Genomic DNA, 282397 nt, shown 5'->3' with positions numbered 1-282397 from the left:
ATACTTTGAAAGCCACATGTACGCATCATTAAAAAGAATCTGTAAAGCTGGATGACAGTGGCTTATGCCTGTAGTCTGGCTACTCAGGAGGCTGAGACCTGAGGATGGCAGTTCAAAGCCAGCCCAGGCAGAAATGCCTATGAGACTCTTATCTCCAATGAAGTACTCAGAAAAAGCTGGAAGTGGTATGGTGGCTCAAGTGATAGACGCTCAGGGACAGGAAAAGAAGAAGGAGAGGGAGGAGGAGGAGGAGGGGGAGAAGAAGAAGAAGAAGAAGAAGAAGAAGAAGAAGAAGAAGAAGAAGAAGAAGAAGAAGCAGCAGCAGCAGCAGCAGCAGCAGCAGCAGCAGCAGCAGCAGCAGCCGACAACAACAACAATGATGATGACAAATCAGTAGTTTTCCCGAGCTACCATCTCACGGGGATGCAAGGGCTCGGGATGACAGGCACCCAGCAAGCTCAGAAACCCAGGGCATCACCCGGCTTCCCCATGTGATGGACAGCGATGGAGCTTCCAGAGCAAGCAGCGCTGCGCTGTCATAAACTCAGCGAATGAGGCAGGAGGGAGGAGGAATTCTAGAGCCTTCCCAGCAGCAACTGGTGGTGTGGAGGAGAGAGGGGTTCCTGGAAGCCTGCCTTCCCCGCCTGCCTGGAGAAGCCCGCCAGTGGCTGGGCAGGAAGGAGGACAGGTGTCCAGACCACATACTTAAAATACCAGCCGTCACTCAGCGTGCCTCGGCGAAACCCCTCACTGCGTTTCTGGATTCTGACAGCAGCGTCGCCCACAGCTTTCCCATGAGCTGAAGGGGTTGGCGAAGCCTAGCACAGACCCACCTCTCCACACCTCCTGGAGACACGGGGTCTCACACATGGCTGGCCCTGGGACACCTCTGTCCACCACGATGGGGACCCAGCTTGTGGCTGAAGCTGCCACTATCCATGGTTCAGGAAGGAACAACCAAGGGTCAGAGAGGTGGAGTGAGTGGCTGAAGACCACACAGCAGAATGGGACTCGAACCCAGCTCCTGGGCCACTGTGCCGCCTACCAAGCTGTGTGGCGATGTTGCCAAAGGAAGGGAAGACCTGGGCAGGTGTCTGGAAGAATCTGCTGTCAATCACACCTGTGTTGATCATGTTCTGGCCAGAAAAAAGTGACTGTGTGGGCGGGGCAGGGGTGAGAAGTCACTTCCTTTCCACGTCCTCCCATCTGGGCCTCATCTCCACCCCTGCCCCCCACACTGCTGGGTTCTTCATGCATCCCTGACCCAAACTCATCAACCTAGCAGAACTCCCCAGACACTCCCAGATAGTAACTCAAAGGCGGGCATGCTGAACCCCAATGCACCCCAAACCCTTCCCCGACTCAAGCTCCCCCAGAGCCAGGAACCAGGTTCAGGCTCAGCTCTGTAGCCCTGGCTTCCAGCCTCAAGGGAAGCAGTAGTCCTGAGTGGACCAGTGGTATATGGTATGTCCCTCTCCATCACCCTGCCTCCGACCCCACGGCCCAGCAATGCCTCCAGACCCATGTGGGGGCCTAATTTGGTTCTACTTAAACCCCTGCCCCCTAGGCTCACAGCAGGTAAAGTGACACCTTTTCTTAGTGTATACCAGTTGTGGGGTTCAATCTCAGGGCCTGGGTGCTGTCCCTTGGCTTTCTCACGCAAGACTAGCACGCTACCTCTTCTGGCTTTCTGGTTGTTAGTTGGAGATAGGCAGTTCCGTTTCCTATCCAGGCTAGCTTTGAGCTGTGATCCTTAGATCTCAGCCTCATAAGTAACAGGAGAGGGCGAGGGGGGTGGAACCTTGGGATGGGGGTCCTCAGAGTGGGGGATGGGCTCTAAGAGGGTTCGCTCTGGGCTCCTATTAACCCTTTAGTCACAGGCACAGGACCCTCGAGGAAGCCCACCTATGTGAGAGGCCGTGAGTAGAAGGGTTATAGTCTGAAGCCAGCCCCAGGTAAAAAGCAAGAGACCCTCTAGATGATACAACGATGAAGGTTTGGGGGGTCATGATTCAGGTAGCATAGCACCTGGCCTTGCAATTACAAAGCCCTGAGTTCAAACCCCAGTACTGTCTAAATAAATGAATAAGCCACACCAGGGCCTCTGCTGTCCTAGAATCTGTTCCTCCCGGGCTGCCTGGTAGCCTGACACCACAGACCTGTGGCCTTGCCAGGATCCTGGCCTACACTGGGCCTGGGAGAAGGGCATAGCTCCCTCCCTCTCAGCCCCCTTTTGCAGGGCGGCATGGGACAGGAGTTCCAACTGTCAGCCCTGGATGGCTCTGCCTTGGGCCCCGCAGCTCCAGCCTGGGTCACCAGGCCACCTGAGGCTGGGAAGGAGGTCTCCCTGGACCTCCTTCAAGGGTTTACAGCAAAGGCGAGCCCCACAGGCCTTGGAGGAGTCCACCCCCACCAGGAAGCAGTCTGGAAGGCAACACGTCCATTTGTGCCATCTGCATCACAGCTCCCCACACAGGGAGCAAAGATGCTGCTTCCCTGCTATCCCTCTGCCTCAGTCCTTCTGAGAGACCTCCTGCCCTGCCCTGCCCTGCCCTGCCCTGCCCTGAAAGGCCCAAACCTCCCAAGACCTCAGGGTGGAGTCAGGCCTATCAACTGGAGAAGCAGCTTGGCTCAGAGCCAGGGTGTGGCCTGGGGTGACAGGGCTGTGCCTCCTGGAGAAGAGAAGACGCCTAATCCTCAGGATTTGCAGTGAAAGCCTGGACAGGACCATCACTCATCAGCCGGCAGGAATGGCTGCCCTGTTGTTTCTAGGTGGAATTTCTGAATGTCATTTGTGCTGTGCACTGATCCCAGGCCAACACTGTCAAATCAGGCTGCAGGGCAGAGTCAGCCTTCCATGTTTAACCCCTTGAGAGGGAATGAGACGGGTGTGGTAGCTCAGGCTTGGAATCTCAGCATCCTGATCGGGAGGTTTGAGAGTTGAGGCCAGCTTGAGGTGAAAGGTGAGTGAGACCTCAGCTCAGCAGATAAGCCAGGTGTCACGGCACAAACTTAGAATCCTAGGTCTGTGGGAAGTATGGGTAGGATGTTGTGATCCTACGCTAACCTGGACACAAATGTGAGACTATTTCCAAAATAAATAACAAAAGCAAAAAAAAAAAAAAAAAGGATGGGGGGGCATGGCTCAGGTGGCAGTGCAGCTGGCTAACAAGCCCCCGTCTCAGCCAAAAGCAGACAGAAAGGTGACAGTTTAGAGAGGTGATCTGGATCCCGGCCAGTGGGGCATGATGGTGCTGTGAAGGCAGCCGGCCAGGCAAGCGAGGCGGCGGCCCGAGGGAGGTGGAGGGAGAGCTGCAGGAGGCTGGCACCTTCTCTCACTCGCTCTAATGCGGGACTGCTGGGTACAATGACGGCCAGGTTGACACCGCCACCCCTGAGGGCTGTGCAGGACATGACACCGTGGACAGCACACAGCAGTCCCGTCCTGCGTGGCCATCTCCCTCAGTGACATCAGCAGGGGCCATGACACTCTGAAAAGCCAGCAGCCCCTCGGCAGTGCTCCTCCGATGCAGGAGAGCTGAGGTCACCACCAGCAGATGTGCTGCAGCCCCTGGGGCTCTGAACCCCCACCCACCCCTCCCTGCCCCCACTCTCACCCCCCGCCAGCCTCCAGCCCCAGCCACTTCTCCACTACTGCCCAAGGTCACCCCAGAGAACCATAATGGAGCCTGGGACAGCTGACCACACTGACCCAGCTGAGTCAACAGCACTTTTCCTTAACAAGAACCAGCCAGCCCTCAAAGGGGCAATGGTCCACTGCATGAAACCCTCCCCGATGGCCAGGCAGCTGCCCGCTGACCACACCCTGCAGACCACAGACATGCATGCCCCAGGCACTATGCCTGAGTAGTTCCATGGACTTCTTGTCTGCTCCTGCTAAGCCCAATGCCAACTGCCTGCAGGAAATCTGCACAGTACCACCCCGTCTTGGTGGGTGTGTGACCCCCAGGCAGTCAGCCCTTACCACCGGCTCTGGAGTGGAAAATGGCTTCTGGTTTTTTCTGTGCCATCCCCGATCACATACCTGCAGCTACCTGACTCACTTGGCCACACACCTCGCCCTCCTGCCTTACCTTGACCTGGCTCTTCACTGCTCAGGGCTGCTCTTCACAGTTGCTAAGACAGAGGCTATCACAGGCAACAGAGGATTTGTATTTGACACCCATCCCATTGGTATTTCCTGCCAGCAAACCCACTGTACGCCAGGTACCACGGCCTGCACTTTTCTGGTCTGTCAGGAGGGCATCTTTCCCCTAAATCAAATGCAGTGACCTATCTCTCAGGCTCACCTTTCTGCCCTTTTCTGTGACATGGTCGTCAGCCAGCTCAGCCCATGTCTAGCGCTGAAGACAGTCCTGGTGCCTCCCAGGAGCCTCTGGGGCAGCTGTGTCCAGAGCTGCCCTGGACACGGAGGGCTGGAGATGGCCAAAACCCGACCTCAAGCTGTGCCTGACTGCAGCGCTGCCCGCCTGCCCGCTAGCCGGGGCCTCTGGGCAGGATCCTCCACATTTCTCTCTGAATCCCGGGGACCTCCTCCAGGAGCAGGGGGTCTGCCTGGGGCGGAAGAGCTCCCCGAGTCACAGCCAGCCCTGGGCCTGTGGGCAGACAGGAGAAGGCAGCCCTGGGAGACAGGGCCGACCCAAGCGACACTCACACCACGCGTGCCTCCTCTCCAGCCTGGTGACGTTGGGCCCTCAGTTCTCAGCCGCATTCATGCCACGGCACACAGGGTCCTGCCTGTGAATCCCACCTGGCTGGGCCCTCGGAGGCTCCAGCTGGTGGAGACGCCGTTTGGTGTAGACCAGAGAAACTGACTTCTCAGGGCAGTAAGGCGTGAGTCTATTGTGATCTCTGCACACCTGGTCCTGTGTCACCGCCTCTGAGAAGCCTGCCTGGCTACTTCATCATTGTGTCTGTGACGGCCTTGCTGGCTCCACAATGTGGAGGCTCACAGCTGAGAGGGGGAGAATCACGACTCAGGCAAAACATTAGTAGGATCCCAACTCAAGAAGTAAAAGCTGCACACGACGGAGTGTGATCAGAGGAGGGTCTCTCAAAAATAACTAAAGCAAAACCAGCTGTTTGGAGTCCAAGTTGTAGAGTAGCTACCTATCAAATTCAAATTCAAAGCCATGAGTTCAAACCCCAGTCCCGAAGAAAGAGCAAAAAGCGCTATCTGGGTTATCAGCGCTCTGGCAGGGTGTGGGGGGGTAATATCAAGTAGGCCACATGTAAACTTCACGGGTATGCCAAAAAGTAACTTCAACCCCGGGCACCGTGGTTCGCTTGGCTTTGGCAAGGTTTTAACAGAAAGTTTGCCAGAACTGGTTCTCATTCGAAACCAACTCTCCCCTCCCTGGAGAAGCAGAGTTGGGAAGAAATATGACCTGTGTGGGCAAAGGGAGGGGAGGGGCGGGGAGGGAGGGAGGGGAGGGAAGGGGAGGGAGGGAGGCTGAGACCTGGAGCCCAGTGGGAGCAGGCCTAGGGAAGAGGGCCCGGGCTTGCCTTTGTCCCATCACCACTGACAACAGGCCGCCAGTGTGTGTCACGGCAGGCCCCCCCCGCTCGTCACCACCAGGGGCTATTACCTGAGAGGGCCCTTCTCTGCGCACCCCAATTATGGCCTGGGCCCTGCAGCGCTGAGGGGAACCTGAGTCAGGGGGAGAAAGGCTTTGTAGTGGCCTGTGCACACCTCGGGCACTAACTGCCTGTGTCTGCCCAGGCTGGAAGTGCATTCCTCATTTGTCAGACAGCTGGGCTGAAAGGAATTCGAGGGGGCCCTGGGCAGACTCTCCTTGATCCCCTAAAGCCCAGCTTGAAACACCACATTAGAGGACGGCTTGCCCCCATGTCACCAGCTGACTTTCCCTGCCAAGTGCTAGGGGCAGGGTGGGTGTTCTAGCCTCTAGGTCCCAAGCAGAGGGGACCACAAAATGCTAGGCCCAGTGTATCCCAGGCTCCTCCGAGTGTGGGGAGATACAGGGCTTGCCTCTTCCAGCAGGTCCTCCAGGCTACACGTCAGCGCCTGCACAGGGCCCGATCTGGGGTAAGGGGCTGGTATTCAGTGAGCACAGTGGCAGGCAGGTGCCCCTTGCTGTGGACCTGGGGTGGCAGCAGAGGGAGGCATCCCACAAGTGCTCGTTCCTGCTCTGCTGACCACGGGGTTGCCACATAATCCGGCCTGAACACCCTGAGAACAAGTGTGAGGCCTTCCGAGCCCTGAACTCCATCCCACAGCGCTGCAGTCATGTCTCCTCTTCCCCGATGGCCAAGAGAGGCTCCCAGCCTGTCCCCAAGGGGTTTGTGAGGGCTGGTCAGAGACGAAGGGGTGATGCTGGAGCTGGGGGCTCACACCTGTAAACCTAGATACTCTGGGGCAAAGGGCCGAGAACTGTGTTTCAAAGTCAATGTGCACAGGGAAGCCATTAGACTCCTAGCTCCAACTAACCTCCAACAGGCCCAGAGTGGAGGTGTGGTGTAAGTGGAAGAGCACTAGACTTGAGTGCCCAGGCCATGAGTTCAAGCCTGAGGACTGGCATACGTGTGCACACGGACCCCAGAGAGGCTGTGAACACACACGAGAGAACCATCCACACACACCCCAGAGGACGTATCCACACACACCCTGGAGGGCCACTCTGCAAATGCATCAAGGAATCCAAGGGGCAAGGCCGCCTGTGTCCACGTGCCTAGGGCCCTGCCCTCCACTGCCAGGACACCATGGTCACCTCGTCATCCCTAGGGCTGCTCGATGCCCGAATGCCCGAGTCACAGAAGACCACTGAGACCTCTCACCCTTCTGGGCCTCCGTTTCCCCTCCCATGGAAGGCAGGCTTAGGGGAGATGGTCTCCAGAAACCTCCTGCTCTGACACTAGGATTTTCTGCCACCACCGAGGGGCAACTCAGAAATGAAAAGCACATGGCGAGGCATGGGCCCCAGTCAGACGGTGTCACCCCAGGAAGGATTTGGCTGGCAGTGGAAGACACCAGAGGCCTGGGGTACCCCAAGCACTTGTGTGTAAGGCCAGCCAGGGGGCAGTGGAGATGGGGCTTAGAGATGGAGAATAATGGGTGCGTGAACTGGAAGCTTCTAGATTCCAAGGGAGGAAATCATGTAGTCGAGGGCCTGCCACACAGGCGGGACAGGCAGAGGGCAGGCAGTCCCTCGGTGGGCTTCGGTGTGCCAGGACTGCCCCTCGCCTGCCCTGCAGCCTGCCCTGCATCCTTCCCCGCCTCACGCACCCTCACCCTCAGAGGACAAGCCCATGGGGACGCCCATCTTACAATGGGGACACCACGGCTCTGAGTGCAGGGCAGGCAGAAAGTTTTATGGCTTGCTGGCAACTTAACTCTATGCCCTCCCGTTGGGATCCCAGCAAGGGCTAATGCACCATTAATTGTAATTAACTAATTATCACCACTGCCAGCTAGCGGAGGAGGAGGCGGCGGACGGGGGGGGGGGGGAGCCCCCAGATGACTCAGTCATGTTTACAACATGCAGCCCCATTTAAGAGCTTGTAAAGTTGCTGTAAACGGCTCTTTGGCAACTGGGGAATAACGACTCTCTTTCCCCACTGCCAGTTTAACAACGGTCAGCTTTGGAGGGCCGGGGCGATGGAGGTTCTAAGGGCCGACAGCGCCACCTGGTGCTCGTGTGGCAACATGCCCGCTCTGGTCAAGCTCTGCCAGCCAGGGTCCCCTGCCTCATCGTGGGAAACTGAGACCCAGGACAGGGCAGCGACGGCCCCTGGCTGCCCAGCTAAATCTAAGTCCAAAGTGATCCTGCCCGTCACGGTACCCCACACCAGCTCCCCCAGCCCGGGGACCCTGCCCAGCACGGCCCACCAGCTTTACTCCCAGCGGTGTCTGACACTCACAGCTGTGAAATGCAGCTGGATGGAATCCACTCATTTTGTAGGTGGAGTGGCAGAGGCCACAGGAGCTCACGTACAGAACCAGTGGCACAGGCAAGACCGGAAGGATGGGTGCCACTGAATTTGGGAAGGGGACTCTGATGAGAAGGGGTGGATCAGCCTTTTCCAATCCTTTGGGTGTAGCCAAGGTGTCACTCACCCACTGGTGGGCGTGGCCGAAGCCGCTCAAGGGGTGGGCGTGGCCAGGGGTTTGCTCACCCACAGTCATGTTGCTCTCGTAGCGCTTGATGATATCAAAGGAGTCCCTCAGGTTCCCTTCTGTGATGTCGAAGATGATGTCAGCCTGGTTGGCAGGGTACAGCGGCGTGACAGCTCTTAAGAAGACGATCTCTGTGGAGAGAGGGTGGCGTGGGAAAGATCACAGGGTCACCCAGCCCACCCCATCCCAGAGACTTGTCCCAGATGATGAGACATGCGGAATGTGGTCACTGCAGTCAACCACCACATGTGAGAGGGGGTTCTGGGGGTCCTATTTAGCCTGCTGCAGTTGTCGTGTATATGTGTGTGTGTGTGTCCTGGATTTGAACTCAGGGTCTGGGTGCTGCTAGACCTTAGCTTTTGTGCTCAAGCCTTGTATTCTACCACTTGAAACATAGCACCGTTTTCAGCTTTTTGGTGCTTAATTGAAGGTAAAAGTCTCAAACTTGCATGACCAGGCTGGCTTCAAACTGATCCTCAGAAGCTGGATGCCAGTGGCTAGCTACTCAGGAGGCTGAGATCTGAGGATCAGAGTTTAAAGAGCCCAGGCAGGGAAGTCTGTAAGACTCTTACTTCCAGTTAACCACCAGAAAACCAGAAGTGGTACTGTGGCTCAAACTGGTAGAGCACTAGCCTTGAATGGAAATGCTGGGGGACTGACAAAACAACAAGCACCTGCTCCTCAGATCTTAGCCTCCGGAGTCCTGAGTGGCTGAGGCCTGGAGACCGTGTCTCTTCAGGGCGTGGAAGCGATGAGTGATTTCCTTGCCAGCACTGGTGAGATCTGAATGAAAGGCGCCGATACCACTCTGGTCTGGTCTCGTCTCTGGGACGGGGGGGTCCCTCTCTCTGGGCCTCAGTCCCCTCGGTTGTAGAGTAAGGGTGGTGGCTGGCCGAAGCCCACTAAAGAGACCCATAGGTGCCTCTGGCCACAGGCAGTTCCTTGTGGATAACCAACCCCAAGTCTGTGCAGCCAGTCTGAGAGGCCACCAAAATGGCCGCTGGGGATTTGAGGATTTGTGTGTGGTTTGGTGAAACCCATCATTTTGCACAAGGCAAATGCCAGTTTGTGCTTTCCTCCAACCCGCCTGGGCCCCTGTGTAGAGCCTCTGTCCCTAGAGGGTGACCAGAGAGAGGAGCCATGGGGGCTGGAGCTGGCCGCCACGCTGCTCTCTTCCTCACTGCAGTCTGTGACCACGCCTGACCCTGCCTCAGGGCCTGCTCAGTGTGTGTCTTTCTTCATCGGAAGAACTTCGTGTGAGTGCATGCACGCACGCACGCATGTGCAGTAGTACTGGAGTTTGAACTCAAGGTCTCCACACTGTCCCTTAGCTTCTCACTTAGGACTGGCACTTGAGCCACAGCATTTCCAGCTTTCTCACACACTTTTCTGTCCGGGCTGGCTTTGAGGTGCCGTCCTCAGATCTCAGCCTCCGGAGTTGCTGAGATTACAGGTGTGAGCGCTGGCACCCAGCTACTGGAATGTGTTTCTCATCACCTCCCCAGAGCTTGACCTGGGCCTCAGTGACTGTCCCCTGAGGGACTGGTGACAGCAACCCCTCTGGAGGCCAGAGGAGACAGTGGTGGGAGGGGGTTGGGGCCACAGCAGCCCTCGCACAGACGTGAGGGCGGAGCCAGTGCTGTCCAGAGCCTCTGCGGCCACCGGGGCGTGCAGTGCTGGACCTGGGCCGACACCCGGCCACACCACACCAGGAGCTCCCGGGAGCCGCCATATACTGCACTGCCTGCCTCCATCTGCCTACCCTCTAAGACCACGTCTAAGGGCCACATCACGTCAGTTGTAATGTTAGCCTCACCCCAAAACTTCGAGGGGGAAGCCCAACTGCAAGCCAAGGCTCTTCTGGATTGTTCCAGCTCATCTCTTGCCAAGTTGCTCACCCTCCAGCCAAAGCAATGAGGCTGGGTCCTCAGATGCCCACCCAAGCCCAAGAGCCTGCAGAGTTTGTTGACTGTCTCCTTTCCCCCTCCTCCACCTGCCTTCTGCTGTGAAAGGCCCAGTATGGAAGCTGCTTCCTCCAGGAAGCCCTCCCTGGCTTCCCAGTGCCTGGCAGAGAATTGACCCCACATGCCATTTGCCTCCGTGCACAGAGGACGTCCCACCCCTCCCCGCCGCCTGCTCACTCACCTTCGGGGCGGGTGAACTCTCGGAAGGTGGGCAGTGAGATGACAGTGTGGGAGATAGTGTGCACGGGGTCATGCACACAGGCCCGGTCGCTGGGGTGGCAGGATTTGATGCAGCGGACTGTGTCTGTCTTCTCTTGACGGAGCCTGCGGGGAGCAGAGCCTGGCTGACCTCAGCCCTCTTGGGGAAGATGGCAGAGACCAGGGGACTGGCGGAAGATGGCGGGGACTGGGGCTGTGACAGGACCCACCCACGGGCGCCTCTGGCTCCCGTCCACCCTGGCTGTGCTAGGCACCCCACTGGGCATCAGACTCCATACTTGGCAGGAGTGCCCAGACCACAAGGCCGTCTACCCACTCTGCGTGCGGAAGAGGCGTCCACCATTTTTGAGGTTTCACGCTTGGTGGCTTAAGGCGTGCTCCCACTGGGCCACACCTCCAGCCTTGTTTTGCAGTGGCTGTTTTCCACTCAGGGGCCTCACTTCCTGACTGGTGCATACTAGGGCTGCATTTTACCTGTTCCAGGGTTCTTGTGAAAGCCGGGATGACAGGCTCGCATCCCACACGTAGCTTCCACCTGTTCACACGGGGTCTCAGGCAAGTCCCCTCCCTCATCTGAAACTCACTTTCCTCATTCACACGATGGGGACAATTTATTTTCATAGTACTGGGGTTTGAACCCAGGGCTGGTGTTCTACTTCTGGGTGACTCTTCCAGCCCTGTGTGTGTGTGTGTGTGTGTGTGTGTGTGTGTGTGTGTGTGTGTGCGTGTGTGTGTGTGTGTGCTAGTTACTAAGATAGGCTCTTGCTTCCTAGCTATGCCTAGACCATGATCTGCCTGTTTTAGGCTTTCTGTCATAGCTGCCTTGACAGGTCTATGCCCCTACACTCGCTGCTTTCTGATGAGATGGAGTCTCAAAGACTTCTTCCAGGGCTGGTCTGGACTGTCCTCCCACCTCAGCCTCCCACGAGGGACAGGTGAGTGCCACTGGGCCCAGCTGTGGGTTGAGAAAGAGTTCTGTAAACTTTTCTGCCCAGGCTGGCCTCAAATCATAATCCACCCATTCTCAGCCTCCCCAAATTACCAGGCCCATTTTTTACAGATATCCGACATCTGCATTCCCTGAGCCTTCTCAAAGGCTCTGCTCAGGCCAGGCGCTCACCCTCACATCCGTCTGTCCTGGATCCATAGTCCCTGTAGGATCACGGCTCTTTGCCTACCCATCTGCAATAACTTGGGCTCCTTGTATGTGAAAGCCAATTTTGCTGGGTATAAAATCCTTGTCTTATACATTTGTGAGTATTCTAGGTATATATTTGTTCCCTTGCACCCACCCCTCGGTGTAAGTGTTACTGTCAAATGTCTGATGATTATTATATGAGTTGAGCTTTATTTGCTATAAAATTGCTGAATTCAACAAAAAGTGGGGCTGGAGACATGGCTCAAGTGGCAAAGCAAGTAAGTTGAACAAGTGTGAGACCCTGAGTTCAAATCTAATACAGCTAAAAGCAAATTTCCTCACGAACTCCACCCTATCCCCACACACACTAGGTTGGCTTTGGAACTAGAATCTCCCCATATTCCCCCCCCGCAAGCCCCATTGCTAATATTATAGAATCAAGCCTGGCTCAACTCATGCTTCTTAAGTATGTATTAACTTTTATTCACTTTCTAGTTCAGTACTCTTGAAATTACTTTAAAATTTTAAAAACTTTATCCCAAATCCTAATTACCTCATTCCTACATTTTCCTAATCTGCATGTACCTTTTATCCCATGTTCTGATCATTTTCTTTGTTTTTTTTTTTTACGAGTTTTGACCTGTGTCTTTCAGATGTGCTTTCCTTACCCAGAGGGACACATCCTTGTGTTTATTGCTTTTTTTTTTTTTTTAGTAAATTACTAGAAATCATTTAGAGTAATAATTTGCTAGCGCTAACAGAAGGGACTAAGACCGATTGGGTTCAAAGAGCAGACAGTGCTGCCTCACCTTCTGGGGTAGAGGCTGAAGATGGTGGTGTTGGTGGGTTGATTTCTCCTGAAGCCACTGTCCTTGGCTACAGAGGTGTGTCTTCTCCCTGGGTCCTCCCTCACGAGGCCTGCCCCTCCCCCGCCCTCCTCACACAAACCTCCGGGCACCGTGGACTAAGTTGCTAGCTTGGAGAACCTCAGTTGAACATCTCAAAGGCCTCATTTCTAAGTACAGCTATATTCAGAGACCCTACGGGTTTGGACTTGTAGGGTATGCATAGGAAAGCAATTCATCCAATAAGACCCATCTTAAAGTGCTCTAGCTAGCACCGTGTCCCTCAAGAAAAAAAAAAGGTGTCAAAGCTGAAGCCACAAATGGCTCAGACAGTGACATTCTGTGGAAGGGAGGCCATGGGACACACAATTAGTCCCAGTGAGGTCACCAGAGTGGCAGGACTGACGTCCTCAGGAGAAGAGGGCTGTGTGAAGACTGATGTACAAGAATGATAACATGACCAAGGCCAAAACTGGCATGAGCTAACTGCAAGGTGAGACCTCCACAGGTGGCTACTGAGCCACCAGAGGCTGTGAGACGGCACCCCTAAGCAGGGTAGTTTTCTAAGAGCCACTGGATATTTATAACACCATTCACCAACTCCACCTACTCTCCCATCCCACCACCCATCCATCTACCCATCCATCCATCCATGTAACCTTCCATCCATTCATCCATCCATCTGCCCAACATCCATCTACTTACCCATCCAACCACCATTCTCTCACCTATCCATCCATCTGTCTTTCTAGTCATCTATCCATCTATTCATCCATCTATCTATGTATCATCTACCTACTCATCCATCCAGCCACCCACTCATCTACTCATTCCTTCTCTCACTCACGCGCCTATCTGTTCTTCCATCTATCCAATCATTCATCTATTCCTCAATCCTTCCACTCTCGCTCATCCCAGTTCATCCTCCATCCACCTGTCTATTCGCCCACACACCTTTCCATCTGCCTAGCCACATGTCCATTCAGATATGCATTGAGCTCTTTCCTCAGGCCAACTGTCCCAAATGTAAAAGGATGTAGGAACTAAGCAGGCAGGTCCCCGAGTTGACCATACCCACAGTACAGTGGGAGGCACATGGGGGAAGGGCCTGCAACCCTGCAGGCCAGGCATAAGATGGTGGGGCAAGCTGGAGGTAGGCAGGAAGAGTGTAGGTGGGCACAGGCCTGACCAGGCAGGCCCCAGAAGGCCACCAGTTTTAGGTGGTTAGACTTCATGGGCTGCAGAAAGAAACCAGAGACGGGTCCTGGAAGATCTGCCTGGTCAGAGTAGGCCAGTGGTTCAGAGTCCTCTGCCACAGCCTGCAGCACGGGTGGCTGGCAGTGAACCCACACAGACATATCTGGGAGAGGCCAGGGACGGGGACTCACCACCCACCACCATCCCTGCTGTGCAGCAGGCGGGGGATCCCCACTGCATGTGGCTGTGGGCACCACTTTGAGTCCCTGCAGCAGCTCCTTTCTGCACCCCAGCCTGATGTCGCCTCTTCAAGTTCTCCCTGGAGCCATAGAAACATGGAAGACACACACCAGTGTGGGCAGAAAGTCACTGTCCCCTTATCAGACATGAACAGAATCGCTGCTGGGGGCTGGCTCCTTACCGGAAGGCAGGTGGGTGCTAAGACAGAGTGGAAAGAACTCATCCTGGCCTTCAAGGCCCCTCTAGACAGAGAGAAGTGGAACTTGCCACACACCAGGAACCAGAAATGGCAGCCTGGTTGGGGTGGTAGGGTGGGAGCCTTGAGCTGAAGAGCTCAGGGACAACACCCAGGCCCAGAGTTCAAGCCCCAAGACACACACACACACACACACACACACACACACACACACACACACACGCATACATAAATATAATAAAAAAAATAAAAATTAACCTAAAGCAAAAGAGAGCTAAGAAGGCCGAATATTTGCCTCACAAGTGCAAGGCCCTGAGCTCGAACCCCAGAACCACTGAGAGGGGGGTGGGGGCAGGAACAGGGAAACTTGGTCCAGCTGAGACATTAGAAGAGGCTTTGGAGAAGTGATCAGAATGAGATATGGACAGCAGGCACAGTGCCGTGTCGGAGGCTTTGTAGGAAGAGGATGGGCAATCCAGTCATCTGTAATCCTAGCTACTCAGGAGGCTGAGATCTAAGAATCATGGTTTGAAGTTAGTCCAGACAGGAAAGTCCCTGAGAATAAACTACCAAAAAAAAAAAAAAAAAAAGCCAGAAGTGGAGCTGTGACTCCAGTGGTAGAATACTAGCCTTGAGCACAAAAGCTCAGGGGCAGACCCTGATTTAAAAAACAAACAAACAAAAAACCAAGACAGCAAAAGAGACGCCAAATCACGAGCGTGCCCTGTCTCTTTCCATGCACGGCTCTCTGCCCCCTGGAACTTGCCAGCGAGGCCACCACCAGAGCAGTCCCTGACCTGGGGCCTCCAGAATCGTAAACCAAGAGAATCTCCTTTTCATTGTAAAGTTACCCAACTTTCAAGCGTTTTGTTATCATAAAAACAGGCTAACCCTGTCTTTCTGAGGAAGGCTTACGTCGGCGAGATCTGAGCAACTTCAAGATGTGGATAGACAGCATGCTCGCAAAGGGTCTGAGGCAGCTTGGCAGTGCGGCTTGAGAAGAGAGAACAGCCCAGGAGGGAGATTTCATACAAGGACTAAGCCGCCTGGCCTTGAAACATGCAGCAAGGAGAGTGGAAGGATTGAGGAACAGAGGAATGAGTGGAGAGATGGAAGAACAGATGGGTGGGCGAGGGAGAGAAGGAATGAGTAGATGAGAGTTGGAGGCAGAGGCTGCAAAGGTCATTCCAGGTGCTGAGCCCTCGGGAATGCTGAACAGATACTGGGGACCAGATGAAGATGGTGGCCTGGAATCACGGCACGGGGATGGGGGTGGGTAAGGCCTGGGGTGGAAGGGGTGGAAGGTATTGTGCCTGAGTGAAACAGGCAGCTGCAGAGTGGGGGGAGGGCCCGGTTCAGATCCCAGCTGAGTGACCGCAGGTCCGTCACATACCCTCTCTGGGTATCCATGAGGAAACTACATCCTCCTGACAGGATAGGAGACTGTTTTCATTATCACCTGAACACAGAGCTGCTCATGTGACCCTGGCCTCCTCCTGGCACAGCTGAAGGATCTTCAGCAGAGGCCCTGAACTCACTTAGGCAGGAACTTCATTCCTTCAAGACCCGGCAAACCAACCTGGAACACAAGGTCTGGGTCCTAGCCTAGAACATTCTGTCTCCGTTAAACAGCCAGGGTGATACGATCAGAAAGGAACAGAGCCCAGAAGACCCGGCTGCTCAGACTGGCTGGGCCGCCACAGGCCACCCAGCAGCCACGCCCCTCCTCTTCTCAGCAACCCCACTGCCACAACTGGAAGCTGCAAGGCGGGGACCCCTCAGCCGTCACCTCGATTCTTTGGGGACAACAGAAAACAAAAAAGACCAGTCCCAGCCTAGTCTCCCCTAGCCTGGCTCTCTGGTGTTCGGTACACCCAGCAAGCCCTGCTCCGGCCTCCACGGGGGGCCCCCTTCAGAAAAACACCCTTCAATCAGCCCTGGGGCCCCCAAGGGGGGTCCTAGTGGGGGCTCAGCCCTCCCCGGGGAGGGGAAGCCCAGTTCTGATCTTGCCGAATGAACGTACGGCACGCACGCAGCACGCTGTGTGGGACGGCTGATGAGACTTTATTAGAATCCCGGGGGCAGGTGCCAAAGGGACAGGGAGGGAGGCGTCGTGGGCAGGTGGCGGGAAGGACTGCTCAGAGCTCGGGGGACACAAAGATAAAAAGCTTGGCCACAAAGGAGCTGGCGGTGCCGTGCCGATAGAGATCCATCTTGACCGTCAAGAGCAAGTCCCTGGGTTCTGGGATGGGCCGGGTCAGGGCCACGACCCCACTGTGGTGGTTCACCTTCCGGGTGGTGAAAAAGCCCTCCTCATTGCCACCGGTGATGGCCAGCTGCATGCTGTCCCCGGGGACGGCATTGGAGGGGCCCATGCGGAAAACCACGGCGGGCACGTGGATGTTGGTGGGGAAAGAGAGATGGTAGTAGGTTATTCTCAGAGGCAGCTGGGGGCACTCCGGGTTCTCATGGCAAGGCAAGCGCTCACAGCGGCTGCAAGACAAGTGCACAGAGAGACAAGACGAGGGTTAGGGCCGACTCAGCAAGCGGAGGCAAGCAAGGGCTCACAGGCGGGGCCTCCCAGTGCCCCTCCAGCCCAAGCAGGCCATGCAAAGGGCACCCCTCGCCCACCCAGAGTGGGCACTGTGGGCCAGGATCAGCCTCATCCATCACCCTCAGGGGGCTCTGGTGTCTGGGGTCAAGGGTCGTGCTCAGGACAAGGGGTGCCCCCTTCTTGTGCTGGAGTCCCCCCCACTCCAGGTGTACCCAGAGGACACACCCGGCCTCTAAGAGGCATCTCAGCTCCAGGCTCCTCAAGAAGACAGCAGCCAGGGCTCCTGGAGAGGCCAGGCCACAGCCACGCTTCCTCGGGCTGTCATCACAAGTGCTCGCGATCGAGCCATTAAGAAACAAGTTCAGAGGAAATGCTTTCATGACGTCACAGACAAAGGCAAAGAGGGAGGGAGGGAAGAAAGGAGGGAGGAGAGGAGGTTGGCTACTCAGCTTTGGGTTCCAGGCCCAAGTCCCTGTCTCTGTCCACAACTCAGAGCTCCAAATGGAGATAACAGGTTCTAACTTCTGGTGGCAGGATGGAGGAGGTTAAGAGATAGGTTCTAATGTCCTATGACAGAATGGAGTCCCGTTCTAACTTCCTGTGACAGGCTGGAGACAGGTCCTGATTCCTTGTGATAGGATAGAGATGGCTATGACCTCCTGTGACAGTACAGAGACAGGCTCTCACCTCCTGTGACAGGATGAAGGTAAGTTTCAATGGCCTATGACAGAAGGGAGGCAGATTCAAACTTCCTGTGAGAGGATGAAGACAGAGGCTATCTTCCTGTGACAGTTTGTCACCAACCTGATCTCCAAGCTATTCACACCCTAAAGACAGAGGGACAGCAACATCGGTAGCCGTTAAGCTCTGGAGCCCCACAGGATGGATTCAAGCAGGAAGTTCTAACCCTGTGGCTGAGTCTGGGTTCTCTGGGCTTCCACCACATCCTCCTTTTGTCTTCTGAGTATCCTCGTCTAGTGCTGAGCTCATTGGATTCACTTTGTATTTGGTATTTACTTTAAGTTTATTGGGCTGAGAGTAAGCCTTTGGCCATTTACCACTCTGGCTCTGAGAAAGCGCAGCCCTGAGAATGAGCTGGCTGCGTGGCAGGAAGCCTAGAGCCGGCACTGCTGGCCTGAAAGATCTGAGACGGGGCCTCAGAGGGGCTGGGAGGGGGGCGGGGGCATGGCTGGGATCTGTGAACTCTGCTGCTCTGGGGTGCCAGGCGCCAGCTATACCCCGTTCACATCACTCTCGCCAGTGTTCTCCTCCGTCAACCATGGGAAGACAGAAATGGAGAAAACGTGAGTCTTGTCCATGACTCCGTGGGCAGTGGTAAGAAAAGGACTGAGTTTCAACCTTTCTGCCTTCAAAGGCTTTTACACGATGAATACACCCTCTCTCCTCTCCCCCTGTCCTCCCCCCCTCCCCTTCTCCGCCCCTCCCCCTCCATCCTCATCACTATGGCTCAGGAATGGCCCGGCCGTTTCTGGCCAGCAGGTGGTGCTAGAGCCGCCTTACTCAGAGTATGTGGAAATTAAGGGCAGGAACGTGCACACCATGTCCTGATCCAGCTCAGGTGGCCATCACACACTAGACAGAGATCTAGACACGCCTCCCTCCCCAAGACCTTTATGCGCAATCCCTGAGTGCTGTCTCACGACATGCGCTTGGCAGGCTCCTAGACTGCCCACTTAAGACCCAGGGCGGGGCTGGCATCTTTGGAAATGGCCTTGGTTTTCCTGCTCAGAGATCCTGTCCTGCTCTGCCCCAAACCTGTAGAAACATCCAGAAACCATAGCCACTATACCAGGCAGGCTGCCTGATGGATTCAGGATGGAATTTGGATCTTTATTAGCCGGTTGCCCAGCGTGGGGCCAGGCTGTCAACACTGAATCCACTGCAATATAGGGCGCAAGTGACCTGGCCCTGCACACTGGTTAGCAGTGGGGAAGTAGGATTGTGGATTCCAGGGGCTGGTTCCCCCAACACACAACACTGAAAGACAGAGCCCCAAGTTTCCGCCTTAACACATAGCCCTCCACAGCCCCGTCCTGTGAGAGTCACTGACAACAATCTCAGAAGGCCGGCAGCTGATGCACAACCGATGTGTGTTTGTGCCGCCAAGGTTGCCATGCCTCCAACGTCCATGCTTGTCATTTTGCAGAGAAATACCAGACCCCGCCAGGACAGAGACCATCGAGGACTCTGTTTGTCCAGAATAGTCCAGAGCTGTTCATTCATTCATGGCCTTTCCCAGGGGAGGCCATAGCCTTGGGCCACACCCACACAGCAGTGTGGAGGGTAAAGGATGTGCCAGCCCCTCAGAAGGCATCTTTGCTGGGGTAGCAGGGTGAGGAGTGGTCAGGACTTGGAAGTCTGACCAGGCCCATGAGGCCTGAGGTCCTGTGGCTGGCGGGCCAGGTCTACGGCATTGCCAGCAGAGGGAAGCCTCGTGGGGGTGGAGGCGGAGGAGGAACAAAGCCAGGAGAGGAAGGCAGAAGGGTGGAGAAACACATGAATCTTACATCTTGCCCATCAGGCACCAAAGTGAGACATGTCCACAGTGCCAAGCACAGGAAGCAGCCCTCTCTCAAGCATTCCTTCCAGACTAGAAGCCCACGTTCTAGGCTGGGCGTGGGGCTTAGTGGTAGAGTGCTTGCCTAGCATGCATGAAGCCCTGGGTTCGATTCCTTAGTACCACATACACAGAAAAAATGGGAAGTGGCACTGTGGCTCAAGTGGTAGAGCACTAGCCTGGAGCACAGAGAGGTTCAGGGGTAGAGCCCAGGCCCTGAATTCAAGGTCCAGGACTGGCCAAAAACAAACACACACACACACACACACACACAAATTAAAAAAATGAACAAACAAAAACACACTTTCTAAAGGGCATCTAATAAGTCATTTAAAGAGGCTTGGGATTTTTTTTGGGGGGTGGGAGGAGATGATGTGGAGATCTGAACTGAGGGGCTTATGCTTTCTAGGCAGGCACACTGTCATTTGAACCATGCTCCCAGCCCTTACACTGCTTTAATTATTTTTCGAGTAAGGTTTCAGGTTTAAGCCTGGACCACACCCTTCGGTCTTTAGTTCTATCTACAAGCCCCTCATGGCTGCATTCCAGCCAGCCATGCCACCCGCCAGCTCCTTGGTGACACAGTTCAACAGGGTGGATCGAGCTGAGACACAGAGAATGAGCAGTCCCCCACAGCTCTCACAGCCACTGTACCCCTAGAGACTCAGAAGACAACATTTGCACCCCATGTGTAACTTCACCACAGGCTCCAGAAGCTCAGACGTGTGAAACTCAGCGAACCTGACTCTGAACCCCTCCTTCAAATGCCGCTGGTGCAGCCCAGGGGCTGGTGTGGATCACTGAGTGCCCAGGTACCAGCCCAGCGGCACCAGCAGTGGAGCTGGGCTCTGCCCACCTCAGCCACACTCCACTGCCAGGCCCAGCCGTGGCGGGGGATGGGTGGCCATTGCCATGAACTTGGTGGTAGAAGTCACCCTTATAACTGCCACTGGGCTTCTGGAATCCTCATCCTGGGGCCTGACAAAGGCCCGGGGGAGAGGCTCTGCCCCAGCCTGCCAGGTCGCCACACAACCCACAATTCTCTACAATATGATACACAAGCAAGCCTACCTCTGCCAGACTGTTCCCCAACCCAGGGAGCAGAAAGGATGCCACACATTAATGTTATTTCTTTTCTGAGATAGGGTCTTGCTTGTAGCCCAGCTTAGGCTGAAACATGCAATCTTCCTGTCTTCGCCTCCTGATTGCTGAGATTACACACACTCCACCCCGCCCAACCAAGTTTTTAAGGGACAAAGGCACATGGCATGCATGACCAAGCTGAAGACACAAGAGTGAAACTCTGTACACGAACCGTTTGAGCAATTACTGGTTCAACAACACAAATACCAGGAAGTTAAAGCCTAATTTGAATGGGAGGGTGAGTGGAAAAGGGACCCATGGACAAATACACTCATCATACTTACTTTACACATAGGAAATGATGTGGCTAGTGTCAGAAGGGACAGGCAGAAAGGAGGGAGACTGACAGAAGGGGACTCTGCTCAATACACTGTGCAGGCGACACCCGCATTCGATGTGCATACGTGAACCCAGAGTCAGGTCATGTGAGGGGATGGGCGGGGCTTGGAGATGGGGAGAAGCATGGAAGAGGTGACCTGATCAAGACACAGTGTACTCATAAACTGATTTGTTAAGCTGAAATTCTTCTGTACAAGCACTTAGAGGTAAGTTACTTTTCAACTTTAAAAAAGATGGCCAGGGACAGTGGTTCAGGCCTGTAATCCTAGCTACTCAGGAGGCTAAGATCTGAGGATCACAGTTCAAAGCCAGCTCTGGCACTAAAGAACATGAAAGTCTTATCTCCAATTAATCACTAGATAATGGTAAGGCAGTAGCCTTGAGCTAAAAGAGCTCAAGGACAATGCCTAGGCTCAGGTGTAGGGTGGTAGCCTTGAGCTGAAGAGCTCAAGGACAGAGCCCAGGCCCAGAGTTCAAGCCCCATGACCCAAATTAAAAAAAAAAAGATGCACCATGTACATAGATAGACATGTTAAACTGTAACCCCTTGAACCACCAATTGCAGATTTAAAAATAATAAATTATTAAAGAAAACATGTTGAGGGAAACAGCAAATCAGAGGGCGTCATCAGGCTAGCAAGCAAGCCAGAGGCCAGAAGAATGGAAGGAAACTGGAACCAGAGCTGTGGCATAGGCTGGAGGCTGGCAGAACCTGGGAGGGGACAGCTGCCCAAGAGCCTAAGACAGGCGCAAGGTCAAGAGGGTACAGCTGAAAAACCCAGGCCTGCCAGTCTGCTGAGCTCTGTCTCCCCAGTAGAAGGCTTTTCTGTAGTCAGTCAAGACAGAATTTGTTCACTGGCTTTTAGGGTACTTAGGATCCAAGCCAGGATGGGACACATGCCAGGCAAGTGTTCTACCACTGAGCTGCAGCTCCAGACCAGCGACACTAAAGGACACTGAGTAGAATTAGAACTGCAGGAAAATTGTGTCTGGGGGTCCTCACGACTCTGAAGAATGACTTCCTGTCACAGCCCCAGGGACACAATCTGTGCCGTTGCCATGGTAGACAGAATCTGGCTGTCAGGAAGCATCTAGTGATAAGGCCCAGCAAGTCAAGCTGACTACTGGTTTTCGGCCAACAGATGGCGATAATGGCTTATCTGAACCAGAGCGTGTTTTGCCATCTGCAGGTCATGAACTAGGAAACTAAGGCCTGGAGAGCTTACCCCAGGGCTGTGTGCTCAGCCTGGCTCAACCTGACCCGGAGTCTACTGGCTCCAGATTCTTTTGCAGTCACATCTGTAGCCTCCTGAAACCAGGCTCACCTTTAGAGCCTGAGACCTGGGGAACTGTGGGCTCTGCCTCAGGCCTGGAGGAAAGCAGACAGTCAACAGTGGCCTGCAGGACTTACGTGTCTGCGGAGCGGCGGTAATTCTCGGGACATTCAAAGGACAGGCAGCGGAAGCCTCCCTGGATATTGAAGCATGTCTCGTTGACGGAGCAGTTGTGGATGCCTGTCACACATTCGTCGATGTCTGCGGGAGACCCAGAGGCAGTGCAGTGAGCACAGAGGTCACCGAGGCCGTCTCTACTTCCCCAGGCTTCCTGCTGAGGCGCTGGGGTGGGGATCGGGCCATCCTTGCTCTCCACTGGCGGAGCAGCACCTGTGCCAGGTCTTTTGAATTCATATCATTGGGGTTTGTAAAGTAATCACAGATTCATAATGCTCGGCATGAGGAGGTAAATCCTGTTAGGTGTGTCATTTAAGGACAGCTCACAAGGCTTAGGGACACATGTTCTGTGTCACGGCCAAGCTTGGAGCGAGGCAGGCCTAGACAGGCAAGAAGGTACCAGAGCCCACATGCTAACTGCCCAGAGACCCACACATGCAGAGATTCACTAACATTCAGGAAGTAAGGGCCAAGCCTCCAGCCCCATGTCGCAGACAGGAAATCGGGCCTTCCAGGTTATCCATCTTGCCCTGGCTGTGGTGTGGTAACAGCTGGGGCTGGAGGAGAGCCATGCAGGGACTCCTGCTATGGGGCGTGGGGCACCATATGACGGACACTGGGAGGTGAGGCCTCCCCCTACACCCCAGAACAGCCAAATGATGGGGCTTCCGAGGCGTCGATGCCCCAGAGGCATCTGTTAGTCATACCAAAGTCTGCAGTGGCAAAAACAACACTCCTTCCTCAAAGGCCACCGCTGGGGAATGTGCTTTTGCTGCATCCGGGCAGGCCCCCAGGCTGCGGCAGGGGAGCCCAACCAGGAGAAGGCCCCATCCAACACAGAAGGCGCTGAGCGGGCCCTCCCAGTGGTCCCTCCCAGAGGCCACCATAACCTGCCTGGTAAGCCATCTCTTCATGACCAGAAACAGCACAAGCAGGGCCTAGGGGCTGGTGGAGCCCCTGGTTCAGCAGCCTCATGGGAGGAAAAGAGGCTTCGGTACAAAGGGCTGAATAGCCAGCCATAGCCTGGTGATTCTTTTCCTGGCATGGATTCCCATGCACCCACCAAGGTCATTCACTCCTAGATATGTGATTAGTGAGTGCCCTCAGTCATCAGCTGACAATCACAGTGCGGGGACCCCAGAGTATTCTAGAAATGGGGGCTGTGAATACAGAATGGACTCCTCTGACCCCCCCACCCCCCGGCACTGGGCCTGAACCGGAGCCAACCCTCCTAACAACCGCAGATAAGGAAACCCCAGGGTCCTCACACACTAGGCCACTCTGAGCCCCGGCATCACTCGGGCACTGTTCCGACCCAGGGCCCGGCCCACCACTTCCAGCGTTTGTTCCATGCCTAGAGGGGGCTGTTCCAGCAGAGGCAGTGCAGGCACGGCTGTTCCTAAGCTGTCAGTCCCGGGCTCATGTCTGCTGCGGCAGAGTGGGTGGGCTCAGGTGTCCTGCTGAGTAGGCCTCATACAAGAGACCTGGCTGTGCAAGACCACTCCATGCCACTCCAGGCAAGGCTCCCAGCTCTGAAAGCACCTCTCTGAAAGCCCCCCGGAAGTCAGGGGTGGTGTGGGGTTCTGCCACGCTAAGCTCACCTTGGCAGTTGCGGCCGTTGGGGGCCAAGCGGTAGCCAGAGGAGGGGCAGCTGCACTGGAAGCTCCCAGGGACGTTGATGCAGCGGTAGGAGCAGATGTGGCCCCCCGTGGGCAGGGCGCACTCATCGATGTCTGCAAGAGCAGGGCCCAGCCATCAGAATCCAGGCACTGCCCATAGCTGGGCTCCCTGGCCCGGGGTCGACAGGCTGGGCCAGGAGGCAGCAGCTCAGGGCAGCTGACAAAAGCCTCAGCTGATGACTTCAGACACTGTCATGTCAGAAGGGGAAGCGGAGGCCAGGGACGAGACCAGCCTGTCATCTGGCAAATTCACGTGTATGGTAGGAAGGAGACGGAGAACAACTTGAAAACAATAATAATAAATGGCGCACATGCTTGGCACCAGAAGTATTTCAGCTGGTTTTAAATTCTGGAATATCTCAGTCTACAGTATGATATATCTTTGGGGATATGAGCAAATCTCACCACAAAATTCCTGTTATATGCATTGCTTATACGCCACACTGAAGGTGACCCTAATAATATTTTTAGGGGCCCCGTGATGGTGGCTCATCTCATAAGACAAGGTACAGCTGGCTAGGCACCAGTGGCTCACGCCTGTTATCCCAGCTACTCGGGAGGCTGGGATCTGAGGATCACAGTTCGCAGCCAGCCCACCAGGAAAGTCCATGAGGCTCACATTTCCAAAGAACCACCAAAAAGCCAGCAGTGGAGCTGCAGCTCAAGTGGTAAAGCACCAGCCTTGAGTAAAATAAAGCTCAGGGACAGTGCTCAGGCCCTGAATTCAAGCTTCAGGATCCTCCATATTAACAAAAACAACAAAGAGATGAGGTGTTTTCTACTGTGCAAGTGTTCAGTAAGTTCCAGGAGTTGGCAGCATTCTAGATTTAGGGGTTGGGAATGGCCCTGCAGTTAGCTTCTGTTGCCACTTGGCTTATTTTTTCCAACAGCCTCCTGTGGCTGGGGGATACGAGGGAAAGGCTTAAAATAGACCAGAGGCAGGGCCTGGCCTTGGGGATACCGTGGCCTCTGAAGCCCTCCTCATCTCAGCCACGTGCTTCTGCCAAGCCAGGACGTGGGCCTCGAAGACTACCTCACTATTTGTGTTGTCACAGCAGATTAAGCTGGGCCTGGTGTTGCAAGAGAGTAATTCCAGCTTCATGGTAGGTGGAGGCAGGCAGAGCAAGAGATGAGGGTCAGCCTAGGTAAAGTTAGTAAGACTCTAGTTTGCAAAGACTAACTCGACACTGTTGGTTCACTCTCACAGTCCTGGCTACTCAGGAAGTTGAAATCTGAGAATCACAGTTCAAAGCCCGCCTAGGCAGACAAATCTGTGACTCATGTCCAATAGTAAAAGGCCAGACATAGGGCTGTGCAGAACTAGTGGCAGAGCACTAACCTTGAGCAAAAAGCCAAGCAAGAAGAGTTTGAGACCCTGAGTTCAAGCCCTGCTACTAGCACCAAAAAGAGGGGGGAAGCCGGGTATGGCTGAAGTGGTAGCCCACATGTGGTTATCCACATGTGTGAGAGCTTGGTTCAATCCTCAATATTAGAAAAATAAAAGAACAATGTGGGGAGTTGGATGTTTCCCTTCCTAACCTCACCCTCCAGCCAGGCAAAGCTTTGAATGTGGAAATCTCTGTTGTGGATTTTAAAGTGCAGCCCTGGGCTGTGGCAGGCCAGACGCTCCCCGCCCAGCACATGGGCACCCTCACCTTCACAGGTGACCCCGTCCACGTCGCTGAGCTGGTAGCCTCGCCGGCAGTAGCACTGGTAGGAGCCATAGACATTGGCACACTCTTGGCTGCAGGGGCTGCTGAGGCACTCGTTCACATCTGAGAGAGAGGATCCAGTCACCACCCTGAGCCAGGCCACAGAGGACCCCAGGGTCACCTGCATCAGCAGGCCACATGTCCCTGCCTCCCCAGGGGCCCTCACCCAAGCTGTGGAGACAGCGAACAGCACACCGATCTCACTGCCCCAGGAGAATACACTGCAGAGGAGGCTTGGCTGTATACTAGATGGAAGACTCCACCAGGACCACAGCCCGCCTCCGGCCACGCCCCTCCAGCAGGACCACAGCCCGCCTCCGGCCACGCCCCTCCAGCAGGACCACAGCCCGCCTCCGGCCACGCCCCTCCAGCAGGACCACAGCCTCCAGGCTTCTATGCTGCCCTCACCAGGAGCCAGGGTCCTGCTGGTTCTCCCCTCACTTCTCCTTCCAGATGATGTCCTGTGTGCCAACAGCACAGGGCCCAGCCCATACAACAGACCCTCCTGAACTAAAACTGAGGTCCATGCCCCTCAGCATTCCTGGTATGGGAATGGGGTGTGTGTGTGTGTGTGTGTGTGCTGGTCCTGGAACTATGTGTATGTGTGTATGTGTGTGTGTGTGTGTGTGTGTGTGCTGGTCCTGGAACTGTGTGTGTGTGTGTGTGTGTGTGTGTGTGTATGTGTGCTGGTCCTGGAACTGTGTGTGTGTGTGTGTGTGCTGGTCCTGGAACTGTGTGTGTGTGTGTGTGTGTGTGTGTGTGTATGCTGGTCCTGGAACTGTGTGTGTGTGTGTGTGTGTGTGTGTGTGTGTGTGTGCTGGTCCTGGAACTGTGTGTGTGTGTGTGTGTGTGTGTGTGTGTGCTGGTCCTGGAATTGAACTCATGGGGTGTGTGTGTGTGTGTGTGTGTGTGTGCGTGTGCTGGTCCTGGAATTGAACTCAGGGTGTGTGTGTGTGTGTGTGTGTGTGTGTGTGTGTGTGTGTGTGTGTGTGTGTGCTGGTCCTGGAACTTGAACTCAGGGCCTGTTTTAAAGGCACTGTCCCTTAGTTTTTTCCACTCAAGGCTTATGCTCTACCACCTGAACCACAGCTCCACATCTGGGCTTTGGGTGGGTAATTGTAGATGAGAGTTTCACAGACTTTCCTGCCCTGGCTGACTTTGAGCCTTGATGCTCAGATCTCAGCCGGCTGAGTAGCTAGGATTACAAGCGTGCATAACTGGCCCTTGGGCTGCAGTCTCTGCAGAGGAAGAGGCAGGCGGGCACAGGGCCTCTGGCAGCGCTCACCCCTGCCTTCTGTCTCTGTGAACCTGACTAGGATGCTTGCCACTGTCTCGCCCCCACAGAGACACATCAGCAGTGGCCTCTCACCTGGCCCTCCCTGGCACTCAGTGCAGCCCACATGGCCCCGGATGGGTGGGTGGCCCTCCTTGTCGCCATCTTCCCAGACGCTGCCTCCCCCCGCTAATGTGCCAGCCAGTTCATGTGCACACGACATCCCAAATGCATCTGGGCGGGGAGCTGGGAGAAGGCTGCGGACCTCGGGCCCCACCCACACGCCCCCCTCACCTTCACAGGACCGGCCATCCAGGGAGAGCCGGAAGCCTGCCGAACAGCTGCAGTGGTATGAGCCTGGTGTGTTCTCGCACTTGTGGCCACACAGGCGCCCAGGGTAGCGCTGGCACTCATTGATGTCTGAAACACAGGAGCATCTCAGGTGGACCACACCCCACCCTCCTGCCACAGGAGGCAGGTCACCGTCTCCCCACTCCTCCGGCTTCATTTCCCAGGAGAGGGACAAGGGGACTCGTCCCCAGCACCCGGTGAGGGGCTCTGCCCACTCCCAGTGTGCCCAAGACACGCCCTCTCCTTGCCCTTGGCAGTGCCCTTCTTCCCCTGCCCACAAGGAGGGTCCCCTCGGACCTGGCAACCAGAGCCTAAGCGCTGGGGACCCTGGTGCTGTCCGAATGTAGTCTGACCCCCTCTCCTTATCTTTGGCTCCCTGGGTAATGGCACAGCTCAGCCCCTGATCCCCGCCAACTTTGAGAAAAACCACTAACAGTTGCTATGTGTGAAGCCAGACTCGCGTCTCGGGGACGCTGGGTCTGAGGTCAAGCAGACACCTGCTATAAGAGGGGGTGATGGGGGGCCGGCGGCCGCTACAGCTAGCAGGGGGTCCTGACTTGGGGGTCTTTGTTCTTGGATGTCCTGAGCTCACGACTGAGCTGACATCTTTCCAGGTACCACAGGCCATGGTCTCCCCAATATTGCCTGCCGGGCCCCCCACGTACCCACACATGTCCTGCTGATGCCGTCAAAATAGAAGCCGGCTTTGCACTCGCAGCGGAAGCTGCCAGGGGTGTTCACGCAGCGGTGCCCAGCCCCGCAGGGCTCCGCTGGGGCTGCACACTCGTCCACATCTGGCCAAGGAGAAAGAAGGGCCCGTGAGAAAGCACTCTGGGGGAGGGAGACCCCAACACCCTCCACCCCAGGGAAGACCTGCTCCCATCAGAAGCGAACCCCAGGAAGGCAAGAAGGGCCCAGTTGAAGAACACAGTGGCAGGCAAGCGGGGTTCCCTATGTTTTGGGGGGAGTGGCAGGATCTTTTCTTCTAGATTATAAGGCTTACAAAGCAGGGGGCAGCTCAGGAGAGCCGAGAGCAGGCAGGTGTGAGAGCGCATTGGGTTTGGAGTGAGCGAGATGAATGAAGTCAGGCCAGAGGCAGTGCGAGGGCTCGAGGGCTGCTGGGCTACTGCAATGAACCCAGAAAGACAAGAAAGGCCCGTGTCTATGGAAGGGCAAGGAGATGCATGAACAGGCAAAAATGGCTTCCTTTGGGAAAGCAGCGCTAGAGAAGGCAGGGGGTGCTGAGGCAGACAGAAAAGTCAAGTTCGGACTTGTTTATTTAAAAATACCAACCAATGCAGCGCGTGCCCTCGTCGTTAAGATGGTAGCCACGGCCACAGTTGGGCACGTTCTTCTGGCATGTGTATGAGCCCTCTGTATTGATACATGTCTGCCCCACAGGGCACGGGGCACTGATACTTAGACACTCATTTATATCTGCGGAGGGAGGGAGGAAACAGAGATGATGTTTAGCTGTGGTGGGCAGCCCAGAACCCAGCACCTCCCGGGATCCCCTTCTCTCTGCACAACCCCAGAGACACAGGCCGAAACTTCACACAGCCTCCACTACCCATCCTTCTTCCTTCTTCCTACTTAAAAACCTCCAATACTTGCAACTTTCACCAAAGCAAAGCCAACCCAACGCTGCTACTCCAAGTGTGGTCTACTCTACACATGTGTGGGTCACTCAGGTGAATAGAGCACTTCCTGTCCCCTTGCTGTCCACGCTCTGGACCCAGCGAGGCTCCAGCATCCTCTGGTGATTGCCAAATCCTGCCTGGCCCAGCCTCACCTAAGTCCTGAGTAGGAATGACATACCTACAGCTTCCAGACCAGCACTGGTTAGGTCTAGATGTCTGCTGGCTTGAGAACTGTACACACCACATCCGTCAGTCAATGAATGAACGAATGAACGGAATAGATAAATGGATAGATGGATAAGTGAATGAATAAGTAAATGAATGAGAAAATGAATGAGTGGATGGATAAGTAGGTGGATAATGAGTGAATGAAATGAGCAGATGAATGAGTGAGTAAATAAAGGAACAAATGAATGAGTAGATGGATGAATAAATTCTGAGATGAAAAAGTGAATGAATAAGCAAATTAATGAATGAGTGAATGAGTAGAAAAATGAATGGATGAGTAAATAAATGAACAAATGACTGGATACAAATGAATGAGTGGATGATGAAAGTGGGTGAGTAAATGAGTAAGTGGATGAATGAGTAAATGCTCAGTGAGTAGAGGAATAAGTGAATGAGTGAGCAAATTAATGAATGGATGAATAAGTAAAGGAGGTGAAAAATGAATGGATGAGTGAGCACATGAGTGAATGAATTTGTGAGTGAGTGGTCTGGAGACTGGATAGATAAAGGATAACTCAATGTGTAAGTTCTCCTCTCACAGACCTGGCCGCCCACATGTCCAGGACCCTGTCCACCTGGTTTGGCTAGGTGCTCTGACACTCCATGAAACCCCACAGTGTACCAGGACCCCAGGACTATGAACACCCCACAACCAGAATGCCCCACAACCATGAACACCCCAAGACCATGCCAGTAATCTTGTGGAAAGCCCTGCTCTGCCTATCCCTTTGCTTCCTCATGTGACCAATGCCCAAGATCTGGAAAATTCTCCATTCCCTCAGAGGAAGGGGACCCCCGCCCCTTTTAGGGATAGTCTGGTGGGCAGGGCTGCCAGAGGGCGCACAGTGGGTGAGAGGCTCCTTGGGCTCCCTGTGGCAGGCCCTGGCCCCCTACCACAGCTCTGATCAGCTCTACCTGATCTGGGGACACAGAGCACAGACAGGGCCTGGGAAGAGGCTGGGGGAATCTGGGCTGGGGAAAGAGCCACCCTGGCCTCACCCAGGCCTGGGACTTCCTTCTCCTTTGCTATGCTCTCTCCTTGGACACCTGCCAGAGGAAGAGAAGAGCTGAGGGAAAATGATTTCTAACCAGCTCTGCTTCCAAGAAGTAAGAGACCCAGCCTGTCCTACATCCCTAACAAACTAAAATAAGGACCCAGAAAGGCTCTACATCCTGGGCTCTGTGGGGCTTTTTCCCTACCACCCTGCCTCCCTCAGTCTAGGAGGGACAGGGAGAGATGGCCTACAGTTCCTACACCTCTGCCTAGCTGCCCAGCACTGCACATACATGTAGACAAAACCAGGGGGGCTGCAGCGTGCACCCTTTGTCTCGTGGTAGAAATGGGGTTGATTTCACTGAGTCTGCGTTTCCACATAGCCTACTCCATGGAGAGGCCTGAACAGGCCTCAAGTGTGAGCTCTGCTGTCTGGGCACAGGGTGAGGGGAGGATGGGGGGCTAGACAAGCCTGTCCTCAAGGCCTCCTTCTCACTAACAGGCCACTTGGGCACCACACTGCACTCTCTGAGACATCATTAGCACAAGTTTATCTAAGAAAAGACAAGGCTAGAGTTCAGAGGGCAGGTAGGGCCTCTGACAGGGAGGGGACAGGCCTCCATGTGTGACCCCCGCAGCTCAGAGGTGGGACCTGGAAGCTTCTGCCTGCTGCCCAGATCTGGATTCAAATGCTAACAGCAAGCAAGTTGGAGGTGGAGAGGCAGATGCTGAGCACCTGCCCTTCCTGAAGGGCAACAGCGGCCTGTGCCCACCGCTCCCGCAGCCTGCGCCACCCCGCCCAGACCGCAGGCCGCCATGAGTTCATCAGGGTTTCTCTCCTCTCACGTGGCCTTGCTCTGATATCACACCCTAGTGTTTTGCATTATGGTGAACTATGTACGTAACAAAATGGTAGCATGAAGCACATTCTTATTGTTGTGCAATCCTCGCCACTTATCTATCCAAAGGGGAAATCTCTTCCCTCACATTCCCACACCATCATGCTGTCTCTATGCATCCCACCTTTGTTTGCTTTTGTGCCAGTGCTGGGACTTGAATTCAGGGCCTTGTATTTTAGCTCAGCATTTTTGCTCAAGGCTAGTGCTCTACCACTTGAGCCGCAGCTCCACTTCTAGCTCTTTGGTGGTTAGTTAGAGATAAGAGACATGGACTGTCCTTGACTGGGCTGACTCTGAACTGGAATCCTCAGATCTCAGCCCCCTGAGTAACTGGGATTTCAGGTGTGAGCCAGAGCACCTGAATCAATTCCAAATATTTTTATAAAACAATTCTGAACAGACGATGCAGTTGTGACAGGGAGCCAATATTTGCCGAGTGTCTCCGGTGTGCCTGTCCCTTCCCATGCCCTGGTGAGGTCCCCGCCTCTAGCACCTAGGCAGATGTCATGGTAACTTATAGTAAGGAAACAAACACGAAGGAGGTAGGCTTTCTTAGGCCACATGGTTTCAAAACCAGGTTATCCCTGACTCCAAAAGCCCAAGAGACCAGAAAGCAATGAGCTACGGCTCTTGGGCCAAACCTAGCTTGTCACTGGTATTTATAAAGTTTTATTGAAACACAGTCTCATTCATTTGTTTACACAGAGGCTGTGGCTTCTGAGCTGAAACACAGAACATATGGCCCAGAGTGACCTTTACAGAGTTTGCAACTTCTGACACAAACACCGCACAGCACCTCAGAGCCCCCTCGCTAGCCACCAGGACCAACACCGCACACTGACCCCAGCCTTACCGATGCAGCTGCCTAGAGCGTCCTGAATAAAACCGCCCTTGCACTGCAGCTTGGGTCTGCAACGGAAGGATCCCAGAGTATTCTGACAGATAAAATCGGGGGGGCAGTTATGAATACCACTCTCACACTCGTCAATATCTGGTGCATCATAAAAAAAGGAGATGGTTAGCAAGGGTCCCGGCAGGAACATCTTACAACACTTTACATCACAAGACAGTCTGTTTACAAATGGATTACTACTTAGACAACAACACAAAATATTCCAACAGCAAAGTCACATTCAAATAGGGCTTCACTGAACTGTGCAACTCACTGAAGACTTAAACCACTCTCCCTGAACCCACCGCCACAAGACTTGCACAAAGCAATCGTTCTGCATGAAGCAGGCATCTGGCTGGCTTCTAGCTTTCATGATTCATTTGGATAAAGTATAGACACTAAGGTAATTATCTATACAACTGGGTGTCGGTGAAGTTCTAGCTACTCCATGGGATGAGGTCTGAAGATGGAAGTTTGAAGCCAGATTGAGAAGAAAAATCTATGAGATTCTCAACTCTAGTTAACCAGTAAAAAGCCAAATGGAGAGTTGTGGCTCAAGAGGTTAAACATCAGCTTTGAGTGGAAAAAGCGAAGTGATAGCACCCAGGGTCTGAGTTCAAGCCTCAGAACCAGTGCACACCCACATGCTAAAGAAAAATTTAGGGGCCAGTAGTTTGGCCTAGTGGTAGAGTGCTTGCCTAGCATGCACGAAGACCCGGGTTCGATTCCTCGGTATCCCACATACATAGCAAAAAAAAGCTGGAAGTGGTGCTGAGGCTCAAGTGGCAGAGTGCTAGCCTTGAGAAAGTCCAAGGACAGTGCTCAAGCCCTGAGCTCAAGCCCAGGACTGGCCAAAAAAAAAAAAAAAAAAAAAGAAAAGAAAAATTTAAAAAATAAAAACAAATCAAATAGAAACAAAACGGTCTTTCTAATGTTTCCACTCTGAAATTTTCCTGACAGTTCAAAGGCTGTCTAACAATGATCTCTCAGGACCAGATGTGACAGGCTACCCAGCCTTGAAGTTCACAGCCATCCAAGATTCAAGTGTGTATACTCAGCTGGCCTGGCCCTGGGGCTCTGGAGTCCAAAGGCACTGCCAGAGAACAGGGTGGGGTGGTGAGGACTCCTTCTCTCTGAGGAGGGTGTGCCTGGCCTTGGGCCCCCCCGAAATAATTCAGTGATTAATATTTTTATGCGACTGGTTCTGTCCTTTTGAAAGGCTCAAAGCTCTGTGCAGAAAATCATGTTCTAAAAGCTCCTCATCAGAGCCTTATCTGTCAGATAACGTTTATGGCTTGATGAGGATAGGCTGGAAGCCAGAAATCTTTGCTTTTGTGAAGTGGAAGGGGCATGGCTTTGAACTTCAAGGAAGCCTGAAATTAGATGCACAACAGCTGTTGCGCAAAATAGTTGTGTGGAAATTTTCGTTTCTTTCTTTCTTTCTTTCTTTCTTTCTTTCTTTCTTTCTTTTTGGTTGGGCTTTGGGGAAATACCTAAAATTTATCCTTGATCCTTTTTTTTTTTTCATGTACTAGGTTTGAACTCGGGGTCTTATGCTTACTTAGCTCAGCTGGCACCGTACTATGGGAGTCATGCCTCCAGTCCAGCAGTTGGCTGGTCACTTTGGAGATATGATCTCGTGGGCTTTTTGCTGTGGTTGGTTTCAAACCAAGACCCTCCAGATCTCAGCCTCTCCGGAATAGCTAGGATTATAGATATGAGTCACCAGTACCTGTCCTAGTCTTATATTTTTTTAAGGATAAGGCGCTAAAGCCAAATGTACCAGCATCCTTAGCCTGGCACCATGAGAAAGTGAATCTTCTCATCGGAGATTAGAATCTAGAGATCTGTTCCCTTGCTTGCCTGGGGAACAGACTACAGGTACACCACTGCCTCCTACAGGCAAGGCAGTACCACAGGCAGCCACATGGGGGAAGCACTGTGGAGCCCAGCCCCACCCCACCCACCCCACCCCACCACAGCTGGGAGGAGCCTGTGCTGCACCTTTGCAGTCGTTGTCATCAGTGAGCTCATAGCCAGTCCCACAGCTGCTCTCCCTCTGGCAGCGGAAAGAGCCCACCGTATTGATGCAGGTCTCTCCCAGCCGGCAGTTGTGGCTGCCTGTGATGCATTCGTTGACATCTAGGGACGAAGATGACATGGGCAAGAACAACAGCTCCTTAGCTTTGTCAGCAGGAACCTTCTAGAAGGTAGGTGGAGATTCCCACATCCATCAAGTTGTCAGCTCAGGCAGAGGCTCTGGAGATGGTGAAGCAGGACCCCACCACCAAATCAAGCCCCAAATTTCAATCCATTGCTTCTGGAATACAGACTCTGCAGTCATGTGATCTTCAAGAATCCCACAGAGGAGGCAGCATTTTCCTTCTCCCCCATCTCCTAGACTAAGGGAGGGATGGACCTGCTGGACCCCCAAACTGGCCCCTAGTTAAGAGCTCTGTCCACTGCAAACTACAGGGGGCGCTGGTGAGCAGTCAGGCCTGGGCTCCATCCTCACTGGACCAGCCTCTGGGTGATGCTGAGCTCAGCCTCCAGCCCACAGTTACCTTCACAGGAGACACCATCAGCCAGCAGCTGGTAACCCACAAAGCAGGAGCAGACCACCTCAACTCCCGTGTCCCGGCACTGCTGCTTACAGGGCCCACCACCTAGAACCCAAGCACAAGGGGTGGGCAGCGATCAGGGCCAGCCCCCCACTGGGGCACCTCTACTCTCAGGAGACCTCAGGCTCTGGCTCATTAGCCACTCAGGGCTGTGCCCACAGCCTCCTTCAGCCTGGTTTGCCCTGGGACCTCTGTACCCACCACCCCAGCGGCCACTACGTATAGGGCTTTTACTAGATAAGACACTCGGAATGCAGGTAACTGGGCAGGCCTTCGCCAGGAGTCCACAAGTCCCCTGCAGCTTCTCCAGCCTCTTCTGGTGCCTCCAGCTCCCCCAGCCCCGCCTCCCCCTGCTTTATCATCCTGATTCCTTGGTGCCAGCACTCATCCTCCACTAATCACATCATTCTGAGACAAAACTGGCTGCCTAATTAATACCCTGGCTACAGGGCAAGCCACAGGGCAAACTTTCAAAGGAGATCTCCCCACCTAGATGCCTGGAAATGGCCATAGAGAGAAATGAAGTTTTACTGCAGGACAGAGAGAACTGCCAAAGTCTCTCTGTGAGAGGAACTGGATCTCACTGGAACCAAGATGTGTGGACCCGGAGAGAGGGAAAGACCCACTCTGGGCATGGGGTGCTGGTGGCTGCCACCCACAGAGCCCCCCAGGCCTGGGAGACCAGTGGAGGGAGGCTCTGCCCCCCAAGTTTGAGCCCTGCCTTGCCCTTGGACTTCAGTAGCCACCCGGGGGCTTCCCAGAGGGTCTCACCTCGGCAGCGGTCATTCAGATAGGGGTCTTCTTGTTCTTCGTCGGTTTCAGAAGGCTTAGCTAAGGGGGAGGCAGAGAACCAGAGAGGATGATTCAAACGTGTCTTCTCACAGCTTAAAAGAAACTCCTGAGTGATGCTGATCAACACATCTCATTATACTCATAGGCTGACTTGGACTGAAACCCTTCTGTGCAACTGAATTTATTATATATACACATACATATCATATGTGGTGTTACATACATACATACATATGTGGATGGATGGATAGATAGACGTAAGAGAGAGAAACTCCCTGCATTTTTTTGCCTTATCAGGATCAGGCAGGAATGTCTAAATGTAAATTTGAAAAGCAGCTCCACATTCTTTAGTGTGTGTGTCCTGGGACTTGAACTCAGGGCCTCTAGCACTCTCACTTAGCCTTTGCGCTCAAAGCTGGCATTGGCTAAGTGCAGATTACACCCAGGCTGGCCTTGAACCTCAACCCTCTGATCTCAGCCTCCTGAGTAAGCTAGGATTACAGGTGTGAGTAGGCATCCAACTCCTTGTGCAAATTTGACCTTCTTTTTAAAAGGGGGGAGGGTGGTGAGCAAAATCTCTAAAGGATCTACTGTGACAGGGTGCAGACGCAATGCCTGGCCTGGATCAACTCCAGGCCAACTGCTGTGCCACAGTCGCAATCACTGCAGCAGGTCAGAGAATGCTCTGGAAGTCCCACCTGCCCAGACTACGGTGGTGCACACAACAGGGGCCTATGACGAATTGGTGTACACCCCACAGGCTCTAAGAAAGCCTCACTTCCCTCCCTTGGGGCTTCCTCTCAACTTCCATACTTTTTGTGCCAGGCATCCTGGTCCAGGTATGACCTATGAACCCTAGGCAATGCCCAGTAGGCCCACCATAGGAGGAGGAAGGCCTCACAGAGGCAGCTGCACTGCAGCAGTCTAAGGCAGAAATCAAGGCAGATCAAAGATAGAGGAGATAGAATATCTGGAGAAAAGCCTGGAGGTCGTTATGCCAAGAGACAGAAATTGCCAAAAATCTCCCCTGGACAGAGATGAATGGCTTGGGTCTGTTGACTGTGTAAATGTCATCACTGATTTCAAGAGCCAAGCAGGGGGCTGGGGTGCGGCTTGGCAGTAGAGCACTGGCTTCTCATGTGCAAGGCCCAGGGTCAGCCTCCCCCCTCCCCCTAACAGCACGGGAGAAGAATGCAAAATCTCTCAGGAGGAAATGGGATGTGGGCCCGATCCCCATTCAGACCCACATCTGAAATTAGAGCAGCCCTGGGCACTAAAAATTAAAATCGTCAGGAGGTACTGCTCATACCTACAATCCCAGAGAATCAAGAAGCTGAGATCTGGGGATCGTGGGTCAAGCGAGGTCTATGAGACTCTTATCTCCAATTAACCACGAGAGTGCCGGAATTGCAAGTGTAGCTCAAGTGGTAGAATGCCAGCCTTGAGCAAAAATGCCAAGTTAGGGTGAGAGGCCCTGAGTCCAAGCCCCTAAGTAGAGCACCAAAAAAAAAATGGTTTGTTTTTTTCATATCAAAACATAGAAGTCAGATCAAGCCCCACAACTGACACCCCCCCCAAAAAAAAACCATGGAAGTGAGATTCATGTGACCCAGGTCCCCAAAGCCAGGGGTCACACGGCCACAAGATGGGTAGCCTCACTTAGATTCCTTCTCCCTTGGAAAAGGGGAGACAAAACTCGGAGGAGAAGAAAGAGGCCAAGGCTCCTACGTCTTCCCAGAGTGTTCTATTAGGACACAGGAACCCATTTGGTAGGTGACCGAAACCATGAGGAAAGATCCTGAGCCAAGCCCAAGACCTTGGGTCTTTCTGACTGTGGACAACACAGGGTTTACACACACACACACACACACACACACACACACACACACACACACACACACACACTGAGAACCGTGACCGCTCAAGGGCGGGGACGAGGGGGCTCACCGCTGTCTCTGAGGGCCCCGGAATCCCCAGGGGTGAAGTCGGTATTCTCCTGGCCCTTCACGCAGCAGGCTCGCAGCACCAGTCCACACTGGTACCCGAGCATAAGGCTGGGCTCGCAGCTCTGGCCCCGCATCTGGGCTACTCTTCCCAGCAGGCAGCAGTGGCAGCACTTCTGAAAACCATAGGGAGTCAGGTGAGAGCTGGCAGGGGCCTCAGGGACCCCTCTCGGACGACTCATTCATATCCACTTCCCTCGGGACAGTGGGACACATGGCAGATGAAGGGTGCAGACCTTCCGTGTGGGCTCAGGTTTTGGGGTGGAACTAGAGGATCGGGGTCAGGGACAGCAAGCAAAAGGCCCTAGGACCTATGTTCTGAGCAGGGCAGCCCAGTCTCTGAGGTCCCCTCACACCCGGGTCCTGGGATCTGACACATGACAAGTCTCAGTCCAGTTACCCTAAGACATTTAGGACATCCTAACTGCTCATCCCAAGAAAGGCACAGACCTTTCTAGAAAGCCTGTGGCAGGAGCCAAGGGCGGCTTGGCTTTGCCTGGCATGTGTGGAGGTGAGGGGTCCCCCGGTGCTGTAGGGGTGTTGCACCCACCTGGGAGTGGCGCACACTCCCTCATGGCCCGGCTGCTCAGTTCCCAATCCCTCCAGAATGTTCCATGCTGTTCCACAGTCCCTTCCCTCAGCAGAGCCCCTGCCCTGTCACTGGACACCAGAGGTCCTGGAGGCCAGACGCTCTTCTGGCCCCACACAGCTTCCACTCTAGATCCACCTCCCGTGAAGGCCCCATGCCTGGCTGTGGGGGCAGCGGCTCTGAACCCCCCACGCCGCTCCCCAAGCCTGACAGCAATGAGTCCTCACTCCTAGAGATTCACCCTGTATGACATGGCACCTAGCAGACACCCAGTGACATCAGCTTGTGCTCTTGGTGGATGGCAGAGAAAGACTGGTACCTCGGACCAGGAAAGGCCCTTGGGTGCCTGTCCCAGGCACAGTAATACATGCTTTACACAGCCATGGCTGCTCTCTGCCCACTTCCTGTGCCCAGGGAGTCTGTCACTAACTTGGTTTGTATTCAGGGCAGGAACCTCTCTGGACCCTAGCAGGGGCTGAAAGGCTATGAGGGCACGTGGGCCTCCCTGGTCATCACTGTCCTCTTCTACCGTTGCTATGGAGGTCACACAGTACTGGAGCCTTAGCGAAGGTCACCCAGAGGGGAGATCAGTTTGCCATGGGCCAGGGAGTTTGAGGGCCTCTAGGCAGGATGGGATGCTAACCTGGTCTGGAAGTTTCTAAGGGGCCCAGGGACCAGGGCCCTGATGTCTGCCTTCTGGGGCAAATGGGGTTCAGGTCCTCCCTGCTTCCCCAGGGCATGGGGGGCCTTCACCTCAAATTTTTTGGCCAGGTGGAAGTTGATCTGCAGGAGGAGCACTCCTCCCCCTCCCAGGCCTGGATCTAGCTTGGCTACACGTGGGGGTGGGGGTGGGGGTGCAGCAGGCCAGGCCCTGGGTCCTTACTCACCTTGATGAAGATGGCCTCCAGGCTGGTGTTGTCCCCCTGTGGCTGGGGACAGCTGTCCTGCTCATTGGCCAGGTTGATGCCTGTGGCACAGTGCAGCTCCTCCAGCTGGCCCTGGCAGCACTGTTCTTGGGCTATCCTGCAGGTGTGGGGGGTGAGCCAGGATGAGTGGGGGTGGGGGGTGATCTGGAGCAAGCCAGGGCGAGCAAGGGTGGGAATGAGCCGGGGTGAGCCGAGGCAAGCCCGGACTCTGGGCTCGGGGCACTGCACTGGTGCTCACTAGACCGAGCCAGCCACAGCAGGACAAGTCCTGGGGTTCCACTAATGGGAGGCCCCACGAGGGATCAGACTCAGTGGGACTGAGGGGCGGGTTGGTGTAGGACAAGGGTTCTGGCAATGGAGATGAGGATTACGTGACAATGTGAATGTAATTAATGCCACCAAAGCACCATGTGGATTCTACCACGTTATTTTACTTTTATTTTCTTTGCTGGCACCAAGACATGAACTCAGGGCTTTGCTCTCACGTTATTGTTCTAAGCCAGCACTCCACCACTCCAGCCACCCACAAGTTCATATTCCATGTACATCCAATGTATGCCATAGTGGATATATATTATGTAAAAGGTGGGCTATGTCCCTTGAGTGTAGGGAGGGGATGGGGAAAGATTAGAGAGAATGATGGAGGGGGGACATTGGCTAAGATGCATTGTACACATAATCAGACTTGTGGGATTGTAACCCCTCTGTGCAATAACTTCAAATAAAAAACAAATGTGAGCCAAGCATGGTGGCTCACGCCTGTAATCCTAGCTTCTCAGGAGGCTGAGATCTGAGGCTCGTGGTTCAAAACCAGCCTGGGTACTAAAGTATGTGAGACTCTTCAATTAACTACTAGAAAACTGGAAGTGGCTCTAGGCTAGCTCTGCTCCTTTAATGGCAGCCTGGCACCCTGCCTCCACCGGCCTCTTCTGCCACCCGCAGGCTCCTGCGGCTCAGACCACCCACAGCTCCCCTTGGTTTCTCAAACAACCAATTACTCTCTCCCTCCACATACACATCTGCACAAAACCTCCCAGCAGCTTCCCAGCCTGCTTCAAATCAGCCTGAAGAAGAGCCACATGGCCAGGACAATTGGCCCCATAGAACCCTCTGACCTCACACCCTCCCCCCAGCCCATCCTAACCCTGGCCCACCTCCCCATCCCCAAATTGCTCCCGGCCAACCCACACAGCCTCTTAGCTTCCACAGACTGCTCTTTCCCCTACCCAGCATCCGCAGCACCAAGTAACCGCATGCATTGTTGGACACTGGACGGCTCCCTGGCTGGCAAGAGAGGATTCAAATCCTGACATGCTTGCTGTGTATGGGAGAAAAGCCCAGCTTCCTCATCTGTAAAACAGGATCCAATACGAGGTGAAATGTGATCGTGTGTGTTCACTGCAGAGTGAGAGTAGGTGCCTCATAAAGGACCATTCAGCGTGCACACGTGTGCGTGTGTGCGTGTGTGTGTGTGCGTGCTGGTCCTGGAGCTTGAGCTCAGCAGCAAGGCCTGGGAGCTGTCCCTAGGCCTTTTTACTCAGCACTAGCAATCTACCACTTGAGGCACAGAGCCGCTTCTCTCCTCTGCTGGTTAAGTGGAGATCAAGTCTCCTGCGCTTTCCTGCCCAGGCTCGCTTCTAACCATGATCCTCTGACCTCAGCCTCCTGAATAGCTAGCATTACGAGCATGACCACCAGCTCCCAGTCAGCCTGCTTTTCTTAGAAGGGAGCTGACTTGCCCACAGCAGCCCAGCTGGGACAGACTGGGTTCCGGCCCATCGAAGGAGACGGATGTACTGACAAGCACGGGGCAGCCAGGACAGAGTCAAGCCTGAGAGGATCTTGGGAGTACAGAGGACAGAGCAGCAGACAGAGGGAGTGGGTCCACCTGGGCCTGGCAGTGTGCCCGTGGCCAACGTACCTGCACTCCTTAGAATCTGAGGAGTATGGCAGCGAGCAGTCCCTGTATTGGGTGGCCATTCGCTGTCCATCTGCACAGCAGGTCTCCAAGGGGACATCACCAGCACCCACTGCAAACAGAAGAAAACCAGCTGACGAAGAATAACTCTCAAGCCGGACACAGTGACTCAGGCCTGTCATCCTAGCTACGCAGGAGGCTGAGACCCGAGGACCGCTGTTAAAGCCAGCCCGGGCACTAAAGTCCATGAGACTCTCATCTCCAATTAACCACTAGAAAACTGGAAGTGGTGCTGTGGTTCAAGTAGTAGAGTGCTAGCCTTGAGCTGAAGAGCTCACCCAGGCCCAGAGTTCAAGCCCCACAACTGCCAAAAGAAAAAAGAAAGAAAAATGACTCTCATCCTGCAAGCCCTGCTCCCAGCCATCATGCCAGAAGACACAAACAGCCCTTCGTCATTCTGCAAACTAGCACTGTGACTCCCTTGTGCTCCCAGGTGGGAACGCCCTCTACTCCTCCCACAAAGGCCTGAGCTCAGCTCTAACAGGGCCAGCTCAGTACTGCACAAGTGCATGCCTTGCTCTGGACACATGCTGAAGCAAGCTGAAGATCCAGAGAACAAGACCAAGTGTGATCAGACCCTCTCCAAGCCCAGGGCCAGGGAGTGAGCAGGGCCATCCCCACCCTCACTCCTCCCCACTGGAGTGGCTAGAAAAGACACTACCAAAGTCAGTAAGCCAGGAGGCAGGAGATGCCTCATTGAAATTTCCAACTTCCCTGAGAAACCTGGAGAAAATGTAGTCTGGAGCCTCCAGCTGGTGACTGCTTCTGCCTCAAGCACCAGGGGCCTCTCTTCTGCAGACAAGCCCTTCCCCGGTTTCCATTTATCTTTTGAGAAACTGCTCACAAAACACTTGTCTGTGTCTGCTCCAGACAGGAGATCTGTGGTTCAATTCCCAGATGATGGTGGTATGGTCTGACACTTTAGCTGCTCTTTCCACGCAGACTTCCACACTCCAGCCCCTCTGGCCCAGTCTGCAGCTTCAGAATCCCTCAGAATCTTTCAGATCCCTCCACGGTGCTATGAGGAACATGAACTATGCAACTCGTGAACTAGGACATTGGCTAAAATAGAAATGGTGACCCTTCTGTACAACACCTTAATAATAGTAACATTATACTGTAAAAAGAAGGAGAAAAAAAAACTCCCTCTCCAGTCCTATCTCCTTCCCCAGCCTGCATGGTCCATTCCATGCCTGCCTGGCTCTGCCCCTCCACCTGCCTGACCCCGCCCCTGCTGGCCTGGTTCCTCCTCCAGCCTGCCTGCCTGTATTCATACTGCACCCAGGTCTCATCTCACCATTTTCTAACATTCTGTTTCTGACTTACTCCTCTAACCAAAGTAGTGCAAAGAGTGAAGTCAGTCTTCTGTCCTCTTCCACTTCAGCCCAAAAGCTGATCCATGACACTTAGGAGAATTTGCATTTAAGGCCAGCCTAGACTATTCTATAGCAAGATCTTACCTCCAGAAATAAACAAAAATCCCCAGCTAGGCAGGGTGGCTCATGTTTGTAATCTCAGTTACTCAGGAGAAGATTGAGAGAGGATCATGGTTTGAGATCAACCTACACACACACACACAAAAGTTAGCAACCAACAAGCCATGTGTGGTGGTATGTGCCCAGGATTCCGCACGGGAAGCATGGGTAACAGAACAGTGGCCTGTGGCTGGCTCTGGACAAACCTGGGGAAAAAAAAAAAAGGAAAACTGCTGGTGTATGGGTATGGAGCATGTGTGAGTGTGTGTGTGTGTGTGTGTGTGTGTGTGTGTGTAATGCCAACCTAGCAAGCAAAAAGCCAAGTTCAAAACCCAGTATTGCTAACAAAACCCCCAAATATACCCCCCAAAAAGCCAATACAAGCTTCCATAAAGCCAAACAGATTTGGCATCCCAGCAGAATCCAGGCCAGCTCCAGAGCCCTCCGTCTGTGACCTGGCCAGGCTCCCTTGTCCCCCACTTTCTCTGTGACCAGGTAGGGCCCACAAGACCTGGGCAGAAGTGCTGAGAAGGTGAATAAAGCTCAAGAAAAGTCCAACATAGTGGAGAGTGGCTTGAATACATGTTTGTGAACTGGGGGACTGACCGTGGGGCCCCTGGGAGGAGTCCAGACCCCCCTGGAGAAACCCCAGCCTCCTGCAGACTGCAAGCACAGCAGGGCCCATGGCTTGGTGCCCAGAGCTGCAGAACACTGGGAAAGGATTCCTGCTGGGGTCAGGGGACAATCAGATGTTAAGGCCAAAACTTGGAATGACCCTGGAACGTGGCTCAACTGTTCTGAGCAGTGAGATCCAAGTCTCTGCGAGTCTCAGAGTTTGGGGGGCTGCATCCGCCTTCCTGGGGCTCCTCGGTGGTTCTTGCACTTTACTCAGAAACCAGGAAGGGGCTGGCAAGGGGCCAAGGCCAGACTGGATGGTGATGAGACAGAGGGAGATGAGATGAGGGAGGGAAGAGGACCCAGGGAAGAACCCTAATGGAATTGCTTCAGCCAGAGCCTCAGAAGGAGAGGCATGAGATCAGGGGCAGGAAGACCAGTGTCCCCAGTAGAACAGCTGTGGGCCACAACACTCCTAAGAAGGCATAAAACGAGGCAACCTGCACACGACGCGCAGCCCGCACAGTGTCAGGAGTGACGTGGAGTCCTGAGGCCACCGTGGCTGCTTCTGCCCCCCACTCAGCAACCCTACGAGCAGCACCAAGTCCCATGCATTCATTTAGGTAAATCCCCCTCTGGATGCCCACGTGAGGCCACTTCACACTCTCTGCCCGTCACGGCCCTCGTGGAGTCTTCTCTCACTCTCTTCCCTTCTTGGCTGATAAGAAAAGCCAGTGCCCTCTGCTGGCTCCCACCTGTAATCCTAGCTACTCAGGAGGCTGGGATGTGCGGATCCCAGTTCAAAGGCAGCTCAGGCGAGAAAGCTCATGAGACTCCAGCCTCCAATTAACCACCAGAAAAAAGCCAGAAGTGGAGCTGTGGCTCAAGTGGTAGCGCACCAGCCTTGAGCAAAAAAAGCTCAGGGACAGCACCTAGGCCCTGAGTTCAAGGTCCACGACCCATACAAACAAAACAAACCCCTCCCACTCACCATGACATTCCCTTTGGTTCTTGTCAAACAACGGGTAATCTGAGAGACATAAAATTTGGTCTCGGCTCCTGTAAAATGTGGTGAGCAAATGCTGCAGTACACCTGGGAGACCCACCTTGGTGGGCAGCAGCTAACCCTGAGCCATCGGGAAGTCAAAGGGAACTGAAGATGGCGGGCGGGATCCTGAGATCTTTGAGAGAAAAATCAGTCATTAAGACTTCCTTAGCTTAGGTGGGCTGAGCCTCGGGGTAGCAATTTTCCCAGGCAATCTCAATTAGTCCTCAAACACTAATGTTGCTTTTCACTGCAGAGACAGCCCAAGGAAACTGTTTTGACTACACAAATGAACCCACAGCGGGAGAAAGCCGGATATCTGCCTCCCTGGTCTGATTGTCTTTGCTATAAGCCATTCTTTCTGGGTCACTATGCCATCACCCTGGGTTTCAAGAAAGTCAGGGCTGAAAGATAACATCTTTATGGGGAGACTGAAACTCCTAAGAAAAAGCAGAGCCTGGCAGGAAAGGCTGTCCCAAATGAGGATAATTAACTGTAATGACCAGCCAGAGAAACCCTGAAATCCTCTCATGGGAACCAGCTCCCCCCATTCAAGAGATAACAGCATGAACAACTCCTCCGGAGATAAAGGCCAGCTTACCACACCTACAAACAGGCCTCAACCCAGGCCTTCCTTCATCCCCTACCCCTGCCCTGTCCTCTAAACAAACCTAACTCTCATCAGGATCTGGAAAGCAGCTAGAGACAAACACAAGTACCATCTTCATGTGGCACTGGGTACGCCTCTATATTTTCCTAATCTACTTTCCAATCACAATGTTGGCAACTGGCCCCGATTCTTGTTTTCACCAGCCATGAGAACTCTTAGCTGTGCTGGCCCAGGACTTGGAGACCTGAGAAAACCTAATCTAGTGAGATTCCAATCTCAAAACAAAAGCGCTCCAACACTAGCCAGGCTTGAACCAATGTCACCCACACCAATCCCTCCCAGCAGGGTGGGAGACGGTCTCAACCACGAAAAGAACACAAGGTATTCTCAGAGGAACTACAGGAACCCCCAGTGCCCAGGCTGGACAGATGGCCCACCCCCAGAGGCACCCCATGCACATACGCACCTCTCTTCTGGAAAGGGACATACCAGCCTGGAGCTCTGGTGTGCACCCCAATAGACAGCTTAGCTCCAGGGCCTCCAACACCATTTGCAACCTGAGGCAGCAACTAAGACTCCATTTGTTCCAGGCGAACTCAACCTTTGCAGAGATGCAGGGCTGAGCTGACCATGGGCTGGAGTGTGGTCACTATGGTGGCTGCCCACCTCTGCTCTGGGACTCAGCACCAGGACGCCCACTGAGAGGAAGTGGGGCCGTGCCCTGGATGTAAAGGGAGAACATGGCCACTGGACTTCTTTCCTTTTTTGTGTGCCAGTCTCAGAGCCTGAGCTCAGGGCCTTGAACTCTTGCTTGGTCCTTCTGCATACGTTGGCACTCTACCACTCAAGCTATGGCTAGGCAAATGGAGGAGAGAGGAAGGATTGGGCAGGACTCTCCATCTCAAAAGGTGAGGACTATTTAACTGAGGCACAGCAAGGAGCAACAAGCCTTCCCAGGAGGTACTGGAGGTTATGAGGGAGGTGGGGCTGGAGTTGGTCTTTTGTGGGGTCTGAGCGAGGAGACAGAGGGTATCAAAATGGCTCCCAGGGCTGAGGTGGGGGACTTTCCGTTAGGCCAGGCTGAAGTGGATTGTCCCAGATGCAGTCAGTCAAGTACCCAGGCACACCGGGGATAACAGGGCAGGGGGCAGGGGGCAGTCCTTCAGCTAGCCTTTCCCTTCCAGCTTTTTTTTTTTTTTTTTGCTGGCTAATTAGAGATAAGAGGCTCTGCCTTTTCTGCTCAGGCTGGCTTTGAACCACAATCCTCAGATCTCAGTCTCTTAGGTAGCTAGGGCTACAGCTGTGAGCCACTGGCCCCCGGGTAGCCTGTGATTTCTTCAGTGCTGGTTAGGATGCAATGGCAGAGCCTGGAATCCTAGCATTGTGCACCTGGGCCATGCTATCTGGGCCTCTGCATCCTCTGGTATACTGGGGATGTGCCAGGTCTCCTCTTAAGCAGACGTGTGTGTGCAGCAGGGTGTCACAGATCAAGCAGCGCCACCCCCCGCTCCTCCCCGCCCCAGGCAGGGGGAAAGGCATTAGTCTGGGAGCTGTGAAGACAGACCCTGGCTGAACAGGCATCTGGTTCTACCCTCAGTCTAACCACAGGCAACACTGCTGGCAGCTGGCCAAATTGTGGGCCCCAAATGGGTCCCAAGAGAGTTGTCAAGCCCAAACGAGAAGCAGGTGACAGGATGCAGACAAAAAGGGGATTCAGGAAAAATTCTGGGTCCCCCGCTCCCAGGGTTAGGTACTAGTTATAAAACTACTACGATATGAACTACATCTGCTCTAGTAACACCCAGAGCAGTGCCTTGTCCAAACTTCTTCCAGTGCAGGTCCCCCTTAGTACCCAGCCCCCACCACACACACACACACACACACACACACACACACTGCAGCAACAGGCACTCAGCCCCCTCCCGTCAGCCTTGGCCAGGACCAGCCCTGCTCCTGCCAGTCTAGAGCAGGCCACAGGCAGATATGCTGGTCCCATGCAGCCCTCCCTCAGCCACCCTCCAGCCCAAAGGGGCTCTGATTTCAGGAAGTTGGCCCAATGGCCTCCCCTCCCCCCATCGCTGTTTTGTTCTGTGGCCACAGCTGAGGTCATTATGGAGACTGGAATCACCAGGGCCTGCCAGAGTATTTATTAATCAAATTGTTACTGGATTATTTTGCAAAAGGAAAACAGCAATCTTTTGTGGCATAAAACGCACTGGCAGAATTGTTCTATGCCCCATTACGACTATTTTCCTGAAAGTCACCTGCAAAGTTGCCTTGCCCAGCAAGACCCTGATCCTCAGGGGGTGACAGCTGCGGGGAGGGGGCCTGCCCTGCATGAGGACAGGGCCTGATGCCAGCAAGTTCCCTAAAATGTTCTGCTTTTCTTCTGCCACCCTGGCCTTTCCTCTGGTCCTTCCCTCTGCCAGGAACACCTCCACCCACCGTGTTCAGCCGAGCCCACAGACAGCCACGGTGGCCTCTTCTGCAAGCTCCATCTGCAAGCTGCCTCCTCCATGAGGCTTTCCTCACTGCCACCACGATGAGGAGGATTTGGGTTTGTTTTTCTGGAGCCCCTAAAGAATGACTCTCCGTCCCTGCCAGGAGCAGCGTCTGGCCCTGTGCGGTGTCAGTGAAAGCCTGTGCTGACCTTCACCGGAGGGCTGGCCCTGGGCACACACTGCCTCCTCCTCAGACATCAGCAGAACTTTCAGAGCCACCTGGGGGACAAAGATTCTGCCCTGCTCAGGAAAAAGAATGGCATGGAAAATGGCTCACAGTCATAGCAGCTCCCACACTGCTTTGGCCATCCTCAAGACCACCTAACCAGCAGGATTCACATCCCCATTTTACAAATAGGAAAACCACCAAACCCCATCCCCTGCATGGGCTTTCTCTGAGGCAAACTGGTTTCCAGTGCCACCAGCACGTGGGCACTTAAAGGGGATTGCCAGCGAGCAGGCTCATACTAGGAACGCTAGCTAACCAGTAGGCTGAGAGGTGAAGATCCAGGTTCTGCTCTAGGTCAAGGAGACAGGTCCATGAGACTCATCTCCACTTAACTACCAAAACACCAGAAGTGGAAGTGTGGGTCAAGTGGCAGGACACCAGCTGTGGGCATAGAAGTCAAGTGAGAATGAGAGGCCTTGAGTTCAAGCCCTAGTGCTGGGACCAAAAAAAAAAAAAAAAAAAACCTGACAGGGGACACATGCAGCCTCAAGTTGGGAGGCCTTGGAGAGGCCTAGCAGGACAGGCCCCCACAGGCTCATCTCCATTCACAGGCCGCACCTCCTCCTGACGGAACCTTCCAGGCAGGCCACATGTTTCTGAGCCAAGTCCGGGCTCTTCCTTTGTTCTCCCTCCCAACATGACTTTCTTTTTTTTTCTTAAATAATCAGTTGGAAACTGTCTGGAGCCAGAGGAGAGGCCAAGGAAGCCTTGGAGAAAACATAACTGCCTTTCCCAGCACTCCTTTCCCTGCCCCAGGGCTCAGTAAAGCCCAACAGAGCAGACAGAGACAGGACACAGACAGACAAGCAAGGGGATTCGCCCTGCTCCCGGGCTGCAGCAGCCAAGGCCCCTCTGCACATCAGCAGCCAAAAGCATTTCAGTGGATTGGCAGCAGCACTCACTGTCTATCACAATTTCCTTAGGGATCCCCCAGGTCTCTTGGGGACATGGGCAGGGACACACACATATACCCCTGAAGCAAGGAGCCAACCTCCTGCCAGCCCCTTCTCCTCCCATGCCCCACTAAACTAAACTCCTGAGATTCAAGAATCAAAAAGGATCCAGCTGCTGCTGCAAAAGCTTAGGAGTTCTAAGGACAGCTGGGGGGGGGGGGGGCTCACCCTGAGACTGTGATGAGGAGCTCCTGGGGTCCAGAAAGTTAGAGTTGATTTCTGGACTTGTTTCCTCAGGGACGCTCATGGGGTCTCTAAGGTCCCTTGTGTTTCCAACAGGAGATTCCCCCCCCTCCAAGGTCTGCCTGGAGGTGACATTAATGCCCCTTGCCTCAAGGGCCTCACAGGCTCCTGCCAGACCCCACAAGAGCTCCAGGGGTTGGCAGGATTCTAGGTGCCAATATTGTGTCCTTTGCCTCCCTGCACTGTCTCCAGGCCTGAGAAGTGGCACCCCCACTCAGAACTATCACCCCAAACAGAACTATCAGTAACTTCAGTTTGGTGCCCTGGGGGAGGGGGACACCTTGGAGCAGAGGCTCCTCCCAAGCCTCTCCTGGAATCCCTAAGGACGGCATCTGGAACATGTGACCTTTGACCAAGGAAGAGATAGAGGATCTTCAGAGAATGCAGAAAGAAGCTCCAGGAAGGGGACAAAGCGCCTGAGATTTGGAGAGTGGTCAGGACCTGGCTGAAACAAAAGACTGCAGGGGAGCGGGTGTGCCAGGGGTCCCCAGTCTGGTACAAGCTCCAGGCTCTTCTGCCCAGCTGACAGTGGCTGCCCCACTGGGGATTAGGGAGAGGGAAGGGTGCGGGCTCGAGGACAGCACCTGGACCCTGTCCGGGTCGGGAGGGTCCCCTGTCCCACCCCGACGTGGATCTGCGGGGACGCTGGCTTGGGCCCTCTGTGTCTCAGCGGAGCAAGCGGGGGAGGGGACAAGTTCCGCTCCCGCTCCCGGCCCCTGACCCCGACCACCTCCAGGCTGCTCCTTCACTGTCCCTGGCTGGACCCGTGGCAAACCCTCCCCGACCCTCCAGTGCACCCACCCGCCAGTGGGGTGCCACGGTCCCAGCGCAACGCCCTTCCCACCCAGGCCGGGCCGCGGAGCCACGGGGCAGGGAGGGCCCGCAGAGAGGGGCTTGGCAAGTTAGAGCGGGGATTAGGACCCAGTTGGAGGCCGCGCAGCTAAGGGGGCCCCCCGGGGGGCAGCTAAGGGGAGACCGGGGCGGGGCTGTGGGGGGCCCGGGGGCGCAGGGGCCCGTGGGGGCCGGCTGTGGGGGGCCGGGGTGCAGCTGTGGGGGCCCCGGGGGCGGGGCTGTGGGGAGTCCGGGGGCGCTGCTGTGGGGGACCGGGGTGCAGCTGTGGGGGCCCCGGGGGCGCTGCTGTGGGGCCCCGGGGGCGCTGCTGTGGGGCCCCGGGGGCGGGGCTGTGGGGAGTCCGGGGACGCAGGGGCCCGGGGCGCGGCTGTGGGGGGCCGGGGGCGCAGGGACCCGTAGGGGGCGGCTGTGGGGAGCCCGGGGGCGGGGCTGTGGGGGGCCGGGGTGCAGCTGTGGGGGCCCCGGGGGCGCAGGGGCCCGTGGGGGGCGGCTGTGGGGGGCCGGGGCGCAGCTGTGGGGGCCCCGGGGGCGGGGCTGTGGGGAGTCCGGGGACGCAGGGGCCCGGGGCGCGGCTGTGGGGAGCCCGGGGGCGCTGCTGTGGGGAGCCCGGGGGCGCAGGGGCCCGGAGCGCGGCTGTGGGGGGTCCGGGGGCGCAGGGACCCGTGGGGGGCGGCTGTGGGGGGCCCGGGGGCGCAGGGACCCGTGGGGGGCGGCTGTGGGGGGCCCGGGGGCGCAGGGACCCGTGGGGGGCGGCTGTGGGGAGCCCGGGGGCGCAGGGACCCGTGGGGGGCGGCTGTGGGGGGTCCGGGGGCGCAGGGACCCGTGGGGGGCGGCTGTGGGGAGCCCGGGGGCGCAGGGGCCCGGAGCGCGGCTCTGGGAGGCCCGGGAGCGGGCGCGGGCCGCAGCGCTCGGGACCCGGTGGCGAGAACTTGTAGGGGGCGGGCGCGGGCGCGGACACGGAGCGGGGGTCCCGGGGCGCCCCTACCTCGGGCCGCCAGCAGCGAGAGGCCGCCGAGCAGCAGCAGCGGCAGCGGCAGCGGCGGGACGGGGCTGCGGGACGCGGCGCGCTCCATGGGGGCGGCGGGCGGCGGACAAAGGCGCGGCGGGCGGCGGGCGGCGGGCGGCGGGCGCTCCTCGCTCGGGCCGGGGCAGCCTGCGCGGGCCGCGCCGTGCGGTTCAATTATCCCGCCGCGGGCCGGGGCGGGGCCGGGGCGGGGCCGGGGCCTCCCACCCGCGGCGCCGGGGGTCCGCGCGCCGGTCCGGCCCAGGGCCCCCGCGGCCACGCCGGGGTGGGAGGGAGCCCAGACCCTCCCGCAGGACGTGACGACCCCTGCCTCCACCCCGCGCCCGCCGGGGACACCATCCCTCCCCACACTGCTGGGTGAGACGAGAGTCTGACCCCCAGGAAGGCCTGCGTCCTGAGGGGCGGCCAGGCCCTGGCCTTCCTGCTGCGGACCTGGCCTGCAGGTCCTGGACCGGGACAGGGCCCCGGAGCAGGACGGATTTCCAGCGGGAAGCCTGGGCCCCGGGGAGCAGCGATCCCACCCCGGGATCCCACCCCGCAGGAGGAAGGCCCGGCCACCCTCGCGCACGCACACCGAGGTGTGCCCTGCGGGAACGTGCACAGCTGCCACCGCCACCGGGGCCCCCCTGGAGTCCCACACACCCCACACTGACCACGGAAAGGCTGAGGCGCAGCCAGGCAGCGGCCATTCAGCCTGGGATCCCGGCCATCAGGAGGCCGAGATCTGCAGGATCTCAAAGACCCGGGTAGAAAAGCTAGAAAGGGGCTGGGAGCCTGGCTTTCAGGCAGAGTGCGTGGCTAGCACTGCGTTCAACTCCTCAGCACCGCATAAAGAGAAGAAGCCCAAAGTGGCAGTATGGCTCAAGCAGCAGAGCACTACCCGCTGAGATCTGAGGATCACTGCTCGGCTCAAAGCCAGCCCAGCACAGAAGTTCTGGAGACTCTCATCTGCAGTTAACCACCAGAAAACTAGAAGTGGGCTGTGGCTCTCGTGGCAGAGCAGTAGCCTTGACCTGAAGAGCTCAGGGACAGTGCCCAGGCCCAGAGTTCAAGTCCCGCAACCAACACAACAAAAAGAAAAGAAAAAGAAGAATCAGAAAGATTCCATCTCCAACTAGCTAGCAAAAAAGCCTTGGCAACATGGCTCAAGTGGTAGAGCACCAGCTCTAAACAAGCAAGAGAGTGAGGATGGGGGGGTGGAGAATTAAACCTCACATAATAAGTGCATCTCAGGATGATAATGGCAGGTCAGGGTGGGGTGCACTGCAGAGCATGAAAACAGCTGGGGAGCATGTTTAATATGGGTGTTGGTTATAAGGTTGGATTTAGTCTGAAAATAAATTTATCAGGTTCACTTGTGAAATCCTAGCTACTCAGAAGGCTGAGATCTGAGTGTCGTAATTCAAAGTGAATTTACCAGCAGAATATCAGGAGAGCCATAGCTGAAATGGTAGGACTCCATGCCTTGAGCAGAAAAGCTAAAGGACAGAGCCCAGGATTCTGAGCTTTTGTTTTGTTTTGTTTTTAAGAAAATGAATGTTGTGGGTCGGGGGTGGGGAAGGGACAAAAACATGAGAAGGGGTATCAATGTGTGAGAAGTAATGCAGCTACTACCTGATGAATGTAACTGTAACCCCTCTCTATATATTACCCAGACAATAAAAATTAAAAACAACAAATGTTGTGTTTGACAAGTGAAATTTTTATGTTTATTTTTTTTAATATGCAACTTAACTTGTTTAGAGAACAAATGGGGATTGGAAGAATTGTGCCAGAAACCTAGAGTGATATAATTACCACATGGAAACTTGATTCTTAGTTTCTTGGCAAGAAAAGGCAAAAATCCAATAGTGATCATTCCTCTGGCTTCCCCCTTTCTGACACTTCCCCTCCCCCCAACATACACACAAATCAGGCCATGTTATCAGGAGAGATTTCTTTCCAACTCCTTACGTAAAGAGTGCAGATACTTGATAAGCCACACATTTTCTTGTCATTTGTAGAGAGGAGTGACAAAGAGGGAGAGGGAGAGATACTGAAAGGCGTTCAATGGGGGAAGCTGGGGCCAGAGCATCCATCCTCAGACCCCAGGCCCTGGGCAAGGAGACACAAGCCTGGAATCTGCCCCAAGCAGGAAGTTATTCATAATGTCCCTCTGTGACCGGCCAGACCTTGCCCATCTCCAGGACCAGGTAGACAGACAGCTCGCTCTCCCTGACAGCACAGTCCTTCCTGGATTGGTGCTCTACCACTTACTTGAGCCACATCTCCCAGTGTCCAGCTATAAAGGACAACTACACTGGGGATGGAGGCAGAGCCTGACAGGCTGCTGGAAAGACACTACCACTGAGTCACAGGCTGAAGTTCATCTTTTTTTTTTTTTTTTGGCCAGTCCTGGTGTTTGAATCCAGGGCCTGGGTCAGGTCCTTAAGCTCACGGCTTAAGGCCGCTCGCTCTCCATTTTAGCCACAGCTCCACTTCCTATTTGTTTGCTTGTGTTGGTGGTTAACTAGAAAAAAAAGAGTCTCATGGACTTTGCTGCCCCTGCTGGTTTCAAGCCTGGACCCTTAGCTCTCAGCCTCTTGAGTAGCCAGGGTTACAGACATGCACCACCACGGGCTCACTGGTCCATCCCCACAGCATAGATGCTGGGTGCGTCCGGTTTCTTTGCCGTGGTAAGCAACTACAAAGACCACTGCAGGGTTTCCAGGCCCTTTTTTTTTTTTTTTCTTCTGCCAGTCATGGGCTTGAGTTCAGGGCCTGAGCACTGTCCTTGGATTTTCTCAAGGCTAGCACTCTACCACTTGAGCCTCAGTACCACTTCAGGCTTTTTTCTATGTATGTGGTACCGAGAAATTGAACCCGGGTATTTGTGCATGCTAGGCAAGCACTCTACCACTAGGCCAAACTCCCGGCCCCTCAAGGCCTTTTTGTATGTGAGATTTTTTTCTTTAGGCTGATTCCTAGAAGTCAGAGGAATTCTCACAGGTCACAAACCGCTCTAAAGAGCAGCTTCTTCCAAGATGACCGGCCTCCTGTCCCTCCCTGGAAGTCCAATGGCTCCAGGAAAGCAGGAGTTTCTGCATGGCTTCTAGCTCGCAGCGGCGCAGTCTCTGAGATAAATGGGTGGGCCAGGGTGTCTCCTTCATATTATTTCCAAAGGAACTCAGCAATCTTGTATTGGCGCCTGTTTTTGGAAAATCTACTATCACAGGCTCTAAACACACCTCCTTGGCTGAATAGAAGCCAATCTCATCCTCCCCAGATATGCTGGACATGAAGTCTGGGTGTATGGGTGTGCCTGCCTGTGTGTGTGTGCGCACGCGCTGCTCCTAGGCTTGAACTTAGGGCCTGCACACTGTCCCTAAGCTTTATTGCTCAAGACTGCCACTCTAATACTTGAGCCACAGCTATACTTCGGGCTTTTTTGTGGTTAATTCGGGATTAGGGTCGCACAGGTTTCCTGCCTGGCCTGGCTTTGAACCTTCATCCTCAGATCTCTGAGTCCTCTGAGTAGCTAGGCTTACAGATGTGAGCTACTGGTGCCTGGCTTATGATCACTTTCAAAAGCTGCCTGAGTTGTTGCAACTCCTTCAAGTATGGGTGGATGTGGGGAGGAGCAAGGAGAACGACAGGATAGCCCCAAGGTGTGCCCTGCCCCAATCCCACACTCGTGAGCACAAACAAGTTCAGGGACCCAAGAGGCAGCCTGACCCAGGGGTGGATCCCACCCCAGATCCAGCTCCTACCTTGTCTCCAGCTTTGCTTCCCTCCAGAGCAGGAGCAGCTCAGCCCGTGCCTCAGGTCCACAATGGACAAGGCTGACTTCATTCACGACCACATGGATCCAGGCTGTCAAATGCTCTTCCCAGGCCCCCGGGGAGCGGGGCCGGGGATATGATCAGCATCCGAAGGCACCCGTGGGCGCAGGCTGGGTGGCCTGTGGGGCATGTGGGTGCCCACTTCCTCTCCTCCTTGCCCTCTGTGGCTCCCCTGGGTCTGCCCACTGCCCTCAGGGTTCCAGGCACATCACAGCCAAGCTGGCATTGTGGATGTGCCATCTCTGTCCACAAAGTGGGACTGCCCTTGGTTCATGCAGCACCCACCCATATTTAGTGAGTGTGAGAGGGCTGACCACAAATGTGCCTGACCAGACCAGTCCTTCTCTGGGCGCGTGGCCCTCCTTTCATGGGCCTGTACAGCCACAGAGGGCAACTGGAAGCTGCCATTTAGCCGCACACCAAGGCTCAAGCGTAGACTGGGCCATATCTGGCTGAGACACAGGCAACATGGCCCTCGAGGTGGGTAGACCTTGTCCATTTTACAGATGGACAAACTGGTGCTCAGCAAGGCCCCAGCTTTCCCAGTTTCCCTGGGCCAGTGAGAGGCCAAACGTCACAAGCCCCTCTGCCCACTCCGGCTCCAACTCAGAGCTCAAGCCACAGAAACACGAGAGAATGGACAGGAGTGGGTCAACACCATTTGTGCTCTGTCCTCTTCACCTAGTTCAGAGTCCATGTGAGGAGGGGATGGGGCTGGGGTCTTCCAGGCAGCAAGGCCTCCCTCAGTGTGACTTAGCCCCCAGAGAGCAGCAGGGCCAGTGGCAGGAACCTGGGGCACCATTTTGCCAGGAGACCTCAAGTGGGGCCCCAAGAAGCAAGCCTGGGTTTCTAAAATATTTTGGAAAATTCTAGAAACCGCATGTAAATTCTATTAAAATACAGAGAAAAATAGACCCACAGTTCCACCAGCCCAACCCACCAGGCTTATTTTTTCCATGTTCTTCTGTAGTTCTCATTTCACTTCATTAAGAAATCATGGGGTAGATACAATTACACATTTGGTGTTTTTACTTAGGCATGATTGTATTTTAAAAGCAAATATGTGAATAAACTATTTTTTTGAAAAAGTGAGTAGCAGCAGATTGCCACAGGCCAATGTTTCCACTGCAACAATTAGAAAAGGCTGGGCAAATTATACAAATCAGACTTTTTTTTTTAAATAACCAATCCTGAGAGTTAAACTGTGGGCCTGGGTACTGTCCCATTATGTTGAAGTCAGCTAAGAGTCAGCCAGGAGAACTGGCTCTGACATTCCTCAGTGACACTAGGGGAGGTCTTGACAGGACCGGATTCTGTTCTCACAGGAGGCTGATGTTGGAGTGGATGCTGGGGCTTCTCCGAGGCGTTGCATGGGAGATGATTTTCTTCTGCAACAACACCATTTATCTAATAGGGATACCTTTGCTTCTAGCTTTTTCCACTCCAGCACGGATGTTTCCAGGAGGTGAGGAGCCATCGCCGGAGACAGCAACATCACCTGAAGCCTCTTTGCTCTCCATACACGATATCCAGCAACCCATGAAAATCACTGGACAGGAAAAGAGTTAACAAAATACGACAAGCAGTGAAGACAGACAAAAGATGCAGAACCAGAGTTGATTAAGGATGCTGAAGTTAGAGGACAAGAAATTTTTTAACTTTATTTTGTTTTATTTATTTATTTTGTATTTTCTTTTTTGATATTGGGGATCAGAACCCAGGACGTTACACTTGCCAGGTAAGTGCTTTGCCACTGAGCTACATCCCAGCCTAACAAGAAATTTTAAATAATAATGGTTAAGATGTCAAAAGAATTGACCCCCATACAAAGTAATAAACGTTTTTAAAATTAGGAAGTTGAGATCTTTAAAAATAACAATCTAGAGCCTAGTGGTAGAGTGCTTGCCTAGCATGAATGAAGACCCGGGTTCGATTTCTCGGTACCACATACATAGAAAAAGCTGGAAGTGGTCCTGAGACTCAAGTGGTAGAGCCTTGAGAAAGTCCAAGGACAGTGCTCAGGCCCTGAGTTCAAGCCCCAGGACTAGCAAAATATAACTAAACAAATAAAGTAACAATCTAGAACTCAAAAGTTTATAATGTAATACAAGGACTTAACCACAGGTTTGACATAGCAGAACACAAAAGAAAGTGACTCAGAAGAAGCCAATAGGAAACATTTATACTGGCCAGGCATGGTGGCTCATGCTTATAATCCCAGTGACAAAGGAAGCAGACACCAGTAGAATCAAAGTTAAAGGCAAGCCTAGGCAAAAAGGTAACAAGATCCCCTTCGACAGACAATTCAGGGGTGGTAGCTCACGCTGGTAATCTTAACTACGCAGGAGACGCAGATAGGAGGCTTGCTGTCCAAGGGGAGTCCCAGACAAAAAGCAGGAGACTCCTTCCTATAGGGGAGCGGGAGAATGGAGGGCTGGGAAGGTGGCCTGGAAATAGTGTTACACACACACACACACACACACACACAACTTCTAAAGCAGCCGAGGGTGGGTGGAGGTGAGTGAGGAATAAACATGACCTTCGGAAGAACAATGACAAATTGGGGCAGGACAGAGAGGGGAGCCCAGGGCACTCTTTGTGACTCCCAGACACAGAGAGGTAGCCGCCAGGGTCCCCTCCCCAAGGAGCTCATAAGCTGTGAAGCAAACAGGGCCAAAGACCCGGTGAGTAGTTGATGACAGGAGCACAGGGACCCCGAGGAGAGGAAATGGAAGCTTGAACTGAGGTCAGGGCAGTGTCCCAAGAGAACACATCTGCCTGGCATCCTGAAGCACCAGTGGGAGTTGGTCAGGATTCCCCAGGGAGAGACAAGGTGGAAGCCCAGAAGGTCTTGTCTGCATGACCCCCACCCACAGCCAGCCCCTCATTGGGGGGGGAGAGGGAGGGTGTTCTGGGATTGAGTGGAGGACTCGCAGAGGCTCCAGCCAGGATCCCAGCATCAAAGCTCTCTTCCTCTCTTCTCAGAAGTCTTCCTCTAGGCCAGGAAGCTTTTTGGATTTGAAAGCAATATCTTGGCTCAGAATTTCCAAGGTTCACTTTGAAAATAAAAGCCAGAGCAGCATTCTGAGGCGCAGCTCTTTCCTCTGGGAACACAGCCCTGTAACACATGTTGTTGGGGAAACTACGTTCAAGTAATCCATTTCACAGCACACTGCCGGGCCCAGAGTTGGCAACAGGAATTAAGGAGGAAGCGAATCCTAGGTCTGCTCTAGGACGAAGGGATCTTAATGGGAAACACATGAAGACCACTGAGAAAATGGCTTGTGAACCAATAATCTGCAATGCTCTTCCTTCCTTCCTTCCTTCCTTCCTTCCTTCCTTCCTTCCTTCCTTTCCTGTCTTCCTTCTTTTTCTCTCCTTCCTTCCTTCCTTCTTTATCCCTTTCTTCCTTCCTTCCTCCTTCCCTCTTTCCTCCTCTTTTCCTCTAATGAATTAGATTTAATTATGTGTATCACAGCACATTTAAAAACCACGTTGCATCTTGACACATGTTCACTATTGGCCTCAAAGAACATTGGAATCCAAATGTGGTGAAAGAATTTACAAGTATATATCATCTCCTAATTTGATTCCTAATCTCAAATGCCAGTTTTCCAGGTTCAGATTTTGGCAAGTGAAGGAATCCCAACTGGGATTTAGGCCAAACAAACAAAACATGAACCCAAATCAAAAAGGAAAAGCAAAGTATCTATATTCAAGGCAGTCACCATTCTGCCAAGACCAGTCGTTCCCCAGAGAGCACACGAGTGTTTATGACAAGCTCCATTCCAGCCTAATCTCACTGCACATGAGACGCACTCTAATAAAACTCCCCCTACGCTCATGTTCTATAAAGAGACCATCTGTTGACGATTCGAAGGTCTCATGACTTCATTCTAATGCCATGGAAAACTCAAAATATACTTTTCAAAGCTTACTGGAAAATAAAACAGACTATAAAGACGGGAGATCTACTTTAGAGAAACAAGAAGGAATTGCTTCAGAGTTATTCAGAATTCATAATGCTTTAGAAGCAACTCAGCTAGAAACCACTGATATCTTGGCTAAGATTTGTGATGAGAGCTTTGTGGACCACGGCAGGCTTCTTCAAAGGACAATCGAGCACTCATTGCTAACTCAGCACAACCATGATTTGCTGCCAGCTCCTCGGTACAAAATACTGGCATTTCGTCTACTATAGTTTCTGAGAAAGAGCTGCACGATGCTGCAACTCTTGCCATCTTTTTGTGGTTGTTGTTTTGTTTTTGGTGCCAGTCTTGGGGTTTGAAATCAGGGCCCCAGCCTGTCCTTGAGCTTTTCCAAAATTTTTATTTATTTATTTATTTGTTTGTTTGTTTGTTTGTTTATTTTGTGGAACATGCAGCTTGAACTCGGCCCGAGTGCTGTTCCTGAGTTCTTCAGCTCAAGGCTACTGCCCTACCTTTGGGCCTGGGTACTCTCTGATCTCTAGAGCCAAGCCCCACTTCCCATTTTCTAGAGGTTAATTAGAGATCCTTTTGTGGCCGGGCTGGCTTTGAACCTTGATCCTCAGATCTCAGAGTCCAGAGTAGCTAGGATTACAGGCGTGAGCCACCGCACCCAACTCCCTGAGCTTTTTAACTCAATCCTAGTGCTCTACCACTGGAGCCACAGCTCCATTTCTATTTCTCATTAAGTAGAGCTAAGAACCTCATGGATTTCCTGCCCAGGCTGGCTTTGAACCACAGTCCTCAGATCTCAGCCTCCTGAGTAGCTAGGATTGCAGACGAATGCCATGAGTATCTGGCTGCATTGTTAAGTTGTTGCAAGGATATATTTTAGTATGACAGGGCTAAAGTAGGGGGGAAAATTGCAGAAGGTAAATATTTCTTCTTTCCTCTTAGGAAATGGGAGTGAAAGACTCTAAATGGAAGCCGCCTTTATTCTTTCAGAGCTGGGGTAATACATGTACGTGGTCGTGATGTCTAGCACCCCCAACCACCGGACAATGGCTTTGTGTGGCCAAGATGAGTGTTGCTTCTTCTGAAATGTGGACACATCTTTGAGCCCACCTGGATAATGGGCGAGCTTTAGGACATCCTTGTCCTGTCTGGCTGCTTCTATCTATTTTTATCATTTCAGAGAAAAAAAGTAGATTTCGGTGGCCCCTGGGAGGTCTCTGCAGCTCAGCACTTAAATACAGAGAAGATTAGCTAGTTATTTATTTCTCTATTCTAGTTTTAACTTCTGATCCTCTGATGCTTGTTCACAATAATGTAATTGTCCTGCTCCTTGCCTATTCTGTCTCATTTCCCCCTTCTGGTCTTCCACGGGACACAGAATGTCAGTGGTTGTCTCCTGTAGCTGCTTCTTGCTGTATGGCCTATTGGCCATAATCGGGGGGTGAGGAGAAAGGGAACCAGAGAGTCCTGAAATGATAAGTGTTACAAAAGAGAAAGAAGCCACCTATGGAGACAGGAGGACCCCAGGGCATTCCAGGCTGCAGCCTGGGCAGAGGAGCTTAGAGGGTAGGCAGGACTGACCGTCTGTGCACGCAGTCAACTGCCAGCCACCGAGGATGTCCTGTCCCACACATCAGAGGGGGATCTCAACCTCCAGAATGGATGGGTCTTCGGGGGACAGTGACTGGGGATCAAAGCCAGAGCTTTGCTTGTGCTAGGCAAGCGTTCTACCACTGAGCTAAGCCCTCAGCCCCTGAAAGACAATATCTATAGCTATCTCTCTATCTCTCTGTAATCTGTCTATGTAACAGGGGTCTTGTTATGCTACTCAGGCTGATCTTAAAACCTGAGGGCTCAAGTGATTCTCCTACCTCAGGCTCTCTAACATTAAAAAAAAAAAAGTTAGCTCTGCTAACTTCTGGTTTTCAAAGCTCTTCTCTTTCTCTTGTTAATCTAGATCAATTTCTCTTGTCTTCTAGTACACTGTTTCCTTTTATTTTTCTTTTATTTTTTTTAAAGAAAACTTGGCGGAGATTTATTAAGTAAGCAAGCAGACAAACTGACAAGCAGCAGACAGACAGAGGGATGGGGCACACTCTAACAGAATGTGGGTCCTCTCACAAGAAGAGGAAAAGAAGAAGAAAAAGAGAGAAAGACCCACTGTTTCCTTTTGATACCTGGTGGCTATTTATTGTTTTGTATGTTTCTCATTTGTTTTGAGAGTTATTTCTAGCTTGCTTGTTTTTTTTTTTTTTTTTTGCCAGTCCTGGGCTTGAGCTCAGGGCCTGAGCACTGTCCTTGGACTTTCTCAAGGCTAGAGCTCTACCATTTGAGCCACAGTACCACTTCCGGGCTTTTGTTTTTTTCTATGTATGTGGTACCAAGAAATCGAACCCGGGTCTTTGTGCATGCTAGGCAGACACTTTAACCACTAGGCCAAACTCCCGGCCCTTGCTTGTTTTTTTTAAAATCTTGGTTGTTTCAAGGTCTTTGTCAGATAATCTAATATCCCTCTCATCTTGGGGTTTTATGCCTTCGTTAGTTCAGTTTGAGATCAATGGTGGGCAATGATGAATAATTTTCAGAGGTTTATTTTTGTTTGTTTTAATTTTTTCTTGTAGTGCTGGGGATTGAACCCAGGGCCTTCCTTACACATGCTAGGCAAGTGCTCTACCACTGAGCTACGTTCTATCGCCGGTGTGTGTGTGTGTGTGTGTGTGTGTGTGTGTGTAATTGCAACCCAGATGTTCTCCTAGTGTGTCTGAGGTTCTGGAATCTCTGTCTTATCTGGCGTATTTCTGGCACAGCTCTGGCAGGGGAGGGGGCCTCTGCCTCAGAACTGCCAGATGGAGTAGAGGCCCAAGTTTCCCCCCAACCTTTCATCGCACTGCTCAAGGGGGGCGGGGACTGCCCGAGTGGGAGGACTGCCCCTCCCCCCTTCTTGATCCCAGGGATTCCATTTGCCTTCCCGGATGCCATGAGTGTGGAGGAGGAAGGAAGCCGACATTGAAGGTGGAGTGCAAGTCCAGACACCCCATGCATCTTCACCAGCAGGAATGACCACCCTGGTTCTACCGTGATCACCTTTCTCTGCCCTTTGAGAGCCTTCTTCTGCTGGGAGTGTGGCCTAGTGGTGGATTGCTTGCCTAGCGTGCATGAAGACCTGGGTTTGATTCCTCGGAACCACATACACAGAAAAAACTGGGAGTGGTGCTGTGGCTCAAGTGGTAGAGCAATAGTCTCGCGAAAGCCCAAGGACAGTGCTCAGGCCTTGAGTTCAGTCCCCGGGACTGGCAAAAAAAAAAAAAAATCAGGTAATGAGAGAGGCTTCTCCTGTAGCATTCTCAGTTGCACTCAGTGGTGGTATGGGAAAAGTATTATGTACTCCGTCTGCCAGACACAGAAGTTTCTCTGTGGTACTTCTTCACAACTTTCTTGTAATGGGGTTGAATTTATTTCATTTATTTATTTATTTATTTATTTGCCAGTCGTGGGCTTGAGCTCAGGGCCTGAACAATGTCCTTGGGCTTTCGCGAGACTATTGCTCTTGGACTTTCTCAAGGCGAGAGCTCTACCACTTAAGTCTCAGCACCACTTCCGGCTTTTTTCTGTGTATGTGGTACCAAGGAATCGAACCCGGGTCTTCATGCATTCTAGGCAAGCACTTTAACCACTAGGCCAAACTCCCGGCCCTGGTGGGGTTGAATTTAAAGCCCCACACTTTCACCAGGCTTTTTCCCTTGCAGCTGGTGTTTTACCATGGGAGCCACATCTCCAGGCCAGCTTTTTTTTTCTTCTTTCTTGCTGGTTAGTTGCAGATAGAGTAGACTTTCTGGCTTTGATCCTTGATCCTCAGAGCTCAGTCTAGCCTGCTTCTCAGACCACAGGCATGAGCCTGGCTTGCGACATTCTGTGACTCTATTGTTATTTAAAAATTGAAAAGTTACACCCCAAGGCCAGGAGTCTGGACTACTAGTAGAATGCTTGCCCAGCATGCACGAAGACCCACATACATAGAAAAACCCAGAAGTGGTGCTGAGGCTCAAGTGGTAGCACTCTGGCCTTGAGAAAGTCCAAGGACAGTGCTCAGGCCCTGAGCTCAAGCCCAGGACTGGCAAAAAAAAAAAAAAAAAGTTGTACCCCAATTCTCCTATTAGTATCAGAATATAAGACAGGCAAGTTATTCTAAGAAGGAGCAGTGCAGTGGTCGATAGTGTATGACAGATGTGCAGAAATGTCAGGGCAGCAGGGCAGAGGCCAAGAAAGCCTGGGGCTCCGGTCGCTAGGACCAGGTCCTTGTGGACACCGCAGTATGAGGAGGTGGAGAGGACAATCTAAACCTCGGGGTCCTGGAGCATCTGAATTTCCTTCTGAGGCCCACGCCAGCCCAGGAGGGCTCCTGCGGTGGAATGTTCTAGTGGCACAGTCCATGAGACGCCTGATGAGCCCTCACCCTTCAGAAGCACAGCCACACCACAGCCGGAGTGTCAACGGAGCTGGGCAGGGGTGAGGGGAAGCGGCCTGGCTGTGGGCGGCCAGACGGAGTGGAGGCCTGTGGCGGGGGCCCAGAGGCCAGCCAGCCAGACTCCAGGCTGGAGGAGATGAAAGCATCTGGAAAACATCGATGTATTCACGATGAAAGGCCAAAGGTGCAGTGAGCACCAGCTGAGTTGAGGGTTGGTTGTTTTTGTTTTGTTTTGTTTTTTAACTTTGAAGTAGAACAATCTATCTAGATGTTTCCTTTTATCTCCGAGTCGGTTGTGGGGAGGGTGTGACCCTCTCACCATCAAAGGACGTTTGTGCCCATCTTGTGCTTCCAGAAAGTAGACTGAGCTCAAGAAACAGAAAAGCACACTTAAGGAAGGCTAGAAATCAGTATTTCCATATTTCTTCAGGGATGAACCCCAGCTCCTGCCTCAATTGTCTGTCATAATGAGGAAGGGAGGAGAAAGTGGAGCTGTGGCTCAAAGTGGCAAATGCTAGTCTTCAGTAAAAAGCTGAGAGCAAGAGGCCTGAGCTCAAGCCCCAGTACCAGCAAAAATAGAAAGGGAAAGGGAGGGAGAAAGAAAGGAAGAATGAAAGAAAGAAAGAAGAAAGGAGGGAGGGAGGAAAGGAGGAAAGAGAAAGGAAGGAAGGAAGGAAGGAAGGAAGGAAGGAAGGAAGGAAGGAAGGAAGGAAGAAAAAGAAAAAGAAAAACAAATAGCCAGGCACTAGTCTCACGGTTATAATCCTAGCTACTCAGCAGGTGGAGATCTGCGGATTACGGTTCAAAGCCAGGTGAGCAGAAAAATCTGTGACATTCTTATTTCCAATAAGCAATCAAAAAGCTAGGAGTGGAGGTATGATTCAAGTGGTAGAGTACCACCCTTCAGTGAAAAAGCTAAGAGACAGCACCCAGGCCTTGAGTTCAAGCCCAGTACCAGAATACACACACACACACACACACACACACACACACACACACACACACCACCACCACCACCACCACCATCAACAACAACAACATAAAAATTATGCATGTGGAGCTGGTGTGGCTCAAGTGGTAAAACGCCTGCCTAAAAAGCAAAAGACCCTGAGTTCAAATCCTACCAGTGCCAAATCTGCATGTGTGCTGCAATGGACTGTATACATCAGGTCTCCTCTGGATTCACGGGTGGATGTCTTCATCGTGAGGTCATCAGAATGCGATGTTAGATAAAGATGGAGTCACTAGCATAAGATAAGGTCTTGGTGGGTCCTGATCCATTCTGAATCTTCCCTGTGTTTACAAGAGGAGGAGATGAGGACACACTGACGCACAGGGACATGCTGGCCAAGGAGAGAAGCTCAGAGGAAACCAGTTCTTGATCTCAGGCATCTGGCCTCCAGGACTGTGAGAAAAGAAGCTTCTGTTGTTTGGGCTGCTCTGTCTGGGTTCTCTTACGGCAGCCCTTGTAAAATAACACACATGCTCTCGCCCCCAAATCTGGCTTCATCTGTGTTTCCTACCTCTTTGAATGATGCCTGGCCACTGCCCAAGCCAGCACGACTCTTGGGATTGTGCCCTTCTGGTATGCATTCCTAGCCACCACTGCTGCGCCCACACCATCAGCCCTCAGCAACAGCTCTTCAGTCCATTCTGTTCATCGCCTTCTCAACCCCAAAGGCTGGCTGAGCACACAGCAGTCAGAGTCACTCAGGGCAACGTTCCCCAGGCCTGGCTTTCCTGTGGTGACCAAGGGGCAGGGCCTGGATGCTGCCCAGTACATAGCCTAGGGACCCTGCCCCAAGATGGGGCAGTGCTATGGCACTGAGAAATTGTCCCCAGGAACCTGGGCTCACAAAGGGACTTGTGTTGGGGCACTCTGAGGCAGCATTGCTCCAGCCTCAGAGTGAGATGTCCAGAGGCCACAGGTCTGTGCCCAGGCTCCTCTTGGCTCAGACACCTCAGCCAGAGCTAATAGAACCCAAAGTGTCACCCCTGAGGAATCTGGGAGACTGAGACCTTCTCGACCCCTCCTACTCTGAGCCCAGGTTTCCAGAGGTGCTTCATCTTCTCTGGACTGCTCATTGTTCTGCAGTACTCGGGGTGGAATTCAGGCCTCGGGGTGCTAGGCAGACACTCTACTACTTGAGCCACGTCTCCATCCAGGACCGCCACAGCCACAAGATTTGTGTATGCTTTCATGCTTGAACTCACTGCCTTAGGCTCTTGCTTGGTTCGTACTCTACCATTTGAGCTACAGCTCTACTGCCAGCTTTTGGAGCTAGGCATCTATAGGAGTTATCTTCCCAGGTTGGCTTTGAACTATAATCCTCAGATCTCAGCCTCCAAATAGTATAGGGATGAGCTATTGGCTTTGCTCAGCTTTGTTTTTATACCACTGGTGTTTGAACTCATGACTCTCATGCTTGCCAGGCTGCTACTCTACCTCTTGAGCCACACCCCCAGCCCTGTTTTATGTTTGTTATTTTTGAGAGTCTCCCCTGATAGGTCTTGACCCACATGAGTTACAGGCATTCAGCTTAGCCTTTTGTTGCTGGAAGAAAATTCCTGGAATCAACAACTTAAAAGAGGGAAAGATTTATTGTGCTCATGTTTCACAGATCTCAGTCCACAGACAGCTGCATCTGTTATTTGAGTCTGAAGCATGGCAAAGCATGATCTTGATTTTGGGGTGCTAGAGACTCCTGTCCCCCAATACAGTCCCTCCTTCTCCAGACCCATTCCAAGAAATCTGCCCTCACTCAACATGGAGATGCCATTGAAGTCCCCTTCACTGCCCCAGGGGTCCCAGAAGCCTGACAGAGAGGTCAGGAGCAACCAGTTATATGTTCATGGAATTCTAGGAGAAAATTATATCCACAGGCTTGCAATAAGCAAAAGCTCCAAGTCCTCTCTCCCCTAGCTCTCCCTGGAGACCACACCCAGCAGGGCTGTTTTGTGTAGGATCTGACACAGAACAGAGTTGAACATCCCTAGGCCCAGCTTTTGCCCAAGTGCCTGGTGTCCAGAGCCAGCGGCTGGGCTTTCACTTGCATTTCCTCACCTCTGACTTGCTGTGATGGTGACACAAGGTGACTTATGGTTCCCACAGCTCGAGGTGGCCAGGAGCCTGCAATGAGCAAATGTGTGCAGACCACTGCCCAGTGCAGGGCCTGGCACAGCACTGGAGCCCCATAGACGCCATCGTGCACCGTGGAGGTGGAGGACACGCCGCTACTTTCCACTGACGCCTGCATTCCATGGGGAGATTGTCATTTGGCCAGAGGTTTGTTTTAATTAGCAAGCAGTGAGGAGAGTGGAGGCGCGGCCTTGCTAACGAGTTCTCCAGGTGGTAGGGGAAAAGAAATATCAGATGACAAAAACCAAGTGGGACGTGTTCTTGAGGGGGCACGCGGGGGAGCTGGGAGGAACACAGTCGAAACATAGCTACAGGGATTTTTGTAGATGGTAAAAGTGGTGCCCAAGGCCTGGAAGGAAACATGGCTTCTTCCCAACTCTCTGTCCAGACCTTTTGTAATACAAGGTGGCAACAACATGTGGAAGCATCCAGCAGGGAGTGCCCCTCCACAAACCTGGTCCTGGCACTGCCTGGCATGCAGGGACAAGGCATGCCACAGTTGTGTGTGTGTGTGTGTGTGTGTGTGTGTGTGTGTGTGTGTGTGTGCACGCGCACGCACGCTGGGATTTGTCCACAGAGCCTGGATGCTGTCCCTCAGCGTTTCCAATCAAGGCTGGAGCTCTACCACTTGAGCCTCACAATTCCACTACAGCTTTCTGATGATGATTGGAGATAAGAACCCCATAGCCTTCCTTGCTAAGTCTGGCTTTGAATTGTGATCCTCAGATCTCAGCCCCCTGAGTAGCTAGGATTACCGGTGTGAGCCACCGGTACCTGGCAAGAATAGTCTAACCCTGCTGGAGACACGCTGACCCTGCTGCCAGATCTTTCTCTGCCACATTCCCAAGGGCTTTTCAACATCTGTCTGAAAAGGAAACTTGACTCTGAGGAGTCAGAATTCCATCAAAGAGCTCTGCAAACCAACTTGAGGCCCTGGGCCCTACAACCCCATAATTGGGACCAGGTTAGTGGTCCCGCCCCCCACCACAGGAAGGTCCTGACCAGGGCCTTCCCCTACCAACTTCATCCTGATTTTTTTCCCAATACAAACATAACCAACAGCATGCAGAGCTAATTACATGGTGCAGCTCGGAGGAGGCCGTGCTGTGGCTGGCAGCGAGTGGCCCTTTAGGACGGCTTCTCTGTGTGGACCACCATACCGTTCTGGGACCTGCCTGAGCCCCGTGCCAGGCCTGCTTTTCTGTGAACTTGGACAGAGGCTGAGATGTGTCGTGTATTCCTCACGTGCTGTCACCCACCAATCCCCCTTGGGCTACCCAAGGCCCTGCAGTACAGGCGGCCACTGACACCCGGGAAGTCAGGAACCAGCCACTCTTCCCACCCACAGTGACTGCCTGCCAACTTGGCTTCAGACTCCATTTAACACGGTTCCCTGAGGACCTGCGCCCCAGTGGCTCACAAGCTCCAAGGCAGTGTTTTGTCAGGGAGAGAGGACGTGGGAGAGGAAAGTGCTGATGAGAGCCGGGAGCCTCAACCATGCCACCGAATGCCACAGTGTGCTATGCGAATCCTGGGCTTCCCGCTTGGCTCCCAGGAACTTTGGGGAAGTGACCTTGACGGGAGTGGGACACATCCCTATGTGCAAAAGAAAGTCACCAGAGGCTGCTGCTTGCAATGGTTGTGGGCAGAAAGTGACATAACAGACACAAAATGCTCAGGAGCCGGCACCGCGGCTCACACCTGTAATCCTACCTGCACGGGAGGCTGAGATCTGAGGATCGCGGTTCAAAGCCAATCTGGGCATTAAAATCTGTGAGACTCTTATTTCTAATTAACCACCAGAAAACTGGAAGCCTGCTGTGGCTCAAGGGATAAGGTGGTAGCTTTGGGCTGAAGAGTTCAGGGACAAAAAAAAAAAATACTCAGAAGATGAGCCCCTTTTGCTCCAGTACTGGAGATGCCAGCAAGCAGAAAGACCTCTGGGCAGTTTCTGGAAGCTTTGCCCTTCTGGTGTCTGTGGCTGATGGGCGTGGGGCTATGCCAAAGAAACAGGAGCCATTTGCCCAGCACGTGTTTGTTTCCTGACTGCTTTTAAAAGCAAGGCAAGGTGAAGAAAACACTTAATCAGTAGTCCTGGGGCTGTGGCAGCGGCAGCAGTGGGAGGCCTCCCAGCTCCATGGAGACACTGGAAACACACCTAAGTCCAGGAGACGAGAGGTGGCACCCAAGCGTAAAGCCAAGCGAAGGTGCTCGCATCTGGAAAGGGAGTGGGCAGCTTGGCCTGTCTCTGTCACTACACAGTCTGACACTAACCCTGCACTACCACATTGCCAGCCCCTAGCCACCATCACCAGCCAAAGCGCTGTCTTCAAGATCTGGATCAGCTAGCTTCCTCCGTCCCTCCCTCCTTTTCGTTCTTTCATGTCTTCTCTTTTCCTTCCATTCTTTCCTTTCCTTCATTCCTTCCTGATTTCTTCCTTTCTCTCTTTCATTCTTTTGTGCCAGTACTAGGGCTTAAACTCATGGCTTGGGCACTGTCGTTTAGCTTTTCCACTCGAGGCTGGCACTCTACCACTTGAGCCACAGCTCCACCTCCTGGATTTTGGTGGTTCACTGGAAATAGAGTCTCACAGCCTTTCCTGCCCAAACTGGCCCCAAATTGCAATCCTCAGACCTCAGCCTCCTCGAAGCTAAGACTGCAGGCATGAGCAATGGGTTGCTCAGCTGCCATCCCTCCTTTCAGCCAGTCTCTTCTGTCCATCCTGGAGCCCCTCACAGCAGGGACTATGACCAGCTCCTGACAATAGTTCTGTTGTCCTGGATGTGGTGAGTGGGAGGTGGGGAGGCCAAGTGTCCAGGTGTCCAGGCTAAGGGTAGCTCTTGCGTGCTTCCCCTTAGAAAATCCTAGATAGTTGACATTTGTCTCCAAAGGTGGAGTTCAAGTGGAGGAAACTGAGTTAGTCTCTAGGTAATTTTATCATTGCCAAGTAAGAGTTAAGTTTTTCCAAAGATCTCTCTGGTTGGCAGTGGGATCAGGGAAGAGGACAGTGTGTGAGAGGAGCTGGCCAGAGAAGGCTGCTGTCACAGTTCACCGTCTGCAGGAGCCCAGGATGAGGAGAAGGGGATGCCATGGGAGAGTGGGGCCTGACGGAGGGTGGCAGCAGCCAGGCTTCTCTCCAGGACCATGGGTGTCTTTCATCAATCTGGAGTCCATGGGTAGAAGGCAGGGGGAGAGGCAGGTGTGGTGGCTCACACGTGTAATACCAGTTACCTGGGAGGCAGAGATGGGAAGACCTACATTTGAGGTCAACCTGGGAACAAAGTAGGCAACAATCTATCTCCAAAACCAAACAAAAACACCAGGCATGGTGGTTGGTACACACCTGTAATCTCAGCCACAGGATCACAGTCTAGGGTTGGCCCTGGGTAAAAAGCGTGAGACCCTAAATACAAAAAAGCTAGTTCCAGTAATAGAGCATCTGCCAAGCAAATGCAAGGTCCTAAATTCAAACCCTGGTGCCACAAAATACAGAAGAGGAGATGGAAAAGAAAGAGAAGGAAGAGAAGGAAGTTGTTTGGGGGAAATTATGGTTCTAACATGCTTTCAGGACATCCTGCTGGAAGTTTCTAAAAGCAACCAGGGAAGGAATTTAGAAGAGAGGTGGGGGCTGGAGATCTAACTGGAGCTGGATTTATGGGGGCTGCGAGAAGCCTTCACCCAGGCGGCAGCATCCCAGCCTCTGGGTGCCTGGAAAGGAAGCAGTGGCCCAAGGCCAGGGTTGCGACACCGCGAGGTGATTTATGGGAAAATGTCTGCTATGTTTCTCTGTGCTGTCTTCCAAGAGGGAATCTAAAACCCCACATTCTGATCCGAAGTGTAATTTCCAGTCATCTCCACCGACAACATTTGGTTTTTATTATCAAAAGATACTCACACAGATGTAGCATGAAAATCTTTTTGGCTTCCACGGATAAAGAAAACAAGATAATCTAAAATATTGCAGCAATCCTCAGACGTTTACAATTCCAAGAAATGTGTTTTGGGTAAGTCCTCTAGAATATCAGCTTCCAATGTGTTTCTGGCTGGAAGCCAGGACCGGTCGATTGCAGGCTGTCATCTGAACTTTCGGCCAGGAGGGCCCCAGGTATGGGTCCTAAGGCCAGCGGGCTGGCATCTCAGCTCCCCAGCTCCACACATGGGTGCACAGACAGGGTTAATGAGGGTGTTTCTTGAGAAAAGAAACAAGACAAAGGCCACATGTCTGCCTAAGTGTTCTCATTTGCTGTTCCTTACCAGACGTTCCAGGGGTGGGGAGGGGAAGAACTTTCCTAAGACAAATGAAAAATGTTGACATGGAACTCTTGTTTTGAACCTTAATACAGAACCTTGCCCTTCCCCCGGTCAAATTCCCTATTAATGATTTTGGCTTTCTTACATATGGCATTCTCCACATAGCATAAAGCCTGGATAACTCAGTACTGTGTTGTGTGCTTGTGTGTTTGTTCAAGCAGTGGGGTTTGAACTCAGGGCCTCAAAATCCTGCTAGGCCTTTTTCACTCAAGGCTGGCTGGCTGCCACTTAAGCCACACCTCCACTTTCAGTTCTTTACAGGTTATTTGAAGATGAGTCTCTTGAATTTATTTGACCAGGCTAGCTTTGAACTGGATCCTCAGATCTCAGCGTCCTGCATAGCTAGGATCACAAGCGTGAACCACTTGCTGTTTCAAAAATATATGAACTTACCAAGTTCATCCTAATCCCCAAAACGTCAATAAATTACATTTAATACAGCATAATGCTGGGATGATAATGTATTTACTCTCCCCACTTTACACATGTGGATGCTTGACCTTGGGAAATGAAGGTCATTTCCTCTGTGAGACTCAGCTTCCCTGTGGGCCAAGGTGCCCAGGGCTGGGCAGGGTGCTTTCCATGCCCTCTTCTCCTCCCTGTAATTCCTACCCATCAGCCAGAGAAAGCAAGACTCACAGAGGTAAAACCACTTGTCTGAAGCCACATGAACCTGACTGAAGGTGGTTCCAAGGAGGCTGGACTCCACTCCTCTCTCTGCAGCCTGGTGGCCGACAGAGAGATAGAGAGCTCCTCCTTGTACCCCAGGCCCTTCTACGTTTCAGTGCAGTCAGGGCTGCTCCATGCAAACCTCAGGGAGCCCTGGAGACAAAAGCGGTTAGACCACACCATGCTGCCCGATGAAAGCCACATCCAGAAACCAACCCCTGCTCGAAGCCAGGCTTCCTGTGCTCAGTGAGTGCTCTTCCCCTTGAGACACGCTCCTTTTTCATATCGTGTGCTCATAGCCACATGAACGCTTGGGACCCTGAGTGGCCTCTTCCCCTTCGCTGGGCGTGGCTGGCAGGTTGGAGTGAAGGTTGCAGACATCTCCCCCTTGGCCTTTTCCTGGAGCCCCAGTGACCAGTCAGCTTCCCGTCCCACCCAACCTGGTCCAGCGCGCACCTCACCAGCTTCAGTGAGGGAAGTTACCACCCTGACCATGAGTCTCCCCGGCCGTCCAGGCCGTCGCCCTTCCTCAAGGACATCCTGGAGATGTGGGTTTCCCCTCCATCCTTCTGCCCCGCACGCAGGACAGCGGCCATGGGGACTGGAGAAGACCTGTTGCAGAGCCCATCCCAGTCCCTCGCAAACCGAAGCCTTTCTTCACCGTCGTGGTTGCTGGCGATGCAGCCTTGCTGTTCTGGGGCTCGTGGTGCTTCTGTCTCGGCTCTAGAGAGCAGGGACAGCAGATGCACACCACGCCCAGCTCATGCTGAGCAAGTCCACTTCGCTGCGTTTTGTGTGTTGGTACCAGTGCTAGTGCTGGAATGCGGGGCCTGGGTCCTGTCCCTTAGCCTTTTCACTCAAGGCTAGCGCTCTGCCAGGGAATCAAACCCGGGTCTTCGTGCATGCTAGACAAGCACTCTACCACTGGGCCAAACTCCGGCCCTCTACTCTGGCTTTTTGATGGACAAGGGTTTCACAGACTTCCCCACTCAAGGTGGCTTCAAGCCACGATCCTCAGACCTCAGCCTCCTGTGTAGCTAGGATTCCAGGTGGCGCCCAGCTCGAGGGCAGCGCCCGTCAGGCAGGTGCTCCGTCCCCAAACCCTTGACCATCCCGCCACATTGTGAGGGCTCCACCTGCAGCGCTGTCTGCCCAAGCTCCCATCTCACCAGCACTGCTGCTTCGTCTGGGCCAGGTCACGCTTTCCTCAGGGATAATGGCTGTAGCTGCACCTTTCAGGTCTGTTTTACCTTCACCTCTGCATACAAGCCACAGGGTCATTTCAACATGCAAGACAAACTGTCCCTTGGTCAAAGCTTTCCAGAGGTGACTCCAGTGAAAGCTCAAGTCCTTAAGATGCCCACTCAGACTCCCCACCTCCCTCCCTCCCTGGACCCAGCACCTGCACGAATCTCCATCCTACCCCTGACACCAGCTCCAGCCAAGTGAGTCTCCTCCCCATACCAGGCACCAGCTGTCTCAGGGCCTTTGCACTAGCTGCTCCCTCTGCCTGGAAAGGAGTTTGCTGTCACATGATCAGTTTCTCCACTGGAATGCCTCCTTCCTGCTTTGTGTCAGATACTGGATGAATGACCCAGACCTCTCTGCAGGAGAAAGGCCTGTCCTCGTTGATGGCTGCCAGGAAGAGGTCATCAGCCTGCAGGCTCACCTCGGCTGGATGGAAGCTGCCTGCCCAGGGCCACCCCTCTCCTTCGGGGCAACTTCAGCCAGTGCCTGACCAACAAGGATGGGAAGTCCCGGCCCTGGCTCTGGGAGCTAATCCTCCTGCAGGGCCTCGTGGGGTTGGTTAAGGCCTTCAAGGAGCCTCCACTGCATGCCAGCATCTCCCTCTGCCAAGTCCTCCTTCCCTCTCCTCCACTAACACCGTGACACCAACAGCACTGCCCAGAAGAACCCCAAATAGCTGCTGCTCCCCAAGGAGCTCAAACAGGGGCCCCCACATCCCTGCACATGGCAGCACTCCAGTCCACACGCTGTCCCCTTCCTGCTCTGCCCTGTGGCACCAATTACTATAACTTGCATAAGTGGAGTTTTTTTCTTGTCTTCTGCTAAAATGAAGTTTGAACTAAACTTCTCTCCCAGTTTGGGCGAAACAATTCAATGCAAATATTGCATGTGGGTCATATTTTGACTTGTGAACATATTGTAAACTAAGAGTTTGCTCCTGTCACTAAGACTCTGTCTCATATTAGTTGTACTTCAGCCAACCACAACCCAGTAACTGTTGGCAGCAACCAATCAGGTTGTTCTCACATGCCAGGCTTTTCCTTTGGCTACAAGTAGAACCTGTGCATTTGTAGAATGAAGTATCCTGAACCAACTCTAGTCCACAATGCTGCCCAATTGGGAACCTTTTCCTTGTTCAGATAAACCTACCTAAATTGCAGTCATCTTGGGTTTGTCTTTAGCACTTTCTGAAACACTGGGGCTCTGCTGAGCACCTAATGGAAGCAGGCAGCACTTACAAATCAGAACTGGACTCAAGCCTGGCTCCACCTTCAACTGGCAACCTAAATAGTTGGTTGGTCTTTCCAATCCCCAGTTCCTCTTCCCACACATGAGACCAGTGGCAATGCCTGACAAGCTATGCTTCACTGGACTCCCCCATCAACAGCTACCAACTCCAGTGGCATGCTTGCAAGACGTGTTGGTAATTACTCCAGGGCTGTACCCTTTTCCCCTATGACTACATCCTGAGCTAAGGGATGGGTGCTAGACCTCTGCATTGACCAATGAAACAGATAACCCTCTTTACTAAGATTGTAACCACTGTTTTTTCTTTAATAGTACTGAGTACTGAACTGGGCGGGGCCTTGAGTTTATTAGTCAAGTTCTATGAGATGAGCCATGCCTCCAGTCCCGTGGTCATACACTTAGACAGACAATGAGGGGTCTGGGTCAGCTGCTGGCGGATTTGGAGTTAAAGGCCGCTCTAGACCACTTACAAGATGAGCTCACCAAGCACACAGAATGACCTTGAACAAGCAGCTCAGCTGTGGCCATCTGGCTTGTGTTTTCATTCCCAGCAGCCCCAAATGGCTGAGAGCAAGTTGTCTTCAGGCTCTGCCAAGTCCTACTGGACCTCAGGGTTAGTAAAGCCATATCATGAGCATGAGAGCACCACAGAGAACCTTGAAGGTGGCGAATTCAAGTCCAGCCTAGTGTGAAGGAAATGGCCCTAGCTTAGATGTTCTTTTTTCAACAGCTTGGGTATTTCTGTCCTTAAAACCCATGGACAACAGAGTTGGGTTTCCTTTTAGTACTACAGAACAAGTGTTTTTGAAACGCTTTCTAAAATGTCCAATTGGAACTGGGCGCGGTGGCTCACACCTGTGATCCTAACTACTGAGGAGGCTGAGATCTGAGGATTGCGGTTCAAAGCCAGCCTGGCACTACAAAGCTGTGAAACTCTTATCTCTAATTAATCACCAGAAAACCAGAAGTCGCACTGTGGCTCAAGGGATAGGGTGGTAGCCTTGAGCTGAAGAGCTCAGGGACAGCGCCCAGGCCCAGAGTTCAAGCCCAGGACCCACAAAAATAAATAAATAAATAAATAGTCTGATTGGTGGGGCCTCACCAATCCCAGGCAATCTACTGGCCAACATCTCCACCAATCCTGGTGCGTGCTCTGCAGTCATGCTGGGGCAGCTCTAAAAACACTGAGATTCTCCCTTCGCGAATGAGGGAGGAGAAAAGAAGGGAGTTCTACAGACATGTGCAGGGCAAAACTGATTTTGCTAGGCTGGACCGAGGGTTCCACCATGGGCTAGCGCTCTCCTGTGGGAGGGGGAGCGAAAGAATAAGGCCTAGGCTTTTGTTTGGCGAGGCCACACCCTGAAGCTGCCTCTCCACCTGCCCCTCACCTTTCTCTAGTTTGTTTCCATCATTGCCTTGACATCATGTAGACGACTGCACATGTTCCACAAGGAGCCTCCTGCAGGAAACAGACTCCGAGGCCCCCACCCATGCTCCTTGCCTGTGTCCAGGCTCAGGACTACCACTGTCTCAGTGCAACAACATTCCAAAGTGGCTGTTGTACAGGTTGTCATAAGAGGCACAACAACAGCCTCCTTCCTCTCTCTGCAGAGAAAGAGCAGAAGCATGTGGGGAAACAAGATGGCCAAATGCTCCACCTCGGTGGAGGCTGAGAGCAAGTAAGCCATAAACACCACCTGCTGGCCAACAGAGTAATCGACAGCAGGCAGAGTAATCGACAGCCAGTCAGCAGGTTTGTCATGTCCCACCCTTTGCAGTCCTGGTGAGGCAAGTGCAAGTATATTTCCATCACCCCAACAAGTACCTTCACACCCCTTTACAGCCCCCACCTCACCCCCTCATCACTCATCCATATAAGAGTTTTGCTGACTTCAGAGTCTTGTACCGAGTTGTATATTGTATACCTATATATGGCCCAGGTTGCACTATTATGACAAGCATGTCTGTGCACATTTCTGTTGGCATATATTTTCATTACTTTGCACATAGCTGAGTCATAAAGCGTATACTTTGTTTTATCTTGGCCCACATTTGGTATGGACAATCTTTTTCATTTTGGCACGTTTAGTCCCTATGTAGTGATATCTCATGCGCTTTTAAAATAAAACAAAAATTTTCTGGGCACTGGGAGTTCATCCCTGTGATCCTAGCTACTCATGAGACCAAGATCTGAGGATCATAATTCAAAGCTAGTCTGGACATGAAACTCCCTGGGACTTGTATTTCCAATTAACCACCAAAATGGCCAGACATAAAGCTATGGTTCAAATGGTAGAAGGCTAGCTAGCCTTGAGCCAAAAAGCTCAGGGAAGGTACCCAAGCCCTGAGTTTAAGCTCTAGTTTCAACACACACACACACACACACACACACACACACACTTAGGAATTCATGCATGCACTGTTTGTGTTGGTCATGGAGGCTTGACCTCAGAGCTTGGGTACTGTTCCTGAGCTCTTTTGCTCAAGGCTAGCTCCCTACTACATTGAGCCACAGCTCCACTTCTGGTTTTCTGGCAGTTAATTGGAGATAAGAGTCTTATGGTCTTTCCTGCCTGGGCTGGCTTAGAACCTGGCTCATCAGCCTCCTGATAAGCTAGGATTGCAGGTATGAGCCACCCGTCTCCTGCTAAATCCATGGTTTAAAGTGTATGTTTCTAAGGTTTTTGGTATTCACAGAGTTGTACAGCTTTCACTGCCTATTTCAGAATGTGTATCGCCCTCAGAGAAACCTGTGCACTTTAGCTGTTATCCTCAAACCCCTGGTACCCCACAGCACCAGTCTGCTCCCTACCTCTGCAGATTTGCCTGTTATGGACATTTCAGTCAATGGTGTCCTATCGTGCAGTGAACTTTCAGGTTTCACTCGTGCTGTGGCTTGTGTAAGAACCTCATTCTCTCAGGTCTCTGCAGGTTATTTCACTCTGTAGGTAGACCACACTTTGCTTCACACTCATCAGCTGATAGACACTTGGGCTGTCGTCTTCTTGTGGTGTGTATGGGTGACCTTCTCTGAACCTTCTGTAAGTGTCTGTGGACATGTGTTTTCAGTTCTCTTGGGTATTTACACAGGAGAATTGCTGGTTCAATTACTCTGCCCCCACAGATCATGTGATGAGGCCAGTTACTCTGTGTGCCCTCCCTCCCCACTGTTAAGTATGGTACCTCTACGACACTGTCTCAGGACCTGGTATGAGATGAGATCACATCCTGTGCTGTTCTTCAGTATCTTACCCAGGGTGGCTTGCTTCCCGGCAGGTCTAGTATGTGTATGAGCCTGCCTAGGGTTGGTTTGATCTGGAGAACTCTGAGAAGCCTAGGCTGAGCCCCATCTTTTCCAGAGACGATTTACGTTGGCCTCCACCACACACCCTCATGACCATCGTAGTCGGTCCCTTGATGCTTTGACAAAATGATCTGAGAGCAATTAAATTCATCCTTTGTCCTGCTGGGGACTTTCTTGGTGTTTCTGAATAAATTTCAACAATAGAAAGTGGACATTTGGATATGCCCATCACGACCATCATCACTATATTGTCATCTCTAGGGTCACTATTATCACCCTTATCACCACCACCGTCATCATCACCGAAACCATTATCACCACCATGATCACCACCATCGCCATCATCACTGACATCACCATCAATACCCACCATCACCACTGCCACCACCATCATCACCACCATCACCACCACCACCACCATCACCACCACCACCACCACCACCATCATCATCACCATTATCACTACCACCACCATCGCCATTGCCACCACCACCACCACCACCGCCACCGCCGCCGCCGCCGCCGCCGCCATCACCACATGCCTAGAGCCAGGGCCTCATAGTCTCAGAGTGTGGCAAGGGTCTATATCTTCAGCTGGCCCCTCACCAGGAGCGGGTGGACTGATCACTAGAGTGGGAGTCAGAATGACCTCAGTCTGAATCCTTGCTCAGTCTCCTATAGTACATGACTCCAAGTCATGCCTTCAAACTTTAGTCTTCCTAAAAGACGTTAATAAATAACTGCCTGCTTACCTCACAGGATTATTGCCCTGTCCGTGAGAGGTCTCCGTAACAATGCAGCAGGGATAATAAACACCAGGCCGTATGAAGGGTAGAAGTTAGTGGAGAGAGGATGGAGACAAGGACATTCAGCTCTAGGATTCTGCTGAATAGACCTAATTCTGCAGGTGTATTTATTATGTATTCAGAAGTTAATCCACCATGAGTTAGAAATGTTACCCAACTTGACAGCGGGAAGACCAGGAGGGACATGGAGACTACAGGACACTCCCCTGGATGTGTTAGTACAGGGGCATTTGATATGGATCCAACTTTGGAGCCCTGAAAGACAGCAAATAGAGAAAGGACCTGTGCCAGGAGTTGCCAGGGCATCCTGGGGAGCCACTTGCACACAGTGTGCAGAAGTTGTCTGTCTAGGTATCAGAGCTGCATGATTCCTTGGGTGACCTCAAGCTGAGGGACCCAAGGCAGTCTCCAGAACTCAGCTGCCTGCTTCCAGAATGATTAGCAGTGCAAGAATACTCCCTGTAGAGAAATGGATGATGTGTTTTGTGGGTGAGATATATTTGTTTCAAGAGAAATTGAAAAAACAGGAATTGAGGATTAAAGCATAAGAATTAGATTTTTTTTTGCTAGTCCTGGGCTTGAGCTCAGGGCCTGAGCACTGTCCTTGGACTTTCTCAAGGCTAGAGCTCTACCACTTGAGCCACAGCCCCACTTCTGGCTTTTTTCTATGTATATGGTACCGAGGAATTGAACCCGGGTCTTCGTGCATGCTAGGCAAGCACTCTACCACTAGGCCAAACTCCCAGCCCAAGAATTAGATTTTTAAAAGTCAAAGAGATTAAAAATCACTTAAGATACAAATGAAACATAGGCCTCTTGGATTCTGTAAAAAGATTCAACTTATGAGTCAGGCATGGATGAGGGAGAAAAATATAAACTAAATTATCAAAAGCCTCTCCAATAAAATAGTAGAAAGTGGGCTGGGAGTTTGGCCTAGTGGTAGAGTGTTTGCCTAGCATGCACAAAGACCCGGGTTCAATTCCTTGGTACCACATACATAGAAAAAAAAAAAGCTGGAAGTGGTGCTGAGGCTCAAGTGGTAGAGCTCTAACCTTGAGAAAAGTCCAAGGACATTGCTCAGGCCCTGAGCTCAAGTGCAGGACTGGCAAAAAAAAAAATAGTAGAAAGTTTCTCCAAACCTTAGGAGAGAGTTATTAGTGGGGCAGAGGCTTACAGAACTCCAAGAAGGCAATATCAGAGATGAAACATCCTTAGACACATAACTATATAGTGAAAGCCCTAAATATATACAATAAAGAGATATCAAAAACTGCACAAGTGGACAGCAGAAATTTACAACGGTAAGCCCATTAGAATAACTGCAGATTTCTCAACACAAACTCTAAAACCAAGGAGGGTGTGGAAGGACATAATTGAATCCCCGAGAGAAAATAACTTTCCAGCATAAACAACTACAACCTGCAAAGGTATCTTTCATAAGATAATTTATGAGGGAGAAATAAAAAATTTTCCATGACTAACTACTAAGCTAATGCTGAAAAAGATAATTAAGGGAATGCTATGACAAAAGAAAAATATCAAACCCAGGAAAATTCGAGAAAATAATTCCATTCACATTAGCCTCAAAAATAATAGCCAGGCATTAACCAAGGAAGTCAAATACCTCTAAAATTAATAAAACAATGCTTATCTCTTCATTCCTACCTAATTCTCCCCTTGTCCATATCCTCGAAACAGCTGAAAATGTACAGAAGGGCTGTCTCCCCACAGCTGTCATGTAATCAATCTTTTTCTGCCCTTCATCAGGTGAGATTTGGATAGACAGAAGAAAACGTACGGCATGGTGGGAATCGTGTTTATGCGTTACTCAGCATTCTCTGTCGATACTCACACTAAAACAGCACCCCACAGCATACAGGCACGCTTTTCCCAGGTTCACCTTCTGGCCACTAACAGCACACTGTCCAATAGTGATGCCTGGTTTCCTGTCCCACCAGAAAAAAGTGACTTCTGGAAAAAGGTGGCTCACAGCTCCCTATGGTAGTACTTGTTGTTTTCAAGGCTATGCTGAATCATAAATATCCCCTGGGACCAGTGTGAAGGCCCAAAGCCCTGGAAGTTTTGGTGAGAAAGCCTGACTAGTACATATCCCCTCAGTAACAGAGGGGTTAGTGGGAGATGCAACATGCAGACTCCTGGGGATTAGGCCTAAGGTCTAAAATCCTGCTTTCCACCTCACAATCACCATGGACTCCAGGGAAGAGAGGCTTGTTGGATAGCATTTTTATGACAAGTGGCTGAAACCATGGGATAACAAAGCCTTGCAGGACAGATCACTCTCAGATGAAGACAACTACTCTAAGATCAGGCTGTACCCAGGAGCAGGAAAAATCTTCTCATGGCAACCAAACAGATCCCTTCAACTGGTAACAGCATTAGCAGCTTCTCTGAGACAATGGCTGGCCAGCTCATACCAATACACAAGACTGAAACTACGCACACCTTCACGCCCTACTCCTCACTGCTCCTGACCAAAACCCCAGAAGACGGCTGAAGTTGGCCAAAGTTGTCATCTTCCTATAGCACTCTGCCTGTCATCGCCTCTGCCATATTTTTTTAAAGCTTTCCAGCCACTTCCATTATATTTACATCTTGCCCCAAAATTCTTTTCTTGCTAACCACAAGGACTAAGGTGGATTAGCTATGCTGATTTTCCGGTCACTGTGACCTCAGTGTTCAGAACAGTCTGGCCTTCTCTGTCTCCTAGTCAATGGACCAGAGGTCCATCAGCTGGTAGCAAGAGGTTGTTGAGGCAGGATGAGAAGTCCGGGAATGAATACCAGGAAGTCAACTGAAGAAGACAGAAAAGCTTCCCTTCCACCATACTTTCTTCTTAATGTGAGGTTGTAAGACCAAAAGACTTAGAAAGAACTAGCTACATCTGCCTTATCCCTTTGGAATTACCCACCCATCTTACCCACTCCAATAGCTGTCTAAAATAGAGGAGCTGAGCCAGGTACCAGTGGCTCACACCTGTAATCCTAGCTATTCATGAGCCTGAGATCTCAGGATCTATTTGAGACCAGCCTAGGAATTAAACTCTATAGACTCTTATCTCCTACTAACCAGCAAAAAAAACCAGACATGGAGCTGTGGTTCAAGTGTTAAGAGTGCCATGAATGAAAAAGTCAACTGGAAGGCTCTGAGTTCAAATCCCAGTACCAGCACAAAAAGAAAATAAAGAAAAATTAAAAACAACTACATAGGATTTTTAGCAACGGGAGGATTTCCGATGCATATTAATACAGAGCATTCTTTTACAAGTAAAACCAAAAAACCAAAATGCCAGCCAACAGCTACGGTGAGAATACACTAACCTCCTACCTTACCTCCCGGTCAGGTGTGGAAAGCCACTGGACAGCAGCAGCCAGCAGCACCCGATCACTGCCACCACCCCACGGCTCAAGCACTGTCTTTCCAGGACTGCTCCCCATGTCTATGGCAGCTCTAGCCTTAGCGGGGACCTTGGGGGGTGCAGCCGGGCAGAACATGAGGGGCACGCTTGTCCATCACAGGCCGAGCACTGAGGGGAATCTGGACCTACTTTAAATGAATGAGACTCCATGGAGGCTTCATTTTATTTATAAACGAGGGGATGAGGGTGCCCCCCATTATCGACTTCTTGTATTAAACTGTGCAAAATAGTCTCCTGTGGGTTGATTTGTATTGGCTTCTTCCTCATATTTCCTCCTAAGGACAAAGGGAAGAGGAAGAGGTTAGTACTGGCTGGGAGTGTGGCGGAGTGGTAGAGTGCTGGCCAGCATGCATGGAGCCCTGGCTTCAATTCCTTAGTACCACAAGAGAAAGCACAAGTGGTGCTGTGGTTCAAGTGGTAGTCAATCTTGAGCAAAATGAAGCTCAGGAACAGTGCCCAAGCTCTGAGTTCAAGCCCCTGGACTGGTTAAGGAGGAAAAATAAAGGTCATACATTCTTCCTAGTTTTTTAAGGGAAAAAAATTACAGTACAAGTACAGGAGTACTCATGATCACTGTGTTATTTATGATACCAAATAATTTCCACCTAGCCTGCTCAAAACAAGAACCCCCCATCCCTGACCCCAGGCCACTTCTCAGTGTTACACAGGGAAGTAAATAAAACCACTGCAGTTATGAATTCACCAGGTGACCTGCACCTGATTCTGCAGAGATTGAGTAGCTAAGTCTCTGAACTGCTGAATCTGCTGAATAGGTGTCTGTACCCAAGACAATTCCTGGAGCATTCAGGACAACCTGGAAGTCCTCTTCCTCCCGCTCCCTCCACTTGAAAAGCCCTCTGCAGTGAAAGCCACCACTCCCTTCCTAGAGCTCTACAATGGGCCTCCTTTAGGAAGCCCTCCTGACTCCCAGATTAACGCAGGGTCCCTGGGCTTCAGGCACCCAGCATGGGCAGCGGTAACCTGTGGGTCTGCCCACCTGTCTGAGCCTAACAGGATCCCAGTGAGCAGGAGAGGACTGCCCAGGGAGGGCCAAGACCCCAGCCCAGCCCCTCTGTCTGTTCCCAGTACTCACTGCAGATACTGTTCCTTGGCCAGGCTGAGGTTGCTGCTGTCCAGGGCCCTGCGCAGGTCCCGCTGCAGACGCTGCTGCTGCCGCTCGTGCAGCAGGTTAGCGCGGGCCTTCTGAATCCTCCGCTGGTCCCAGTCCATGTTGCGCTGGTATTCCTCCTCCTGGAGCCTCTGGAGGGGATTGGAGGATCACCACCACCATCCCCCACAGCGCAGGAGCTTGGTCAAGGGGCCACCTAGGGGCTTGACCTCTCACCTTACAGACAGGGAAACTGAGGCTCAAGAGAAGGGGCAGCCCACCTTGTGCTTCCTCTTGTACAGCCAAAAGGCCTTGGCACCCAATTCCCAAAGGGACAACAGGGAGAAGCTGGGATTTCAGGACCACACAGCCCTGCCAGTGAGCAGGTGGACAGTGTGCGAGGCCCCACAAGCCTGGCCCCGCCTGCACACCGGTGTCCACCGCTGTGAACCTGAGGCCTCTGCTGTAAAGGGCGTTCACAGGTGCCTGGGGCCACCTCACAAACAGAGGGATGTACACACCCAGGGCTCAGAATGAGGCACAAAGGCCCAACTGCTCTCAGCACCAGTTCAAGGGTCGGATGGGAGGACGGCGCTGTGAGGACAGGGCCCTGAGGGGCTTGGCAGCTCTCCCCAGCGTGGCTGCTCCAGCCTGTAGACTCCCAGTGTCATGGCAGTGCCCGTTGTTCTCTAAATCTCCCCTGCAGCAGTCCAGACTCACCCTAGCATTCCACCCTCCAATTCCTTTCAAGAGATCCAGTTCAATCCTAAATTCAGCCCTCAGCACCCCACCGTGGCTCCAGCTGGGATGGATGGCAGGACCCAGGAAGACTGTTGCAGGATCATAGATTGTGACCCAGGCCACTCTGCCCCTCCATTTTGGGATCCTTGTGTCTCATCTCTGCATTACATACAATACCCCTTTCCCTGGTGTCACCAAGGGCCATCACCTCACCTGCCTCTTCTCTAGGACCCTGACCTAGCCCAGTGGTTCCCCTGGGACCTCTTACCTACTGACTACTTTTTTTCAATCTACTCCCCCTTTTCTACAGTCTTCTCTCCCCCCCCACATTCCCTTCCTCCCTCCTTCTCCTTCCCTTTGTGCCCTCCCTAACTCATTCAGCAGGCTGCAGCCCAGGCTTACTGGCTCACACCTGCCAGACTGAACCCCTCTCTCCCACTGTAGAGAGGCAGGAAATACCCCTGATGGTGCTCTCTGGGTTTACTTCAAGCTCCTCACCACAACCCCCTTTCTAGCTGCTGGGGCTGCAGGTCCCGGGCCCCAGGCCTTGGGTGTCTATTAACACCACTCTGTGTGATCAGAGCCAGCATGGACACTGCTGGGGATGACGCCCTCATTTACGCCTCTAGCCCAGACCCTCACCTGAACCCCAGATGACACACCCTGCCGCCCAGCAAGCTGTTCTCCCTCCCTAGTGTTACTTGGAGGCTGTGGACAGAATGCTCCTTGTCCTCAACTGCTTCTTCCTTAATAATCACCAGCACACCACTGCCTAGAACAAGCACTCCAGGTCCAAGGTCCTTTGCAGCTAGAAGCGATCTTATGACTATGCGCTGTCTAATTAATCTCCTCAGAATTTTTTTTAATCCCTTCTCTTCCACAGTCCAAAAACTCATTAGAGAGGGCTGGTACTCAAGCAGTCAGTTTGCACCAGGAGGGAGGGCCAGACTGTTAGGGCCCACAGGACTGCCACACAAGCCCTGCTTTCTCTAAGGTGTTTGGCCTAATGTTCTAGTTTGTTAAAAGCTGCTACTCATGGCTTTTTCTTTTTCTCCTTTGCCACATTCAGGCAAATCCAATCCTAAGAGATACCTACTGCATATCTACCTGCCTTCTCTGGGCTACAGTCATTTCTTGCGCTCAAAACTGCTTGTGATTTCTACCAGCCCCACCAGCCTGTTCCTCTGCCCACTTTGCCACCAGCTTCCCAGAGGCTCAGACCAAAAGGCCTGCAGCCCCCTGCACTCCTTCCTTTCACATGCTGTAGCCACATCACATGACTCCATTCCAGAATGGAAGTTCCTTGTGGCAGCTAGGATAGCTGGCTGAGATGAACCAAAGGAGCTATGCACAGAAAGGGGGCGAGGGCAGAGGGCGGGCAGGGCTGAGCTGGGCTGGGCCTGGAGTGGCCAGGCACCTGCTTCTCCTGGACTTGCTGTTTCTGAATGAGGCGGATCTCCCGCAGCTGCTCCTGGCTCATGCCCTTCCAGCAGCTCGGGATGATCCGGTGAGATCCAAAAGAGCTGGCTGACTGATCCTGGCTCTCCGACAGCAGGTCCCCGCACAGCAGGTTGGAGATCTCAGCCCGGTTGTCTTCTTGCTCTTGCTTCTTCTCCTGTCTTTTCCTATCCGCCGACTCCACGGCCTAAGCAGGAGACATCAGAGAAGACTTTTGCTCTGAGGAATCCCAGCGTGTCTGGGGTCCAAGTCTGCAATCCCACCAGGGCCCTGGATGGAGAAGGGGCCGAGAAGGCAGTGAGGGGTCCAGATCTGCCAAGCATGGCTGTGTGGAAGGCCAGAGCCCTAGCCACCTCAGTGCTCGCTCCCTGCAGCTGTGTGCATAGAGCCAATTTACCAAAGCAGAGCTGCCCTCTACCCACTCAGTCTCATCCCTTGACCATGTGGACCTCATAGGTCCGCAAAGAACACAGTGTTCTCCATGGCTCACAGAAGTGGTGGCTTTTAAAAGGTGTAAGATGTGCTGCCACCTAGTGGTCCTGATGGCTTCAGCACCACCCCCCAAACATGAACTCTCAAACTGCTATTTAAATCCCTGTAGAGGGGGGGGGAGGGTGTGTGTGTGTGTGTGTGTGTGTGTGTGTGTGTGTGTGTGTGCGTGTACATGCATGCTACATGATCTACAGTTAGTCACCTGCCCTCTCTGGGCTGCAGGCGTTTCTTAGTAAAGTCAAGAGATGGATGAACACTAATCAGTTTTCCTAGTGATGTTGATTTGACTGATGGATGAATGGGTGGATGAGTAGCTAGATGGAATAGAGGATCCACTGTCCAAAGTCCCATTCAGCTAAAATGAGCCAGTGACTCACACCTGTAATCCTGGCTACTCAGGAGACTGAGATCTGAGAATCCCTGTTCGTCCATGACACTCTCATTTCCAATTAACAACCAAAAAGCCACAAGTGGAACTGAGGCTCAAGTGGTAGAGTGCCAGTCTTGAGTGCAAAAGCTAAGGGAGCCAGATGTGGGTGGCTCACACCTGTAATCCTACTTACTCAGCAGGCTGAGATCTGAGGGTCATGGTTTCAAGCCAGCCTGGGCTGGAAAGTCTGTAAGACCCTTATTTCCAACTAATCAGTAGAAAACTGGAGTGGAGCTATGGTTCAAAGTGGCAGAGCACTAGCCTTGAGTGAAAAAGCTCAGAGACATTGCCCAGGCCCTTAGTTCAAGCCCCATGACCAAAAATAAAACTAAAGGACAGTGCTTATGCTCTGAGTTCAAGCCTCAGGCCCAGAAAAATAAGATAACAAAACCAAAACAACAACAACAACATATTTTGCCATCAATTTACTGTGGGACCTGACTCCTCCATCAGGGTGCTCTCTGAAAATGCAGGGGCAAGGGCACTTTTGTTGGCCGGCCTGGGCCTCTGGGCTACTTCTTTTGCCCTGGCTGCTTGCACAGCTATAGCAGTTTGCACTCTTCCTTCTCCCTACTAGGGAAATACAGCATGCTCTGGGGATTTTTTTTTTTGCCAGTCCTGGGCTTAAGCTCAGGGCCTGAGCACTGTCCTTGGACTTTCTCAAGGCTAGAGCTCTACCACTTGAGCCTCAGCACCATTTTCGGCTTTTTTTCTACGTATGTGGTACCGAGGAATCGAACCCGGGTCTTCGTGCATGCTAGGCAAGCACGCTACCACTAGGCCAAACTCCCGGCCTCTGGGGATTTTTTTGACTGTCCACTTCACTGTGAGGCTTCGTTGAACTTGTTCTCCAGTAGACTTGGCTCACAATGCAGCATTAGTGTGACATAAACAGCTACACAAAATACACATGCACATGAGAGTTCAAAATACATGTGAAGCAAAGGTCTTTGGTGACCACAGGTATAGTCAAAGAGCTTATCTGGAGAACTAATCCAGACATTCTTCACCCAGGCAATCGACCCTGTTTGAGAAGAAAGCCTGGAAGAAGTCTAACTGCCAATGAGATTAATGCATTCAAAGCACCTTCAACCTGGAGCTAGAGAGGAGGAGTTTATAAGGAGGGGAGTTAATACCAGGAGAGCATCAAAGTCTGCACTAATCAGGCCCGTCATGAACACGCTGATCCCCCTGTTCTTGTTAGGAAGTGAACACTGGGCAGCAGATCAGGGCTGCTTATAAGGTGCATTGTGCAGGCCTCTGCTCCCAGATTCTGACTTGGGGAACAGCTCTTACAAGTCACAGTTACTTACGAAACAGGACATTGCTTTTCCAGGCCTCATCAGGGGCCCCAGAGAGATGGGGAAGCCCAGGAAGCTGCCTTGTGCTCACCCTTCCCTCCAGACATGAGCCCAAGGTTCATATACCTGGTTCTTGTTGAATTCTTTCACCGCTGCATTGACCGCCTTCTGAGTGGCAAGCTGCAGCCTCTGCAGGTGCATGGCCACCTCATCAGCCTGTAGCCTTGCCTGCATGTGCAAGTCCTCTGTGAGGAGGCAAGATGCAATCAGACTGTGCATGCCCACCAGGAGCACCTTCTCAGGAGCGCCTTCTCAGGTGTGCACGGCACCCCTGGAATGGTCAGTCACCTCCCACGTCTTCATCCACAAGGGCAGGGAGAGGGGAAATAACAACAGGACCTGCCTCCGAAGGCTCTGCGTGCTAAGAATTATTGCTATGTAGATAGGTAATGTCTACTATGGATGTCTGCAAACTACAAGTGTGCATCTAGCTATCCTTAGTCTATATTAGGGTGTGGAAGTCAGAATGTGGAGAGGAAAGTCTCGGGTGAAGGCATGTTTGAGAGCAAGAGCAAGGGGGAGGGGAGGACGTGGCTGGCTCTGGAGAGCCCTCATTTGTGGGTATGAGGCCTCTGGAGGGGCCCCAGAGCATTCCTACTTCCCCACAGCACCTTGGGAGACCTGACAGGCTCCCCCATACTCCCATTCATCTCCCAGCCAGACTGAGACCACCCATGAGGCCAGTAACCAATTCTGAGTTAACTAAGACCCATCAGCCAACTTGGGCCTTGATTCAGGGTCATGCTTGGAGGATATCACCTGAGCTACTGACCTAGGCCTGACCCCAGGACTTCAAAAATCCTCCCATATGGTTGGAGGCATGGCTGTAGAGGCAGAGCACCTGCCTAGCAAAGTACAAGGTCTTGAGCGCAAAACCTCAGTACCCCACAAAACCTGGGTGATTTGCTGAAGATACTCTTGAGGCTAGCCTACCCCCTTGCCTTTCCTTACCTGCCATTTTGTGGTCAGTGCGGGCTCTCTCCCATTCCTGCTGCTGTAAGGACCACTCTCTGTTCTGTTCCTGTTGGAACTTCTTCCTCTCTAGGAAGTTTAAATCCTCTCCCATGAACTTATGCATTCCCATGACTGAATTCTGGCTATCTTCTAGAATTCCAGCTGGAAGTGCTTTCTTAAGGGCTAGGGGGTCAGACAGGTCAAATTCCCGGCGAGTTTCCGGCCTTTGAAAGGACTGTTGGAAGTCATTGATAAATCTGCAGAGATTTTTCCTGTCTCTCCTTTCCCGGCCTTCTATTATGCACAGGACTTTGTCATTGTGCTTAGTTTCAGCAGCTAGGAAAAACACATTATACACACAAGCTTAGTAAGAGGGGGGGGAAAAAAAAACCCATGTCAAGAAGCAACATTTAGGGGCCTGGAATGAGGCCTAGTGGTAGAGTGCTTGCCTAGCACGCACAAAGCCCTAGGTTTGATTCCTCGGTAGGTACCACATACACAGAAAATGTCAGAACTGGTGCTGTGACTCAAGTGGTAGAGTGCTAGTCGTTAGAATGGTCAAGGACAGTAACCCAGGCCTAAGTTCAAGCCCCAGGGCTGGCAAAAAAAAAAAAAAAGGCAGAGCTAGTAACTGATGGCTCATGCTTGTAATCCTAGCTACTAGGGGGCTAAGATGTGAAGATCCAGGGTTCAAAGCCAGCCCGGGCACAAAAGTCCATGAGCCTCTTACCTCAGTTAATCACTTGAAAACTGGAAGTAGTGCTGTGGTCAAAGTGGTAGATCATTAACCTAGAGCTAAAGAGCTATTCCCTCCAACATTTGTCTTGCTACTAACATTTTCTATCTTTGTACGTAGAATACTTCACAAACTCTTTTTTTTCTATTTTAAAAAGTATCAGAAAGTATAAGATACTTTAAAATGCTGAAGTATCAGTAATTGTTCTATATAACGGAATAAACTCTCAACTGAAATTTTATCAAGGCTCAGATTCTATTTTATGTGAATCCAATCTCAAGAAGTGAGCTCTGTGCATGGGTGTTATTAGTGGAAACAGCATCACCTATAGATTAAGATCTTAAGCCACACGGTGGTAATCCTGTGGTAATAGTCTGTAATCCTAGCTATTCAGGAGGCTGAGATCTGAGGATCAAGGTTCAAAGCCAGCCGAGGCACAAAAGGACCTCCAATTAACCTCTAGAAAATGGGAAGTGGGGCTTGGATCTAGGGTAGGGTGGTAGCCTGGAGCTGAAGAGCTCAGGGACAGTGCCCAGGCCAAGTTCAAGCACCATGACCCACAAAAAAGAAAAGAAAACAAAACAAAAAGATCTTGGATGTTTTTGGGGGTGAGAATGTATTGTGTATTTAAGGCTTTCCAGTTTTTTGGCTTTCGGTTTGCCAGTCCCAGGGCTTGAACTCAGGGCCTGAGCACTATCCTTGGGCTTTCTCAAGACCTAGTGCTCTAACACATCCTGCTTTTTTTTTTTTCTATGTATGCGGTACCAGGAATCAAACTGGGTACTCATGCATGCTAGGCAAGCACTCTTACCTCTAGGCTAAGTTCCTGGCGTTTTTCTAGGGTTTGAGGGGTTTTTTTTTTTTGTTTGTTTTTTTAAAAGACATTCATCTTTAAAATTTACTTCTGGGCCAGGAATTTGGCTTAGTAGTAGAGTGCTTGCCTAGCTTACAGGAAGACCTGGGTTCGATTCCTCAGTACCACATACACAGAAAAAGCCAGAAATGGTGTTGTGGCTCAAGTGGCAAAGTGCTAGCCTTGAGAAAAAAGCCCAAGGACAGTGCTCAGATCCTGAGTTAAAGCCCCAAGACTGGCAAAAAAAAATTTTTTTTTTACTTCCTCTGATCTATGTGAGAACTAAATAGTTTCTATTTATTTGGTGCTGGTACTGGGGCTTGAACTCAGGGCCAGGATGCACCATTTGAGCTCCGCTCAGTTTCAATGTTTTGCTGGTGAACTCAAGTGCCGTCTGGCTTCTTTCCTGCTGGAGCTGCCTTGAATCACCATCCTGTCTGAGCCTTCTGAGTGGGCCACACTCGGGGCCTGACACTAGGCGGGCCCTTTTCCTCTTGCCCTACCTCGACAAGGGCAGCTGTGAGGTGGTGACACCACTGTGTGCGCGTGCCTGGGGGCCACGCTGGGCACGGGGATTTGCACACGCCACGCGGGTGATCTACCCCTGAACAACCCCTCAGCCCAACAACTCTCTATGAAGGCCGGGCCCTGAATGAACGGCCATTTGAGGCAATGCTCACCCAAAGTTTCCTGTCTGGCTTTCTCGGTGGCTTCTCGTATCTTCTGTTCTTGCACCTGAGTATGCCAGGCCTCCGTGTCTCCCTGGACGTGGGAACAAGGGAAGGGCCATCAAGGCCCGGGAACCGGGTCCGCTCCGTGGCTGGGCTCCAGGGCGAGCTGCTGCCACGCAGGCGCCTGCAGCCCTTTCCACCCTGGGAGGCCTGGACCTGGGACCCAGCCTGCGCCCTCAGCTGCCCTCACAGCCTCCCGTCTCACCTCCCTTCTCACCCGCCACTCCGGGGGTGCGCGCGGCCAGTTCCGCTCTGCCCGCCCTCATACGCTCCAGCCCAGAAGGCCAGGCCTGCCTTTCCCGCCCCCCTGCTCAGGCTGGCCCCGATGGCTACTCCGCGGGCCCTCGTCCGGGGAGCAGGGAAAGGGAGCCTGGGCGCAGGCGCGTCCTCCCCGCCCCTCCCCCTCACCCCGAGGGTCCTGTCGCGGGCGTTGAGGACGCGCTTCAGCCGGCCCTGCTCGGCGTGCCTCCTCCTGGCCAGGCCGGCCTCCCGCTGCAGGTCCTTGGGCAGGGTTAGGCTCATGGCGCCGAGGCGGCTCCGGGCGGCTCCAGGCGGCTCCGAGGCGGCCCTGGGCGGCCCTGGGCGGCTCGGCGTCCCCGACCACCGCGCTCCGCTCACCGCGGTGCTCCGCGCTCCGCGCCGGTTGCCAGGGAACCGCCGCGCGCCGCGCGCCCGGCCTCGTCTCGTCTCGCGAGACTGGGCGCCGCGCTTCCCGCGCTTTCCTCGACGGCGCCTCGCCGGACGCCGGACGAGCAGCTCCGGGAGTGGAGGGCGGCGGTGCGGGGCGGTGCGGGGCGGGCGCCGCGATGGGACACCTGCGGCTGCTGCTCCTGGAGAACTTCAAGTCCTGGCGGGGCCGCCACGTCATCGGCCCCTTCAAGAGGTTCTCCTGCATCATCGGCCCCAACGGCTCCGGTAACCGGCACGCCGGCCGCCGGGCGAGGCCGGGGAGGCCGGGCGAGGGGAGGCCGGGCGAGGCGAGGCAGGCGAGGGGAGGCGAGGCAGGCGAGGCCGGGCGAGGCGAGGCCAGGCGAGGCCGGGCGAGGCGAGGCCAGGCGAGGCCGGGCGAGGGGAGGCGAGGCCGGGGAGGCCAGGCGAGGCGAGGCCGGGCAAGGGGAGGCGAGGCCGGGCGAGGCCGGGGGAGGCCGGGCGAGGGACGCCGGCCGCCGCGTGGGGGGGGGTGGAGTGCGGGCCTCACGACGAGTCAGGGCCCACCCCGCCCGGACCCCCGCCCGGGTCCCCTCCACAGGGCTCCCACGCCCCCGCCCTCCCGACCCTCGGGGCGACCCCCGCCCCCTCCCTCCTCCTCCTCCTCCTCCTCGGCCCCCCTCCCTCCTCGGCTCCCCTCCCTCCTCCTCCTTCCCCTCCCTCCTCGGCCCCCCTCCCTCCTCCTCCTCGGCCCCCCCCTATTCAATGTAGAGAACTGAGAAAACCTTAACCTCCCCTCTCCCCACCAAAAAAATCACTAGGGGGCCTGAAGCGTTGCCTAGTGGTAGAGTGCTTGCCTCCTACGCCCCAAGCCCTGGTTTCTTTTCCTCGGGACCATACGCACAGAAAAAGCCGCAAGTGGGGCTGTAGCTCAAGCTGGTAGGGCCCCAGCCTGGAGAAAGCTCAAGGACAATGCCCAGGCTCTTGAGTGCAAGCCCTAGGACTGGGGGGAAAAAATCACTGGAAATCACTATTCCAGTTGGTGGTGAATGCTGATTCTCTCAAATGTCCATATCTATAAAAGAAAAAGTCATCTTTCTTATAGTAACAAATAGAGGTTCTGGTAGTAGTGTGAAAAAGGTTTAAAATTAAGATGAGAAATAGGGAACTTGGCTGAAAGGTTACTGCATGATCCCTAGGAAGAAACAGTGTAAAATCTAGTGCTAGCAGTGGAAGAGAGAGAAGAGGATAGGGTTGTTAGGAAGGTTCAGTTAGCATGAGTGCTGTGATGGGGGAATCAAGGCGGTGTTCATGAAGTCTTGGGGAAAAAAAAGTCCTGGGATCAAAATGGATAAAATGGAAAAAATTCAGTCTGTGTAAGGAAAGCCCTACTTTCCATCCCACTACTCCCACTTCCCCCCAAATCCTGGCCCAAGCCTAGTGAATCCTGGGGAAGAGAACAATAGTACTTTCATTGTCTTCACCGTTACCTTCATTTTATTCATAGCGGAGATTCATAATCTGACCATTTACATACTTGTTTGCTAATTTTTTCTTTCTGCAACAGACAGTTGTTAAGCTAACACTAGCCAGCAGGCCAACATTTAACATTTCCTTGCCATCCTATGTGAAGTTTGAAGTTGCCTCCCCTGATTTCCTTCTGTCCATCACCCAGTTATCTCTCTATTTTAGATAGTCTGTACTAATGCTAAATTCTAAACTCTTTCATTCTAATAAAAACAGTACATGTCTATTGTAAAAATTGGAAAATAAAAAAGTAAAAACATTGCCACAATTCAGTGTTTCCTTGGGGCATATCTATACCATCTTTTTTGTATGCAGACTTTTAAAAAATGAAAATTAGACCTGATACATGCACTGTTTTCAATCTTACTTGTATTCAGAAAATTGTCTTACTTTTTCAGTAAATGTTCATTTCTTCTGATACAGAGCTCACATTTCCTGCAGTGATTCTAAAGTGTTCCTTGCTCAGAACCACACATTACATCTGATTGTTCCATCTTAAATTTCTTTTTATCACAGAGCTTTCATTTATAATATTGCCATATTTCAGAGCTGAGAAAAGTTTTCCTATAGAAAGTTTAGATTTGGGCCGGGAGTTTGGCCTAGTGGTAGAGTGCTTGCCTAGCATGCACGAAGACCCGGGTTCAATTCCTGGGTACCACATACATAGAAAAAAGCCAGAAATGGTGCTGAGGCTCAAGTGGTAGAGCTCTAACCTTGAGAAAGTCCAAGGACAGTGCTCAGGCTCTGAGCTCAACCCCATGACTGGCAAAAAAAGAAAGTTTAGATTTATCCAGATGCTTCCTTATGATGTCTCTCCCTTTTATTTCTGTAAACTGGAAAATATATCCAGTTTTTGTAATATTAGATTGTGGCAATAAGTTGCACAGCTGTGTACATTTATATTTAAAGTGAAGTTGGCTTTTGTTTCTTTGCTGTCCTGAGGCTTAAACTTAGGCTCTGGATGCTGTCCCTGATGGGTTTCTTTGTTTGTTTGCTCAAGTCTAGCATTGTACCACTTGAGCCACAACTCCATTTCCTACTTTATTGGTGGTTAATTGGATATAGAGTCTCCCAGACTTCTTGGAGTGGCATTTGAACCATAGTCTCACATTTCAGCCTCTTGAGTAGCTAGGATTATAGGTGTGAGCCATAGGCACCTGGCTTCTAGTTGGCATTTGTTTATGAATCTAAACTTAAGCAGTGCCCTTCATTTTACATGATAAAGTTAATGTTTGTAAGAGAAGAACAAGGGGAAACAATGAAAACAAAATGGGTTGAGCAACATCAGGTTATTTCTTGTAAGGGTTGTAAAAGAGGACTTATACCAGGTGAATGTAGACTGGGCTTTTTCTGATTACTTACTGTGAGCCTCCTGTTGTGAAGAAGAGATGGTCTGTATGTAGAGATTTACTTGGTTACTTAAAGGTTCAGTGTGATTATGTAGTACTTAGCATGAATATCTGTATTTGAGTTTGGTCTCACTTATGATGCCTAGAGTATAGGAAACTAGTCCAGAGTAAAATCTATATTTGTTTTCTAACCCCAGTGCCTCATAAATTGGTGTTCAGAAATGTTCATAGGATATATAAAGATGTTCCAGAATTCAGAAAAATAGGTTCTTAGAGTATGAAGAATTTGAACTACTAGAACAGGATTGAGGAACCTTTTTGTTATGCCAGGGGCTGTTTGGCTATATGTAGACCGTACAGAATTATTCACTTAAAATTAGTCCTCTATACTTGCCCCAACATTTAATTAACCTCTAATGTGATGGCTTTTCTTTAGTAAGGTGTATACTGTTAGCTGGTGTCAATGATGATACTTAACTGCTTTTCTAGGTTTGTGTTGGTCAATTTGAACACAGTCAAATCTTTGCAATGCTAAGTTGTGGAAACTTTGGAATAGTAAAGTGTTCCAAACACAGATGCAAGTTCTTTTTCTTTTTGTGCCAGTCCTGGGCTTGAGCTCAGGGCCTGAGCACTGTCCTTAGACTTTCTCAAGGCTAGAGCTCTATCACTTGAGCCTCAGCACCACTTCTGGCTTTTTTCTATGTATATGGTACCGAGGAATAGAATCCAGGTCTTCGTGCATGCTAGGCAAGCACTCTACCACTAGGCCAAACTCCTGGCCCCAGATGTAAGTTCTAATATATACTTCCTCAAAGTGGGAAATGCATCATTGCTTTGTGACATTATAAGAACTCCAACTGCGTGATGGGGATTGGTGCACCTGGCATTCAGCTCATCATTTGGCGGCTGAGTGATTTCGTGTTATGGGTTACCAGGCACATCAACTGGTTCCACAGCTTAGGGTGTAGTAGTTAGGTTTGATAGCATTTGCTTACTTTTCAAGGCCATATCAGTCTCACACATTCACCAGCATACTCAAATGTGGAGAAATTTACTGTGTTATTTTCAAGTTGCCCTTTCCAAGTTTTAATGTAGCTTCAAATGATTTCATGTTTGAAAGCAGGGAGCTGTAAAGCTGGTTGGGACCCTGCCACCTGACATTATGGTCCACTGTGAATGCAAGATCACACAGCCACTTGTTACCATTGAGTTCCTCGACAGGTTTTTCCTTCATCCTCATGAACTGCTGATTTCATCCTGGAATTTGTGGAACCTCATGAACATGTCACCCAGCCATAATGTTTCAGAATGATGAGGATCACCAAATGCAGAGTCAAGATCAGTAGCTCTGTATCCTGACAGCGTTAAACTCTGCTTTTGATAATGCTTGTGCATGATACTACTGTTGATACCATGTTATTGAGCAGCAGGGACTGTGCATGGGGACCTTGGAGTATGGTATATCACTAAATCTCTTGGATCAAGACTGAACAATTCAACTTGTCTCTTCACAGATTCAATTTACCTCCTTTTTTTGGTGGAAAAAAAAACAAGCCTTTACACTCTCATTTTTTTTGTTTTATTTTTTTTCCCTCATAGCTGGCATGCTACCATTTGATTCACATCTTCTCTTCCAGCTTTTTCCTGGTAAAGTGGAGATAAGAATCTTCTGGATTTGTCTATGTACACTGGCTTTAAACCACAATCCTCACATCTCAGCTTCCTGAGAATCTAGGATTACAGGTGTGAGCCACTAGTGCCCAGCCAGCAATTAACCCTTTTTATGAGCCAGACATGGTTGGAGCTCCATCTGTAGTAACACCACTTAATTTTTCAGACATCAGCTCAAGTTTTTTTCGCTGATGAAACAAGTCTCTCCAAGTCCTCACCTTGTAATGTCAAGCATGGTTTCCAGCACGTCAAACTCTGCAGCTATCCCATCAATGAAAATGGCCAGTTGGATGGTATTTGTTGTATCTGCTCTCTCATCACAAGTCAGAAAACTTGGAGCTCTGCATACTTCTTCAGTATTTCAGTCTCATGAACTAGGTCAGTAATCTGCTCTGAGTTGGTTCTCTAACTGAAACTGTTTTCCTTTGGTGTTAATCATTCTGCAGCAGCCAGCAAACACTGTTTTACAAACTCAGTTTTACTTGAGGCCAGCATTTTCGTGATTAGCTCATTCACTACATAACTCGTCTGAATAATACTATTTTGTCACGAGGTCTAGTGAACTCATCCTATGATTCCAAACTTCATAGAACACTGATTTTACCCAAATGCATGTGACCTTCCAGTGCATCAAGTTTAGCCTGTTTAGAGCTAAACTTGAGATTGGCTTTTTTGCTGTTGTTGCTGCAAATACTGCCACAAATGAGGCACACAGGTTTGCGTTTAACTTCCTCAATAAAAAACAAAAAAAAAAAAATCTGCCCATTTCTCTTGGAAAGATCAAGACTCTCTGCATCAAATTTTCTTTGTGTCATTTGTAGGATGTCACACCACTTAGGTTTTATCATCTATCCAGTGTGTGTGTGTTACCAGCATCACAATTATTTTGCTTTGCTTATGGTTCACATCTTGTATCTTGGATTTAGATCACAGCCACTGTTCCTCTCATCAACTTCTGAAATCTTTTCCTTGACCTTCATCTGAGATTCATTTTTTGAAGGACTGTCAGTCATGACCTGTGGATAAAGATTGAATTGGAATTCTCTATCTCAACAAAGAAGTTTACAACACTGTGGTCAGTCATTGGAAGCAAAGTCATCACATTGTGAGGAGTCCTGTTGCATCTCATCTTATGGTTGGATCACTGTAGTTTGTCCACAATGTGTTTACACGTTCCCAGCCTGTCTGTCTGGCATTTACTGTCTTCTGAGTTAGTATAGCCCATAAGAAGCACATACGTCTGTTGTCCTATACACTCGTATGTGTGCTCTTTGTGCCTTAAGGGTATTCATTGCTTGTTCCTCAAATTTTATATTATTACTATGATTCGCTTAAAATGTTAAGTTTGTTACTACAAAAAAATGCTCCAAGTTCTTTTAAATTTTTAGTCTTTCCTGTGATTGCCTTGGCCTGGCCAGACCAAATTATTTCAAAGGGCTGTGCATTCTCCACCCCTGTAATAGAGGAAGGAGGTAGAATTTATGGAGAGGGGAATCAAAGGAAACTTCAAAAATGAGCATAATTTTCATAATTTTTATATTACTTTTTTTTGCAGTACTGGAGTTTGAACTCAAGGCATCAGGTATTCTGTTACTTGAGCCACACCCAGTTTTTATATCTTTTGACTACTTGGTCCATCTTTATCAAGTGATGGTGGCCTAAAATACAACTTGCCAGGTACTGGTGGCTCATGCCTGTAATCTTGGCTACTGGAGAGTTTGAGATCTGAGGATAATGATTCATAGCCAGCCCGGATGGGAAAATTTTAGACAACTCTTACCTCCGATTAACCACCAAAGAAATGAAAGTGGAGGTGCAACTCAAGTACAGCTCTAGCCTTGAGCAGAAAAGCTCAGGGACAGCATCTAGTCCCTGAGTTCAAGCCCCAGGACTGGCACACACATACACACAGACAAAAGATAACTCGAATCATTTTCCTGATGTTTTTCTTTCTTTTTTTTGCCAGTCGTGGGGTTTGAACTCAGGGTTTGAACATTGTCCTTGGGCTTTCTCAAGGGTAGAGCTCTATCATTTGAGCCACAGCATCACTTCTGGCTTTTTCTATATATGTGGTACCAAGGAATGGAACCCAGGTCTTCATGCATGCTAGGCAACCACTCTACCACTAGGCCATGCTCCCAGCCTTGATGTTTCTTCTTAATTACAGCTGAGGTCTCCAGTCTATTATAAAACTTGGTTTGTTTTACTCATTTTTTTCAACAGCTAACACTAGTTGGCAGATCAGCACTTAATGTTCCCTATTCCTATCTGAAGTGCTTCCCCAAATTACCCTCCATTTTATCACCCACTTTATCTCTTCTTGACATTTGTTACCATAAACACTTTTTTTTTTGGCTTATTGTCTGTCTTAATAAAACACAAGTCATTAGTCAAGAACAAGATTAATTGGATGAGTTTGTTGGGGAAATAATGATTTTTCAATAGATTTTAAATAAAGGTTGACCAAAAAAGTTTGTTGCTTTATTACTGTCAAATGTAATGCTTTAATTCCATGAATGCGCAATTTATCCTCTGTGTACTTAGCCTAATTCTCAATGTACAGACTACCATTTAACACCCCAGAACATATTTCCAGTATCTATCAATTAACTGCAGCTCACTCAAAGAAATTAGCACCATTTTAAACAATTTTAGTTCTTTATAAAATGATCCTAGGCCACGTTTCTAGTGACTGATAGCCTTCCCTTCTCTTTGTTCCCATTGTTTCTCACAGATGCTCAGAATTCAAATTTGCTTGTAGAGTTGTGTTGTCATAGAACAAATAACAGGCTCATGATTGGACAACAAATCTGCCATGGGAATTGAGAATCCCTGAGGCTACTCTTTGGTTTAGAAATTGGCTGGGAGGACTTGTAGGACTCAGCACATAGTTGTAAATGGGATAATTAACAATGACAAGGTACAAAGGGAAATGGTACATGGGGCCAAGTCTGAGGAAACCAGGCACAATTCTGAGTCCTTACCCATTGGAACAATATAGTTATTAATTCCTTCAAATATTTCCATGCCCCGCTGTTGTCTATACTAAAGAACTTTCACACACACACATCCTTCACTAAATACTCAGTACCTGGGATTTTTATTGGGAGATGATCACACTCACTGTCTAGTCTATGCCAAGATTCCACATTCCTGGAATGAAAGTAGATGTTCAACCTAAGTCATTGTTTGGATCCTTATGACTAGGAGACTAGACACTCAGCCCCAAATCTAAAAACCCAGAGCCAGCCAGCCTCCCACATATTATCAGATCTGCTGATGAGATTGATTCCTAGCACCATCCCACCCCTGCTATGAAGATCCTGGCAATCTTAATATAGTCCTGTATTTTTGAGTATGTGAAAGTCTGGTGCTACATTAACTCTATGTAATACTTATAAATTCTGTACTTGGCAATGAGAATCACTGAAATGCAGAGAAATGATTTACTCTGGTATAATATGCAATATCGGGAAAGAGCTTGAATTTAGATCTATGTACCTAATTCTTAAATTTAAATCTCTTTATTGCATTGAACCCAGAGCTTTAGAGAAGAAACAAGTGATCCAGAACTTTTTTAGTCATGCATTTTGAACACTGACCAGTAGGATTATTAAATGACTGGCTGTGTTTCATTCTGTTGGTAGCCTGCTTTTAGCTCCAGGCATGGCTTTTTAGAATGTTTTTCTCCTTCCTTTCCCAGGAAAATCAAATGTAATGGATGCACTTAGTTTTGTAATGGGAGAGAAAATAGTTAATTTAAGAGTGAAAAGTATTCAGGAACTTATTCATGGAGCACATATTGGAAAACCTATTTCTTCCTTTGCAAGTGTACAAATTGTATATGTGGAGGAAGATGGAAAAGAGAAGAAATTCTCGAGGATTATTCAAGGTAATTGCTATCATGAGTCGTTTGATTGCCTGCTTTTTTCTTGTGGGTTGGGGAAAATAGAATTTAATATTTTTATCTCCATAGTGAATGGATATGTTTATTCTCAGAAGCAAATACCAGCCTATTCACTACAATTCTTTTTTTTTTTTTTGCCAGTACTGGGCTTGAGCTCAGGGCCTGAGCACTGTTCTTGGGTTTTTCTCAAGGCTAGCACCCTCCCATTTGAGCCACAGCATCACTTCTGGCTTGTATATGTGGTACCCAGGAATTGAACACAGGTCTTTGTGTATGCTAGGCAAGCACTCTACCACTAGGCCAAACTCCCAGCCCCTTTACTACAACTTCTTTAAACACTTGTTTGTTGAGAATGGTTTTTTGGTTGGTTGGTGTGTGTGTGTGTGTGTGTGTGTGTGTGTGTGTGTGTGTGTGTACATGCGTACATGCATGCCATTTTTGGTACTTGGAGCCAGAGCCGTCCCTGAGCTTTCTTGCTCAAGTTTAGCACTTTGAGCCACAGTGCCACTTTCAGTTTTCTGGTTGTTAATTGAAGATGACTCTCACACACTCAACTGCTCAGCCTGGCTTTGAACTTAAGGCCTGAGTGACTAGGATTATAGGTGTGAGGTACTAGTGCTTGGCTTTTTTTTTCCTGGCTAATTTGAGAGAAGGAATCTCCTGGACTTTCTGCCCAGCTCTCTTTGAAGAAGATTCTCTGATCCTAGCCGCCCGAGTAGCTAAGATTACACGCATGAACTACAAGCACCGAACTCAGCATTTTTATACCTGGTTATTCAGTTAGGATGAAAGAGGAAATCTACCAATAAGAGAAGTCATGAGAGCGTGGCCTGGTGGTAGTATGTATGAAACCCTGGGTGCGTTTCCTCCATACCATATATACAGAAAAAGCCAGAAGTGATGCTGTGGCTCAGTGGAAGAGCACCAGCCTTGAGAAAGCCCAAGGACAATGTTGAAGCCCTGCATTCAAGCCCCAGGACTGGTCAAAGAAAAAAAGAACACTAGGGGGCCACTGGTCCCGAGTGCTTATAATCCTATTCAGGAAGATGAGAACTTGAGAACTATGGCTGGTTTGAGAAAACACCATCTTCAAAATAGTAAGCAAGAGCCAGGCAGGAGACATGGGTCAAATAGTAGAGTTCCAGCTAAGCAAACATGAGACCCTAAGTTCAAGTCCCAGTACTGCCAAAAGAAAGAAAAGAAAAATCCTTATTATATACTTACTTGAATCATAATCTTTAAGTACCTTGCCATGTTATCATCCATACTGGGTAATTTTCTAACGTGGGGGACGTTTTTGTATTGAGAAGAGATCCCTTGTGTTGCTCGGGCCCACCCCACAATCCCTGGGCTGAAGTGACCCACTTTGTCTTAACTTCACAAGGAGTTGGAAGTACACTTTGTACTACAACACCCAGCCTTTGGATTTTTGACCCACGAGTATTCATATCAGTAAGAATTCTCTTGTGCACCTATTTAAAATCATCATCCCTCCTCATGTGGAAACTCATTCTCCTTTCCAGCTCGGGTGTGTGTGTGTGTGTTGCATACACATCAGTACAGAGGCTTAAACTCAACACTGGTGCTCTACCCCATAACCCATACTTTTACCTCTGGCTTTTTGCTAGTTAACTGGAAATAAGAGTCTCATGGACTTTCTTCTTTGGAATGGCTTTGAACCTCAGTCCTCAAATCTCAGCCTGCTGAATAGCTAAACTATTGTTAAACTATCACAAAATAGTCTTCGGCATGCAATATGAACTTGATACTTGTTGGTTGATCAAACACATTTATTAATAAGCTGGCTATTTTAATGAGAAAATATTCTGTAACCATTTTTATTTTTTTAATTTCAGGAGGATGCTCAGAATTTTATTTTGATGATAATCTTGTGAGTCGCTCTGCTTACATTGCTGAGCTGGAAAAGATAGGTATAATTGTCAAAGCACAGAACTGTTTAGTTTTTCAGGTAAGTCAGTGTATCGGTTTAATTCATGGTCTTGAGCAACATCACTGTATTTTAATGTTGTGCTTTACTATTTTGAATAGGGAACTGTAGAGTTGATTTCCATGAAAAAACCCAAAGAAAGAACTCAGTTTTTTGAGGAAATCAGCACTTCAGGAGAACTTATAGGAGAATATGAGGAAAAGAAAAAGAAGTTACAAAAAGCTGAAGAAGATGCACAGTTTAATTTTAATAAGAAAAAAAGTGTGGCTGCAGAGCGCAAGCAGGCAAAATTAGAGAAAGATGAGGTAAAGTATCCCAAAGATACAGCCAGTAATTTCTTAAAATTGCTAGATATTTCCTTCAAGCTACAAACATTCACTTAAGATAAATGAAACCTGATATTCCTGAGAGGTAATCTTTTATTTGGGTGAGGAGTTAATTGGGTGTCAGACTGCTCTGCCCAGCCTGCTGCCTTGGGCCATAATCCTCCAGATCTCAGTCTCCTGTAACTAGGATTGCAGCTGGGGCCACCAGCATCTGACAAAAACAGACCTGTTGGTTTATCTCCCACTATTTTTTCTTCCCAAATAAGCAGAATAGCATTACATGGCAGAGACACACAAACTTTTGGATATTGAATGTACTTAAAAATCAAAGTTTCAGGGCTAGGAGTTTGGTCTAGTGGTAGAGTGCTTGCCTAGCATGCATGAAGACCTGGGTTTGATTCCTCGATACCACATACATAGAAAAAAAGCTGGAAGTGGTGTTGAGGCTCAAGTGGTAGAGCTCTAGTCTTGAGAAAATCCAGGGATCCAAGGACAGTGCTCAGGCCCTGAGCTCAAGCCCAGGACTGGCAAGAAAAAAAAAATCAAGGTTGCATCCGGGTGTGGTGGCTCATGCCTGTAATTCTAGCTACTCAGGAGGTTGAGATCTGAGGATGGAGGTTTAAAGCCAGCCCAGGGAACTAAAAAGTCTGTGAGACTTTTATCTCCAGTTAATCACCAGAAAACTGTAAGTGGTGCTGTGGCTCAAGGAGTAGGGCAGTAGCCTTGAGCTGAAGAGATCAGGGACAGTGCCCGGGCACAGAGTTCAAGTCCCAGGGCCAACAAAAAAAAATAAAGATTGTAGATGCTGGTGTGGCTCACAGCTTGAACCCTAGCTCCTCAGACACTGAGATCTGAAGTTTGAAGCCAACCTGGGTAGAAAAGTCTGTAAAATTCTTATCTCTAGGTCTGGGAGTTTGGCCAAGTGGTAGAGTTCTTGCCTGGCATGCATGAAGACCTAGGTTCGATTCCTTGGTCCCACATACATAGGAAAAAAAAAGCTGGAAATGGTGCTGAGGCTCAAGTGCTAGAGCACTAGCATTGAGAAAGTCCAAGGACAGGGCTCAGGCCCTGAGCTCAAGCCCATAACTGGCAAAAAAAAAATCTTATCTCTAATTAAACCAGCAAAAAAAAAATAATAATGAAGATGTAGTTCAAATGGTAGAGTGCAATCCTTGAGTAGGTGTCAGGGGAAGCTAAGTGGGAATACAAATCCCAGAACTGGCATACACACAAATTATCAGTTACCCCAAAGGTTTTATTCGTGTGGATTATATTTAACTAATATTTGTTGAGGTGGAGTTAAAAGTGCATATTTTAAAAGTATGTTTTAACTGGATTCTGATGGCTCATTCCTATAATTCTAGTTACTCAGAAGAATGAGATCATGAAAATCATGATTCAAAGCCAGTCTGGGTAGCAGAAAGCCAGAAGTGGAGGTTTGGCTCAAGTACTAGAGTGCTATACTTCAGAAACCAAGGGAGCGTGTGAGACCCTGAATTCAAGCCCCAGTACCAGCACCAAATAATTGTATTTATATTAATTTTGTTTTATTATATTTAAGTGGTTGTACAAAGGAGTTATCTTCAACAGGCAGTTTGTGAATACAATACCTCTTGATCAGTATCGCCCCTTTCATCACTATCCCTATTCCATTGCAACCCCTCTCCTAGATAGATGGTTTAATGGCGCATGTGAAAATAGCAACTATTGCATATGAAGATACTAATTTTTTCTGCCAGTCCTGGGCTTGAGCTCAGGGCCTGGGCACTGTCCTTGGACTTTCTGAAGGCTAGAGCTCTACCACTTGAGCCTCAGGACCACTTCTGGCTTTTATCTATGTATGTGGTACTGAGGAATTGAATCCGGGTGTTCATGCATGCTAGGCAAGCACTCTACCACTAGGCCGAACTCCCGGCCCATAATTTATTTTTATTTTTAAAAACTACATTTTTCAGAAGGCGCATGTTATCCTTAATACGTGGCTATTAGATCCAAACAGTACAAGAGCGAGGACTCAATATTTGTATACCCAATATTATGAACATGGTATTTGAGATAAACACGACTACATAGACATAAAAACCTATGACTCTATAGACATAATGTTTGATTACATAGTTTAATATGTATCTATGATATACAAACCCTTACCCTAATTTTGATTATGTTCTAAAAACTAAGTGCCAGAGATTATATATAGAGATTCCCTTCTTGAATACTTGTTTGTTAAACATGTCATTTGAAATATGATGTAAAAATCAATGTTAATAAATTCTTTTAAAAAAAACTACATTTTTCTTTTAAAAATTAATTAGGAGAGTATTCGTATATATATTTAGAATTACAGGTGTGAGCCACCAGCATCATGTTTCGCTTTACATTTTTATAATCTTTTTAAGATCTGGAGTAGAGACGATTGCTAAATTGTCATAAATATTTCTAGTTTCACACTCAGTAAATATTTGGAGAAAGATAGATGAATGTGTTCTTATTAGTAATATTTGTTTCTTTTTACCTTTGAGTATGTTTGTATGTATGTTCCTGTTTTTGTTATTGGAAGTGTGAAACAGAAATATCAGACTATAGTAGTAATATTTCCAGTATACTGGACAGCATATGTAGAACTTTAAACTTACAATGAGTGTAGTCCAGCATCCTCAGGCCTGGGCAGATGCTGACAGGTTACCTGAAACACCTCTTCCTGAGGGGGCCCGTACTGCTCCTTCTGTCTTTTCTTTTTCTGTCCTAGTCTCAGGGCTTGAACTCAGGGCCTGGTCGCTGTCCCTAAGCTGCTTTCACTCAAGGCTAGCACTCTACCACTTGAACCATAGCTCTCTACTTCTAGCTTTTTTGGTGACTAACTGGAGATGAGGGTCTCATCGCTTTCCCTTCTTCCCAGGCTAGCTTCAAACCTCAAACCTCATGACCTCAGCCTTCCAAGTAGCTAGAATTATAGGCATGAGCCACTGGTACCTGGCGTGTTATTTCTTTATTCACAACCCAAATAAACTGGTTAGCTATAGCCAGTATTTTATCTGTAATCACTGAATTTGAAGTTGCTAGGGGTCTTATAAAAGAATCTTTCTTCAATTTACAAATGATGAAGCATAATGTCAATGGATTGCCAAATTCACTGATGGAGACAAAAATGGATGAAGCCCCAAGTAAGCAGATGCCACCTTTTAACCACTATGTCACTGAGTAAGTGAATGCAAAGTCATTTACTAGTTAAACGTATATTTTGGTATATCTAGAACCTCCAAATAATGCTGTTTGGGGGAAAGTACCATTTTTAATAACAAAGTCTCATTAATGATCACTGTGCAGTAATTGAAAGGTCAGCTTTAATGGGTGCCCTGTTAACTTGTGTTGAATTGTACTATTTCATAGGCAGAACGTTACCAAAGTCTCCTTGAAGAACTGAAAACACACAAGATAGAGCTGCAGCTTTTCCGACTATATTACAATGGGAAAAAAATTGATTTTCTGAGCACTGAGTTAGAACGTGTGAACAGAGATTTGAGTGTTATAAAAGAGACTTTTTGTCATCATGAAAACATAATAAAAGCCAAGAAAAAGGAGCATGGAGTACTGGCTAGACAACTACAACAAACAGAAAAAGAACTGAAGTGAGTTGTTCAAAATTGGTATTAACAGTTGGATCTTATCTAAATTGATAAAAATACAAGGAACTATGAGAGCTCAGGGTCTGAGCACTGTCCTTGTACTTTCTCAAGGCCAGAGCTGTACCACTTGAGCCTGAGCATCACTTCCACCTTTTTTTCTATGTATGTGATACCCAGAAATCGAACCTGGGTCTTCATGCATGCTAGGCATGCACTCTACCACTAGGCCAAACTCCCAGCCCTTGAATGCTTTTTTGATATACAGATGAATTGTAAAACTAGTACACTGTTTTGAAATTTCTCAAGCCTTATCTCCTGCCATATTTCTGAGAATTAATACACTGAGTATTGATTTCTTCTTATGTGTCTGTGCTGGTCCTGGGGCTTAAACTCAGGGCCTGTCTCTAAGCTTCTTTTGCTCAAGGCTAGCACTCTACAACTTGAGCCACAGCTCTACTTTTGGCTTTTTTGGTGTTTAATTGTAGATAAGACTTTATTGCCCATACTAGCTTCAAATCATGATCCTCAGATCTCACCTTCTAAGTAGCTAGGTAGCATGAACTACCAGTGCCCAGTGATACATTTATAATCAGAACCCACACTATTTCATATTTCCTTCCCTCCCTCCCTCCCTTTCTTTCTTCCTTCCTTTCTTTCTTCCTTCCTTCCTTCCTTCTTTCCTTCTTTCCTTCCCTCCTTCCTTCCTGTCTTTTGTCAGTCATGGGACTTGAACTCAGGGCTTGGACTGTGTCCCTGGGCTCTTCAGCTCAAGTTGAGCACTCTACCACTTTGCCACAGTGCTACTTCCAGTCTTCTGGTAGTTAATTGGAGATAAGAATCTCACAGGCTTTCATACCTGCAGTGGCTTTGAACTATGAACCTCAGATCTCAGCCTCCTGAGTAGCTAGTATTACAGGTGTAAGCCACTAATATTTGCTTAATGTCCTTTTTTGACCCAGAAGGTTACATGACATTTGTCTGTCTGTGTGGACCCCTTCTGGACTATGACAGTTTATCAGACTTGTTTTCATAGGCATGGCATTTTTTTGGAACTATTCGTCCAGGATTTTTGTAGAACATTTCTCATTTGGGTTTTGTCTAATAGTTTATTCATCATCAGGTTTTGGGGAAAGAGACCACAGAAGTAACATTCTCACGTTGTATCAACAATGATAACATTCTCATTATGTTGTATCAAAAATGTGGTCATTTACCTTTATCACTTGATCATGGTAATGTTGGTCAGATTTTCTGCCAATTTTCAGTATATAACCTTTAGAAGGAAGTCACTGCACTAAAGCCCACTCTTAAGGGGTGGGCATTAAGACAGAATATCTACATAATGTGTGTATAAGTCTAGATAGGGGATTTGTCTCTAGTGTTTTGTATTTATTCAATCAACGGTCTATATCAGAGATATTTGGGTTATACTTTAATATACACTTTTAATTTTTATTGCTTAGGTGGGTCCATTAAGGGACCAGAGATTTTTGCTTCATAAATTCCATTGTCACTTCACCATTACTGTGAGAGTGTTTTTCCTTTTTTCCTGTTCTTAATTTCTGACACTATAAAGATGCTCTTATAAGGACATGTTTTAACATTACCCTGTCTAGTTTGCATGAACCTGCCCAAGGCCTAGGGTCTATTGTTTTTTCAAGGAATATTGGCTCCTTTTTAAGCTGGGAATGTGGCTTAATGGTAGAGTGCTTGCCTAGCATCCACGAAGCCCTAAGTTCTATTTCTCAGAAAAAGCCAGAAGTGGTGCTACAGCTCAAGTGGTTGAATGCTAGCCTTGAGTGAAAGAAGCTCAGGGACAGTGCCCCAGTGCCCGTGCCCTGAGTTTAAGCCTCAGGACTGGCAAAAAAAATGGTTCCTTTTATTGGAGAACATTAGGAACCAACATCTGTATGCTAGGTGTACTTACTGATCCAGGGTTGTCTGCCTCTAGGCTGTCTCAGCTGACAGAATTAGAAAACATTTGTTAGATACTTATACTGTATACATCCATATATATATATCCATCTGTAACTGTATTTAGATTATCATGACTTTATACAGAAATCTCACTGTTATCTCTCCCACATGGAGTAATCCATCCTTTTCTTGTTTATCTACTTGTTTCTTTCCAGCAGTGAGAACCTGTTCAATTCCAGAAACCACGTGGGTAATGAAGCCCTATCCCTCCAGGGAGCAGTTTTATAACCAGAGTACATTGCTTAGATATAATTGTTGTTTTAAAAGTCATGGGTTTCAAAATTACTTAGCCAGCACTTTTTCCTTTCACTCCTTCAGTGAAGTTGTTTCCCATGTTGTTATTAGTCTCTCGGCATATTTTATGTTCTGTCTACTGTCCCCCACCCTCCATTGTGAATTTTTTTTTTTTGCCAGTCCTGGGCTTGAGCTCAGGGCCTGAGCACTGTCCTTGGACTTTCTCAAGGCTAGAGCTCTACCACTTGAGCCTCAGCACCACTTCTGGCTTTTTTCTATGTATGTGGTACCGAGGAATCGAACCCGGGTCTTCATGCATGCTAGGCAAGCACTTTAACCACTCGGCCAAACTCCTGGCCCCATTGTGAATTTTTAAAAATAGACTTACATTCATTTTTGTTGCTTTCTACAGTCACCCATTTTGAGCCGGCCATGGTGGCTCATGCCGGTAATCCTAGCTACTGAGGAAGCTGAGATCTGAGGATTAAGGTTCAAAGCCAGCCTGGGCACAAAAGGACCTGAGACTCTTATCTCCAATTAACCTCTAGAAAACGGGAAGTGGGGCTTGGCTCATGGGTAGGGCGGTAGCCTTGAGCTGAAGAGGTCAAGGACAATGCCCAGGCCCAGGGGTAGAGCTACAAAAATGTTTTATTACATAGATTAATATGTATCTATGACATACAAACCCTCAGCCTAATTTTAATTATGTTGTAAAATCCAAGTGCCAGTGATTGTATATAGAAACTCCCTTCTTGAATACTGGTTTGTTAAATACATCATTTGAAATATGATGTAAAAATCAATGTTAATAAATTCTTTAATAAAAAAAAGAGTCACCCATTTTGACAAATTTGTATGTTGAGTTGTGGGGAAAAAATGTTCCTAAGCTTCAGCTATTTAATTCTTGCCTCACTTTGCCATTCAATCTTTGCCTAACAGTCTCTGAAAGCTAGTTTTTAGAAATTAGTTTGGGATGTGATTTGTTTAAAAGATTTTGCCTTATAAATAAATTAATTTTCTTTAATGCAAGCTTTATTTCCTTTCTAGAACTATTGATGCACTTTTAAATGTGAAGAGGCCTCAGTATATTAAAGCTAAAGAAAATACTTCTCACCACCTCAAGAAATTGGAAGAGTCTAAGAAAACAATACAGGATGGTGACAAACAATGTTCAAAACAGGAAAATGATATAAAAGTCCTGGAGAAAGAACTGATTGATTTAGATAACACATGGAAACTTTTTGAAAAGCAGGTTGAAGAAAAAATCTTACATAAAGGAGAAGACATTGAGCTGGAAGCTAATCAGGTGAAAATGTCAAAGATAAGGAATATTTTCTATTTTTTGCATCTTTTACTTTGAAAAAATTTTAAGGATTTACTTTTAAGAGATTATCCTCAGAATGTATATTATAGGTATTAGATTGTTTTGGTCTGCACATAGAATCTAACTTTAATGTTTAAATCATTTTTTAAAAGTTCTTGAAAGCATTTTACTTCAGATTGAAAACTGAACAGTGTCCACACTGTTTGTTGCAAAGATACACAGTATTCATGAATATAAACTAAATCATTTTTATATAATTAGATGACATTATAAGAGTTATGAGTTCAAGTTGTAAAAATAAATATTACCTAATATAACATTATAATAAAAGTTAGACAAATAATTTTTTTTTTTTTGCCAGTCCTGGGCTTGAGCTCAGGGCCTGAGCACTGTCCTTAGATTTTCTCAAGGCTAGAGCTCTACCACTTGAGCCTCAGCACCACTTCTGGCTTTTTTTTTTTCTATGTATGTGGTACCGAGGAATTGAACCCGGGTCTTCATGCATGCTAGGCAAACACTCTACCACTAGGCCAAACTCCAGGCCCTAGACAAATAATTTTTAAAGTAAAATTTTTCTCATGATATTATAAAAACTTAAAAGTCAGATATATATGGCTTTAAAGATGTCTAATTGATACAGAAACGGATTATTTAAAGCGATTTAAAATTTAGTCCAGTGCCGGAAGCAAGGAAAATGGCTTAGTGGTAGAGTGCTTGCCTAGCATGCATGAAGACCCGGGTTCAGTTCCTCAGTACCACATAAACAGAAAAATCTGGAAATGACACTGTGGCACAAGTGGTAAAATGCTAGCCTTGAGTGAAAGAAGTTCAGGGACAATGCCCTGGCTCTTGAGTTCAAGCCCCAGGACTGGCAAAAAAATAAAAAATAGGGGCCAGGAGTATGGCCTAATGGTAAAGTGCCTGCTTAGCATGCATGAAGCCCTGGGTTCAATTCCCCAGTACCACATAAATAGAAAGAGCTGGAGGTGGTTCTGTGACTCAAATGGTAGAGCACTTGAGAAAGCTCAAGGACAGTGCCCAGCTCCTGAGTTCAAGCCCCATGACAGACAAGAAAATAAATAAATAAATAAATAAATGTTAAGTGACGGGGTTTGAGCATAATAATGAGCATCTACAATGTAAGTGACTTAGTAGGGAAAGAGCAAGAAGATCACAGTTCCAGTCCAGTGGGGCAAAAAGTTTAACAAACAGAATGTGGTGATTCACATTTGTAATCCCAGTTGGGTGGGAGGCACAGGTCAAAGCCTCAGAAGACTGTCCTGAGCAAATTAATGAGACCTTCTCTGCAAAAGAGCTCAAAGCATAAAGAAGGAAAGGTCTTGATGAAAGTGCTGAAGTACTTCCTGGCAAGTCTGAGGCCCTGAGTTCAAATGCAGTACTGAAGAAACAAGAATTAAGATTCAGCTTAGAGCTGGGTGCCATGGTTCATGCCTGTAATCCTAACTACACAGCAGATGGAGATCTGAGAATCGCTGTTCAAAGCCAGCCTACGCACTAAAGTCCCCTGAAGGCCATGAGACTCTTATCTCCAATTAACCACTAGAAAACTCGAAGTGGGGCTGTTGCTCAAGGGGTAGAGCTAAAGAGCTCAGAGACAATGCCCAGGCCAAGCGGTAGGGTGGTAGCCTTGAGCTGAGGAGCTCAAGGGCAGTGCCCAGGCACAGGGTTCAAACCCCAGGACTTACCAAAAAAAAAAAAAATACAGCTTAGTACGTATGCAATTTCAATTTTACTCAATGATAAATAACCAGAAATAGATAAATGACAGTTTTCAAATATTTTGGGTTTTTCTTTTAGATGAAGTCTGACTGAACTCATTGTAATCCAAATTGGCCTCAGACCTGGCATCCTCTTGCTCCAAGTGCTAGGATTTACTGGTGTGGGCTACCACTTGGCACTTCCCCTTTCCCTCTTAAGATTTTCTAATATAGTCCAGTGCTTAGGCCCTGAGTTCATGGCCCAGCACTGTCACAAAAATAAAATATGAAGACTTTCATATTATGGTATTGTATTTCACCTGGAGAAGATGGCACTTATGTATGTAAAATAAGATTTTGATAAGTATCTGTTAATACAGGATATCATATAAAGAAAATTTTGTCCTGCTTAAGTTAGTAATGTTTCAATGCTGTTTATATAGATGGATCGTTACAAAGAGTTAAAGGAGCAAGTAAGAAAGAAAGTAGCTATCATGACACAACAGTTGGAAAAACTACAGTGGGAACAGAAGGCAGAAAAAGAAAGACTGGCATTTGAAAAGAGGCGACATGGAGAAATTCAGGTAATATGGGCTGTACGGTAATGATTTAGAATTATCTCAATGAAATCTTATTTCCTTTTATTTTTTCAATATAAAGTGGATTTATATTGAACATAAGTAAATTTTCAAAATCTGGGGTTTGGGAGCATAGCTCAGTGATGGAGTTTTAAGGCCCTGGGTTTGATCCTCAGCACTACAAAAAAAATCAGGCTCTCTCTTATGCTGTTCAGTGCCATCACTCAGCTGCTTCTGCATAGTTGGAGAAAAAAAAGGAAGAAGATTACAAAGCACTTTAGCCATGCCTCCAGCCCTAGTTTTTAAAACTATGATTTTAGGGCCGGGAGTTTGGCCTAGTGGTTAAAGTGCTTGCCTAGCATGCGCGAAGACCCGGGTTCAATTCCTCGGCACCACGTACATAGAAAAAAAGCCAGAAGTGGTGCTGAGGCTCAAGTGGTAGAGCTCTAGCCTTGAGAAAGTCCAAGGACAGTGCTCAGGTCCTGAGCTCAAGCCCAGGACTGGCAAAAAAAAAATTATACCGTAGTCCTCTGAGAAGAAAAGGGGCATTTTGTAAAAAGGGAAAATAAAGGTGTGATGTGACATCAGAGATTAAAATAATTTGAGTAATTTGTACCACATTATAAAAACATATATGGATTCTGAGAATACATTAGATGTTTTTGCCTTTGTGAATGATAATTTCCTTTTTAAATTGCTCATTTACCTTTACACATTAAGTTCTATGGTTTCTACACCATTAAGCCTTCCCTGACCCTCCCTTTCTCCCCACCCCACCACCAGGAAACAGTAAATTTCTTCATTCTACAATTGTTCCTTGTTCTTAATCTACATCTGTCCAAGGGCTCTTATCAAATTGCACAAAACTGCCATAAATTGATACTGCTCTACCAGGCAGAAATCATAATTGCTTCTATTAGAAGTCAAAAGTGTTGTTGAGTTGCTGTTGCCTTTTGAATATGACAAGCAGTAACAAGACAGAGCAAAGAGAGATGAAGACAATCATGTTCCACTCAGTCTAATGATTGTCTCATAGGAAACTGAGTCTCTTACTTTCCACAGGTCCCGCGACCTCTGGTGCAGGGGCACAGTTTGGCTTCTGAAGTGTAATTGGCCAGGATCTCAAATCCAAAATGACTGCCTGGTACCAGAGAAGTCTGATTATCCCAGTTAATATATCCAGAAAAGCACCCAGGCATAGGGACTAGCATCTCTTTGTTACATCTCTAGTTCCTACCATATGCTAGCTGCTGAATGAATATTGATTAAGTAAATTAACTTGGAAGACAGATAAGAACTTTGTAGATATTTGGAAATAGTCTACTTGAAGGTTGAATTTACCAGAGATCCATATTCACACCCTGATGGCACATGTTTAACAAATGATAATCAAAATTTGAGCCAGTTTTTATCCAATTTGCTCTCAAAAATATGTATTTCAAACTTGTAAAAGCTTTATGATATAGGAAGTTCCAAGCAAGTAATTTTATGGTTTAGAATTGATGTGGCTGACTTTAGGTTTTATTATTTATTTTAGGGAAATCTAAAGCAAATAAAAGAACAAATAGAAGATCATAACAAACGAATAGAGAAGTTGGAGGAGTATACAAAGTCGTGCATGTAGGTAGAAAAAGAATCCTGAACTTTTTTTATATGTCTTCTGTACAGTAGATGCATGCTCCCACTGCTGTAATAATTTTACTGTTGTTTATTACTTCCTTTTACATTGTTAAACATTATACTTATCCACATAATAAAATAAGCCTTGAGCACATAAGGTGGTTACAGTGGAATGTAAGTTTCCTTTGTGTATTGGTATTTTTGAATCAACAAAGAATGATCAGAGCTTTTTTTCTATGTTTAGTGTTGGGTTATATCTGTTTTTAATTCTTTAAAATCATTTGAGCACTATTCCATGCTCCTACAAGACTAGACACACAGTATACTGTATCTGGAAATTTCTTCATCATCATCATCATTATTATTATTATTAGGGAGTTCTTAGAAGAGAAAAAACAGCAAGAGGACATCCTGATGGATGAAATTAAAAAAACAAAATCAAGAATGTCTGAAGTTAATGAGGAATTGAACCATATTAGAAATGACTTGGAGAATGCTGGAATTGATAACCATGAGGGGAGGCGTCAACAGAAAAGAGCAGAAATTCTAGATCACCTCAAAAGGCTTTACCCAGATTCTGTGGTAACTACGATATTGGTGAAAAAAAAGTCTTATTTGGAATTAGAAGTATTATTATTATTAGGATACAGATTTGTGTCAGAAATCTTTTCTATTTAACTATATTAAGTATTACAGTATTGTGTAAATAGCTCCCATTTTGTCTGTTGATAAGTAATTATTAGGGAAAAGCATTGATATGATATAGTTTCATCAGTGTGTACAAAAGATCCATGAGTCTGGATCTCCAAGAAACCATCAAGCATTTGATGGTTTCAGTTTATCTGACTACTTTTGGCATTGTACATATATTTATTTCCTTGTGGCCTCCCTGCTGCTTGGGAGGGTCTGCTGCACAGCAGTATTTTCTCACATCATGTGCCCTGAGTATTCCCTGTCAGAAAGTCTGTCTTCAGTATTGTGAAGTTCTTCATCACTGCCTTGTTTCAAAGCACCTGCCTTTGGCCTCTGCAGTATCACACTCTCATGAACACCTATCTTCAGCTTTTCCTCAGTTCACTTTTTACTTCTGATACTTCGGGTGGTTTTGTTTTGGTGGTTTGGTTTGGTTTTGTTGCCTGTGAGGTGGCTTTAACTGAGAGCCTTGGCTTGCTTGCCTTACTTACCTAGTCACTTTTTCTAACTGTAGAGTCTTAGATTTAAAAAACTAATGAACCAGGAAATGTAAATTTATAATGTTCTCTGATGGAAAAATTCCAGGAGGCCTCACATATTGAAAGGCCATTTTGATCTTTTCCAAAAGAGAAGAACATTGGTATAAAATACTAGTTAAAAACTGAGGCAAGGGGCCGGGAGTTTGGCCCAGTGGTAGAGTGCTTGCCTAGCATGCAGGAAGACCCAGTTTGATTCCTCGGTACCACATACATAGAAAAAAGCCAAAAATGGTGCTGAGGCTCAAGTGGTAGAGCTCTAACCTTGAGAAAATCCAAGGACAGTGCTCAGACCCTGAGCTCAAGCCCAGGACTGGCCAAAAACAAAAAAACAAAAACAAACAAACAAAAAAAACTGAGGCAAGGAGCAGGGCACAGTGGCTCACGCCTGTAATCCTAGCTACTCAGGAGGCTGAGATCTGAGGATCATGGTTCAAAGCCAGCCCGGGCAATACAAAGCCAAAGCTGCCAAAGCTGTGAGACTCTTATTTCCAATTAATCACTAGAAAATGGGAAATGAGGCTATGGCTCAAGGGTAGGGCAGTAGCATTGAGCTGAAGAACTCAGGGACAGCACCCAGGCCAGAGTTCAAACCCCACGACAAACAAAAACAAAAACAAAAAAAACCTCAGGAGAGGGGGCCAGGAGCATGGCATGGTCTATGGCCTAGTGGTAGAGTGCTTACAATCAGCATGCATGAAGCCCTAGGTTGGATTCCTCAGTACCACATACTCAGAAAAAGGAGAAAGTGGTGCTGTGGCTCAAGTGGTAGAGCGCTAGCCTTGAGAAAGCTCAAGGACAGTGCCCAGACTCTTGAGTTCAAGCCCCAAGACTGACAAAATAAAAACAACTCTGGAGAAATCAAACCTAGGTATTTAAGCAAAGTATATTTTTGCAAGGCATCATCTAGCCCTCCCATACCCTTGGCTTCAAAGCACTGAAGTGATAGGACAGTAGGTAAAACAGGAGATGCAAATCCTATCACCTCACTGGGTAGGGGAGGATGTTGTGAGAAGGGAGTTCAGACTAGTCTGTCGCAGTGAGTGAAGGGAGCTGACTCTGAACGGAAGCAGAGGGAGAGAACCACCGTGGCAGCTGTCATACAACAATAATAAAGAGCAAGGGAGGATCTCAAAAGTCAAAGAACATAATCTAGTTGCCATCCCAGGCTTTCTTAGCCTCTTATTTCTATTTAAGCACCAAAAAAGTGATGTGGAGTTGTGGCTCAAGTGTTAGAGTGCTAGCCTGGACCAAAAACAGCCCAAGGACAGCACCCAAGGCCCTGAGTTCAAATCCCCAGAACCTGTCTCACACACAAAATTAATATGTAGTTAAAAATAGCAAGTAAATTAACAATATCAAGGAGCTTAAGATAATTAAACAATTAGAGAGCAAAGAGAATAGACATTAAAGACAATGAAAATGTGTTATGAAACGTGTATGCCTGAAGTAAAGCCAACAAATGGAAGAAAGACCCCAAGGATAGGAAATTACATGGTTACAAATTCTAGGAGTCATCTATGCAGGTATCTTCTCAAAAAGACCTTGAACATTCTTGTCTTTAGTGATTTCTTGACCACTCTTAGAGCTCAGTACAAGTGGTGCTTGTGGAGAGCCATTCCTGGTAAACCGGGCCCTTCCTTGTCCCTTAGAGCACTCTGCACGTTGCCAGTGTCCAGCTATGCTTTGTATATTCACAAGAGTAATGAGTATCTGCATCCCTTTTCCTGAGAGTCCATGAGGCTAGTTCAGCACTATCTAACTCAACATACAACAGGGGCTTCGTAGATGATTGTCAAAGAGAAATAATGAGTTGCCTTAGCTTTGTAAAATAGTTTAGTACTTTACTAAAATTCATTTAATACTGTTTTCCTGTTTAGGTTTTTTTTTCCTTTCTGAGATTTGAACTAAGGTCCTAGCAACATGCTTGGGTATGCATTCTGCCACCTGTACCATTCCTCCACCATTAGTACTGTTGTTTATAATGAGTGTAACATACCAGAATGGGCATTTAATGATGAAATTTAAGTAGATTTGAGTGAAGCTGTATTAAATGATAGGTGTGATTTTATAAACTTAGTTTTGTCCATGATTCTTGGTTACATTAGAAAGCAATGTATTGTTTGTTCCTTACTAATATATTGACTTTCCTCTCTTTTTGAAAAACCTGCAAAGTTTGGAAGACTGCTTGACCTGTGTCACCCTATTCATAAGAAATACCAGCTGGCTGTGACTAAGCTTTTTGGCCGGTACATGGTTGCCATAGTTGTCACCTCTGAAAAGGTTGCAAAGGATTGTATTCGATTTCTGAAGGAAGAAAGAGCGGAACCTGAGACATTCCTCGCTCTAGATTACCTTGATGTAAGGAATTTGGTTTTGAGTAGTGATGAAAACTTGTCTGTTGAAGTACATCTCTGTTGCTTAGACTGTGGTAGTGATGGAAGGTTGGGGAATGGAGCTTGGATGACAGCCAAGGTGCAACTAAGGCTACTGTTAATGTATTAGCACTTGGAGAGTACTATCAAGTGACTGCTCATTCCTAAAGCAGGTCTTTTCTTGCTAATCTAGTTTTGCCATAATCCTACCTGATGTTCTTTAGTTCATTTGATGTCAATAGATTTGTTTTATAGCTAAGAATAGGAATCAGATATGACATTCAGTCTACAACTCAATTTCAGTTGTAAATATTTGATCTAGTATGGAACAGGCTAGATTTTAAGCCTTGAGATCTGTCTTGAGATCCCTTAGTATCTTCAGATCCTAAATTTTTCATTGTAAGTTAAGGGAATAAGTTCTCCCCTTATTGCATTGTTTGAAAGAATCATTACTTAGCACAGCACCTACATGGAAGAGAGGCTGGGCAAATACTAGGTGGGTCACTCACTGCCAGACTGTGGACACTTTTTGCTCAAGGCTAGTGCTCTGCCACTTGAGCCATAGTGTCACTTCTGGCTTTTTCTGTGTATGTGGTATGGAGGAATCAAACCCAGGGCCTCAATCATGCTAGGCAAGCACCCTACCACTAGGCCACATTCCTCGCCCCTGAAATCTTTTACTTATTCCTCACATGAGATTTTTCAGAGCAAAGTTGCTTAAAAAATATTTTGTATGCTGGGTGAGGTGGCTCACGCCTGTAATCCTAGCTACCCAGAAGGCTGAGAACTGAGAATCGAGGTTCAAAGCCAGCCTGGGCATCAGATTTTCTAGTTAACCACTAGAAATTAACCACTGGGGCTGTGGCTCAAGGATAGGGAGGCAGTAGCCTTGAGCTGAAGAGCTCAGGGACAGTGCCCAGGCCCAGAGTTCAAGTCCTAGGAACAACAACAACAACAACAACAAAAATTGTGTGTATATTCCGGTCTTATGACTTGAACTCAGGGTGCTGTCTCTGAGCTTTTATGCTCAAGACTAGTGCTGTACCACTTGAGCTGCAGATCCACTTACGGCTTTGTTGGTGCCTGACCAGGCTGGCTTTGAACTTCAGTCCTTAGATCTCAATCTCCTTAGTAGCTAGAATTATAGGTGTGAGCACCAGCACCCCATCTTCAAAGTTATTTCTGAATCTTACACAGAAATATGTTTATAAAAGGAATACTTGTACCCCTTGTCAATGTCCAGTTCCTTTTGTTTTGCCAGTCCTGGGGCTTAAACTCAGGGCCTGAGTGTTGTCCTTGGGCTTTCTTAAGGCTAGAGCTCTACCACTTTGAGCCACAGCACCATTTTCAGATTTTTCTTGTATGTGGTACCAAGGAATTGAGCCCAGGTCTTCGTGCATGCTAGGCAAGCACTCTACCACGAGGCCACACTCCCAGCTTCTCAATGTCCAGTTCTTTTTTTTTTTTTTTTTGCCAGTCCTGGGCTTGAGCTCAGGGCCTGAGCACTGTCCTTGGACTTTCTCAAGGCTAGAGCTCTACCACTTGAGCCTCAGCACCACTTCCGGCTTTTTTCTATATGTGGTACCGAGGAATTGAACCCGGGTCTTCATGCATGCTAGGCCAGCACTTTAACCACTAGGACAAACTCCCGGCCCCAATGTCCAGTTCTTTAATAATAACTACTTCCGATTGCTTTTCTATACACTTAGTTGATGTACATACATGTGTTTACATTTTCTGGGATTTTTAATTTGTTTGATTTAACAAATAGTAAATCATGTTTGCTGGGTTTTGTTGTAGGTAATTTTTTATAGTTCTGGGTTTTGAATTAAGAGCCTTGTACTTGTTAGGCAGGTATTTGATCATTTGAGCCACTCTACCAGTCCCTTTTTGCATTGGTTATTTTCAAGATAGAATCTTGCTTTATAGCCAGGCTAGCCTGGACTGCAGTCATCCTATTTGTGTTTCTCATTATCCCTGGGACAACAAATACATAGCACTGGTTGAGGTAGTCATGTGAACTACTATGCCCGGGTTAGAAGTGCCTAGGATTGGGCTGGGAGTGTGGCCTAGTGGTAGAGTGCTTGCCTAGCATGCACGAAGACCTGGGTTTGATTCCTCGGTACCACATACATAGAAAAAAAAAGCCAGAAGTGGTGCTGAGGCTCAAGTGGTAGAGCTCTAGTCTTGAGAAAGTCCAAGGATAGTGCTCAGGCCCTGAGCTCAAGCCCAGGAGTGGGGGAAAAAAAAGAAAGAAAGAAAATACCTAGGATTACAGGCTAGGCTCACAGTTTTGGGGTTTTTTTTCTTTTTTTTCTTTATAGACCAAGTCTGAAAGTCATATCCTGAAGGTCTTGAGGACTTTCCTGGTGATGTGAGCCTTTAGTAGTTTTCAGGCTCCATAGTGCTATACTGTTCCTCATATACACATCTGGGCGGGTATTGTCTTCTGCTACAAGGTATGATCAGAAGACACAGGAGCATTTATGCTTCATCCTCTCCCATGTGCTTGGAACAACATTGAATCTAGAGGTTGTATCCTCTGGCATTACATGAGGTTTTGGGATTTAAAAACTTCTCTGTGTAAGATAGAATTTATCATGTTCTTGTCAAACTTGTTAGATATAGGTGCTTGATGTTAATCTTTAGCTGTAATGTCTATGCTCTATGAGAAAAATATGTAATGATTATTTGGAGTATTTTTTGTCACTTGTGGAGCTTGAACTTAGGGCCTGGGCACTGTCCTTGGGCTTTTGTGCTCTACCACATTGAGTCACAGCTCCATTTCTAGTTTTCTGGTGAGTAATTGGAGATAACTGTCTGATGGACTTAACTATTCTGCTGATTTTGCATCCCAATCCTCAGATCTCATCTTTGTGAGTAATTAGGATTACAGGCTTGAGCCCTAGTGCCTGGCAGCAGTTGGTTTTTATCATAACTAATATACCAAATATTTCTAAACCTTTTAGATCAAGCCAATTAACGAAAGACTAAGGGAACTTAAAGGCTGCAAAATGATGATTGATGTTGTAAAGACTCACATTCCTCAGCTGAAGAAAGTGATTCAGTTTGTATGTGGAAATGGCCTAGTCTGTGAAACTGTGGAGGAAGCAAGACATATTGCATTCAGCGGACCTGAGAGACAGAAAGTAAGAAAGAATTTAGATGGCTCTTTAGAGAAGTTCGAGCAGTATTTATAAGGTGTTCCATGTGGCTCTCCTTCCCTTCTACCCTTCCCTCCCCAGCACCATGAAGACGTCAAAAACCTATAAAAATAGCCTGGGCATGGTGGCTCACGCCTGTAATCGTAGCTACTCAGGAGGCTTTGTGGTTCAAAGCCAGCCCCTGACACTAAAGACTGTGAGACTTTTATCTCCAAGTAATCATTAGAAAATGGGAAGTGCGCTGTGGCTCAAGGGGTAGGGTGTAGACTTGAGCTGAAGAGCTCAGGGACAATGCCCAGGCCCAAGGGAAAGGTGATATCCTGGAGCTGAAGAGCTCAAGGACAGCACCTAGGCCCAGAGTTCAAACCCCATGACCCACAAAAAACAAAGAAAAAATATAAAAACAAATTTCAAACTGGAGAAAATATTTGTAACACACAGTAAAGAGCAAGAGTTCCTGCAGACCAAAAGGTAAAATGATAATACAGTGAGAAAATGGATAAATTTGAGCAAACTTGTTCTTATCCAAAGAAATATAATAGCTCTTAAATGTGAAAAATCAACCTTAATCATAATACAGGAAGTGCTTATCAACAGTATTCTTAGGTATTACTTTCTCTTGCAGACTGAAAACTATCAAAAGTCTGATGACATTGTATGTTCTGGAAGTTGAAATTCACTGGCTTTGTGAAGGCATTTATCAGTTATACTCGATGGGGAATTAACATATAAGTAAACTTAATCATATAAAATATGTGTGTAAGACCTAGAGATTGAACTGTTGTGTGTAATGGAATGAACCTAGGCATTTGTGTAAGCCTAGCAAAATAAAAATAAAAAGCACATACAGTGGTAAATTATACAAGTTTAAGAAGAACAATACTCTTTTGTAAAATCTATGTCAATTCCCAAGATAATTTCCTGCTTCCAGATTTCTCAAAGTAAGACCAAGTTCATCTATTACTGGCCGAGCATTCCTGTATGCTGGCACTATGCTTCACTGACCCCAGTTCCTAGAGCAGAATGTCTTAGTGCACAGCAGTCACGTAGAGAATGTTTTCAAAGAAGAAATGTGAAAGACTTGCTGGCTGTGGTAGCTCAATCCTGGCTACTAGAGAGGTAGGGATCAGAGGCTTGAGGATAGAGGGCAGCCTTGGCCACTCTGGAGTCAAGCATAGTGGCTTATACTTGTCATCCTTGAAAGACAGGAGCACAGTAGGATCCCAGCCCCTTTATGTTTCCTGAGTATGAAAGGAGACACCCCATCTTAAAGAGAATCAACACAGAGTAAGTAGCTCAAGTGGCACAGAGCCTGCTTAGCAATTGTGGGAGCCTGAATTCAAACCCCATTATTGAAAAATTTAAAAAGGAAGGAAAGGGAAACAGGAACAAGGAAGGAGACTATTAGATTTATTTTTGTCAGCCCACTGATAGGATTTTAGTCTGTCCCAGGTGATCCCCTACTTTAATTGATTAACTAGAAACATTTGTAAAATGTTGAGAATAGATTCCATTTATTGCATAAAACATAGGCATACTTAAAAGACTTTAAACTCCAGGCTATGTTATACTTTGACTCCATTTAATGTTTTTCTTGATCTCACTAGTGTTTATTTGGAGAATGTGATATTTTGGGTATCCTAAAGTTAATATCCCATTGACAGCTATATCAGATTTTTCATAATGAGATTATATAATGCCAGCTATTTGATGTGAAATGCATCATTGATTTTTAATTCTGAATATTCAGTTTGTTTGGAACTGTTATATATATAACTTGTTGGAAGTCTTTGTTATTGGTGTTAATTTGTTGCCTAGTTTTGCTTTGGGTGTTAAATGGGATTTATATCTGTAGTTTGTTCATTTATGTTTTTTCATAAGCTAGATCTTTTATTAGTAAAACTCTGCAAGTGGCTCTCTCATCTACAAATTCTCAGCTGTAGAAATTGTCATGTTAGGTTCTTATTTTTGTATGCCTATATACATTTCTCCATGGCAAAACATTTTTAATTTTACAGACAGTAGCCCTTGATGGAACTCTGTTCTTAAAATCTGGGGTGATCTCTGGAGGATCAAGTGACTTAAGACAGAAGGCTAGGTGCTGGGATGAAAAAGAGGTGAAGAATCTCAAAGACAAAAGGAATCAGCTGGTCCAGGAGCTCAAGGTATATTTGTGTCATAAAATCTGCAAGATAGTAAGAACAGCAGTTGCATTTTTAAATTGTTTGGGTTTTTCTTCATTTTTTTGCGTTACTGGAGTTTGGACCTTGAGAAAATGATGTTAAGTGAAATAAAATAGTCACAAAATTATTCCATTAATTCACTGACAAAGAGAAAGTTGAATGGTGCTACCAGGGGCTTTGGAAAGGGAATTATAATGGGTTTAGAGTCCCAATTTTACAAAAAAAAAATGTGGCAATTATGGATGTATAACTTACTACAACTTTAAAAAAAATCAGTAACTAATTTTCAGCTGAGTTCAGTTTGGTAAACATTATTTAAAGTACTTTAGGTCATAGAAAAAGACGGAAAATCTTAGTTTTTTATAAAGCTTGTATAAACTTAAAATAAAAAATTATAACCATTGGGGCCGGGAGTTTGGCCTAGTGGTAGAGTGCTTGCCTAGCATGCATGAAGACCCAGGTTCGATTCCTCGGTACCACATACATAGAAAAAAGCCGGAATTGGTGCTGAGGCTCAAGTGGTAGAGCTCTAGCCTTGAGAAAGTCCAAGGACAGTGCTCAGGCCCTGAGTTAAAGCCCAGGACTGGCAAAAAAAAATTATAACCAGGTGTTTGTAGCTTACACTTGTAATCCTAGCAAATTCAGCAAAGGTAGTGAGACTGTCTCAAAAACAAAACCACAATGTCTGGGAGCTATAGCCTAGCATGAGGTTTTGGGTTCAATCCCTAGCCCTAGAGAAAATAAAAAGGAATATGTAATTAAATGGTGAAACCCTAGAATATTTTTTGCTAAAATCAGGGACTACATGTTTTCTATCACCATTACTATTCAATATAACCTTAAACTTATAATAAATGCATTAGGGACAAAAAATGAATTAGTGGATATAACTATTTAAAGAAAGAAAAACTAATTTGCAGTTAAAACTGTATTTAAGAGCTTCTAGATTTGACGGACAAAGTAGCTCACAACTACAATCCCAGCAGGCAATCAGGATGCAGAAACAGGAAGATAATTCTAGGCCAGGCTAGATGACATAGCCATTTCTACTCTAGCCTCGACTATGAATCCCCATCTAAAAAAAAAAAGAAGAAGCAAAACAATTTAAATGGCATTTTTAAATGAAGATAAAGTCCATTTTTATTTATTTTGTTAGTCATGGGGTTGAACTCAGGACCTGGGCAATGACCCTGAGCTTCTTTGCTCAAGGTTAGTGCTCTACCACTTTGAGCCATTGCTCCACTTCAGGTTAATTGGAGATAAGAATCTCATGGACTTTTGGCTGGGCTGGCTTCCAATTTCAGTCCTCAGATCTCAGCCTCCTGAATAGCTAAGATTACAGGCATGAGCTAGCAGCACCCAGGAATTTTTATTTTTTATTTTGCCAGTTCTGGGATTGAACTCAGGGCCTGAGCACTGTGTTTGGGCTTTCTCAAGGCTAGGAACTCTACCACTTGAGCCACAGCACCACTTTCAGCTTTTTCTATGCATTTGGTACCAAGGAACCTGGGTCTTCATGCACGGTAGGCAAGCACTGTACCACTAGGTCAAACTGCCCGCCCCAGGGATTTTTTTAAATTAATTCTTGGTTCTATCCTATTAAATATTTACAAAGTGATATTGAAGACATTAGGATGAAGCATTAGGACCAAGGATAGGACTGTGTAGCCACTGAAAGAATCCCAGATGATCAGTAAACATGAAGCTGTGCTTGGCATAGACTATCCTACTACAAGGTGGACCTGTGAAGTCAAATTTTGTTTTGTTTGTTTTCCTTCAGTAATGGATGGGAGAAGGGAATAGAGGAGACAAGCAAAAAGAACCGGAGGCTCTCTGTGCAAGGTGGTATCTGCTCCACCCTAGCTGGCAGTGATGGGCAGATACATGTGTGGAGCATGTACCTACTCAGTATTCTCATGCCTTCTCCTTCCTTTTGGGAAGTGTGTTTTATTTTTTGAGGAAGCTGTATGACATCACACTCAAGAGCTCAATGTATTTCCATGGCCAGCCTCTTAGAGGAAGAATGGGAAGAGGGGTTGTATCTGAAAATCAGTGTATTATGGTATTACATCGGAAAGCACTTTGAAGAATGAAAGGAATCTTTTATTATAAAATGATTCACATTTCTTTCTTTTTCAGGATTTGATGAAGGCACTCCGCAAGGAAATAGATTTGAAACAAATACAGACTCAAATACAAGGAACTCAGATACGACTCAAATATTCACAGAGTGAACTGGAGATGATTAAGAAGAAGCAGCTTACTAACTTTTCCCGGGTAATGCAGACATGCATAGAGTATGGTGGGTTGGAGTTAGAGGCGTGGTTTTGTTGGTAGAGCCATAGCCAATGAGCGAAAGCATCAGTTACCAAATTTGAGTTCCAGTCTCAGACCTACAAATAAAAAAGGCGGAAATTAGAGTTGCAGTGCAGCACGCAAATTTTCGATAATATGACTGAGTCTGTTACATACTATATCATCTTAGCTCCTAGAATCCTCCTTGATTGTAAAGAGACCTATCATGTTTTGACCTTACTGTATAAAACTAAGTTTGCTGTATTTTTTAAAGAATTTATTAACGTTGATTTTTACATCATATTTTAAATGACAAGCTTAACATACAAGTATTCAAGGAGGGAATCTCTATTTACAATCACTGGGACTTAGTATAGAATTTAATCACAATTAGGCTAAGGGTTTGTATGTCACAGAAACATATTAATTTATGAAATAAAACATTATGTCTATAGAGTCATAGGTTTTTATGTCTATATAGTTATGTTTGTATTTCCACTACCATGTCCATTGCTTTGGGTATGCAGTTATTGAGTCCTCTCTCTTGTACACTTTGGATTTAATAACCGCATATTAAGGATACCATGCACCTTTTGTTCCTTAGGTCTTGACTTGTCTCACTCAGCATGATTCGCTCTAGATTCATCCACTTCCCTGCGGATGCCATTATTTTATCTTGTCTGTTGGCTATGTAGAATTCCATTGTGTATATATACCACATTTTCTGTATCCATTCATCTGCAGTAGGGCATCTGGGTTGTTTCCATCGCCTGGCTATTGTGAATAGTGCTGAGATGAACATAGCTGAGCAGGTGTCTTTATAATATCCTGGGTCATGCTGTTCAGGATAGATGCCCAGAAGTGGTATGGCGGGATCATAGGGAAGGTCTATTTTCAGTTCTTTAAGGAATCTCCACACTGCTTTCCAGAGTGGCTGAACTAGTTTACAATCCCACCAGCAGTGCAGTAGGGTTCCTTTTTCTCCACAACCCCGCCAGCAACTGTCATTGTCTGAGTTCAAAATCTTGGCCATTCTTGTTGGGGTAAGGTGGTATCTTAAGGTTGTTTTTATTTGCATTTCCTTTATGATCATAGATGATGAACATTTTCTCATATGTTTTTCTGCCATTTTAATCTCTTCTTCTGATAGGTCTCTCTTTAGTTCCCTTGCCCATTTAGTGAATGGTTTATTGGGTTTGGGGGGGATTAGTTTCTTGAGTTCCCTGTAGATACTGGATATTAAGGATTTGTCAGATGTATTGTTGGTGAATATCTTCCCAGTTGGTTGGCTGTCTCTCTACTTTTGCAGCTATGTTTTTATCTGTACAGAAACTTTTTATTTTTAGGTAGTCCCATTTATCGAGTCTCTCTCCAATCTGTTGTGACCCTGGGATTCTGTTCAGGAATCTGTTGCCTGTGCCTATGAGTTCCAATGTCTCTCCTACATTATCATGTAGCAATTTCATGGTTTCCAGTCTGACGTCAAGGTCTTTGATCCACTTTGAGTTAATGCTTGTGCATGGCGAAAGGCTAGGGTCAATTTTTAGTTTTCTGCATGTGGCTGCCCAGTTTTGCCAGCACCAATAATTGAATAGACTGTGTTTGTTCCATTGTATATCTTTGGCTCCTTTGTCAAATACAAGTTGCCTATAGGTATATGGTTCTATTTCTGGGTCTTCTATTCTGTTTTTGTGCCAATACCAAGCAGTTTTTGTTACTATGGCTCTATAGTAGAGTTTGAAGTCTGGCATTATAATACCACCAGCATTGCTCTTTTTGCCTAGAATTGTTTTGGCTATTCTAGGTCTTTTCTTGTTCCATATGAATCTTTGGATAATATCTTCAATTTCCATAAAGAATGTCTTTGGGATTTTGATGGGGATTACATTGAATTTGTATATCAGTTTTGGCAGTATAGCCATTTTCACTATGTTGATTCTCCCTAGCCATGAGCATGAGATGTCTTTCCATTTCCTAGTGTCCTCTTTAATTTCTTTCATTAGGCTTTTATAATTTTCATGGAATAATTCCTTTACTTCTTTGGTTAAGTATATTCCTAAGTATTTTATTCTTTTGGGGGCTATTGCGAATGGGATCATTTTCTTGATTTGGCCTTCTGTTTGTGTATTGTTGGTGTACAAGAAGGCTACTGACTTCTGAAGGCTAATTTTGTATCCTGCCACTTTGCTAAAGTAGTTTATTATTTCTAGAAGTTTGGGAGTAGAGTTTGTTGGGTCACTCAAGTAGAGGATCATGTCGTCTGCGAATAGGGGGATAGTTTAATTTCTTCTTTCCCTATGTGGATCCCTTTGATGTCCTTTTCTTGTCTTATTGCTCTGGCTAAGGGTTCCAGCACTATATTGAAGAGAAGTGGAGAGAGTGGGCATCCCTGTCTAGTTCCTGACTTGAAGGTGAATGGTTCCAGTCTTTCACCATTTAGTATAATACTGGCTGTAGGTTTTTCATATATGGCTTTCACTATTTTGAGGAATGTACCTCTTATTCCTATTTTTTCTAGTGCTTTCAACATGAATGGATGTTGTATTTTGTCAAATGCCTTCTCTGCGTCCAGAGAAATTATCATATGATTCCTATCTTTAGCTCTATTGATATTGATTGATTTGCGAATGTTAAACCAGCCTTGCATTTGTGGGATGAAGCCCACTTGATCATAGTGTATGATTTTTTAAATTTGTTTCTGGATTCTGTTAGCTAATATTTTATTGAGGAGTTTTGCATCTGTGTTCATTAGAGAGATAGGTCTGTAGTTTTCTTTTTTTGTTGGGTCTTTCCCTGGTTTGGGGGTGAGAGTAATATTAGCTTCATAAAATGAGTTTGGTATTGCTCCTTCTGTTTCTATTTCTCGGAAGAGTTTCAAGAGTATAGGTGTTATTTCATCTTTAAATGTCTTGTAGAATTCCACAGTGAAACCATCTGGACCTGGGCTTTTTTTGGTTGGCATTTCCCCAATTGCTTCCACAATTTCGTTGTAAGAAATTGGTCTGTTCAATTTGTTTACCTCATTGTTGTTTAGTGTGGGTAGCCTATATTTATTTAAGAAGTCATCCATTTCTACTAGATTTTCTTGTTTCTTTGAATATAGGCCCTGGTAGTACCTATTCATTATGGACTGGATTTCTTGGGAATCCGTTGTGATTGTTCCTGTGGGGTCTCTAATCTTGTTTATTTGAGTCTCCCCTTTCCTTTTTTTGATTAATCTTGCCAAGGGTCTGTCAATTTTGTTGACTCTTTCAAAGAACCAATTTTTTGATTTATCAATTTTGTGTATAGATCTTATTTCAATCTCTGAAATTTCTGATTTTATTTTTGTTATTTCTGTCCTTCTAGCTGTTTTAGAATTAACTTTTTCTTGCTCCTCTAGGTGTTTCAGGTTTTTTTTAAGGTTATTTATGTGCTCTTCCTCTGTCTTTTTAATATGCGCGCGTAGTGCGATAAATTTGCCTCTTAGAACTGCCTTTGCTGTGTCCCATAAGTTTCTTTGTGATGTTTCTTGATTGTCATTACATTCAAGGAAGTTTTTAATTTCATTTCTGATCTGATCTGTTACCCAGGGGTTATTCAGAAGTGTGTTGTTCAGTTTCCATGTGATTGAATGTTTTTTGACTTTGACTGCTTTGTTCAGAATTAGTCTGACTCCACTGTGGTCTGATAGGATGCATGGGATTATATCAGACTTCTTGTATCTGCTTAAGTTTTCTGTATGAACTATTATATGATCTATTTTGGAGTGTGTTCCATGTGCTGCTGAGAAAAATGTAAAAAGTTTCGCCGTTGGGTGGAAGACTCTGTGTATATCTGTTAAGCCCAGCTGGGCTATGGTGTCATTTAAGTCGATGGTGTCTTTGCTTAACTTTTGTTGAGTTGACCTGTCATTTGTTGAGAGTGGAGTATTGAGGTCACCGACAATGATTGTGTTTGAGTCTATCTTGTTTTGTAGTTCTAAAAGAGTTTGTTTGACGAATTTGGGTGCTCCCGTGTTGGGGGCGTAGATGTTTATAACTGTAATATTATGGGCATGGATTGTACCCTTTACTAATATATAATGGCCGTCTCTATCTTTGTGTACTGATTTTACTGAGAAGTTAATTTTATCGGAGGTTAAGATTGCTACTCCTGCTTTTTTGCATGGTGCATTGGAGTGGAAAATTCGTTTCCATCCTTTCACTTGGAATTTGTTTCTGTCTTTGGCAGTGAGGTGTGTCTCTTGGAGGCAACATATGGATGGGTGGTGTTTCTTAAGCCAATCTGCTGCTCTGTGTCTTTTGAGTGGATTGTTCAGCCCGTTCACATTTAGGGAGATTATGGAGAAGTGGTCAGTGTCCATTGTTGTTATTTATTTTTACTTCTAAGTTTCTTCTCTTTTTTCCCCTTTTGTGTTTAGTGAATTACAGATGCTTGCTTCTTGATGCGGGTTCTTGATGTTCTACAATTTGTTCTCAGTTAATTAGTATTCTTTGTAACGCTGGTTTAGTGTGCACGTATTCATAAAGCTTCTCTTTGGAGTGAAATATTCTTGTTTCTCCCTCAAATGTAAATGCTAGCTTTGCTGGATATATCAATCTGGGTTGGCAGTTGTTGGTCCTCAGGACATCAATGATGTTTTTCCAAGCTTTTCTTGCATTTAGGGTTTGCGTGGAGAGATCCGCTGTAATTCGAATGTTCTTCCCATTATAATATAGCTCCTTCTTTGTTTTTGCAGCATTTAAGATCAATTCCTTGGTATTCGGGTCTAATGTCTTTACTATGATGTGTCTAGGTGAGTTCCTTCTAGGATCTTGCCTGCTTGGGGTCCTGAAACCTTCAATAATGTGAGTATTTTCCCTTTTGAAGTTGGGGAAGTTCTCTGCTATGATTTTGGTGAATAAAGGTTGCATACCTTTGTCCTGGAATTCGGCCCCCTCCTCTATCCCTATTATACGAAGATTAGACTTCTTTGCTGCATCTGCCAGTTCCTGGAGCTCTCTCTGGTAGATTCTGACTGATTTTTCCAAGGTGGCGATTCTCTGTTCCAGCTCTTGTGTTTTGTCTTCCGTTTCTGATGTTCTATTCTCCATCTCCATCAATCTGCTGCTTAATGCCTCCATTTTTGCTTGAAGTGTGGACGCTGAGCTGATCATGTCTGCTCTGAGAGTATTAATCTGTTCTTCCATTTCTTTTTTGAATTCGAGGAGCTCTTTGGAGATTTCCTGCTTATGTTCCTGGAATTGTTTTTGTAATTCTGTTTTAATCTCTTTAGTCATGTTCACAATCATCTCCTTGAATAAGGGTCATGTTTCAGGTGTCATTTCTTGGGATGGTGACATCTCTCTCGTCAGTTCGCTCTTGTTGCCTTTTGGGCTTTGCACGGGACTTTGATTATTTATGTATGTCGTGATTCTTCTTTGAGCTCTCCTCGGCATCGAGAACTGTTGTTGTAGTTCGCTCTGTAGTCAGTAGGTAGCGGTCTTTGCTTGGATTGGGACCGTGGTTCTGGGAGTATGTGAATACCTGTGGTTCTCAGCCAAATTGATTCCTCTGCTGACTATGTCAGAGTTTGCCGTTTTTGTAGGTGTTCGGTCGATTCCCAGAGACTGTGTGCTGCTGTAGGACTAGCTCTCAGCCCAGCCAATGGCCTCACAGTGGGCCGTGGGATGGATTTGAGAGCTTCGGTCTCAGCGTGCTGGGCGGATGGTTGGTTTTCCTGTGCTGCTTCTAGGGGCGGCCCCCGGCCAAGGGTCTGGAGTTTGGAGGTTCCTAGGGGCTCTCAGCAGAACCTGCAGCTGTCCGCTCTGTTCCCAGGGGCGACGCCCAGCTGAGGACATGCGCTCCAAGGGCGGAGCCCCACCTTTCTGATTCTCAGAAGGCGAGCTTGGTTGCTGGTTGGCCCTTCAGTTCCCCGCTGCTTTGTCGGAGAGTCTGTGACTGTGGGGGGCCCCTCGGTGCTGTCTGGCTCAGGATTCCCTGCTGGAGAATGCCCGGCTCAAGATTTGAGGGGGTCAGATGCTGGCTCCTATTGTCTCGTACACCCCACCCGCTGTTGTAAGGCAGGGACACAGTGCTCCCTGCTCTCCAGACCCAGTGGCCTGGGAGAGGAGCCAGGTGGGTGGGTGGGAGCTGGGACACCCCCGTCTCCCCTGGTGGGGTGCTGGGTCTTGGCGTAGCCCGCCTGTCAGTCTCCAGTCAGAGGCCTGGGAGAGGAACCTGGTGGATGGGTGGGGACTGGGACACCTCCGCCTCCCTTGGTGGGGTGCTGGGTCTTAGCGCCTCCCACCTGTCAATCTCCAGTCATTGGTCTGGGGGAGGGGGCTGTTGAGGGAAGGGAGATTCTAAGTTCCTTGCCCCCCTGTTCCTGCTCTTCTCAGGCGGGGTGGAGGGGTCTGAGTTAAGTTCTATGGCTTGGCACCCGCTCTGTGTTTGGGGGCCCGCTGCAGTACTCACGCCTCTGCGTTCGTCTGTGGGTGCTGCACGGTGTTGGAGAATCCTTCACTCCCCTCGGATCTCCGCTTGTGGTCCGCGTCTGGGTTCCATTGCTTGCTGTTCTGGTTCCGCCTCTGAGTTCCGCTGCTTCTATGGCTCGCTGACCCAGTTGCCCGGCCAGCGCTGCCCGGCCCGGCTCCCTCCCCCTCCCCCTCCACCACCGCTTTTCTTGGCTTGGCCCGGTGGGGGAGGGGTCCTCAAGTTCCGAATTCTTTGAGAAAGTTGGATGTGAGCTTTATCTGGATTTCTTTTCCAGTTTGGGTTCTTTTCCGTTGCTTCTTGAGTTTGTTGTTGTGGATTTCTTAAAGTAATTGATTCGTGGGACTCCCTGGTTCTCTCTTTTTGTGAGAGAGAGCTAGGCAGTGTCCCTATTGTCTCGGCACCATCTTCCTCCTCCCCTTGGCCATTCTTGTTGGGGTAAGGTGGTATCTTAGGGTTGTTTTTTTTTGCATTTTCTTTATGACCATAGATGATGAACATTTTCTCATATGTTTTTCTGCCATTTTGATCTCTTCTTCTGATAAGTCTCTCTGTAGTTTCCTTGCCCATTTAGTGAATGATTTATTGGGTTTTTGGGGGGATTCGTTTCTTGAGTTCCCTGTAGATACTGGATATTAAGGATTTGTCAGATGTATTGTTGGTGAATATCTTTTCCCAGTTGCTTGGCAGTCTCTCTACTTTTGCGACTGTTTTTATCTGTACAGAAACTTTTTATTTTTAGGTAGTCCCATTTATCGAGTCTCTCTCCAATCTGTTGTGACCCTGGGATTCTGTTCAGGAATCTGTTGCCTGTGCCTATGAGTTCCAGTGTTTCTCCTACTTTATCATGTAGCAGTTTCATGGTTTCCAGTCTGATGTTGAGGTCTTTGATCCACTTTGAGTTAATGCTTCTGCATGGCGAAAGGCTAGGGTCAATTTTTAGTTTTCTGCATGTGGCTGCCCAGTTTTGCCAGCACCAATAATTGAATAGGCTGTTTGTTCCGCTGTATATCTTTGGCTCCTTTGTCAAATATAAGTTGACTATAGGTATGTGGTTCTATTTCTGGGTCTTCTATTCTGTTCCACTGATCTTCTGGTCTGTTTTTGTGCCAATACCAAGCAGTTTTTGTTACTATGGCTCTATAGTAGAGTTTGAAGTCTGGCATTATAATACCACCAGCATTGCTCTTTTTGCCTAGAATTGTTTTGGCTATTCTAGGTCTTTTCTTGTTCCATATGAATCTTTGGATTATATCTTCTATTTCCATAAAGAATGTCTTTGGGATTTTGATGGGGATTACATTGAATTTGTATATCAGTTTTGGCAGTATAGCCATTTTCACTATGTTGGGTCTCCCTAGCCATGAGCATGGGATGTCTTTCCATTTCCTAGTGTCCTCTTTAATTTCTTTCATTTGGCTTTTGTAGTTTTCATGGAATAATTCCTTTACTTCTTTGGTTAAGTATATTCCTAAGTATTTTATTCTTTTGGGGGCTATTGCGAATGGGATCATTTTCTTGATTTGGCCTTCTGTTTGTGTATTGTTGGTGTACAAGAAGGCTACTGACTTCTGAAGGCTAATTTTGTATCCTGCCACTTTGCTAAAGTAGTTTATTATTTCTAGAAGTTTGGGAGTAGAGTTTGTTGGGTCACTCAAGTAGAGGATCATGTCGTCTGCGAATAGGGATAGTTTAATTTCTTCTTTCCCTATGTGGATCCCTTTGATGTCCTTTTCTTGTCTTATTGCTCTGGCTAAGGGTTCCAGCACTATATTGAAGAGAAGTGGAGAGAGTGGGCATCCCTGTCTAGTTCCTGATTTTAAGGTGAATGGTTCCAGTTTTTCACCAGTTAGTATAATACTGGCTGTAGGTTTTTCATATATGGCTTTCACTATTTTGAGGAATGTACCTCTTATTCCTATTTTTTTCTAGTGCTTTAACATGAATGGATGTTTGCTGTATTTTTTTAAAAAAATCTTTTCTTATTAGGAACAATCTCAATTACAAAGTGAATTACTAAACATAGAGGCTGAATGTACTATGCTGAATGAAGGAATCACAGAACAACAGAAAAAAATTGAAAATTTTCAAGAAAAGATAGACAAGGTAATGAATGTTACATTTATTATTAAGCAACATATACAGTTCTCATCTAGACCAGATTCAGGGCACCTAATATTCAAGTGACTTATCAGAATATTTTCTTTTATTGGGATACTTTGTTGGCCATCTCAAGACACAATGACTAGCGTGTACTCTTGACTGCTCACCAAGCTCCTTAGCCTGTGTAAAACTTAGAATCTCTTCCTTCCTCCCTTACCCTTGACCCCACTTGAGGGGGAAGAACTGTCACTCTGGTTATCTTTTCATGTCAACTTTATAAAATATCTGTTATAAGCCAGCTTGGCTCTATGGCAATGAAGATTGGTCATCTAGCCTTTGCTTAAAATGTAGAAGGGAGGAACCGTTAACCTTTTCTCTTTTAGTTGATTACACTATTGGGTATCACACACTGTGCCTCTACCCTGCTCGTGGTCAGTGGTTCCTTCCTCTGTCTCAGCACACTTACATTTAATGCATATTCAACTAAAATCATAACTCTTTGTGTATGGGTCCTAGGGCTTGAGCTCTGGGACTGGGAGCACTCCCTGAGCTTTTGTGCTCAAGGCTAGTACAGCTCCACTTCTGGCTTTTGGGGAGTAGTCATTCGGAGATAAGAGTCTCATGAACTTTCCTTCCCAGGTTGTCTTTGAACCACAGTCTTTGGTGTCCTTAGTAGCTAGGATTACAGGTGCAAGCCACCAGCACCTGGCTTAAAATCTGAATTTTTTTAAACAAGACCCACTATTATGTAGTAGATATTTATCTCTCTCCTACAAATGTACATGTTTTTAAAACTTGTTGAAATCAAATGTTATTTTGGGGGGATTTAGCTCAGACTAGTAGAGTTATGCCCCAGCCCTTTTGTTTGTTTTTGAAAGAGTCTTGATAACTTTGCCCACACTGGCCTCAATCTCTTGATCTTTAGCTGCCTCCCCAAGTAACTAGGATTACAGATATGAACCATCATATTTGGTTTCTGGCTTGATTCTTAATTCAGTGCTCTCACCTTTGTCTTTAATCTATGAGATTTTTTCTCATATATAAAGAATAATTTGGGTAGATTTAATATTTTGTTGTGGCTGTGGTAAATAAGTAGAGCTCTTCCAGCTTCATGTTAAGTTGTATAAAGTCAAAACATCTAGTTATTGAGCTTTCTTACTTAGTTTTTTGAATATGCAGTTTGAAAATAATTTAGCATAGTTTATAGAGATAACAAAAGAGAAAGTAGAGGCTACATACAACAATACTTAATTGGGTTAGTTTTTTGCCAAATGCAGGAAAATCTTGAGAGCAAAAACAACTCACATTTAAGCATCATCTATGTGTATATTAAAATTCCTTATTGAACCCGTTGTTTTAAAATAATTTCAAAGGTTGAAGATGACATATTCCAACAGTTTTGTGAAGAAATTGGTGTGGCAAATATTCGTGAGTTTGAGAATATACACGTTAAACAGCACCAAGAAGTTGATCAAAAAAGGTATATTTACTAGAAAACATTGATGAACAGTTTGCATATATATAGAAGTAATTGTTATTTTTTAATTTAGAGGACTTGTGCCTGAGGTGATTTTTATTTGTTTATTAAGAAATAACTAGTACAGGGGGCCGGGAGTTTGGCCTAGTGGTAGAGTGCTTGCCTAGCATGCACGAAGACCCAGGTTCGATTCCTTGGTACCACATACATAGAAAAAAAGCTGGAAGTGGTGCTGTGGCTCAAGTGGTAGAGCTCTAGCCTTGAGAAATGTCCAAGGACAGTGCTCAGGCCCTGAGTTAAATCCCCACAACTGGCCAAAAAAAAAAAAAAAGAAATAACTAGTACAAATTCATTTTCTTTTTCCTTTTTTTTTTTTTGTGAGTCATGGGGCTTGAACTCCGCCTGGGCACTGTCCCTGAGCTCTTCAGCTCAAGGCTACCACCCTACCTTTGAGCCAAGCCCCACTTCCCATTTTCTAGAGGTTAATTGGAGGTAAGAGTCTCAGGTTCTTTTGTGCTGGGGCTGGCTTTGAACCTTGATCCTCAGATCTCAGCCTCCTGAGTAGCTAGGATTACAAATTCATTTTCTTAGAAAAAAATCTAATCTAACAAACTTTAACTAAAAGCAAATATAATTTCTAATTCTCTTATAAGGAAAACACAATGCTATACAAAGAAGTTGCCATTTAAATGCCTAAATACAATTAATCTACCTAATTTTACATATGGACACCATTTTTTTTATGGTATTGGAGTTTGAACTAGGGGCCTTGCTTGGTTTCTGCTCTACCACTTAAACGCATCTTCAATTCCCTTTTTGAGCCGTGTGTGTGTGTGTGTGTGTGTGTGTGTGTGTGTGTGTGTGTGTGTGTGTAATTCAGTCCTGGGGTTTGAATTGAGATCCTGGGTGCTATCCCAGAGCTTCTTTTACTCAAGACCAATGCTCTACCACTTGAGCCACAACTTTCCTTCTAGCTTTTTGGTAGTTTATTGGAGATGAGACTCATGGACTTTCCTGCCTTGAACCAATATCCTAGATCTCAGCCTCCTGAGTAGCTAGGATTCATGGGTGAGCTACCATTGCCAACAAATTGACCATTACAAAAGTTGGAAAAATGAGCTCCACAGGGTTTATTGTAGTATTCCTTCTACTTTTGTATGATAAAGGAACTCCGCTTACCACTTGTAATGCTTGACTTTATTATACTAGATTGGAATTTGAAAAACAGAAAACTCGGCTTAATGTTCAGATTGAATATAGTCAAAACCAGCTTAGGAAGAAACTGAGCAAGATCAACACATTAAAAGACACACTCCAGAAAGATAGAAAAGAAACTGATAAGCTAAAGAAGGTAATTTATAACGGGTGGTTTAAAATGCCTTTTCATTGAAATTAGAACCTTCATCGAGCTGCCATGTTTGAATGCCTAAAGGAGTATGTTAGTGGGGGGATGTCAAGTGAGAAGGGAGGGCAAGAAGGAACCACAGATGATTCGGAAACATAGGCTGGACCCACAGATAGAAGTTGCTCATTTATGAGAAAAATTGAAGCCATATGAGAAGGGTCGAGACTCTCAAGCAGACAGTGAGAGCAACGATGGGATTCTGGAGGGAAGCCAGAGAGGTGGCAGTACAGGAGCCTCAGGAGTGAGTGAAGAAAGATGTTTAAAAAGAGCAGTCTGCAAGGTCACAGTGCAGGCTGGGAGTTTGGCCTACTCGTTATAGTGCTTGCCTAGCATGCATGAAGACCCAGGTTCAATTCCTGGATACCATATGCATAGAAAAAAAAAAAGCCATGGGCTGGGAGTTTGGCCTAGTGGTAGAGTGCTTGCCTAGCATGCATGAAGACCCAGGTTCGATTCCTTGGTACCACATACATAGAAAAAAGCCGGAATTGGTGCTGAGGCTCAAGTGGTAGAGCTCTAGCCTTGACAAAACCCAAGGACAGTGCTTAGGCCCAGAGTTCAAGTCCCATGACTGGCAAAAAAAAAAAAAAAGCAGTCTGGAAGGTCACAGTGTCAAGAGCACTTCTCACTGGACTGTAGGAATGAAGCAAGGCATGATAGGATCCTAAATGAAGGAGGAAGGCAGTGATGGATAGTGATTGGCAGCACACAAAGTGTGGAATGATGGCAGGTTAAAGCAGCACACAGGGGAAGACGTGTTCACTTAGAATGGCTGGGCTTGCATTATCAATAACACCAGAACCCTTGACCTCACTGATACACTAGAGGGCAGTCTGCATTGTATCTCCTGTGCATTTAGATGGAAGACGACTGTCTGCAGGAGGTGGATGACCTCATGGAGAAACGGCAGCAATTTATGGACACATTTGTCATTCAGAACTCTGACACTGAGAAAGCTCAAACTCAGATTGAAGAGGAACGGAAGAAGGTTTTGGCCATTGACAGGTAACTACGAATTCCACAGTTTGAAAGACCTCAGTAATACTTTAAATGTGTACTCTCGGTTTGAAATTTATTATTTGAAGTTGAGTGTGTATGCTTTGTTGCTCTTGGTCACACATAATCCTTCCGAATGTTCTAATCTAGGGGAAACCAAGAGAAGCAATTAGTTGTTTAGTGTGCATAGTTTATTTTGGTGAAAGAAAACATGGACTCATATGGAGCTCTTACCCCAAATTCTCTCCACACTGGCGTCTTCCAAATGCCCAGCGTCCCTGTGATCTGTGCCATAAGGCAGAGGGTCAACAGGTACAGTCCGGGGCAGGGACCTCTGCTCCTTATGTATTGTAAGGAATTTAACTTACATTTCCTTTCCCACAAAGATAACAAAAGTGTCTATTTCCAAGTAGTTACAAAGATTGAGTTAACATTTAACAGCATTTAGGAACTCTGGTGAGCATAGGAGTTTAATGTGGTGAAGATGATGCTTTGAGTTGGCTAACTTATTACCAAAATGATATACCCCTACTTGTGATTGACATGAACACAATGATCGGACCAAATAACGCATACACCCTGAACACAATGTGTTTTATCCATCCCTCATTGAATCTGGAATGTTTGTTATTTTGAAATACTTCCTTGAGCTAGGCACCAGTGGCCTGCATCTGTAATCCCTGCCACTCAGGAGGTTAAGAGCTAAGAATCTCATTTTGAAACCAACGCAAGCAGACAAATCTGAAAGACTCTTATTTGCAATTAGCCAGCAGAAAAGCTAGAAGTAGAATTCTACTCAAGAAGTAGAGTGCCAGTTTTGAACAAAAAGGGCAAGTGTACAAATTCCTGAATTCAAGCCTTACTACTAGAACAAAATAAATTAAAAGTAAACATATTTCCTTGGGTTAACTCTTTGTTTTTGTTTTTGCCAGTCCTGGGGCTTGAACTCAGGGCCCTACCACTGTCCCTGAGCGGCTTTTTGGCTCTAAGCTAGCTAGCCACAGCTCCACTTCCAGCTCTCTCTGTGTGTGCAGTACTGAGGAATTGAACCCAGGACTTTGTGCATGCTAGGCAAGCACTCTACCATTAGGACATAATCCTGGCCCCAGGAGTGTTAATTTTTTAAGTTCCAAACTAGCACTTGCAGGAAAATCAGTCTTGTTACATTTTTTTAGATAGGATCTCACTGTGTAGCTTAGGCTAGCTTGGAACTTGCAATCCTACAATCTCATCTTGGAGGATTATAGGTATGTCTATGATTAAAGGTATCTCCCACCATATTGAACCTGAAAATAATCTTTTTAATGAAAGTTTACAATTAATGCATTTCTTCTTTAGTTCACTATTTATAATATGCAAAATCATTTTTCTGTGTATTTAACAGAGACTTGGGAAAACTGCAAAAGGAAATTATCATCATTCAGACTTCTCTGGAACAGAAACGATTGGAAAAGCATAACCTGCTGTTGGATTGCAAAGTTCAAGACATTGAAATCGTTCTTTTGTTGGGATCCCTGGATGACATCATTGAAGTGGAGGTATTCCAGCCGATGGTATTTTTCTTCTTGCAAATTGTTGTTATAGAAGTAATATACAGAGAGATCGGAAGTGGCACAATGGCTCAAAGTGGTAAAGTGCAAATCTTGAGCCAAAGAGCTCAGGGATAGCTCCCAAGCCCTGAGTTCAAGTCCACAACTGACAAAAGGTATCTTTATACGGAGAGATTATCTTTTTATAAATCAAGTAATAACTATACTTCCTTTTGGACACTGTCACCCTTTCCTTCCCTCTCTCCCAATTTTTCCCTCTCATCCATGACTAGCAGATGATTTTTAAACATGTGAAGTTGGGCAAAGCTGAATATAGTGTTCTTTAACATTTTACCCTTCCAGGGGCTCTGTAGCTCCTTTATATTCACAGAAAAATCTATACTCAGAACTAGGTATTGGTGGCTCCTATCTGTAATCCTACCTACTCGGGAGGCTGAACTCTGAGGATTGTGGTTCAAGGCCAGGCTGGGTAGAAAAGTTTGTGAGACTCTTACATCTAATTAGCCAGGCAAAATATATAAATAAAAGTAGAGGTGTGGCTCAAGGGTTGAATGATATCCTTGAACAAGAAAGCTAAGGAAGAGGCACATTGGCCTCAGTGCGCACGCACGTGCGCGCGCGCACACACACACACACACACACACACACACACACACACCTTTATTCATAATTTCTAAAATTGAAAGCAACCAAAATAACCTTCAGTAGGTGAACAGAAAACGCAAAGTATAGTCTCCCCAGAGGGCTGTCTTACAAGAATTACTACAGGAGTAACAGCCTGTACGTGCAAGGTACACCAGGAACTTCCCCTCTATTGGCCAGTGTTGAGGCAGAGCGAGTTAGCTGTATCATCGTTCTGGTAGAAGACTCTCACATTACTAGATTACTGTTTACCAACTGCGGTGTGCAGAGGAGGCATCTTGGGGTGATGCTGCCTGAGTCCGCATGCCCAGCCATCCCAGATGGGGCCACACTGTTGCTGCCACGTAGACCACATTTTGAATCGCAAGGCCCCAGTGGATGTACACAGAAGTGGTAGGTGGGTATTGTTGCTGTTGTTTGACAGTGTCTCACCACATAAAGCAGACTAGGATAGAACTCAAGATCCTGCCTCGACCCTCCGCATGTTGAGATTACAGGCAAGCACCGCCATGTCATGCCTGGCCATGGGTAGAAGTTTAATATAAATGAGGTATTGAATCACAGAATCATGAGATTTAGAGCTTCTGTGCTACTGCTTTGTATTTCAGATTCAACCTCCTATGTGAGCTAGTTTATCATGAGTATTTTGTTTTATAAGAGGTATACGTAGTTCATGATGATTTTCCTTGAGTTTGTATTACTTGGAAACATCTAAAATGAGAGGTTTTTTCCCCCCCTTAAAGGTCTTGGTTTGGATCAGCATTAGCTGAATAAGAGGTCATTTATTTGTTGCTTTTTTCCATCTTCCTTCCAGGGCTTAATATGTATTAAAATTGAAATACACATGTCAGGCTTAAAGCTAGGTAACAAAAATGACAACAAGAAGTTCTCTCCTCCTCAGTCTAGTGGGAGGAGACAAGCAAACAGACAAAGGATAAGTAAGACATTCAGTATTAGGTACTGATACATGCTAAAGAAAATAGAAACGACAAACACCGAGTGTTGATAAGATGGCAAGGCCCAGGATAGCCAGAGGGGGTGATAGACAAGCACACATGTGGAGGAGGTGGTCCAGGCAGAGGGCAGTGTGCCAGCCTGCTTGAGTAGGAAGGCCGGCCCAGAACATTCATGGGACATTGGCACATGTGACCCTAGAAGGTGGCCTTGCCTGCTATCACCAGCTTTTAGTCTGAGGAGATGATAGGCAACTAAAGATGAAGAGACAAGTGAGTTACAGGTCCCCATTCTGGATAACAAGGAAGTGTTTTCATGTGTTTTAGTTGGGGTCTGGAACAGAAAGTACCCAGGCGACCACTGATATCTATGAAAAGGAGGCGGCCATGGAAATAGACTACAGCTCTCTACGGAGTGATTTAAAGGTAATCCAAAGAATTCTGCTTATAACTCAGAGCAATATTAAACATTTAAATCCAGAAGGGGAAAGGGCAAACCCTCCATAGTTCAGGCCATAGCCTGTTCTGCCATTCATTTCAGCGGAGCAAATGGCTCTATCGCTGTCAGTACTGCAGCCATGTTTCGTTGTTTCATCTTGAGGCTGCTTCTAAGGGCGCAGTGACTAGAGCCTTTGGGGATTCTGCTATTATGAGATTGGAAGGTTTACCTATAAAGCCTCAGTAGTTGTCACCAGGATTTGAGTGGAGTCACATGTATTCCAGCACCCCAATCACTGGCTGGAGGACCTCTGAGAGGCAGCCTTCCTCTCAGTGAGCATGATCACCTCAGTGTGTGAGGTCCATTAGCCAAGGGCAGGGCCTGTGCTGCAAGAAAGGAAGATGGACACTGAGGGATCTTGCACTTTCAAATGCTTATATATTTTGTGAGATTCTTTTGGACTGTCGGTATCTGTGGCATTCTTTGGTACTCAAAAACAGCCTTTCTTCTCCGTAGTTTTCTGGGTAGTGCTCTTCCTTTGCGTGTTTGTTTAGAGAATGCTTTACCTACCACCACCTCTTGACCCAGTGAACATTTATGTTTTGTGGTGGTGGTTTTCATTTATTTTCACTTGTCTTTTTAATTCATTTGAAATTTACATTAGCATAATGATGTAGCTTAAGTACTTCTTTTTTAATACATATTTTTTATTGGTTTTCTTTTTCTTTTTTGTTGGTCATGGGGCTTGAACTCTGGGCCTGGGCACTGAACTCTTCAGCTCAGGGCTAGTGCTCTACCACTTGAGCCACAACACCACATCCAGTTTGCTCGTTGTCAACTGGAGATAAGAGTCTCATGGATTTTCATGCCTGAGCTAGCTCTGAACCATGATCCTCAGATCTCAGTCTCGAGTTAAGTAGGACTGCTGGCATGAGCCACCAGCACCTGGCCAATATGTAATTTTATTTATTTTTTTGTCAGTTGCAGGACTTGAAGTCTGGGCCTGGGCGTTGTCCCTGAGCTCTTCAGCTCAAGGCTACTACACTATCCCTTGAGCCACAGTGCTACTCCTAGTTTTCTGGTGGTTAATGGGACATAATAGTCTCACGGACTCTTTTTTTTTTTTTTTGTCCGACCTGGGGCTTGAACTCAGGGCCTGAGCACTGTCCTTGGACTTTCTCAAGGCTAGAGCTCTACCACTTGAGCCTCAGCACCACTTCTGGCTTTTTTCTATGTATGTGGTACCGAGGAATAGAACCCAAGTCTTCGTGCATGCTAAGCAAGCACTCTACCACTAGGCCAAATTCCCGGCCCCTCTTGAATGTCCAAGTTGGCTTTGAACCACGATTCTCAGATCTCGGCCTCCTGAGTAGCTATGATTACAGGCATTAGCCATGGTGCCCAGCTGTTATTAAGGTGTACAGAAGGATTACTGTTTCATAAGTCAGGGAAAAGAGTACATTTTGTTTAGACAGTGTCGCCCTTTCCTTTGCTCTCCACTTGTTTCCCCCTCCCATTCCTGCCCTCAGGTTACATGGTTTTCCACATAGTGTATCCTGCATATCATGCCCGCAGTTATTCATCCTTCCTCTACTTCTGCCATCCTTTTACCCCTCCCAAAAGGTAGAAAAAGAACAAAAAAAATCACCAATATCACCACACACACACACACACACACACACACAAAACCCACCATGTTTTCTTTTCTTAGAATTTTCTTCAACAAATAGTATTTTTTTTTTGCCAGTCCTGGGCTTGAGCTCAGGGTTTGAGCACTGTCCTTGGATTTTTCTCAAGGCTAGAGCTCTACCACTTGAGCCTCAGCACCATTTCCAGCTTTTTTTCTATGTATGTGGTACCGAGGAATCAAACCCGGGTCTTCGTGCATGCTAGGCAAGCGCTCTACCACAAGGCCAAACTCCCAGTCCCAACAAATAGTATTTTAAATGTTCAGAGGTATTGCCTTTGGGTTCCTCCCCTAAGAATAACCACCTTTAGTCTCACTGTTCGTGTGTGAATGCCTACAGACCTATATAATTTATGCATCCATGTATTTTAGATCTGTAAGCACTAATTTCTTTTTTTTTTTTTGCCAGTCCTGGGCTTGAGCTCAGGGCCTGAGCACTGTCCTTGGACTTTCTCAAGGCTAGAGCTCTGCTACTTGAGCCTCAGCACCACTTCTGGCTTTTTTTCTATGTATGTGGTGCCAAGGAATTGAACCCGGGTCTTCATGCATGCTAGGCAAGCACTTTAACCACTAGGCCAAACTCCCGGCCCCTAATTTATTTATTTATTTAATTTATTTTTTTTTTTTTTGCCAGTCCTGGGCTTAAGCTCAGGGCCTGAGCACTGTCCTTGGATTTTTCTCAAGGCTACAGCTCTACCACTTGAGCCTCAGCACCACTTCCGGCTTTTTCTAAGTATGTGGTACCAAGGAATCAAACCCAGGTCTTCGTGCATGCTAAGCAAGCACTCTACCACCAGGCCAAACTCTGAGCCCCAAGCACTAATTTCTTAAGAGTTACTTTGTTTAAAAAATTGTCTCCTAAACCCCAGTGTCTACCAGCCATGCCGATAATCCTAGCTCCTCAGGAAGCTGAGATCTGAGGATCAAAGTTCAAAGCCAGCCCAGCACAAAAGAACCTGAGAAGCTTATCTCCAATTAACCCCTCGAAAATGGGAAGTGGGGCTTGGCTCAAAGATAGGATGGTAGCCTCGAACTGACGAGCTCAGGGACAGCACTCAGGCGAAGTGGTAGGGCGGTAGCTTTGAGCTGAAGAGGTCAAGAACAGTGCCCAAGCAGAGTTCAAGCCTCATACTAGTCATCCCTTTTATTATGTGCTAGTCATTCACTCCCCCTTCTGTCCTCATCCTAGTTAGTTTATCCTATTCCTTCAAGTTTCTGGCTAATTGTTAACCCCTCCCTTTCTGTGGTCTTTGTACCTGTTTGCCCTGAGAAGAGGGTTTTTTCCTATCCCATTGTAAATGCCAGTTTATATTTCTGACTTTGCTATGAGCTTGTCAAAGGAAAAGATTGAGTAGTTTTATCATCATTCATCAGTGATCCATAATGAATGGTCAGTATTTTTATTGAACTAGGATTTGAAGTGATACAACCAGATTAAAAACAAAGAAAGTGAAGTGTGTTTCAAAGGCAGTGCATAGAGCACCAGAGCCTGAAAGGCCTGAATGAGTAGAGAGCTACAGTCTATGCAGTTGTAGCTACAGTTCCAGGCCTGGGGGCTCTGGCAGGAAGAGCTGAGGGGTGGATGGTGACAGCCCTGCCTATATACACCTTACGCTACAGCACAGTGCACGTGCAAGTCACTCTTGTTCTTTGTTAATGATAGGCTTTGCAAAGAGACAAAGAAGTACAGCTCTACTTGACTCTCCTTCAGGAGCAAATAGCATCCAAGGAAGATATTCTGTTGAAGACAGCAACCCCAAACCTACGAGCCCTGGAGAACTTAAACAATGTCAGAGAAAAGTTTCAAGAATCCACAGATGGTGAAACTGAGTTTATATTTATATTGTTAATGAGATCATATCCATGGTGGCTTTGATTTCTATACCACATGCCAACAATCTCAGTGGATTGTAACTTACTTTTTTTTTTTGCTTGTTTAGTACTGGAAGTTTGAAATCAGGGCCTCGGGCTTGTCAGGTTAACATAGTTCTGCTGAGCCATGCCTCCAATTCTATTTTACAGTCTTTTTATTTATGTATATTTAGAACAGGGTCTTCCTTACTACCAGACAACACCCCTGCATTGTGACCACCTAACCCCAGGATCACAGGCACACACATGCAGCTTATATCTACTATATATTATGTCTTTGTAGAGACAGAGTCTCAGACCTTACTGTCAGGGTTGGGCTAAAACGACATCCTCCTAATCTGAGCCTCTCATATAGCTTGAGGATAACAAATGCTCACCACTGCACCAGCTATAGGTGCAGATCTCACTAGGAGGGGATCTCACTAACTTTACTGCCCAGACTTGCCTTGAACCATAATCCTCCCTTCTCAACCACCCAAGTAGCTAGGATTACAGGTGTGAGCTACCAGCGCCTGACTTTTTTTTTATCATTATATATATTTTCCTCTCTTGTCTTATATAATTGTATACTTTTTTTGCCAGTCCTGGGCTTGAGCTCAGGGCCTGAGCACTATCCTTGGACTTTCTCAAGGCTAACACTCTACCACTTGAGCCTCAGCACCACTTGCGACTTTTTCTATGTATGTGGTATGAGGAATCCAACCTTGGTCTTTGTGCATGATAGCAAGCACCATACTACTAGGCCAAACTTCCGGCCTAATTGAATTACTACTTTGTCATATATATATATATATATATATATATATATATATATTCTGCTTAGATTAAAAACATAAGCTTGTACGGGGCACTGTGGCTCACGCCTATAATCCTACTACTCAGGAGGCTGAGATCTGAGGATCTTGGTTCAAAGCCAGCCCGCACTAAAGAACCTAAAGAACGTGAAGCTTTTATCTTCAGTTAATCACCAGAAAAGAGAAATGGGGCTGTGGCTCTAGGGGTAGGGCAGTAACCTTGAGCTGAGGAACTCAGTGACAGCGCCCAGGCCCAGAGTTCAAGCCCCATGACGACAAAAAAAAAAGGCTTGTTATTTTAGAAGAGATATTTAATTGTTAATAAGTGCACAATAGGCATATTCAGAATTTTTCTATCATTTAGAAATTATCCCTGCCAGAAAAGGTCTCAATTGTAAGAAATATAATCTTAGAATTAGTAATAGCTGAGGTGTTTTGAAGGTAAGTTTAGAACTTTAAAACAGTATGACTGAAATTTCAGTTTAAAATATTCTATTCTAAACTTTTTTTTTTTTTTTGCCAGTCCTGGGCTTCGGCTCAGGGCTTGAGCACTGTCCTTGGACTTTCTCGAGGCTAACACTCTACCACTTGAGCCTCAGCACCACTTCTGGCTTTTTGCTATGTATGTGGTACCGAGGAATCGAACCCGGGTCTTCATGCATACAAGGCAAACACTCTACCACTAGGCTAAACTCCCGGCCCTCTATTCTAAACTTTAAATGTCTCAGTGCTTTCCAAATAAAACACATTGATTCTGTCTTAGCTTTTGAGGCCAGCAGAAAGGAAGCCAGAATATGCAGGCAAGAGTTTGAACAGGTAAAGAAGAGGCGATTCGACCTTTTCAGCCAGTGCTTTGAGCACGTCTCAGTCTCAATCGACCAGATCTATAAGAAGCTCTGCAGAAACAACAGCGCCCAGGTATGTATCTCCATCCCATGCAGGAGTGGGATTTCGTGGTGCTGATGCTTTTTCCTTAGCAGGAAATAAATAGCCACTCCAGGCTTGTGTGCTTTGCTCAGGGCACTGCTTATTTTATAACCTGTGCTCTTGATCCCATCTCTGCTGGCAGCCTCATTCCACAAGGCAAAACCAATGGGAACCTGCTTCTTTAGCTGATAAATGTGTAGGGTGGAGTATCTGGTTTCCAGGTTCTCCTCATAGTGAAATTCTGTTGTCTGGTACTTTTGTGGTAAAGGTATGGTCCATGGAAAGGACCTTGAGAAGACTCATCTCTGGAGTAACCAAATGTCGAAGAAGAGGGAAAGGGCTGAGCAGGATCTGAGTGTAGAGGTGTTCCTTTTGTTGGTAGTCTCTTGGATATCACCCATCCATTCCGTTATTAACGTCTACAGCAAATAGTTGTGGAACCCAACAATAAAGTAAGGGTCAGGACTTCATTCCTGCTCTGCTTTGGGTTCATATTCTGTTGTGACTGAAGTGATCTTGCGATGGAGTTTTTAGAATAGTTTCAGAACTCTGTGTTCTAAAACTTACCTTATGTTCAGTCAAGTAAGACTAAAGTACTCCCCCAACTCCCTGAGAACAGGGTTTATGTGTATGTGGTCCAGGGAAGGATTGACTGCACAGTGAGTCCATGCCTGTTTTGTAAGGCATATGCTCTGAGAACTTGCTGGCAGCCTGGAACAAAAGGTAGAGCTATGTGCATGCCAGAATGCTTTCTCTCACTGCCTCAGCTAGACAGCCTGTGGTCTGTGAGTGAATGTAGACAAAATACATTATTCACAAGGACTGGTATGTTTCCGTCAGAATGGAGGAAATTCTTATCAACCAACTTCCCCGAAGTTGAAACCAGTTAGCTACCTTTCTGATAATGGCTAAATAAATCGCTTATGTTTCAGGCATTTCTTAGTCCAGAGAATCCTGAAGAGCCTTACCTGGAAGGAGTCAGCTACAACTGTGTGGCTCCAGGCAAACGGTTTATGCCAATGGACAACCTGTCAGGTGGGGAGAAGTGTGTGGCAGCTCTGGCCCTCCTGTTTGCTGTGCACAGGTAAGACCAGCATTATACCAGGGACCAGCTCTGTACCGGGGAACCATGTTACAAGGGAACCAACTCTGTACTGGGAGCCAGCATTATAGTGGAGACTGGCTGTATCCCAGGGACAGGAATTATACTGGGGACTGGCATTATACCAGGGCAGAGAACCAGGAGACTCCTCTACAAATAAGAGAAAGTGTACATCAAACTGGTCTCATCAAATTGTTTTGTGCCTATAGCAATTTAGACAGCATATCTAAAAGTTCAGGCTTAAACAGATGTTATTAGCAATAACTTGTGATTTTCAGCTTTCTAGAAAAAGCAAAAAGAAAAAAATTGGTTTTGTTATTCCAGCCCCCAAAGGAATGCTTGCAATGTCCAGAAAGACACCAGGATGGCCACAAAGAATAAAACCAGAAAATCAACTTGTATATTATTTTACTCATCTGTATTTAGAGATATGCTATGTACTAAAGAATACCGAATGCAAGAGGTTTTCTTTATGTGTGCTGGTCCTGGGGCTTGAACTCAGGATCTGGGAAATGGTCTGAGCTCTTTTGCTCAGGGCCTCTACCTCTTAGCCACACTAGCACCCTATCCACTTTATCCACTTTTAGCCACATCCACTTCTGATTTTTGAGTGGTTAATTAGAGATAAGAGTCTCAAGGACTTTTATGTCCGGGCTTCAACCGAAATTCTCGGATCTCAGCCTCCTGAATAGGATTACAGCCGTGAGCCACCAGTACTTTTTTTTTTTTTTTTTTGATTGGTTGTAAGGCTTGAACTCTGGGCCTGGTGCTATTCAACTCAAGGCTAACACCCTACCACTTGAACCCCAGTGCCACTTCCAGTTTTCTAGTAGTTAATTGGAGATAAGAGTCTCACAGACTTCCATGATCAGGCTGGCTTTAAATCACCATCCTCAGGTCTCAGCCTCCTGAGTAGCTAGGATTATAGGCGTGAGCCACCAGCACCTGGCAAGTATTTCTTTTAAAAAGAAACAAAAATGTGTATTGAACTTCCTCTTTTCCAGTGACAGACTTTTTTATTCAAGTGACAGGTGTCCACATTATCCTGAGGCAGAAACATGAGAACATATGAGTTTGGCAACTGAATTTTACTGGCCACAGGAAAGGTAAAGAGAAAAGCTTTATAGCAGGGAGTCTCAATCCCAGGATCACTACAGAACAAGACTGCCACTAGGTGGCAATCCAGGCCTGTATGCAACATACTTCCCGAGGACCAGTGCTGTGGCAGGGTGAGATCTAACATCATGGTTCAAAGCCGCCCAGACACAAAAGTCCAAAAACTTGTACCTCCAAACAACCAGCAAAATGCCAGACGGGAGGCATGCCTCAAGTGGTAGAGGCCAGCTATGAACAAGAAACACAGTGAGAGGATGAACCCTGAGTTCAAGCCCCATACCAGCATTTAGAAGAGGTGGGGGAGCTTGGCACTGGGGTCATGCCTGCAATCCTAGCTTCAGGAGGCTGAGATCAGTGGTTCAAAGTCTGTGAGACTCTTAGCTTAGCTCCAATTAACTAGCAAGAAGCTGGAAATTAAGCTGTGGCTCATGTAGTCGAGTGCCAGCCTTGAGCAAAAAAGCTCAAGGACAGTGCCTAGGCCCCGAGTTCAAGCCCCAGAATGAGTGCACATGCGCACGCATGCACGTGCATGTACGTACATGCACGTGCATGCACACACACAGAGGGCAACTAGAACATCAGCCTGACAAGTGTAAGGTCCTGAGTCCCCCCAGTACCACCCATTTTAAACAGCACGGAAGGTCTGTGTGTAAAGGTGACATTTAAGCGAATAATTGAAGTAATTAAGGTAGCAAATCATGTGGCTAGCTAAGGGAAGAATGTTGTAGATCTGAGGACAGCAAGTGCAAAGGCCTTAAGGCCTTGAGCCCAGCCTGCGGAAAGAGCTTGGTGCCGAGGTGGCTTGCACAGGTGTGGGAAGCCATGGTAATTAGGTGAAGATGACTAACAGAAGTGGTAACATGGTCTCGGGGATGACCCCATGAGCGGCCTCAACCACTAGAATGACAAGCTGAAGCAGCCCCAGGGAGGAGGAGAGGAGGAAGAGGAGAGGAGGAGGAGTCCACATGGGCAAAGCTTGAGGCTTTAGGCGCCATGGGTGAGGAATCACTAAGTAAGCAGCAGGACACTGGCCAGAGTTGAGCACCGCTGATGGAAGCAGTGGAGGCGGGCAGGTTTTGTTTTGAGATGAGAACTCCTAGAGCCAGGCCCTCGTGATCCTTCTGCCTGCATCTGAGCTTATATGCAGGCACAACTATGCCAAGCTCCTCCTAAAAACAAGGGCTAGAGATGTACATGCTTGGCATTCACTAGCCAATGAGCTACAGACATACCAGAGAGCTAATTAGATGGGGGTGGGAGGAGGGCTTTGAGCCCCAAGATCTTGACATTGAGGAGTTAGATGAAAAGTTGGCAGAAGAGACTCAGAAGACCCTGGTAAGAAGCAAGCTGCCCCCTAAGTCACAGCCCACTGTGGACAAGGAACCCAGCACAGGATTTTAGCAGCAGAGAGGTAACCGGTTACCTAAACAAGTTTCTAAAAGTAGATGTAGGTATAGGGGTGTGTGTGTATGTACGTGCGCACACAAGGACTTTTTTGTAGCTTGAATGCAAAGTCTTTGCACTCGCTTATTTTTTCCCTGAAGGCTGGCACTCTACCACTTGAGCCACAGCTACACTTCCCAAAAAAATGTATCTTATTCTTACTACTGCTCATCTTTCTGACAATGCCAAGTATTCTGTAAAACAAAAATATGCCTAACTTAATTCTATTTTTTTCCAGTTACCGGCCTGCTCCATTCTTTGTTCTAGATGAAGTGGACGCAGCCCTAGACAATACTAACATTGGCAAAGTGAGTTCTCCACTTGAATAATTTTCAGTAAAATGGCCAAAGTCTACGTTCATGTTGTGGTCAGAAGGTAGTTTACCCTATTATACAGGGACATAAGTATAGAACTTATAGCTCACTAAAACGAGTACTTTTGGCCACATGTCAGTGGCTTGCTCACGCCTATAATCCCAGCTATTCGTGAGTCTGAGATTTGAGGATTTTGGTTCAAAGCCAACCTGGGCAGGAAAATCTGAGGCTCTTTACTTCCAATTTACCACCAAAACCCAGGAGAGCTGTGGTTCAAATGGTAGAGCACTAGCCTTGAGCAAAACAACCCTCAAGAATGGCACCCAAACCCGAGTTCAAGCCACAGGGTATGTGTGTGCGTGTGTGCACGCATATACATACATACACACACACATACACAAAACACCTTTAAAGTATATGGTAAATATATAAAAACGAGATGTTTCAGTTGGTTCTGTGGGCCAAATTAGTTATTTAAGTCCAAGAATAACATTGCCATATAAGCTCCAAAATTCTTTTTTTTTTTTTTTTGCCAGTCCTGGGCTTGAGCTCAGGGCCTGAGCACTGTCCTTAGGCTTTCCTCAAAGCTAGAGCTCTACCACTTGAGCCACTGCACCACTTCCAGCTTTTTCTATGTATGTGGCACTGAAGAATCAAACCCAGGTCTTCATGTGTGCTACGCAAACAATCTTACTAGGCCAAAATCCCAGCCCCTAAGCTCCAAAATTCTGTCCCACTTTTATCCAAACGTGTCCACTCACTGTGCTTGTGCACAAGTCTGTCTTGGTAATTTGAGACAAAGGCAAAACCAAGACCACGTAACTGGTACAGTTGTGTTCATTGTGCAGGGTTAGGGCGCTGCTTACCTGTGAGGGGCATATCAGCGCTGAAGGCCAGGGTACAAAGCCACTTACACAGCCGCCTGCCACCCGCTTCCCACTCCCTGCTCAGCTCTAGAACCTGATCCTGAAAGCCTTAACTCCCGTGAGTCGCACACCAAGAGCGTTTAGTAGGTGAGGCCTGTGGTGGCTTCTCAAGGCACACAGGTGGTGTTCCGGTATCTCAGCCCCTATGGGAGCTCTGCTCCCAGTCTGACGAGGAGATAGAAGTCTTAACTCTGCACCCAAAGTCTGCCAATGACCATGTGGTTGTAAGTGTGGAGATGAAAAAATACAGAACAGAAAATTTTGATTTGTCTTCCGAACACAGCCTATTATTCCAGAGCAGTTTCCTTCTTCCTGCACCATTCACCTCAGCTGCTGACCCATCCCTTACCTTCCCTGCCTCAAACACTGGTCAGCTAAAACCTCAGATGAACCCAGTCAGCTGACTAGACCAGCCTTTCTGTCCCAATCAGCCTTTGCTCAGGGCGTTCATTGGTGACTCCACTCTCCTCTGAAGCTGCCTTCCGTGCTTCAGAACTGCACGTCTAGTATCTTGGTAATCTATACAGTTGCCATGTGTCCCCATCTTCAGGCTCAGAAGGAAGCAAGAAGTTGGTTTAAGCACCAGCCCTCTTCACCCTCATAAAATGTCTGCATGGTAGTTTTGACTGGCCTTACTTTAGAAGCAAAGAGGGATTTATTAAAAGACAGAAGAGCAAGGGTTAAATATTATTCTCATCTAAAATGAACTGTCCCATAGAAGACCCACTGCCCTGAGTTCAGCTGAGCCCTCTGCTTGCTGATAAACTGTGTGTGTTTCCTCTCAGGTGTCAAGTTACATCAGAGAGCAGGCCCAAGAACAGTTTCAGATGATCATCATCTCCCTGAAAGAAGAGTTCTACTCCAAAGCTGATGCTCTCATAGGCATCTATCCAGAGGTACATGCACACAGCGTGCCCTAGGCACCATCCCAGGATGTCCTGCACCCCCGTCCAAAAACAATCTCAAATGACCCATAACCAGAGAAGATCTAAGAGTAACTACTCAGATGTTTTATGTGACAATGCCTAGAAATTTAAGGTGTATTTTAAAGACAGATTAACTATGCAGCACCATGACTGTTTTGTAAAATAGTATATTAACATACAGAACAGACTTAATGTGGCATCTGATGTTTCTAGTCTTATACAAAGCAAATGCATTATATGAAAAACCAAATTTATAACAGCACTGGATGGCACAGTAACTTGTAGAATACTCCATGCTTTTGTAAATTGTATATATGTATTTTTTGTCTTTTTTGGTACTAGGGATCAAACCCAGGATGTTGCACTTGCTAGGCAAGCACTCTGCCTACACTGAGGTACAGCCCAGCCCTATGCCACACCTTTTTAAGCTATTCAGATACTTACCTGAGCTGACAGAATAGAACTGCTTCTAGACATTGGGTTTTTGGACTCAGGTGCTACTTCCTGAATGTTCCTTGAAGCTAAGATCAAATTTAATTCACTTACATTCCTGTTAGAGGGCCATTCAAAAATAGGCTGCATGGAGTAGCAATCTCAAACCAGGTAACTAAAGAACCCTGGTACAGTGCTTGCTTTGGTGTAACACATATACTAAAATTGGAACAATGTAGAGATTAGCATGTCCCTTGCACAAGGATGACAAGTGAATCCATGAAGCGTACCATGTTTGAAAATGAAATCCTGGTAAAAACAGGTAACATCGATCTGTTCATGGCCTTTTAGGTAAAGGAGAACCCTTTTTATTAATAAACTCGCTAATGGCCTTACTTTTGTGCACTAATCCTTTTGCCCTAAGTTAGGGAGGACTTACACTCTTTCCTTCTGTTCAGCACAATGACTGCATGCTCAGCCGAATTCTGACCCTGGATCTTTCTCAGTATCCCTATGACAGCCCAGTCCAAGAAGGCAGAAGACGCCAGGATGCTCGTGAGTCCAGAGACTCCCGTTCCCGTTAGAAACCAGCGGTGGCCACTCCCGCCCAACAGAGGTGGGGTCAGTGTTTAGTGCCCAATTACAAGCTCAGGTCTGTGTGGCACTAAAAACCAGACAGTCTCGCTTGCTCAGTAAGGAGTGCCCAGGCTCCCGACCACAGGGAATGTTCTGTATGACAGTGCTGCATTGGTGTGATTGTTTTAAGCAGTTCTGTAACCAGGTTTCCAACTTCTATTTTGGATAAGCTTGTCAGATGTTTTTCAAATTTCCATACTGGTTTTGCCTTGCACACTAAAGGATTCTGAAAGGATTCTGTGGCAGGGAGGATGAAATCCACACCTCCCACACTCTACAGAGCAAGTGCATGACCCCTGAGAGATTTGGTTTTTAAATAACAGTAAATTGTTGAAACCAGATTTTATGGGAAACCTGTTTCAGAAGAAATGTCAATATTGAAAATATCAATAAAAATAACCCACTTTCAAATGTCTCCAGATCTGATTTCTATTAAGAATGCAGGCTTTCTCAGCCACTGACTTGATGCACGTGGGAAAGGATGGTGTGAGTTTACATTACTATTCATGCCCACCTCAAAATGGCTGCGCAGAATTCCACAATGTTATTCTCTGTCAGTCTGCTTTGTGCAGAGGACTAATCAAGCACAGCCTCCTCTTGAACTCAGCGCCTTATGCTCACAGCTGGGCACTATCACATGAGCCATAGCTCTAGTCTGACACTTTGCTGATGAATTGGAAAGAAGAATCTTAGGACTTTTCTGCTAGGTCTGGCATTGAGCCTCCATTTTCAGATTTCTGCCCCCTAAGTAGCTAGGGTTACAGGTGTGAGCCACTAGCCACCAGCTTTAAAGCAGTAATTTATTTCAGAAGTAGGTGGCAACTCAGGCCAAAAACTTCTCATTACATACTAAGGCTTATTCAAAACCTTACCATATCTTTAAAAAACTTGAGCACACAAGGTTAACATTAAATTTTTATTTATAACTGGAGTGACATGAAAGATTTGTTTCCATGCTTAAAAGGAGCAGGAGGATCTTCAGCACACCTCTGGCTTCTCCCATTCCCTGTATGCCCCAAGCTTGTTTCCTGTTCTTAACTTCCCTGCAGTTATGGGGTGTCACAGGTTTGACAAGACATGTTACCACAGATTGTAGCCGCAGTTTAACTTGTGCAGGGCTCTCTCCAAAGACGGCTTGGTTGTAGGTCCTCTCACTGCCAGGATGCCACTGTCACAATCAAAGCAGCCCCCAGGCACAGTGCACCCAACCTGGCTGGCTCTACATGGGTTAGCCCTGGAAAAGTTTACCGTGTGCCAGGTCCCAGCCAGCCTCTCCCATGTGAGCTGCCAGGGGATGGGAGGGGACTGTGAGAAGACAGAAAGCCTGGACTTTCCACTATAGTAGTGAGATTTGGGGAGCTTAGAATTTAAGACTCGACCTGGTCTCATGCCCCACTTGTGCCCCTACATTGTCAGTCACACCATGGCCTGGCACACTGAACTCCACTTTTAAAAAGGCATCTGGCTGTCTGGACTTGGACACTTTTAATGGGAAGACCTGTCATTTCTTCAGAAACATCCTAATTCCAAAGAATCAGTGCTTTAAAAAAAAAAAAAAAACACGCAGCACTTCCCTGGGAAAGCAGAGCCTCAAGTGTCACTCTTTACTATTGAGCCATGTGAGAAGCATCTGTTTCTACAGTACGAGTCCCCATAGGAAGCGTCACACCCACATGTCCAGTTCAGGTTCTCTTGGCTCAGCCAGTCTCCACCTGGCTCTGTATGGATGAGGGAACCGCCACCCGGCACAGGAGAGCGCACTGAGTGGGAATGAGGACTGCGGTTCATCCCCTCCTGCTGAAGAGGTCCCTGAGGTAGCTGACCATTAGTCCTGACCATTAGTACCTGACGTGTGTCACCTCCGGAGCAGCTGGCACAACACAGGCCACCATGCAGCCCTGCAGGCCCCACCCACGAGCACTCGAGGTGAGGGGGGCGCCACGGTGTCATGTAATTCCTGTTGCTTGGGCACGGCACTGTGGTTGCAGAAGGCGGTTTCACGTTGCAGGCTTTTAACGGTTTTAAGGATTTCAGGACCCTCCAGCATCATCTGTTGGAGCAAGATACCAAAGTTCACCTGAAAATATGCAGCAGGGTGCATGTGAGAAACACTCATGTCAAAAACCCTCAAGGCGCAGTGGCTACTGCGTGGAAACGGCCCTGCAGGGCTGCCAGGCCCCCAGTGAGTGAATGAAGATGGCAACTGCAGCGTGGAAAACACCCGGCTGTGAAGCCGTGTGTAAGGCCAGATCTCCTGCCCTGTTGTTGACCCGAGCAGGACCACACTGTGCGCACATGGAATGTGCTTTCTGCCAGGACATGCTCACTTAAACCGAAATCCTAAAAGGGGGGGGCCCTCCCCAGCTGCAGGCATAACAAGTCAGGAACAGAGCCCACAACAAGACAAATGTGCGACAGGTTCCCCACAAAATCAAACAATGCTGTACCAGTATCTGATGACCTGGGCTTTTTTGAAACTTCCATCCCGTTTTTTTCCATCTTCCTCTTGGCACAGTCCTGACATGCATTACCTGAAAGGTGAAAACTGTCTTGACCACACGCTCTTGTTACGTGTGGATCCAAACCCCCGACACCCTTGCGGTAGAGGCGGAGGAGTGGGCGTGGCCTCTGCTCGGGCCGGCGAAGCCAGCCCACCATGACTGAAAACCGATGCACAACTAGAATCCCTAAGATGCCACCTTCCTTCTGTGGGCTGCTTTTCCCTCAGCATGCGATCACAGCAACGAAAAGGAGACTACCAGAGAGCTGGGGGTGGGCTCAGAAGCCTTCGGAGTAGTCTGGAGGAGTGGGGCCTGCTGAGAGACTCTTTGGGGAGCTGAAGTGGGAAGACTGGATGGGGTTGTACAGGAGGTAAGGACTCCCTGGGGAATCCAACCAGAGGCTGCTCATTTCACATTTCAGCAACAAATGACTTCATATTTGGCCCCTGGTCGTGACCTTAGGGAGGCTGAGATGAAAAGTGACACCAGTTCACCCAAGACCGCAGGCCTCCAGGCTGCATTACCAGTGCTGCAGGCAGGATGTACAAGGGAAGGTAACACAGGAATGGAAGAACTCGCCATTTCTCGGAAAAGGATGACAAAGTCAGTACCACTAGATACAAGGCCCTTGCTGGGCACAACAGGAAAGAGGGCAGGGCAGGAATGCCCATCGCAGCAAGCCGTGGGTGAGGGTGGGAATTCATTGAAAGAACCGGCTTTCAAGAAGGTTCTGGGCTCTGCTTATCAAGAGCGGCCAGGTACCCCCAGTCAGCCACCAGCCCCTTGGCAGGCTGTTCCTGCAGCGTCCACATGGAGTTGGGAAGCGTCCTGAAGTCGGGGCAGGCCTGGGAGTACAGACAGGCCCATGGGTTCCAGTGCCCATGGCAGCTCCTGACAGGATGCGAGGGCAGAGCCTGTGCAGAACTGGAACCCAGGTAGTTTAGACAACCAGCAGGGCTGTGGCCAGCAGGGCAGGGCAGGGCAAGGGGCAGGGTGGCCTGAGGCTGCGAGACCCTACTCACGCCCCAGATCCTCTCTCTCTCTCCACCAGTGTTGGGAACATACAAACATTTCTGTTTTGTTTTGTTTCTTACTTACTTTTTTCCAGTCCTGGGCTTGAACTCAGGGCCTTGGGCACTGTCCTTGGGCTTTCTCAAGGCAACCACTTCAGCCACAGCACCACTTCCAGCTTTTTCTGTGCATGTGGTACTGAAAAGTCGAACCCAGGGCTAGACAAGTGCGTGCTAGACAAGCACTCTACCACTAGGCCACACTCCCAGCCTGCTCTATTTTTGAAATAAAAGCTAAAAGCTGCCTTGAATCTCTGCCCAGAAAAATAAAAGCCAGAGGCACAACTTTAGCTCCACTGAGCAGAAAAGCTCTTGGACAGTACCCAGGCCCTGAGTTCAAGCCTCCGGAATGGCACCAAAAAAACAAAGAGAAGAAATCTGTATGAAAGCTGGCCCCTTACAAGGGAGGCCGCACTAGGGACGGCCCGACACCAAATGGCCACACACACAGAGCCTGGCTCTGCTCTCTGGGAGTCTTGGCTGGAGAAGAGAAATGGGTGGCAACAGAGGAGGGGCGGAGAGGGTCCTCGCAAGGCATCTGCGTAAACTCCACTGCAGTGACACACACAGGCCAGCTACTCAGCATGAGACTCCACACTGTGTTACACACAGCCGCGTACAGATAATAGAAACCCAGAAAGCAGATCGTCTCACCTAGGAACGTGGTGCTGTCCACTCGCTCGGCATCTGGAAAAGAACAGCAGTGAGACGCAGGCACCGGCAGCCCCGCCTGTCATTAGCTGCTCAGGAGGCTGAGCTCAGAGGGTCAGGGCTTGAAGCCAGCCTGGGCAGAGAAGTCTGTGAGATACACCTCCAGTGAACCGGCAAAACGCTCCAAGTGGAGGTGTGGCTTAAGTGATCAGTGATGTAGGGCACAAGCCCTGGGCTAAAAAGGCCAAATGAGAGTGCAAGGCCCTGAGTTCAAGCCCTAGTACCAGCACAAAGCTGAAAGAAAAAAAGAACAGCAGTGCACAGAATCAGGACTTGAGCTGCGCCGCTCCTCCTCTGGCTGAAGGGCACGGCCAGCTGCAGTGGGCACTGGCTGGGAGCCCCGGCCATCACCCCTGCTTCGCTCACCCCTGAGTCCTGGCACCCAAAGAGTCCTGGCACACATTGGCACACCATTCTGAACTGGCATCTCCAAACTCACCTACTGCTATGAGAAAACCAAAGCAAGAGCAAGAATGTCAACCTGAGCATGTGGCACTCACCACGTGACACTGCCACAGCCCCTTTACTTGTCTTTCCACAGAGACACTGCTCAGCCTGACTCTGCCAGAGGCGCTGGTGGCGGAGCCCGCAGGGCTGGGCTCCTCGCCCTCTTGAGCTAACCTCGTTCCCCCAGGGTGTGGGGATGGCATCAGGTGTCCTGTTACCATGAAACTACAGTCAGCCCACAATGTTCCACCCGTGCTGTCATCCATGTTTCATGACCCAGCCTCAAAGCCATGAGCTCTCTGGTGCCCTAGTGACCACGTGTGTGGGACTTTGTCTCGCCATGCCTAGCACAGCAGGGGTGGGAGGGGCTCTGAGCAAAGAAAGAGCACCAAGCTCATTGTGTACTTTACAAGCTCAAACTTACAAATTCAAAGCCAGGCGCCTGTGGCTCACACCTGTAACCCAAGCTGCTCAGGCTGAAAACTAAGGATCACAGTTTGAAGTCAACAAGGCAAAAAAGTCCATGAGACTTTTTTTTTTTTTGGCCAGCCAAGGAGTTTAAACTCAGGCCCTGAGCACTCCTTGAGCTTTCTCAAGGCTAGCACTCTACCACTTGAGCCACAGCACCATTTCCGGCTTTTTCCTGTCTGTAGTACTAAGGAATCGAACCCGGGTCTTCGTGCATGCTAGACAAGCACTCTACCATCAGGCCAAACTCCCAGCCCCTCAAGTCCTCTTTTTAAGATAGGTAGACTGGTGACGCTCATGGTGGACCGCCTGGAATTGGGGAGGGCCTCGTGGGAAGCCCAGGACTGTGCTCTTGGGAAGGGCAGCGCCCTCACCTGGGCTGCGCTGCGTGCAGATCTGCGTGGCCAGGTCCTGCACGTATCCCGGAAAGTGGTCAAAGTGGTCCCCGTAGGACACCACTTTAATCCCGTGCAGCAGCATGTCGGCCTGGTGCTTGAAGAAGTGGTCCTCGTGCTCCTTGAGCACCAGCATGAAGTGCTCCAGGTCCACCTTGTTGGGCACCGAGTAGAGGAAGAGCGCCTGGAATATCTGGTCGCGCAGCGTCTCCCCGCAGCCCACGAACAGGAAGGACTTGGTGCGGTACAGGTCCTGCAGGACCTCCTGAGAAGCCGAGAAACGGGGTGCTCGTGAACACAGGCAGGGTCGCCAGCAGGGGCTTTGACGCCGGGTCCCCTCCCAGTTCCTGGAGGGGCAGCCCTGGGCAACTCGGGGGGCCCAGCACAGCACCCTGAACTCGCACCTGTGGGACCCCCATGGACAGGAGTCTGACCAAGGCTGGCCTGGGTGAGGTCACCTCCTGACCTCTCCTGGCTGAAGGAGGCAGGATGGGCACCTCAGCGGCCAGTGACTCCTAGACTCTGCAGGCCCTGTGCCAGCCCCGACCCTCAATGCCCAGGACGGCAGGAAACATCACCATGTTTGGGAAGTGAGGAGTCGGCTAGGTGGGGAAGACGGGGTCCGAGGGAAGACGGCTGGGCTGCAGGAGGGATGGGCTTCCTGGGGCACCCGCTCCACACCCAGGCAGGGCTGGGCCGTGGCCTAGTGGCAGAGCGCCTGCCTGGCACTAGGCTTGGTTCCACCATGGGAGACCAGAAGACGACTTTCTGACACACAGCCCTGTGCTGGGGCTGGAGCTCGAGGGCGACAGACGCCCGCTGGCCTGGGCGCCGCGTGAGGCGTCTGAGGAGCTGCAAACATGGCAGCCAGATAGCTGGTGGCCACCAACTCCCCCAAGGATGTAACCAAGGCAGCCATACCATGACTTCCGGGTCCTGGGTGACGTCTTTATACCCGGAGGGATCCAGGACCATGCCGCAGGGGTCTGTGTAGAGGCCGTGGATGTGCAGAACCCCATACTTGATGTGGCCTCTTGCCCACTGAAGAACCTGCCAAAAACATGCCAAGAGGCACAAAGGCCTGGGGTCACAACACAGGCGGGAGGTGGACCTCCGTGTCTGCTCCAGGCCTACACCTCATCAGCTCCACAAAGAGCCAGACAGGTGAATCTTCTTTATTTATTTATTTATTTATTTATTTTTTGCCAGTCCTGGGCTTGAGCTCAGGGTCTGAGCACTGTCCTTGGACTTTCTCAAGGCTAGAGCTCTACCACTTGAGCCTCAGCACCACTTCCGGCTTTTTTTCTATATGTGGTACCGAGGAATCGAACCCGGGTCTTCATGCATGCTAGGCAAGCACTTTAACCACTAGGCCAAACTCCCGGCCCCCAGACAGGTGAATCTTCTATGCACGCACAGCCGGCCCTGGGCTGGGTCTGGAGGCGTGGAGGACGGGTTGCAGGGCTGGAGCGAGGCGGCCTCAGCCTGGGACCTTCTCAGCAGCAGCAACACTCGCCACGTATAGCCACCAGTGCCCCTCCACTCCAAGCCCAGAGCATGTCTGGCATAGCCATGGGCAGAGCCGCAGCAGGGCCATATGAGCACACACACACCAGTGCAGGAGACACTGTCCTGTGACAGGACAGTTACTCATAATGCACACTCAAACAAATGTACAAGCAGCCAATAAAATGACTGTGCTCCACCTTGGAAATACAATGTAAGATTTTCACCCACCCAGCGGGTGATAGACATTTTACTTTTTTTTTTTTTGCCAGTCCTGGGCTTGAGCTAAGGACCTGAGCGCTGTCCTTGGACTTTCTCAAGGCTAGAGCTCTACCACTTGAGCCTCAGCACAGCTTCTGGCTTTTTTCTATGTATGTGGTACCAAGGAACCGAACCCGAGTCTTCGTGCATGCTAGTCAAGCACTTTAACCACTAGGCCAAACTCCCGGCCATTTTACTTTATTTTTATTTTTTTTTTTTTTTGTGCCAGTCCTGGGCTTGATCTCAGGGCCTGAGCACTGTCCTTGGACTTTCTCAAGGCTAGAGCTCTACCACTTGAGCCTTAGTACCATTCCCAGCTTTTTTCTACATATGTGGTACCCAGGAGTTGAACCCGGGTCTTTGTGCATGCTAGGCAAGCACTCTACCTCTAGGCCAAACTCCCGGCCATTTTACTTTATTTTTAATAATATGAGTAGGAGCAAAAGATGGGAAGCAGGCATTCCCACAACGCTGGCTGGGCACACAATGGGTGATTCTCTGTTAACCTATATCATCCATCTTTGAATATTCACATCTTAGGTCCTGACACTTCTCTAGAAACTTAATGAGGGACACAAGCATAAAAATTTTTTCTAAAGCATCAAGATAGTAAAAATAGGCTACCAAGAAAAGCAGATCACAATTATAACTTAGTCCTAGAATCACACTTGCTATCCCAGCTTCAGAGGAAGCTGAGATGTGAGGATCACAGTTCAAAGTCAGCCCAGTTCAAAGTCAGTATGGAAGTTAGCGAGATTTGTTGTTGTTGTTCGTGGTAAACTCTGGGCCTGGGTGCTGTCCCTGAGCTCTTCAGCTCAAGGCTATCACTCCACCACTTGAGCCACGGCTCCACTTCCAGTTTTCTGGTGGTTACGTAGAGATAAGAGTCTTGCAGACTTTCCTGCCCTGGCCGGTTTTGAACTGGGACCCTCAGCTCTCAGCCTGCTGAGTAGCGGGATGACAGGCTTTATTATTCATAGCCACATGGCCCACAGTGACCACAGGAGACCCTGCAGCCTCCGGACAGATGGGAAAACCAATGCAGTGTTGGGTTTCGTCCCGAGGGTGAAGCGGCCTCTTGCGCGGAGTCCTCCCCGCCTCCTACCTTTGACTTGTCCTTCAAGTCCAGCGACTCCATGGGCTTGTTCTGCTGCTGCCCGAAGATCTCCAGCAGGTTGTCGTAGTTGGTGGTCAGCACCATGGTGCCCCTGTCCATCAGGCTGAGGATGGAGTGCAGCACCGCGGGGTGCTGGATGTGCTGCTCCAGGCTGTCGAACACCTCCATCAGGCAGTCCTGGAAGAAGTTGGGCTTGGCATCCCCTGTGCGCTGTGGGGGAGAGCCAGAGTCAGTGCCCACGAGCGCTGGGCATGGACCCAGGTGAGTGAGCCAGGCCCGCAGGGGGCCGCCAAGGCCCAGAGCCCATCCCTCTTCCTGTCGACCAAGGGTCTGTGGTCACGCAGCCTCTCCCACAACTCTCCAGCCAGCGGGGGCAGAGGGCAGCCACAGCCAGAGCCAACAGGACCCACCCACTCCATTCACAAGCACAGGCACAGCCAGGCTTGGCAAGAGCCAGCATCTGCCCTCCCCAGCCCCCCGCCGGTGAGGGCAGCTGTCCCCAAACAACACAGCCCCTTGCTGAGCCCAGGGGTCTAAGTAGAACATACCCGCTTTGGGTAAAGACAGTGGCCCCAGGTCCCCAGCACGGTCAGGGCCGCCTAGCCAGGTCTCCGTGTGAGAGCCAGAGTGGCCACCTTACCTCATGCGGTTCCAGGTCCCTGATGACAGCAGCCTGGTCCCCCACCCCCCTGCTTCTCCAATGCACCTGGGAAACTGGAAGCATCCCATGCCAGCCGTTTCCACCCTGGCTCCTAGCCTCTGAACTCAGACCCACGCAACGCGGGGCCTGGCCACAGCCAGCGTGGTTCTGCCCATGGGGAGGGGCAGGCTGCCCCTGGAGGCCCAGCGGAGGAGTCCATGGCCTGCGGGCTGCTCAGCCTCCCTCAACCGAGCCCCGTGTGACACTCACCGGCGACATCTTCCGGATCAGGTCGTGGGCCACCACCAGCAGGTCGCGGTCCTTTATCACCTTCCTGCGGAACTCGGCCACGTCCCCGGGGTGCAGCACCTCCAGCTGCTCGGCCGCCTCGATGACGGCCTCGATGCAGCTCCTCCAGGAGCAGAGTGCGGGGATGCCGGGGGCCACCGCAGCGCTGACCCCGGTCCCGATGACCAGGAGCAGCTCCTGGGGCTGCTTCCGGATGAGGCTCTTTAAAAACTTCCTGTTTAAAGCAAAGGAGGCAGAGAACAGACCACCCCGCGGACGACCGCGCGTGGGGCGCCGGCTCGGGCACGTTCCCCCGCGCACGCGCGCTCCCTGCACGTGCCCACGCATGCCCACCACGTCCCAGGACGGCACAGAGCATGCTCCGAAGCCCTTCTCACTCCGAGGCTGCCCGCAGCCGCTAAGTATGAACTGGAGGGTGAAGTGATTCCTGCTTGCCGTGAGGACCAGCGAGGTCCTGGCTTTGCCGCCACCACCATCCTGCCCAGCAGCGTCACCAAGCAGCAGCAGCTGCTGTGGCCCTGCACTCCCAGCACACCCAGCCCCTGCGGCCTGGGCTCCTTCCCACCCACAAGCCGCTCTCTGGAAGGCTGGCGCCATGTGCAGCCCCGCTCCCTCCTGGCCTTCCATCTGAGCCAAACCTGGGCACCCCTGAATTCGCTGCCTACCTTGATTTCTGCTCACTTCTGTTTGTCGTCTTTTCCACTGAATCCATCTGTGAATCCTGAAGAGAAACATTAGTCAAAAGCATCATCGCTGCTCAGGGGAGAGTTTTACTGGTGCCCCTGGGAGAGGAGAACCAACAGCCTAGCTGCCCCGTCTACGACACCACCTGAAGGAACCAGCTCCATACAGGAGGCACGCATCACCACCATCTCATCACCACCGCTCCCCGCGCGTCTGCTGTCTGGGACTGCAGTGTTGACAGTTGACCAGAAAGTCCTGGTTTTGGTTTTCTTTTCTTGCGGTACGGGGGTTTGAACTCGGGGCCTCAGGCTTCATAGGAAAGCAGGCCACCACTCGGGTCATGCCTTTAGCCCTTTTTTTGCTATGGTTATTTTTCAGACAGGGCCTAAGGCTGGCCTTGGAGCAAGATCCTCCTTCCTAGGGCTTCACACACATCTGGAACATAGATGCCCACCACCACACCTGACTTGTTTATTGAGTTGAGGTTTCAAGAACTTCTCCCCAGGCTGGCTTCTAACCCTGATCCTCCTGATCTTGGCACCAGCTCATTCTGGGAATGTCTCTGAAGACATCACCCAACAGAGAGCCAGTGGACATGGCCACGGATGGCACGGGAGGAAGGGAAGGAGAGAAAGAGCAGGAGGCTGGAGCCCAGCTTCTCTAAATAAGTGGGGGCTCCCTGAGGCACCAGGTACAAGCTCTGAGGTCTGCTACCTCTCAGTACCAGCAGTACCCAAGTAAGTGCCAGGCCTGTCCTCAGCCACCAGCTGAAATCCAGCCTAAAGAACCATCAGGTGTAAGTAGGCTCAGGTCTCACGGGGAGCAAGTGTAACGGCCAGCCAGGCACCTCCACAGCCTGCACCACATCCACCAGCTACCTTAAGGGGCCCTCAACCCAACACCCACTATCTACTTTACACGAGAAGCTTCTGAAAAACCACGTTTATACAGCCTGTAGCCTGCCTCTGCTGAGTCGTGTCTTCACAGGCCCTCTAGGAAGTCTACTTAAAAGTTTACATCATGTGAAACCTAGCGCACAGCCTACTTTCTCTAGCCTTACTAGGCGGCAGCAGTCCCCTCCTGCTACTAAAAACTACCCCTACCCTCCCAGCTGGAATGCTAGCACACATCTTTTTACCTATGCCCCTGACGCAGGACAAGCAGCTGTGCACAGCACGCTTACCACTTGGAATCACTTGGAATAGCAGAAGCACTGCCAGGCACAGTGATGCACACCTGCAATCCCAGCTCTCACGAGGCTGGGGGTCCTGAGCTCAAGACCAAACGGGGCTAGGGGCTCTTTCTTCAGAAAAACAAACACCAGGGGCAGAGCAGACCTCGGCACCAGGCCCTGCGCATCCTTGAGGATGTCAGGGAACGTGGGCCGCAGGGCCTTGCCACATGCTGCCCCTCGCTGACAGCACACGCACACTTCGCTTTCTAGGCTGCGGCCACAAAGCTATACTGCACTCACTAAATTAGAAAGCCGAACGGGATCCCCAGATAGCCAGAAAGCTAGGGGCCACCTCCTCGGGAAGACTGCCGGCTTCCATCAAAGGCCCTGAGGGGTCCCCATGCTAAGAAACCCCTTCCTCTGTGCAAAAGTGAAGCTCATGGAGGAAGGCCTGCAGGAGGGGAGAGGCTGGCAGAGTGAGTTGTCCATCACGCCAACCCCACCCACCGCCCCTCTACAGTCATCGCCCATCGCACAGGGTCAAGCCCACTGGGGAGTTTTTATCTAGACTTGTTCTGAGCTTTCCATCATATGCCATGACCCCTCTCTGCTGCGTAACAGAAGCAACTGCCGTCCCCAGCCATGACTCTTCATCAACCACGGCCTGGCCTCACCAACTACAACCTGGCCCTGCCAGCCTGTGAGGCGTCCTGCAAGCAAGGCTGCCTGGCTGGCTTTTCTATGTAATGCCCCCTGCAGGGCAGAGCAAGAGGCGCTCATGCTTCTACTGCTCTTTGTCCTCCCCCACCCCCAGTAACCCGTGACTTCAGGACAGGCATTGCCTCCTGCCTCATCCTCCATCATGGACACTAGCACACGGCCTGGGCCGTAGCCTAAGCTCAGCACTTTACGCTCAGCTCCTTCGGTTCCTGTCAAATGCTTTAGCTCTCCATATCGTTGAATAGTCATCTAAAACCTAAATATCACACTTATTTACACATTCGCAAGAAAGCAGGAACTAATTAAACTTTCCTGCACTGTGCATACTTAACTGCAAAGTCAAGTGATTCCAAAGTTCCCACAAGAAGTTGGGCACTGGGCCAGGAGTTTGGCCTGGTGGCAGAGTGCTTACCTAGCATGCACGAAAACCCGGGTTCGATTCCTTGGTACCACATATAATAGAAAAAAGCTAGAAGTGGTGCTGAGGCTCAAGTGGTAGAGCTCTAGCCTTGAGAAAGTCCAAGGAGGGTGCTCAGGCCCTGAGCTTAAGCCCTGGTATCTCATGGCTGCAATCCTACCTACTCAGGAGGCTGAGAAGGGGGATTACAGTTCAAAGCCAGCCCAAGTAGGAATGCCAATTCTCCAATAAACCACCAAAAAAGCTGAAGTGAAGGCAGAGTACAACCTTGAGTGAAAAAGCTAAGGGACAGCACCCAGGCCATGAGTTCAAGCCCTTGTACCTGAGGGGGTACCTGCACGCGTGTAAACACACACACACACACATACACACACACCCCTCTGCACTCACAGCACTTACAGGGAGAGCCTGCACTGCTGGCAGGGCAGGAAGACCCGGCAGGAAGGCTGGACAGACTCCTGAGACAGTTCACAGAGCAGAACCAGGCATGCTCCTCTCAACAGGCAGCCATGCCCCTCAGCCTTTAGATGGCGTGGGCTTTATGGATCAAAGCAGCCAACAAGGAAGCAGTGGAGACATTAAAGCTGGCTCCGGGGGGGCAGCAGCCGCATTGCAGCCCATATTTAGCCATCTACGGTTCTTTATAAACACCACATGACCTCACTTCCTGCTTTCCAGCAGCATATAGACAGAGCCAAAGCTCACAATAACCTGCCCAGCACTCCAAATCTCCCCTTGCTTCTAAACGTAGGTCCAAACAGGGGAATTCCACAGTCGATGCTAGACATTTTGGTGAGCTGGCCTGCCCTCTGGCATGCAGCTCCCATCTTACACTCCACTCTTCCAAGCCAACAGACGTGGACTGGGAAGTTTCCGTGGTGACTGTGTCGTCACCAGCTGGCAGGCCCAAGGCCAAGTCTTCATAGCAACCGTGTTTCCCAAGGAGCTATTGGCACTTCTGAACACAAAATTAAACCTCAAGGCGAAGCCTATCCTTGAAAGCAGTTCCTGTCCTTTTAATCCAACACCCAAAATGAAAACCTTGCCAGGATGCCATTTGCTTAGGTATGAAACTACTCTATTTTATTAGTAGTTAAGCAGCTGGGCCCCCATGGCTCAAGCCTGCAATCCTAGCTACACAGTAGGCTGAGATCTGAGGATTTTCGGCTCAAAGCCAGCCTGAGACACAAAAGTCACAAAAGTCAGAGGGACTCTTTATCTCCAATTAATCATCAGAAAACTGGATGTGGAGCTATGGCACTAGCCTTGAGTAAAAAAAAGAGCTCATGGACAGCACCCAGGCCCTGAGTTTAAGCCCAATGACCAACCAAAGAAGAAAAAAAAACAGTAGCTATGCAATAACTAAGAATGCATCCAACACCAAATATGTGTTCATTAAACAGTCCAATTCAAAATGATACATTATGGGAAGCGAGCTTGTTTTCATACCTGTGCCAAGGCAAGTCCTCTCACCAGTGTAAGAGGCGCTCCAGGACAACTAATTACCAACTGAAAGATCCCCCCTCCTCCTGGACCAGTTATCAGCTGTTAGGCCCATTCTCTCAGTAGTTGCCAACTGTAGGATACCTTCTAGGACTAGCTGTCATTGTAAGATGCCACCCCCTGACTAGCTAACACTTTTTAAGACCTCCACAACCGATATCAACTGCTAAACTGGTCCCTGACCACAGCTGTCTCAGTAGCAGCAGCAGCCACTGCCCAATTCGGCAGGGCTTTCTAGCACAACTGGTGCCAACTTAACCACAAGTCTGGGAAAAAGTAATTTCAGCCAGTACCAGTAGCCAGGGAACTTCAAGAAGAATTGCTTTCTTCAGTTCACATAAAATATAAACCTTTAACTTGAACACGTGCTGCTTGTCCAATCCCTATTTATTCTGCTAAAATAAATTACCTATTAAGGCACCTATTTTGGAATAATCAAATGTGCTCACCAGTCTCTGGAAACTAATGTCCCTAGCAGAATTGCTTGTACACATGAGCCCTACTCAAGAAAACAGCAAGCCGGGTGCAAGTGGCTCACGCCTGTCATCCTAGATACTGAGGAGACAGATCTGAGGACAACAGTTTCAAGCCTGCTGGGGCAGAAAAGGCCTATGAGCCATCAGTAATAAATGCTGAGGTCGCAGCTGCATTCACTGAGTGACGTGCATTACATCACTCTTACAGGCCTAGTTAGACTCATGAGAAAACTCTAAGGCCTTTTCATGCATTATCTCATTTAATCCTCAAGAACCTCATGAAACGGGTACTGCTTTTACTTCCAGATGAAGGAAGGGTGACACTGGGCCCTTTAACAAGGTCAACAGTGGGTACCATCTTGCGCCTGTTCTAATACCGGTGAGGCTCAGGATGATAAACGGTGTGCCCACTATTTCATCAGGAAGCCGCCACTTACACTAAAGCATTCACTCTTCAACAATCCGTCAGGTGTGACATGTCACACCACCCAGGTCATTGTGAGGTCTGATGACAGGCTAGTCAATAGCAAAATGGGTCCAAATGCTTCTCAGCAGTCACCCGGCCCCAGAGGATCCGCAGAGGAAGCTGGGAAGTAAACTTCCAATGAAACTGAGATACAAGTAGCTTAGCGCAGGAAGACCACAGGCAGTATCAAATACTCTCATTTATCTGAGACAAACCCAGTACTCTAAAAGAAAGGCCGGGACGTGGCTAACACCTCCCAAGAAGGTAGGGGCAAGCTATAAACTCACTCCTGGCTCCAGGCCCAGACTCTGGGCTGTCCTAGGAGCCGCATGGCCCAGTGACCTGGGGCACCATTTCTACCTCTGAACGCCCAGTCTGGCACATGAAAAGGCCCGGGCTGGATGAGCTACAGTCTCACCCAATCCATCATTTGCCACTCACTACCCAGAAAAAAATATGACCATGAAGAAAGCCTGCATGCAGCACACAACCCTTCTGTTTGCTGGCTTATCACACAATCACTGGTGTTAACTTTAGCAGGGGACAGATAAGGCTGACTAAACTAGAAACAATGCAGCCACTTCACTCTAGTGGCAAGAATACTTTGCTTCAGATTGGGGGGGGGGGGGGAGAGAAGAACACAGCAAAAAGCACCCAGCCAATGCCAGGTACTAGATGAACCACTTAATACCTGGCAACTCTTAAGCCTGTTTCCTTCCATTAAAAAAAAAAAGGCTAGCCTCCCACCTGTAATCCTAGCTACTCAGAAGGCTGAGATCTGGGGATTGGCTCAAAGCTGCCTCCTAGGGCGGGAGGAAGGGCTTTCTCACTTCTAACTCATTCAAATGAGGCACAACAAAAACACACAACCATGTTCTCAGTGCCCACGGCTATGTCTGGCTGGTGCCCCAGACAGTAGCCACATAGCACCAGGCACCACACAGCACTGTAATGCCATCAAAAGTTCTCCTGCAGCCGGGGCGCAGTGGCTCACGCCTGTCATCCTAGCTACTCAGGAGGCTGAGATCGGAGGATCAAGGTTCAAAGCCATCCTGGGCACAAAAGTACCTGAGACTCCAATTCACCTCTAGAAAACAAGAGGGGCTTGGCTCAAGGGTAGGGCAGGAGCCTTGAGCTGAAGAACTCAGGGACAGCACCCAGTCTAGTTCAAGCCCCATCACACACACACACACACAGTCCTCCTGAAGAGCTGGGAGTATGGCCTAGTGGTAGAGTGCTTGCCTAACATGCACAAATACCTGGATAGTGCTTAGGCCCTGAGTTCAAACCTAGGGACTGGCAAAAAAAAAAAAATTCTCTTGCATAAGATGTCTGAGCTCCTCCCTCCCTCAGCCAAGCAGAGATGTCAACAGGGTTCTTCTGGGTCTTCCTTCCCTGCCTCTCACCCAACCACGGAAACCTCCTGCTTGCAGCTGGCAGACCAATCCAGGGCATCCAGTTGGCCACGCAGCATGAGATCCTGCTTGGCTCTCACACCTCCAGCTCTGTCCTCGGACCATCCTGGCCTCAACCAGGAAGATTTCATTTTCTCCTCCTGTCCTTCACCTCCACTAAGAAGAGCCAGGCAACAGTCATTCAAGAAAGGTTCAATGACGTGGGGGGGGGGGGTTGATTTTCCCCACTTTCTCTTCCTCCCCTCTAACCTGATCATCACATCAAGATACAGCACACTTGCTCTGCCTGGCCATAGGTGGTCTTCACCTGATACCTGATGACCCTGCCAAATGTCTCTACTTCACCAGCAAGCTCTCACTGCCCCGCCCGGCTCAGCTCCCTTCCTTTTCCCACCCAGCCCAGCTGCATTCAAGGCCCTGAGAGTTACCAACCTACAAGACTACTGCTAGCTTGGCTAATTCTCCACCCCACCAGCCCTGAAAGCTGAGGTTGTGACCTAACACTAAAGCCAAAGCCAGTTGTTCATGCCTATAATCCTAGCTACTCAGGGGGCTGAGATCTGAAAATCTGGTTCAAAGCTAGCCTAGGGCACAAAAGTCAGAGAAATATCGCCAATTAATCACCAGAAAACTGGAAGTGAGCTTAAGAGCTCTGGGACAATTCCCAGAACCAGATTCCAAGCCCCATCACCAACACCCAAAAAATAAAAAACAAGAAACAACTAAAGCCAAACAGTGGACCCATCTCATGCTGGGACCTTACCGAGCCTCACCTGACCTCAGCGCGTGAAGGATGTCTTCTTTCATCCACATCTGTGGATCTGGTGACCAGCAAGAGACCCTAGGGGAAAAGAAGGGAACTTACAAGGGCACAAACTAATCTAAGACAAAAACAGCCTGAGGAAATAAAACATCTCTGTTCCTGGGCAATACTGGGATTTGAATTTAGTGCCTTCTGCCCTATCACTTGGGCCCCAGCCGTGATACTTGTTCTCGAGGTTTACAGAACTGAATCCTGGCATGAGGGTCACATGAGCACCATGTAGCCACACACCACCTTCAAGAAGGCTCCCACCAGGCTGAGACTGCCCCGTCCTCATAAACCACCTTAACTCAGCCTCCCAGAAGAGGGCCTTTAGGCTGCTATCTTCCCATCAGCGAGGTCCCCAGCCTGCAGGCTCATCTAACCGGCTTGAGCCCTGCAAGGCATCCAAACCTAAGCCTCCCCACGGGGATGTCGCAAAGCACCAGTGTTTCACCAAACCCTGTAATCCCACAAGGGGGTCACGGTTCAAAGCCAGCCAGGAAAGTCTGGGAGACCCTGACTTCCAAACCAGCCACCAAAAAGCGACAAGCAGGGGTGTGGATCACGTGATAGAGCACTAGACTTGAGCCCCCCACCCCACCCCTGGACCGGCACGCGCGCGCACACACACGCGCAGTTCCACGCCGTCCCCAGCAGCCCTCTAGGGACCTGTGGCACGCATGGCTCCACTTTCGTGTCACTAACAACTCATGCGGGTGGTCACCCCACAGTTCCACCTACCTCTGGTTCGAGAGAAGGGGCGAACGAGACAGAAGCCTCCGGGCCAGAGCACAGACAGGCTCGGGGACCCCACAGATGGGGGGTGGACAAGTTAAGGGCAATGGCACCGAAGGCCTAGACCCGGCGAAGGTGGGGCTCGAGGCGGCCCCGGGTCTCCGGCTGGGCGTCCCCGGGGCCTGGGACGCAGGACGCCCAGGAGCCGGGCACCGGCACGGGCGGGGCGCTGGGGGGCCCCCGGGAGGGTCCCGGGCTCCTGGCCGCCCCGCTCCTCACCTGCCGCGCCGCCTCCGCTTCCTGCGCGGCCGGCCGCGGCCCCCGGTGTCTCAGGCCGCGCGACCGCGAGGGCCCCGAGGCCGACAGCGGGAGAGGTCGGTGCGCCACGCCAGGGGAGCCAGGCCGAGCGGAAGGCAACCGGGCCGCCGAGCCGCGGGGCCGCCGGGCCGCGACTCCACGTTAGCGGGCCGCGCCGCCGCCGCCGCCGCAAAACCTTCCCCCGCCAGCGCGCACCCCCGCGCCAACGTTCCGCCCCGGAGCCAACGGCCGGGCGGCGGCGCGAGGCCCCGCCCCGGAAGAGGGCCGGGCGGCGGGAGGCCCCGTCCCGGAAGAGGGCCGGGCGGCGGGAGGCCCCGCCCCGGAAGAGGGCCGGGCGGGCCGCGGCCACGCCCCCGAGGAGCCCCGCCCCGCGAGGCCCCGCCTCCGGGAGCCTGGGCGCGTGCGCGGTGGGCTGCGCGCGGACTTCCGCGCTGCCCCGGTTACGTCCCGCAGCGTCTGGGTCCGGGTTTTCTGGGCTCCGGCGTGCGGGGCGGCGTTGCCGGGACGTGGAGCGCGTTGTGCGCGCTCGGAGCCGCCTTCTGCAGCCCCCAGGACCGGCCTCCATCCTCAGACCTGGAGCGCCCCAGCCCCGCCTTCTTCCCTTCCGAGCGCCCCGGGGCCCCGCCGCCCGCCCGCCGCGCACCGGTGCCCCCTCCGCTGGGTGACGGGACTAGCGGGGCCCCCGCGCGGGTGGGGTCGGGTCCCTCCTTGTCCCCCCAGGGTTGGTCTCTTCAGCCCTGGTGGATCAGAGACACCTCCGCCCGCCCCTCCGGCCCGGCTCCGGCCTGATTAATACCTCAGCTGGGCCTGAGCCTTCACAGGGCGTCCCCTGGAGCCAAAGCCCCGCTTCCGGCTCTTCTAGGTGTGTGGTGCTGGTTCTTGGGCAGGTCAGGCAGGCACCCCACACTGGGCCAAACGCCCAGCCCCTGCAGGAGTTCTTGACCGTAAACCTGCTCCCCAGCCCCACGGAAAGGTCTGCATTTTGTGACCTTAAGCTGGTTTTAGAAATGTCAGCATTCTGTAAATTGGGAGTGGGAGGGGAGGGGTGGGGCAGACCACAAACCTGAAACGGGAATAAAAACCTGTTCGTGTAGAGGTGGCACCTACCTGAGCACGTTGCCTGTGCTCCTTCATCAAGACTCAGAAGGCCCCAGGAGGAAGGCACAGTCATCCCCAGGAACAACTTAAAAGTGGGGTCGGGGCGGTGGCTCACACCTGTCATCCTAGCTACTCAGGAAGGCTGAGATCTGAGAATTGAAGTTCAAAGCTGGTGAAGGGCTCAGGGACAGTGCCCAGGCCCAGAGTTCAAGCCCCATGACCCACATTTAAGAAAAAAAGTGAACTGGGAGAGGTGGCTCACCTGTCATCCTAGCTACTTGGGAGGCTGAGATCTGAGGACCAAGGTTCAAAGCCACCCCAGGCACAAAAGGATCTGAGACTCTTATCTCCAATTAACCTCTGGGGCTTGGCTCAAGGGTAGGACGATAGCCTTGAGCTGAAGAGCTCAGGGACAAGCCCAGGCCCAGGGATAGGGTGGTAGCCTTGAGCTGAAGAGTTCAGGGACGCCGCCCAGGCCGAGTTCAAGCCCCATGAAGTGGAACAAGCCAGACATCAATGACTCACACCTGTAACCCTAGCTACTCCACAGGCTGAGATCTGAGGATCAAGGTTCTAAGCCAGACCAGCTGGAAGAGCTGTGGGTCAAGTCAAAGAATGCCATCCTTGAGTGGAAAAAGCCAAGTAAGAATGTGAAGTCCACATCTAAGCTCTAGTGTAGGTGAGAAAGAAGAGAGGGAGGGAGGGAAAACTAGGTACTACTCTCCTGGAGAGAAAGTTTTATTGCAAGAGCCCTCATCACAACACAGAGAGGTCCCAAGCAGAGTAGTGACAGGGAAAACAATTCTTCCACCCTCAGGTCACACCTACAGAGATAACTGAGAAAGCACCATAAAACCTTCCACTTCGTTCCATTCAATTACTGCTTTAAATAGGAATAAATTACTGGGAAGTGTTTTGGAGCCTGTCTCACTACACACATACACCCATGTCTAGTGTCTGCAGAAACGCCTCCCTGCTTCTAGGCAAGTTGGCCTGAAGGACTGTGAAGCTAGCCCTGGGCAGTGGTGGGGAGGGATGGACCTAGCAGGATGACTTTGATGGTGGAGAAAAATGGGAAGCTTACACCTTGGGAAAATGCTGTCAGCTCTGCCCATCTCAGCCAGGCATCACCTGTGCCCGGCTCAGGCCTCCTTACTAATGGCTCGGAAGTTTACAACAGGTCACTGAGGCCAGTCTCCTCCCCACATATGGGGAATGGGCAGCGGGAGGGGCCAGGACAGTTGGGCCCTGAACAGGTAGGCAAACGGTAGCTCACACCAGTAAACTTAACGACTCAGGAAGTTGAGATCTGAGGATCATAATTTAAAACCAGCCCCAAAAGAAAAGTTCATGAGACTCCAATTCACCATCAAATAGCTGGAAATGGAGCTGTGGTTCAAGAGATAGAGTGCCAGCTTGGAGTGGGAAAAAGCCAAGCAAGAGTGGGATGAGGGAGGGAAAGGTTTACGTCACCCTTCTGATCACGGGGCAGGTGGGACCCGTTCATGACTCCATTTTACAAAGGAGGAAACTGAGTCTGGCATGGGTGAAGGAGCTCACCGAAGGCTGTTGTCAGCCCTGCCTGGCCTCACAGAGGCTCTGGTCTAATGACGGGATCAGAGCCTCTTCTGGGATGGACGAGGGAGCTTAGCTCTCTGCAGAGGTGGAGACTTGCCACCAAGGAGCTGATACCACTGAGTTCACAGCTGGAGACATGGCCCTCTTTCTCACTTACTCCTGGTCCTGACACCTTTGCTCATGTGTGTTCAAGCAATTGGGTTCCTTTGTTGTGGGTCAGTGCATAGATGTTTAAGGTCCCTGGAGCCCTGATGAGGCAGGTTCCCCAAAACAGGAGCCCAGCAACTGCCGGAATGAATGATGGGGCTGCTGTGGGAAAGGGCTTCTTTTCTGTCAACGTGGCTGCTTTAGCCAGATGTCCTGGGTTTCGATGGTCATTCAGACTGTTCCACCCTTTTCAAACTAGCAGAACAGAGGACTGTAACATGCTTCCCTGTGCTTGCTTACATGTAGATTCTCATCAGAACCACACCTTTCTGCAAAAAAAAATGTTGGCCTTGGCCAGCTCCTTTCAAGTTGGTGGCCTTATTCCTGTGAAACCCCAATAGCCCCAAATCGTCTCAACCCTGCTAAGGGAGGCTCAGCATAGAGTTGTCTTGCTTTTCGCTCTGGAGAGGTGTATACACACACACACACACACACACACACACACACACACACACAGGCACAAATCCGTGGAACAGGCTTGGAGGCTCTCCAGAGCAACCACTAAGGGAGGTCAACACAGCTCATGGGAATGGGGTCGCTGCCGTGGAAGGCAGCTTGGTGGCGCCTCAGAAATTAAATGATTTCCCTGTGACCTAGAAATTCCAGTTTTAGGTAGACAGTTAAAGAGGCAGAAGCACATGTTTAAGCAGCACGGTTCATAATAGCCAAAATGTGGGGCTGTCCAGGAGAACATGGGTCCATCCAAGCAGTAGAACAGTACTCTACTATGAAAAAGAAAGGAAGAAATCGGATCCCGATAAAAGGTGACTGGACTTGAAAACAGGATGCTGAGGTTGGGAAAAACAAGGAAGGGAGGGAGGGAGGGAGGGAAGGGAAGGGAAGGAGAAAAAGAGGAAGACAGGATGGATGACATGATGCTAAATCAAAGAGGGCAGGTGCAAAGGACCAAATGCTGTTTGATCTCCTGTATATGAACCTGCATAGTAGGTAAATCTATAAAAAGAGAATGTCACAGTGGTTGCCCGGGGTGGGGAGGGCCAATTAGGCAAGGTGTGGCAAAAACACTTTAGACCTGGATAGAGTGATGGTTGCACATATGGTGCATGGACTAAATGTCATTGAATTGCACCCATTTAAAATGGTTAATTTGGGAGCCTGGGGCTGGTAGCTCACCCCTGTAATCCTAGCTACTCTGCAGGCTGAGACTCACAGTTCAAATCCAGTCCAAGCAGGAAAGTCCATGAGACTCCAATTAACCATCAAAAGACTAGAAGTGAAAGTGTGGCTAAAGTAGAAGAGCACTAACCTTGAGCTTCAAAGCTCAGGGACAATGCCAGGCCCTGAGTTCAAGCCCCAGAATCCGCACACACACAAAAAGTGTTAATCCTCAGCTAAATTAATCTGGAGCTAAATTAATCTGGCTAGCTGAGTGATAGACTGCTTGCCTCTTATCTTTGAGCCCTAGGTTAAATTCCCAGCATAATTGTTTGCTTATTTGTTTCCTTGTTTTGGGCTTTTTGTTTTGGTTTTTGTCTTGGGCTCGAACTCTGGGCTAGGGCACTGTCACTGAGCTCTTTCTGCTCAAGGCTAGTGCTCTTCCACTTTGAACCACAGTGCCACTTCCAGCTTTCTGATGATTAACCAGAGATCATTCTCACACCTGTAATCCTACCTATGCGGGAGGCTGAGATCTGAGGATTGCGGTTCAAAGCCAGCCAGGGCATGAAAGTCCAGGAGACTCTTATCTCCAATTCACCACTAGAAAACTGGAAGTGGCACTGTAGAGCTTGAGCTGAAGAGCTCAGGAACAGCATCCAGGCCCAGAGTTCAAGTCCCATGATCAACAGAAAGAAAGAAAGAAAGAAAGAAAGAAAGAAAGAAAGAAAGAAAGAAAGAAAGAGAGAGAGAGAAAGAGAGAAAGAAAAGAGTCTCGCAGACTTTCCTGCCTGGGCTAGCATGAATATCAAACCTCAGATCTCAGCCCCACAAGTAGCGAGGATTACAGGGTAAGCCACTGGTACCCAGCTCATTTGCTTGTTTTTTTTCAGACCTAGTTTCTCCATGTAGCCCAGGCTGACCTGGAACTTGCATCCCTCTTGCCACCCCTTCTGAATACTGCATGCCCAGCCCCTACAATGGGAAAAGAGTTATAAAAGGTTGGGTATAGGCCGGGAGTTTGGCCTAGTGGTTAAAGTGCTTGCCTAGCATGCATGAATACCCAGGTTCGATTCCTCGGTACCACATACATAGAAAAAAAGCCGGAAGTGGTGCTGAGGTTCAAGCGGTAGAGCTTTAGCCTTGAGAAAGTCCAAGGACAGTGCTCAGGCCCTGAGCTCAAGCCCAGGACAGGCAAAAAAAAAAAAAAAAAAAAAGGTTGGGTATAATCGTATAATCGTACATACCCATAATACCAGGACCTGAGGAGGTAGAGACAGGGAAGACTGCAAGTTCCAGGCCAATCTGGGCTACAGGGCATGACCCTGTCTCCAAATACCTAAAGAATGTTAATTATATGTTATGTGAACTTCACCTCAAATACAAAAGAAACACAGGCATGCCATGCCACGTTGCCATGAAAGGACAGGATTCCGGGCAACTTTGCCTGGTAGGTCAGCTGGAGACGCCACTGGAGAAGAGTGGAGAGGTCGCCCTCTCTCTGGGGGTACACAGAGACAGAGGCCAGAGAGCTGTCCCGGGGAGAAGAGGTCTTGAGGACCCAGGGCCCAGGCCACATAGAGCCCACGGCCCTTTCAGGACCAGCGGCCTCTTCTCCACCAGGGACACTGCTCCTCTGGGCGACACAGGCTGCTCCTGCTGCCTTCTGACCCTGCTCTCTCTTCTGCTGACCCTTGCCTGCTTTTAGCCTATACTTCCCACGGCTTCGTTCCTGCCTTTCCCACTCCACTCCACACCCCTGCAGAGCAGCTGCCTGTGTCAGCACGCCCTCACAACGGACTGCAGACCTACAGACAGCGCAAAAGAAAGTCGCTGAGGGCTCACGCCTGTGAGCCTAGCAATTGGGAGGCTGACATTGGGAGGATGGCAATTAGAGGCCCGCCAGGGCAGTAGAGTTCAGGGAGACCTCATCTGAACAGAGAGCAGGTACACATCTATTATCCTAACCACGACAGGAAGCCTGACACAGGGAGATCAGGCCCAGGGGCTTCTAGAAGCAATACCATGTTGGAGGCATGGCCCAGCAGCAGTAAGAGCACTTGCCTAGCAGATGTGAGATCTGAGCTTAAAGCCTCATACAAAACAAACCAAAAACAGACACTCACCCCCATGGTCTGGAAACTGTCACACGACGGGGTTCTGCCGTCTCACCCCCTGCCACGCTGAGGCTTCAGATGTCACATGAGACCCCGGGCCCTGCTACCCTCGGTGGTCTTTTCCACCAGGACCGGATCCCGTTCATTAGGATGTCACCCTGAGGACCCAGGGCTCGTCCCGAACACTCCACCTCTTTTGCCAGTACTTAAGGCCTGGGCAATCTCCCTTAGCTTTTTCCACTCAAGGCTGGTGCTCTACCACTTTCTTGCTACTTAGTCAGCTGCACAAATGAGACTCTGGCATTGGTCTGTTCTGGTTAGTTGCAAACTGCGCTTCTCAGACCTTGGCTCCTGAGTAGCTAGGGTTACAGACGTGGGCCCCTGGTACCCATACTTTCCACCACGGTACCCCACCTACTAGAGATGGTCCCCCTTCCCCAACAGCACAAATGGCTCTTTCACCCTACTCATCCATGCTGCACATTACAACTGAACCTATTTTCTTGGAAAGGTTTTATTAAGTGTTTTCCCGCAGTGGGACCAATCCAGCCTGCTTCACCTAAGGTCTGGGGGGGGGGCGGGCCAGCAGGGAGGAGGCTTGGCTGGCCTCAGTCCGGCAGCTTGCCAGAGTACACCTCCGCCCTATCCAGAGGCGGCCCCCGGTTCACAGACGTGTAGGAAGGCTCCGAGGTCCCCAGGACAGCCTCCTGCGTGATCTGAGAGTCGTGCGCTGTCTCTCCAGTGGAATTGCCCATGTCCCTGGCCAAGCAGAGAGGGAGAGTCATAATTAGGGAAGCAGAGCGAGCCCAGACTTCTCGTTCCAGGTGCCTGGGGACCCTAACACTGCAACACTGCACTCACAAACGTGACTCAAGCATTCAGTCTTGGGAACGAAGAACCTCGGCCTTTTGAACTATGTGAATAAACCTTGCTTCGGGCCAGAGGTCACGGCCACAAGTCCCTAAGTACCAAGAAAGCCTGAGCAGATGGGCCAGGACTGACATCTACCACCGAGGATGCGCCAGGCCAGGCAGAGCCCAGGAAAGCTTCCCAGGGGAGGAGGCAGCGAATCCAGTCCTGAGCGAGGGGTGGAGCCGCCAAGTGGGGGAACAGCACGGGGTCAGGAAGAGAAGCTGGGGGCATAAAGGGGAGACCAAGGAGGATGACCTATGAGGATGGGGTCTGTGGAGAGAGGTGAGGAGGGAGGGAGGGAGAGAGAGAGACATGACTGCAGTCTGACAGCTCACAGGTTCAGGCAGCAAGTCCCTTGGTGACCACTGTCACCTGTCACTGGCGTTTTGTTAAGGACACTGTGATCTCACCACTTCTTCCCAGCCCTGTGCTTCTCCCGCCTTTTCTACCTGGCAGTTCATCTCACCTGCTCAGAGAAGCAACTCTACCGCTCACCCACTCCCACAGGACCCCTCCCAGTCCTCACAGCCCCCCACGCCCACTCCCGTGGAGGCACACATTACAAGCACACATGACTGGACTCATCCCTGCACCGCTCAGTCTGCTACTATGGACGCCTCCTCCAGGAAGCCCACTCAGATGCTCTAGGCAGAGTCTGCTCCCTCTCTTCTGGGGACAGGAGGCTTGATCAATGTTCTACTCCATCCTTCCAGGTTCCTGGAGTCAGGAGACCCAGGTTTGAGACCTAGCTCAGTGCTCTGGTTCTAGGCTGTGACTTTGGGACATTCAGCCTCAGTTTCCCTACATGAACTGCAAGTAAGTAAATTAAAAGACAGGGAAAACTGAGAGCTGAAGTTTTTTTTTGGGTGTGTGTGTGTGTGTGTGTGTGTGTGTGTGTGTGTGTGTGTGTGTGTTGCCAGTCCTGGGCTTGAGCTCAGGGCCTAAGCATTGTCCTTGGACTTTCTCAGGGCTAGTGGTCTGCCACTTGAGCACTTCTGGCTTTTTCTATGTATGTGGTCCTGAGGAATCAAACCTGGGTCTTTGTGCATGCTGGGCAAGCACTCTACCACTAGGCCAAACTCCCGCCCCAGAGCTGAAGTCTTTTGGAGATGACTGCAGCATGTGACCTCACCACAGTAAGGGGTTAGAATGCACTGTCTGCTTTCTAGTGTGGGAACCAAGGCTGCACAGCTGTGCGTGTCACAACGAAGAGTCACCTCCTCTTGTTGCAGTGTTTCAGGTCAAACCCAGGGCCTCCCACATTCCATGCAAGTGCTCTGCCACTGAGCGGAATCCCGGGCCCAAGCACTGAGCTCCAAACGCCACCATCCCCAGGGCTGGAGCTGAGCCCCACCTCCCTAGGAAAAGGACCTGACCTTGAGGTCCCCAGACTGGGCTTCCAGATCCACCCGCAGGAAGGGAACCAGCTCCTGTCTCCACCCCTGCCCTGCCTGGCACTCACACAAGGCTGAGGATGATGGCCCCCGCAAAACCCAGCAGCAGGAAGAAGGGCAGGGAGCCCAGGATGGACGTGACGACAATCATGCCTCCGCTGCGCCGGCCCGGCCACGTGTCGATGCGCAGGCAGGAGCTGGCTGCAGAAGACCCCAGCCGGTTACCCCTCGGTAATGCTCTGCTCATGCACACGAGGTCTCCCCCCATGAACAGGTGCCTGCCTGTCCTGGCTGCACCGAGACAGCTCCTCTCCTGTCAGCTTTGTGGCTCAGACTTTCTCCTGTGTGTTCAGGCCTCTTCCTCTTTTTGCAATGTCAAGTGACAAATGTCACCTTTCTTCGGTGACATGGATGATTTCATATCGTACACAGCGATGCAAAGTCAGGCAAAGGGCCAAGGAAGGAAATCAGGCGGGGATACATGCCCATTCTCAGGGCTTCTTGCTTTTGCTTGGCTTTATTTGCCCAAGGCTGGTGCTCTACCACTTGAGCCACAGCTACACTTCTAGGCTTGGGGTGGTTAATTAGAGATAAGGTCTCATGGGCTTTTCCGCCTGGACTGGCTTCCACCTGTAATTCTCAGAGCTCACCCTCCTGAGTAGCGGGGATTGCAGCATGAGCCACCAGCCCCTGGTTAAGTGAATCTATTCCAAAAGGCACTGTACTCCTTGGGCCAGTGGCTCATGTACCTAGGAGACTTTCTCAAGTGACAGTTAACCCTTTCCTGGACCTGCCCTCCTGGGCTCCTTGAGGGGCCATACTCACTGCTATCACTTACGCTGCTTAGTGTAGATGGGATCTGACCATAGAGTCTGATCCTCCACCAGTCCTGTGGACATGTTGACCAGGACATACTTGAACCTGGAAGAAAGTAGAACAAGACTCTCATCCATCCATCTATTCATCTACCCATCCATCCACCATCCGTCCATCTATCCACCTTCACTCGGGCAGCAGGTGGGAGAAGAGCCACAGAGGACCAGGAAGGGGGATTTCTAAGAGGCAGCTAGCTATTAAGTGGCCTCTAGACAGCAGAAGGGGCTAGAAGTGGTCACACGTTCCCCCCTAGATCCCTCTCCAGTGTGGCTGGTCTGCCTCTGGAAAGCCTTCGAGGTGGGAGGCAGCATCTCTAGGTGGTGCTTCTGGGAGACCCCTGCCTATCTCATGCAGCACACCTAGCTTACTTGCTACGTGTGGGTCCACAGGCTCTCATGGCAGTTCTGCCTTCTGCTATTCCAAGCCCGGTCCCTGGGACCACCAAGGGACCCTTATCCATCACCAGCCACAGCTCCACCTCCAGCTTTTTGGTTGGCCTTTCCTGCCCGGCCTGGCTTGGAACCTTGACCCTTAGATCTCAGATCCTGAGTAACGAGGATGACAGACAGACATGAGCCACTGCTGCTCAGCTAGGAGAGGGAAGTTGAGGCCAGAGGAGGCTACATAGGCAATTCTAGGCCAGCCTTGGCTGTGTAGTGAGACCCGATCTCCAAAGAACAAAACAAAACCTGGAGAAGCGAGGTTATGTGACTTCCCCATCTGTGCTGGTCTACTGCTGCCTACTTTATGAGGAGCCGTGATTTTAAAAATCAAGAGCTCCGTGCACCACTGTTGCCTAAGAAACCGGCCCTGCTGGAGTCGTAGGACGGTCCCAGCACCTAAGCTCAGGAAGATCATTTCCTCCCCCATGGCTCTCCCAGAGCCCAGTCTGGGAACAGGCGCCCTCTGCACCCGCTCACACTCACCTGTATGCTGTGGCTGCTGACAAGGGTGGGTTGCAGAGACCCCGGAAGTTGGGGTCCCACAGACAGGTCCCATTGTCACCCACTCTAACCAGATATGCACTCAGGATCTCTGAGGCCTGGGTCACATCGCTGACCGCATCCAGACTGGGCAGGTCGCTGCAGGGGGTCAGGTCAAAGGCTGCGACTTTGTAAGGTCCTGTCCTTCCGCCCTGGGTTTGCCGGAATGTGGAACTCAGCGGCATCTTGGTGTCGTCCTGCACAGAGGAGGCGTTGCCGGAGCTGGCTGTAGAGGCAGTGCGGGGAGTGAGGATCCTGGCCATTCTAGGTCCGCAACGCTCACTCAGTCATTCATCAAACACCTCGGAGCCCTCCTTTCCACCTCTGCTTTGTTCTAGGCACTGGGGTCAGAGACCTGTACTGGGTCTCTTCCTTACTATCAGGGTGCTATCAGGCAGCTTATTTTACCCCTCTGGACCTAGACTTCTTTTCTGTGAAATGACAAAAAAAGTTCCCCCACAGACGTGGGGGGCACAGGCAGGCAGGCAGGCAGGGCATGTCTGCTGAAAGAATAAGATATTAGAAAGGGAAGCGAAAGGGTGTCGTTGGGCTCCTTCCATTGGAAGTTCTGAATTCCTCTGTGTGAAGGGCTGAGGGGCTGGAGCGGGTAGGTCCCCCCTCCGGTGTAGATTGGCTTCATCTCAGCCAATCGTGAACTATTTGGGGAAGTTTCTAGAAGGACTACACAGACCTGGATTTATTCTCCAGTTCTGGGAGCACCAGAGAAGGATTCCACACACTCCAGCACCCCCCCCCCCCAGCTTGCATTCTTGATCTGTGATCCCTGCTGTGTGCCAAGCGCCTGACACTAGGTAGCGTGGGTACTCGGCGCTAAGTAGATACCCAGCACTAGGGAGATACTTGGCAGTGGCCAGTTACTTCCTCTCTAGCCTGGATGCCAGGCCAGATGTGTGGAACCACAGCCCCTGGTTGGTGGAATTCAGCTCTTTCCAGGGATAGAATTATGCACCCCTTTCTGCCTCCTCTCTGTGGACACAGAGAAGGGATTCTTACCTGAGTCCTCCATGCCGTAGAGATAGACCTCGTAGGGACCGGTGAGCAGCTCCGAGCTATCAAACACACACAGAGGCTTTTCCAAGGCCACAGTGGTGAGCGTGGGGTTGTTGGTGGCAAAGGTCACACTGGCCAGTTGAGGCTGGAGGTTCACAGCTGAGGGGAGGCGACAGGGATGGGAGCTGACCATGGGCCCATCACATACACACATGGCCTCTCACACAGACTCATTCGAAAGCAAAGGCCTTCTCCCCGAGGGCCACTTCATCCCCACTAGAGAAAGCCCATGAATTCTCTATCATTATACTGGCTGTTGCCAGTGTAATAACAGTATCTGAGCCAGACGCCAGCGGCTGACGTCTGAAACCCTAGCTACTCAGGACACTGAGATCTGAGGATGGCAGTTCAAAGCCAGCCGGGGCAGGAAAGTCCACAAGACTCTCCAAGTATCTACCAAAAACAGTCAGAAGTGGAGCTGTGACTCAAGTGGTAGCACACCAACCTTGAGGAATAAAGCTCAGGGACAGCACCCAGGCCCCGAGTACAAGCCCCAGGACCAGGACACACACACAGACACACACACACACACACACACGCACACAGACACACACACGAACACACAGACACACACGCACACTCACACACATGCACACAGACACACACACACACAGAGACACATGCACACACAGACACACACACATACTCACACACGTACACAGACACACGCACACAAACACACACACTCACACACACACAGACACACACGCACACAGACACACACACAGTATAGGTAATAGCAATCATAACAGCAGTATCGGGTCCTCGACCCCAGAGATGGGTGCTGGGAGGCACCGAGGACGCCATGCCCGGGCACCACGCTGGCCTCTGTCCCCCCCTTACTCGCACTACACCGCAGGCAGCAGAGCGCCAGCAGGGCCCGGAGCAGCGGCATCTCCCGGACCAGCTGCAGGGGCGTCGCGGCTGCGAGGCGCCCCGACACCCGGCCCTCCGCGCCCGGCACCCGGCCCTGCGCCCGGGCACCCGGCCCTCCGAGTCCGGCACCTGCCATCTGGGCTCTCGGCGGCCCCGCCCCTGGCCCGCGCCGGCCAATCCTCGGCCTCTTCTCCGGGCTATTTGCATACACGTGGTGCCAGGCCCCGCCCCACACCGCGCGCAGTCCCCCCCTGCGCCCCCCTGCGCCCTCCCTGCGCCCCTCCTGCGCCCCTGCGCCCCTCCTGCGCCCCTCCGCGCCCCTCCTGCGCCCCCCTGCGCCCCTCCGCGCCCCCCTGCGCCCTCCGCGCCTCTCCTGCGCCCCCCCTGCGCCCCCCGCGCCCCTCCTGCGCCCCCCTGCGCCCCCCTGCGTCCCCCTGCGCCCCTCCGCGGCGCCTTCCAGTGTGCGTGCAGCGGAGGCGCTATTTACCTACAAGTGTGGACACCTACTGTGTGCCAGAAAAGCGAAATCCCGGGTCGGTGCGTGGGGAGGGCAGGCACTGGGGGTCTCCAGGGTGGAATGGAAGGGGAGGGTGGGAGAGGGCTTGAAAAGTACGAGGCGGAGCAGGCGGAGGTGGGGTGAGGGTGTAGCTCAGGGGCTGAACAAGGCCTGTGCCACGAGAAACGGGAGAGCCCCGTCCAGCTGCATCAACACGCGCGCACACACACATGCGCACACACACATACACACGACACCCACGCACACATGCACACACATTCACATACACGCACACACTCACACACACAGGCACACACTCACACACACGCACACATACACACGCACACACACGCACACGCACACACTCATACACACGCGCGGACACTCACACACATACACGCATGCACACACGCACACACATACACACGTACACACACTCACACACATACACACATACACACACCACACACACTCACACACATACACACACGCACACACATACACACATACACACACCACACACACTCACGCACACACGCACACTCACATGCGCGCGCACACACTCACACACACGTGTGCGCACACACATGCACACACTCACACCCACGCGCACACACCCACGCAGGAGTGATGGAGGGCTCACTTGAACTAGATGGTCCCAGATGCCTCCTTCCAGCATCAGCAATCTGTGCACATCTTCACGCAGCTTCCATTCTTTTTACATTTTTACATTTAAGGCAAAAAGTAAAAGGGACCCCCACCCCCCAAAGGCACAGATGATAGAGCCAACTTGCAGAAAAAGACTCTGAGTGAGTGGAATGGTGTTTGCCTGACTCCCTGAGGGCAGAGACGTCTCCAGGCATGGAGACCGGGCACAAAACCCTGACACCTGACTGGAGAATTGCTGGCAGTGGGGATGGACGGCAGTTCTGAGTAACCGGGGTGCCCGGGGCTGGGCCAGTTGAGACCTAGGTCCTCACCGTGGTCTGAGGGAGATTTGGAGCTTTTTTTTTTTTTTTAATGTTTCATTAATTTCATTATGGAAAAAAATAACTTTTTTTTCCTTTGACCACTAAAAGGGCCAATGTCTGCTCCCCCACCTCCACCCTTCCAGGTTCAGTTGCAATGAGTACAGTTAAATCTGGCTCCAGAGCCCTGTGGAGGGGCTGACAAGCCAAATCAGGAGGGGCCTGGAAGTAAGGAGGCACTCAGCTTCCCAAATAGCTACAATTGTAGACATGAGCCAATACACCTGGCACAGAGGCAACTCCTAAGACTTAGTGGGGTTCAGTCTGAAGCCCAGGACTAGAGCACTTGCCTAGCATTCAAGAAGCTCTGCCAGCACCATTTTAAAAAAAAGGGGGGCGGGGGGCTGGGAGTTTGGCCTAGTGGTTAAAGTGCTGAGGCTCAAGTGGTAGAGCTCTAGCCTTGAGAAAGTCCAAGGACATTGCTCAGGCCCTGAGCTCAAGCCCAGGACTGGCAAAAAATAAATAAATAAATAAATAAATAAATAAATAAATAAAATAAAATAAAATAAAGGGGGGGGGGGCCGGGAGTTTGGCCTAGTGATAGAGTGCTTGCCTAGCATGCACGAAGACGCAGGTTCGATTCCTCAGTACCACATACATAGAAAAAAGCCGGAAGTGGTGCTGTGGCTCAAGAGGTAGAGCCCTAGCCTTGAGAAAATCCAGGGACAGTGCTCAGGCCCTGAGCTCAAGCCCAAGACTGGCAAAGAAAAAAAAAATAGTTGGGAGCTGGGTGCTGGTTGCTCAGGCCTGTAACCCTAGCTATTCAGAGGCTGAGGTCTGAGGATCATGGTTCAGTGCTAGCCTGGGCGCAAAAATCTATGCAACTCTTATCTGCAGTTAACCATCAGAAAACCAGAAGTAGAGCTGTGACTCAGAGTAGTAGAGTGGCTAGCCTTGAGCAAAAGAAGATTAGAGATAGCACCCAGACTCTGAGTTCAAGCCCTACAACCAAACATTTAAAAAAATCAGAAGGCGGGCCAGGAGCGTAGCCTAGTGGTGGTGTGCTCACCTGGCGTGGGTTCGATTCTGACAAAGCCAGAAGTGGCGCTGTGGCAGAGCACTAGCCTTGAGCAAAATGTGTCTAAGGACAGTGCTCAGGCCTCGAGTTCAAGCTCCAGGAGTGGCAAAAGAAAAAAAAAAAGTCAGAAGGAGAAGTCTTTGTTCTGGTCCTCAGTTTCTACTCTATAAAACAGGGCCCAGGCTTGATCCCCTAGCAGCTCTGATGTGCAGAGTGGAGAGTCAGATGTTTATCTTGAGCCCAGAAAATGCCCCAAAATATGAGCTGTGGAGGAGAGGTGAGGTACCCTCCAAGAATTTTAATGAACGTGCATTTCTGGTTTTATGATTGTTTGCAAACCAGAGCTTTATCAGAGGCCATCGGGGGCCATCTTGACGTTAGCCTCAGACTAGACTCACTCATGCAAGAGACAAGGTCCAGAAACTTTCTGCCTTTCCTAAGACCATGCAATTTCTTTGGAGAAAAGCAAACAAAAAGTCCTCTCATTTTTCCTTTTGCCCCAATAGGAAGAGAATGCTTGGGGAGAAATGTTAACATAATAACTGTAAGATCTCAAAAATATTCTAGGAAAAACAAAAAAAAAGCATAAACAGGACCAAAGCCTGCTGACTTTTGTTTGGCTTGGCCTCAAGAGAGAGAGAAACTGTATGTGGCTGGTTTACTGAGGGGGATGGGATAGGGGTGGAGGGTGGGAGAGAGGGAGGGGGAGGGGAAGCCCAAGGCCAGGGTCCAGGACCTCTGAGGCCGGGCTGTGACAGAGCACTTGCCTGGCAAGGTGGAGGCCTGAATTCCATCCTCAGCATACAACAAAGGATACTGTCTTGATACCTACCAATTCTTCCCTGCAGCAGCCAAAGCTTTGTGTACTAAATCCCTAAAGCCGTTTGGATGATTTTTAAATTTTTTTTCCCCTTTTAGATCAAGCACCTTGCGACATGCACCTGACTTTAGCTCCACTTATATATCTGGAGTCATCAGATTTCCTGTCTGAACCCTGGCCTGGAGAGAACAGGCCACAAGCAGGAAGTTCAGTGCTGTGAAAGCTTAAGCAGGGTCCAGCCCGTCTCAGGCCTCCTGTGACTCTGGACCGTGAGGAGTTTATGGGTGGAAATTCTTGACCCTGGAATGTTTCTTCAAGCACCATGGAGGCCTGACCCAGTAAATGTCTATGAAAAAGTCTTTATTTACAAGTCAGAGAGGTTGTGAGGTGCAGGCTCCATCCCAGGTGCCCGGGGGCTCTGAGATGCAGCCACTAAAAAACGGTAAGCAGCAAAGCCAAGGAAGGAAACCCCCTGACCCTCGTGCGGGTGCCTCTGGCTCAGCCCTGTAATCCTAGCGATTCGGGTGGCTGACATCTGAGGATCGAGGTTCAAAACAGCCTAGGCAGACAAATCCAAGACTCTTACCTCCATTTAACAGTGAAAAGCTGGAACTGGGGCTGTGGTTCGGCAAGACCAAGACTTTAAGCCTCAGTAATAGAACCAAAATAAATAAAAGGAAGGAAGGAAGGAAGGAAGGAAGGAAGGAAAAGCAACTCACAGCGCTGGCCCTTAGGGTTCGCCCATCTTGCCTATGATGCCATGATGCCCACATCACTCTAGGCAACCCCAACTCTCCCCCTCAGCCCCACGTTTACTTTTCTAGCTCCCATCCTGGCCCACCACGGCCAAGGGGCATGGGCAGAGCTGGTATGACAGGGCTGTGAAGTCACTGAGCCCTGGGTCTGCCAGGGTCCCACCACTCCCCTTCCCAGCTCTGCTTTCTTCTTGTGAGACTGGAGTGTCACCTTGCCCGTGACAGCCTTTACCCCTCAACCCCAGAACAGGAACCCCAAGGCTCCCTTGTGCCACCAAGCACATGTGCTCATCTGTGTTTGATGAATGGCTAAATGGATATTTTAATTAGCCTGTGTAGAATAAAGAAGGCTCTGCCCAGGTGCCAAGGTCATCTGTACAGATCATGTAGACAGAGCCATGGCATGGTCTGGTACAAGCCATCCCTGGGCAAAGAGGGGGAATGAAGTCTCATGGTCAATTTTCTGTGTGTGATCATTGGTACTGGTGCTTGAACTCAGGTCCTAGCGCTGCTCCTGAGCTTTGTTCCTCACGGCTGGCACACTACCCCAGCTCCACTGCCAGCTTTTCGGTGATTAGAGATAAGAGTCTCCAAGCTGAAGAGTTCAGGGACAGTGCGGCTAGAGGAGACAGGGAGATGGAACTCGGGGGCTTCCAACTGAGATGAGGGGCTGTGGGAGGCCCAGGGCTTCATTACTTAGTCAAATGAAGGACTGCAGCCCAGGGAGACGAGCCCCTGGCAGGAGATCAGATCCTCCAGCTGAGTCCTGAACCAGAACCATACTCCGTGAGCAGCTTTCCCACTCACCAATCCCTGGACATGACAGTAGGTGACGGAACTTACAACCGGAACATAACCCATGTTCCCTGATCCTACCAGCTGTCACTCTGGGATCCAAGGATCAAGGGTCCCAGCAAGGCCAAGAGGCCTGGGAAGAGGGAGAGGGTCAGGCTGGGACATCACTGCCCTGGAGGCAGGTGCAGCAGGGCAAAACTGGTTTGGCCAGGTCTGGAACGAAGTCCAGATTTGACACTAGTGTCTCCTTACCTGTGAGTGCGGACGTCTGGGCGCCTCCCCTGCCCTTCCCCCGGCCTCTGCCTGCTCTCCGTGGCCTTCCACTCCGCACAGGGGTCGCGGGTGTCTCAGCACTTCCTGGGCCCTCGGCTCCAGCCAGCCCAGCTCCCAAGCATCTCTCCCCCTCTATGTCCCTGAAGCACCTTGAGAAGATGACTGATGTCACCCCTGCCTTAGGGAGGAGAAAAGCGGGGTTACAGCACCATAATGAATGACTGTCTCCCAAGCCCTCCTGAACTTGGCCTGCAAGCTGTGGCCCACTGAAGGCAACGTCAGGGGTTCTTGGGGGCACTTGTGTGTGGAGAGGGTGGGTGGGTTGTCTTGACGCTCCAGGCAGTGGCTGGAACTGGGAGTCTGGCTTCCAGGCCTCCAGCGGCTAGGAATGTTGGACCCTACCCTTGTCCATCCAGGTCACTGCCCAGCTGGCTGGAAGGAATCTCCTGTGGACAGCTGACCCATCCCTGCGGGGCTTGAGTGGAAAGAGCAACACCCAAAGGGGAGAGCTGCTCTAGTCACCCAGGAAGACCCCAGAAGGCTCGCTTACATTCTGCTTGCCTGCCTGCCTGCCTGCCTCCCTCACTCCCTCCCTCTCTCCATCCCTCCTCCTTCTCTCCCTCCCTTCCTTTTTGGTTAGTGTGAAGATTTAACTTGGAGCTTTGCTCAGGACAGCCATCCTCTAACTCACTCTCTGAATGGCTGATTGCTGGCATGTGCTGCCACATCTTCATGGGAACTTCAGATTGTGACCCACTTGGTTTTCTGGTGAGGATTTTCTATGAAGGGTAGGGAAGAGGAAGAAAAAGGTGGGGAGAGAGAGAAGGTGGAGATAGAGAGAATTCAAACCAGGGCACTAATCTGGGAAACGTTTACAATGAACCAGAAAAAGAAAAAAAAAAAAGGTGATGGAGGAGGCTGAGGGTTTGGCCTAGTGCTGGCCTAGCATGCACAAAAGCCTGGGTTTGATTCCCCGGTACCAAATGCGTAGAAAAAAGCCAGAAGTGGTGCTGAGGCTCAAGTGGTAGAGCTCTAGCCTTGAGAAAGTCCAAGGACAGTGCTCAGGCCCTGAGTTCAAGCCCAGGATTGGCCAACACACACACACACACCACCACCACCACCACCACCACCAACAACAACAACAGAAACTGGTAGTGGAAATGCGGCTAAAGTGGTAGAGTGCCAGCCTTGAATGATAGGCCTAGGGTAGCAGCCAGGCCCTGAGTTCAATACTCCAGCGCAGACATAAAAATTAATCAGTAAAATAATCAGTGTGCTAAGGGTGCTGTGACAGATAACCTGGTGGCTTACACCACCAAGAAGCTCTCACGTCTGGAGCCAGGGATGGCAGCAGGACCACGGAGGAGCCCTGAGTCCATTCCTACCCACGGCTGGCCAGAGTGACGGGAAAGGAGGCAGGCGAGAAGCCGGGGAGGCGCCCCGCCCTCAGCCCCGCCCACCGCCCGCCAACAGCCCCGCCCATCGCCACGCCCACGACCCCCGCCCCGCCCGCGCGCAGCGCTGAGGCACGCGCGCCCCCTGGCGGCCGGCGCGGGGAAGGCGGCTGGGCCCCGCCCTCTGGGCCCCGCCCTCTGGGCCCCGCCCTCTGGGCCCCGCCCTCTGGGCCCCGCCCTCTGGGCAGGGCGTGGCTTCTGTCCCAGAGCACCCAACCCAGCCGGGGAGAGCTGGGAAACCGAGGCAGGGAACAAGGAGGGCGGTGGCTGCGGCCGCCTCGGTGTTGTACATGATTCCCGTGGGCCGGCGTGATAGAGGCGCTGCTCTAGAGACACGGCAGAGACCAGGGTTTGTGTACCCCAGGAAAAACGGGGTTCAGATAAGGATGCCCTGCAGGCCTGGTCTCGCTTTGGCTCTAGACTGAGAACCCACGCCGGAAGGTGTATTACATTAAACGAGGTCTGGAGCTGGGCTCCTGGGCTCACACCTGCACCCCCAGCGTCAGCCACACTCCTGGCTTTTTTGGTGGTTAACTGGAGATCAGAGCATCACAGACTCCTGTCCTGCTAGGCTCGAACCAGGATCCTCGGATCTTCTCCGCCTCCTGAGCAGTGAAGATTAAAAGTGCCAGCCAGGGCTGGGAGTCTGGCCTAGCATGCATGAAGACCCGGGTTCGATTCCTTGGTACCACATACATAGAAAAAAAAAAGCCAGAAGTGGTGCTGAGGCTCAAGTGGTAGAGCTCTAGCCTTGAGAAAACCCAGAGACAGTGCTCAGGCCCTGAGTTCAAGCCCAGGACTGGAAAAAAAAAAGAAGTGCGAGCCCCTAGCATGGCAAGTGTGTGCAGTGATGTCCACCCTTTTCGGTGGAGCTGGGGACTTGTGACCTCTTTAGCCTGGGCTGGCCTTAAGCTGCCAACTTCCTCATCTCTACTTCCTGAGCAGCTAGGGTTGCAGGCATGAGCCAGCTGTGTCCCGCCCAAACCTTTCCTCCTCTTAAGTTGTTTTTCTCAGTTGTTTTGTCACAGCCACAGGAAAGCTGACTAACACACCCACACTTGGTATGCTCATTCTGAGATGTGGCCACTCTGGTGTGGGTGTAATGGCATCTCACAGTGCCAGCTCATTCCTTACTGACTGGTGGATGTTGAATTTCTTTCTATATGTTTGCCTTTCCTTTGCCTTTCTGGTACCCAATTTACTTAAATCTTTTGTCCATTAAAATTTTTTGAGGGCTGGGTAGAGTGGCTTACTTCTGCCATCCAGCTGGTCAGGAAGCAGAGACGGAGATTATACTTTGAGGCACAAACCTAGTGAGAACTCATATCAACCTATAAAACAACTGGGTGTGGTTTTCTGGCATGTACCTAGCATCCCAGATTCAAAGGGCATGTCTGTAAGTATGGGATTGTTTAGATATCTTGTCCATGGCTGGCCTGGGAAAAAACTTGAAACTCTATCGAGAAAATAACCTAAAACAAAGGGAGCTAGAGGCATGGTTCGTGTGGTAGAACACAGGCAAAGCTCTACATTCAAACCCCAGTACCACTAAGAAAAATTAAAGATACATTCAGTTGATCCAAGGCTATTTATTGACACTTTCTCCTCCTCCCCCAAGACTAGGATTGAAGTCAGAGTCTTATGCTTGCTGGGCTGGTCACTCGACCCATGCTTCCAGCTTCAGTTATTTTTGCTGGGACCAGCCTGGATCGTGATCCTCCTATTTACACTTTCTAGGTATTAATTCATTGAGATGGGATCTTGCCGACTCTGTGTGTGTGTGTGTGTGTGTGTGTGTGTGGCTTGAACTTGGGGCCTGGGTGCTGTCACCGAGCTGCCGGTGAGGGCAGGATGCTCACGCTGCTGTCTTCCCAGGACAGAGAAGGGACGCAGGTGTTTGGGGAGGATGAATGGTCCAGATGTTAGAAATCCTCTCAGAAGCGATTCTTCAGAATTCATTACAATCAGTGGTGTAAGCCAGAAGCACAGTCTCATGTGACAGACCTCACAGGGTGCTTGCTCTGCCTTCTTTCTCCAGAGAATGGGATTTCAAGAAGGGAACGGGAAGCCGTGGTATTCTCTTTCATGGTCATTTTTAAGGTTTTATGGCAGAAGAGGGTCTATGAGAGCAAGCCAAGAGCCTGTAGCAGGTAAAGAGGATCGAAGTGTGTGTGTGTGTGTGTGTGTGTGTGTGTGTGTCCATCATGGACATGCATGCAATCACCAGAGCCCTATCTCCCGGGCTGCGCTCCAGCTCTGGGGGCTTGTCGTAGAAGCCCCCACCGCGAGGAAGGTGGCTTTCCAGCTGACCTGCCTGCCTGCAGGGAGAGGCCACATAGTACATTGGAGCTTCCTCCTCCTCTCTAGACTCTCAGAGTTGCCTTCCCAGTTCAGAAAGTCACACAGGCCCATGAAACTGAAAAGCAAAGCAAAACAAACATCAGTCTGGGCCAATGGTTGTGCCTGCCTGTGATTGCACAGGTCAGGAGGAGCGTGATTCAGGCCGTGCTGAGGAAGCAGGGAGTGAGGCTTGCTTCAACCAGTAAGCTGGGTGTGGTGGAATGCTGCGGTCATGCCAGGTATTCAGGAGGCAGTTGGCTGGGATCAGGTCTGAGGTGAGCTTGGGCTGAAACAGGAGACCTATTTGAAAAACAGCTACAAGTCAAAAGGGTTAGAGGTGTGGTTCAACTGGTAGAGGCCCTGCCCAGCAAGTGCAGTAGTGTAAGGCCCCAAGTTTGTACCTCAGTATCACCAGAAAAAGAAAAGAAAAAAGTCGGAGCTGGTGGCTCACACTCACAATCCTAGCTACTGAGAAGGTTGAGAACTGAGGATCACAGTTCAAAGCCAGCTGGAGCAGAAAAGTCCCAGTAAGACTCTATCTCCTGTTAACCTCCAGAAAACCCAGAAGTGACATTGTGGCTCAAAGTGGTAGAGCATTAACAATGAGCAAAAAGGACTCAGGGACAGCCCAGGCTCTCAATTCTCAAGACCCAGGCCAACAACAACAACAACAACAACAAATGAGTGTGGCTTAGTGGTAGAATGCTTACCTAGCCCTAGGTTCAATTCCTCGGTACCACATACATAGAAAAGGCTGGAAGTGGTGCTGTGGCTCAAGTGGTAGAGTGCTAGCCTTGAGAAAGCTCAAGGACAGTGCCCTGGCCCTGAGTTCAAGTCCCAGGACTGGCAAAAAAAATGGAGAGGAAAGAAAAGAAATATTAACTTGCTTTTTCCCCATCTCCAATCCATCAAGCTTTCAGTATCTGTGAAAGCTTTATTTGCAGACCAAGGTATCAGTGCCTCACAATAATTTTAAGGCTAATCATTTTGTGGGCACTTTTAGCAAGGATCTATTTTTAAAAATGTACAGTTCAGAGTGTTAATGGTAACAATCCTGACACCAGCTCAGGATGGGAGGACTTTTGTGTGTGTTGGGGTGGGGGCGGGGGTGGAAAGGGGGTTTGGAGAAAGTAGAGAGGGAGGACAGCATCTCTACCTGTGAGTGGATGACAAAAGCCTGGGGTTGGATGGAGGGGCTCCTGCAAGTTAGACCCAGAGCTGGCGCATTCACCACTCCAGAGGCAAAAGAGGCAGAAAAACAGTGATTTCAAGTGAGTGGACAAGAACAAAGTCTGAGCCTGAAGCCGCTAACACCACAAAGAATCCCAGCCCAGCGAGCACCGCAGAAGACATTCCAGGAGGCAGGAGGGAACTTGAGCCTGCCCCACTGGGCACTGTGGACACCACTCACTCACTAGAGGTAGCTATGCATACCTGGCCCGCCCAGGAAAGTGAGGGTCTCCCGAGGACAAGGGATAGCAACTGGGACCTAATCAGTCCCAGGACATGAGGGGCGCCTAGACCCCATCCAGTCCTGCACCCCATTAAACAGGCCTGCAGCAAAGTGATAGGGGGCATTCTTGTGTGGAACTGGCAATTTTTCTAACAACTTTCTGGATCCCCTGGCCACTCAAAAAAAGGAGAGAGGAGCTGGGCACCTGTGGCTAATGCCTGTAATCCTAGCTACTCGGGAGGCTGAGATCCGAGGACTGCAGTTCTAAGGCAGTCCAGACAAGAAAAACCCATGAGACTTTTGCCTCTAATTAACCACCAAAAAGCCAAAAGAGGGGGTGTGGTCACCAATTCTCTCCCTGAAGACCTTTTTACAGGGTTCTTCCTGTGGCTGGCTTGGGAACAACAAAGTGTTGGTAGTAGCTTGAAATTCCAGGCAAGATCTGAAGCAAGATCTAGGTCACCTATTTCCTGTTCCAGGGAGGTGCCAATACCCTGTGGTTCCTGACTACCAGATGTTCCCTGCAAGGACTCCTCTTCCATTCTCTAGCCACTCAGCCTACATTTATTCAGACATTCCAGACACTGCCAACACAGCTGTGCCAAAGACAGGCCTTCTGCAGAATACTTGGGCTGCTCTTCTGTTTGGGCTGCCATAGCAAAACACCATAGCCAGGTGGCTTTGACAAGGAGCAAGGCCTTCTCCTACCTTAGGGAACCTGGAAAGTGGAGGTTCAGGTCCCAGCTGGCTGGGTGTCTGGTGAGGCCTTTCTGGTTTTCAGACTGCAGCCTCTGACACTGTGTCATCACTTGGCTGGGGGAAGGGTCACTTCCTCTTTTTTTTTTTTATGAGGATGATGTGGCTATTTGATCTAAACTAACCTTAATTACCTCCCTACAGGCACTGTGTCCAAATACAATCACACCAGGAAAGTAAGGATTCTAACAAAGGGGGCTCAGCCTTCACAAGGCTCTGTTAAGCGCCATGCCATGTCCACAAGGCCCTGTGCAGAAAACAAACCTTCCTTGGTGGGGGGGGGGGGGTCAGAGAGCAGAGCTTAGGTCAGGAAGAGATTTTGAAGTACTGAGATGAAGCAGGGAAAGAGGATGGAAAGCAAGGCTGCACACAGGTGAGATGGTTAGTGGAAGTTACTCAGAAAGTTTTAGGGTGTGGAGAAAAGCCCTAGACGCAGGGGGAGGCGAGGGGACAGTTTTGTAGTGACTGTGGCCACGAGGGTGGACACTGGAGACGGATCTGGTTCAGATGGGCGGCTCGAATCCCGACCTGGGAAATGCCCACCTCCGGGCTGACTCCTGGCCCGGAGAGCCTCCTCTCGGCGCACGCGCGGGTGTCCGCCCCACTGGCCTCCTCCGTATGGGGCCCCACGCCCGGCTGGCCTTCCCACCCCAGGGCCTCCTCCTAGCTAGCAAACACAGGAGCTGGGAAGGGCAGGGAGGGGTCGTCCAGTGCCCAGGGGCGGGCGCTGGGGCTCCATCGCGGGCCGGGGCCTGCGGCAGGGGTGTCAGCGTCCCAGGAGGCCTGGGGCCAGGGGCCAGCACACCCTGGGGAGGCGACTTCCAGAAGGAAGCGGAGCCCGCAGCGGCGGCGAGGAGGGGCGGCGGGGGCCTTGGAGGTGGGGCCTGGGATGGTGGACGCCTGGACGAGGGGCGGAGGTCAGCAGGCCGCGCCCGGGGCCGGGCTGCGGGGCTGGGAGTTAGCGGAGCCCCGAGACAGGCGACCGAGGAAGTGGGCGGGGCCGGGGCGGGGCGTTGGGGGAGGCGGGGCCGGGACGGGCTTGGAGCGGAGGAAGCCGGGTTAGGGGCGGGGCCTGCGGGGCCGGGGGCGGGGCTAGGGCGGGGCGAGCTGGAGGCGGAGTCCAGAAGGTGAGGGCGGGGCTTGGAGGCCAGGGCGGGGTCTGGGTGCGGGGCGGGGCCTTGCGTGCCGTGGGCGGGGCCCGGACGGCGGCGAGAGCGCGCGGGCGGCGGCGGCGGCGCGCAGTGCGCTCTCCTCCCCCCAGCTGGACTCCGCGGGCGGCGACGACGGCGACAACGCACACTAGGGAGGATTGTGGCTTCACTGGTGCTCTCGGCGGGCGGCGGCGGGGCCGAGGCGGCGGGGCGCGCCGGGGGCCCCCGCGGGCGAGGCGCGGGCGATGAGCCGGGGCCCGGCATGGCCTCCGCGCGGCCGCCGGGCCGGGCCTGCGCCTCCGCGTCCGCGCCCGCGGGGATCCGGGCCGGGTTGCCCGGCCTCCCCGCCGCGGCCACGGCGTCTCCGGAGCTGGCGGGCGGCGCCGACGCGGAGGAGCGCTCGCTGCAGCACATGCTGCGCGCCATAGCGGAGGAGCGCAGCCGCCTCCACCTGCGCCGCGAGGTCTGCGGCCTGGGTGAGTGTCGGGCGGGGGGCGGGGGGCGGGCCGGCCTCCCTCCCGCGGCCTGCGTGTCTGGGTCCCGTTTGTCCACCTCCGCGTATCTGCCACCCTGCGTGTCCACCTCCGCGTGCCCCTGCCGTGGTGCCCCGCGTTCCCGGCTGTCGCCCGTCCTCGTCGGCGCGCTGCCCTCCGCCTGTGCCCGGCCCGGCCCGGGTCCGTGTCGTGTCGCTGGGCTCTGATTTCCATGCTCGCCGGCCATTCGGTGTCTGCCCCTCCGGATGTTGTCCGGTCCCCCTCTTCCTCTTCGCGGTTCTGCAAGTCTCCTTCCTTCTCCGAGAACGTCTGGGGCCCGCGTGTGGGCGGGAGATCGGGGACACCGGGGACCCCTCTGCGTGGAGGGCTCGGCTCCGCTCGCGGAAGGGATCCCTGGAACCCTTTGTCCTCCCGCGGGCGCCGGCCAGGAACCTGTTGACCGTCGGCCCCCGATGGCGCCCAGTGGGCGCGAGGGCGGGGCTCGCCGCCGGCCTGGGTGTGATTGTGCCCTCGGGAGCTCCGAGGGGCGCATCTGCCCGGCGGGTGTGGGGGCCCTCGTTGTTTGGGAAGGCCCGGGTGTGCGGGTGCGGGTGGGGTCTCCCAGCCTGGCTCTGCCTGCGGCAATCTGTGAAGGGTGGGTGGGAGGAGGCGCCCCCTCCCCCGTAGGCTCTGATTTGTCATTGTCCCCACGAAAGCACCCCTCCCTTCTTCGCCCTGTGGATGACTTCATTCCGTGCGGTCATCCTCCCCGCGTGAGCTGGGGATTTCCCAGGCTGGGACAACTTTGCAGGTTCATTCACCTTTAGGGACACCGGTCCCAAAGGCATTCATCCCGCCATAAGGTCACACAGCCACCGAGACATGGCTGCCTCGGGCACTCCAGACCCCTCGTAGGCCACACCCTGGAGACAGGAGGAGGAAGGGAAATGAATCTGAAGTCTCTGTAGCAGTTCCCAGTCCAGCCTGCCCTGCATGAAGTGCTCCCCGGCTAGCAGGCGCAGGGGAGAGGAGCACCTCCTAGGTTCAGTGGCTTTGTCCCTGCTGAAATACTGCGGACCCTCATTAGTGTATTCAGAAAGCATGAGATGGGCACCTACTGTGTGCCATTCTGGCAGCCCACCTGGCACAGAATATCTGAATTGGGAAGGGGTCTGGGGGACCATCTGCCACACATTCCTCAGTTGTGTGTGCTTAGCAGCTCCAAGCTGCTCCTCTGCACTCCTCCGAGCATACACCCCTCCTGCTCCTCACTGTCTTATAGTGGCCTTGGCTGTGGGCATCTTCTCTCCTCTTAGACACCCCTGCTCCTAAGGAGATTGCAGGGCCATCCCCCAAGAGCAGCGGGGCAGCACCTGACATGAGAGCAGGCAATGCTAGGCAAGCGCTCTGTCCCGCTAGGACGCTCGCCCCAATACTCCCACCCCCATTTTGGGGTGGTGATGATGGGGTTTGAACTGAGGGCCTTATGCTTGCTAGGCAGGTACTCTGGCACCCAGCCCCTTTTCACTTCTTAGCTCTTTTTCAGGCGGGGTCTCAGACTGTGATCCTCGTTCCCATAACTTCCTATGTCCATGGAACAAGAGGCATAGACCATCATGTCCAGCTTATTGGCGAGATGGGAACTTGACAGCTCTTTGCTAGACCTGGCCTTGGACTGCAGTCTTCTGATCTCTGCCTCCTGAATAATTGGAATTGCAGATGCATCTGTGCCACACTGTTTTTTTGTTTTGTTTTTTGTTTTTTGTCAGTCTTGTGCTTGAGCTCAGGGCCTGAGCGCTGTCCTTGGACTTTCTCAAGGCTACAGCTCTACCAGTTAAGCCTCAGCACCACTTCTGGCTTTTTCTTTTCTAGGTATGTGGTACCGAGGAATGGAACCCGTGTCTTTGTGCATGCTAGGCAAGCACTCTACCACTAAGCCAAACTCCCCACCCCTTGTTTTTGTTTTTTTTTTTTGCCAGTCCTGGGCTTTAGGCTCAAGACCTGAGCACTGTCCTTGGGTTTTTTTTCTCAAGGCTAGAGCTCTACCACTTGAGCCACAGCACCGCTTCTGGCTTTTTTCTATACATGTGGTACGAGGAATTGAACCCATGTCTTTGTGCATGCTAAGCAAGCACTCTACCACTGGCCAAACTCCTGGCCTACACTGTTGTTTTGTTTTTTACAAAAGAAATCTGATGTTTGGAAGGGGCAGGATGTGTGCAGAAAGCCAGGTCAGGGCATGAACACAGAACCTAGAATGATCAGAGCTCATGTTCCCGATCATGTAAGCAGTTAACCCAGCAGCCTGTGGGTCAGGATTATAATTTGTTCTATCTTTTCCCCTTCCGTTGCACTTTGTCATCCCCACTCCATAGCTGTAGAAACTTGTTAGATTTATGAATGAATGAATATGTGTATGTGTGTGTGTGTGTATTAGTGTTGGATTAGTGTATTAGATTAATCCCAGAGCCTTACTGTACCACTAAGAAACACCTCCAGCCAATTATGGGTGAATTGAGGTCTTCTGGATTTTGGTGGTGGTATTTAATTAAAGCTTAGATTGCTTAGAACCATGCTGGGTCTTTTCTGGGGGTGGTTTTCCTCCTCTGAGGTTTCTTTGAAGGTATGGATGGCGCCTTTGGAGTCCATGTCTATGAGGTAGAACAAAGCTCCAGCCCTCCTCACACCGGGCTCACTGCGTGGCTTGTGATGAAAGGCGTCTTGTGGATACAAACCTGACTTGAATTCTTTCCCCAGTGGTCTCTCTCTGCAGCAGCAGCATTTTTTGAGCATTGCGCTCTGTGCCCAGTGGAGCTGTCTTTGATCCCTGCTTTGCAGGATGGCAGTTCTGTAGCTCTGCTGCGGTGAGGGGAGACTCTGGCACTACCCTGTTTTACTGGAAAATAACAACAGAGGATCATGGCTCTCTTAAGGCCACAAAGAGGGGATGCCTGAGATTCTAGGCCTGTCAGAGGCAGAAGGGGGAGCTACCTGCCGGTGATCCTGGCCCATGTACTGCCCACCCCTCATGGCACACCCTTTGAAGCCAGGTGCAGAGATGACTGTTATCCACCCCAACAAGTGTTTTGATGTTGCGTGTGGTTCTGGCTGAGGTGGCTTCTCCAGGTGGCTGAGTCAACTGGTTCTGTGCCCAGATGTGCCATGCAGATGGCCACAGTCTGCCGGGGTTAGCAGCTTCTCTAGAGCGCTAATGTCAACTCAGACAAACCATGTGGGAAGGCCCCCCATTTTTTGTTAGTACTAGGGACTGATAGATGTCTTTTTGAGGGGGGGTGCCTCTCAACCCTATGTGGGTTCTAAAAGAGCCATCCCATGCCCCGCTGCTCTGTCCACCCTGTGTCTGCTGTGGTCATGCCTGGGTACATGCAGGTTTGGAGGGCAGCACGGTGCCCTCACCGCAGGGTGGAAGGGCAGATTCTGAGTCTGGGGTGGTTGGTGTCTAGGTTCTGCAGGCAGACTTGCCCTCAGGATTCTTGTGGTTTGGCCAGTTCCAGGCTCTTGGCTTCCTGGCAGCAGTGGATCAGAGAAGAGCCCAGTAGAGATATGAGCACCCAACTGACCCAAGGGGTCACTGGGCACTGGGGCACCTGTACTGTGACTGGTGTGGCCTATGGGCAGGACCTGCCTGGAGGGAGGGGCAGAGGCTTGCAGGGCTTGGAGGACTGTGGCACTTGCGGCTGGAGTGGTGGTATTTAGGGCTGTGGGTCAGTAAGCATTGCAGGTGTGACTTGGGCGGCTATTAGCACGGACAGCTCTGTAGCCCAGCCCTGGGCCAGCTGCCTGTACCTGCAATATTCCTGTAGCTCTTCTGCCATGAGGGGAGACTCTGGCATTACCCTATTGTACAGGAAAATAACGACAGAGGATCATGGCTCTCTTAAGGCCACAAAGAGGGGATGCCTGAGATTCTAGACCTGTCAGAGGCAGAAGGAGGACCGCCTGCCGGTGACCCCGGCCCCTGTGCTGCCCACCCCTGTGCCATGGGCACCCTCGGCGAGCTCTGGTTTTACTGGGCAGGGGATTCAGTGGGAGTTGTGGCTGGAAAGGAAGGTTGTGAGGCCTGGTTAGTGCCGCAGCCTTCAGACCGCCGTGTCCTCTCTGTAAAGAAGACACGGACTCTCTGGGGACTCTCTGGGGAATGGTTGTGAATGAGCCATGGCAGGCACCTGCTCAGCGCAGGCTCTGGCAGCGTCGGCGCAGTCCTGGCTGCTGCTCTTCCATCTGCCCCAGCGTCTGCACGTACAGCTGTGTGTGCTCAAGTTCAGGGGGCCATGCCGAGCCGCTCCGTGTGGCTTTTGCTGTGTGGCTGCAGTCCCTGGGGACATTCTCCCACCGTTCCCTGGGTCCCTGGTGGCTGTGTCTCCTGTTCTCTTTCTCCCACCCACTGCAGTCAGAGCTGTTTGGAGCCGCACTGTGGGAAGGAAGTGCGGCCTTTGGTGTGGTAGCAGGGCCAGTTTCAATTCCTGAGCCTATTTGGAGGTCTGTGTGTTCCAGCCTCTTCCGGTCCTGGGGTCTAGAGCCCTGTGCCTAGGGCATCTGAGGACTCGACCTCACTCTGGAAAGAAGTGGGAGTCGGCGTGGAAGGGCTGTCTCCGCAGTCAGCTGTCTTGGCACGCTGAGCGAGTGATGAGCATGCTCTGCCCAGCTTTGTGGCTTGGGTGAGTCATTTCCCTCTCCAGCTTTTAGTCTGACCAGGGGCCCTCTGTGACACCCTCCAGTGGGGCTGGCTTGTGAGTGTGAGCACCAGGCCATTGAGAAAACTCCAAGCAGAACACGTGTTTGTTTATTATTATTATTAAGTAGTTGTACAAAGAGGTTGCAGTTCTGTAAGTCAGGTGATAAGTGCAGTACATCTTGGTCAGTGTCACCCTGCCGTTGTTCTCTTCCATTTTCCTTTTCCTCAAGTTACATACTTCATTTTTTACATCATGACTACATTTGCAGACCCTTCCATTCTCCATTCCTGGGCCTCCCCTTCCCTCCCCCAACCAAAAACACACACATGTTTCCACATCCTGGGCTTCACTTTGATAAACAGTACTTTAGTTGTTCAGAGGAGGTATACCTTTGGATTCCTCCCCTGAACATTCCATCCAATTAAAAAAGTTAACAAGGCCGGGAGTTTGGCCTAGTGGTTAAAGTGCTTGCCTAGCATGCACGAAGACCCAGGTTCGATTCCTCGGTACCACATACGTAGCAAAAAGCCAGAAGTAGTGCTGAGGCTCAAGTGGTCGAGCTCTAGCCTTGAGAAAAGTCCGAGGACAGTGCTCAGGCCCTGAGCTCAAGCCCAGGACTGGCAAAAAAAAAAAAAAAAGTTAACAAGCCAGGCGCCAGTGGCTCATGATTGTAATCTTAGCTACTCAGGAGGCTGAGATCTGAGGATCAGGATTCAAAGCCAGTTCAGACAGGAAAGTCTGTGAGACTCTTCATTTTATTTTATTTTATTTTGCTAGCCGAGGCAGGAAGGTATATGACACTCGTATCTCCAGTTGACCAGTGAAGCTCTAGCTCAAGTGGCATAGTATTAGCCTTGAGCACAAAAAACTAAAAGATGGTGCCAGGCCTCGAGTTCAAGCCCGGCAGTCACGCACACACGCACACACAATCTTGTCCATGAATCTCTTCAAAGCCTTTCTCAAGAATACTTGATATTCTGTACATTAAATTTTAATCATACTTTTTACTTAAAATTCCTAAACCATTTTTCATGTTTTTCAGACTGTAAACATTATTTAACATGACTAAAGGATGTGTCATAATTTACTTCATTTCATCTTGTTGGACACTTAGCTTGGATCCAGTTTTTCATTGTTATAAATCAACTTGCGAGAGCCCTGTTAACCGCAGGCTGATTGCCCAGGGACCTTACAGCTGTGCAGTTCCTGGGACAGGGACACCAGTGAGGAGGACAACGCAGAGGGAGACACACAACTCCACTCAGCCCCTCCACACAAGCTGCCACTCACCGCCTCTGACCCCTGCAGTGCACCCTGGGTATTCATGCTTGGGTGAGCAGTAGATCTCAGCTTTGAGTGCCTCACCTGCTAGAAGGCACTCCTGGATTCTAGAGTTCTCCCACCCTGCAGGCTTCTGGGAGTCTTTTCCGTGAAGCACTCCTGGTGGGATGAATCAGCTGGGGCCAGAGCAGCTGGGGCTCAGCCACCCCCTCCTCCTCCTCCACTTCCTCTCCTCCTGCCATTGCTGCAGCTGAGAGGATGAGGCCTCCATCACTGAGGGGCTGCAGTGTGGAGGCTCTGAGTCTGGGCAATTTCCCTCAGCATTTCTCAGGTTGCTGCTCCTTTCCCTGAGTGGAACAACCCTACCTTGTGTTCCTGTCTCACCTGATGGCAGCTGGGAGGAGTTGTCACCCTGTTGGCATGTGCCGCCGGTGAGGCGCAGAGGGGCCAAGGCACTTGCTTAGACCAGCAGCAGTGGGCTTGGGAATGAAATCTCCAGGACTTGGAGCGTGCTTGTCCATTCCCACACTCAAAGGCACCCCCTCCTCTGAGGAGACACAATTGATGCCTCTGTCTCTGGGCTAGTACATGAGAAAGAACATTCTCCAGTTTTCTTTGCCTTTAGAGTCTGTCCAGGCTGGATGGTGCCTCGGACTCTTGCCTAGTAAGGCTTTGGGTGCGCATGGGAAGGGCTCACATGGGGTGAGCCCTGCGGCCTTCAGTGAGCTTGTATTGGGCACTGCACAGATAAGACATAGGCTCGTTGTCATTGGGTCGGTATTGGGCACTGCACAGACAAGACATAGGCTCATTGTCATCGGGTCGGCCTGGCATTGTGCCCAACTCCAAGCCTAGAGCCTGGTGCTGTGAGGGCACGGGGAGAGATAAGGAGAAATATGTGATTGCATACACGCATGAGGCCAGTTCCCAGCCAAGGTCCTGGCCTTGGCGCTGGTCCAGGGAGCCGGCTGGAGAAGAGGGTGGGTTCTGGGGTTCTGGGACTTGCCTTGTGTGTGGCAGGTGAGTGGAGGATGGGTGGGGGGGTGAGGTAGAAGGGGGAGGTGTGGGCTCTGGCTTGGCTAGCTCATGACTCCTGGCTACTGTGGAAATCTGAAGAATGAATCAGAACAAGCAGTAGCCCCTCGAACCGTGGAGGCAATTTTTGGGGAAAAGCTGAGAGTGAGTAACTTGGGATTCTGGTGAACTCACGCATGGGACTTTGAGCCTCAGCTCGAAAGCCAGGCCTGGGGATGTAGCCACAGCTTGAGATAGTCTGGGAGCTGTGGTGCTACTCATGGTTATGGGGTGGCTCTGTGGGACCTGTGACCTGGTGGGTTGCCCAAGTGGAAGCTGTCATCCCCTGAAACAGACCTCTGTGCCTGGCACAGAGCAGGCCAGGACATTGAAATCCTAGTGCCAGTCATGAACTGGGTAACATGGGCTCCAGGACTCAGTTTCCCTGATTTGCAGAGGGCTATAATAGGGCGATGACAGGGCCCTGAGGGTTTTCCACTGTATTGAAAGCAGGGTTCTTGTGGGTGCTGATTTGTGGTAAGCAGGGGCACGGTGGTGGTGTGAGTGTGCAGTCCTGTGCACACTTGACCTGCATTCTCTGGCTGCCTGTCGTGGGGCCCACCTGCCCGAGGATGGAGACCCTCCCGTGACTTTAGACAGTTTCCTTACCAGGTAAATGAAGACCAGAGAAGGCAAAGTGGCTTTCAGTGTGTACACCTCAAAAGGGCTCAGGCAGGCGGGAGGGCCCAGTTTGGGGAGCGTGGTGGGGACAGGTCCTCAGAAGGGGATGACAGATGGCTGCCTCCTTGGGACAGGTGCGGTGGCCGCTCAGGAGTGCTTTATCAGGGAAGAGGGACCAAGGCTGAGCACCGAGAAGACACGGGAGCCCTCTGGAGAGCCTGGCTCATGTGGTAAAGGAGCCTGGACTCTTTCCTGAAGAAGGCCCCAGATCGGGCAGCGTTTAGATTTGGCCTCATCTTGCCTCCAAACCCCATGTGGCTCTTGGCTTGACCAAGCCCTGGAGATTGTTCACGTGGGGACCTGACTGACCAGTTCTCCATCCCCCCAGGGGCTCCTCAGGGCAGCTTGTCTGCTGTGCCTGGAAGATGGCCCTCAGCCCTGAGCTGGGGAGATGAAAGGCCCATTGAGGGGCACAGAGGCCTATTCAACCTGCCAGGCCCCATGCGGGAGGCCTCCGGAGCCTGCCTGCCTTGGGAGGAGGAGTCAGCTGAGCAGAGCCTGCTGCTGACTGAGAGCCTGCTCAGGAGGTCCTGGCCCAGGCATCCCCGGGATGGGCACAGGCTCGGCAGTGCCATGGCCAGGCTGCCGCAGAGAGAGACCATGATGGTGATGGCACAGCCCAGCATGCTTGCTCCCTAGGCATTCTAATTACATTGCTGTTAAAAAAATATTTTGATTCTTTTCTGAATAAGTAAACGTGCTCAGGGCACACAATTCAGTAATTATGAGAAGACTGATAATGGAAAACCCGAGACTCCTCTCTTCCCTTCTCTGCCTCCAAGATAACCCTAGTAATGAGCAGATGATACCAACACTGAGTTAAAACTCAGCCTCAGAGCTGGTGCAGTGGCTCACGCCTGTCATCCTGGCTACTCAGGAGGCTGAGATCTGAGGATCAAGGTTCAAAGCCAGCCTAGGCACAAAAGGACCTGAGGCTCTAATCTCCAATTAACCTCTAGAAAATGGGAAGAGGGGCTTGGCTCAAGGGTAGGGCAGTAGCCTTGAGCTGAAGAGCTCAGGGACAGTGCCCAGCCTAGGCCGAGTTCAAGCCCCATGACCCACAAAAACAAAACAAAACAGACAACAACAACAACAAAAAAAAACCTCAGCCAAATGAGTATCATTCACAATTAGGAGACGGGCATGTAAGTGGCAGGGTCAGAAGTGCTGAGCTAGCTGGAGAGACCCCAACAGTCTGGTCCCCTCCAGCTATTCCCTCAGCCTTCCCAGTCTGCTTTGCATATCCTAAGCAGATCTGTCTGTCTGTCTGTCTATCCATCTGTCTGTAATTGCCCAGGTTAGCATTAAACTCACTATGTAATCAAGGCTGACCTGGAACTTGTGATCCTCTTGCCTTACCCTTCCAAGTCATGTATTGCCATTCCCTGCTGGTTTTTGTTTTCTTATGGTTTTCCTTTACCATTCAAACTGAGTTGTCAGGATCGGGAATTTGGCCTAGTGGTTGAGGGCATGGACGAAGACCCAGGTTCAATTCCTCGGTACCACATATATAGGAAAAAGCCGGAAGTGGTGCAGTGGCTCATGTGGTAGAGCTCTAGCCTTGGAGAAATCCCAAGGACAGTGCTCAGACCCTGAGTTCAAACCCCAGGACCAGCAAAAAATAGCTGGGAGTGTGGCTAGTGGTAGAGTGCTTGCCTAGCAGGCACAAAACCCTTGGTTCGATTCCTCAGTACCACATATACAGAAAAAAAGCTGGAACTCGTACTGTGGCTCAAGTGAGAAAAATCCAAGGACATGCCCAGACCCTGAGTTGTCATCAGCTTGGTGGTTCACACCAGGCCCCTGGTCTGGAGACCATAGCAACTGTAGGAGGAGCCAGCCATTCAGATTTTATGATGAGGAAACCAGAGGGCCAAGAAGCTCAACCTTGTCTTACCCAAGAGTCAAGAATGTGGTCAGGTCTGCTCTTAGACTCTGGTCTGTGGGAGGCTTCCTTGGTCTCCACTGTGATCGTGTTTATGTGACGGGCCTGGTACAATCCAGTGCTCCCTCTTCAGTATGTGTCTGAGGAATCCTGTCTGTGGAAAGTCATTCACGCTCGGCGGGTGTTCTCCTGCGATGTGGACTCCACACCCCTACACACAAAACATTTTACTCAGGTGTCATTTCGCCTTAAGCCCTGAGGGTACTTCAGGGGCCAGGTGGCTGCTGTGAATCACCCCTGGGGTCACCAGGGAGGGAAGAGCTGTTCCTGGGGACTCTGAGGAGAATGAGAGGCCATTCAGCAGGTGACGCAGGGAGCCTCAGTTTCCTCATCAAAAATCAGCTACAAGAACCCTAGCTGGGCTTGTGCATGCCTGATGGGCCCTGGAAGAATGTGGCTGTTTGGAGGAGCTGGTGGCTCACACCTGAAATCCTAGCTACCCAAGAGACTAAGATCTGAGATGGAGGATCTAAGCCAGCCCAGGCAGAAAACTTGGTGAGACTCTTATCTCCAATAAACTACTCAAAAAAGCCAGAAGTGGTGCTGTGGCTCAAGTGGTAGTGTGCTCTTGCCCGAAAGAAGCTCAGGAAAAGCACTCAGGCCCAGAGTTCAAGCCCAGGACCGGGGGGGGGGGGAGAGAATAAAGGGTGACAGGCCTTAAGTCCTGTGGGGCTCAGGAGACACGTGAGCCGTCATCCACCCACTAGTCTTAAGTACTGACACTTCCAGGACATTGGTGCACTGAGAACTCCTGTCCCAGCTTGCTGGGTTCTCATTATTTATGAATACCTGTTGTGGACTCACCTTGTCGGTATGCACAGCACTTGTGGTTAACTGATCATTTCAGATGCTTCTCAACTCAAGGCAACACTCAGCCTCTGTGCTTCAGTCCTTAGCCTGTAAATAAGTGTCCTTTTTGTGGTCTGTTAGTGCTACATGCAACAAGTGCACATTTGTGTCCCCGTCTCTGTGTGGACACATACATAGTCTCTCTTGAGTTAGTATTGGGAGTCACTGGCAAGAATATGTTTATCTTCCTAAGACTCACAGTCCCTAAACTGTAAATTTTTGTGTTTGTGTCTGCCAGTCCTGGGGCTTGACCATGGGGCCTGTGTGTTGTCCTTGAGTTTTGTGCTCAGGGTAATTTTTTTTTTTTTTTGCCTGTCTTGGGGCTTGAACTTAGTGCCTGAGCACTGTCTTTAGGCTTTCTCTAAGCTAGAGCTCTACCGCTTGAGCCACAGCACCACTTCTGGCTTTTTCTGTGATTAATTGGAAGCAAGAGTCTTACTGCCTGGACTGGCTTCAGTCCACCATCCTCAGATCTCAGCCTCTTGAGTAGGATTACAAGTGTGAGCCAGCAGTGCCTAGCCTAAACTGTAATTTTGTTGTTGGTCTGGCACTGTTCGTAAGTCTGGCACTGTCCCTGAGCTACGATTCTCAGATCTCACCCTTCTAAGTAGCTAGGATTATGTGTGTGAGCCACCAACACCCCGATAAGCTGTAATTTTTTTTTTTTGCCAGTCCTGAGGTTTGAACTCAGAGCCTGGACACTGTCCTTAGACACTCTGCTTTTTACTCAAGGCTAGTGCTCTGCCACTTGAGCCATAGCACCATTTCTGGCTTTTTCTGTGTATACAGTTCCAGGGAATCAAACCTAAGGCTTCATGCATGCTAGGCAAGCACTAAGCTGTATTTTTTAAAGACCAAATTTTCCCTCTTAACAATGAGAATGTGGTCCTTCGCAAGAATTTTTGGTTACTAGTGGGGTTAATATTTTCCCTCACTTTTGTGAACAGGCTTTGCCTGCTCACAGAGCAGTCGTAGCTGTTTTTCTGCTGGGTCTTGCCAGTCTTATCCCAGCACTGCGTGGAAGGTGTCGTTAGATTCAAAAGACGTGCATCCAGTGTTCATGCGTGAATGAACTGCATGCCAAGTGTATACTTTCCATCTTAGACCACTTTTTCTTTTCATCGTTTGGTCAGGAGCTCAGCCTTAGGTTTCCTTAGTCAGTGTCTGTGGCTTACTTTACAGATTGTAGGTACCTACTTAATGAAGAAGGGGCTAATGGCTGCTGCCCCCTAGATCCCCGGGTTAGAGCTGTCCATGGTGCTATCTATAGGAGGGGCTCCAGTGAGCAGGCCACTGGACTCAGGGACTGGAGAAACCCCAGGCATCCTCCCCCACCAGCCACCTGCTAGCCCTGTGGCAGGGAGGTGGGAACAGGACAAGTGTGGAGACTGGAAAGCTCAGTTAGAGAGGTTGTAGCCACCAGGACCTGAGACCCAGGGAGGGGTGCTTGCTGTCTTGGCTGTTCTTTCTAAGCCCTCACCACTGATTCTGGAAGGCGGGTGTGTTAGAGGAGCAGCGAGAACTACGTGGTCTGACCTCAAAGCAAGAATCCAGTGGGACCCCCTCTGGTGGCTGTGGGGACCTGGGGCATTTGGGACGAGGTCTGTGGGTCTCAACAAGAGGTTCTTGTCTGCTGTTGAGACCTGCTGGTGAAAGGTGGCCGTCCCTTTAAGCCAGGGGGAGCGGGTGGGGGGTGGGGACGTCTGCCGGGTGGTGCCAGCCTGGAGATCACTGCTGCACAGCCTTCGGCTCCCTGCCAGGCAGCCAGCCACATTTGCATTCTCGGTCTGTTAGATTTTACTTTTGCACGGAAGGTGCTGACTCACTCACAGGCTGTAGTTGGCTGGGCTCAGCTGTGAGCCAGGCCAGCTCTCATCTGCGGCTGGGTGGAGACATGGGATTTTCCGGTGGCAGCCCCAAGCCTTTCTGGATGCTCCATGGGTGCAAGTCGAGATGCTTAGGAGCAGGGGCTCAACATCTCAGTGCCCTGCCAACTGTTTGACCAGAAATGGTGGGGGTGGGGGTGGGGGTCAGGGCCAGACCAGGATGGCCTTCGTTTCTCATGCTTCTCTGGCTCCCTTCTGCAGGGTGCTTCAAGGATGACCGCATCGTCTTCTGGACATGGATGTTCTCCACGTACTTCATGGAGAAATGGGCTCCCCGGCAGGACGACATGCTTTTCTACGTGCGCCGGAAGCGGGCCTACGCAGGCGCCGAGAGCAGCATTGAAGGGAGGAAGGTAGGGGAGCCCCTCGCCCGGCCTGAGCCGGCCCCAGCATCCTACAGGGCTGTCCCACAGTCCTGTGCGTGTCTGTGGGTATCTTCCGTGTCACATACGTTGCCTCGTGGTGGCATGCGCTGGGCACACCGTACTTGGCCGCAGCTTCACTGTGACCCTCCTGGGCCAGGGTCGTGTGGAGAAGGCCGAGCCTAGGGCTCCTCTCATGTGGCCGGCCCGTCTCTGTTAGTAATAGATGGTTTGTGCAGGTGTTTTCACCTGAGCCCAGGGCCTGCCCTGGCTGTGAGCAGGGACCCGGTTTGATGGTGGAGAATGATGCCTTCTTCAGCCAGCTCTTACCACAGACCAGGCAGTGCCAAGTTCCTCATGCTGACTGGAGTGGAGAGCTGAGGGAGCAGAGGAAGTGATTTACCAAGGGTGTTTGAGCCGTACGATTGAAGTACGTACAGGAATTAGGAAAGGAGACGACATATGCTTCCTTGTCTGTTTCAGAAGCTTCAGTGGTTTCTAGAGAGTTTCTGCTGCCCATGGGGAAAGGCTTGTTTTCCTCTAAAAACAAAACGGAGAGGATCATGGAGACCAGTCTAGGACTTACCACCTGTCTGGCTTTAAGTCCGGTGTCCCAGGACATGTTAGCTGTGAGCCATGCAGTGAGTTCAGGAGCCCAGTTGTGGGCCTGAGCCTGAACATGTGCAGAATGAGTCTGTTGCAGGTAGCCGGGCCTAGGGCCGCTGAGAAGGCTTGAGCCACTGGCTAGAGAGAAGGAACAGACACGGAAGGCAGGGTCTGTGAACTGGACTTGGGACCAGAAGGGGTGTGGAGTCCACGTAGAGCCACGTCAGCGGCCAGCGCAGGAGGTGCCCACTTAAAGGGTGAGAGAACCCTAATCAGTGGGGTCCCTGGGCAAGTGTTGGCAGGTGCCACAGACAATTGAAGCTCGGAGACAGCTGTGAGCCTGCTCTGCTGTGGGTTGGCTCTGCCCCCAGGCTCACGTTTTCTGTTTTGGTACCCTCGGGAAGCCCAACATGCCCTCCCTGTTGGGCGCATACATTTGGGAGACAAGCCCCGGCCCCCAGTTTGCTTTGTGACTGGGCACAGATGTCTGGTCTGTGGGGGTGGAGACGGATTCTGTGTGAGGGAAGAGCTCTCCGCTCACAGCCTGTGTGTGCCCTGCAGAGGCCAGGCAGGGAGGAGTGAGGACCGGGCAGGTGAGGGGTGAGCACTCTGCTTGAGGAAGGAACAGCCCTGTGAGCCACGTGCCAAGTCCATGCCCGGAGTGCTGGAGGCACAGCGATGGCTCAGGCTGGTCCCCGGCTGTTAGAGTGGACAGATGCTGACGGGCCATGTAGAGCCAGCAGTGCTGTGATGATGGGGAGGCCAGGGGTGTGGGGCAGCGTGAACACATGTCACGTGTGTCTAGAGGACTGGAGGCAGACGGAAAAGGGCCATGGACTGAGGCCATGTCATGGGCTGGGGCTGTGTGATACAGCGTGTGGTGGCTCAGGGACAGCAAAGGGCCCTGCCCGCCCTTGCTGGCATCCTCCCCCGTTTGTCAGCCTGCAGTGTGGAGGGGGGCTTGCAGGGGACATCAGGAGGCACAGCCAGAGGCCTGCCCTGGCTCAAGCCAGAAGCCCTCCCTGCCAAGAGCAGTCGCCCAGAGTGGTGAGGTGTGGGCACCATGGTTGTGGCAGATTGTGCACGGAGAGTCCTCAGCAGCCGGGCTGCCTGCTGGTACCCAGTTGCCATGGCAACAAAGCTAGAATTCCTGCCTAGCAGAGGAGGGTGATGGGTGATGGATGGGCAGGCATAGGATGATGGAATTCCCCACACCCGGCCCCAGGATCTCCGGGGAAAGAGGCCCTGGAGCCCTGGGCCGTCACTTTGTAGATGTTCCTTATTTGCACCAATTACTTTTACAAGGGGATTTCATCCTGATATGTCCAAATAGGCACACAGCACACTGCTCAGTCCCCCTGCTGCTTCCACAACCTCCCCTGTTCTAGCAGCCTGTTTTGTCTCTGGCCATGAAGGACACAGACATTCAGATGCCCTGCTGTGTACCATGGACACTCCTGTTGACCCTGTCAGCAGTCTTGGGTGCAGACTTACTGGACACTAAAGCTCAGAGATGGCAAGAAGCCCTGGTGGGGTCACACAGCTTCCCAGGGGTGCAGCTCTGCTCCTCCCCCTTGGCTTTCTTTTGGTGAATTTCCTTGATAGTGAGATGCACAGGAAAGAGCGCGCAGACAGGCGTCTGCACAGGGACCCAGCTTGAAGGTGCGTCTTTTCCCGTGAGCACCAGGACCACCAGATCGAAGCATGACCGCACACCTGAGGCCTCCGCCTCCTGAGGCTTCCTTCCTCCTTGGGGCAGGGTGGCTTCTCTCCCCTGGGTGGGCGGTGCCTGGCCTTAGTTCACGTCCCCAGACGCGCGCAGTGTGCCCACTGGTGCCGTTCTTTTGGCACGGATGCCTTTGACCCTGATGGCAGCGTTGACCCATCTGGCTGCTGCATGCCACTCGCCCGTGCACACACGTCATCCAAGGCGCTCGGCACGTTTTTGGACCTGTCTTTTGGGGTGCACATCTGCACTTCCGCGAGGGAGAGCTCCTCTTTCCACTGCCCAGTGTGCTTTCCTTCAGGTGTGGAGCCAGCACCTGCCTGTGCAGAGCTGCTTCGTTGGGGCTGCATTCTCTGAACCTCGGGGGATGAGTACTGGGGGGAAAGGAAGTAACCAGAGGGGACCACAAAGTGGGACCAAGACAGGCCGCGTGGGCAGGGGGGAGGGGGAGCTGCCCCCATGTGCCATCGGGCCGTCTGTGGCTCTTCTCGCGTCTTAGCTCTGCACAGGCTTGGGCCTCCACGGGGTCCCTCCCAACAGGAGGTGGCTGGCGCTTCTCAAAGCTCCGTCTGCGAGGGGCCCTCTTGGGCCTTTCCACATCCCAGGGCTGGAGGCCCGGGCCAGGGTGACTTGCGTCCAAGTCTGCGTTTGACTTCTCATTACCCTGGTCCTCTGGTTTATCTTGGATGTGGATGTACTTTTGATTTTCCGTGAGTTTCAATGATTGTTGTCAGGACAGAAGGACTAATTGTCTGTAAAATGCTCCACCCAGATTCCCCCTGGGAGCTTGGTAGTTGCCGCCACTGTCACATGCACGCGTGGGAGGTCTGTGGTCTTTGATCCTCACACCACTTTGGGAGGCAGCTGCTCTCAGTCCATCGTACGGACAAGGAGAGTGAGGTTTCAAGAGGAAAGGAGAGGAGCTCTGGGTCTCAACGTGGGAGAGTTGGGAAGTCCTCATTCTCCCTGCGCCTGTCCTGTGCCACAGGCTGAGGCCGACCCCGAGGTGGAAGTGGAAGTGGAGGTGTACCGGCGGGACTCCAAGAAGCTCCCCGGCCTGGGAGACCCCGACATTGACTGGGAGGAAAGCGTCTGCCTGAATCTCATCCTGCAGAAGGTACAGGCCAGGTGGGGCCAGCTGTCCACAGGCCAGTTGGATAGCGGCCCCTGTGCACGCTGACCAGCGCTCTCTTCCAGCTGGACTACATGGTGACGTGTGCGGTGTGTACACGTGCCGACGGCGGAGACATCCACGTCCACCGGAAGAAGTCCCAGGTGAGCCCGGTCTCCTGGTGGCCGGCCCTCCACTGCCTGGGTCTGTGCTGGCCAGACCTCCTTCCTCCTTCCCACTTCCCTGCCCCCCAGGCCATGAGTCCACCGCAGAAATCCCTTCACCCCCTGAGGTCCTGGCTTACCACGCCGCTCACCCCAAATGCTGCTCCCGCTTTGGGCTGGCTCCCAGCACCGTGGCCCCGTGGCCTCTGTGGAAGGCTCTGGGCCTGCTTTGGGGTGCCTGTCTCAGCCCTTCAACTCTGTTTTCTTCCAGCAAGTGTTTGCATCCCCCAGTAAGCACCCCATGGACAGCAAAGGGGAAGAGTCCAAGATGAGTTACCCTAACATCTTCTTCATGATCGACAGCTTCGAGGAGGTGAGCTGGGCGGGGAGGGAGGAGTCCAGATGAAGGCCAGTGTTGGGCTTGGGGCAAGCCTCATTTTCCATGCCTGTCCACTAAGTGTAGTGACTGATGGATGATGCAGGGAGTCCTGGGTGAGGAAACGCGTCATAAACTCCAACAGTGACTGCCACTGCTGTAAGGGCTGCCCCAGACCTGGGCCCACGTGGAATCCTAGGGCGGCAGACAGGGGCTCTGGACTTCATGAATGGGCGAAGCTGGCCTGTCCCGCTCCCTTCACGGCCTTTCCGAGGCCCCCGGAGGTGGTCCCTGAGCTTGCTTCTGAGCACACAGGGCACCTGGGAGGGTCCAAGGAGAAGCGGCGTGTGTTCCAGGGTCTCTACTAGATCTCATGGCCCTTCAAGCACTGTTCTTTTACTTACCTATCTTGTAGTTTGCTTTTGGGGACAAGGTGTCATTATGTATCCTAGACTGGCCCTCCACTGAGAGCCTGCTTGTATAACAGGCAGCACACACCGCCACACCCAACTCAGATGTTTTCTTGCTTATTTACTTACTTATTTATACCTGAGTTTAAAGTCAAGGATTTGCTAGGCAGGTACTTGACTTCTAGACTATGGTTCTAGCCCTTAACTGGAGTTTTAAAAAAACAAGCACAATGTGGGCTGGGGTTTGGCCTAGTAGTAGAATGCTTGCCTAGCATGGATGAAGACCTGGTTTCAATTCCTTGGCACCACATATACATAGAAAAAGCCAGAAATGGGGCTGTGGCTCAAGTGGTAGGGCTCTAGCCTTGAGAAAACCCAAGGACAGCGCTCAGGCCCTGAGTTCAAGGCCCAGGGACTGGCCAAAAAAAAAAAAGAAGGCACAAGACTTCAAGTGGAGTTTGAATTTGACACATCTCTTAATCACGGTGACCCTTCCATCATTCTCCTCTCCGTCTTTCTTACTCCTTCTCCCTCTCCCTGTGTCTTAGTTCCATTTTTTACTGAATATTATGACTGTATTTGCCCACAATTTCTCATTCTGTTCTTCTATTCTCTTCCTTTTACACCCCTCCAGATCATGACATGCTTCTGTTTCCTAATGTTCATTTTGTTAAACTGAATATGTACACACACACAGTTGAATATGTGTTTACACTTTCACATATGAGAACATATGCACCCTTTGTCTCGCTAAGCTTACTTAGCATCATTTTTTTTCAAGTCCATCCATTTTCTTGTAAATAACATCATACAATTTATCCTGATAGATGAATAAAAGATGTATAAGCTGGGTACTGGTGACTCACACCTATAATCCTGGCTATGCAGGATGCTGAACTCTGAGGGTCACAGTTTGAAACCAGTCTGGGCAGGAAAGTTTTTGTGACTCTTATCTCCACTAAACTACCACAAAAGCTGCAAGTGGAGCTGTGCACAAGTGGTTGGGAGAGTCTTAGCCTTGAGCAAATAAGCTCAGGGACAGCTTTCAGGCCCTGAGTTCAAGCCTCTAGATCAGCACACAAGCACACACACACAAAATCTGCAACATAATGGCCAGGAGTTTGGCCTAGTGGTAGAGTGCTTGCCTAGCATGCACAAAGACCTGGGTTCGATTTCTCGGTACTATGTTCATAGAAAAGCTGGAAATGGTGCTGAGGCTCACGTGGTAGAGTGCTAGCCTTGAGAGAAAGCCCAAGGACACTGCCCAGGCTCTGAGTTCAAGCTCCAGAACTGTCAAAAAAAAGTCTACAGTATACACACACACACACACACACACACACCACATTTTCTTTTCTTTTCTTTCTTTTTTTTTAACTGTATGTCTTTTGGAATTTTCTTTTTTGGTACCGGGGATTGAACCCAGAACATTGCGCTTTGCCCCTGAGCTACATCTCAGCCCCACGTACCACATTTTCTTGATTGTAGAGCATCTGATTTATTTCCAGATCTTGGCAGCAACCAACCTGGTTGTGTGGGTATCTTTACCAATTCCTGATGTGTAATCTTCTGGGTGAATGCTAAGAGTGTATTGCCCAGATCAATGGCAGTTCTGTTTAGTTTTTTTGAGGAATTTCCATATTGGCTTCCATAATGGTTGCACTACTTTACGTTCCCATCGGCAGTGTAATAAGCTTCTTCTCCCCACATCCCAGCAGCGTCGATTCTTTGTATTCTTTTTTTTTTTTTTTTTTTTTTTTGCCAGTCCTGGGCTTGAGCTCAGGGCCTGAGCACTGTCCTTGGGCTTTCTCAAGGCTAGAGCTCTACCACTTGAGCCTCAGCACCACTTCCAGCTTTTTTCTATGTATGTGGTACCGAGGAGTTGAACCCGGGTCTTCATGCATGCGAGGCAAGCAATCTACCACTAGGCCAAACCCCCGGCCCCAGGTTCTTTGTGTTCTTGATCATAGCTGTTCTAACTGAGGTAAGATGAGATCTCAGGGTTGTTTTGATATTCGTTTTCCCTATGGCCAGGGATGTTAAGCATTTCTTTGTGTTTTATTGGCCACTTTTACTACTTCTGAGCAGTAGCTATTTCTTGGCCCATTTATACTTGGATTATTGATTCCTTAGGGATTCAGTTTCTGCAGCTCCCTTTGTAGTTTGCTTGTTATTCCCATGTCAGATGTCTTTTCCCCTGCCCAGGCCATCTTTCCAGTTTCGCTGTGCCATGAGACTTTCCCTTGATGGGGTCCCCTGTGACAACCGTCTCTCCTCAAAACGGGGCTTTCTGAGTGGTCTTTCCCAGAGCCAGCTCAGGCTGCGGACACTGGCCGTCCCTGTCTCCCTGTGTGCCCGTCTCAGGTGTTCAGTGACATGACCGTGGGGGAAGGAGAGATGGTGTGCGTGGAACTGGTGGCCAGTGACAAAACCAACACGTTCCAGGGGGTCATCTTTCAGGGCTCCATCCGCTACGAAGCCCTCAAGAAGGTGTACGACAACCGCGTGAGTGGAGTGGCTCCGCACCCCGGCCCCGCTGTCCTGTCCCACACTGACGTGGGACTGCCACAGCTGGGTCTGCCCCCCAGGGCTGTCGCACGTCCCCGTGTCCTTTGATCCTGTGTTGTCCCCAGCTCCAGGCTGTTCACTCGTGAGGAAAGTGAGCATGCCTCCTGGCCCTAGTTCCCTGGGAGGTGACGGCCAGTAGCACAGTGGCTTCCTCACTGCCACGAGTCCCTTGCATCTGCTGCCTGCCACTGGCAGCCCTCCTGGTTCACTGGGCTCATGTGGTCCCAGGGGCCTCGGGATGCTCGCTCTGGCTGCTGTGTCCCAAGGGAAAGGCCCCCACCGCCACTCACACCGTGTCCTGCCCGCCACAGGTGAGTGTGGCCGCGCGCATGGCCCAGAAGATGTCATTTGGCTTCTACAAGTACAACAACATGGAGTTCGTGCGCATGAAGGGGCCCCAGGGCAAGGGCCACGCGGAGATGGCCGTCAGCCGAGTTTCCACTGGGGACACGTCCCCTTGCGGGACCGAGGACTCCAGCCCTGCTTCTCCCATGCACGAGCGGGTAAGGACAGGGCGAGGGGAGGGGGTCCTGACCCTCTCAGGTCCATCTCCCTCCTCCCGCCCACAGCCCCAGGCGAGGCAGGACTCCTCGGGGTGGGGGGGAGTGGAGGCTGAGGTCTAGAGGTCTGGAGGAGGAGGTGCTCTGGCCCAGGTCCCACAGCTGCGTCTCAGCAGCTGCAGCAGCCAGGCCCAGGCGCTGGCCAGGGTGGACCCGTAACGGCTGTGTGGGGCTTCCCTGGTGAGTCAGCTGCAAGGCCAATGAGCTGGCTTCCCTGCTGTCCCCCAAGTTGGCCAGAATGCACCAAGGCCCTGGGGCCACACTGGCCCATTGCTTCACAGGATGTGTATGTGTTACAGCAGCCCCACGGGTAGGTGTCATCATCCCGCCCCAGACCTGAAAAGCCAGGCAGCGCCCCCGTCATGAGGCTCCCCGGCTCAGCACCCACCTGGACCCTCCATCCCCATGCAGGGAGCTGAGCTCAGGCCACCTCAAACCCAGAAGCTTGGACCGGGCTGGGCTGCAGGCCCAGGACCCAGGCAGGGCAAGGTTCTCTGCCCCCTGGCTGTTTTGTCTCCTTAGAAAAGGGGCTGCTTAGAGCTGCAGGTCCTGGAAAGCACTGGAAAAGGAGCTGCTGTACCCTCCAGTCCTTGTCTACCAGAGACATGGCTCTGGGAGCCAGGGGCCTCCCCGTTCTCAGTGTGAACTGGGGGGACGCGGGGCTGACGGGAGGGGACCTGGACACAGGCAGAGCCCAGCCCCACTGCCCGCGGGTACGGCAAGCTTTCAGCCCCGCGTGTCTCCACGAGGCCACGTAGTGTTTGGTCGTTTTCTGTCCTCTTCTGTCAACCGTTTTGTGTTCTGTGCTCATCTGCCAATGCTGCTTTGTCAGCCAGTGTTTGGGAAGATGGGCGCCATGCTGGCCCGGCCGCTCCCCCTTGGGGTACTGGAGGCACCCATTTCCGAGCTCATTCCGAGAGGGGGCCCTTCTCTACTCCCCGGGGCTCCCCAGGCAGCCGTGCCAGCCTCGGCCTGGCCGGGCAGAGTCTCGCTACTCCCTGTTTGCTGCGTGGCACAGGTGTGACATGGGCCAACCCAAGCATCCATTTCGTCCCTGTGGGGCAGGTGTGGCTGGGAAGGTGAGGTGGCTATGCCCCAGGGAGCAGGGAGGCCCAGGGGAGGAAGTGCCGGGCCCCTCGCTCTCTGTTCTGAGGGCCATGTCAGACTGCATTGTGGTTTCTGGTGTTTGTTTTTATCTTCTAAAACCTTCCCTGGCTCGAGGGACGGCCTGGAGCCCGGCAGCCAGGGCATCTTGGTGGAGGTCGGAGCTGTGACGAGGAGGCCTTGGGGCCCCAGCTCATCTTGCTGCTCCGATTCTTGTTTGCATGGGGAGGAGGGAGGAGATGGGCCAAGTTCCCTCTTCCTGGAACGCCCTTCCCCCCTTCTTCACCTGGCGAACTCCTACTCGTCCTCCAAGACCCAGCTCCAGCTGCGCCTTCTCCAGGAAGCCCGTCCTCGTTCCCGGGCTGTGGATCCCTATCTCTGTGTTCTTGTGTCCTGCTTCCCTTTCTCTGTCTCAGCGGCCAGCATGTGGCCTGCAGTTGCCCTTTGCTAATTCTCTTCCTCCAGAAGACCATGAGCTCCCTGAGGGCAGGGACCCTGGGTGCCCTCCGTGCCCACTGGGCCGGAGTGGATGCAGAGCCAAAAGTGCTCGGAAGGGAAAAGAGCAGCCAGAGGGGAGAACCATTTAGTCTTACGAAAAAGGGCCTGGAAGTGGAGGGCGGGGCTCGTGGGCAGGGCAGAAATGACATGGGGTGGCCTGGGGGGCGGAAGACCGGGGTGCAGTCCCTCCATCAGCCCGTGTGTGGCCGTGGTCCCCGACCGAGGTCAGCAGGAGCCACCTCTGCCCTTTCAGTGGTGCCGCTTCGGTGGCCCAGCGCCTGGGCCCGGAGCCCAGGGTGAGGGGGCACGAGTGACTGGCGCCCCTCGTTTCAGGTGACCTCCTTCAGCACCCCCCCGACCCCGGAGCGGAACAACCGGCCGGCCTTCTTCTCCCCGTCCCTCAAGAGAAAGGTGCCCCGGAACCGCATTGCCGAGATGAAGAAGTCCCACTCTGCCAACGACAGCGAGGAGTTCTTCCGGGAGGACGGCGGTGGAGGTGAGGCCAGGGGCCCGTCCCCCTGCCCCCTCCCCCCTGCCCCCCTCTTCTGCCCCTCTCCCCTGCCCCTCTCCCTCTCTTCAGCCCCCCTCTCCCCTGCCCCCCCTGCCCCCCTCTTCTGCCCCTCTCCCCTTCCCTCTCTCCCCTGCCCCCTCCTCTGCCCCTCCTCCCTCCCCCTGCCCCCTCCGCCCTGCCCCCCTCCGCTCTGCCCTCTCCCCTTCCCTCTCTCCCCTGCCCCCCTCCTCTGCCCCTCTCCCCTGCCCCTCTCCCTCTCTTCAGCCCCCCTCTCCCCTGCCCTTCTCTGCTACCTCTCTCCCTCCCTAACCCCCCTCTCCCTTGCCCCCGCTCCCCTGTCCCTCTCCTCTGTCTCCCCACCCCCTACCTCTGAGCTAGACTGGCAGCATCTCATTCTGGCTTGGCCACTCGTTCAGAAGCACTAGATGGCCAGCTCACGCCTAGGCCAGAGCTCAGCTGGACCATGGAAGGCCTGCCTCGAGCCCTTGCCCCTCAGACTCAGCACTGCCCCCGCCAGGGTTCAGAGTTCTCTGGAATTTTCTGGCACCTAATCAAGGAAGGCTGCTTTTGAGGGCTGCAGCCGGTTTGCAGCGGGAGCTCCGATTCTGGCTTCCTGGTCCTGTGCCTTCTCTGCTGTCTTGGGCCAGTTCTTTCTCTAGAACTTTCTGCTGTGAACATCCCTCAGGCTGCCTGGCCCGCCTCTGCTCTCTGGTGAGCTTGCACTGTCCCATGTCCGCTGGCCTCAGCTGGTGGCCTAGGTCTCTGCCAGGGGTCCCTGAGACCCTCCGTCCCTGCGCCCACCTGCGCCCTTCTCCGCATCCTGTCAGTCATCAGCGCCTCTCATCAGCGCCTCTCACGTGAGCTGGGAGTCCTCAGCCACGGGAGGGAGGCACTGCCCACTCAAGCGTCTGGAACGGCCTGCTGCCACTCTGGCTGTGTGTTTGCCCAGCAAGTGCAAGAGTGGGGGCCCACTTACTGCACAGGCCAAGCCTGAGCCGGGCCCCTGTGGGGGTGCAGCCATCGTCCTCACCCCGGAGTCCTGATGGGGAAGCTGAGCAGCGGGGCCGGGAGACATGGGCTCCAGCCTTGACTGCTCTATGTGGCCTTGGGCCTCTCTGCCCCTACCCCCCCAAGTCCTACCCCCTCCCCCGCAGACTGGTAGCCTCCTGGCTCTGCCTTCCTGGGAGGGCCCCTGGGGCTGCAGGACTGTGTGACAGCTCTGGCTTATTCCAGGCCCACTGGGCCCATGCACTGCTCCTGCCAGGGCCCAGTTCCAGTACCAGGCCGGCAGACCCACAGCAGACTCTGAGCCTTGGGCAGAGAAGCGGGGAGCGCAGGTCCTGCAGCTGGTGGGCCCTGCTGTGCGGGTGTCCGTGGCAGGCCAGGCTTAGGGAGCTCTGGGCCACCACCAGAGCGGAGTTGGCTGGGAGTGAAAGCTTTCCTATGCTGCCCCCACCCCCAACTTGGCCTTCTCCCCTCCAGCCGACCTTCACAATGCAACCAACCTGCGGTCTCGGTCCCTGTCGGGCACGGGGCGGTCCCTGGTCGGGTCCTGGCTGAAGCTGAACAGAGCGGACGGGAATTTCCTTCTCTATGCACACTTGACCTATGTCACTTTGCCGCTGCACCGGATCTTAACAGGTAGTGAAGCCGGCATGGTGGGGCAGAGTCCTGGCCACGTCGCCAAGGCCCTCTGGGTTGTCTGAGTCCGGGTGGCTGGGTTCCCAGGACTGCACCCCTTCTGGAGCCGTGGCTGCTCCCTCCCGCCCCCCGGCCACCATGATTCCTGGCTTGGCTCAGGCAGCCCTGCTGCCCTGACTCCGGCCTTCAGGGCTGGGCTCTGCGCATTCCCCTTCCCCTCGGGGTCTCTTCTGCTTCTTCGCAGGTGACCCCAGCCGCCGCCTGTGTGTGTAGGGGGAGTTTGAATGGGGTGGGGGCTGTGGCTCTGTGGGGCACGGTGGTGGCTTGAGCTTCTTTGTCCCGCCTCCCTCCCACTGCCCTAGACATCCTGGAAGTTCGGCAGAAACCCATCCTGATGACCTAGCGTGTGCAGAGCCTGTGGGGCCCCGGCCCTGCCCGCTCTGGGGGTGCTGACAAGTGCCTACCTGCCACCGCACGAGGTCTTCTGTGACGAGCCAGCGCCAGAGCCACCGCCAGGCAGGGCCACGCGACTCCTGGGGCCTGGGCCAACTCCATGAACACCAGCCCAAACTGAAGTGCCTCGTCGTCCTCCCTGCTGGCTCTGCGCCCCCGTGCCCACCCCGGCACCCCAGCCCATTTGCAAAGAGCCTTCTGTCCCCAAAGAGGGTCAGAGACACCAAGAGGCTGGCAGGGAGCACAAGGGGCTCACGTCCCCCCCACCAGGCCTCTGCGAGTCAGACTGTCCAGGCCTCACGGGAAGCAGCTGGAGGTGTTGTAACGTGTCGGCCCCACCTCCTCCCCCAGTTACCACGTTGTCGCTGTCGGTTGGTGGTTGCCGTGGGGAGACTGGTGGCTTTGCCCTGGACTGTGAATACCTCGCCCCACGCCAGATCCAGATCAGCCTCGAGCTGAGCACACAGGCCCCGAACTTGCCAGAATGGCCTTTTGCTTCCAGCCAAAGAACACCGCCAATACACACCTCCAGTCCCGCCCCGGCCGCTGGAGCCCCAGAGTTCACATTGTGAGGGCAGGCGGAGGCCTGCAGCGGGCGGAGCAGGACCTGTGCTGTGGGGTCTGATGTGGGCTGGGGTTGGATTCTCCAGGAAGGCTCTAGGCAGGAGCACCACCCTCTGGGCCAGTTATTTCCTCTCCCGCTTCCCCCAGCCTGTGTCTTCTGGCTGGTGTGTTGGGCCTGGGCACAGAGGAGCACTGAGCCTTGGCCTTGCAGTGTGCTGGCAGGAGCCGAGGCCCCCGCTCAGCGGAATCCACTGGAAGCTGGGCCTTGTGTTGCAGGGCTCCGGGAGTGTGTGCAGAGGTCCCCTGTGGGCAGAGGACGAGCGGGACCCTGCCCGCCCGTTTCCACTCTGCTGGCTCCAGAAATGGGGACTGCTTTGGGCCTTTCTCTAGATTTTGTATGTTGTTATTAAAAACAAGCTATTGCATTTCATCCTGCCTCAGTTTGCCCACCTATAAATGGGGCTGATATCACTACCTCACTGAAGTCTCCAGGGTCCTGTGCGCGGCTGCCGGGGAGGGGTCCCAGCCCTTCCAGCTCAGATGGGGTTCCGAGGCCTACTTCCTGCTGCTCTGTGGCAGGGAGCAGGGGGTGGGGCCCTGTGCCCCAGGGGCTGTGCCAGCTCCACGCTCCATCAGGGTCATGTGACCGTGTCTTCAGGCTGCAGAGTTGGCCCCTGCCCCGGGCGTTCCAGCGGAGTGCTCTGGGGCACAGCTGTTCTGCCGTGCCATCACCACTTGTGGCCAGCACCGGAACCACTTCCAGAGCTTCTCCTCCCTGGACTTGCTGGGGCCTCAGGAGGAATGTGGAAGGACGGTGCTCTGACATGGGTGGCAGTGCAGTGGCCCTCATAGTCTCAGAGCGAAAAGCCTAGAGGGGCCCTTGGAGCCAGGTCCAGCCCTGAGGCTTGGCTGGGCACTCCTGGCCAGGCCCAGCAAGCTGGGGGGCAGATGAGGGAATGGGAGGATGTGGAGCGTGGGAATATGCCGTGGATTTGCCTGGCTAATCATAACTTGTGGCGCCTGCAGTGAGTGACTCTTTCTATAATGTTCAGACAAGGGGGCCAGCATGGAGTCAGGACGCATGGTGGCTCCAGTGAAGCTGGACCTTCAGCCCTGACCATGGTCTAGACTCCACAGGGCCGCCCCGCATATGTGGTCAGATGCATCTGCTTTTCTCAGCCTAAATCCCCTCCAGATAGCACCCCGGGTTCTGAAGGTAAAACTTGCTCAGAGGTACTTGATACTTACACTGTGAGCTGTCACTTGGAAGTTGGTTTTCCAAAGTAGTGATTGACTTCAGCCAAAATATGAGACCAGGCGTGGTGGGACATGCCTGCGGTCCCGGCACAGGGCGGGGAGAGGCAAGGAGAGGCGGGAGCTGGTGAGCTTGAGGCCAGCCTGGGTCGTCTAGTGAGAATTTGTCTTAAAACTTTTTTGAAGAAGTGATAGGACAATAGGTAATGGTCACCCCAGGGCTCAGAGGTCAGGTGTGACAGAGATTTGCTCCCTAAGGCTGTCTCTAGTTTTCCTGGGGACAGCCTGTCTCCTGTCCAAGACAGGTGTGACCAAAGCATGTGACATGTTTTCAGTAGGAACCAGAATTAGTCCCTAGCAGGAGACACAGCTGTCACTTTGTAGGACACAGAGAAGAAACGTCATGTTCACTTTGATTTTCTCTCAGTTTGTTTTGTATTCAAAGCAAGTCACAGCTTATGAGTGTCTCCACTTAGACTCAGCCCCAGGAGGCTCAGGCAGGCCTGCCCTGTGCTGTGGCACTGGAGCTCAGGGGTCTCCAGAGGCAGCCCGGGCTCGTCAAGGGGAAGTGGCCCAGAGGCCCAGAGCCTCCCTGGGCCCAGCCCCACCTCCAGGCAGCTTTTCTGGGTTCTAGGCCCATGGGTGCTCTGGAGACTGAGGGGCTCACAGGGCTGTTGGGGTTCTGCTCTGGAGTAACCTGCGGCCATGGGAAGACGCTCCTGTGCTTGGAGCCAGCATGGAGGATCTGTTTCCGATGGTTCAGTCACCACCTAGCTAGAAGACTTCCAACGAGTGCAGGCAAAGCTTTGTTCCCATCCAGACCTTCCCATTGTGCTGCAGACAGCGCCCCCTACTGACCGGAACCGTGACTAAACCCGGACCCAGCAGTCCGACAGCGTCCTCCTGGTAGGTTTTTCATAGTTGGTTAAAATCTTTTTTCTTTCTTTTTTTTGGGGGGAGAGGGGTCATGGGACTTGAACTCAGCCTGGCCACTGTCCCTGAGCTCTTCAGCTAAAGGCTACCACCCTACTCCTGGGCCTGGGCTCTTCGGCTTAAGGCTATTGTCCTACCCTTGCGCCATAGCCCCGCTTCCCATTTCGTAGAGGTTAATTGGAGACAAGAGTCTAAGGTCCTTTTGTGCCCGGGCTGGCTTTGAACTTTGATCCTCAGAACTCAGCCTTGTGAGTAGCTAGGATTATAGACATGAGCCACCATGCCCAGCCACCCTGCCTGGCCTGGTTAGTCTTTAGGGGAGCTGAGCAATGGTGGCTTACAACTGTAATCCTAGCTACTCAAGAGGCTGAAATCTGACGATTGTGGCTTAAAGCCAGCCTGGGCAGAAAACTCTGACTCTCACCCATCAGTTAACCATCAAAAAAGCTAGGAGTAGTGTATGGCTTAGGTGTGGCTTTAAGAAAAAAAAACCTGAAGTCCAGGATGGGTGCATATGTGTGCATGTGCTAGCGCTCATGCACGCATGCGCGCGCACGCGCGCGCGCTGCGCGCGCGCACACACACACACGCACACACACACACACACACACACACACACACACACACACACACCCTCCAGAAATATTTAGGGGTTTGATTTCCCATTCAAGTATGTTGACATCATCTGCCTGCTGAGGTTCAGTCTCTGTATAAGAAAGCAAAATAAACTGCTAATGCTAAGCATGGCCGTGCCAACACAGTAGGGACCTGACTAGGACCAAATGCACAGCCTGCCTGAGAGCGGAAGGAGCCTGAGGGAGAGCTGCCTGTAGGCCGGTGGCTCAGGCCCTTTGCAGGGAGGGGGCTTGGAGGAGAACCCCTGGGGACCTTCCTTTCTTTTTTTGCCTTTCTACTAAATGGCTTGGTACAGACATGGCCCAGAGTGACCCTGTGTGGTCAAAGGAACCCTCCAGCCCCAGGGACAGCCACCTCATGTTGTGCACAGCACCTGCAGAAGCCAGGTCCCTCGGGGCCCTGTGGGAGCACGCATGCGTGTGGAGACCAGCGTTCGCTTCTGATTACTCCCGGGACCCCGCGCTCGGCACATCGCTGGCAGGCCAGCTCCTCCAGCACTGCCTCACAGCCTGGACCGTGCTCTTCCTTCTCTGTCCCCCTCCTCCTCATCCAGAAGTTGCCGTGCAAGTAGTGAACCCCAGTGATTTCAGATTCATCCTGCCCGGAAGGGAGATCCGCAGACAATGTGGCAGCCTACCGTGGGATTTCTGTGAAACAGGCTTTGGCGCACATACCATGATGGCCTGCGCTGGCTGTATCAATGTGTTAAGCCAGGGCATTCCCATAAAACCATCGGCCGCTGATGCCATCACCGTGAGGCTGGTTTGTGGACTGTGTTCTCTTACCTTGATTTTGTGTTTCTTTGGAAATTTGCATATTGGATGCTCAATTTATTTTTTCTTCTGGTTTCTTCCTAATCTGTACCTCATCTTTTTGTCTATTATACACATTGCAGGTTCATTGCAGATATTAAAGCAAAGCAAAAAAAAATTCAATGATTGAATTTTAATTTTGTCCCACAGGGTTCTGAAATTTTCTTTTGAAACTTTTACACGAAGTACTGTTTTGACATAAAAAATGTTTGGGCCGGAAACATGACATTTGAAATATGTAAAAATCAATGTTAATAAAATCTTTTTTTTAACTTTTAATGTATAGAGGGGTTACAGTTCTATTCGCCAGATAGAAGGTGCATTACTTCTCACACATGTTATAAAATCTTAAAAAAAAAAATGTTGGAGCTGGGAGTTTGGCCTAGTGGTAGAGTGCTTGCCTAGCATGCACGAAGACCCGGGTTCCATTCCTCAGTGACACATCCATAGAAAAAAGCTGGAAGTGGTGCTGAGGCTCAAGTGGTAGAGTGCTAGCCTTGAGAAAGTCCAAGGACAGTGCTCAGGCCCTGAGCTCAAGCCTTGGGACTGACCAAAAAAAAAAAAAATTGGTGGCTGGGTGTCTGATACCTGTGACCCTGTGCTCTTCCTGGTGGCATCCAGAAGTGGCCCCCCAGTTTGAAGGAGGTGGCCCCAGCACGTGACTCCTGCCCATCCATAGGCTGCTGAGCGAGCAATCCCCAGTTTTCCGGCTGCTCTCTCAGGCTGCTCTTGCCTCTGGGTCACAAGGGAGAGAGGCTGAATGCAGCCAGCCAGTCTTAAGATGGCCTTGGCCTCCTGGTCTGACCCCCTGTGAAGACCTTTGAACCGTGGCCCCCGATGTGTGTGGATGCAACCGGCAGGCACTGCCTCACTCTGGTTTCTCACCAGAACCAGTGGTTCTGCTCTCAGGTTTCGTCTCCTTACCCACGTGGCTTGTCGGAGCCCCTGTCACCTGCCTAGAGGACATGTGACCGACCCAGCTCATTGCATACATCCATGCTGCCTGCAGACCTGTGGTCATCTGTGCTTGGTGTGAAAGCCCATCTGCTGGAAGCCTACACTGGAAAGGGATGGGGAGAGAAAGAGCGGGCCGTCTTCCCTAACACCTCCTCCACCTGCCTCCCTGCAGCCTCCTCACAAGCCAACACCTGAACCAGATTTTTCTTTCCTCTATGTGAGGTCTTTAACTTTGAAATCTTACTTTAATAAGAGATTGCTCAGTTTGAAATAATCATGATTTTTAGTGAACTTGGATCTTTTGAATAACGTTTTGTTCAGGACTAGCCAGTGCCAGACACCAAAGTGGTTCAGTCATTTAGAAGGCCCCCTGCACCTCTTGGGGTGCAGTGGAGTGAGCCAGGTGGATGTGGCCTGGAGACAGTCACAGGCTTGGCTTCTCTAAGCTGGATTTCTTCCCAGGAAATGAGGCAGGGCTGGGTATTGAGGCTACCATAGCTCCTGGCAGCACTGCCAGTTACTGAGCTTCCCCCAGAATGTGTCCAGAGGGTATTTTGGGCATTGTCTCTGGTTGAGTCCTTCCCTTTGCCCCTGTGGGATGGCCTGTGCCAGCCCAGTGGCCGGGGATAACCCCACGGGCTGCAGTAGGGATGGTGGTCGTGTGCTGTGGAGGTACTAAAAGCTGCTGCAACGTAAAACCTGCCGAGGTGGGACTCGGGCAGCACCGCTGCTCCAGCAGCTCACAGTGCTATGCCGTGGCCCACACTCAAGACTGCAAGTTTGTTTTTTGTAGGTCATGGGGCTTGAACTCTAGGAATGGGCGCTACCCTTGAGCTCTCTGGCTCAAGGCTACCACCCCGCCCTTGGGCCTGGGTGCTGTCCCTGAGCTCTTCAGCTCAAGGCTACCACCCTATCCCTTGAGTCACAGCCCCACTCCCTATTTTCTAGTGGTTAATTGGAGATAAGAGTCTCACAGACTTTAGTGTCCGAGTTGGCTTTGAACTTGGAAATCCTGAGCTCAGCCTCCTGAGTAACGACAATTACAGGTGTGAGCCACCAAGCCTGGCCCTTGGACATGTTTTATTCAAGGCTAGTGCTCTGTCACCTAAGCCACAGCGCCACTTCCAGCTTTTTCTGTGTACGTGGTACTGAGGAATTGAACCCAGGGTTTTGTGCATGCTAAGTGAACACTCTACCACTAGGCTATGATCCTGGCCCCAGTTCCAGCAATACTGTGCATATGGTCCCAAGGAATTGAACCCAGGACTTCATGCATGCTAGGCAAGCACTCTACCACTAGGCCACACTTCAGCCAGCCCTCCCCCCACCCACCCCCCGCTTTTTTTTAATACCAGTCCTGGGGGTGGATCTCAGAGGCTGACACTATCCCTAGGATTTTGTGCTCAAGGCTAGCACTCTACCACTATGAGCCACCATTTCTGACTTTTTGCTAGTTAACTGGAGGTAAGAATCTCTTTCCTGCCCAGGCTGTCTTTGAACTGCAATCCTCAGCTCTCAGCTTCCTGAGTAGCTAGAATTACAGGCTTGAGATACCAATACCTAGTCTTTGTAGCACTTGTGTGTGTGTGTGTGTGTGAGAGAGAGAGAGAGAGCATGTCTGTGTGTTGCCAGTTCTGGTGTTCAAACTCAGGGCCTGATCACTGTCCTTGGGCTTTCTCAATCACTTGAGCCACAGTGGCTTTTTCTGTGTATTTGGTACCAAGGAATTGGACCCAAGTCTTCATGCATTCTAGGCAGCACTCTACCCCTAGGCTACATTCTTGGCCACAAGCACTTTAAAAAAAAAAAAAAAAAAAAACTAGGAAATAATTTGTAAACTAAATAAATGCTAAATAGGAAACTTCAAAAAGAATGAGCATAGCTGGGTACCAGTGGACTCAGTCCTAAGTCCCCCAAGGACCTAGGACTACATAGGCCAGGGGATTATGGTTTGAGGCCAGCCTAGGTAGAAAAGTCCATGAAACTTCATCACCAGAATGACCAGATTAAAAAAAAAAAAGACTAGGGGCTGGGAGTTTGGCCTAGTGGTAGAGTGCTTGCCTAACATGCACAAAGACCAAAATTCGATTCCTCAGTACCACAGGACTGGCAAAAAAAAAAAAAGTAAAATTATGGAAACTCAAGACAAATATTCTAAATTGACTAATTTCAAAGCATGTATCCCAATCACTTTGTACCTTAGTTTTAAAGTGTTCTTTTCTTAGCTCAATAGCAGAGACTGACTTGAACACGAATCCCCCATTCACTGCTTCTGCAAGGGAAATCTAAGTTCCCTCGGCCCATCCACGGCTCCAGGTTTCCTGGAGGACTTGGCAGATATCTGAAGTCCCAATAGTGCGGCGCCCGGCACCCCTGACCAGCAGGGAAGAACGGACACCACACGAGGATCCTTCTCGATCACGCTTTATAATTGAAGAGCAAACTCGGTTGAAGGGAAGGCTTGAAGCAGAGGGGCGCGGGGCAGGGAAGTGCAGCTGCTTATAAACAATCAAGGAACGCGGGACTTTTTCCATTGGCTGCTGTGCTGCTAAGGTCATTTTAAAACTCGGGATTGGTCAGGCCTCTGACGTCATACGCGCAGACGCAGCGGAGCGAGCAAAGGCTCTGCACTCACACACCCACTAAGGGGAACTAAGAAATTTGTATACAATGAGCGAGGCAGGGGACAGGCGCCGTCTTGGCTGCTCCGGCTCCCCACATCTCCCCCTTTCTGTTTTAACGCAGCAGGCCAACATACCTGTTGTGAAGAGAGTAGAGGTGCTGTCCTCCAAAGTAAAACTTGAGGTCCTACTCTAGAGGAGTGACCCAGGCGGCCAACCCTGGATCCCTCCCCTCCAGGTCCTCTTTTCCCTTTGTGGAGATGGGCTAGGGGCGCAGACCCATATGCTGACGCACATGCTCTCCCTGACCTGTTAGGGTCAGGAGTGGTACTTTGTCCATCATTTCACAACTCTTGACTGCCTATACTCCTATTCCTCGTGCAATAGACTAAGGTCTTGAGGGTGCAAAGGCAGTACAGGGCAGTTTTAGTTGGCCTTTAAAGCTGCAAGCCAAATTTTGGGGGAGTGTCCCTGCTCCAAGGCAGTGAGTGCATGAACAAGCATTGCTCTCTCTCTCTTATTGCGAGACCTCATTCAGCAGAGCAACCAAAGGCTAAAGACACAAAACCCAAAACAAACTGCAACAAACATTCACAGGAACTGGAACAAATGTAGGCAACGGCTCCAGCATTGACTCAATTTACACTCTATGGCAGAACAATTTAAAATAATCAGCGCGACCCAATTTTTGAGAAACCAGCCTAACACAGAAGGACAGATTTTTTGACAGGGTAAGGCATAGGGAACCTTGCAGTCCTAGGGAAGTTGCAAGGAAGAATTGGTGGCACAAAGGGGAAAAACGGAAGAAGCATTAGTCACAGGCATTGGTAATGGAAAGGTCTTCATCACTGCCCACATCGTCCTTTCTTTGTTGCTTTTTCCCTTCTGTCTCTTCATCCAAAGTCGTGGCAGCAGAAGAATTATTAACAGGATTATTCCCAGGATTTTGTTTCGCATCATCCTCTTTAGGCGTCTGATTTTCCTCCAATATCCTTACGAGGCGCTGCGGCACCCAATGGGGGGATTCCTGTCCCTGTGGAAAAACACAAACAGCTCCCCTGGATCTCTGAATTACAGGATCCGGTCCATACCATTTGTTATCAATAACATTTTTCCACATTACTTTTTGTGTGGGTGGTATTGCCATTTTTCCAGCATGCCTATCAGCAGCTGATTGTCCATTGTCATCCACTGTTACATAATTTAAGGTAAACAGTGCAATGGCCAGCCTTTCTCTGGGGGAGGCATCTCGGCCTATTCCCTCCTTTTGTTTAAATAAAAGTTGTTTAAGAGTCCTATTGGCGCGTTCCACAATTCCCTGACCCTGGGGATTGTAAGGGAGGCCAGTAGAATGAACTACCTGCATTTGAGTGCAAAAAGAGCGAAATCCGGCAGAGGCATAAGCAGGGCCATTATCTGTTTTCAATTTTAATGGTTTTCCCCATGCTGCCCATGCTTCCAAGCAATGAACTTTAACATGGGACACCCTTTCCCCTGTAAGGGCCGTGGCATGCAATATGCCAGAGAAAGTGTCCACTGAAACATGAACATATTTTGTTCTGCCAAACTCAGGCACATGAGTAACATCCATTTGCCATAAGGCATTAGAGCAAAGGCCTCTAGGATTAACTCCAATTATGAAAGAGGGATGATATACTACACAAGATTGACAAGCTTTAACAATTTCTCTAGCCTGTTGGCGTGAAATGGAAAACTTATAACGAAGGGTTTTTGCAGAAACATGATAAAGTTGATGAAAATCTCGTGCTAATTGAACAGAATTATGGGAAAGGCCCACCAGGGCTCTGGCAGTCAAATCCACTAAGGCATTTGCCTCTGACATGGGACCAGGCAAGCCAGTATGTGCCCGAATATGACCAATGAAAAAAGGATTTTTCCTTTGTAAAATTAAACTCTGAAGTTGAAATAATATATTTGAAACTGTACTGCTACCTTTTATGGAGGCTGCGACTTCCAGGGATGCCACTGCATTAACTACATATTGTGAATCAGAATATAGGTTAAAAGGCTCAGGAAATTTCCTGAATACTTCTAAAACTGTTAGACATTCGACTACTTGTGGAGTTTCTGGTTGAAAATTTAAAGTTACTGGCTCTTTTCCTTGAACTACATAGGCACCTCGGCCTGTTTTTGACCCATCTGTAAATATAATTAGGGCATTACTCAGAGGCAGTTTTTTCGTAACTTTGGGGAAATACACCCAATCTTCACGCACAAAATTCAGCAGTGGATGTTTGGGATAATGATTGTCAATTATATTTGGAAAGGAGCACACCAAAACTGCCCACCAGTCAACAGAGGCAACCAACACTTGTACTTGTTGCCGGGTATAAGGAATAATTAGCTTGTCAGGAAATTTTGCAAAGTGAGTCAAACACGCCTTGCAACCTGTAAGAGCTAGCAAAGCAACTAATTCTGGAAAATACTGAATAGTTTTTAAGCCATAAGAATTTCCATGCAGCCATAACAATGGGCCTTCTTGCCATAATACTCCTGTAGGATAATTTTTTGTTTTAAATATGCACAATAAGATTGGCGCTGATGGATTTACACGCAAGAGTTGTGCATTTTCTATGGCCTGTTCAAGACGCTGAATGGAACTCTTAGCCTGAACAGTCAATTTTCTAGGTGAAGTAACATCCGGATCTCCCTCCAATAAGGAAAAGAGGGGCAACAATTCAGAGCGAGGGACATTAAGAAAATTTCGGACCCAATTTACGTCCCCCATTAATTTTTGAAAATCATGAAGGGTATGCAAATGCTTCGTTTTCAAGACGACCTTTTGGGGTGTCACAGCTATGGGAGAAATTATGGAACCTAAAAACTGAACCTTTTCTGAAAATTGCACCTTTTCTGGTGCCAAGTTTAAGCCTGCCTTTGCAAGAAGTTTAGACAATTTACTAAATACTTGAAAAAGGATATTCTGCTCAGGGGCAGCTATTAAAATATCATCCATATAATGAAGAATTCTAACAATGGGAAATTGCTGTCTCACAGGGAAAAGAACTGTGTCAACATATAGTTGGCATATTGTAGGGCTATTAGCCATTCCTTGTGGAAGAACCCTCCACTGAAATCGCGCATCAGGTTGTTCATGATTAACAGAAGGCAGGGTAAAAGCAAAACGTTCTCTATCCCTGGGATGCAAAGGAATAGAAAAGAAACAGTCCTTAATATCAATAGATATAATGGGCCATCTTTGGGGCAAAGCAGAAAGCAGTGGGAGGCCACGTTGGACTGACCCTAATATTTGCATTTGAGCATTAATGGCTCTGAGATCATGTAATAATCTCCACTTGCCTGAGGCCTTTTTAATAACAAAAATAGGGGTATTCCATGGAGAAACAGAAGGCTCCACATGTCCAAACCTTAGTTGTTCCTGTACCAATTGAGTTATAGCCTCCAATTTTTCTTGGGACAGGGGCCACTGAGGCACCCACACCGCTTTATTTGTTAACCAGGGTATGGGTGTTGGACTGGCAGAGGCTAAATTTTCAGTGACCCCCAAGAAAAACCCAAACCTTGCTTATCTCTATTGGCTACTGGCTCCACAGGGGCATGCCGGCCCTGTAAATATTTTCCTAACCCACCAGTAGGGACAAAGCCCTGATTTTTCAATATAGTCTGTGCCGTTGAAGAATAATCAGTAGTTAGAATTAAACCCATTTGCTGTTGGATATCCCGGCCCCACAAATTAACTGGGACCTGGAGGACAAACGGCTGAAATTTTCCTTTTTGACCCTCCTTTGTGGACCAGGTCAACTGTTTTGCGCTGACCCGAGGAGTATCTGCATAACCTAAACCTTGCAGGGTTTGTGAAGAGAATTGTAGGGGCCATGTCTTTGGCCACTGAGTTATTTGGACGATACTCCGGTCCGCTCCCGTGTCCACCAGACCATTAAAGGTCCTTCCTTCAATTGTTAATGTTAACATGGGACGGTTATTTAAGGCCATGGACAAGCAGACAAGGTCTGCTCCTGAGGTACTTAAACTTCTTTCCTTTTCTTGCACTGGGGAAACTTGATGATGGGAAGGCACTAAGATTAATTGAGCAACTCGATCTCCAGGAGCCACTGAAATGACCCCTCGAGAGACTGAACAGAGGACTTGGATGGCTCCCCTGTAATTAGGGTCAACAACTCCAGGGAACACTACAAGGCCTTTCATAGTATTGGAAGCGCGTCCCAACACTATTCCCACCATATTTTCAGGGAGGGGGCCCATTAGGTCAGTAGTTATGAGTTGAGCCCCCATGTCCTCAGTTATGACCACTCCTGCGGTGGCACGGAGGTCCAGCCCTGCAGATCCTGCGGTTGCTCTGCGGGAACAAATGGCTGTTGGAGATGAGGTGAGGGCCTCTGATAAGTTTCCTGGCACCGAATCCCCTGATTTTGCGGGCCCTGGGGCAATGGGCCCCTCTGCCCGTTTTTTGGCTCCAAGGCCTGAGGTTGTGGGATAGGCTGTCCATTCACATCTTTAACTGATCTGCACTCATTTGCCCAATGTTTTCCTTTTTTGCATCGTGGACAAAGTCCCGGTTCGCGAGGGGGCCTCTGCTTTGAATATTTTAAATTGGGACATTGCTTCTTAAAATGTCCTGGCTTTTGACAGTTGAAGCATAGTCCTGAATTAATTCTAGTGGTCTCAGCTACTGCAGCAACAATTTTATCCAAGCTCACAGGGGCTCCCACCTCCCGGCAGGCCCTAATCCAATCTTGTAAGGGCTTATCTCTTATAGGAATAATAGCCTTTTGGCATTCAGGGAGGCTTTGTTCAAAAATAATTTGTTGGATAAAAAGCATGTGATCCTCTAGGTCCCCAAATAATTTATCTGCGGTCTCTAGGACTCGCCCAACAAAGTCTGTAAAAGGCTCGGTAGGTTTTTGAACAACTTTAGTAAGGTTACCACGGCGCTCCCCCCGACTGGCAAGGGACTTCCAAGCCCTGTAAAAAATATTATTAATTTGTTGATAGACTTCGTTAGGATACCCAGTCTGGTCCGCTGCATAAGGGCCTTTTCCTAATAACATTTCAGCTGACCAGTGAGGACAGCCCGCCAGTACATTCTCCCTATGTCTGGCAGCGGCCAAATCTGCTGCGGAAGCACAATAATCAAGGTACTGGCCATGCGTCAAGCAAGAACGTCCAACCTCATACCAGTCCGTTGGAGTCATGCTGGTGGTCTGCAATCGACGAACCAGTGCAATGGTATAATTTGCAGAATGACCATAATTTTGTACAGCGGCCATGAGATCCTTTAAAGCTTTATAAGAAACTGGCTCAAAAACTCTCTGTCCCGTAATGGGATTTTCAAAAACAGGAAAAGCAGAGGCCAACCGAGACCAGGTGCCGGCTTTGATAAAGGAACTTCCCTTTTTTGGGATGTAGGGAGGCGGGGCAGAAGGGGCAGGTCGAGCCTGGCCATTGTCTGCACCAAATCCTCCCCTGGGGCTGTATCTGTCAGCCTCATACCTGGCAGCCTGTTCCCGTAACTCCTCCTCCTCCACTGAACTTTGTTCCTCCGGGGGCCCTTCCCCCTCATTATCTGTGCTTTGATCTGACTCTCCTGCATCCTGATAGAGGGAACTCCTTGGTCCCTCCTGTTTTTTCTTTTCTCTTCTCTCCTCCTCCTGCACTGTACTTTGTGAGGGCTGCAGTCCCTCAATTCCATTCTTTTGTTTTCTCTTACATTTTACCCCACTCTTGGTGGTCCCTCCTTCCTTGTACGATGACTCCGAGAGACTATCCTGGTGCTTAATTAATACCTTCCTCCCTTCTTTAATAATATCAGTATTTCTGCCCTCCTCCAAACAAGCGCGCACCATTCTCCATATGGGCAACGTGGCGCGGGAGACCCCTCCCTTTTCTAGAGCTCTATTCAGGTCCTCGCCTAATATATCCCAACAGTCCAGTGAGAGATCTCCAGACTCCGCAAACCATGGGGCGTGTATCTCAATATCTGTTAACACTCTATGTATTGTGCCGCGGGAAATTCTCAGCCCACGCTGTTTAAGAAGGGCCTGTAAGGGGGCACAGAAGTCCCTTATACGACACACACTTCCTAAAGAGTTACCCATACTGATGTTTAAAGACCGAGTTAACACAAACCACAGAGGAAGAACGATAACAAGCACCCAGACAAAAACTTCTCAGAACAACATACCTAGAAGGAGTCCTCTTCACGTGTCAAGTTCTGGATCCTCTTCGGCCCCTCCGCAGGTCCCGGGTTCTCGGCACCAGTTGCGGCGCCCGGCACCCCTGACCAGCAGGGAAGAACGGACACCACACGAGGATCCTTCTCGATCACGCTTTATAATTGAAGAGCAAACTCGGTTGAAGGGAAGGCTTGAAGCAGAGGGGCGCGGGGCAGGGAAGTGCAGCTGCTTATAAACAATCAAGGAACGCGGGACTTTTTCCATTGGCTGCTGTGCTGCTAAGGTCATTTTAAAACTCGGGATTGGTCAGGCCTCTGACGTCATACGCGCAGACGCAGCGGAGCGAGCAAAGGCTCTGCACTCACACACCCACTAAGGGGAACTAAGAAATTTGTATACAATGAGCGAGGCAGGGGACAGGCGCCGTCTTGGCTGCTCCGGCTCCCCACACAATAGTGCCAGGCCCACTGGCCAATCCCATCCTGATTAATGAAGCAATCCACTGGGAAGCCTAAGGCTGACTCTGTGGCCCCAAGACACTCAAGTCTCTCTCACTTGCCTCCGAGTAGACCTGTCATTTCAGGAAGTGTCTGGACAGTGTGTGTGGTGGTCTGCCGGGCTTGTGCTGGTAAGACAGAGAGAACTATGAGAGGAAAGCATCAGACACGGTGATTTCTTCACTTCCCATTTATTCACATTGACGGATTGTTACACTTCTCAATAGGATCGTTCAAAAACTAGTACAAACTGAGATTTTATTGGTGGACAATTCAAGGTGTTTTAGTTTTAGAAAGCAGTTCCCTATTTGAAATCAAAAGCAAACAATTTATCCACCTGACTGCGGAGAAGTTTCACACTTCCCTTACAATGGCATCTGTAAGGAACGGTGGAACGGACAGCCCCCGTGCTCTGCACGCAGGCCTGGAAACCTGCCCAGGTCTGAGGAGCTCCTGACTGCCACAGGCCCTGCGTTCTAGCCTGTTGTTCTGACTGCCACCTTCAGAATAAGGAGACTTGGGTCCAGAGTGGGCCACTTGGTCTGCAAAGCTTCTAAAGGCATCAGGCTAGCATCTGACTCAGGAACTATTCGCCTGACATGCTCAGAACAAGCCTGGTATCTTTAGCCACATGGAGAAGGCTCTCAGTGAATATGTCTCTACAGTTCTAAGAGTAAAAGGTAGAATTGCTTCCCTCCACCTATCACAGGTAGTTGAATTATTTTTTTGGCATGCAGCATATAAAAATATGATTTACAATTGAGATTGTAGAACAGAATAATCGTCCTGAAGAAAAGCAGTCCACAGACAGTCCGACTTGAGCCACTAAGTAAAACACAATCTAAAGTCCTTTAAAAACCCTGGATGTGTTTCCAGTGTGCGATGCTAAAAAGGAAGACAGCAGAACTCAATTTTTTGCTTCCTGGGAATGTGCAAACGGAAAGACTGACACCTGCTTCTGGGAAGAAAGGCCGCGGGACACTTAGTGTTCGTGAAGATGGACTTCCACTTAGAATATTTTTAAAAAGGCATCTCATTTTAGGCCCCAAATCTATGATACAACTCGAGAGACTTAAACTTTGAGCAAAATTTCACTTCACATTAAACATTTTAAAACTGCTACCATTGTATTAAACTAAAACTAACATCACTACGAGAGTCAATTCACTGCTAACAAAGACGGGGAAAATACAGGGCGGCCCTCTGCCCCTTCCCCCAAGTAATGAGATACAATTACAACAAAACCTACACATTCAGATACTTTCATATGGATAAAGTGGGGAGCAACAAGTTCCTAAAGCATCAGAGATGAAGGAAATGTCACATTGTGAATTATGGTATACAGATCACATTTTCCCCTGTAATTTTCACCTCAACAGTGATACTCTTAGCAGCAGACAGTTGCAGGGAATGTCAGGAAAAAGGGAAACCACACATATCCAGCAATTTAAAAGTAACCTGGGGGGGAGGTGGAGGGGGACGTCCAACCCTAACCCCTCTTACTATTTTTTTTGTAAATACCCACTGCACACGCATGTGCGGCTAGACTGTAATGTTTTGTGTTCCCTTCCTCTGCATTTAAAAAAAAGTTATGGGCCAGGCACTTGGTGGCTTATGCTTGTAATCCTAGCTACTCAGAAGGCTGAGATCTTAGAATCATGGTTCAAAGCCAGCCTGGATAGGAAAGTCTGTGAGACAACTCTAATTACAAAAATAAACAAAAAAGCTGGAAATGGAGCTGTGGCTCAAGAGGTAATGCTAGCCTTGAGTGAAAAAGCTAAGGGTCAGTGCCCAGGTCCTGAGTTCAAGCCCCAGTATCAGCACACCAAAAAGGTTTAAGATGGATCTCTCTTGTAAGTAGGACAGGGCTGGTACTATTTTTAGAGTATCAACCACTTCCTTATTATAAATTAACCAGCGAAGTCACAAGCACTCTAAGTGACAGACACCAACCAGAGCTAAGAGCTGGAGCAATCCTACTGACCAAAGCCATACATGGCCAAACTCTCACAAAGGGCTTGGAACTAGCACAGGCAACCTAACATCTCACGGGACACGTCCTGCCACCTTCCATCTGAAGGTAGCCAGGTGCCCGCAACACACTCCACATCTAACACCAAAAGACTGCAGTTCCCAAAGCCACCGTCCCATCCGGCCACTCTGCCGCCTCTCTTGTCAGAATAGTGACACAGCAGAGAAGCAAGCGAGCAAGCAATCGTGACCACCAGCAGGGCCTGAAAGATCTGGAGCCAGCATGGCACAGCAACCAACCGAGATGCACACCTGGTCTCTTTTCTGCACCGTCTGCAGACAGCAGTGCTTCACATGGCTTTTGTCCAAATGGACTCAAGTATCTCATTTAAAAAAATAAGTGCGTAAGTCCGATAGCAAGTGCACGCTACACTGCTAAGTTAAAGGCAACATTCTCAGACACCACCTTCTTTCCCATCGTACTCTGTCTGCTGGTGAATTCAACGGCTCTTGTGTATGACATTTACGCAGCTTCAGGTCTGCGGGCCCATGGCATCGATGGCTGTGTACCCCACTTCCTGCTCAACACGGCTTCACACTGACTTTTTCATAAGGATTTATTTTTCATGGTCTAGAAATGATATACCAAATTTGTGCTTTTAAAAACCCATTCCTGGCACCCCCCCTTCCACTCTGACTTTGGGGCTGAAGCAACAGAACCTCACAAAACCCACACCGCCACCTCTGATCGCCTGGTTTACAATGAGAAGATCCTGAACTCTGGTAGAACAGGGTTAAGGGTGGCATCCGCAATCGGGGCATGCTTAGAAGTGACAGCGCAGGGGACAGCAACAGAATGAAGCAACGACAAACACCATCACAGCGCGGCGGCATGGTCCATTTGGTGGTGTACACGGGTGTGGGCGGAAGGCCACCTTGAAGCCTCACCAGTTCAGGGAGAAAACCCTGAGCCCCACAGATTAGCAGAAGGAGTTAAAATCAGTACCCTGATTGCAGTCCATTAAGAAATCACTTATGCTTAGTTTAATCAATAAAGGAACATTAAAAAAAAATCTCCCTAAAATTCCCAAAGTATTTTGCAATTAGTTCTTAAGAAGGGAGAATAGGTGTGTGACACTTAACTTGGAAAGGTTTTATTGGCCTTAATCTTCCTCACAAAAGTTTTGAAGTTGTCTAGAAGTCCCTAGAATGTCAAAGTAGGAAGGAAAGCGAGGCGGGGCGGCGGGAGGCCGCGGCCCAGCGGGCCCCAGGCTCACACCCCCTTCTTCTCCAGGAGGATTTTGTGCAACTCGTCAGCATCCTCACTTGTTTTCACCCGAATCAACATGGGAACCGGGACAGTGGCGTTCTTCTCGTCCAGTGGCGGGTTGGGGACACAGACAATCAGCACGTTGTTCTTCCCTGTCCGGGAGCATGGCATGCTGGGTGGAACCAGGACGTTGAGCAGGATGTTGCCTGCAGTGAGACAACGCGAGACACACCTCAGAGACCGACATCATAGGGCTCAAGAAAGGAGCATGGACAGGCTCTCGGATACACCCTGCATCCAAGACTGGAAGCCCACCAGGCTCCGGTGGCTCACACCTGTAATACTAGCTACTCAGGAAGCTGAGGTCTGAGAGCCACAGACTTTTTCCTCTGATGAACCACCAAAAAGCCCCAAGTAAAGCTATGGCTCAAGTGAAAAGCTAAGGAGCAGCATCCAAGCCCTGATTTCAAGCTCCAGGACAGACACCTTAAACAAATATGTCACTGAGGCCAGCAAGGACTGCTGGTAAATCCACATTCTGGAACTATACCGACTAGTCAGGCCACAGGAAAGAAAAATGTCTTTGGGGAGTTTCCTGCAAGGCCTGGGAGGCTGGCACTCTGTCCACAATGTGTGCCACCCCACCCTCCTCTGCCCTCTCCAGAGCTGAAGCCAGTGAGGGAAAGACTCCAGCTGGGCGGTCCACGAAGCCCGGTCTCATTCCCCGACCCAACTACAGCCCTCTGTACAGCTCCTCAGCAGTAACACTCAAATGACGCATTTAAACAAGAAAAAAGGCACTCACCTAGGTTGGTATCGGCCCGCACTAGCAGCTGCGTTTTCTGATTTGCTGTAGGCTTTAGATGCAAGGTGCCCACACCTTTCTCTTTAAATTCATTGTCTTTCTTGTAAAATAGTTTACACCTATGGAGAAAAATAAGCATAACCCCAATTCAAGGACAAGCAGTCTTCTCCCAGCCAGGATGCCGCTCGTGCTGAATCAGAGTGGAAAGCAGTCTACTGCTGGTGTGGGGTGGGAAGCTAGAGCGCGCTCGCACGTCTCGCCCTGGCTGAGGACAGACAGCAGCACACCCACACCACAGCGGCCCGCGAGTCTCTGCCGTGCTCTACTTTGCCAAGTTCTCTTCAGAGACCCTTCCCAAAACAGTGAGTGAGGAAATATTCTCAGGCAGGGCCACTGCATCGAGACGCTAAGGATTCATGCCCCTGGGTCCCCAGCCCCAAGTTGTTTGCCTGCCACCAGAACCACTCTCTACTCATCTCACTTACTCTGACTAGAAAAAAATTGGCAGTCACGGTCTCTCTCTCTCTATGTCATCCAGGCAGTTGAAATGAAAGAAATTGTCAGCGCCTTCCAAGCTTTCAAAATGTCACAAGTTGTGGTGATTTGTTAAAGGAAAACCTATTGACCAATGGTTCTACATTTTTTCTTAAGAAACATATCCTAGGGCTGGGAGCATGGCCTAGTGGTAGCATGCTCGCCCAGCATGCACAAAGCCCTGGATTTGATTTCCCAGAACCACATACACAGAAAAAGCCAGAAGTTGCACTATGGCTCAAGTGGTAGAGTGTTAACCTCAAGCAAAAAGTGTCCAAGGACAGTGCCTAGGCCCTGAGTTTAAGCCCCAGGACTGGTGCAAAACAAATAAACAAAACAAAACAAAACAACAACAACAAACAATGCAGGGAGTTTGGCCTAGTGGCAGAGGGTTTGCCACTATGCATAAAGACCTGAGTTTGATTCCTCCGTACCACATACACAGAAAAAGCTGGAAGTGGTGCTGTGGCTCAAGTGTTAGAATGCTAGCCTTGAGAAAACCCAAGGATAGTGCTCAGGCCCTGAGTTCAAGCCTGGGACTGGCAAAACAAAAAACAAAAAACCCATAACACAGGAAGCTTCCAATCAGGACAAATGTTATTTCATTAAGTACCTTTGTACATGGGGCTAGGAGCTTGGCCTACTGGCTGAATGCTTGCCTAGCATGCATGAAGACCAGGGTTCGATTCCTCGGTACCACATACATAGAAAAAAAAAAAAACAGGAAGTGGTGTTGTGACTCAAGTGACAGCTCTAGCCTTGAGAAAGCCCAAGGACCATGCTCAGGCCCTGAGCTCAAGCCTGGGACTGGCCAAAAAAAAAAAAAAAAAGAATCCTTGTACAAAGTAATCTCATTTAGTTAGGGAGATCAAATTCCCCTTCTAACATTTTTCTTGAAGAGGTAACTCTCGTTTCAAGTTAGCCCACAAACACGCCTGTAGCCCTAGCTACTGCAGAGGTGGAGGTCAGGAGGGCTGTGTCCAAGGGCAGCTTAGATGAGTTAATAAAGCACAAAGAGCAGGGGCATGACTCGTGTGGCAGAGCATCTGCCTGGTAGGTGTGAAGTAAATTTAGATTCCAATACCACCAAAATTAACCAAGATTTGCAAAAAAGACTCAACCCAAACCAGCTCTCAGCACGCGAGGAGCCACGTCCACCAGGAGTCGATGCTTCCTGTAGGAAGCAGGAACGGGGAGACTTTCTTGGAGGCGAGCAGGGGGGTGGGCGAGAGAATGGAGAAGACAAGAGGGATCACAGAAACAGTCATGTCTGAAGCACTGTCAAAGCCGAAGTCATAGGAAGTACGGAAGACGCCAGATGTGTCCACTTACTTTTTGGAGTAGAAAGCATCTTCTTCCTTCACTTCTGTCACCACCACCTTGGGGGGCTCGTCACTGTCCTCCTCGTCCCCACCTGGCACAGAACAACCACCTGGTGAGCCCACACCAACACTGTACCAAGAGCAGGGGCACCTGCACACACCGCCCTTTAAAATAAATCCCCTATCAGAGCTGAGCCCTCAACAGACAGGAGACCTTGGCTGTCTTTGTGGGCTGACATGATGCCCTGCACGGCGGGCTCCATCTGATTCAGCAACTCTCTGATCCCGCAGCTGCCAGCACAAGAAAGATGGTGTGTTCAGTTAGGGAATCCTGGCCAGCGTAAGGGAGAGCCACCAGGCAGACAGGCAGACAGGCACTGAAGACACAAGCAGCTGAGCATGGTCTGCTCCCCACAGGCCCAGGAGAGCCAAGAATAGGGGACAGAGGCTGCGTGTAACCTAGCTTTCGGGTTATACACACAACACATGCATGGACACAGGACCTTTCTGGAGGGAGGCTGCGTGTACAAGCTGAGGACACTGGGTTTATGCCATGTGATGAAGTCTTTATTGTCACAGACAAGTTGCTTATCTAGTCAAATCTCCAAAATATAAACCAACTCAGTGCACATTCACGCCGCTGAACTTTTTAAATGAAAGTTCTAAAATGTTAAATGGCTGCTTCTCTGTGCATGTTTGGGAAGGGTTTTTTTTGTTTTGTTTTGTTTTTGGGGGGGGGCGGCTGTGCTAAGCCTCCCGCACTTTAAGCCAACTGTTTGTCACTGACTGGTACCTCTAGCCTCTCTAAGTTTTGTGCTGATACTGGGCCTTGAACTCAGGGCCTCTTGCTTGCTTGGCTTTCTTAAGAAAAATGGCTTTATTATTTCATTTTTATTAGTTTACATTATCTGCACAAGTGGCTTCAGCTGGTCTGCACTTTGAACAACTTGCTCTAGTAAACCTCAAGCCCACCTCCCTCTTTACACAGTCCTTAGTGGGTTTCATTGTGTTATTTTGACATAATGTTGCCAGCTTTTTGCTGGACAATTAGGAATGGAGTCTCTAAGGCTTCTTTTCTGCTGACTATGAACCCTGATCCTCTGGATCTAACCCTCCTGAGTAACTCAGATTACAGGCATAAACAACCCACCAGTGCCCGGCTTCATTTTCTAATCTTAATCCCGTAACAACCCTACAGAACAGGCTTGATACTGCTCTAACCAGTGTAATACATACAATGCAATGTCAGATCCACCCCCAAAGCCTGGGCTTTCTCCACTAAAGCAAAACTTACACACGTAAAAAATTTACTAGGGTTGGGCACTGGTGGCACACACTTGTAATCCTACCTACTGAGGAGGCTGAGATCTGACCACAGCAGCACAAAAATCCACAAATATGTGAGACTCTCCAATTCGAGAGCAATAAAGCTGGAAGAGGAGCTGTGGCACAAGTGGTAGAGCACCACCTTGGAGGAACAGCTCTCTGAACATGAGGCCCCGAATTGAAGTCCCAGAACCAGCAAGAGCCAACACAGAAACCTCACAAGGACAAGCCTTGTTTACCTTTGCATTCGTTACTAGCGCCTTCTGCTTGGCTCTCCGAGGTTTTAGCAGGAAATGGCGAAGAAACGGATTTGCTCTGAGTAGTATCTTTACTAAAAAAACCGGAGTTTCCAGGGGTAAATGAAAATCCAGTGAGGGACCCAGAGCTCGTTAAGCCCAAAACTGAGCTGTCGACTTTCTTGCCGAAGTTGAACGAGGCACTTGCTGCTCCTTGTCCAGGGTCTACTTTCTTTTCAGGCTCAGCCTCCCTCTTCTTTTCTAACGTGGTCTCAGCCTGACTGCTGTGAAACAAAAACGTTCCCTCTTGCTGTAGCTTCGGTGACCCAAATGAGGGGGGAGGTGGGGCCTGAACTGACAGCCCTTTGGCCTCACTCTCTGAGTTACTGCTGCTGCTCTCGTGCTGCTCCTCAATGGCGGCCAGGTACTTTTCGTAGTCCTTGAAGATGGGGGTCAGGTCGCAGAGGGGGTTCGTGTCCACGTGCTTCACGATCCAGTCCCGCACGGAGCAGTTGAGGGAGGCCAGCTGCTCGCGGTAGGTGCTCCCCGTGCCAGCTTTGGTGGAGCAAGAAGAGGAAGAGGAGAAGGACGAGGAGGAGGAGGAGGGCTGCGCACCTCTGCCGTTAGACTTGGGGTCTGAAATGTGTTTATCCATTTTTATGGGGCCATTTACAGCAAAAGAACCTAGAGAAAATTAAAGTTTGGACAATGTATTTAGAAGCTGGTGTACACCATAGTCTTTGGTTTTGTGTGTGTGCTAGCATCGGTGTTTAAACTCGGGGCCTGGGAGCTGTCCTGTGGCATTTTCACACCGAGTAGGGAGTAACCTGAACTCAAAGTGCTTCGCTACTCTGGCTCAGTGAAGACTGGGCCGCAGGCCCCTTTGCTGTGGCAGACTTCCTGCAACCCGGAGGGCCAGGGTCACCATTTGGCCTCGCACCCAGCATTGTTTCCTATGAAAATCCCAGGAGCTCCCGACAATGAACTCACTCAAAATGAGACAACGCCTGTGCCAGCTGCCCCATGAGGTCAACGCTTCCGCTGCCAGCCTGTCTGGAAGGCTCTGGCCAGGCCAGTGCATGGGAGCGCCAGGGCACCACGGGTGAGGCACACACAAAGCTCGTGGTGCTTTTGCAAAAAATGGAGAGAGCAACCAAGTGCTTCCTTTCATGCCTGACCCGAGCTGCTGAGGCAGGAAACAGAACCAAGAGGAGTCAGTTCTGGTGCAGGACTCCCGCTCCGCCTGCCTCCCCTCTGTATGTGGCCCAGGGCTCCCCAGGTTCCAGCCTTCGCTCCCATAGCCCAGGGCGAAACACATCCCCATCAAGTCATCTATAAGCAGGAGGGGGCCTGGGCCACGCTACTCACCAAAGGCTGCCTTGGGCTCTGCTGCCACCCTGGCACTGCTCAAGGGAGGGACACTGGTCGAGCTGTTTCCATTTGACAATCCTTCCAGAGGCTTCCCTCCAGCACAGCCAAATCCAGAAAACCCTCCTCCTCCTGAAGGCACAACCAAACCTTTAAAACCTTTAAAGGCCCCTCCACTATCAGACTGAAATGAAGAAAGAGCACATGTTAGGCAGGCAGACTCTAGGCATACACCAAGGCAAGTGACAACTGTGTTTCACCCCAACAGCACCCAGACCCCAGCCTTGATCAGCATTGCCTGCCTGGGAAACAGCACAGGCCCAAACAGGCGTGGGGCACTTCACTCCCCAGGAGTACTTTGTTGTCCAAATCCTCCCTGAAGGAGACAGGGGATCATTGATGCTTAAATACATATTTCCAACTGTGTTATACAGGGCCGAGGAAGCTTACTATATATATATGGTAAGAGTGCATGCCTGGCAAGATTTAAGTCCCGAGTTTAAACCTAGTTCCGCTAAAGAGAGATAAAAACAAAGGCTAATATGATAAACTCATCTACTTACTACACAGCCTCAAAGTAAATGAAAATAGTCTTAGCACAACTAAATGCCAATTTTTTTGTGTACCTTCCCCAAATGTCTAAAGCAGCCTTAAAAACAATCAAGTCAGATTAACTAAAAATAACTGAACTGTGACGCTCAGACCCCAGGTGCCCCAGCAGTTAGTATCATAGGTATGAGCTGACAGTGCTGGTGCCAAAGTTCAAAGCAGCTTGGGCAGACAAATCCATGAGACTTCTATTTTCAGATTAATTGGAAAAAAGCCAAAACTGGAGATGTGGCTCAAATGATAGAATGCTGGCCTTGAATGAAAAGCCCAGTGAGCAAAAAAAAAAAAAAAAAAAAAAAACCGGAAGGTGAGAGACCCTAAGTTTAAGCCTCAGTACTGGCACACAAAAATAAAACAAAAGAAAAGAACGACTAACGCCAGCCCCACGAAGTCCTTCCTGCTGCACCAAAGAGGTCGGGGGAAGGCTCAGAGCAGGAAAAGCTCCCAAGGGTGTGTGTAGTGACCTCTGAATACTGAGCACAGAGATTCAATTAGAGCCACACTCCAAGCACCTGCATGCAGGCAGGAAGTGTCTTATCTGCTGTACAATCACACTAGAGAGAAACTGGGCCAGGAGACATGCCACACACACACAGTGTGCCACCTGCCTTCTTGCCAGGTCTGACACCAGTTTTCCTGTCTTCTACACTGCGATCCTCACTCTTCCTTAAAACTGTCACTCAGCATACCAATTTCCTCCATGAGGGGTCTCCTTTTAAGGCACAGAACCCACTGTCCTTTTATTCAATCTACACAAGTAAGCATTTTATTTTTTTTGGTGCCAGTTCTGGGATTAGAACTCAGGACCTCCTGATCTTGCTTGGCTTTTTCACTCAAGTCTAGCACTTTACCACTGAAGCCACTTCTCCATTTCGAGCTTTTTATTGCTTAACTGGAGGTAAAAATCTTAGGGACTGGGGCCGGGAGTTTGGCCTAGCGGTAGAGTGCTTGCCTAGCATGCACGAAGTCCCAGGTTCGATTCCTCAGTCCCACATACATAGAAAAAATGCCAGAAGTGGTGCTGTGGCTCAAGTGGTAGAGCTCTGACTTTGAGAAAGTCAAAGGACAGTGCTCAGGCCCTGAGCTGAAGCCCAAGACTGACCAAAAAAAAAAAAAAAAAAAAAAAAATCTTAGGGACTTTTTTTTGCCCAGATTGGCTTTCAATCTTGATCCTCAGGCATTAGCCTCCTGGGTAGCCAGAACTGCAGGTATGAACCTCGTGTGCCTAGCAAGAAATAAGCCTTGGGCGGGGGCATCTGTCACATGCTGACTGCTCTCCAAGACAGAAACACTCTCTAACTCTGAAGTCACATTAGTCTTTAGAAATGTAAAACAGTACTCACTTCAAACCCAACATTTCTACGTCTGGCTTTCTTTATGGCTCGGTTCTTCAAGACTTCTTCACTGGCCACCGAGAATGTTCCCACCTGCAAGGTCACAAACCACACAGCAGAGGTCAGATGAAGGAAGCATAAGTGCTTCTCCTAACAGGAGGCTTAATGTACTGTAAATACTGGGAAGACAAATTCCAGATCTGCGTGCTAAGAGGACTCACAGCTATTATCCAGATTCCTGTGGATTCCAACTTGAATAAGGCAAATTGTGGCTGTTCGAGCCAATCTATAAATATAGGCTTCAAGTCCCAATTTGAAAAGAAGGGTATGTAGCTCTAGAAAGATCACAACTTAGCCATGCACAGTGACTCACACCTGTAATCCTAGCTACTCAGGAGGCTAAGATCTGAGGATCAAGGTTCAAAGCCAGCCCCAGCACAAAAGGACCTGAGATTCTTATCCCCAATTAACCTCTAGAAAATGGGAAGTGGAGCTTGGTTCAAGGGTAGTTCAGTCACTTTGAGCTGAAGAGCTCAGGGACAGCACCCAGGCCGAGTTCCAGCTTCCATGACCCATCCCCCCCCCCCCCAAAAAAAAAAAAGAAAAAGAAAATTACAGTTCAAAGTCAGCTTGGGCAGGAAAATCTGTGAGACTCTTATCTCCAATTAGACATTGAAAAGATCGGAGCTGTGACTCACTCATAGAGAGCAGAGCCCAGATCCTAAGTTCAAGTCTAAGGATTAATGTGTACATGACACAGTCCTTCCTACTCCAAGTCAGGTTCAAATGGTAAAGTGCTAGACAAATAAACCAAGTGACCATGAGGCCTTGAGTTCAAAACCCACCACCAGCACAAAAAGAAAAAAATAACAATCTTATCAAGTCAGTTTGGTTCCTCTAAACATACTTATACAGCAATAGTGTTAGCTTGGAGCTGGGGACATGGTCAAGTGGTAGAACTCTTACCTAACAAGCAGAAAACCCCACTTCAAACCCCAATAATGCTACAAAAAAAGGAAGTTTAGAAAGTCTTACTTTTTTGATTTAACACATAAATTTGAAGTTAACTTAGTTACAGATTTCTTTAGTAAGAATATCAAACTACCAATGAAACACACTAGATTGCAACTATGTTGTTGTTCTTTTTTTTTTTTTTTTGAGTTTCACTATGTAGCCCAGGTTGGCCTTGATCTTCCTGCCTCAGCCTCCACAGTGCTGAAATTAGAGGTGTTTGCTACCATGTCTGGCTTGTGCTCTTTTATCATTAAGGGGAAAGAGTCCTTCCATGCAAACCTTCATTTTGCTGGGGAAGAAGAAACCAGGCAGATCCCAGTTACTCAAGCTTATGACCCACTGTGCTCCTGGAGCTACCATGGGAACTGCAGATGCAGCCATAGCAGAGCAGCCTCCGAGCAGGACAGGTAACTTCTAAAACTAGAAGGATACAGACTAACACAGTGACAGTAGACCATGGACCATGCATCAGAGTTACGGACAGGCGCTAGTGGGTAGCACACTACATGAATAGCCAAGGGTTAAGAGTATAGTGTAGTTATCTGATATATCGGATATAATTGTATTTGGTTATCTGAAATTGGATAGGGAACGGGGGAAAACAAGAGGGGTGGGGGAGAGAGGAAGGGAAATGGGGACCATGACATGTGAAAGGGTATCAATGTGTGGGAATTAAGGCACCATTTATCTGGCAAATATCATGTAACCCTTCTATTAATTACAATAAAAAATATATTTAAAAAAAAAAGAGTATAGTGTAAACAATCACAGGCCTTGGTCCACAAGTTGATTATGTCTTCATCCTTCTGGCAGTCTGGGGGTGGTAGGATTCCAAAATAATTTACATGGAGAGACACAGTTTTAAAAAAAGTTTCTTAGGGAAACTGCTTTTACCTCTTCAGCTTCATCATCCTGATCCCAGTTCCTATCTGTCAATTCCTTCTCGGCAATTCTTTTCGCCATTTTTTTTTAATCTAAAAAAAAAAGAATAAAAATAAAAAGTTAAGTTTTATATACAGTGCAATGGTATAAGGATGGCATAGGGAATCTTAATGAAAGCTACAAGGGACTGGGAGGGGAGAAAGAAAAAGCCATTAGAAGGTTATTCCGAGCAAAATACAATACATGCACATATGAAATACTATGGCAAAATCTCCTAATGCAATTAATAGGCATTAACAAAATCATGGAAGAGTAACACAGGCTCTGTGGAGCAGTGAGTAGTGATCAATGTGATTGAAGTAGCTTGCCCGAGTAAAGTAGAACAATGAAACCTGGTCAAAGTATTTTAAGAAGTGGGGAAGAGGCCGGGAGTTTGGCCTAGTGGTAGAGTGCCTGCCTAGCATGCATGAAAACCCAGGTTCGATTCCTCGGTACCACATACATAGAAAAAGCCAGAGTGGTGCAGTGGCTCAGGGTAGAATTCTGGCCTTGAGGAATGCCCAAGGACAGTGCTGAGGCCCCGAGCCCAAGCCCAGTACTGGCAAAAAAAAAAAAAAAAAAAAAAGAAGTGGGGAGGGGGAAGGGAGAGTGATAGAGGGAGATATTGTGTACAAGTGTGGAAATGTCATAATGAAATGTCCTTGTGCAACTAATGTACGTTTAAAAAAGAAGCTGGAGCCGAGGGTATGGCCTAGTGGTAGAGTGCTTGCCTAGCATGTACAAAGACTCGGGTTCAATTCCTCAGTACCACATACACAGAAAAAAACAGAAGTAGCACTGTGTCTCAAGGCGTAGAACACTAACCTTGAGAAAGCTCAAGGACAGTGCTCAGGCCCTGAGTCCAAGCACCAAGACTAGGGGGGAAAAAAAAGAGAGAAAAAGAAAGGTTTACCTCTCTAGACCAAGATACAGCTCTTATAGAGAACCTAAAAAAGTTCACTCTAGCATGAAATAGAACACTCAGATGCTGAAGGAGATTGCACCAAGAAATGCAGGATGGGCTGTAAGGCTCCAGGGCTCCGCAGCCAGTGAAGGGTAGTAGGAGAGGAACATTACCTCTCTTCCTGAACAATCCTCAGCCAAATGACACAGAGGTGTAGTCCAAGTGGGAGAATGCTTACTTAGCAAGTGTGAGGTCCTGAGTTCAAATCCTAGTACCACCAGAAACTATAAAGTTAATCTTGAATATGCAGTTATCAAGCTAACATACTCTATGACTATCCTCAGGGCCTGGGCACGGTCCCAGAGCTTAATTTTGCTCAAGGATAGCACATTACCATTTAAACCACAGCTCTACTTCTGGTTTTTGGTGGTTAACTGGAGGTAAGAATCTCATGGACTTTCCTGCGCAGGCTTGGCTTTGGAATTGTGACCCTTAGATTTCAGCCACCTGAGGAACTAGCCATGAGCCACTAGTATCTGTCTGTAAGACATTTTTCACATTTAAAAACTTCTTAAGGATCATCCACTAGTTTATCCTCACGTAAGCATTTTAATAAGATACCAGTAACACTTTCATACCTGAGTACTTCTCTTTAGTCTACCACTTGATAGAATCCCATGTGTCCCAAGATTTAGGTGTTCCAAAATGCGCACTGGGCAAAGCTAAGTCACCATCCACAAATTCAAAATGCCAATGTGAATGTGATAACACTCAAAGAATGTATAACGCTTCCAGACCTTCAACTCAATTCTCACAAGACCACTTATTTATAAAGTGTTGGTGGCCATCTTTTAAAATTTCCAATTTCTCTTCCGATCCTAGTTTCCTATCCTTTGTTGTAAATAAACAGCAATACAACAGGAAAAAAAAAAAACCCAAACACTAACTAGAACCAACTAAGAACAGTCATACTGACTGAACAAGAAAATGTCTCCTCTGACTCATTCATCGGGGGATAGGGAGGGAGGGAGGGAGATGCTGGCTAGGGCTGGTCAAACTTGACTTGCCTGGTCTCCTTCCCCATTCATGTGCCCTAAGCATGCTAGAACGCCAGCATCTAAGTTAAAATAGCCAGGCACTAGTGGCTCACACCTGTAATCCCAGATACTCAGGAGGATGAGATCTGAATATTGCAGGAAAGTTCTCGAACCAGCAAACTGTGACTCAAGTGATAAGAGTGGCCACCTTGAGCAAGTTAAGGGACAGGGGCTGCAAGTGATAGTGGTAGAGTGCTTGCCTACCATTCACAAAGACTGGGGAAGTGGTGCTGAGGCTCAAGTGGTAGAGCTATAGCTTTGAGAAAGCCCAAGGACAGTGCTGATGGCCTGAGTTCAAGCCCAGGACTGGCAAAAAAAAAAAAAAGCTCTAAGTTCTAGCACCAGCACTCACACAAAAAGGACAGGAACTTACATATCACTCATTGTTGTACAGCATAAAAACAGTATCTACAGAATAAAATTCAGCCGGCTGGCATTCTAGTCCTTCAAAAGCTGATGTTTACAGCCTTTCAGCCTATTTAAGAAAATGTTATTGTTATTAAGTTGTTGTACAGAGAAATTACCATTTCAAAGTCAGGTAATGAGTACATTTCTTTTCACAATGTTGCTCTCCACTCCCTGACCAAAAGTTACATAGTTCATTTTCTACATAGTGTATACCGGATACCATGGCATTTTTTCACCCTTCCTCCCCATCTCTTTCTGTGTCCAGCAAGGAAGAAAAAAAAAAAAAAAAAAAGCAAGAAAAAAAAAAAAAACAGGCAACCTGGGTTTCCATTTAGGCTTTCAGCTTTTAGTACATTCTAGTAATTTTCTGATACATTTTTTCTGATTATAAAATGATTTTAAAGACCAACACTATAAAATGCAATGTGTGAGATTTAGTAACCACTTAACCAAAAATTCTTCATCTAGGCTAGAGTTTGAAACATGGGAAAGATATGATTCTTCATTGAATTTCTTTCTCCCACCCCTCTCCATCTTACTATTCATTAACTAGCATCTCCATCGGAGGGAGCAAGAGGGGAGCTAAATTGGAATGGCCGCGGTTTCTTTCCATGACTTTCATTGACTGGAATTAAAAAAATGAAGGGGAGAAAAGGGGTGGGGATGAGATGCGGGTCAAGACCAGAGAGCAGGGTAAAACCTTCCTCATTCCTGCAACGAGGCTAACTCCTGCCCCCAAATGTAGGTGTTTTCGATGTTAATCAGATCAATATAATCAGGGGGCAGAGATCTCGGGTCGTTTCGTGGGGGGGTCATGGGGCTTGGACTCTGGGTCTGGGCACCGTCCCCGAGCTCTTCAGCTCAAGGCTACCGCCCTGCCCGTGAGCCAAGCCTCACTTCCCGTTTCCCAGAAGTTCACTGGGTCCTTCTGTGCCCGGGCTGGCTTTGAACCTGGATCCTCGGGTCTCAGCCTCCCGAGAGGACCGAGGCGTGAGCCGCCTCGCCCAGCAAGATCTCGGTCGTGTGTGGTGAGGTCTCGAGGCCCCCCGCCGTTCATTGCACAGGCGCTGGGTCGTCGGGAGCACCGCCGAGCGGAGCCGCTGGGCCGGCCGCGGGGGCGCACGCCGGCCCGCGCACGCGCACGGCGAGCCCCGCTCCCGGTGAGTAACCCGGCTCCCGTGCCCGCCTCCGCCTGCGGACGGGGAGCGCCAGGCACACGAGGCCTCGTGGTCGAGGACGCGCCTCAGCAGAGGGCCCTGCCACGAAAGGCAGGTCCCGCGAGAAGCAGGCGGGGGACTCCGCGGAGAGCCGACTCCGAGGAGCAACGGGGAACGCTTGAGCGGAGCCGCGCTTTGGCCCACGGCGTGCGGCTCCGGCCTCGACCCCGCAGCGGGGGCCGCGCGCTCGCGGGACTCCGGCATCGCGGACGCCCCGGGCCCGGGCCGGACGCGGCGAGGCCCCGCGGGACGCGCGAGCCGCGCCGGCCCTCGCCTGGCGTGCGGGGCCCGGGCGTGCGGGCGACGCCCAAGGAGCGGCGAGCGCCACACGCTGGTACTGGACAATGGCCGACGCGGCCGGCCGGCCGGCGCGGGGAGAGGCGCCCGGGCCCGCGGGGAGAGCCGGGCAGCGGCAGGGGCCGAGCTGCTGGGCGGGCGGGAGGCGGCGGGGCGGCGCGCGGCGCGGCGGCCTCACAAACGGCGGCCGGGCGCCGCCCTGCCTCCCTCCGTCCGTCCCGCGTCCCGCGTCCCGCCCGCCGCCCCACCGAGGCCCGGCCCGCGCCCTCACCTTCCCGGGGGCCGCCGCGGCGCTGGAGGGGTCGTGGGCGCGGCGACCAGCAGGGCCGAGGCGGCAGCGTCCGCACGCGAGTCCGAGGCGGCGGCCGGGCGCTTGCGCGGCGCCGGGGGCCTGGGAGGACGGGATGGTCGGCAGGCCTGGGGTCTCCAACAGCATGTCCCCCGGGGGCCGTGCGGCCGCTCAGACGCACGCCGCTGGGGGGCCGGCTACGAGCACGCTCCGCGCCGCCATTTTGTAACTCGGATCTAAGCTTAAAATCAATTCCGGGGGGAGGAAGAAAAAAAAAAAAGAGAGAGAGAGAAACGCCCGCGTCTGGGCACTGCGCAAGCGCGGCGGAGCTCAGGCAGCGCCGCCGCCCTCCGTAGACACTGAGACGTCACGGGGCGCATGCGCGCAGTTTCTTAGAAACGACCGCCGGGAGCGACGCGCCGGCTTCGCGCATGCGCGCGTGCGGATGCGCGTGTGTGGATGCGCGCGCTGGCCGCAGGCGCGGCGCCGGCGTTCGCGGCCCGGGCGCGGGAGTCACGTGGCGCCTGCCGCCCGCCTGGGAGGCGTCTTTCGCGCCCGGAGTCGCCGAGGCGCTCGCGGTAGTCCGGTGGGGCCAGGCCGCACGTCGAGCCGGGGAAGCCGCCCGGGGGCCTCCGCCTGCCCGCCCCGCCCCCGCCCCGCGGGCGGCCAGTGCACGTCTCCGGCGCACGCGCTCTCCGCGTCCCGGAGACGGCTCCCATGTGTATACCCCATTCACGGATAACGTGATTTAAACATGCAGGGCCGGCCTGGGGACTCCCAGCCTCGGGTCCGGGTGCCCGGAGGTCAGCTTGTGAGCAGCGTGGCGAGATCCCGTCGAGGAACAGTGAAGCGCGTGGATGAGAAGGCAGAGCAGGGGTAAGGGCGTGAAAACACTAGAATTCTGACTGTGAGTAGAGTGAAAAACAATGGGATGAAGTACAGCTAAATACTGAAGTCTTGTGTCTAAGAGAAAACAGAATGGACACAGTCAGCACCCAGGCACACAAGGTAGAGTAATCGTGAATGGCCGAGTGTCCAGACACCTGGCCATAGGAGATGGAGTACGACACACACACACACCCCTGCGCACAACCAATCAGAAAGAGGCCCGAGAGGACCCAAAATGAGGGGCAGCACTTCTGCTGGCCTTAATGAGACTGTGGTTCAAGGATCTTAGGCCTTCAGGTGCCTGCTCCTTGCCCAAGAGGACTGAGGAGGACTGAGACTCGTCCTGTGACCCTGGAGCTCACACTGTGACAGGACCGGGAAGTTGTGTCCAACAACTGACGGGCAGGCCCTGTTGCACTTGAGGACTAAGCTGTCAGGTGAGTCCAGCAGGTATGCTGGATAGGCAGAATAGAATTAGGCAAGTTAGGACTCTGCTAAGCTATGTTAAATCAAACTGTTGTTTCATATCAGCCTATTGGTGAATTAGTTTGCCTGCTCACAACAAGGACAAAATAAGTAAAACTATGAATAAGTTGTACGTGGTATCCCAGTAGGACAAGAGAATAACAAGTTCAAGACACAACCTGGGCTCCATAACAATACCTTGTCCTGAAGATTAAGTAAGACAATATGAGAGAGTCTTTTGCAAGTACTATGTCATTTTACCTTCTAAGGGATTTGAAGATCTGAAGTTTTTTTTTCCCCCACTTTAGTTACATCTGAAGATTGTGGTATTTGCAGGGTCACCTAGACACAGGATCAACTGTATAGATTTTTAACATTTAAGAAGGATTTATTCCCAGCTGGTTCTCAGAAGATAAGAAATCCAAAGCCTCATCTTTGCCAGATGTGAAAAGAAATATCCAGCCTGGAAGCTGTGTTAAATTTTGTACATCTGCATTTTGGCAAGTCTTTCCCACCACTCCTGTAATTTCTGTGGAATCATATGAACTGTATGTATAACTAATTGAAAAAAGTCTTGTGCGTGTGAAAGCATGCTAATCAATAAAGCTAGGTTGTTATTTGGATAAATACAGAGTTGCAAGCCTATTTAAGTGTCTGTTCCTCTTAAAAAATTCTTGGGGCAAAGTTGGGTGCCGATGATTCATACTTAGAAGGCTGAGATCTGAGGATCACAATTCAAAGCCACCCCAATCTTATCTCCATTTAGCTACCCAAAAAGCCAACGATGGCTCAGATGATAGCATGCTAGCCTTTGCACCAAGCTCAGGACAGTGCCCAGGCTCTGATTTCAAGCCCACAATCAGTGCACGCATGCACCCGTGCACACACACACACATATACATACACACACAAATACATGTGGTGGGTTAGCACTATAGAGAGACTTGACTCATTATTTAAAAGGTGGTTCTGACATCTGTTGTAGAGGCTGATAGATGGCAGGCATCAACAATGGCGGGAACACATACAACAGGTAGAGGTTCCCAGGCCACACAGGAAGTCAAAATTGGCCCCTTAGAATTAACTTAGGGATCACATGAGAAAATCTCTTCCATTGACCTAAGGAGTTCCATTGAGTTTGAACTCGGGGCCAACATGGGCTATACTTCCTAATTATACATTGTAGCATGTGGTAATTGTATTTCTAATGCAAATTTAAAAAAATTATGTGTTTGATAGCTCTGTAGCTGACTTGTATATAACTGGGTAGATCTCATTGCTTTCCAAAATGACCAGTTTAGCCCGTGCCGTGGTGGGTGGCTCACGCCTTTAATCCTAGCTACTCCAGGAGGCTGAGATCTGAGGATCAAGGTTCAAAGCCAACCCTCCCACAAAAGAACCTGAGACTCTCATCTCCATTTAACCTCTAGAAAAACGGAAGTGGGGGTTAGCTCAAGGGTAGGGTGGTAACCTTGAGCTGAAGAGGTCAGGGACAACTCCTCTGGCCCAGGGCTAGGGGGTAGCCTTGAACCAAGAGTTCAGGGACAGCACCCAGGCCAATTCAAGCCCCATGGCCTACACACACACACACACACACACACACACACACACAATGACAGGTTTAAACTGGCTGTAATTTAGGTGAGTGGAGGTTATATGAGGACACTTATCTCTGCTAGCTTTTTTTTTTAACTTTTTAATTTTTTATTTTTGTCAGTCCTGGGGCTTGAACTCAGGGCCTGAGCACTGTCCTTAGGCTTTCTCAAGGCCTCTACCACTTAAGACACAGCACCAGTTCTGGTGATACTGAGGAATCGAGCCAGGGTCTTCCTGCATGCTAGACAAGCATTCTACCACTAGGCCAAACTCCCAGCCCTCTGCTAGCTTTTTGTGCCTCATTTTAATAATTCTACAAGGTGTGTTTGTTTTTCCCTCTGAAATCTACCTTACAAAATTCCCCTGTAGCTGGGCACTGGTGGTTCATGCCTGTAATTTTTTTTTTTTTTCTGCCAGTCCTGGGCTTGAGCTCAGGGCCTGAACACTGTCCTTGGACTTTGTCAAGGCTAGAGCTCTACCACTTGAGCCTCAGTACCACTTCCGGCTTTTATCTATGTATGTGGTACTGAGGAATCGAACCTGGGTCCTCGTGCATGCTAGGGAAGCTCTCTACCACTAGGCCAAACTCCCGGTCCCTTATGCCTGTAATTTTTTTTTTTTGCCAGTCCTGGGCTTGAACTCGGGGCCTGGGCACTGTCCCTGAGCTCTTTTGTTCAAGACTAGCACTCTACCATTTGAGCCATAGTGCCACTTTTTTTTTCTTTATTTGTTACTGAGAAATCAAACCCAGGGCTTCATGTATGCAAGGCAAGCACTCAGCACTAAGCCACATTCTCAGCTCTCCTGCCTATAATTCTAACTAGTCTGATGGCTGAGATCTGAGGATCCAAGTTTGAAACCACGTAGAACTGTCTGTGAGATTATTATTATTATTTTTAGTTGGTTATGGGGCTTGAACTCTGGACCTAGATACTGTCCCCCAGCTCTTCAGCTCAAGGCTACTACCCCACCCCTTGAGCCACAGTGCCACTTCTGTCTGTGCAATTTTTTTTTTTTTTTTTTTTTTGCCAGTCCTGGGCTTGAGCTCAAGGGCTGAGCACTGCCTTTGGACTTTCTCAAGGCTAGAGCTCTACCACTTGAGCCTCAGCACCACTTCTGGCTTTTTTCTATATGTGGTACCAAGGAATTGAACCTGGGTCTTCGTGTATGCTAGGCAAGCACTTTAACCACTAGGCCAAACTCCCGGCCTGTGCAATTCTTTAACTTCAGTTAACTACCAAAAACCCAAGTGGAGCTGTTGCTCAAGTTGATAGTGCTGGCAAAAAAAAAAAAAAAAAGGCTAAAGGACAATACCCAGGCCCTGAGTTCAAACCCCAGTACCTGAGATTCTTTATCTCCAATTATCCTCTAGAAAATGGGAAGTGGGGGTTGGTTCAAGGGTAGGGTGGTTAGCCTTGAGCTGAAGAGCTCAGGGACAGCGCCTAGGCTGAGTTCAAGCCCCATGACCACAAAAAATAAAATAAAAATCCTTTTCAACTTGCTTATGTCTTGAGAATCAAAGGACTTTAGAAAGCATAAACATCCTTTGGCTTTTCAGGCTCAGTGTACAAATATCCACACATGCTGGCTTACCGAACTAAGGAGGTGCTTGGGTCTGGAGGTGTGGTTACTCAGCGCTCGAGTCCCTGCCTGGTGTGAGGTACTGGGTCTTGATCTCCAGAACTACAGAACAAAGCACACTGCTTTTGATGTATTCTTCCTTTCTGCTTCTGAAGTTCCAGGACAGGACAGGAACTATGAAGTAATCAAACCATAAGTCCCAGAGCACACATCCAGTTTAACCCACTTCAGAAAACTGCAGGATAACGGTGAGTGTCTGGCTGTACGTGTATGTGTTCATGTTATGCTTGTCAGTACTGCAGCAGTAGGTTTGAGCTGGGACTATAGGCTGGCCAGGCAAGTGCTCTTTCACTGGAGCCACACCCCCAGCTCCAGATAATAGTGTTGATTTCTATCAGTGCTCTCCACTCCACCCTCACCTGTTTTTCCACACTGTGACTTTAACAGACCTTTGGTCCAGTCCCAGTTATGAGAAGGTAGCCCTTTGCTGTCCAGGCAGGAAACTCTTACCAGGAACTTTCAACCCTGGAATTGTGGGGAAATTTGTCATCATTTTTGGCATTTTGTTATAGCAGCATAAGCTGGCTTATATGCAAAACTATGAGTTCCTCTGAAGATTGTCAGTGCTCCTTCAGCTCTCACTGGACCAATAAAATTCACAAATGGATGCCTCTGGTCTTCAGGCCAGCTGAGTTATATCCCGGGCACCAGGGATGGTGCCGTGAGTTCACCTTCCTCTTAATTCACTAGGGGAAGGACAGATATACCAACACAATTGGGTTCCTTTTGAGAAGGAGGAAGAAGGAAGTCAGTGTGTGGTATACAGGTAAGAGTTTAGATATTTATAAATAATGTGACTACCACACAATCTTGGGTTGTGTTAATTAGGATATAACATTTAGAATAAAGTAAGTGATCTCTTCCTGCTCCCATGCATTGAAATCACACTTGAAAGAGGTACCAGGAGACAGGGGTTAGCATGCTCTGGAAACAATCTGGCTGGCATATAATCATCAGCTTTCACTTGCTAGCATTGTGACCTTCCGCACAATACTTAGCTCCTTTGTGCCTATCTCCTTGGACCCCAAATGGACAGTAATAATAGCCACCTAATGGGGTAAATGAAGATTGAATCGAAATAACACACTTGAAGTGCCCTAGAAGCCACTTATAGAACAAGAGTGAACTTAAGTGAAAAGCTCACATATTCTCTAAGCTCCATATGAAGTGTCATGGGTAGAAACTCTTCTGGGGTGGTGTAATGGGACTTTCCCCGTACAACATTTCCATAAAAGCAAGAAGGTAAAACACAAACAGAAAGTGACAGAAAGGGAGAGAAAATGCAACAATCATGGTTGATTTTTAGTATCCTGCTTCAGTCATAGATGAAAAAAAAATGTAGGGAGATCATCCAGAAAACACTGTAAGCCACCCAGACCTAACTGATAACCTGTAGAATGCTGCATCCAGAAACAGCATGACACATGGTCTCAAAGTTCACTTGCAGCATAAACCAAATGTTAAGCCATAGAATAAGTAGCCTTATACAGATAAGAGGTCTGAAATAATATGTAGTGCATTTTCTGATCACAAGAGAGTAAAATGGAAGATCACTAATGGAAAATTGGGAAAGTCACAAATATGGGAATTAAGCAACATGCATATAAGTAATGGTTAAAAAGAAAGCCACAGGGAAATTAGAAAATGACTTGAATGAAAATGAGGCCAAATCATACCAAAACTGATGGGAAAAACAAATGTACCATGGAAAAGAAGCTATTAAAAAAGAGAAAAGGTCTCAAATCAATAGCAAAATGTCTCATCCTTTAAGAAAGGAAGAAGAGGAAGAGGAAAAGAAGAAGAAGAGAGCAAGAGCAAGTTCAGCCCAAAGTAAACTGAGGGAGATAGACTAGAAAGTGAAATAGACAATAGAAAAGAAACTCAAAGGATTATAAACAATACGTTGAATAATTACATGCTAACAAATAAAACCTAGATGAATAAGACATATGTAGAAAGGCAACGTATGAAGAACAGGTAGAAGTAGAAAATCTGAGTCAGCTTTTAACAAGTTGGGAAACTTAATCAGAAAATTTAAAAATCCTAAGAGAGGGCCGGGAGTTTGGCCTAGTGGTTAAAGTGCTTGCCTAGCATGCATGAAGACCCGGGTTCGATTCCTCGGCACCACATACATAGAAAAAAAGCCAGAAGTGGTGCTGAGGCTCAAGTAGCAGAGCTCTAACCTTGAGAAAGTCCAAGGACAGTGCTCAGGCCCTGAGCTCAAGCCCAGGACTGGCAAAAAAAAAAAAGAAAAAAAAAATCCTAACAAAAGCCCAGGACTCAAGAGCTATATTGAATTTTAGAACACTTTAACACTAAGAGCTTGTGCCAATGGCTCATGTCTGTAATCTTAGCTATTCAGGAGGCTAAGATCTGAAGATCATGAATCAGAGCCAGTCTGGGTAGGAAAGTCCATGAGATAAGAAATAAGAATCTCTTAACTATCAAAAAGCTGAAAGTAGAGCTGTGGTTCAAGTGGTAGAGTGCTAGTAAAGAAAGCTCAGTTATAGCACCCAGGCCCCAAGACCAGCACAGAAAACAAGACAAGGGCCGGGAATGTGGCCTGGTGGTAGAGTGCTTGCCTAGAAAACAAGACAGAATAAAAATCCAAAATTTTCTGATTTAAAAAAGTGAGGGAACACTTTAACTTCCATGTGAGCAGCATTATCCTAACAAGAAAAACACAGCACAAAAAAATCCTTATAGACCAATATTCCTTATAAATATATGCAAAACTCAGCATAAAACAAGGAAACAACTCAGCACCAATTCCAATGAGATACTGTGACCAAACGTTGTGGGAATGCAAGGATGGTTCAACATGTAATAAAGTAATATACTACAGAAATAGCATAAAAGGGGGAAAAATCCTAAATGATCACCTCAACTGACAAAGTATTTGTCAGAATACAACACCTTTCATGATAAACTAGGTATAGAAAGGAATTTCCCAGATCTAAATAAAGGGCATCCGTGAAAAACACCAAACATCATGCCCAGTGCTTTCCCAGAGGATTTGAAACAAGGTAAAGATATATGCTCTTTTTAATCCTAGACTTTCTAGCCAGATCAACCAGGTAAGGAAAAGAAATTTAATTCCTTCCAACTGATAAAGAATAAGGAAAACTTAGATGAGATAATCAGATATATACACCAAAATGCTATTAGACCTAATGATGAGTTTGGCATGCTTGCAGAATGTAAGGTCAATGAAAAATAAATTGCAGTGCTATACATTGGGGGTGGGTAATCATGAAACACAATTCCATTTACAACAGCATAAAGAAGAATAAAGTACTTAGGAGTGAATTTAACAAAAGAGTTGTAAGATTTGTATACACTATGACTGGAGGAAATTAAAGAAGACCTAAGTAAGTGGGGAGAGACAATTGCATCCAGCTGATTTTCACAGTCTTTTCAATAAAGGCTGAGGGGCCCACTGGATATCCATAGCTCAGAGGAGAAAAGACAGAAAATACAGAAGGACTAAGATGTGTAGGATAAAGTGAAAATCTAATGCAGTTGCTCAAAGTCATAGAAGAAAAGAGAAGAAGCAGATAATATGATGTTATGATTTTAACCAAACATTTATCCACAGATTCAAGAACCCCAGGGAATTCCAAACAAGACAAAGCAAACCTTCCACCTTTCAAGAAAAGTAAAGTTATGGGGCTAGGAGTGTGGCCTAGTGGTAGAGGGCTTGCTTAGCATGCACAAAGCCCTGGGTTGGATTCCTTAGTACCATGTACACAGAAAAATCTGGAACTGGCACTGTGGCTCAAGTGTTAGAGCGCTAACCTTGAGAAAGCCCAAGGATAGTGCACAGGCCCTGAGCTCAAGCTCCAGGACTGGCCAAAAAAAAAAAAAAAGCAGGCGCCAGTGGCTCATGCCTGTAATCCTAGCTACTCAGGAGGGTGAGATCTGAGGACATTCAGAGCCAGCCCGGGCACGAAAGCTGGAAGTGGTGCTGTGGCTCAAATGGCAGAATGCTAGCTTTGAGCTGAAAAGCTCAGGGACAATATCCAGGCCCAGAGTTCAAGCCCCATGACTGACCAAAAGAAAAATAGAAAAATGTGTGGGAAGCCAGGCACAGTGAGTGGCTCACACCTGTAATCTTATCTACTCAGGAGGCTGCGATCTGAGGATCCCAGTTCAAAGCCAGCCTGGGCACTAAAGTCCATGAGACACCTATCCCCAACTAACCACTAGAAAACTGGAACAAGCAAAATAGTCTGCTCAGCAGACCCTTACTATATCTTAAAAGCCGAACTCCATGCAGAAAGAATAAAAGTGATCTCAGTTGGAACTTTTACAATGCAAAATCGTGTAGGCAAATTTAAATACAATCATCCTTACTAAAGTTAGAAAAAAATGACACTAGGTCTTTAGGCTTTTTCTTTTTAAAATTTTCTTCTCTCTCAAATTTTGCTGTTGCCTTTTACAAGTGCACTTGGGAGCAATTCATTTTTTTTTAATATGTAGATAAACCGGAGCAATTCATTTTTTTTTAATATGTAGATAAACCCACTGTGGTTGAATGGTGAGATTGGGAGTATCATGGTTCAAGGCAAGACTGAGCAAAAATAGTTCTCAGTGGTGTGTGCCTGTCAACCATCTACAACAGGGAGGCTAAACAGGCTGCTCATGGTGTACTAACACATCAGAGCAGGAAATGAGACCTGTCTTTAATGAGTGCAGATGAGCCCATCTCAAAAACGAGTGCTGTTGTCAGCAGTAGAGCATCTGTCTGCCCAACACAAGGCTCTTGAGTTCAAATTCTAATACTGCTGGGGGAAAAGCTGTGCCAAGGCTTGTTTATTAAATTACTTCAGTAATTTCCAGCTGGCATGTATTTTCATAGACCAGGAATTTGGTGCCTTCATTCTGAGCCAGTACATTGATTTCAGTACTAATATCTGAATTACAATGGCTTTTTGGCAAGTTTCATGTAATTCAAAATATTCCTGTTTTTTTTTTTTTTTCTTGTGTGTTTGTTGTTAGTCCTGGGGTTTGAACTCAGGGCTTGAGCACTATCTCTGAGCTTCTTTTGCTCCAGGCTAGTGTTCTACCACTTAAGCCACAGTGCCACTTCCAGATTTTTCTGAGTACTTTAGCAGAGATAAACTCTCATAGCTTTTCTTGCGCAGGCTGGCTTTGAACCACAATCCTCAAATTTCAGCCTCCTTGAGTAGCTAGGATTACAGGCATGAACCACCAAGCTCCCAGATTGCTCTTGTTGTGCCAAGATTGTCCCATGTTCTGGGAATGACCCCTCCCCACCTTGTTCAGGGCCCATGTACTTGAACCCCAGGTGGCAACAGCTTGATGCTCAGTGGTTAGACACTTGAACTCTGATTTATCTTAAAGCGACCAGTGGTTTGAGTTACCAAACAGCCAATCGGGTGATTGTAACTACGGAATTCCCCTGTAAAAGCTGTGGAAAATCCTTGTTCAGGACCTCTTAGCGTTGCCGGCTGCGGGTACGTGGAAGTCTGAGTTTAGACTCGTAATAAATGACCCTTGCTTCTTAGCTTTGACTGTGGCCTCTGGTGGTCTTTTCGGGGTTCTAGGAATTTGGGTACAACATTCTGGGACATTTATTTTTCTGTTTATATTTTGGTATTTGTTGAGCCCTACGTATAACAAAATATACAAATATTTCATTCTTGAAAAATAGTGTGTTCTTTCACTTTGTGGATTTGTCCATTTCTCCTTGTAATTTGGTCAGTGTTGGGTTGCTTTTATTTTAGACTATTTTTGAGCCTCCCCCCCCACATGTCCCGCAGAGCAGCTCATGGACCTCCCCTAAGCCCAGCTGCTGGCCAGTTCCTACCATGGTGGGAATCAGTTCCCAGGCTCCTCCTCCTCTCTTTCTGTTTCTTACCATTACTTGATGAATCTGCATACTAATTAATAGTTGTTATTTCATTCTCGGCAGCTTAGCCTGCTGCTGAAAATTACAGCAGAGCTAAAAATGAACTATTGCCGAGGTAGACTAATTACATCTCCGGGGAAGCGTGCAAGATATTTCCACTGTCTGCTCCTCCTCTTCACCTTCCTCTAGGGAATAAAGCAAGTCCTGTTGTCTTGAGGTTGAAAGGTGTCAGAGCTGCCATTAGGATGGGATTTGCTGGTGGAGCAGCTGGCAGCCTTTAGAAAAACGTGCCAAGCACATGGAAAGGGCTATACCAAGAAGATACCACACAAATGAAGAAGACAAGAGGAAATGGTTATCAAGGAAAATCCTAGTCCCCTCAAAAGGTTACCAGTATCCCCTCCCAGGATCAACTCAAATGCCAGACCATCTGTCATAGCACAACCCCAGCTCTTACTCTAAAACATCCCAAATACTGGAGGTCAAATAAAATTAGTTTCCCCCAGATTTGACAATACCTCTGATATGAGTTATGATAACAGATGCCTTTGAAAAAACTTGAAAACTATTTTTACTAAAAATAGTTACTCTAGTTGATCCAACTGATATTTGATGGGTGACAAACAGGGCACAAGGCTTGGCCTCTCCATCTTATCATGTCTGCACTTTTGCTGCCCCACCCTTGAGTCAGCTCAGCACATGGGCATTGTGATCATTCAAAAAAAATGTTTAATCTGGTAATTGGTACAGTGACGGTTCACCTGTAATCCTAGCTGCTGCTGCTGTTTTGGTCGGTCATGGGGCTTAAACTCTGGGTCTGGGCGCTGTCCCTGAGATCTTCTGCTCCAAGCTACTGCCCTCTTTCTGAGCCTCAGCCCCACTTCCCATTTTCCAGTGATTAATTGGAGATAAGAGTCTCACTTCTTGAGTGCCGAGGCTGGCTTTAACCCAGGATCATCAGATTTCAGCGTCCTGAGGAGCTGGGCTGTTAGGTGTGAGCCACCTGCCTGGCTAATCCTAGCTTCTTGTTCATCTACCAAACACATGGACAGGATATTTACGCACAAGAAAGAAACTATCTTTTGAAACAGTGCCTATAACCAAAGGGCATTCCCCAACTTTAGCTCCTTTGATTCAGCATGCCAGCTGCTCATGCCTTTGGGCTGAAGTCCCCACAGAGGAGGGAGCCTTGCTTGTCTTTTTGTAGTTGTGTTTGGTCTTGGCCTCATTTCTACTTTTCCATGCCATAAATGTGGTAGCAGCAGCAGCCTTTTAACGGTAGCTTCAGAGCTTTTTTTTTTTTGATGGGTCATGGGGCTTGAACTCTGGGCCTTGGCACTGTCCCTGAGCTCTTCAGCTCAAGTTTACCACCCTACCCCTGGAGCCTCAGCCCCACTTCCCATTTTCTAGTGGTTCATTGGAGACAAGAGCCTCTTGGTCTTTTGAGCTAGGGCTGGCTTTGAACTGTGATCCTCAGATCTCAGCCTCCTGAGTAGCCACCTCGCCCGGCCCCTTCAGAGCTTTTTGATGTGTCCCTACCATTCTTGGATCACTTGCTGAGTCCCCCACCCATCTCCAGGCAGCCTTTCCTTCCAGCTCTTGAGTTTTGGTTTCAGACAAAAAATAAGAACTTCCCAAGCCCGTGGTGCTGCTCTTTCATTGGCTAACGCAAGTCACATGGCTGGTCCAGCATCACCCCGGGCAGTTGTCCCAGTTGCAGTGGACAGCCAGCCTCTGGGGGGCGGGTAAACAGGCAGTGAAGGGATGTGCAAGAGAAGGCGCACCCTGGGTGTTCAAGGCCACACTGTGAAGGATCCAGGCCCTATGACCTGGTCTTTTGATTTGTTTTTTTGTTTTTGTTTTTCAGAAAACAAAGTCTACTTTTAGAGAAAATCCAATGTTAAACTGTTGACTCAAACTTTTAATCGCATGGGGGCCAACTAAGCCATCTATGGCTGGCATTTAGCTTGCAGGCCACCTGTGTTTATTAGCTCTGCCCGGCCATCAGTGTCTCCAAGCTGCATCTATGAACTGTGAATTGTCCTTTACCAAACTGAGTGGCGCCTGGCCAGACAGCCTCGGGCAGAGAAGGAAGGGTAGGGAATCAGTAACCAGGACTCATAAAGGGACCAGCTTCAGCCTGGCTGAGCTCACGGCTCAAGTGACACCTGTGGGCCTTGGTCTTCATCTTGCCACCTCTGTTCTGTTTTCATTTGTTGGCTTCATCCTTGGACACGTTATTTCTAGGCAGTCACAAAAATGGCACCTTTCAGGGCTCAGGGCTCTCCATGTTTCTGCCTCTGGAGACACTTGTTAGGCATGCCCTTCTCTGCCCCGTAACGCCTCTGGACTGGCTGCTCCTGGCCCACCTAGCCTTGGGAGAAGCAGAAGGCTCAGACAAATGAGCACAGAGTGAACGAATGTCAGTGACTCAAAGAAAATGGAGGAAACTGAACCCAAAGAAATAACAGGTACCCGTCCCAAGAAGGGAGGGAGGTTGAGGTCTGGTTCACCCCTGAGGTTGTGTTGTTAGTGTCTGGTTCACTCCACTTTCAGGGTAATAGCTTGACTGCCCTCTGATTACTGGCTGCTCTTTCCCAGTGCTTTTTTGGTGGTCTGGAGTTTTGAATTTAAAACCTCGGGATTATAGATATGACCCATTTTGCCTGGTGTCCCCTGACCTACTTGGACTTTTCTGCCCAGGCTGGCTCTGATCTCAGTCTCCTGAATAGCTAGGATTACAGGTGTGAGCCAATGGTGCTAGTTTCCCTGCACATTTTAATCAGTGCTCTCAGTGCTGATATCTCTGTCCTGGTATGAACTGGTCTTGGAATCCCTTGCTAGCACTTGGAAATAAGGTCATAGTGGAACCTTAAGATTTATTTTTTAAGATCTTGTATTAATATGTTTTGCATGCTCATTGTTAAAAACAACAACTTTAGGGGTAGAGTACTTGCCTTGCACGCACAAAGACCAGGGTTCGATTCCTCGGTACCACATGTATAGAAAAAGCCAGAAGTGATGCTCTAGCCTTGAGAAAACCCAAGGAAGGACAGTGCTCATGCCCTGAGCCCAAGCCCAGGACTGGCAATAAAATAAAATAAAAACTTGAGAAATGTAAAAAACGAGAAGCTACACCCCTAATGCAATCTCTAGAAGGCAACCATGATGGTGGACTGGTCTACTTGCCTTATGCACCAAGGCTGTGTGCAAGCTTTGTGCTTGCAAAAGAAAGAGAGGGGGAGGGAAGGAGGGAGGGAAAGAAAAGAATCTAAAGTCCTAAACTTCTCAAGTTCTGTCAGTCCTGATGTGCTGCTGTCACTGGGGGAGGCCTCTTCTTGCAGTGTCCGCTCAGGATGTCCCAAGGAGCTAGGTCCTGGTGGCTCGGGCTTGTAATCCTAGCTACTTAGGAGGCTGAGACTGGAGGATTGTGGTTCAAAGCCAAACTGGGCAGTAGACTGTCACCAAAAAGCCCAAGTGAAGGGAAAACAGGAGAAAATGAAGGGATAATATTGTCCCCCAACATGTACTCATTACCTGACTTATGAAATGGTAATCCCTCTGCATAATACCTTAACAATAATCAAATTATATTTTTTTAAAAAGCTCCTAGTGGAGGTATGGTATCCTTAAGCAGAAAAAGGCTAAGGTACAGCACTTAGGCCCTGAGGTCAAGCCCCAGTACCTGCGTAGAAGTAGGACCTCTCGGCTTGGTGGAGCATTCTGCTCAGCAGGCAAGACATGAAAAGATAGGCCAGGAGCCAGAGTCCCGCAAATTCCTTCATGTAACCAAACCATGACATCTAAATGATAAACACATGTGAAAACATACACAGACGTTTGTATTATCTAAAGTACAGTATAGGCACGGGAAGATTGCAGTAGTGTTAACTCCTTCAAAATTAATCCCAGGAGACTGAAAGGTGGTGTTGGGAGTGGGTGAGGTCAAGGAAGGGTGTGGACACGTGACTGAAGAGGAAGGGTTGGTAAATGCAGTCATAGCAGTCCATGTGCACATGCGAAAATGGACCGGGCAGAATAATGGAAGGGAGGCATTGACCAACATATACTGTATGCATAAACCGAAATGTTGAATTAAAACCCCTTTGTACAACTACTTAAAGACCATTTTTAAAAATTTAATAAAATCAACCCAACCATGGCAAACCCAACACTTACCTTTAAGCTCACACCCTGTCACTGGATTGCACAGGGACTTCCCCTCTGTCCGGCTACCTGCTTTACTACGCATGCCCCAGGGTGCCGGCTAGCTCTCCTTCCTTTCTCCTGCTGGTGGGCTGGGCAGGACCTGGCAGTGTCTCTCCACTGCCTGGGGCAGCATTCCTGGAACCCCCTGCCTCTCCTTGGATTACTAAGGATAAGGATGATCATTGAGTCCTCTACACAAGGGTCCTGGCACACCCTGATCCTGTTTTTTTTTTTTTTTTTTGCCAGTCCTGGGCTTGAGTTGAGGGCCTGAGCACTGTCCTTGAACTTTCTCAAGGCTAGAGCTCTACCACTTGAGCCTCAGCACCACTTCCGGCTTTTTTCTATGTATGTGGTACCGAGGAATCGAACCCAGATTTTCGTGCATGCTAGGCAAGCACTCTACCACTAAGCCAAACTCCCACCCCCCCCTGATCCTTTTTAAAGGGCACATTATTGACTCCATTGTGCCAAGTGGGTCCCAGGGGGCTATTGTGAAAATCCATGCTTAGGGAAATTTATCACACACCAATTTGCACTCTGCCAGCTGAAATGATTCTGTTGCTATTACAGCCAATGGTGAAAATCACACATGCCACTTCGTAAAGTAAATTATTTTTTCACCTGCTAGATCATAATAGCTCTCCAGAGTTGTTAAAGCCTCAGCAGTCCATCCAGAGCTTGAGGAAGGAGGTGAGGGGGAACAAGAGACAGGGAGGGCTGAGAAGAGGAAAGAAGGAAAGTCTGGTTCCACAAAGCTTGGGATGTTTCACTGGAACGCCAGTCTTTCAGTGTCTGGGCACTCTGGGCTGGTAAATATCACAGTGCCCTCTCCTATGTTGCCACCTGCAGCCTTCTGCTGGGCTGTCATCCAATCCTGTTCCTTATGAGTTAGTGCTTTGTGAGGCCTCTGAGGACCGGCACGGAGTGTGGGCCTGTCAGCGTCTGTTGTGGAATGCTCTCCATGCAGACAGCCAGGCCCACCCCACTTCTAAGTCTGACTCACCCAAGCCCCACTCTTGGGAAAATATGACTCCTCTTCCCCTTCTTCCTCTTGCTCTTGGTGATGGAGACTGACGATGACGACAGCGCCGACAGGCTGCAGCCACAGGCCACAGGTGGAGGCCAGGTACTATCCCGTTGTGAAACCCCATGCAAAGCCTTTTGCTTATGCTAGTCCATTTAGTACAATGCGCCACAGGAAGCCAGCTCCTGTCATCCTGTCGTATGAATCAGGAAACAGAAGATAAGCAACTTTCCTCATGTAAGAGGTGAGGTAGAAGCAGAGGCAGGATCAGAACCCAGGCCTTGGGCATAAGAGTCCAGCCCTGAAGAGCAGCCTTGCGGATGGTTTGGCATTTGTGTCCAGCTGGGTTTCTTAGGTACATGCTCCTTGGATAAGCCTGCTCTGCATCTCAAAGCTGAGAGTCATCACTTCTCCTCCAAGTGTACACAGTAAGTGCATAATTCACAGTTGGCAAAGACCTTGCCTGGAAGATTCTGTCATTTCACGGTAACAGGCCCTCACTTGGTTCTTACCAGTGTTACAGAAACATGGCAGCCAAGTGTTGAAAATCTGCTGGGAGGAGGGAGGCAGGGGCGCATTTCCCAGGGCAGAGGCTTGGAGGGAAGGTGTGCTGTCAACTGGGTCATTGACAAGGAGCTCGGGGGTGGGGCAGGGGGCAGAGCCAGGCTGCTGCCTAGCAGGGATCCCTGTGTCAGGCCACGTTCTTGGACTATAGCCTCCACCGGGGCAGGAGGTTTTATCCTGTGGTTTGATGTCCACTTCCCAGTGCAATACATGGCCATGGATGGAGAAGGAAATGGTGGAAGAATCCATGGCTGTGTTGCTCTAGGAAGCAGTACCTGACTAGGTCTCACTCTGATTTTGGTCTTCATAAGTTTGACTGTTAATATTTTCTCTCTGTATTCTAATTGTTTGTGGATCAGCTCTCTTATTTTATTGGCAACATTTCTCACATTGCTTTAATGATTCTTTTGTTCTCAATCCCTGAGCCCAGCCTACGCCAGGGACTGGTGTTCACCTACCCAGGCTCCTGTACACGTTCCCCAGAGGGAGAAGTCCCCGCCAAGTCCTGTAGCAACTTCCTGGTGAGGCTTTGTCTCCAAATATGGTTGATCCCAGTGTGAGCTGCTGTGGCTGCATTTTCCAATTCCAAGACCTAATTTGCCTACTGGTATTTTGTATAAGTGAAATCCCTTTCTTACTGACTCAGAGCATCCAGGCTTATAGCATGTCAGGATTGCCTTTCTTTTGGGGGGCTGTAATGGTAGAAACTGTAGAACTACAGCTTGCTCCCCCATTTCTACGAGGCATGCAATTGCTTTGCGTTCCTTGGCAGTGATGTTCAGAGCCCTGAACTGCACCTCTGCGTCACTAGATGGGGCTAGTGAGCAATGCGCTTTGTCTGCTGGGTTGGCTCTCCTTTTCAGTGCTCTCTGTCCTAGCCCATGAAACTTGAGAGTAGTTTGGGGTGTCTAGTGCTTTTGTTGGGGAGATCCCAGTGTCCTCTTTAAAATGGTCCTGGGAATCATTACTTTCTGCCTTCATCCCCTACCTGTAAAGCCAAAAGGATGGATTAGCTTATGGTTCCATTCAGATGGCGCCTGAGAAAAACCTACCACTGCTGACTGAGTTACTGTCTTGTGGTCAAATGTGTTATAAAGCCATGCATTTTTTTTTTTTTTGCCAGTCCTGGGGCTTGAACTCAGGGCCTGGGCTTTGTCCTCAGACACATTTTGCTCAAGGCTACCACTCTGCCACTTGACCCACAGCGCCACTTCTGGCTTGTTCTGTGTATGTGGTACAGAGGAACCGAACCTAGGGCTTCATGCATGCTAGGCGAGCATTCTACCACGAGGCCATGCTTCTGGCTCATTTTACAACTGAGACAACACTGTTAAACAGTGAGACCTCTTAGCTGCTGTGTGACATGAAGCAAAGTATCCTTTAAGTCCCAGGTGGTTTTTTTGTGTTTTGTTTTGTTTTTTGCCAGTCCTGGGCCTTGAACTCAGGGCCTGAGCACTGTCCTTGGGCTTTCTCAAGGCTAGCACTACAGCTACAGCACCACTTCCAGCTTTTTTTCTATATATATGGTACCGAGGAATCGAACCTGGGTCTTTATGAATGCTAAGGAAAGCACTCTTACCATTAGGCCAAACTCCAGGCCCTTTTTTTTTTTTATTTTAAATCTGGTAAAATGAACTATTACCACGTGGGTGTGAGGAGCACATGGCTGCTCTGCATGCAGAAATGCAGTGCACTCAGGTGTTAGCTGTTTTCCTGACCAGTTCTTCTCAAGTCCTCGTTGGAAGGGGTCTGTCAAAACCATGTACAGGGTCTTTCAAAAAACACCACCTTGCAGTGCCCTCTACTGGAGATATATGGATTTTTCAGTACTAATTTGAAACCTAATTAATTTGAATAGGTCTAGACTCCAGTATTGGAAACAAACCTCCCCCCTCCACCCCAGTACTTGAACTCAGGGCCAGGATCATTGAATGCTTTTAGCTGTGCAGGAGGCCGTTCAGCTAGGAGCCAGGCCCTCTCAGTGCTATCTCAGCCACACATCTGTGGCAGGGACTCACTCTTCCCTCTCCAGAACAAATAGACAAAGTAGAAAATATCATTTGGGGGCTAGTGGCTCACACCTGTAATCCTACTCTTAGGGGCTGAGCTCTAAAGATCCCGGTTTGAAGCCAGCCCAGGCAGGAGAGTCTATATGATTCATAGCTCCAATTAGTCACCTAGAAGCCAGAACTAGAGCGGTGACTCAAGCGGTAGAGTGACAGCCCTGAGCAAAAAACTTCAGGGACAATGCCCAGGCCCCCGCATTAAGTACCTGCACATGCTCACACACACACACACACACACACACACACGCTATCCACTCACCAGAACATGTACATTTCAGGAAAATTGGAGTGAAGGAATATGAGAGGAAATCTGGGCTGTTTGTTTTTCTTAGTGTCATGGGATCTCATAAGCACTGATTATATTAACAGATGAGAATTCTATGCTAATGAAACTGTAGTGCCTAGATATGAATAGAACTCTCTGATGATTTTTTTTTTTTTGCCATTCGTGGGGATGGAACTCAAGGCTTGAGCACTGTCCTTGGGCTTTCTCAAGGTTAGAACTCTACCATTTGAGCCACAGCACCATTCCAGCTTTTTGCTATGTATGTGGTACCGAGGAATCGAACCTGGGTCTTCATGAATGTTAGGCAAGCACTTTACCACTAAAACAAATTCTCAGCCCTCTGATGATTTGATTTTCTTTTTTTAAATTGTAATTAATAGAAGGGTTACAGTTATAATCCCCAGATAGAGGGTGCATTACTTCACACAAATTGATAACCCTTCTCATGTTTTCATGCCCATTTCCCACCCCTACCCCCTCCCCTCATCTTGTTTTCTCCCTTCCCTTTTCTATTTGTTGTTGTTTTTTTTGTTTTTTTTTTTTGTTTTTTTGTTTTTTTGCCAGTCCTGGGCTTGAGCTCAGGGCCTGAGCACTGTCCTTGGACTTTCTCAAGGCTAGGGCTCTACCACTTGAGCCACAGCACCACTTCTGGCTTTTTTCTATGCATGTGGTACCGAGGAATCGAACCTGGGTCTTCATGCATGCTAGGCAAGCACTTTAACCACTAGGCCAAACTCCCGGCCCCCCTTCCCTTTTCTATTTCAAATAAATAAATAAATGTATAGACAATATACCAGATAACAAGGTAAGATACTGTAACAATATGAGCATAACTAAGGGACAACAAAAGAGATGAGAAATAACAGTACATTAAGAATAACAATCACACATTATATAGCTCTTGTTTCCATATCCTGGAGGTCTTTTCATTTAGCCTCATCCTATATGGCCTTATGTACCTCTGATGAATTTTTTAAAAACGCTTTTAATGGAGCTAATCCAGGTAGAGTACAGGCGGGTAGTATTGCCTCCAGTCAGTACCCTGAGAACTCTGCTGCCTATTTATGTAGATTAATTACTTCTTTGGGGCTAAAACTCTTTCTTTTTGCATTTTACCTTCTCAGACTCCTGTCAAGTTTTACTTTCATGTCTCACGAACATCAACTATTACCATTTTAAGTGTTTTAGATGGAATTATGTCTCCAACATACACAGACAGAAGTCCAGCCTTCAGTGATAATTACCTGTGGAGACATAGGGCTTTTACGGAGGTGGTTGGATTAAATAAGGTCACTGTGTCCTCAGAAGAGATTCCCAGGTGCACACAGAGCAGTCTGTGAGTTTGCAGCAGGGAGGTGGTTTATCTGCAAGCCAAGGAAGTGGCCTTGCTGAGGCCAGCCCTGCTGGCACCTTGAGGCCGGCCTTTCAGCCAAGACACATGGCTGCTGAGTGTGTTGCCCAGCCTGAGCTACTGTGTCAGGGCAGCCCCTGCCCCAAATCATTGACCGTTCTACTTCAGTGACGTGAAGCCCATTAGCCTTGCTGAGTGGTGGCCCCACCGTCTACCCACAGAACTCTTTACCTGGCAAAACCAAAGCTCTGTACCCAGAAACTCTGACTCCAGTTCTCTCCCTTCAGCCCCTGGTCCCCACTCTTCCACTCTGTGTGTGTGTGTGTGTGTGTGTGTGTGTGTGTGTGTGTGTGTGTGTGTGTGCGTGTGTGTGTGACATTACTGGGACTTGGGCTTAGAGCCTCATACTCACCTAGCTCGAAGCCCTACAACCAAGAAAGTAGGAGGGGGGAAATGAAGGAAGGAAACCAGCAAAGAAGGAAGGAAGAATGCCTCCTATCAAAGATGACACCAAGGCAAGGGAAAGGACTCCAGAGGACATTTAGCCAGACATGTCATGACATGACCCCCTCTCCTTCCATATCTGGCGGCCATACACTGAGTCCAGGTCACATCTCAGGATGGCACACATTTGCCGGTGACTTGGTTAATCTTCCCACGCACATGTGAGTCCTCAGGCTCAACCTCCGGTCCCCACGCAGTCTTTACAGTCTGCGTGTGGTCCAGTCTCCTTCCCCTCCACAGCTTCCCTGTGAACCATCCTCTGGCTTATGGAATCCCTGTTGCTCACCCTTCTGTTCTCAGCTTCCTTGTGGTCCACCCTCCTTTCTACAGCATCACCAGGGCCCATAGTCCATATGCCTGTCTACAGTGTCCCGTGCTCCATCCTCCCTTGTATCCATAGTGCCCTCGTGGTTCCCCCTCCTAACAGTTCTGATAGACCCACCTTTCCTGTGCTTGCTTGACCACCGGGTCCTTCATAACAAAACCCTCTCCCCAAGTTCCTTGCTTGGGCACCCTATCCCCTTCCACGAGGAGATGCAGACTGTCAAACTGTTTCACTGTTTGTTCTTGTTTGGTCATATCCTCGGGGTCTAGAATGGCTCCCTGCAGGCAGTATTGCTCAGTAAGTGTTAACGAATGAGTGGGTCTTCGTTTCACTGGAGTCAAATCCAGGGCAGTTAATTGAAATATCCAAGACCATACTGTTGGTTTCACCCTTGGGCCTGAGTCCACAGGGCCCCCATGGACCCAGCCAGAAGAAGAAAGGGAGAGATCAATAAGATTTAAACACTCCTGCCATTAGAATCCTGCATGGTTTGCTTGGTGCTAGGACATGGAGCTTGCTGTGTGCTACTCACGCGTGCGTGGGGGACGTTTCCCTTGAGGCCATCTGTGCTGAGGAATAGGGACTCTGGAGTGCGGGTGGGCGCCTCCAGCTCCATCTGTGCTGATCACCTGAAGATGATCTTTTCTTACTGTTATCCTTTGTTGGATGTGGGGCTTGAACTCAGGGCCTGGGCACTATCCCTCCAGGCTAGCACTATACCACTTTGACCTACAGCTCCACATCCAGTTTTCTGGTGGCTAGTTGGAGATAAGAGCCTTATAGATATTCCTGCCAACTTGCTTCTGAACCGTGATCCTCAGATCGCAGCCTCCTGAGTGGCTAGGATTACAGGAGTGAGCCACTGCGCCTGGCTTACCCCGTGATGTTTAGATCTCTTCCAGGGGAGGCGCACAGGGGCCACATGGTAGGGATTTGTTGCTTCTAATCTGCCATTTGTGGGACGAGTCCTTGTTAAATCAGGTCCCAAATCAAAATGAACACAAAGAACGGGACCCCCTGGGGCTCTCAGAATTCTGGCTTGCATGTGTAAACCTCAGGCAGGGTTTGGCCTTGTTTTGAGTGTTCAGGGAGCCATCTTTGCTATCTTCCGTCTTAGGAAAGCTCCGGAGAGAGCTTAATAATGGCTCTTGAAAGAGGTCAGGTGTCGCCATAGGATTGGCTCCGTCACATCATGTACCTTTGTGATTTGGGAGCTGTTGGGGTCCAGATTCATGCAGCCCTGGAGGGGGACACTTTGTCCCTTTCTTCCACAGTTAGCAAAGTCCCAGCAAACAGCAGGGTTGGGGGCTTGTGCAGGCTTCCAGCTGCCAGCAGTGACTAAGATAGGTGCATGAAAATAGTAGCTGAAAAGGTCACCACCCACCTCCCAAACTCCCCAAGAACAAAAGGATACATTGGCCCAGGATGTTGCAGACTGTGCTGGAAAGGAAGAAGCAACAAGTTTCTTTGTGTCCAGGCCATGCTTCCCTGGATATCACGGCCATCTTTGATCATCACCCACGTTCAAGTTGGCTCTTAGTTCAGGCCCTGTGGCTTCACGGGTACAGTGAGGTGTCAGCTCTGCTACATGACAGGCCACCTAACACTTGCCAGCTCTGGACACCTCTTTTGATGAGTGCTGATTGTGGGCCTAGGCACTCTGAACTTCTTTATTTTTTCCAGTCCTGGGGCTTCTTTCTCAAGGCTAGAGCTCTACCACTTGAGCCTCAGCACCACTTCCAGCTTTTTCTGTGTATGTGGTACTGAAGAATCGAACCCGGGTCTTCGTGTATGCTAGGCAAGCGCTCTACTACTAGGCCAAACTCCTGGCCTTCTCTAAATTTTTTTACTCAAGGCTGACACTCTACCACTACTTCTAGCTTTTTTTTTTTTCTTTTTTGCGTGATTAATTGGATCTCAGGGACTTTTCTTCCCTGGCTTCAAACCTTAATCCTCAGCTCTCAGCGTCCCTCGTGCCTAGGATGGCAGGTGTGAGCCAGCAGCATTCAGCTTGGACACCCCACTTATAATCGATTGCTCCACCATCCTCAAGGGATAACGAAAATTCATAAAAAGTGTTTCCTAATAATTAACCCAGACAACATCCTCTTGTTACTGTGACCTCCTGTCCTCCTCAGGTTGTGTCTTATACACAGGAAGCCCCCACTGCAGGGTGACTGAGCAAAGGTCCTTTGACAGTTCACCGGCCATCACTGATGGCAGGATGAAGTTGGCCTCACAAAAGTTCAGGTGCCTGTAATAGAAGCCTAGGGAGAAGCAACTCCAGGCACCACAGATGGCGACTAAGATGTCACTATCTGTAACCAGCTACTCAGGAAATCGAGGTTTGAGGCATCACGGTTCAAAGCTAGCCTTGGAGACAAACCGCAGAGATACTTATTAATCTCCATGTAACCAGCTAAAAGCCAGAAATGGAGACGAGGCTCAAGGGGTAGAGCCCCAGCCCTTGTGCAGAAAAGGATGAATGAAGAGTCCCTGAGTTCAGGCCCCAGTACGGGTACATGCGCACGCATGCGCGCGCACACACACACACACACACACACACACACACACACACTTCCCAGGGAAGTTCCTGGCCCTGCCTGCTTTGCAAGGACTTCCACTTCCCATGCGGGCGGAGGGAGAGTGGTGTAGGAGATTTTCTGTAGGCTCATGACTGAAGTATCTTTGTCTCCTTATAGTATTTTTAGAGATCCGTTTTATAGGCACCATTTCAGATCTGTATGTTTTTCTTTGCTTTAATAAAAAACCATAGTTTCTAACTTGATTGTATAAGTAGTGCATTTCCCTCAGCATCTGAGATGACATGATGATAAATTCAGCGAACTTACGCCTCCCTCCACGTTTCCCTATGGCTGCTTCATCTAAATTTCCTTGGGGAAATCCTCCAAGCAGTTTCTTTAGGAGGTAAAGAAAGGTTGGTTCTTGGCGGCTTTGTTTTCATACCCATTGAATTTCAGTATTTATTCCCTAGTCATGAAGCAGATTCCTAATGGCTTTTTATTTATTTATTTATTTTTTGCCAGTCCTGGGCTTGAGCTCAGGGCCTGAGCACTGTCCTTGGACTTTCTCAAGGCTAGAGCTCTACCACTTGAGCCTCAGCACCACTTCTGGCTTTTTTCTACGTATGTGGTACCGAGGAATCGAACCCGAGTCTTCATGCATGCTAGGCAAGCACTTTAACCACTAGGCCAAACTCCCGGCCCCTCGTAATAGCTTTTTAATATCTTATCTTCCTCCTCTTTCTCCTTCTTCCTTCTCCATCCTCCTCCTTCCTTCCTCCTAAAGAGTCAGAGTGGAGTTGGAGACACTGGAATTTAGGTTGGCTTTGAACTCTTTTCTCGCGTGTGCGTGTGTGCCTCTGTGTGTGTGTGTGTGTGTGTACTGGGGTTTGAGTTCAGGGCCTCATGCTTGCAAGCAGGTGGTTTACAATTTGAACCTGGGTATAGGGGGGTGACAATGCTGGGGATTATTGGGAAGCTGCCTCAGTTTACCTGCTCTCCAAGCTGTCTTCTATGTGAAACTCCACCTGCCACTCAATGGCTGTTTCATAGTTTTCCCAGAGTATTTCTGGGCAGGGAGGTCTTTTCTGGGGGCACACAGCAGTCCTGATTCAGTGAACCAGACAATAGCACGTGGTATCTACTATCTCGTATCCCCAAGATGGAAAGCATGATCACACCTGTTACCCCCCCAATAAGTTTTGGTTCCAGTCCTGGGGCTTGAACTCTGCCAGGGCACTGTCCCTGAGCTTTTGCTCAACGTTAATTTTTTGCTAGTTAATTGCCAGAGCTGACTTTGAACTGTGATGCTCCGATCTCAGCCTCCTGAATGGGCTAGGATTGACAGCACTCAGCGTGTCACCCCATTTTACAGGTGGAGAAACTGAAACACAGAGAAGTAGGGAGACTTTCTCACAGCTGCATAGCAGATAATGGCTGATACCTGACTAGAGGACATAGGGAGTGGGGTCACTGGAGCCCAAGGATGTCCCCAGCTGGCCCCTGCATGGAAGCTGCAGAAGCTCTGCATGAATGAATGGAGTAGATAAATCCTCCAAGCTCCAAACACTCCTCAGAACATTTGGCTGTGTCTGGGAGCACTGATGTCTGGAGCAGAGCCTGTCCATGGGGTATGGGGCATGAGGATGGAAAGGAGGAGGTGCTGGCATAGCCAGGACTCCCATCTGGGCCTACAGCCATGCTCTCTCATGATGTCTTTTCCCATTACAGCCTCTCCTTTATCCCAACCTGCAGGAGCCCTTGAAGCTATTTGTTCCCCTTTGCAATTGACCCCCACCCCTGCAAGCCCAGAAACTCATTCCTTCTCCATGAACAGAGAAAAATGGCACCTAATTAAGATCCGACGGGCTTCTGCCGCTCTTTGAAATGTACTTCGCTCTGCAAGTTAATAATCTCTATCGATCACTCTTTTCAGGGCAAGTAATTCACTCTGGGAGACAGTGGCGGTGTGAATTGTACCTGACTTACCTGAAATGACTTTGAACTTTTAAAAGGTCCCTTTTTCACTGTGGGTTGAAATAGCTCAGAACTCTTCCAGCGGTTCTAATTACAGCGGCTGTTTAGTTTGCACCAGAGATGTACCTGATATGGTACGTGCACTGCTTCAGGCTCTCAGAAATACTCTGCAGTCCCTGGGAATAATAATAATAATTATTATTATTATTACTATTATTATTTGGGAGATGGGAAGAGAGAGAGGGAGGGAGAGAGAGTAAGAGTGAGAGTGAGAGTGAGAGAGAAGCTTCCTGTCAGCTACTGGTGACTGGTGCCCATAATCCTAGTTATTTAGGAGGCTGAGATCTGGGGATCTGGGTTCAAAGTCATCCTGAGTATGTCCATTCAAGAAACTCTTACTTTAAATAGCCACCAAAAAGCCAGAAGTGAAGTTGTGGCTCAAGTGGTAGAGTGCCAGTCCTGAGCAAAATAACTAAAAGACAGCGCCCAGGTCCAAAGTTCAAGCCCCAGTACCAACACACAAACACATGCACACATGCAAGCACGTGCACGCTCACACACACTGAGCTTCCTCATTTGCAGCTACTCGGCCTTTCCCAGGCCTGGCCTCCATGACTCCCTCCTGTCCCACAGCGGCCTTGACTCAAGGGCTGATCTTGGGGGGAACCTTGAGTACCTCTCTTCTCGCTGCCTCCAGGGAGCACCGCGCTCACCTAAGAGTGGAGGTTGCAGGGAGCAATAAAGCTAGGGGAAAGAGCCCAGGCCCTGAGTTCAAGCCCCAGTATGGGTACACACACCACACCTCCCCTCTCCCACACACACTCACATACGTGTGTGTATACATGCACACAAACCTGTCTGAGAAAACCAACAGGATTTGTGCTATGTGCAGAGCCGGGCCGGGAACTCATCTGGGGATGACCTCGCCGGTCACAGAAATCTGTCAGTGCTGCTGAGGAAGGAACAATCTGCCTGGGTTCTGCCTGGTAAAAGTCATAGCTCTGGCCAGGGCACTGATGGCTCATAACTGTAATCATAGCTACTCAGGAAATCTGAGGATTGCAGTTTGAAGCCAGCCTGGGCAGGAAAGTCCATAAGACTCTTCAATAATTTACTCAGAAAAAGCTGGGAGTGGTGCTGTGGTTCAAGAGGTAGAGTGCTAGTCTTGAGCAAAAATGAAGCTCTGGGACAGTGCCCAGCCTTGAGTTCAAGCCCCAGAACTGGCATGCATGCACGTACACACACACCCACACCCCCCCCACACACACACTCCATAGGTGCAGGGCACATGAAAGAAATGAGAAAGACGAGAGGTCCGCGGGCACCTGGCAGGTCACAGGGGGTCCTGGTCAGGCTGCTTGTGCTACAGATCTGAGGCGGACAATAGCCAGTCTGCTGGCTACTGCTTTCTGGTTCCTGGCTGGCCCATACCTCACTCACCCTGTCCCTGCCATTTGGGGAAAACTGAGCCATTGTCCCATTCCAGGAATCCAACTACATCCATCTCCCTGCAACCTCCACTCTTAGGTGAACAGGGTGCTCCCTGGAGGCAGTGAGAGGAGAGGAACTCAAGGTTCCCCCCAGATCAGCCCCTGAGTCAAGGCCGCTGTGGGACAGGAGGGAGTCATGGAGGCCAGGCCTGGGAAAGGCCGAGTAGCTGCAAATGAGGAAGCTCTGTGTGTGCGCGTGCGCGTGCTCGTGTGTGGCATCCAGACCTAGGCTCCCAGTGAACAGGGAGATGTGGAATGAGCGTGTGGTGGAAGGAGCATCTGGGAAGGAAGCAGGGGCAGGAGAGGGTTCCGGGCGTTACATCTGTGTGTCATACTTTGATATGTGTGTATATATACATATATATGCATATAGAGGAAGAAAACGAAGTGAAACCCGTCACACGCTGCCTTTAAAGGGAGAAGGAGCCGGGGCACGGTGGCTCACGCCTGTCATCCTAGCTACTCAGGAGGCTGAGATCTGAGGATCAAGGTTCAAAACCAGCCTGGGTACATAAGGACCTGAGACTTTTATCTCCAATTAACCCCTAGAAAACAGGAAGTGGGGCTTGGTTCAAGGATAGGGTGGTAGCCTTGAGCTGAAGAGGCCAGGGACAGCGCCAGGCCCAGTTCAAACCCCATGACTCCCAAAAAAGGGTGGGGGGAGGGAGAAGGGATTTATTCAAAGTGCACTAGCCCCATCCAATGAATTATCCCCTAGTGTTACACATGTTAATGTAACAAAAACAAAACTAAGAAAACCCCAACTGTGTGTGTTTACCTTTTTGGTTAGGGAGTGGTAAAAGTGTGTCCATTTTTCTTCTGGCATCTTCCATGGAATGGACCTTGGTAGGGTGGAAGCACCAGAACATTGTAACCCCACCTATATGTAACTCCGTCTAATCAACCTCCGGGCAGCAGCTAAGACACACGCCTGGTGAAATTGCCCAGTATCTACGGAGAAGTTGTCTCAGCACAAACTTGTTATTGTGAGAGAAAAAAAAAGCTTTCTATTGTAAGTAAAATGGTGCCAAGCCAAGGAAACAAAGGAAAAGATAATTAAGCAATTTTCCAGATCAAGGAATATAGCTCTCTGGGGTTCTACTTAGGCATTAACATCTTCATAAATTACCTGGGAAAGAGGCTCTGGTGAAATACCCAAATTGTGACTGTGGCTCACGCCCTGTAATGACTTCTTAAGCCAGTCTCTGGAGCTGGGGGGGGGGGCGAGCGAAGGACCCACACCCCTTGTCCACACACGTGGCCTGTGAGTTCATCCTGTGGTGTGGGATCGACCTGAGACCCCGGTTATGATACAAGAGAGGGGACTGATGCCTGGAGATGGGCGGTGGGGGCTCAGGGTCAGCTGTCCGAACTTGACCTTGCCTGAAGAGCACTTGTTGTTGTTGTAGTCTTGTCGTCGTTATTGTCAGCCTCCTCCTCTCTTCTTTTTTTTGGGGGGATGGGGTGGGGGGTGGGGCGTGACTCAGGACCTGGGTGCTATCTCTTAGCTTTGTCACTCAAGACTGGTGCTCTGCCACTTGAGCCAGTTTTTTGCTGACTTACAGTTTAGGCATTTGAGGCTCAGAGAAGGAGAGGGGCATGTCCCGGCTCACACCAGCAGGATGGACATAGGGCACAAGTGTGTCCTGCTCCTGTTCTGTCAGTCCACCAGTGTCTCAGGGGGGACGTGGCGTGGCTCCGAGCTGTACCTCTCCCCTGCCAGGACGTTTACCTGGGGGAGTTTCACCTGGACAGCACGTTGAGCACAGGTTGTGCAGCTCTGCCACTTTTCACCAGGTGCACAGGAGGCAAAAGCCAGAGAAGGATCTGAGCACTGCTCTGTGGGCATTCCATACCCATGCCACTCCCCCAGGGGCCCTGGCTGGGGTCTGGCCTAGTGCTTTCTAGGCTGGAAGGGACCGCACAAGGAGGGGAGGGGAGGGGACACAGCATCCCTCCATCTGTTCCCAAGGGCAACGGGACTCCTGGCAGATCTCAGCGCTCCTTTCTGCCTTCAAACTGCCCTGGGTCAAGGAGACCTGCAGGAGAAGTGGCGGCTTGCTGGCATGACAGGATGTGTGCCAGGACAAACAATGCCGCAAATACCACCTGGGATCAAGGTTGTGGATGGGAGGTCCAGGGCCCAGGGCTGGGGTGTGCCACGGACAAGCAGCCTCAGGGTACAGTGTGGGTGGAGAAGCCAGGTCTTCTGATCTCCATCTGGGAGCTGCACCAGTGCTGATGGGAGAACTGACTTTCCAGAATTTTCTTTCCTTCCATGGGCCGAGCAGGAAGAGCACTGGAGCTGACGAAGGGTTCAGGAACATGTCTCCTCTCTTCATCGAACTTCACTTGGGGTGTGTGTGTGTGTGTGTGTGTGTGTGTGTGTGTGTGTGTATGTGCACATGCTCTGGTGAAATACCCAAATCGTGACGTGGTTTTCTTTGGGTGTAAGTGGAAGCTCTCTTTCCACACATGTGTGCAAAAGCACACAGAAGCCTGTCGGCACCCACTAGGGGTGCTGTGCTGGGTGCCGGGGGCTCAAGCGACAGAGGGCAGGTTATGCATCCCCTCCTGATCCCCTGCTTAGCTGTCCTGCCGGTGTTGCTTCTGAATTGCTGCCACCTTAGTTTTGGACCTGGGACAGGGATGCTATTCTTTTGGTAGGATCATTGGGGAAGAAGTTGTTTGGAAATTTTTCTCTGGTCTGGTCTCAGGCTAACATCTGGAACTGCTGTATATTCACGTTTTTCTCACATGCATAATCTCTCCCACTCCTTTCTTTTCTTTTTTCTATTTAAAAATGGTACTAAGGTTTAACCTTAGCGCCTTAAACTTGCTAGATAGGTGCGTTACCACTTGAACCACACTTTATTTCTCTTAAACTTTTATCTCTCCAATAAATCAGAATCAATGATCACAATTAGCCTCTGTACACAGCACCTCTCGTAATTATAATGAAGAGCTTCGCTCAGCGACGGTAAATGTTACTAACAACTCATAATTCCTTGACTGCTATTCTTGCCAGTGACTGAGTGCGTCCTGAAAGATCTTTACCTGTGTCCTCTCTAGAGGGTGACAAGGCCGCAGCTGCAAGCTCAGCTCCACTTCCCTGCCTCAGAGGGTGGCCAGGACAATCAAACCCAGCTCTGGTTGGAGATGATGACTGAAGCTGGGCTCGCACCAGACTTAGACTCCCGGGGAGGGGAAAAACACTGCCCCCACTTCCCAGCCCACACTGGCCTCAGTGTGCTCACCTGCAAACAGGGTTCACAGTTGTGTCTCTCTAGGAGTTTTGCAAAGGATCCAAATAAAACCATGTGGTGAGCCCTCCATGCAGTTCCCGGCATTTAATATGCTCTCCTTTGTCAGCATGAGCCAGAGAATGATGACGCCGGTAAAGACTGCTAGAACTTATAAGCAGGAGGGCCTGGGACAGGGGTGGGTATCTTAATGCCTGAAGAATGCTCTTTAATTTGGAATTTATATGCTCAGACAGGAAGAAGTCGAGAAAGGGAAGATGGAAGCCTGTTTTGCTGTTTCCACATTTGGCTAACAATAAACTTGGTAGAGCCAGAACAGGCTCAGCTCTGTAACCCTAACTACTCAACAGACTGAGATAGGAGGACCATAGTTCCAGGCAAGACCACACAGACAGCAAAAGTCCATGGCATCTCTTCAATTAATGACCAAAAAGCTACAAGTGGAGGTATGGCTCAAGTGCAAGAGCACCAGCTTTGAGCCAAAGAGACAGCGCCTGGTCTCTGAGTTTGAGTTCAAATTCTAGTAGGGCACAGGAAAAAAGAAGAGGGGGAGAAGAAGGGAAGGAAGGAAAAGAAGAAAATAAATGAAGAAAAAAGAAAAGGAAGGAAGAAAGAAAAAGGGTAGAGAATAAAGGGATTAATAAAAGTCCTTCAAAGTTTTCAAAGAACTATGGGAAACATATTTGCTAAGTTTGTGAATGAGTAAATGAATCCCAATGGATTTTTTTGGGGGGGACAATCCTGGGGCTTCAACTCAGGGGGTCTGGATGTTAGCCCTGAGCCACTGTGCTCAAGGCCAGCCCTCTACTACTTGAGCCATAGCTCCACTAAAACCAGCTTTCCACACCTGCAAACACCAAAGTTCATATCCACAGGATTTGGGAATTGTCCACCATCACTGTGACCAGGGGCTGGGGCAGCTTGCCATGAGTGTGAGGGAGGTCACGAAGTGACAGTGACAGGTCCGGCTGGGGACCATGGGGTGGGGGAGGCAGAAATGCTAATCAGGAGAATCTGGCCCCACTCTGTCATTGTCAAGGGAGGGGCTGTAGGAGTTTGACTGTGGTATTTGGAGAAGGCTGTGGAGTGCCACAAATAACACTCTGTCTCTGTCACAAGTAAGACTCAAATAAGAAAAATAAGGCTAAGGAAGGAGAAGGAAGAGGGGGAAGGAAGGGAGGAAGGGAGGACTTCTTATGACTTGAGGACTGCCAGGCAGCTGTAACTATTGCAGGGCAGAACCGCCCCCCCCCCCCCAGCCTGGAGGGTGGACGTCCAGAGCAGAGGGGGAGGCCTGGCCTGACAGGAGGCTTGAAGGCATCTGTTCCAGAGTGTTTTGAGAGACCCTGTCACCTCCACCGTGGAGCAGCCACCTCGAGGATCGAAGTCCTTGGAATTCCACTAACCAAGTGACATGAGAGTAACCTAACACATCTCCCCAGATACAGATGGAGAGGCTGAGGTGTTTCACCCTCCACGCGGGCTCATGGAATGACGGGTGGGGGGGGAGGGAGGGAGCGAGGGAGGGAAGGAGGGAGGAGAGAGTGGGGGTTGAACTCAGGACCTCATGTGTGTGAAGCGTGACCCCAGGGCCCTTTATGGATTTTATTTGTTGGCCAGAACTGGTCTCAAACGTCGGTGCTCCCCTGTCCTCCTCCTGAGGAGCTGAGGTCACAGCCAGGACGCCCGGCTCTGGGCTCCTCCCACACCGCCTCTCCCCGGGGGCTCCCCAAGAATCCCTCCCACCCCCACGGGGAGGACCAGGGGGGATGACGTTGAGTTCTCTGGGTCAGAATCCCTGACTGTGAGAAGGAAACTGGAGAGCCACGTCTAGTCTCGGGAAGAGATGACCTTTCAGTGTGTTTTCTTCTCGTTAAAGGGCAGCCGGCGTCCAGGAGGGGCGCGAGGCGCCTTCCCGGGGCCCTCTGCACCTCGGCTTCTGCCTCCAGAGGTGGCCCCGACCCTCGTCCCGGGCCGGGAGGAGGCTCCGCGACGCTTCCACGGGTGGG

General features: G+C 49.8%; 7 protein-coding genes, 1 long non-coding RNA gene and 1 other non-coding gene across 14 annotated transcripts in view; 4 read left to right on the top strand and 5 right to left on the bottom strand.

The window, feature by feature from the left end:
* Positions 1-50260, bottom strand: part of Fbln1 (fibulin 1) — a 52824-nt gene extending 2564 nt beyond the window's left edge. Inside the window, exons 1-16 of one of the 2 annotated variants that reach the window (XM_090328887.1) lie at positions 50105-50260; positions 40540-40648; positions 38580-38715; positions 37048-37219; positions 35080-35139; positions 34252-34353; positions 33692-33829; positions 31649-31786; positions 28328-28471; positions 27700-27828; positions 26978-27103; positions 25354-25473; positions 23621-23752; positions 21980-22103; positions 10301-10443; positions 8155-8286 (exon numbers count right to left, since the gene is read on the bottom strand). In XM_090328887.1, the coding sequence (XP_090185013.1) occupies positions 8155-8286; positions 10301-10443; positions 21980-22103; positions 23621-23752; positions 25354-25473; positions 26978-27103; positions 27700-27828; positions 28328-28471; positions 31649-31786; positions 33692-33829; positions 34252-34353; positions 35080-35139; positions 37048-37219; positions 38580-38715; positions 40540-40648; positions 50105-50192 (1993 nt within the window). In that variant the 5' untranslated portion in view covers positions 50193-50260. Of the gene's footprint in view, positions 1-8154; positions 8287-10300; positions 10444-16006; positions 16448-21979; positions 22104-23620; positions 23753-25353; positions 25474-26977; positions 27104-27699; positions 27829-28327; positions 28472-31648; positions 31787-33691; positions 33830-34251; positions 34354-35079; positions 35140-37047; positions 37220-38579; positions 38716-40539; positions 40649-50104 lie in introns of those variants that run through there. The other variant, XM_090328886.1, reaches the window with a different exon arrangement.
* A 30421-nt stretch (positions 50261-80681) lies between these two features.
* On the bottom strand, positions 80682-89967 carry Ribc2 (RIB43A domain with coiled-coils 2). Its single transcript, XM_090328885.1, has 7 exons — positions 89805-89967; positions 89346-89427; positions 87074-87412; positions 86189-86307; positions 83799-84026; positions 81626-81792; positions 80682-80807 (listed from the first exon to the last, which is right to left on the bottom strand). The coding sequence occupies exons 1-7, from the start codon at positions 89916-89918 to the stop codon at positions 80729-80731; spliced, it is 1128 nt and encodes a 375-aa protein (XP_090185011.1). The 5' UTR covers positions 89919-89967; the 3' UTR covers positions 80682-80728.
* Positions 89968-90125: 158 nt separating this feature from the next.
* Positions 90126-151702, top strand: Smc1b (structural maintenance of chromosomes 1B). Of its 2 annotated transcripts, XM_090328883.1 has the most exons (25): positions 90126-90311; positions 98295-98483; positions 100355-100467; positions 100548-100751; positions 104163-104401; positions 107657-107915; positions 110095-110235; positions 111767-111849; positions 112224-112431; positions 115254-115439; positions 118423-118602; positions 120636-120782; positions 122940-123077; positions 131541-131657; positions 133028-133134; positions 134341-134482; positions 135396-135541; positions 136917-137070; positions 139005-139103; positions 142467-142623; positions 144233-144387; positions 145329-145480; positions 148296-148365; positions 150083-150193; positions 151114-151702. In XM_090328883.1, exons 1-25 carry the CDS (start codon positions 90203-90205, stop codon positions 151237-151239), a joined length of 3732 nt encoding a protein of 1243 aa, XP_090185009.1. In that variant the 5' UTR covers positions 90126-90202; the 3' UTR covers positions 151240-151702. The 2 variants fall into 2 exon arrangements, with proteins under 2 accessions (XP_090185009.1, XP_090185010.1); XM_090328884.1 differs by lacking the exon at positions 115254-115439.
* On the top strand, positions 150849-150954 carry LOC150067685 (U6 spliceosomal RNA). The gene has a single exon (XR_016534699.1). It is a non-coding gene; the product is annotated as a U6 spliceosomal RNA (small nuclear RNA).
* A 491-nt stretch (positions 151703-152193) lies between the features above and the next one.
* Siral2 (SIR2 antiphage like 2) lies at positions 152194-169630 on the bottom strand. Of its 4 annotated transcripts, none has more exons than XM_090328880.1 (10): positions 169392-169630; positions 168336-168413; positions 161382-161437; positions 160678-160930; positions 159756-159977; positions 157805-157933; positions 156863-157148; positions 155517-155549; positions 153739-153822; positions 152194-153341 (listed from the first exon to the last, which is right to left on the bottom strand). In XM_090328880.1, the coding sequence occupies exons 3-10, from the start codon at positions 161426-161428 to the stop codon at positions 153322-153324; spliced, it is 1074 nt and encodes a 357-aa protein (XP_090185006.1). In that variant the 5' UTR covers positions 161429-161437; positions 168336-168413; positions 169392-169630; the 3' UTR covers positions 152194-153321. The 4 variants fall into 4 exon arrangements, with proteins under 4 accessions (XP_090185006.1, XP_090185008.1, XP_090185004.1 ...); XM_090328882.1 differs by having other exon boundaries at positions 168346-168413; XM_090328878.1 differs by lacking the exon at positions 169392-169630 and adding an exon at positions 169119-169375.
* Positions 169631-176120: 6490 nt separating this feature from the next.
* Upk3a (uroplakin 3A) lies at positions 176121-181747 on the bottom strand. The gene is made up of 6 exons (XM_090358407.1): positions 181626-181747; positions 180726-180881; positions 179655-179937; positions 178691-178773; positions 177921-178053; positions 176121-176305 (listed from the first exon to the last, which is right to left on the bottom strand). Exons 1-6 carry the CDS (start codon positions 181675-181677, stop codon positions 176155-176157), a joined length of 858 nt encoding a protein of 285 aa, XP_090214533.1. The 5' UTR covers positions 181678-181747; the 3' UTR covers positions 176121-176154.
* Positions 181748-194244: 12497 nt separating this feature from the next.
* On the top strand, positions 194245-219964 carry Kiaa0930 (KIAA0930 ortholog). The gene is made up of 10 exons (XM_090328877.1): positions 194245-194473; positions 207085-207236; positions 210566-210694; positions 210775-210852; positions 211124-211225; positions 214000-214140; positions 214515-214706; positions 216699-216861; positions 218359-218517; positions 218880-219964. Exons 1-10 carry the CDS (start codon positions 194260-194262, stop codon positions 218918-218920), a joined length of 1371 nt encoding a protein of 456 aa, XP_090185003.1. The 5' UTR covers positions 194245-194259; the 3' UTR covers positions 218921-219964.
* Positions 219965-236523: 16559 nt separating this feature from the next.
* On the bottom strand, positions 236524-246204 carry Nup50 (nucleoporin 50). Its single transcript, XM_090328876.1, has 7 exons — positions 246104-246204; positions 244205-244288; positions 242253-242436; positions 240888-241568; positions 239333-239414; positions 237467-237585; positions 236524-236867 (listed from the first exon to the last, which is right to left on the bottom strand). The coding sequence occupies exons 1-7, from the start codon at positions 246170-246172 to the stop codon at positions 236665-236667; spliced, it is 1422 nt and encodes a 473-aa protein (XP_090185002.1). The 5' UTR covers positions 246173-246204; the 3' UTR covers positions 236524-236664.
* A 4878-nt stretch (positions 246205-251082) lies between these two features.
* Positions 251083-252322, top strand: LOC150067679 (uncharacterized). Its single transcript, XR_016539695.1, has 2 exons — positions 251083-251218; positions 252004-252322. It is a non-coding gene; the product is annotated as an uncharacterized LOC150067679 (long non-coding RNA).
* The last annotated feature ends 30075 nt before the right edge of the window (positions 252323-282397 follow it).

The sequence above is a fragment of the Megascapheus bottae genome, chromosome 2 (genome assembly GCF_031878675.1).
Source record: "Megascapheus bottae isolate mThoBot1 chromosome 2, mThoBot2.hap1, whole genome shotgun sequence".
NCBI classification, from domain to species: Eukaryota; Metazoa; Chordata; class Mammalia; order Rodentia; family Geomyidae; genus Megascapheus; species Megascapheus bottae.
The sequence above is the reverse complement of the archived record's forward strand: the minus strand, read 5'-3'. Positions and strand labels throughout refer to the sequence as shown.

Coding starts and splice junctions, on each gene's coding strand:
- Kiaa0930 (XM_090328877.1), top strand. CDS start 194,260: ATGGCCTCCGCGCGGCCGCCGGGCCGGGCCTGCGCCTCCGCGTCCGCG. Junction 210,853..211,123: donor TCCACCGGAAGAAGTCCCAG/GTGAGCCCGGTC, acceptor GTTTTCTTCCAG/CAAGTGTTTGCATCCCCCAG. Junction 214,707..216,698: donor CTTCTCCCATGCACGAGCGG/GTAAGGACAGGG, acceptor CCCTCGTTTCAG/GTGACCTCCTTCAGCACCCC.
- Smc1b (XM_090328883.1), top strand. CDS start 90,203: ATGGGACACCTGCGGCTGCTGCTCCTGGAGAACTTCAAGTCCTGGCGG. Junction 100,468..100,547: donor AGAACTGTTTAGTTTTTCAG/GTAAGTCAGTGT, acceptor TATTTTGAATAG/GGAACTGTAGAGTTGATTTC. Junction 133,135..134,340: donor CAAGAAGTTGATCAAAAAAG/GTATATTTACTA, acceptor TTATTATACTAG/ATTGGAATTTGAAAAACAGA.
- Siral2 (XM_090328880.1), bottom strand. CDS start 161,428: ATGGATTCAGTGGAAAAGACGACAAACAGAAGTGAGCAGAAATCAAG. Junction 159,978..160,677: donor TGATCCGGAAGATGTCGCCG/GTGAGTGTCACA, acceptor TCTCCCCCACAG/CGCACAGGGGATGCCAAGCC. Junction 157,149..157,804: donor CCCAGGACCCGGAAGTCATG/GTATGGCTGCCT, acceptor TCGGCTTCTCAG/GAGGTCCTGCAGGACCTGTA.
- Upk3a (XM_090358407.1), bottom strand. CDS start 181,677: ATGCCGCTGCTCCGGGCCCTGCTGGCGCTCTGCTGCCTGCGGTGTAGT. Junction 179,938..180,725: donor CTACGGCATGGAGGACTCAG/GTAAGAATCCCT, acceptor CTGCCTCTACAG/CCAGCTCCGGCAACGCCTCC. Junction 178,774..179,654: donor TCAGCAGCCACAGCATACAG/GTGAGTGTGAGC, acceptor ACTTTCTTCCAG/GTTCAAGTATGTCCTGGTCA.
- Ribc2 (XM_090328885.1), bottom strand. CDS start 89,918: ATGAGCCTAACCCTGCCCAAGGACCTGCAGCGGGAGGCCGGCCTGGCC. Junction 89,428..89,804: donor CCCGCGACAGGACCCTCGGG/GTGAGGGGGAGG, acceptor TCCCACGTCCAG/GGAGACACGGAGGCCTGGCA. Junction 81,793..83,798: donor AGCAAGTCCAGGAGAAGCAG/GTGCCTGGCCAC, acceptor AATCCCCTCCAG/AGGCTCCAGGAGGAGGAATA.
- Nup50 (XM_090328876.1), bottom strand. CDS start 246,172: ATGGCGAAAAGAATTGCCGAGAAGGAATTGACAGATAGGAACTGGGAT. Junction 239,415..240,887: donor CGCTAGTAACGAATGCAAAG/GTAAACAAGGCT, acceptor GTTCTGTGCCAG/GTGGGGACGAGGAGGACAGT. Junction 236,868..237,466: donor GCGGGCCGATACCAACCTAG/GTGAGTGCCTTT, acceptor GTCTCACTGCAG/GCAACATCCTGCTCAACGTC.